Here is a 244,112-nt window from a genome sequence, read left to right as displayed (position 1 = left end):
CTGGACTTGCTCCAACAGACTCCCCTCAGCATCCTTCCCACTCAGACCCCACTTAGTGGCCCCCAACTCAGAGCCCCACTCAGCACCTTTCCCCCTCAGATTCCCCTTCTCAGAGCTCCCCTCAGAATTTCCCTGAGTTCTCCCCTGAGATCCCTTTGTCTCAAACCAAAGACAAGGCTGGCTGGTCAGCAAACCAAAAATCTGAGCTCAGGCACCAGGTGCTGTCCATGTACCCCCACCCAAACCAGCACCAGCAGGTTCCTGAGCCCAACCCCTCCCAGAGACCAACCTTGGGATTGTCTTCTCTTTTCCTTAAAACACAAGATTAGCCCTGTGTGTGACACTCACAATGTAACTGTTCAATCACAATCATCCAGCTACAGCTTCTGATTAACTACAACAACAAAAATTGCAGAGTTTGACTCGAATCTCGAGGGGCTCAAATCCTGGATTACACTTGGATTACAAATCTGCTCTCTGTGGGAAAATCTTAAAGAAACAAGGAGGGAGGACAGAGCTGTGCTTTGCCTCTGGCACAAGCTGGATCTCTAACCAGGTTATTTATTCCTGGAATACATTATGTACACACATTACATCACTGCTGTGAGAAGGAGCAGAAGCAATGGTACCTCGGGGTGACGCTTGGACCTCGTTCAATTGACAGGAAGTTTGGTCACGACGCAGTCGGTGAATCAGCATCTGGGAAAAACAGATGGAGGGGCTGGAGGCTGTTCCTACACATCAGGGGTGCTGTCCTTCTGCTCCTCCTCCAACAATGCTCCTTTCTTTACCTGCTAAAAGCACCTGCAGCACTTTGCCCTCCTGTCCCCACCCCTGTGCCCAGACTCCTTTATTTCACTGCATTCATGTGATTTGAAGGGTCTGGACCACAGGACATCTCCTCCTCCTCCTCCATCATTTTCTCCCTAGAAGAAGCTGGACCACTAAAGAAGATTCCAACCACCACTGATGTCTTCTGGACACGACCCAGACTTCAGCAATTCCTAAAACTCGGGTTTCTTCCCGAGTCCCAGTTTAACTCAATTAGCCTCAGCCCTACAATTAAGGTGATGGTGGACAGTCCTCCAGCATTTTGATGGAAATCTCCCTTTTTTCCAGCTCCAGTGGTTGTCCTCATTACCTGAGGTAGATGTGAGGAGCAGGCTTGTTCCAGAGGCTCTCACACCCCTCTTGAAAGCAATTACATCGAGGAGAGTTAGCAATGTGCAGCATGTGATAAGACATTATTATATAATGAGATTTATTCCCGTGGATTACCAATTATCCCTTTTATTTCTCTTATGTTTCAAGCTTTTACCCTGAATAGCAAATTCTGTTAGTCATGACAAGCAGGGGCTTAGTCATAAAAGACAACCCTTTGGATGAATTAATCCTTATTTTCCTCCATTATCCAGAGCTCATTTTGGAGCAAGATAGGCAAAAAAATCTATTTTCCTGTTCGAGCAGGTATAATCTGCAATCAGAATTCAAAGGGCCATCTTTTCTGAGCAGTTTTGGCACAAACAATGTGACATTGTCTGTGGTGCAGACAATACCTCATTGTCACTGAGCTGCTATTTTTACTACTTATTACCAGCTTAGGTTAAGCAGCCTAGTAGGAACAGGAGTTTTCAGCCAGACTCGGGAGTGATCAGCTCCTCCTGGGGTTTGGGAGCTCCTTCCAGGCTGGGCTGGGTGCCTGAAGGTGTGATGTGGAGTTTGTTGGGAAACTGCTTTACATAAAGCATGAAGAGACACAAAACCAGTCAGATGTCACTGCTGGCACCTTAATTACTCCCTTTCACTTCTGAACCCATGGCATTTTTCAGTCGTTCACTTTACAAGAAACACCACTGTGGCTGTGTTTCACTGAGCTTTCTTACACCAGAACACAAGAGGATTGTCTTCTTACCAGTACCACAAAAGCAAAAGCCAGAGAACCTCAATGTCACCTCATTTTCCTGCTTTCCCAGCAAGTCCTCCAGCTGTAATTCCACAGTTTAGCTCACCCTGGCAGACCAGATATGGTTTGAGAGCGAGCTCTGATTTTTTTCCTGAAGAAATTCTCAGGCTGAGCCAACCTCAGCTGGCACAGTTCAAACAGCACAAGATGTCAGAGCTTCCCAAAAGGAACAACGAATTCATTGGGATCATAAGAGAACAAGATACCAGGATAACAAGGTGTTAAGGCTGCAGGAAAACCAAGGGGGGGACAGGTGACAGTCCTGAAGGACACCAGAAGGTGGACTGTGATAGAGGTGATTCCACAGAAATAAAGGAACTGGGCATTTCAGAAAGGGGAAAAAACAATTTCCCATGTGCAGAGCTCAAAGAACTTTGTTTCCTTTCATTGCTTCTGGGCTCCAGGAACGGGCTTTGGAGTTGGGAAGGAGCTTCAGGAGAAAAAAAGAACACCAAGGTTGAATTTCTGCTGTGTTTAACAGTTCAGTGCTGGCCAGGGGTGTAATTTGTCAGCAGGGAAAGCGGCTTTAATGCAGATCCCATTGATCCTGGAGCCTCAGCAGTGGCCTGAGAGAGGAAATCTGATGAAATGCCTGTGCCAGCAGTGCTGAGATGTCTGTGGGTAAAGGGGCAGGAAAGCATTTCTCCCCAGAGGGTTGGGATCCCCACGACAAAAAGCAGTTTTAAGTGTCTCAAGTAGTTAATGCCCCCCAGACACCAGAAGACACCTTAGAGTGCACCAGGGAATATGTTCGCTAAGCCAGGACATGAAAGGGTTTAGCAGGAATAAAAATAAATAAGCAAATAAATAGAACAGGCAACAAAACGAGCTAAAAAGTGCTGAGAAGGCAGTGAGGAGGGAGTGAGGTACAGGAACATCCAGTGTGCATCCCCAGGGATCACCAAAGGCACGGAGGCACATCCACAGCTCAGGAGGGACACTGGGGGACAAGAACATTTGGGCCAGGCAAGGGCAAAATGCAACAGCAAAACGTTGCACAACTGACCCTCTCAGTCACCCAGGATGGTTATCCCACACACAACATCCCTTTGATCCCACAGGGAAGGATTTCTTTGGGGACTGGGGCCGTGGGGGTTCCTTTCTCACACCTCCACGGAAGGTCAGGGGTGGGAATGGAGCACTGGCACTCCAAAGATACTCCAGGAGAAAAGTGTTTGGCAGGGAGTTTAAGAGCAGAATTGCTTCTGATTTGCAAAACACTTCCTGTAAAATATATATAAGTTTCGTAAGTACACACATAAATCTCAATCTTCATATAAATTATTCACGTTATACAGTCATCTATATCATGTTAACCAACCTATAAAAATGGGTTTACTAAAAATAAATAAATAGATATTTTTTTTTTACTGCTTTGTAAAACAGCAAAGCCTTTTAGTTGCTTATATTCATCACTCAAAACATTTTTCCAGGTTGCCATCTTTTTATTTGGGTTACTCAATAAATCACCCGAATCAAAGGATGGGAACTCAGGGGGGGAATTATAAATTTATATATTATATGCTATAAATGATATATTTAAATTATAGGAAGTTATGAAGCAACCATAAAAACGCCAGCTGAAAAAAAAAAGCACTAAAAGCCACTAAAAAAAAATCCAAAATCCCGAGCCACAAAGCGTCCCCGGAGCTGCAGAAAGAGTTAAAGAGCATCGCAGGCAGCTGATGCCATCTTCTGGTGTCACTTACAGCGCCGGGGATTTAAACCCACCAGGACCAGTCCAGCCAGATCATCATCAGGAAGGGAGGGGGGACACGATGCTATTTTAAGGAGCACTTTATCCCCAGGGCAGGGCTCAGTGAAGTGACATTAATTGGGGCAGGGGCAGCCAAGCGTTAAGAGCCGCGGTGGGAAGTGAGCACCAGGCTGCCACCAATTCCCAGCCAGCTGCCACCAGCCCGGCCCCCGGGGGGGGATTTGGGCACGTGGGGATCCTTGGCAGCTTCTGCTCTGTTAAAAATCAGCCCCGAGTGCTCCCGAGGTTTGGGGAGTGCAGCTGGGAGATGTGCCTTGGTCACTGGATCGTCTTCTGCTCCATTAGCTCTGCTGGCCTGGGGAGAGCCCACAGCTGACAGGCACAGCTCATTCCTACTGACATTCCTGAGTGGATGAGACCTTGTCAGGGTATGATCCCACACGGATGGTCAGTCCTGTACTCCCACCAGACAGAAAGTTTCAGGCTGAGATGGCTGTTGTGTTGCAGGTTTTCTGTTATCTGCCACGTATCTGCCTGAATTATTGCCTCCCTCCTTCCTTTGCTCCTTGCTCTGATCCTTCTACATCATCCTCCCCGGGCAATTCCACTTGGATTGGAGTTAAACCAGGGTGCAATGGACTGAAGCCAAACTGGACTAAAGAGATTTTACTATTCTTAGTCACAGAAATAATCATAACTTCACAAAGTTATGAGACTGTTAGAGTGGGGAGGCCCTGGCCCAGGTTGCCCAGAGATGCTGTGGCTGCCCCTGGATCCCTGGAAGTGTCCAAGGCCAGGCTGGACAGAGCTTGGAGCAACCTGGGCTGGTGGGAGGTGTCCCTGCCCATGGCAGGGGGTGGGACAAGATGAGTTTTAAAGTCTCTTCTACCCAAACCTTTCTGAGATTCAGTGATTCCCAAACAATCCCTGTGACAGGCACAAGGAGAGGTTCTTGACACATCCACAGGGTGGACAAAGCTGCTGAGGAGTGGCCACACCCCAGGAAGGACTTCACTGTTACTCCCTTTCAGTTTTCAGGTTTCCTATTCCATCTACATTACTTTTCCTTTTTTTCCTTTAAGCTGTATTTACTGGGTGACAATCCAGACTGATTAAATGGGGTTAAATTGAACTTGCATGGGTGCTCTTCCTTAATTTTATGAGATTACATCATTAAAAAATGAGAGGCACGTGCAGATGCCTTTAGAGATACAGTGGGTGCACTTCATGAAGGTCATTCTCCACCTTCCTAAGAGTAAGTCTGAATATTGCAAAACCTAAAAGTAGAACAAACATGGAAGTGAGATTTGAAACTGTTTCTCTGAAGCCAAACCCAGGAAGCCTGTTGGGATGACAACTGAACACAGACCAAAACTCCAGTCGGTCTGTAATTAAATTGATAAACCTAATTAGAAACAGAACCATCACTTCCTAGTACCTGACATTTAAGGGAAACTGTGCACATGAACATGGACTCCAGTATAAACTGCTGTAGACAAACTAAGTAAGAATTAACAATCTTACCTGAATGACATTCAAATGACAGAACAAAAATCACTATTCAAATCCTCTTCAAATAAGAATTAAAAATGAGTGTTATCCTCAACACACAGAGTAAAACAGCACAAAACCAACTCAGTGGCATTCCCTGCTGTTTAGTGGGATGAGGACAAAGCAGAGTTTCTACCCATACTCCCTTTCTTTTCTCTTTTTCTTCTTTATAAGGAAGATTTCCATGAGCTACAGCATTATCCATCACTCCCCTTCTCTTGCACTTGAGGCACACAATTAACTGCCAGAAATTCTAAGGATGACTTTTCCAGTTCTGCTTTCCTAATCCTTTAAATGAACCCCATTCCACATCTGGCACTTACCATCAGAGCCTTGGGAGTTCGTGGGATCCTTCTCTCCACCTCCCATTTTCTCAGAATCCATTAAAAGTTCGAAGCTCCAGCTAAAGGTTTTTTAAAGTAATTAGATGAGGATTAGACTACCCCAAGTCTGAGACAGGCAGCAATCTGAGACATCTTCAGTCCAATTTTCCCTGAAAATGATCCATGTCTGTAGTGAGAGTCCACAGCTTTCAATCTGCAGAAGAAATTACTTCCCATTTTCATTAAGCCTCCAAAGGGTTTTGGGGATGGTGTGAAGCAAGGTTATTTCTATATAATCGAGGAGAATAACTTATTTCTTTGTCAGGCTTAGATTTTCAGTAATTCTTTCAGAGAAAATTCATTTATACTTTAGACCATGTGGGTCAGTCATTCCCAGGAATGAGCCCAGCTCTGCAGGAAGGCTCAGACACACCTGGAAAGATCACAGAGCAGTTTTTTAGGGAAAGCCCAGAGCAGTGAATAAACACCTTTGCACAGGTGCCCCCCTTGTGCTGACACCCCAAATGCTGCCACCACACCTCACCTGACCAAGGCAGGTCATGGGTCCTTCTGACTGCTCTCAACAGGTTTAATCTGTTCTCACCTCTCCTTGGAGACATCAGACTGAATAAAAAAAATAAAGGCTCAGTGAAGCAAAAAAACAGTTAATTTTAGACATCTGAGTTTCTGACGAGCTCCTGGTATTTAAAGCTCTGCAAAGTGTTTTCAGCTGCCAGAAATTTTAACTTCCACAACGCAAGACAAAGCAGGCTGAAACACAACTTGGGTTAAAAATAGCTCTTTATATGTAGCTGAGAAGAAAAACACACTGACTGCATGACATCAAGGCAAAGCATATCTCGAGTTTCTCAGGAGGGTGGGTCTGGACTAGACAACCTCAAAGATTCTGTGATTTGTAAGAAATATTAGAAACATTATCCAAAGGTGGAGAATCCAACAGTCAAACGATTCACCCCAAGTTTCTCTGGAAGAACAAGAAACTCTCATTCACTCCATTCCCAGGTCTCAGATCCCAACCTCCAGCCCCATCCCTCCCCTTCCACAGACTATATTCCAGGAATAACCTGGAACTTTCTGGAAACCAGTGCATATGCAGTGCTGCAAACCACACCAAGAGCCCCTTTAAGAAACCCCTAAGAACTTCCAGGTGTCACTGCTTGCACCCTGTGAAAGAACCACATGTGCACCATGGCCAGGTTTTGATATGTATTTTTTATTTCCCTGCAGTTTTCACTTATCAAGAACAAGTAACAGGGAAAGTTGTCTGAACTAGTGCATAAACAAACATTCGGAAACACCACTACACGTATCTAATTTACAAGAACCGTATAAAAAAAGTCACTAAAACACTACACTACGAAGGTGTCCAACGCTTACAGTCAGACTTTTTCCAACCCGTTACTTGCCTTGTAGCCACAGGAAAACTCTCCAAAATTGAAAAGACAATCTTGCCACGACCCTCCCCCTCCCCTTTCCACTCCCACCCCCCTCCCCGCCCCACCCACCACCTGGGATGGCTCGATATCTAGACATCCAATAATGAAATTATTGCAATGATATATAATGCAATACATACCTGGTAAAATATCCTTTAATGTGGGGTGTGGTACAGTTGGAAAGCCGGTTAAAATACGCAGAGTCTTCGGATAAAATGTCATCAAGGTGAAAATTTTGCTCAGATCTGCACAGTTTCACGTGTGCCAGATGCATAATTTTCCTACTCAGTTCTCTGTGGTTTTTTTTTTTTTTCTCTCTCTCCCTCTCTCTCTCCCTCTCCTGTGTAATTATTTTTTATAAACTGGTATTATAAATAGAAATATACATTCAAAATATATGGAAAAGTGAGTTACTACATTAAATTTGCATGTATCGATCCATCCCTTTCCCCTGCACAGTAATAGAAAATACTATTTTGCCTTGAACTTCATATTTGACAGTGAAATGCCACTAAAGTATTTACCAAAAAGTCCATCTAGTCAAATTGTGAAACAAAATGAACCAAGTGAAAACTTTACATTTCCTTTAGAAAAAAATTACAAGAATTTTGTTTCCTAGCTATGAATCTTTAACTTTTTTTTTTAGACACAAAGTTGCATTTATTTGTACAAGATACAAAATGTAAACATGGCAAAATAAATAGTTTAAACAAGTGATGCAGGATCCCATGTCATGCTCATGATCCCATTAAAGAATTATTTTTTTAATCCATTCAGTTGCAAATTCAAGTGCAAAAGCATGATGATGAATATCTACTATTCAAGTAACAGAAATAATATTGATGATACAAATAAACTATTTTACAAGGTAGTGATTTTCCCAAATTTTACAAAATTTACATTATATATCGACTTAATACACGATATAATTCGAGTCCATTTAGGTCTGTCTGAGTTCTCTGTGATCCACAGAGTGCTGTGGTTTGCATTCAGGTGGGATTAAATGACCACCCCAGGGGCACGGGTGGAGACACTGGGGGGAGGTTATGTCACTTCCATGGCTACTGTGGTCTCTGCTATGCCGTTCAAGCCCAGGCGTTCTGGCTCGTGGTTCTCCCTGCAAGGGAACAGAATTCCAGGGTTACAGCCAGAAAATGAGGATCCCCTCAGTTTGAATCAGCTCTTTCCCCTGCTGTGTGTTTCTCCCTGGAGCAGGGAGAAGCTTTAACACACGCACTGCAAACGTGATTTAAAAGGAAATATTTGCTTTCAACACAGCTGCTGTTACCCCACTGACAGTGCACCCCTTCTACAAGATCAGTGCATTTAATTCTCAACTACCAGCCTAAATGATGGATAAGAGCACTAAATAGTAATAAAAAGTCTCCTGAAGGAACAAAGTCAAGATACACCAGGATAACTCAGCATCAGTTTTTCTGTCAGTGAACAAAGTGTTATAATTCCCCCTCGAGTGCAAGAAATCTTAATTTTTTTCTAATCATTTACTAAGACCCATTTTTTCCTTTTCCAGTTCATAGACAAATGTGGCTTTGTTTCTTTAAATAGCAGAGACTTAAAACAAACCCCAAGTACTCCCATTTTCAGACAACTTGGCCAACTGCAAGCTCCTGCTATGAAACATCTTCTGAGTATCCTAAAATAACAGTGCTGCTGTTCAGTGAGAATAAACATCTCTTGAAGGTCTTTTCCAACCTAAACCATTCTATGATTCTGTGATTTTATCTATCTATGTAAGATGCAGTTTTCTGGTTTGTATGTCACATAAATACATAACACACATATCCATATATTTATATAAAAAAGGTATGTGCCAGCCTGTATCTTACAGAATGGGTTCCCAAAGTTATGGAGAGAACGTGTGCAGAGTTTGACAGAATCTACATGGAAGTGCTGCACGAGAAGGCACAAATTAAAATGGCTAAAACTGCCATTAAAGTGGCCATTTCAGACACAGTAAAAGGTAACCAAAATTACTGGTGCCTAAAACCAGTGCAAATTATTTGGGAGGTTAATCTGCCTAATGAGCTCTTGTGGTTTGGCCACACTGGAGGTGCTGAGGGTGTTCTGGGAAGTCTCTTGGGGGGGAAACAATGTTCTCTAGTGCAGAGTTGGGCATGGAGAGAACACAATCTCAAGCTGCGCCAGGGGCAGTTCAGGTGGGACATCAGGAGGAATTTCTTCCTGGAAAGGGTTGTCAGGCGTTGGAACCCAGGGAGGTTTGGAGTCCCCATCCCTGGAGGTGTCCAAGGAAGGCCTGGCTGTGGCACTCAGTGCTCTGGGCTGGGGGACAAGGTGGGCATCAGGCACAGGGGGGGCTCTGATCTTGGAGAGAGGGCACGGCCTCAAGCTGCCCCAGGGGAGGCTCAGGTTGGACATCTGGAGGAATTTCTCCATGGAAAGGGTTGTCAGGCATTGAAATCCAGGGAGGTTTGGAGTCCCCATCCCTGAAGGTGTTCAGGGAAGGACTGGATGTGGCACTCAGTGCTCTGGGCTGGGGGACAAGGTGGGACTGAGTACAGGATGGACTCCATGGGCTGAAAGAGAGGACACAACCTCAAAGCTGCACCAGGGGAAGTTCAGGTTGGACAGCAGGAGCAATTTCTTCACGGAAAGGGTTGTCAAGCACTGAAACTGCCTAGGGAGGTGGTGAAATCACCATCCCTGGAGGTGTCCTAGGAACGACAGGACGTGGCACAGGGTGGACTGGGAGGCCTTTTCCAACCTCAACGCCTCAGTGATTCCGCACGACTCAAGCAGCACAACCACGGCAGACCCGCCCACGTGCCCCTGCTCACCTTGCTATACTGCTGATGGCACTGCTGGGGGTCACCTTTGGCACTCTGTCCATGCTGGCAGCGACTGTGGCGAGTTTTAAGGCGGTGGGGGACGGCGCCGACGTCCGCGTGTTGATGTGCACGTTGACGGGGGACACGACGCTGACGTTGTTGAGGTGCACCGTGCTGGGCAGGCACGAATTGTTCATGGGCACAGCCTGGGGGCTGCTCGTGCACAGCGCTGGGATTAAGTGGTTTGTGGTGCTGTGGCCAACTGTCCTTACCAGCTGCACGGTGGAGATCCCTGGGCTGGATGATAAAGCCATGTTGGTGGAGTACAAGGTTCTGGAGGTTCCTGTTACGACAGAAACGTTGTTTATTAAACCAGGTGATGCTGTGAGTATTGTCTGTCCCAGGGATAATGCAAGAATCCTTATTTCACAGTCACAAAATTTAGCACTGGTGCCTAATGTTACAGCCCTCAAAGCACTGCCCTCTTGGATACAATCTCAGAGAATTACACACAGATGTCTCTCTCTCTCCCCCTTTCCTGGAGCTGTTCCAGTATATTGATTTTATTCAGTCGTGTTTTTTCTCCCTCTATTCATTTCATATTATCATTAACCCAGCCTGGCAGAAGGTCTATAAAACTAATCACTTCATTAGCTGCTAAAACAACAAATTACTCTAAAAGCCTTTTCTTTGTGCTGGCAGCCCAGTGTCGAATCACATTTGCCTCTTGGCTACGTGGCCACGGCACCAGCACAACCAGGAGGAGGGGTGGGAGGAAGGCACTGAATGCCAATGCCTACACTTTTGCCCCTGAATTTGGGAAGAATCCTAAATGCAGTGAAACCCAAAACTTACAGTGAAGTCAAAAGAATTACCAGTAGCAGCTGGTTAGTATGTTTTTGGCTGAACATTTGAGATAATGACCAAATAATTTATCAACTTGGCCATTTCCTTCTCAAAGTGCTTCATGTTTAAGCAACTGATTTATTTTTTCATTACACATTCACACTGGTTTTAAGGTGCTGTCACACTTTCGATGGTAACAGATTATTAAAAGGTAAACCAAAGGAAAAATAAATGTAAAAGACAATTTGGTAGCTTTATATCCATATTAACAACAGATGTTGGACAAGGCCCTCAGGATTGGTGGGATTCTTGGGGCAGTCCTGTGCAGGGCAAGGAGTTGGACTTGGATGATCTTTGTGAGTCCCTCCCAGCTCAGGATATTCTGTGACACTGTGACACATGTCATTGCCCAAGAGTATTTCAGAGAATGCTATTTAAAACTATCACAATTAATATATTTGATTTTTTATTTATTAAATCGGAAATAAGATCAGTTGATAAGTAAGGACATAGATAAGTTGACATTCTTGGCTCATACTAGACAGGAGTTTAAAGCATCATCACCTGAAGGCTGGACAACACCATTGATATTGTTGTGGCTGGTGTTGGGTTCCTTGGTGCCCTCACTGCGGCCGGGGGCAGGAGCACTGACCACTGCAGAGGCAGCAAAGTGGGCACTGGCTGAATCCAGGGTTTTGGACATACAGTCAGAGGTGCTGGAGCCCTGGGAGGAAAAAAAAGAGGGGAGAAAAGTGGTTTTCATAATTACCTAAGTACAAAATGAAACAGTGTTAGGATTGCTCCAGTGCACAAATACCACCATGTAAATACAGACTTGTTCTACATGTAACCTACTGCACTGAAACATGGAATATTTCTGTGTCACAAGACTGATGGGGAGCTGAACATCAGTGTCCAAAGGAGTGCTGGGCAAGTCCTGCCCAATCCAGCCACTCAATGGCAAGAGCAGTTCTCAGCACAACAGAGCACTTGTCATGTGCTCCTCAGCCTGGAGGAGAGAAGGCTCTGGGGAGACCTGAGAGCCCCTTCCAGGGCCTAAACGGGCTCCAGGAGAGCTGGAGAGGGACTGGGGACAAGGGATGGAGGGACAGGACACAGGGAATGGCTTCCCACTGCCAGAGGGCAGGGAGAGATGGGATATTGGGAAGGAATTCCTGGTTGGGAGGGGGGGAGGCCCTGGTACAGGTTGTCCAGAGAAGCTGTGGGTGTCCCTGGATCCCTGGAAGTGTCCAAGGCCAGGTTGGACGGGGCTTGGAGCAACCTGGGCTGGTGGAAGGTTTCCCTGCCCATGGCAGGGGGTGGAAAGAGATAATCTTTCAGGTCTCTTCCAACCCAAACCATTGTGGGATTCCATGGGAGTCTTTGAGAAGTTTCCTTTAAGATGATGACTATGCCTTAAGCTTCTCAAATCTCCTTTCTTTCCTGTCTCCAGGCAGCAAACACTCTGCAAGTGCAAACCTAAAGGATATTTAGTATTTCTGGTCCATTCACTCTCATGGAGTGATTTGTACCACAGCAATTTGTGCCCTGCTCATTCTGCAATCACACATTATCCATCAGCCCAGTTTCTCTGAAACAACACTAAGTACTGGAAAGCCTTACCATTCTTACTGGAAAGAAGGTTAATTCTGCAATTGCAATTTATATTAACTTAAGAAATGACTTTGCACAGAAGCTTAGAGTGTTTTAAAGATCCAAAATTCATTCCTTTTGTTTAAATATTCTGGCATCATCTCCTTACACTTAAAAAATGTCCTCTGCCAACACAGAATCCCTGATTAACTGAAGCAGAAAACACTGAGGGGAAGGAACAAACAGCACAAGCAATTAAGATATTAAATGCTCAAAGTAAAAGTAATAGACAACAGCAACAGCTTTTGTATTTTTTTGGTAAGGAAGTAACAGAGAACTAAGCACACCTGAAAATCTTTCCTCCCTTGCAAGGTATTACAGAGGAAAAATGGGATTCTTTTAGAAGACAGAATATGCAAATATGCAAAGCTCTGTTTTTCCTCTCAGAGGTACCAATTTGGAGGACTCACTGAACATCTGCTCATAATAGAACCCTACCATAATAGAACATTACCTCATCAGGTAATTTTATTAAAGGAGTCTCTTCAGAGCTGTTACACAAAGGGAGGTAAAACCAGTGAAAGTAGTAAGACTTAAAAGCACACTGGTGTTTCTACACTTGGGGATGCAGGGAACATATGAAACTATGAAGTCTCAACTTCTGAAATGCAACCATGATATACAACTTATAAAAAAAATAAAACCTGACTAAAAATATTCAACATTCACTCTAAAATGTAATACCTTTACCGGGCTGTTACATTCAGTTTGCACGAGAGATGAACACAGTAAGCAAACAGGAATTAGCAGCATGTGAGGACATTTTGGGAGCAGTACCTGTGCTTTTGGATGTGCCTGCTGGGAGGAATGCTGGGACTGCTGTTTCTGCTGCAGCTGAGCCAGCTGTTGCCTCTGCATTTGCACCAACTGCTGTTGGTGTGTCTGGAACTGCTCCTCTGTGATACCCCCTGTTACTACAGGAAAGAAAGGGGAGCAGAGTTACACAGCCCTGCACAAAGCAAACACATCTGAAAGGCAGCAGTGCAGCTATTTTGGACAACAAGCGCTCAAAGACAACATACATTGTGTCAGATGCTTCCAAAGATCTTCCTATATTCTTATGTAAAAGAGAGGTCAAGCTACATTTGTTTGTTTGTTTGTTTGTTGTGTTCCTACAGTGAATCAATTTAGAACAAAAGAACTCGGAGCTTTTGTTGCTTTTAAGCAGCTTTTATCTTTGGTGGTTTTCTCTCCAGTAGCTTTAGGCAAAAGCTTAGAGAAAATATTTTCCTGCCTTTCAGAAAACAAGCACTGGCCTAAAAATCAGGGCTGAGGATGAAGTATCCTGGGCTGAGCTGGGCATCTGCTCTCCCAGGCAGCACTGGAGTTTATTCCTGTCCAAATTCCTCTCCTACAGTCCCTTACTGTCCCTTTCTCTGACACCAGAGTGCACTTGCAGGGAAACACAAGCCTGGCACTGGAGAACACCAAAATTCTGAGATTTAAACAGTCTGGGCAGTTCTAGACCAGCCCTCACCTGAAAGGACTATTCACCCATCTGGCAATTCCAGTCTGACCTTCCTCTTTCCCACCTTTCCTGCTCCTGTTTCACCTGAACAGGATTTCCTCTGCCAATGATTTTTTTAAATGGAGTAAGAGTTTAGGAGTGACATAAGTTAGTTCTGATGAAAAGCAGGTTAATGCCACCCCATAAGTCTCATGCTCCCAACACATGAAGGCAATGAAGTTGGAAAAGCTGTTTTTAACATTCTCTCCCTAAGAACTGCACTCTTGGTAGACTGAAAATACTGCTGAGTGTTTCATGTTAAAACCTGAGTTTTGTGCATGTGATGCCAACCTAAGAACTGAGCTCTCTCAGGAGGAAGCAAAGAGAGAATTCACTTCTCAGAGATTCCCATGAATACATTTCAAGAGTTTATCCCGAACCTTGTTTTTCCTGCACTCAAACACCTGGATTGTGCAATATCCTCTTATCAAGAGACACTGGGTTAACATTAAAATATGGAGTGCTCCACCTTTCAGGGCCTGGCTCTACCATTTACTACTTTTAGTATTTGCAGTTGTCCTGAAATTCCATTCAGAAAAAGAGAAAAAGTACCAGAATCAGGACTGTGACTGCTTAGAAATTGGTACTGAAACTCTACTGCTGCATTATTAAACCAGCCCTCAACCATGTTACTTAGAAAGACCTAGAGTTACTCCTCTTGGACTGCAGGGATATTACAAATTCCAACCTAATCTAAACCCAAATTTATTTTGCATTTACCTTTACTTTGTTCCTCCTGCAGATTCTATGACTACAAGCATTTAACTCAAAGTTCAGTCAGCTCACCCTGCTAAGTTCCCTTACCCCAGCCTCCTAAAATGTGTGGTATTACTGAAGGCAACAGGGCCAAGACCAGCATTATGGAATATTACACATATATATATATTTCTATTTTAAAGCTCTGAGGTAACGAATTCCAGGTGATGCCTTTTGCTTTATTAAAAAAAACCCATTTCAGAACAAAGTTATATTCTATGTTTATAATCTCCCTTCCTTCCCAGTCTGACAGAGGCCATGAAGTCATTAAACACTCTGCTCCAAGGTGCAGGGGAGGTGACTCCAGCCCTGCAATAATCCCTTACTCTGCCTTTACGTGTCTGGATTTTGCTCCCTCCCCCAGGTATTTCCTCAGTGGTCACACTGAACTCAGCTGTTCCCCTTGTTAGAAACCAGCAGATGTTCATTAGCACATTTAAGATCACTTGGCTTCTGCCAAATCAAACAACTGAAGGGTCCTAGAAAGAAAAAAAAAAAGCAAACTTTTCCCCATCCCAAGGCAGCTTTAAGGTCAGAGTGAAGTGCAAGGGCTCTGCTGAGCATCTATTTTACCACAGGATGGAAATACTGCACCACCACAGGATAAAAAAAAGGCACTGGCAAATTAAGTCTTCCTCCTTGACAGCTCTGGGTAGCATTTTTATGTCACTTCTCTCAGGATTTGAAGCCTTTAATCAAAGATCATCTTACAGGCTGCCCCGAAAGTGGCATTTTATTAATTACTTCTACATGGTGTTTAATGCTGGGGGAAAAAAAAAATACCTCTAAAAGGTAAAAGTTTGTTCCATAAGCAAAATCCTTCAGCTGGGAATAGCTGTCCTCTGTATCCAGGGACGTGGTTTGCCCACTTGCAGTTCTTGTGACATGAGCAAGAGTTAATTAGCTCAAAAAATTGGTTTTTTATTCATGCACTGATCGGGCACTTGGAAGAAAAGACTGGTCACACATTTTTAATATTAGTCTCTGTTTCTACAGTGCACTGGAGGAAATACCAGAGGAAGAGTTGCTTAATTAATACAGGGAAAAATAAAATGCAGAGGTGATTTTAAATATTCTTGTGCAGTAAAAACCAAAGCAACTCTTAAGTCTTCTCTAAAATAAAAACATAAAAAAAAAATAAAAGTAATCAGTTTTAGTACTGCCAGTGTTTCCTCTGGAGGCAGCTTTATGCTCACAGGTAAATGTGCTATAAAATCAACTGATTTCAGCAAAGAGAATGACTTCAATAGATGCAGTGACAGTACTGTGCTCATTTAATGCACAACCAGACTCTGAGCAGCCCTTTTCAAATGTATTCACTATTTACTAGTGAGAAAATCCAACACTGTGCCTCTTGCTGGTTCAGTCATTTGGGGAACAATTCTGTTGTCCGCTGGGTCTGATCCTGCACCAGAATTACAGGATCCGGTTTGTGACTTAAATCTGGGATGAAAAAGGTCTTCCACAGCCATAAATTTCCCTGCATGATGTACTTCAGCTGCTGAGGGACCTCTGTTCTCAATGTATTCCCCAATGATTTTTAAAATTATAACACAAGTTTATTACTATTCCTGCCCAAAGTGGCTCAGACTCCTCAGATTTTGGCTTTAGGCATTTCTGAGCTGTTTCTCTGCAGCCTCTCCCACCATTCCAATGTGGATTTCTCCATCCTTTCCTTGAGTTCTCTTTCCCAAGCAGTGCCATTCCTGCAGCACACAAGTGCTGGCCCACATGAGTGTATCATTTCACACATCTCTTCAACCTTTTTCCTTCACAGATCACCTTCCATCCCAAAACATTCTCCTCATTTTTGGGCAGACTCCACCCAGAGCAGAATTCAAAGTGTTACATCCAGCTAATCCTTCAGTAGTTGACTGATATTTATTATAATATCAGAAAAAAAAAAAAAACCAGAAAAAAAATTAATCAGCTTAACCTGGATCTTTCCAAGCACCTTCCCATACCTTGGTGCTGTCACACTTTATTCCTGCAAACAGGAATCTTGCAGCATTGCTCATTCTTGTTACATAAGGAGCTAAACCCTTGTTGTTCCCTGCAGTCCATGTTTCACAACCTTAACTCTTTTATTTTCTGCACTTGTTTTAACCAGACACCTCTTGATAATTATTAATCCCATCACACACAACTGCCTCCTTCTGCTACAGGTGGAATTCTCCAGCCCTCCGTGTTCTTTCAAAAAGAATAATTATATCAAATAAAGCCATAGCACATTGTAATGTGTTCCTTTCATGCAGCAGAAATATTCCTGTGCAAATCTTTTCACAACATGAAGGTTACAAGGACTAACCTGAAAAGATATAAAAGTATCAGGCTGGAATAAATATTCTCTGCTTGGGTTTCAATTTGCACACAGGAATTCTAGAGGTATGTTATTGATGATTAAAAACCCATTCCTGCAACTGCGTGTGAAAGAGATGGACCATTCCACAACCACAGGGAGTTAATTATGGAATTCAGAGTCAGCCTATTATATTGTTTAATTATCCTGGTTTACAACACCTAATTCTGTACATGATCAGAGCAGGGAAATATTCAGGTGCTTGCTGATGCTTGGTAGGAGATCTCTTTTGGCTTATCTCCAGTTCAGCTTTTCAAAGAATCATCTGATTATGAGTCTTTTATGATTATAAAGAAGTGACAACGTTAAAACTTGAGCAATTACAACTCTAGCATATAGAGCAAGTGATGCAAAGGCTATTTAATTCAAGCTTAAAACAATTTTTTCCTTTGGAAACTTTTATTCCAGCTTCAGTGCTGCCACACCCAGATCACCAACAACGGGTCTACAAGCATTTGCAAATGTTGTGTATATTTTATATTCTTGTGAAGACACAACGAGAAACTTTTTTATCATTTTTTTTTTTTAACATGAGAATGTGTCTTGCTCTTCTGGAGCTGCCAGGTCACAAAGTCTGCAATGGCTGGGAGAGCTGGACGTGACATTTAAGGGAAAAGACAATTTCCCAAACTTAATCAGTGGCTGATGATTAGCTGAAAATCAGAGAAGGTGCATCACTGGATGCTTCCAGTGTCAGCATTTTTGCTGTTTTCAGACCAAGGGCTTTTCTTTAGCACTCATAAAGAAAATTCTTCTGTCTTTAAACACAGTCAGACCAATTAGAGTCATGAAGACTCAATTACACCTCAGCAATTCTTGATACAAGCAGAATCCCTCTGAATAACGTGTTTGAATCCAGCACTTCACCAAATTCTACTGGAACTGATGAAATAAAAGCAGGAGGAAGAGGGAAATTTCTGTATATTCCAAGAGACACAAAATAATTAGTTATTTTAATCCGTGATTCAGATACACACCGGTGCTCACGTTATCAGTCCAGTCACACGTAAAACCACCCAAATTCAGTATTTTAGGCTCCAGAAGAATTCAAATCCTTGCCTACCTGATATGCCATTCTTGCTGGTGTTCAGTAAAGCTACAGATGCTGCAGAGACTCTTTTGTTATTCACAGTCTGCCCTGGTTTCCTTGAGGTACATTCTTCGCTATCGCTGTCCTGGAGATTGAGTAGCCTGGGCTGGAAACACTGCAGTCGACATGATCTGATATTGCTTAGGATTTCAGGAAGGGACAGTCTGTTTTCACAAGGTTTATTGGAAGCATTGGTCCGTGAGAAATTAGAAGAAAAGTCTAAAGTCTGGGAAGAGCTTGAAAAACTGTTCAGCATTTCCGGGTCAATCTGCCTCAAGACAGGATCGTGCTCTGTGGATATTCGGTCCATTATAACCCTGAGGGAAGAGGGTGGGAAAAACCATCAGTTTGATTGGCTCTTTTTAATGCTCTGAAGGGGCACGAAGAGTTAAAAGCAACACAGCTGTACCTTCCACCCCTGCCAATCCTTCTCCTTGCAAATCCTATGCATCTCCTTGGAATTGTCAGGGTTGTAAGGCAATGCCTGAACCTCAGTTTGTCCAATTCTGCCAATTCGGGGTTTTCGGACGAAGAATTAGTTTGGTCCAAACGAGGCTGCAAAGAAAAAAAACAGAAAAGGCAATTTTACACTCACTCAGAGAGTGTGGTTTGGGTGGGGCACTCCTGGTTGAAGATGCCCAGGGAACTATCACTTGATTAATATGCTCAGATCATAAGAAGATTTCTTTTTAAAATCATGAATTCATTAAGCCTTCACCGGCCATAAAATTAAGACACCACAAACAAAATACAGAAGGAGCTCAAATTAATTCATTCTGCCAAGCAGCACATAAACCCATCCCACTGGCCCAGCACCTCCAGTCTGACACTGGCTCCTTTGGGAATTCAGCACAGGATGTAAAACACAGGGAGGGTGGGGAGGCCCTGGCCCAGGTTGGGCAGAGAAGCTGTGGCTGCCCCTGGATCCCTGGAAGTGTCCAAGGCCAGGTTGGACGGGGCTTGGAGCAACCTGGGCTGGTGGAAGGTGTCCCTGCCCATGACAGGGGTGGGATGAGTTTTAATGTCCCTTCCAGCCCAAACCATTGTGGGATTCTCTGATTCCACCTTTACAAGCAGAAATGCTCTGTGCTGTCTCAAATGACAGGTTAATAATACACATTATCAATTTCTGTGATCAGTTTAAATGCAGGGCTGTAGAGTCAATCAATTTAGGTCGAGTGAACCCAAACTCAAATGGCTTTGGTAGTTTAAAAGGACAAACTAACTAAAAAAACCTAACATTTGGGCTGTTAAATAACCTGCTTCTAACAGTAATGGAAAACTAACAGAAAAAAATGAAAATACAAGTTTTCAGTCACCTCAACTCCTTCTGGCAAAGGAGTTAAGGCTAAGGGAAAAGAGAAAGCAGGATAAATTCTAAGAGGGAAGCTCCAGCTGACCCTCTGGAACCAGAAATGAAGATGTTCTTGCAATTGTAACCTCATGGTTTTCAACGTATTTACAGTTTGCATTGATTTCAAAACAAGATTTTGACTTAATATGGCAAATATCTGCAACAGATGAAACCCCTCTGCTACAGTGGCAGACTCAATGTCCTGGCAGGATCCCTCAGCAGGTTTCAGAACTGGGACAACTGGAATCTAACTCTAATGAGCTCTATGAGCTGGGAAGAAAGGATGTGCTAAGGGAAGTGAGGAGACAAAAAAGATCTTCTCCCTTCTTAGCAGTGGCTGAATTGGTGTGCAGGAAACATGTTCTATCACCTTCAGGTAACCACAGAGTAATAGTACAGTGAGAGTCATTCTCAAAGACTGAAAACTGTCTCTGGATTCATCAAAGTTTCGGAGGTGAGAGTGGGAACAGAAGACTTGTGACAAGAACACTGTGCCAGCCTAAATTTAAGGAAAACCCCACCACCATAACCAAAGCACCACCCTAAATCCAACAGCATGGCCTTACAGCATAATACTGGCATCCTGCTCTCCTCCTGAAAGCACAGGGGCCGTCGGGATCGTTCTCTTCTTCTGCTTCTGACACTGGCGAGGGTACCTGGACCAGAAACAACGTCATTCTCCCCACGGCCACACTCCCACAAGTTACTTTAGACAAGTTTGTATCTATGTAACACAGACTGCCACATTTATATTTTAAATGCAGCTTCTCAAAGCATAACTTGGAAGAAAAAAATCATAGTTTATGCAGGGATCTTTTAAATATAGCCAGAGTGGCAAAATTACAGGTAACTAAAACCCCTGCTGTGAGCACACCAAGATTTTGCAGCAGGGTGTTTGTTACCTGTGGGAACTCATCTTCATCTGAGCTGTGGAAGTCGTACTGTTTGATGTCACTCTTGCTGAGCACAGGCAGGGGCTCAGCTGAGGGCTGAGGAGTCACCACACACTCCAGCTTAGGCTTCTTCAGGTACTTCTTCTTCTGACGGACAACATCGGACACCTCCTCCTTCAGGGAGGAGTGATGAGGATGCTGGGGAGGAAGGGGGGAAAACAATGTGTGTAAAATAAATCAGGCATGAGAAGAGGAAAGGTTAATTATCAAGACATGACTGCTTATCTCCCAAAGCAGACATCTGAGACACGTCGTGCAAAATTTATTCAAAACACGAGAAAACAGAACTTAAACCTCTGATTGTTTATTAATAAAGACAAACTGAAAGCTCTCAAGCCATAAGACAGCCTAAGAGGCTCCTTGCTTTGCAGTACACTCAGTATATTGTAATTGGAATTCCTATTCCAGTTATTTTCTGAAACCTCATTTTTCTACAGCGCTTTCCATTTTTTGAACTGCTCAGATATGTTCAAAAGAAACCATCTAATTTGCTTCGTGTTTATACTTTTGTACGGATGTGATGGTATTTGGTTTGGCTGTTTAAGATGTTTCTAACACAAACCCTCTGTGGTGAGCAACTCCCATTGATATTAAACTGTTCCCTTGAACACAAATGTTATTAAACTTCAAAGCTTTCGTTTAAAAAAGATTATTTCACATGGAAAACTCTCACTTTGAAGGAGAAGCCAGTGCAGTTTAAGTTTACCCCAAATTACCACTTATCAATGACTGACTGAAAGTAACTCCAGAAAAGGAGCTCAGCTTCAGAGCCAGAGGAGAAGCAGAAGGAATGGCAGAATTCCTGGAGAAGCAGCCGGGGTCTGTGTGGAATTCCAGCACCACTAGGTGTCGCGGGTGCTAAATACAAACTTCCACGGGCCTTCAACTCTCAGCCTACACCTCCAAGCACCTTGGAACTACTAATATTTCAGGTTATTGCCTCAAAAACACATCTGAACTCCAACCTGGGCACATGCAAAGGAATGGTGAACTCAAGAACAAAAGATTCCCAGCAGGAAATAACCTTACCTTCACTTTACATTCTTGAACTTTGTGATGATTTCCATTGTGGAGAGACGATGGAGTTGTACCCATCTCTTTTTCAGGTCTGTTGAGCTTCACTTCATTGAGGATTTCACCTCCATAATCACCCAAGTGGTACCTCAAAAAACAGGATTAAAACTATAATATGGCATCTCCACTGGGAAATGTTTGAAAGGCCAGTAGTCTGCATAAACCCCTTTTATTTCATCTCCTAAAGTTACACGTAAGTACATATTTAAGTGGTATACAAGTCTTCAGCCACGTGTGCAGAAGACACATCCCCACACAGAAATAAATTACAAGAGATGCTTTCAAACCCATTCAATGAAATTTAAAACCCTGGTGTTATATAAATGACCTCTTACAGGTGTAACCTGCAATTTTACCTTTTCTCAACAACCTCTAACGTTAAATGCAACAGCTCCCGTTTTGTCTTCTCTCTCCTCTTAATCATCTCCAGAATGGTTATGGCTCTGCTGAACTCCCTCCTCAACTTCAACATCTTCTCATAAGAAGCTTCATCGTTCTTTCGGTTCTGTCCAGAGATCAGACACGTTTTAAGTCAAGCCCAAAACCCACGAGGCTTAAACTGCACAAATAAAGTTACATAAATGCTGCTGCAAGTGAGGCTCTGGAGCACACTCCAAAGCAGTTTTTCCTAAAGCACATCCAACCTGCAAACAAACCCCAACTTCTCAGCCATTTCCCCCCCTGCTCTGTCTGCTCAGATCCCACATAAACCCAGTGGAAGTTTGGCAGAACAAGGAATTCACGGCTTGGCTCCTAAAACACTTTGCCCGCCTTGATTCCACGCAGAGTTGATGCAAAATGCTGAGTAATTTCAGACTTCCTGGTTCAAATCGCTTCGTGCTACAAAAAAAATGAAACCTGAACTATTCACTCCATGGCAAGTGGAAGGTTGTTTCCCCTTTTTTTCCCCAGAAAGGGAAGTTTGTGACCCAGCAAGTCCCACAACCGCTACAGACACCGCTCTGAGTTTCAGCTCTCCAGAAAACGGACACAAACCATCCCCTGGACAGGGATCCAAATGACTCCCTATCCCTGCAGGATTGCAAGGGACAAATCCAAGTCACCTTTCTGGTCTGCATCTTCTCAGTCCTCCTCCTGAAGGCCACGTAGGGGTCGTTGTTGGTGGAGCCGTCCCTCTTCTCCTGCTTGATCTGGGGGATGAGGGAAGGCCCCCGGCAGTTCTTCCTCTTCCTCACCCAGTAGTCATAGACAGCCTTGATCAGGTAGTCGTCCTCATTTAGCAGCAGTTTGGCCTCCTGAAGTGTCACAAGCTGCAGGAGAACATGGGAAAGGTGCAATTGGGACGGGGGTGTAGGGAAAGCCACCACACACTCACACCTCTGGTACGTTTTCTGAGTAAACTTCATTATTTTCTAGCACAAGAGTAAAAAAATATTCATGTGCACTGAAGTACTTAAGCCACCAGCTGTTCTTCCTAAGTTACAGAGTTCCCAAATTTCCTGAGCCAGCATCATCACATCCTCCCTACAATACTCCAGAACTTCATCCATCTTTCATGAAATCTGAAAGCTACGAGCACAGGATATAAATAACTTACTACAGTTTGCAGATCATGATTTAGGAACTACTTTAATCTGACTAGTTTTTCTTTAAAAAAAAGTTGCTTGGTTAGCCATTATTAAGGCTTAATGCAGTTTAATGTTGGTTCCCCTACAAGATAATTTACTGTAGAGAGAATATACTCTGAAGTGAACTTATTTCTTAATTTCCCCCCCCAAAAAATGTTTATTTGGTGATGGAAAAGGATAATGAACATCCCTGTTCATTACAGCACAAAGTTGGTTCAGTTCTTGGGCAAGTTATTTCAGTAGGAGGCAGCTGTACACAGAAAATTTGAAGATAACTTTTATTTTTATGTTCAGCTTTTTATATGGAAATTAGACTCAAAATAAATGCAAACCCCATCACTGACTAACTAGCACATTAGTCTGACATGCTCATATCATTAAACCCATTCATTAAATAAAAAGAATAGTTGTTCTAGTATGACTTCCCCAGAATTTGAAAACTGTCAACTGAACAACTTAAATTTGCACTTTTGCAACATGTCAAGCTTAAATCTTAGAATAACCAGAAAAAAAATAAATTTCAGCAAAATAAAGATATCTTAAGTCCAACCACTGCTCTTATGTGTTAATTCCTGCCAGAGTAGAATAAAACCTTGGCAATCTACAGGAGAATTAGAGCACTGAACTGTTTTTAAAAGAGAAAAATATTGCTTAAAAATAATTTCAGTTTTGTTTGTTCTTTGTTCCCTTTTTTTCCATTAAGATATTTCTTTAAAAAAAAAAAAAAAAAACAAAAACATAAATCAACTTCTTCCCAGGCTTCAATAACCTGCAAGAGCTGCTTTTACCTACAGAGAAAATTCTATATTCTGGTAATATTTTAACTTTGAAAAGCATCTTCCAGTTCTTAAATTTAACTTTATTATTCCAGCAATGCAAAGTGAAAGCAGCATAAGGAGGATGAGTATGAAGTCTTGAGAAGTGATAACCAGAGTGGCTTGAACTGAAAGCCAAAACAGGGGTGTTTCTATCAGAGCCCTAAGAGATCCAAGTGCATGTTCAACAGGTATCATCTAATCTACTCCCTAATTTTTTCCTTCACATCCCATTTTCTTAGCTTAGTAAGAAATCTTCACCTTATTAAAGGTAAAGATTTACCTTTCTAAAGCTGCTCTAAGGCGTAAGAAAATGACATTTTGGCCTCTTGACACACAGCACTGAACTAAATCAGGGTGAGGAACTGAGGCAGAGCTGGGGAGAAATAACTCCACCTGTCTCAAACTTGCCTTTCAGAAACTGTTTCCTCAGCTGTAGATTTTGAGTAATATTTTGGGGTTTAAGAGAGATACTGCTCTCCTGGAACCCCTCAGGATCTGACTTAAACACTGGTGCCCTTCTGGGCAGCAGGAACTGCAAGGGCCCAACCTGAACAAGTGGTTGGTTTGCTCTCTGTGCTTTTGGAGTTTCTAAATCTTCCAAAATCACCTGCAGCCAACGTCCACAGAAACAAGTGAAACAAAGAATTCAGATCTCACACACATCTATCACCCCCTGATCACCACGAGCTTCTTCCACACCACCACGGGTCAAACGAGTCGGGAGCTGTCCTCTCTAACATGCTGGGGTCAGGAATTCAAATTTAAAACCAACTCTCCCCAGCCAGCCCCCTAAAAGCTTCCTCCCCACCTTGTTTTTCTAAATCACTAATACTGACAGTGTGACAATAAGACAGCAGTGTGATCTCTGTGCATGTGCAGACTCCCACACACCCATGCTGGGAGTAGGACACAAAACCAAACACCCACCCAGAACCCTCCTACCAGAACAACCAACAAAACTCAGGGGTTTCTTCCCACAATACCTGACTGGAACTGGCCTTTTCGAGTCTGTCAACCATTATTTCGAACTGCAGTGGCTTGATTTCCATCTTCCTGTTCAGCCTGTTCAGTAGGGTCTCATCCTCGGAGTCCATATCGTAATCTGGCTGCTCATTGTCCAGATTAAAGGCTGAAATCAAAATACACACGGCAAGAATTGAAATGTTTGGGAAATCACACGCTCTGGAGACACACAAATGTGCATCAAAAGTGACTGATAAAATTCCAGGTTTGCACATCTCTGCCAGAACACTCTTTTCTTTAGGCTAAAAAGTTTGCCCATGTAACAAAGAGCACTCAGAAGTTGTCTCTGACTTCCAATATGAAGGGAATCCAAGGAGTTTCATTTTAAATGGCTTGAAGGGGTGCCAGGAAAAACCTTTAGTTTGAAAAATTACCAGAGGCAGAGAAACTTTAATTTATCCTTGCAAAACAAATGCAAAGATGCTTCTTAATGCTGTTATAATACAACTCCTTCACAATAAGATTAAGATGATTTTCAATCAAATTCCAGACTTGGAAGTTCCAGTATCATTTCAGCTCCCCATTTTTAAGCTGTTCAACAACCCCAGAGCCTCAAAATATTTAAAAGACTAAAGTCAGCTGTAGATGTAGGGCCTGAGTATTCCCCCACTCTCCAAATATTGTTCCCAACTTTTCAGCAAAACTCATCTCTTTATTACAAACTGTGCTCATGATTTTCCATATTGGACAACACTCCTGGTCCTACTAAAAGCAGAAGGAAGTTACCATTCACATAACACAGCAGAAATGAAATTGTACAATAAATACAAACAAAGTGCATACAACAGTAAGAATTCTTAATAGGAAACATTAACTGCACCTAATAAAACCTTGAGGAGGTGACACACCAGCTCCAACCCTCCCAATAATTCAATCAGCACGTTACAGTATCGACAACAGGGAGTGTTTGTTGAAATATATTCTATTCTTATTAGACAAACAGCACTATCTTATCTTTATGCTTTGAACTCGTGGCTATACCAAAGTGCTGACTTCACAAAACCTCTGCTACTGAGTTGAACCTTAAAACAAAAACCTGGAAGGACCAGGAGCAAAAGAAAACTGCTAAAAAACATCTTTAAAGCAAATGACAGCATTTTCTCTCCCAGAGTCAGGTGATAAGCAGCATATTCTTCCCACACCTCAGCCCAGCCCAAGACCACCCTCTCTGTAACACAGTGCAATAAATGAGCTAAACCTGTATTAATCTGTTTGGTTGTGCATGGAAACTCAGCCAGATGCAGACAAAAAGCAGCTCCTCACCATCTTCAGCTTAACCTGGTACCTCAGAGGAGACACTGCCCAGCTGGTACCAACTCTGACATCACTTGGTCAGAGTGTTCTCTGGTTTAACACACACTGTAAGAGTTTATCTGAGAATAATTTAATAATAACGGGCTGTAACCATGAATTAAGTAGAATTATTAATATTATTAACTCAATAATACAAGTTGCATGGCAAGTTTATTTAAGACACGGCCACTGGGCACGTGACCCACAGCTCTCCAACAATTAACTGGATATTAGACTTAAACAGCAGCTCAGAACATCAGATCCCACCTCTCCAGTGGCAGGAATCAAAAACTTGGAGAGAAGACTGACCCAGATTTTTTTTTTTAATTGTTAGTTCTGTAAAACAGCACTAAACACATCAGCAGGCAGGATTATGCACTTGAGAGAAGAGGGATTGTTATGGTACCTGGGTGACTGCCACACCACCCTGCTCAGGGAGCTCAACAGCCAAACAGCACTGAGGTGCCTGCCAAAAATCAGTGCTGGGCTCAACAAAACCAGTTTTTATGGATCATCTTCAGCTCCAGGGAGCTTTGCTCCAGGCTCTGCTGTGGGGTCCTTTTTAAATGTGGGCTGAGGACATGACTCCACCTGTTACTGGAATTGCAAAGCTCCTCAGAGCCCTCCCAGGCAAGTCCAGCCTTGGCAGCTCACACTTCTCCCGGGGAATGAGGGCTGGTACCAACTTCCACTCTCCTACAGTTTGTAATTCCACGACCTCTTAGAACATAAACTGCCACTTTCACCAGGAAGAAAACTGCAGAAGTTTTTGCTGCCCCAAAACCATCCCCCAGAGCCTACAAAACTCCTACAGCCCTCATGTGCACTGGGAAATCACATCCAAACAACTCTGCTCGAGGGAAGCGACCCATTATCAAAATAATTCCCATTATTTTAGGAGAGCTCTCCTGAAACACAGCAGGTATCTCTACTCCAAAAATCAGGTGTTTTATTCTCAGAGATGATGTGAGAAAGCACAGAAACCTACTAAAGTCCAGAAAAGGCACTGCTTGTTTGCCCTCAGAGAGATGTTGGTCTTGCACCAGAAAGATGTCAACCCAACAGCAATTCCACAGTAGATAATTCAATAATCCCCTGTGTGCAAAAAGTTTCAAATGAATTTTTCTAAGGCAGAGGATCAGTGAGCAGGAGGATCCCTGTGGCAGAGAGGATGTGATGCTGCTCACCCATAAATTGTGAGCAGTCCCAGTGAACTCGCCCTCATTCCCACAACGGGAAAAGAAAAGTCACTGAGAGGTCTTGAACCATCCATTTTCCTGAACCACCTTCCTGAACAAAATCAGACCAGGCTCAGGTGAGAGGCAACCAGGAGACACTAAGACCAGCTAAAAGAACAGGAAAAGCCCAACTATTCCATCAACAAGCACCTTAAAAGACCAACCACCCCCAGGAACACATTTATGAGCATGAGTGGTGGGAAGGTGAGATCTCCATCTCCGAGAGGGAAAGCAGGTTCCTGCACTGCCAGCACCTCCAGGGACACCATGTGCACCTCAGCTGGAAGCAGGAAGGTCCCTCCCTCTCTCTGCTCAGTATTTTGACAAATAATCAAGAGGACAAGATAAAAGGTATCCAACATGTACTTGCCAGGATCACCACACATCAAATAAATCCAGTCTCATTTCCAGAAACAAAACCCCCTCCTTACTGTGAGAACAGCAGTAGCCCTTGTCACACAGCCCACTTTTCCAGCCTTGCAGCAATGCTTTCCTGTTGGCAGCAGTGTTCCCTTGCTGTTTGTCACGACCTGTAGCTATCAGTGTGATTCCCTTTCAAAGAGAGGGGGTTTACAGGGAGGCTGCAGGTTCATGGCACTGAAGGGATGGAAGCAGTACCTGATCCCACCTGTTCCCGTGCAGACAGGATGGGCACAAAGTCTCAGCAGCCTCTGGAGGTGTCAGACCCTCAGGAAATGCACGGATACCACTCCTCCTCTGGAGTTAATCAACCCCAAGCTGGCTTGTCACAGCTCTGGACACCCATGGAAGTGTCCTCCTTCCCTGGAGTTCATCTACCACTGCTCCTCAAAACACACCTCCAGTGACATCCTTAATTGTGTTTTCTTCTTTCCCCAAGCACTGAGTGACCTGTAACTCTTCCAGGAAAAGCCATTTTTCACCCTGGAGCTGTGGCTGCTCACTGGCTTCAAAAGCCATCACAAGACTCGGGTGGTTTATGGGATCATCCATCACCCCCTTGTTCCTGCCTGTGCCATGGGAACAGCTGGAGCTGCAAGACCTGGTGAAGGACCAGCCCCTGTTCCAGGTGAGCTGCTCCTGGCAGTCCCACAACCAGTCTGCCAGTTTAAAGACAAGCCCTGCTAACTCCTGGGAGATTCCTGTGGCTGACTGATGAATCCAGCCTTCCTCCTCCGAAACATCTGCATTTCTCCACACTCCACGTTTCTACAAGGCACAGAGCTTCCTCTAGGAATGCCTAGAGCTTCTTCCAGGGACAGAGTTCCCTCTAGGAATGCCCAGGACGTGCTGGTTTGCTGACTGTTGTTGCAAACCCAACCTCCCAGTTCCCACCCTCTGCCCCTCCAGCCACTCCTGACAGCAGGACCTGCCACAGGGACTTGCTTTTGTTTACTGGAGCTCCCTCAGGAACTGAGTTTATACCAACTTACACAAATGCAATTTGTTTTCCAGTTAAGTTACACTGAATTGGGTTTAGCTCAACTAAATGAACTAATTTCATTTAGCTAACTAAATTAAGGCTGTGGTTCCACACTCATTTGAAGCTGCCACAGGCACGAGTTACCACTGGAAGAAGCAGTTTCCTTATTCCCTCCCCAGCAAACCACGTTCCTTCCGCCCTGCCTGTGCCAACACCAGCAGTGATGCCCTGGAAACTGATAAATACAGAGGTTCACCTCACCAAAAAATAAGAGATAAGCTTTCTGCCACAAAGTTCACCTTTTTAAAGGTGACTGGAGTCACCCTTAACCCACACAACTCACTGAAGACTGTTTTATTGTTTCCATGAGTGACACTTATTTTCTTACACCCCCTTAGCTGTAATTCCAGCAAGGTACAAGTGTTCTAACTTACCCTACACGTCAATAACTTACAATCCATCTCCATGTTACTGCACTTACAAACATTCTTGGAAAATTATTAAGCGTGCTGGAATAATTAGAATAGTTCAAAGGCTTCTGCTTTACATTCAGCTCAACTGAGCTGAGCTACTGAGGCCAACCAGGCTTAGTCACAAATCACAAATCCAAGGCTTTACAAAGAAATTGGTTTATCTCTGCTTTGAACCACCGATCTAAATAAAAGAATGCAAAAAAATATTCAAATCTTGGGCTACCAGATGAACAGCAAAACATAAACTTGCCAGAAATAACCACCAGTAGGGATGGATTAGAGTATGTGGCCTCTTGGCATTTGACATGAGTTTATGTAATTCCCCTGGCCAAAGTGGGTATTGTGGCTTTTTGTGCTTTTAGCATTAAAGCAGAATTTCTAAGCAGTTTATGTAGCCTAAAGCTGCCTTGTATCACACCTACTCCAACCAGCATCTGTGGGAAAAATTATCTTGGAGCAGTCTCTGATATTTATCTTCAGCTCAAATACCTCCTGTAATTCTGTCCAGAAAGACTGTGAGTCCCAACAAGACAAAGAACATTTTGGTGTAATACATTTAACACTTTTAGACATGTTTATTAACAGTATTCACAGTGTTTCTGGCAATGTGCAACAAAGAACAAAATAAAACACATTCCTCAATCAGCAGCTTCATGCAGTTAATTCACCCTGCCTTTCTTGCAGGTTTGCTTCTCCTGTTAAGGAGAGAAATAATTAATTGCCTTTACCTCATTTCTCACATCACCACTGTGGTCTCTGCTGTATCACAGAGGACCCTGAGCACGTTATTTCCAAAAATCTCCTATTTTGTAAATACATGGAATGAATTGGACACTTCACTGTGTTGGTGGGAAATGATGCAAGGATGCAATAATTGAATCCAAAGTTTTGCTACAAAGATAACTCCTGGGAGGAGTCCAAGGCACAAAACAACCTCCTAAACCACATGCTGCAAAGTACAAACACGGTTTGTGTGCCAAGGAACAAATTAACTATGAGAGTGTGTCACTTGTCAGCAGAACATCAACCAAAAAAGTGTTACATTAATCCAGCCACCACAAGTTTACATTAATTAGATCTTTTAAGACACAGCAAGCTAAACTCATACAGAATGATACTTGGTTTCAGCTGTAAAATAAGCTCAGAGTTCCCTGCTTAAAGGTAATTCTTCACTTTTATCCAACCTCAGGGAAAAATAACCGTCCCCCACAGCCCAGAACAGATCCAAGCTATAGGGAACAGCTTCAACTCCAGAGCTGGCACAGCTGCCCTGACCTGCAGGAACTCTGTGAGGAGCAGCAGAATGAAGGGTGGTTTCATTATAAAAACTCTTCTGTTTTATTCATCTCCATTTATATAGAACTTTGAAGCTGACAGGAATTCCAGACTCAAGCAAAACAACCTCTCTTCCACTCCCTGCATCAGTATAAGCACTTAGGAGGCAGCCAGGCTGGTCCAGCTATTCCTTCTCAGGATTAGGAAGGAAAACAACACAAGAAAAAAGGCTGGATCAACACTCCTGGAAACCCAACAGACAGGATAAGGCTGTACACGGACACACAGAGCCCAAAACAAACACAGCAAAGAAAACCCTCACATTCACCTGAAACCCTTCCAGAACTTGAGAAGACACCGGAATTTACATCCACAAATCCCCCTGGGATTTGTGAGTCTTAATTTTACAGCAACTTTGTGCTCGGCCTGCCTGAAGGTTCCTGGAGTTAAATGAGGGGGGACAGGCAGACACAACAAGGCCAGTGTTTGGTAACTTACGCTGGATGTGAATGAACTGCTTTGGTTGTTTGAACTCTCCTTTGTACAGCCGGTTGTAGTAGTTGACATTGCTCTCGGCCTCGGGGACTGGGATAACCATGCTCTCCTTCTTTTCTCTGAAGACCTGCTGTGCTGAGATAGCCCGTTGCAAATGATGTTCCTGCGAGAGGGAAAACACAAGGGTTTGTTTATTTAGGTACCAGGGGGGTGAAGTCCATACAAAGATAGTCGTCCTTCCTCCTACGGCCTTCCTGGTGTCCTACGGGACACCCAGATCATGGAGCTGAGGCTTTGCTGGATTTTACAGGACAGCAGCACCTCCCAGGGCTTCTCTCCATCATTTAGCATTCCCTGGGGTTCCTGACTGATGGGACTGAGGTGCAATGAGTGCAGGAGCAGAATTGCAAATGGATAAAGAGAACCCTTTGTTCAGACAACACCTTCCACCAGGCTGGGAAAAAGGCATTCAAAGGACACAGCGGTAGAAAATTAGGGCTGGTAAAAGCCAAACCCACCCAAACCTCTCAGAAAGAAAACATATGCAAGATCAGGCCTTTAAAGGATTATAAAGTCAAAAGAATAGCAAATTTCATCATTCCTGTCTGCCCAGCAATCCTTACTGGCCTGTTTTCTTTAACAGTTCTCACAGAATAACACCTTTAAAGCAGGGACTCCCTGAACAGGTATCACCTCATTTTATTCTTATGGGACAGAAATCACAAAGTTCCACAGAATCACTTGAAGTCAAATCAAGATCACAATAAATGTAGTGTTCCACAAAGATTTTTTTCACACATAATTTTATCAGTTAACTCAGAGAAACCCATCTACTGCTGCAAGTCAGAGCCAACCTGTAACTCCTCTCCTAAAGAGCTTTTCATGAATATTCATGTTAAACTTCAAACCATTACAAAAGCACCTCGTGCCAAGACTCCAAAAGGCTTTTGTGTGTACAGGGAAGAGGAAGAGTGGAATTCCTCAAAGGACAAGACCTTAAATCCACACAGCCCTTTGGAAAAGTTAAGCACCAAGTTTTCCACGCGTGTAAATCAAATATAAACCAAAGCAAACTGCAGCATCCCAGCACATGAACTACTAGTGGAAGGAGGAGCCTGACAGGAGAATGAGTCTTTCACTGTTCTTCCCCAAAATTTGAGGAGAGGGAGGATGGCACAGTAGAACATCAACTTGAAATAGATGCTCAGCCCTGTGCAACCTTATCCTGCCTATTCCAGGGGCTGCAGGTTATCCTCTAGTCATTCCCATCCCCTAAGTGCTGGGAAAAAAAAAAAAACAAAAACAAAAACAAAAAAGGGGGGGAAAAAGGGTTTGCCAGTCTATATCCTGCTCTGGCACAATTTAACACTCCAAGAGGCCAGGACTGACACCACACTCCAGTGCAGCCTGGCACCCACGGCAGTCTGGCACTCAGGCACTGTGCTACACACTTGGGAAATTCTCCCCAAACCAGGATTTCTTCCCCTGTAATTCCACAGAACCGTATTTGTAAAAAGGGTAGTGAAGGGAAACAGACCTTTGAAAATATGTACGTGATATTTAACAAACCATCCCCTCTTAAATATTAAGATTTGCAGAAACCCAAATAATGTGGTTTCTGCAGAGTTGGAACGTAACAACCAGCGAGTGGAAGAGCAGCTTCGGGAATCTCCTGCAGCAGATGAGGCAACACGAAATCAATCCATCAGGCTCCCAAGGGAATGCTGTTAGAATTAAGACAAGCGTGCAATCCAAGAGCTGCTGTGATCTGCTGGAGTTACTACACCCCGAGTAAATCTGTCACTCCACCACTACAGTGTGTCTTGGAGAGCTCTGCAGTGCTGAGTAATTCAGCTAAAGAACATTTGTTTCATTACTGGGCTGCTTTCAGCTGATGTCCCCAGAGCTGCCTTTCAACAGTCAACACCACAGAGCTGCTGTTTTCCATGTCCATGTCCTGAAAACTTCCAGTTTCCCCAGTAACCTGTTCCCACGATGTACTAACTCCACTTTGCCAGAAGCACCACGGGCAGTTCCCTCTCCCTCTCCTTCACAACCAGAGCTTTCAGCCACTCTGGCAGCACACTGACAGATTTAGGGTTCCTCAATAACTCTGAGAAGTTTTGGGACAGCAGAGTAAGAGGGAGGAGCGTTATAAAATAAGGTAAATACGGTTCAACTTTCAGAAAAAAGCAGTGAAAGACACAGAAACCAAAACTCAAAACACCTTCTGGCTCCACAGCCCGATGAGTAATTCAGATTTTCTCAGTTGTAGCACTGTAGTAAGAACACAAAGAGCTCCCAAGGCAAATGTGACAATAGGTGTTAGTACTGGCTTTACTATAAAAAGCTTTCAAGCATAACACAGCTTTCAAACAGAAATTCCAGCTTTCAGCAGTGCTGCTGTCACTGCTCAAACAGCACAGCTCCAGAAGAGCTCCAGATAAACTATGTAAATTTTAAAATCTGGGGAGAACCCTCAAATCTTTGTGCTGAACGTGAAGTTAAAGAAAATATAAAATTTAACTCCTGAAACAATTCTGTTTAAACCCAGAAGATTTTTATATGAAAGTCCATCTACTTAAATGGCTTTATTAACATGACAAAATGTTTTCACAGACAGATTTATTCCCTGCTATACCAATACACCTTTTGGTCCAGTTATCATCTTTTCTCACGGTTTTGAAATACAAACCATATTTTAAACTTCTACTCTGTTCTGCAGTAGGGCAGCTCCAGAGGTCTCACATGAAATAAAGGAGCTTTAGAGGAACCAGTGCTGACAGCAAACAGAATGTGCTGCCATGGGGATAAAAAGGAGCACCTGTCAGAGAGTTATTGCCCACTAATTCCTTGAAAAGCACATCCAGACCTTCCTCATCAGTTTGACCAAAAGATTCCAAACACAGCTCAGACTGGACTATTTCTTCAACAACAGCATTAGAAATATCTAAATGTTTAGTAATTTAGGTAATGCTGCTGCTTTAGCATATTTATATATTAAACCAGAGAGTTCTCCAAGGGAAAAGCTCCATCCCAGAGCTCTCTCCCAACACTTTGGGCACAGCTCCCTCCCTGTACAACATCCACCCTGAGAGCCCTTCCCAGCCAATCCCTCCGTGCCAGCCTGTTTTCCTTGGGGCAGCCAGGCTGTCCTGCCTGCAGGGATCATTCCCTGTGGAGAGGCAGCAGAGCAGCTGCTCCCAGCAGGTTCACACCTCCACCTCCCAGCTCGGGCAGCAGAGACCTGACAGACTCACCACAGGGCTGGCAGGGAGTCACTCCAGCTTTAGCCCAGAATAGCCACAGCTCTGGGATGCTGCAATCCTTGCTTCCAGTTTTATTCAGAGGGAAAACAACAACAACAACAACAACAACAAATCCTACAACACTGGTACCTAAAAATACTCAGCTTTTAGAACCAGACGTTTAGAACCAGGCTTAAAATTCAACTCAGAGTGAGGTACCTTCCCTGCCATGTCCTTTCATCCCTGAACACCACAGATTTCATGCTCTTCCTGAGCTTTCTCTCTGGGAGTTTCTTCACTAGAACAAAAAGTTCAGCAACAGTAATAAAGCAAAAGATCCTAAATATTATTTTTGTTAAGCTTTAAGGGAGACAGTGATCAACACTGAATGTTATTTTTACCCATTAGAACTGTATTTACCAATATTACAGAACCCCAGATGGTTTGGGTTGGAAGGGACCTTGAAGATCATCTCACTCCAAACCCACTAGAACTGCTTCCTTTCTTTCCACTGCTACTCCAGAGCACTTGGATCCTGTGGACCAGTTTGGTTTTTCCTTAATCTTTAAGTTCCCTGTGGCCACCCCCAAGTTCTCTCTTAGAAACAGAGATCATGGTGCTTCAAATAACTGTGCCAGTTTTTGGGATGAGCCTGGCTGGAGATGCCCAGGGCTGAGCACCATCCTCACACTGCAAAGCTGATCTGCCTTGATCATCCAACTCCAGTGAGCAATTCCATATTGGATACAGATCCCTAGAAGACAAACCTTTAGGATTAAATGGACCTGTTCCCTTCTTCATTCCTTTAAACTACACCATACAAGGGATGCTACAACTCCTTAGAAAGTTATTTCACCACCTTCACTTGGCTTTAACTCCATGCAAGCACAGTGGAAAAGTGAATTTATCAACAGCTTTACCTACCCAAAATAAGCCATTTCTAGGCCAAGTCAGCCTTCCAACACACCTGCATCAAGACCAGAATCAAAGCAAAGCAAAATGTACTAAAGACTATTTGCTTAACATCGTATTCAAATTAGGAAATATAAATCATCTGACATTTTTATATTTAATGCAGAGATCCAGAGACAAAAAGCAGAGTATTTGGGTTGGAAATGTGCAGACTCATCTTGCAGAGCTCTCAGGCACGGCGAGTAACACCTCCTGACAACACTTTCGGAGGGAAGTGTCAGGAAGCTCCAAAGCTAATTTGGTCAGAAGCCTCTCCCCCCACCCTGGAAGCCTCAGCCCCATCTATTCCCTCTCTGCACACACACTTTTTTTATATAAAAGATATTCAAGAGAAAAAGTGTCAACTCAAGCAGCAATTTTTGCTTTCTTCTGCAGTTAACCCCTCCAATCCCACACAATCCCTGTTTTCCTCTCTTTCCCCTCCCTCTGCCCTGAGATGGAAAACAGTCAATGGAAATAAGGACACATATTTAGAGCAGGAAACCTCTGCTTCCTGTGGTCTGGGCACCACGAAAATTTCTACCCCTGAGGGCTGAAACACATTTCATTTCCAATTTATTTTGAAACACGAGTATTGCAGTGATTGGCAAACTTGATAATAGATATTCTCCTGCTGATCCAATGGAGAATTAATCTAGTCAGGAATCAAGACCTGTCTCCTCTTGCACAGGGTGTCCCCTTAAAAGGCTGTGTTAGTTATCAATTAATTCAGGGCACTGGGCAAACCATAAAAATCCATATATTGAGCTGCAACCAATGCACCCAAACCATTTATAGGACAAACTCCTCTCAGCTTCCCTGAGGAGCTTCCAACACCCAGTGGAAGGAAGCTGAAGAAAACCCACAAGAAGCACAAGGCCCACAAGTGGAAAGTGCTCATGAAATAACTTTTGGCTGTATCAGGTTTTTCCACCACGATAAAAGAAAAAAAACCATAATCACAAGAACCACCTGCCACACTCTTGCCTTCCAGAGTGGTGAATTCTGACTCCAGGCCAAAAAATAGACTAAGGGGGGGATGCTGTTACTGACTCAGTGAGGGCAGGCAGGGAAAAGTGAATCAAATTGTCCCACTCCATCCTAAAAATTCCCACAGGTCCCTGGAATGGGTGAGATTGGTATTATTTAGCTACTTTAAAGTACTTTTATTATTTCAGAAGTGAGTGAACTAATATGTCAACAGGAAAAAAAAAATCAACAAAGTAAGGGGGAATGGTTTTAAACTGAAAGACAGAAGGTTTGGACTAGGTATTGGGAAGGAATTCTTCCCTGGGAGGGCCTGGCACAGGTTGCCCAGAGAAGCTGTGGCTGCTCCTGGATCCCTGGAAGTGTCCAAGGCCAGGTTGGAGCAACTTGGGCTAGTGGAAGGTCTCCCTGCCCATGGCAAGGGTGGGACTGGATGGGCTTTAAGGACCCTTCCAAGCCAAACCATTCCACAATTCAATGACTTTTCCATCACTTTCTTCCCTTTCCCAATTATTAACCAACTGCAACTCCCCAAAGCAATGCCAGTGCACTGGGCAAACCAAAGCCAAGCCATCCTGGCCCCACTTTACATACCAATGACCTGATTACAGACCCATCACCTTGCTGTTATCTCAGGGTTTGAGCTGAGGGAGGCTCAAACGGCCCTGCAGGAGCTCAGTGCCCAGATAAGACAGGTCTGCAGAGGAGATGTGTATCTAAATGAGTTAAAATCCACTTTGGACCCAAACAATTCCCAGGAATGCCTTCCTTTCCCCTCTGGCAGTCGGCCTAAAGCCATTTGAGCACTTTAAAGTAATCTGGGAAATAAGAGTGGAAATTAGAGGCACTGGTGAAGGTACAGGGGGAGTGAGATGAGCACAGATCACAACCACTTCCTTTAGTCACCCCCGTAGCACCAAACCAAAACCAAATCCCCTGCATAACTTTAATTCACAAAAAGGAAACAATGCCATTTCAATCACCCCGTGAAACAACTGTGAGACATCCCAAATACCACCCTGAGTGGGACAGCAGTAATGTATGAGAAGATGAGCAATCTCTGAGCCCTACAAATAATGATTTTTCACTACTGATGAACATATTGAAACAAAACTGTTGCTGTCTATGAACTGTCAAAACCCCACACCAACCAGAACACTGTATTTTAAAGCTGCATTTAATTGCACAAGTTCCCAGTCAACAAAAACATGAATATAAACTGATCATTAAAAATAAAATTGTTGTTGTAACAACGAACGAAACTCAATTATTAAAAAAAAATCCTTTTGGAAAAGCTGCTTCTGGTAGTTTATGAGCAATGTATGTTTACTGAGAAGTGAGAGCTGGCTTTCCCCTGTACTAAACACAGTATCAAACACAGACTCTGAATTCAGTTTATTCCTGGCTCCACACATCCAAACCTCCATGTGACCGTGAGTCACAAAACTCCCTGGAGACGAGGGAGGAAGAATCACCAGGAGGGAAAACTGGCAAGTGTCCAGCAGGAGCTGGGACAGGTGATTAGGGCACCTCTCCCTCGCTGCATTTAACCCCGGATTACATGGAACATTCTCCTTCCAGGAGCAGCATCCAAAGTTCTTATGATTTAAGGCACACACACACCAACAGCAGGGAATTTGTATTTTAGAGGTTTTAAAGAAATGGTGTTTCATCACTGAAGTGATGAAACCTGAAGATCTGACAAATCACACAGAAATCCACTCCATTATAATTAAAAAAAAAAAAAACAAACAGATTGGCTCTAAAGTTTGGACAACTTAGGAAAAGGTTACAAAAATTAAAACACATAGAGAGAAATTAAAATTATTAAAAATCGACTACAAAATTCCATTTTAAATTAATCACCCTTAACTGAAAAAACCCATATATATTATTACTTTTTCAACCAGTGTCTCTGTCCCTTATCCAGTCACTGGATCCCAGTGAAACTCCCGGTGCTTTGTTTATATCCAAGGAATCACAATTACCAGGATGCTCCAAAGCAGGCACAGTTTTTTGTTATGCAACTCCCACCGGTCAAAGACACCCAAAGTGTGAGGTGCAGCCAGAAAAGCGGCCCAAAGCTGAGACAAACAAATTAGAAATTCCAATGTAAACAGGAGAAAAGAGCCGGGGAGAAGGGGGAGGAAGAAGCGTTTCTGCATCAACTGCTTTGGGCGTCCCGGGGGGATGGGATGAGACAGGAATTTACTGAGATGGAAAACCGAGGGGAAAATGGCATTTAGTGAAGTGGGAACAGCCTCCCAAGTCACGCTGAGCACATCTTCACCAGGAGGTGACAGAAAAATACACCTTACAGACAACAGTCCTGCCACAGTGGACGCTGGGAGTGCTGAGCATCCCAACCTGAGACCAGAGGACTAATTAGGCTTTTATGGGTGGAAATGTATTAATCACAATCAGATTTGCACCAAAGTCAATTAGGGAAAATTAGAACACAGATCTGGGTGTTTTTTTCAGATTCCTTATATTTAGAGCATTTCTTTTGTGAACATGGTCAGTATTTCAACCCAACACCTTCAGTGTAATAATAACTACATAGTGATTATTTATACAAACAAGTAGGAATTTCCAAACTGGATGAAAAATCAAACCTTTTAAGTAGTATATTCCCAAATACTTTATTTTGTTGAACTGATGAAATTAAATATAAAATTGTGACACTCTGTACTGATGTTACTTTCAGTTTTATAACATTATTTTCTGTATTTCTTACACCTTTCCATATTCTGGTCCAGTTCTTCTCTACTTGTTAGAGCAACTTCAGTTCTACAACTGATCTTCACCACCACTGGCTTTTAGGACACCCAAGGTTTATGTAAATATTAAATGTGTTATTTGTCTTTTTCTGTTAGAATGATAAATATATTAAGGCACGTAACTGTTCACAAGTATAAACAAAGTTTATTAACCTTGCCGGCAAAATAAATTACAAATAACCTTTTGAACGTCCAGCACCAGCCAAAATGATCTTTCTTAGGAAAATACTGTAAGCAGATTTAACGTCTGTTGATGTTAATTATTCAAACATTTCACCTGATTTCAGTCAAAACAGAAATCGTACCAATTTCTGCTGCTCAGTTTGGCCAAGCAGGAGCAACATCCAAGGAAACCCGAGGTATTTCTTCTTTAATTCCAATTTAATTCCAAGGAAAAGGAGCAACTGCTCCCTGCATTTGAGGTGTCCCAGAGCTGAGCCAAACAGGTCAGAGAGGCAGATTCCAAAGTGCTCCCCTGAGCTTTTGTCGTGGAATGACACCTCATCCCAGGAAACCTACCTACAAGGGAAAGTTCCTGCATAACGACTCGAGGTGTGACTCAATTAATTAACGGCGGGCACATCCCACTGTGCTCCTGCAGGGACTCGGAGGAGTCGGGACAGCTCTCCCAGCCCGACTGACCCCGAGCAGCCTCTGACCCGCAGCAAAAATGCCCCTTTATCTAAATTAGGACTGTGGTGTTAAGATAGGGCTGAACCCATCTAACCTCGGGAGGACACCGAAGCTTTCTAACCATTCCCACGCGCTCCTGGGGAAAGCAGGGGATGATCCTCTGCCCCACAACGGGCTTTCACCCCCCGCTTTATGGCTCAGACCCCAAAACGCAGAACACCCCTGCTGCTGCTGCAGCTCAAAAGCACCTCGGAGATCAGTGCCATTTGTCCCGGGCTAAGCCGCTGCTCCCGAGCAGTTGTTGCAGGTTTGCTGATAGGTGTTAATGTGATAAGCCCTAATAAACTGCTCGGGAGATGGGAGATTTAAGCAGCAAATCTTTGTGCCGTTTAACTTCAGCCACAACAAATTAAAGGCAAAGCTCCTCGGTTTAACAGCTCGGCGGTGCTCGGCTGCTCCGGGTTAATCCCGATACACCGTCATCCCAAAGGATGTTAAAGTACCAGCCCCGGACCGGGAGGAAGGTTGTGTTTTGCCACAAAAATACGCTGCGGGTGAAAGCACTGAGGATCGGAGCTGAAAACTGAAATAACGCGTCGAAATGTGCACGTGGAGAGGACCATCGCTGCACAGCACAATGGGTCTCAAAGGGGGAGAGGAAAATACAGGACCTGAAGGCAGGGAAAGGGATCTCAAATAAAACTGAAGCTCAGAATTCCGTGAGCAGAGGTCACAACCCTCTCCCTACTGCCAAATGTACTCCAGTAATCCCACAGCCTCCAAACACACCCAGAGTGAGTAAATAAATACAGGGGCTGAACTCGAACTGAGAAACAACTTAACCTGGAAACTGCACTTCCCCAATACAAAAGCCAGTTGATTCTAATAAAAAAAAAAACAAACAACAAACATTCCTCTCCTAAGCAAAGTCTGCTGTCTCGATTTCACCTGGGTTTGCATGGAAATAAATCTTTTGAGTTTCTTACTTAGATTTCCGTGAAGTCTTTCTGAGGGATTTCTGTTTTACAGAACATTTGCATGGGTTTGAAGCAGAGTTATCCTCTGCTGACCTCCTGTTTTACACCCCGGTGTCCGGGCTGCTGCTTTGTTCTTGTTGGTAAGCAACTGTGAGGGTTCGACCTTTCTTTTTAATATCAAATAAGCACTGCCATTATATTAATGATCTTGTGTGTGTGTGCACATATATTTCAAAGTCCTCCTGACTGAGCTTTCCTAGTTCACTGTATAAAAAGAAAATATTCATTATGGTTTGACAAACAAGAAAACTATGCCTTGTGCAAAGCTAAAAGCTCCCTGCTTTGAAGGGACAACGAATATGCTGCTTCAGGAGCACCACCAGCTCCAGGATGCCTCAAAGCCAGAGGATGAACATTTTATGTTTCCAGTGTTACAGCAGAAACCGAACGAACCAAGGGGTGGAGAGGGGAAAACAAACTGAGGGGAAAGCAAGAAAAAAAAGCAAGTTAACTGATTCCAGCCTGTCAAAATAATCAGAATTGAATGTTAGATTTAACGGTCAGAGACAGACCATCCCGAGGTGATCACTAAGGAAGTCCCTTCTCGCTGGAACTGTCAAAATTTTAGAAGCATCAAATCACATCCTCAACTTGCAACTCAGGCACTTTCCCTCTCTAACTTAATGCCAAACTGTAAGTGAATGGATGCTCAAACACGGATTGGGAGGAAGGTTCAGACAGCTCTGCCCAGGCAATCCCGGGATCATCAATTCCCACCACGCTTTCAGCTCCTCCCAACCCGGGAAAATTCATTTCCCAGCGCCTTCAGCCTGGATTTGGCTCATTCCTAAACATCATTTTCCCCCCCACAATGTGCAACTCAGCAATCTCCAGTAATATGTACTCAAACAAAAAACACAGTGATGTGATAAGAAACAAAACCAGGGCTTATCTATACTGCAACTTCCACCCCTCTTCTCACCAAAACAATTCATTAGCATTAGGAAACACAACTCTTACTCATCAGAAAAACCAAGTGTTCCTGCTCAGCGTCTGAAGCTCACAAAAGGACATTTTCCTGCTTCTGTTTAACAGTGATCCCTGTCTCACCTGAGTTTAAAAACAAACCCACGCGATTTTCTTCCCCGGGTTTAATTTGGAGTAAATTATAAACACTGGTAATATAAACACGCCGCAGAAGAGAAACCTAATTCTTTCACAGCTGGAACCCCCGAGTGAGAGAAACGAGCTGCTCGTTTGTGAAACGCTGCAAGTGGATGTAAATCTCTCAGATGCTTATATAGAAATAGTTCCAGAATATTCATCACGAATAAATGCATCAAAATCTGCACCTCTGTATAGGAAAAAAGATCAATCACAACGTAATTAAATCACGTGCCTGTCCCAGCAAAACTTGGTTGTAAAGAACAGACAGGCATGTTGCTCTGAACCATCTGAAATCCTGCAAATGTGTAAATAATCATTATTTCCAGTGGAATAGAGCCCAGAAGGTGCTGTGTGACCCCGGAGCACAGTGTGTCATAAGACCTGTGTGATTCCACCCAGCAAGTGTAAAACAGCAGCTCCGCCTCAGGGTTCAAACACCTTTCACAAGATGCACCCCAGCAAAAACCTGAGCTAGAAAAAGGCCCTGAGACACTCGAGCAACTGAGATGTCAGAAGTGAGGATGTAGAGACCCCTCCCCCCTGAAAAGTCCCTTTCAAAATACATCAAACTGATCACAGCAGTATTTGCTGTGAATTAAAGCTGTTTAGCTATTTCTCCAATATTTAATTTACTGCTATCTACAACAGCCTTGCCTAGGAGGGCTTTATATATCACCCCCCCAAAAAAACTACATTAAAGAATTATCTCTGCAATGCTGGAAGAAGGGCAACCCCATGACTGAAACCATCACTCCATGGCAATAATCTGAATAATCTATGAATAGCAGAATTTATAATCTTGCCTGGCTGATGCATCAAGCACTATGCTTATGTATTGCTTCCATCGTTTCATTTTGGAACTATTACATAATATATCAAATAGAGCCACATGTCAGTGCAGAGGAAACAAACCTCACTCTCACAGAAAAGCAACTTTTCAGGACAATGCTCCTTCGGTTTTACTGAAGTCTAAATCTAATCTCCTCAGTTATTTAAGCAGCCCACGAGCAGCTGGTTTGCCTGAACTCTTACAGCAATTTTCCACTGCCAGGTTTAAAAGAAAACATGATTTATCAAAGTAACAATAAGACTTAAAAATTAGCATTGATATTAAATGCAAACACAGCACTGCAAGGTAGACCTTCAAGACTGAGAAAACCAAATTAGTCTCCAATATTGCTTCATTAGTACCACAACGCTGTCCCTTTTAACTCCAATCCCAGATCCTAGCAGAGTTACTCCTTGGGAATTACTGGAAGCTTTGATCGCAGTGTATCAGACATAGTAAACAGGAAAAGAGAACAAAACTCCACGATGATAAAACGGATCGCTTTTAGTATCACCAGTCAGGTGAGTAAAACCAAGGAGGGAAGCACGGAGCCTCCTCTGACAGCTGTAACCTCGGAAAAGCCAATCCACGGGCACAGAGGTTTGGCTGAGGCGGAGACACGGATTCATTGAGGAAATTCGGGAGGGTGCCTTTACTATCGGCTCTGCCTGCAAGTACAGACACATCAGGCGACAGCCTCTGAGCTTATACAACCCCGAGGAGCACCAAATAAACCTCGTTCGGACAGAAAAGATGTTCAGAGACCCAGCACACTGGGAGGACACCGGAAAGCAAGCAAGCGTTTTCAAAGCTGTCCTACCGCTCACCAGAAACCCCGGAAACTCACATTTACCTAACTGCACAAAAGCTTTTCCCTCCCATAACACTACGGGAAGAACACACATCACATATCGAACCCGAACACGCGCCGGCTGACTTAGAAATAACACTTAAAGGTCCAGCACTTCACGCGAAGGGTCCAGCTGACGCCTCTGACACGCCGTGCACAGCGAGCGGCACAAAACATCGGTGTTAAATAACTCCGGGGGTGGCTACAAGTACGGAGACACTGCCTCACGCAGGGAGCCAAAGCTGCCCTGTCCTCCAGCCCCACATGTGCGGTGTGTGTGTGCCGGGCTGTTCCTGTCCCCTCCATCCCCTGACCGGTCACAGTGTGTGAGTGCCGGGCTGTCCCCTCCATCCCCTGACCGGTCACAGTGTGTGAGTGCCGGGCTGTCCCTGTCCTCTCCATCCCCTGACCGGTCACAGTGTGTGAGTGCCGGGCTGTCCTCTCCATCCCCTGACCAGTCACACTGTGTGAGTGCCGGGCTGTCCCCTCCATCCCCTGACCAGTCACAGTGTCTTTCCAAGCGCAGGGACTGACAGCCCAACACGCGGCACGGCCGCCGGGCTCGGCTGGAGGACTGGGACACATCCCGCTGTCCCTCCGACAGGGATCCGCGGGCAGGGATCCGCTCGCTCCCCGTGCGGTGCCACCGCAGAGCACGCTGCTCCCAGCAGTTCCACGCCGCCGCCTCCTCCCCGGCCCGAGCGAGTTGACAGCCACTCACAACAGGATCGGCTGAGAGTAGTATCGGCGTTAGTCCACCACGCCACGAGCGCTCGGAGCTGCTCCGGCACCGGGAGCCGCTCCGACACCTCGACCCGCTCCGACATCCCGCATCCCAAGCGGCTCCGACAGCCCGAGCCCCTCCACAGCTCCGGCACCTCGGGCTGTTCCGACACCCGAGCACCCCGAGCCGGCACCTCCGAGCAGCGGCTCGGCACCTCCGGCACCCCGAGCCGCTGTGCCGCCCCGACACCCCGAAGTGACACCCCGAAGTGACAGACACCCCGAGCCGCCCCGGCACTCCGCGCCCGCTCCAGCGCCCCGAGCTGTCCCGGCACCTCAGCTCCCTGCTCCGGCACCCCGCTCTGCAGCTCCACCGCTCCGGCATCCCGGCGAGCCGCTCCGGCACGACACCGCGCCGCCCCGGCATCCCGCGCCGCCCCGCAGCTCCGACGCCCGCAGTGCCGCCCGTGGCCCCGCGCTGTCCCGCACGGCCGCTCTCCCGGCGGCGGCTCGCCCCGCTGCGGCGGCCGGGACGCGCACAGAAGATGGCGGCCGGCGGCGCGGGCCCCGCTCGCGGCGCGGAGCGCGGCCGAGGCTGCGCCGTTTGCGCAGCGCCCCGCGCGCGGCGCGGCGGGCCGGGCGTAGCGCGCTTGGTGAATACGGGCCGGCGGCGCCCGCGCGGGGGGTGCCTGTAAACAATGGTGCCCCCCCTGCGCCGCGCTCCCTTACCGATTCCTCCTCCTTCTCCATCCCCGTGGGCATCTGCGGCACGGCCCGGTTGATGGAGACGCAGTCGTTGAGGTCGGGCATGTCCTTGCCGCGGTAGATGGGCAGCGGTTTGGCGGCGTCTAGCGCCCGGGCGCGGAAGGAGAGTTTGCTCATTGTCTCCCCCTCACAATAACACCCCGGGGCCGGGCGGGCGGGGGGGGGGGGGGCCTTCAGTGCGGCCTCGCCGCCGCCTCCCAGCCGCTCCCGCGCCGCGCCCGCGCCACCATGGAGGGTCCCGCCGCCCCGGCGCAGCTCCCGGCGGGGCCGCCCGTAGCTCGCCGCGCACGCCCCGCAGCCCTAGATCCGCGCCGGGCTCGCTCGGTCCGCTCCCTGCGCCATGGCAAACATGGCGGACATTAACCACGGCCGCCAGCCGTCCCGGCAGCCCGCGCGGCGGGAGCGGCGCTGCGCGCGCAGCCGAGGGCGGGAGGCTGAGGGAGCCTCGGGGAGCCTGAGGGGGGCGGCGGGACCGGGAGCGAGAGGAGAGCGGAGTGTCCGAACAGTGTCCCGAAACTGTCACCGCCGGGGCCCCGCAGTGTCCCGGGAGTGCCACCGCTGGGTCTGCACAGTGTCCGCACAGTATCCCCGCTGTCTCCCCACAGAGTCTCCACGGTGTCCCTGCCGTATCCCTACAGTGTCCCCACGATGTCCCCACATCGTCCCCACTGTCTCCCCACAATGTCCCTACAGTTTCTCCACAATATCCCCACCGTATCCCCTCTGCATCCCCATAGTGTCCCCACAGTGTCCCCGCTGTCTCCCCACACTGTCCCCAAAGCGTCCACACAACGTCCCTACAATGTCCCTACAGTGTCCCTATAGCGTCCCTGCCGTGTCCCTACAGTATCCTCTCCATGTCCCCACAGTGTCCCCATAGTACCTCCACAGTGTCCCCACTGTCTCCCTGCTGTGTCCCCACAGTGTCCACACAGCGCCTTCATGGTGTCCATGGCATGTCCCACAGTGTCCCCACTGTGTCCCCACATTTTCCCCACAGTGTCCCCTCTGTGTCTCCATAGCCCTACAGTATCCCCACTGTCTCCCCACCCTGTCCCTAAAGTGTCCATACAGTGTCCCCACAGTATCCCCACAGTGTCCCTACAGTCCCTGCCATGGCCCCACAGTATTCCCACCATGTCCCCACCGTGCCCCTGTTGTCTCTCTGCTGTCTCCCCACAGTGTCCCCACAGTGTCCCCTGCTCTCTGGACAAACCATCTGGTTCCTCTCCTCAGCTTGTCAGCTGGTGTGAACTTAAAGTGTTCCAACAATAAAAAGGGCTTGTCAGAAGAGCTGAGTGACTTAGAAACAAACTCGTGCTTGCACATTTCAATTATTTATTTATTTTCTCCACAGAATCACACAATATTTAGGTTTGGAAGGGACCTCTGGAGATCATCCAGTTTAACCAGAGGCACCCAGAGCAGGTGACACAGGAAAGCATCCAGGTGGGTTTGGAATGTGTCTGGAGAGGGAGACTCCACACCTTCCCTGGGCACCTATTCCAGTGCTTGGCTGCCCTAAATATAAAGAAGTTCTTCCTCATTTTGAAGTGGAACTTGTCATGTTTTAGTTTACTAAACTCACCTCCACCTCAGAGCTCTCACAGGAGTTGTCAGTGCAACCTTCTGCCTCTGAATCAAACCAAAACTCTTAGTCAAAGCTTAACCATTTGGATCACAGTGCCAGCTGTACCTAATATTCCATTTTTTAATTAGGAAAAATAGGTTTAGTCTCTAAATTGCCGTTCATTTTCACTTACTGGTTGCATTTTTTTATTTACATGGTTTTATACAGCAAATGCAACTATTGTTCTTGACAAACACATGATTTACAAAATGAAGAATAAAGAATTATGCCAGCTAGAGAGAGAGAGAAGGGAGATGAAACAAGCACAGTAATACACAGGAGGCAAAAAGAAAGAGCGAGAACATTACGTTCATCAGCCACGGACCCAAATTAGCTTGGGAAAGAGATGTGGAAATTGGATTAACTCCTATGAAAACATCAGGTAAATGTTCAGTAATAGTCATGTGAGCAAATGAAGCTTTAAAGGTGATGAGAAAACCAACAGAGAACAAAAGTGCTCATTTATAACTCCCTTTAAAATTTTCTATTCATACAGTTCTTGACTTGGATTAGGATGAAGCCATAAATGTTTAACAGTTGTATGGTTTCTAGCCTAGAATTTATAGCTCAGCACCATTTTAGAAGCGGCCAGAATGGGTCTGATACCCCTAAAGTGACTCATGATTAATTGGTAGCAGCAGAGGGTTGGCATTTTCAAAGAGCCATTGTGATGCCTTTCTGCATGAGCTGTATTTTCCATAAAAATTCCATTACCTGGAGTGTGTTACACCCCCGCTGCACAGGTGACATACATGTGGAAAGGTGAGGCAGCTGAGTGGAACAGGCAGTTCCTCCTGAAGTACTTCCTTGAGTAGTTGAAAGACAGAAAGAACTTTCCTCTTTCTGCTTCTCTGCAAGAAAGAGGCATTTTACACACTGCTTTAAGATTTGTTTCCCCTTTCAGTCAGCACAGCTGAACAATAGATAATAATAGCCTTCTCCCTTTGTGTGCATGTTCTGTTCTTTTTCACTGCTTAAAAAATAAAATAAAAAAAAAAAAGAACAAAAATGAAACATATTTACCCTCAAGGTGGCTCTTAGTCCTAAAACTCATCCCATTATTTTATTTCTACAAGCAATGCAATTTTTTTTAAATGGTGCCCTGTAGGATAAAGAGGGGTTTTTTTATGTAGTCAAAAAAGCCATTGCACAGAGCTGAACATGGGCAAAACTAAAGTTTCAGCTTACATTAGTTTAGCTTTAAGCCAGAACCATCAATCTTTTAAGTGCATAATCTGATCTCTTCCTCTGGTAAAATATTACAGGTTTTCTGAAGAGTTTTAGCTGTGAAAAAATCATGAGCTGTACCTCACCTGTAGACAAAATAAGTTATTTTTGATGCACAGATCAGGGAAACCACGTCTCAAACGAAATTGTTTGTTCAGCAGTTGAATTCTGACTTGTCTTTGTGTTTTCTGTAGAGATAATGGAGTTGAATGTGCACATTTGAGCACTGGATAGACTGAAACCCCCCAGATTTCACTTGAGCACCTGTATCAGTGGAAATGTCAGAGTCATATAGGCTCGGGGGCTTTTGGTTCTGCTTCTCCACAGTGACATTTAGCACAAAGAATCCTTGTTCTCACCGTAGCTGCCTGAAGCCTGGTGGTCTTTTCTGCAAATGCATCCTGTTTCGTTGTTGTTGTTGTTTCTGTTGTTTGTTTTTTGGGTGATTTTTCCTCTCACTGCATTAATCTTCTCCAAGCACGAGCATCACTTATAGACAATTATCTCTGTGCACATTATTGCAACATGACATGGCATGAGCAGTTCTATGCTCTGTATTGTCACCTTATAAGTACAAGAAGTATTAAAAAAAAAAAAGGGCACAGAAAATACAGAAACAGAGAGTCCAGAAGTGTTTTTGGCCCCTGACAATGCACGGGGTTGTTGAGCCTTGTGGGGTGTTCAACACCTTGATTGATTGCAGGGTGTTAAAAGACAAAATGGAATTTTTAGGGTGCTAATGATTTGACTGTAAATACACAAAAATAATCAAGATAGTAAGTGTTCAGAAGAATTGTCTTCTGCTCCATGCCAGCTCCAGACTCAGAGGATGCAATTAGGGAAGTGATGCTGATGAATCCACGCTCTCAAATATTCCTGGTGTTGCTGCCATTGTACATCCCAGATTCCAGCCTTATTATTGAGGGATTTGATCTCATGTTTAAGGAAATCTTCACTAGAAGGGAGCCTAAAAGTGTCCAGGAGGCTGGCTTAGTAACTCCAGCACAAGAGAAAGTGCTGAGCTTTCCAGGAGATCCATGAATGGACTAGGGGAGTCTTTTTAAAGGTTATGAAGTCCTTCTTTCTCCTCGTGTCTGAGAACTCTGATTGAAGTGAAAGGAACCTCTGTCCTATTCATTTCAAAGGGGGTTTTGTCAGGAAAAAAGAGCTTGATCAAAGTAGCTAGTAAGCATGCTTAGTGGCTAATGTTCACAGTTAATGCATCATTCCAAACCATTTCTATTTCCAATTATTCCAAGAGTTGAGGGAACTGGCAGCCTGCACATTTTCCTCTTTAAGGTCACCAAAAAAAACCTATCAGCCAAAACCTGCAATCTAGAGTGGAATAGCTTCCTGGGAGATGGAAAGCTCTGAATGGAAATTATAAAAAGTTGAAAATGGAGTTAAAATCTCGAGCCCGACGGCAACAGACACCAAATAAAACGAAATAAAAGGGCAGCTCTGGAAATGGCTGATTCCCCACGTTATAGCAGGAAGGTAACGTGATGAAAAGCAGCAGGAAGCTCCTGATTTGAAAGTTTTGTATCAGGACTATTTGTGTCAAGAAATAGGTTTAAAATGAAAGGGAATTGTGCTTTCTGTGTGAGGGTTACCACAGGCACGGGAGGGCCGGCAGCTCTCTAAAGGAACCTGCTGCAGCTGCTTCCTGTGCTGGAAAATCTCGGATTCCCACTCAAAAAATCAACCTGCTCTTGACTCTAACTGTGTTACCAACAATGCAATTGTGAAACCAGATTCATTTGCTTTGGAATTATCAAGTAAAGCCATTAAGCACCTGTACGAGTGCAGCCCAAAACCACATAAATCTGGGGGTTTACCACAGGAAAAATGTAACTTTACAGTGCAGTGACCAGTGAAGAGGAAAAACATGCTTGTGCCTGGAACCAGAAATATACTGTTAAAAGCAGTACATAATAAGGACTGTATTTATGGCCTTAAGTTTTGGAAAATAGGCCTTAAAGAGAGAGAGATTTATCAACTGTCATTTAGAAAGTCCTAGCAGAGAAAAATCACGAAAACCAGTTTTACAAAGGTATAGAAATTTATCCCAAAATCTCACACTTCAGGAGGCAAACTCGAGACATTAATTTATTTATTTATTGGAATTTTGAGGAGCTGGGAGCTCCCCTGGCTTGTATGAAAAAATTAAAAATCAAACCCCATCCTGCCACTTAAAATATCGATGAAGTCAGAATAATGGGGCATTGAAAACTGTTACAATGTTTATTCAGAGTTCACAAGTCAGAGTGAAGGACTCACCCTAAAGAGGACTTCAAAAACCTCTGCCCCAGCAGTAAGAGATGCTCCCTTTCCTCCTCAGACCTTCATAGTTCTGCTGCATTTCAGCACAAGGGTAGAAGTGGGGCTGCTTTCTAAAAATAAATCTGTAGGCAACTTTAAAATCATAGAATCACAGACTGGTTTGGGTTGGAAGGGACGTTAAAGATCATTTAATTCCACGGGCAGGGACACTTTTCACTAGATAAAACCAAGAAATCAGGAAATATGCCAAGTGTCACTTTCTAAAATACTCTAAAGCCACATTCTTACCTGAAAACCCAACAAACCCACCTTGATAATTGCTGTCTTCTGAGTTAGTGCCCTGGATAGAACAGTTTTTCTTACTGATTAGTAATGGCAACATTTTCCCTGCCCACCTTTCTCTGAGGTTGATACCATGGGCTGATCTGGAGTAGCAGCACTCACTGGAGCAGGAATATTCAATGGAGATTCCAAGAAAATCCAAACCTTGCATGGGCATAGCCCAAGGCTTCCCAAGGTGTCCAGGCAAATGCTTTTCTGCCCACAAAACTTGACCTTCTCTAGCAGGGTTTGTTCCTTTATCTGCAAATACCAGACCTTTATCATCACATCTCAGTCTTTTTTTTCCCTTTTTAATCTCTAAAGTCCTCCCACAACCCCTTAAAACCCAAATATGTCCCCAGTGCTTCTCTCCAACCAGGGCAGAACCATTTCCCGCTGCAGAAATGACCCAGGTCTCCTCAAAGCAGTTCCCCTGGTGTCAGCCAGGAGGTGTTTCCCCAGGAGGGAAAGATTTTACTTTTATCTCTCTGATGCAAATCAGAGGGAAGTTTATTGTCACTTGTATGGGAGCAGTGTCATCCTGTGACATTTTTCTGCAAAATGGGGCTGAAAGCCATCACAGAAAAACAAGAGTCTCTCAGCAACGTTGCCGTGCACCAAGAAACAGAAATATTACCTCGGTTGCAAGAGGAGTCAAAAGGAAAATGAAAGTGTTACGTTGGAAACAAACAGCGGTGATCCTGTTTTTGTAGTACTCAGGGCACACATTTGTAATAACAAAAGGAAGTTTTTAGTCCTGGTTGTAAGTTATGCAATCAACATGCAGATTTAAAGATGTATTCAAGCTTCACATTCCTGTACTTCCTTGTCAAATAGGCTTTTTTTAAGAAAACAGTACAAAAAAAGACACTTTCATTATGCAGACATCAGTCATAGCAAAGCTGATACCGTATTCCCACTTCCAAATTGCCTGTTCATTGAAATCTCCTGCTCCACATGCAATCAGATCTCCATAAATACACAAGTGCTTTACAAGAGCTGCTCCAGCAAGGTCACACCTTTACACCAGCTCTTGCTTCCTCAGGAACAACAGTGCTCAGCTCAGGAATCTCCTCTGCTGCACCAGCACCAAACACATCCTGGGATCGTGGCAGCTGGACATGGGGGACTGCTGAGTGGTGGTGAGTGAGAATCTCATCCTGGGCTGGGGTTTTGAGCATGAGAAGCCTATTTTTATTTTCCAGACCTGGTGGCCACTTTCATACCATTAAAAAGTGTGAACAGTCAGTCCTCAAGAAAGTGATTGGGATCCAGAGGTTGCTTCTTGCTTCTTTCTTGGTTTCTTTTAGGTTGGACATCAGGAGGAAATTCTCATGGAAAGGCTGGTCAGGCCTTGGCAGGGGCTGCCCAGGGAGGTTTGGAGTGCCCAGCCCTGGAGGTGTCCCAGGAAGGCCTGGCCGTGGCACTCAGTGCTCTGGGCTGGGGGACAAGGGGGGCATCGGGCACAGGGGGATCCATGGGCTGGGAGGGCTTTTCCAACCTCAGGGATTCTGAATTCTTAAATAAGAGACTGATGATTCCACATTGCTCCCTGAAAAGATGGGAGAGGTTTGCCTGTTATCACATGCAGCTATTTCACTCTTGTGCTTTTGGTTCACAGTCAAACTCTGTGGAAGGAGGAGCAGTGAGTTTATTTTGGAAGCTGGAGATGGGCTTTTGGCAAAGGCACGGAGTGACAGGACAAGGGGGAATGGCTTTCCACTGCCAGAGGGCAGGGTTAGGTTGGATATTGGGAAGGAATTCCTGGCTGGGAGGGTGGGGAGGCCCTGGCCCAGGTTGCCCAGAGAAGCTGTGGCTGCCCCTGGATCCCTGGAAGTGTTCAAGGCCAGGCTGGATGGGACTTGGAGTTGAGGAAAGGCCAGTTTGGAGCACACGCCAGCCCAGTGCCGAGAGAGCTGAGTCATCAGGAAAAGGGAAGTTTGGGGCCTGCACAGCCCCTCAGGCTCCCTCACTGTGTGAATGGAGCCAGGCACGCCTTGGGGAGCCTCTGTCTCACCTCAGATTGGTCTTAGAGGATATTTTCACACAGCTGAGTCTAACTGTGTCTTCCTCTAAGGCTGAACTTGAAGCTGGATATGTAGGAGCCTCCTCTGTGTGTCCCAGACTCAGGTCTGGAGCACAGACAGAGCAGGACCCTCTCACAACATTTCTCTGAAGTTCACTAAAAAAAAAAGGAAGAAAAGAGTGAAAAGTGAGAACTGATTTGTGGGCACGGGATAGAGCAGACAGGGAAAGAGGACACTGCTGGAAGTGAGGGAAAGGTGATGCCTTCAAACTCTTGAGTGTTCACACGTGAGCCTTGGACGCTTGAAAATTAAAATTATGGATAATTCAGGGTAGCAATAGGATGAGAGGTCAGAGTCTTAAGCTGCACCAGGGGAGGTTCAGGTTGGACATCAGGAGGAATTTCTTCACAGAAAGGGTGATTAAATATTGGAATGGATCCAGGGAGGTGGTAGAGTCTTCACCCCTGGAGGTGTCCAAGGAAGGACTGGACGTGGCCCTCAGTGCTCTGGGCTGGGGGACAAGGTGGGGATGGGGCACAGGGGGGACTCGATGATCTCAGAGGTCTTTTCCAACCAAATTGATTCTGTGCTTCTATAACTCTGTAATATTTGTGGAATATTTGTGGTTCCTGGGTAGAAGCCTTCTCAGGGCATGCAAACACCCAACTTCCAGTGAACCCAGGTGATCAGGGAAGAGGCTGGATTTACCAGAAAGCCAGTGCAGAGAGGAGCAGCATCAGCTGAAAACAACTTGGAAGTCTAAGAGAACATAAGAGGAGACCAAACCACGGGGGACCGTTTCTGAAGCACCTGCACAAGTGTTGTTAAACCTTATAGAAAAGCAGTTGTCACCATTTCCCTTTCTGTCCAGGTCACCCCACGATGAGCCAATGCAAGACCAACTCCTGGCCCACTTTACTCCTCAGCACTGAGCCTTTGGGGGCTCCAGCAACCTTTGTGCAAGACATCCCACGCCTGCTCGTGGGAAAATCAGGGAATGACGGGGGCATGACGGGAGTTTCTAACCCTGAAATCCTAAATAATGCCCACGAGATTACAAATCAGGACACTGGTGCTTCTGGCTGCTCCAGGTGTGGCAAAAATGCTCTCAGACAAAAGAACGGCTGGGTTTGGGAATGTTCCTGCAAGTACCCGAGCAGTGTCACCAATTAATCATTCTTGGAAACAAAGGAGAAATAAAGGAGTGGAAAATAATGCCGTTATATAATAGGAAAATTACATCAGAGTTTCAGTATAAAACTTCAATTGAAGAAATACAATAGTTTTTTTTTCAAGGAGCCCAAATTAATCCATTCCCATTTTCCCCCAAGAATTCGGTGGTTGGTTAAGGAATTTCTTTTGCACAATTCTCTCTTGATTTTAAACACACAGACATTTCGTGAGCTTTTCCTGAAGTCACAGGTTAATCCTTCGGAGGAAAATGATCCATAAATCCTAGGAGTGTCAAGGAGTTGTAATCCCAACCTGTCTGGATTATCCAAACTACATTTGTAAGGTGCCAAGTTTAAGAAAACACTGCCCTCGTGTCACCTGGGACATATGAAAATATTCCAACTTGGGTAGTTATGGTTCCATCCCCAGCTTCCCTTTCCTGCTGGCACCTCTTTAATGACAGGTTTTGTTCTGCTCCGTTGCCAGTTGGAAAGGGAACAGGTTCTCCCTCTGACAGGGCAACCACAACAAGGAGCTGTAGGTCTTGGCACAGGGTTGGGGTTATTAATTTGCTGAGGAACAGCTCCTCCATCCCACTGAGGGCAGAGCCTTGGTCATGCTTAACCAGCACCTCTAAAGCTTTTCCTTTTCTCCAGCTGGGAATGAGAGTGGAGCCGTTGTCTCTACGGCATCAGGAGATGGGATGATAATTTTCCCAATGGATCCTGCTGTGGTTTGGCTGTGATTTGCCAGTCTTATTCCTGCATTTGGCCTATTCCCATGGGCACATCATTGTCCAGGATGTGCTTTGAATATATTAAATAGAATTATTTAATCTTTCTTTAACCATACCTGTAGTCTGTCAGCAAATGCATTTCCAGAGTCATTTCACTGCAATGGTGTAGGAGCTGGAGCTCTGGATGGATCCAACCAAACCCCGTTCCCATCTGCCATGGGATTTATAACCCGATCCTCCACCTCCGTTCCTGCCCTTCCTTTCAGCATAATTCCACAGGTGTTCTGGTCTAACTATTTTTGGAAATGGTTTTATTTGCATTACCTATTTTGTGTTTAGTTTTAAAATTCTAATTTCAGCTACATTCCTGTTCTTGCTCAGGGCAGAATGGCCCCGTTAACGTAAAGAGCCATATGGTGGCAGCTGAAAAGATTCAGTGCAAATTTGATACTGGCATGAGGATCAAAAATATCAAAAAATCCTCGGGAAAGGTGGATTTGGTGTCAGCAGTGGCAGAGCAGAGGCTGTGGTGATGCTGAGCCCTGTAGGTGGTGGTGGGCAGGGGTTTTGTTACTCCAAAGGCTCCCAAAAGTCAGGATTTAAAATTAATTTATAAATAGACTTGACAAAACAAGTTTAATGTCAGGTAGCTCCTTTAGGTCTGCTGCTGACAACGTAAGTTCGTATTTTCCCCCAGAATTAACAGAATTTTTCATTCTCTGGTTTTGCTTTGACAAGTTTTCAGTATAAATCTTATCTATGTAAATCTTACGTGCAACCTTTCCAGAATATATTCAAAAAAATATCTGCTTTAAGCAAGGGCTTAATTTAAGCCTGACATGTGATTTGCTAAACAAACTTATGACTAAGGCAACACCGAGTTTGTTCAGTAGGACCAAAATTTGCTCCAGAGTGAATCATCAATGAGTAAGAGTGATGCTATCTGGAGTTTTGATCTAAGCACAGATTTGAATAATGACCTGGATTTTTTGGAAGAGCAGCTAACTAAGCAAGAAAAGGGGGGGGGGGGAAATCTGTGAAGAATTCTGTGGTTGATATCACTACCTATTTTCAGCTGTATGAGTCAGGGAGCCATCACATGGATCTGCACAGAAATATCAAAGCAAATCCCACTTCAAACCCACACCACTTCCCAATATATACCCTCACTCATCGATCCCAAAAGCCAGGGAACATCTATCTGGCTGAAATAAAAGCCAGAGAGATCAGAGCTACAGCAACAATGAACTTTCTTAAAACAAAGCCTCTAATTTTCTGTGCAGCTCCTGCCTCTGCTGATTTGCAGCCGAACCAAGAAGGAACAGGCAGTCAAAAAGTGCATCTTGCTGAGCTCAGTAAGTGGAGTCTTCACTCTCTGCAGAGACCCAGGGAGGAAAACTGTGTGTCAAAACTGCCCAAAAAAATTGTCTAGGTGGACAGAGATGGCACCTCGTGCAAATATTCCTTAATAACAATGATTGAAAGAGCTACAGCTGTCACACAGGGCCTAAAACCCAATGTATTTCTCCAATATTAGAAGCTTATTGGGATCTAAATATGAGATACCTCTGGATCCACGGGAGGAACATCATCTGGAGTCGTTCATATCATGAAACATGAAGCCAATTACGGTGCTGGAGAAGAAAACATAACTCAATCTGTTACAGAATATTTCGGCAGAATCCCATCCTAGGAGAAGATGAAGCTTTGACAGACTTTCTCTTTTTTTTTTTTTTCCAGAATATTCTGAAATGTTTTGCAAGTTGCTGCCAGATGTAAAAAGAAATTAAAAGAAGGATTTAGGCAATAGTTTAATGTGATACTCAGAATGGCAATGCCGGAAGATGAAAAAACACATTGTTTTGGACTTTTATTTCTTTTATTCACCAATAGATTTGTAAGTCCTACCATCGTTGGACACCCTGCTCTTCTCCTATAGGTTATAAACCCCTATAACTCAAGATTATTAGGATCTCCCCACTGTAAAGAGGATTTAGCTGTGGATTAACAAGCAAATGAAGAGGAGAAGTGGAAAAGGACACCGGGTTGTCTCGTGAGTCGACAATGTGGTGGTCGGTCAGTGATTGACCTCGATGATCCTGGAGGTCTTTTCCAACCCTAATGATTCTGGGATTCTCTGGTTCTCCCTTAAGCTTGTGCTGGGAGCCAGACTAACCAGAGCTGGTGATCAGGAAACAATCAAACACCAGGAGAAATTGGTGCTTTAGGGAAAGCAATGCAGGAAAACTCCGACTGGGAAAGTGCTGGATGACAGAAGGACAGGGATGTGATAGAGTCAATACCTCCAGCAACATAAACACCACCAAAAATCAGCCCATTAGCAGCTCCTTGTTCTGTGATTATGCATTTACTTGCACGAGGTCACACAACAACATCTCCACAAAAGGCTGAGGAAATAATTCAAGTCCATTTGGCTTTAGTTGAGAAATAATGTTTGGTGTGGGGCAGACCTAGTGATCATGGAATCATGGAATGGTTTGGGTTGGGAGGGACCTTAAAGATCATCCCATTCCACCCCCCTGCCATGGGCAGGGACACCTTTCACTAGCCCAGGTTGCTCCAAGTCCCATCCAACCTGGCCTTGGACACTTCCAGGGATCCAGGGGCAGCCACAGCTTCTCTAAGTTATGGATCAGGACTCTGTAGTGTATAAAAGATGCTTTTCAGAACAAAAACACAGTCAAAGCTTCCAAAGATGGGAAATGTGAGTGAGGAAATACCCGTGCCATGTTATTCCAGGGCAAACCACACTGTTCCATGCAGGTTGTTTAGGAAGCAGCCGGAGCTGCTGTTTGGAAAATGCATCCCTCTCTCTACCATGGGCAAATCCACATCTCAACGAGGGGCACATTCCTGCATGGAGCTGGCAGGTGCCTGCCACTGCACCAGGACTGGCAGTAAGAATGGCACAAGCAAGTCAACCACCTTTAATTTAATTTAATTAAGGCCATTGCCTTAATTATGGGCATTAATGCACAAACCGTATGGCACAAGCTCTAGGTTAAGTGCCTTTGTGTATAGCAAGGTTAAATTTCATCTTAATTTTTTTTATATTAATGTTTTGCATTCTGCAATCCGGTGCCTCATACTAATTCTAGTCCTAAACAAGAAAAGCTGGGCTTTTAAAATCAGGTCTGATTAACTGGAAACAACCAACAACCAGTTCTAGACACCAGTTGACTCCAATGTGAGCACAAGCTCCAAGTGTGGCTCAGATGATCTGAGGGGATTTAGGAGAGAAACAGCCACGTACCACCGAGACCACTGGGAAGTACCAAATCCCAGGTACAACAAATCCCCTGTTTTGGCCACAAACAGCTGCCAAAACAAGCAAGGGATTGGAGAAATGATCAAGTGGGAAGGGATGAGAGGTGTGTGCCTTGTTTGCTCCCACGGAGTGAGAGCTGGAGAGGGATGTGATTGCTGGCTGTGGAGGTATCAGTGACAACACATCAAGGCAGAGAAGCTGAACAACCGTCAGAACGAGGACATGTGGATGAAAAACAGCCCTGAGGTTGGAAATCAGGAGGTGATTGCTACCATGGGATGATGTCCCAATCAGAGCAAAGGGGAAAAAGTCAAATACGGTCTGATGGAGCTTAAAAACTGCCCAGGAATGTGCAAAGCTCAGCTTGGTGGCACTGGCCGGGGCTTCCCCACAGGCACAGCCCTTCCACCACCACTTTGGGACTAGAAGTGTTGCTTTTAAGCATAACCTTTTAGCCTTGGTGATGCACAAAATGTGCTAGGTCACCTCCTGGCACGGGGAACCGGAGCTGTGGAGCAGCTGGGAAAAGAAAATCAGCGAGATCGAAGGGAGAAATAAATTTCCAAATGCCTTTGGAAGCCTTTGTGGAACAGCAATCCAATTTCCATGGAACACTGAAGGCCTGACCCAGACGTGTGAGCAGGTAACTCTGGCAAGAGTCCTCAGCAGGGTGGGTGGGAGCAGGAATAAATTTAGCTGGGTTTGCTTTGGAGATCAGACTGTGCTCATAACACTGTGCTTAGAGGATGCTCTAGAAAAGATTCCAAACACCCCCGTGTTTCTGAATTCCCTGAAACACTGAATAGAAGCAATTGTCTGAAGGAAGAGTTCTCTCAGATTTCAAACACAAAAAGATAATGAGCAACTTGAGTTAAAAGCAGCTATTTCGAGACAAGACAACTTTGGTTTCATGGTTATTTACCTGATACAGCAGGTCCTGATGACTTTCTGCAGCAGATGGTTTAAAAGAAACCTTGCTTTATAACTTTTATTTTTCTGAGAAATGTAAACTTTGAGCTGTTTTACTTATTCTTTGGTTCCAGAAACGAGCAGGAGAGAACATGAACTTCTGACCAGGAATTGTGCCTTTACCTGGGCTTGGTTTTATTGGAGAATGAAGCTGAAATAAACTTCTTTGAGAGTTAAGATTTAGAAGTTAGGAGGCCCCTAACTCATGCATATTTTCGAGGAGAAATCTCATTTCTTCTTTTAAGAATCATTACAAAAGCCCACAAACAACACCATGGGCCTGATAGTAAAGGGCAGATAATCAGTGACAGCTCTGTAACACACGTTATTAATCCTGCTTGGGGAACATCCTGAGATTAGCTGGATGGTGCCCCAACAGCTGGATTCAGGGATGAGACACAGGGATAAATCTGCCTTCCCTGTAAGTGGGAACAGGAGGGCTGAAGGATGGGAATGGTCCCTCCTTGGCCTGGCCCAGCTCATGCTGAGAAGTCTCCTGGCTCTGACCAGCCTGTGGAACATTTGCTCTTCTGAAAGCATTTGACACATCTGAGATGTTCATCTCCTACCAGTTTTCAGATCAAAATCAGGAAGCCATTACCCTTTGCTTTCATTTAGTAAGTAACTGCACTCGCTTTGCTGCAGGTCCAATGATCCTCCTGATACACTTCATTCCCTCTTGATCCATTATTTTATTGGATACTTAAGTCATCCTTATCAGGCAGTTAATAAGAGGATCGTTGTCGATAATTAATGGCAACATCTTCCCCTGAAAACTAATTAATAGAAATGCAGCATCCATGTCCTTTGGAATGTGGCTCTGTTGGAATATCTTGCTAATGAAGCCTTGGACACTTCCAGGGATCCAGGGGCAGCCACAGCTTCTCTGGGCAACCTTTGCCAGGGCCTCCCCACCCTCCCAGCCAGGAATTCCTTCCCAGTATCCCATCTAATCCTACCATCTTTTAGTTTAAAGCCATTCCCTCCTGTCCTACCATTCCATGATTCCATGGAGGACGAGCGTGCAGGCGCAGCAGAGGGAGCTCAGTTCGGGGGACAGACGCGATAACATCTTGTCGTACACACGCCGTAATTAATTTTAATTTACTTAATTAACAATTCAGTCCTTGGGGAAGGAAAATGAAAAAGTTTCTTCATAAAGTGACAATGGGTGATTGTTCTCGGCTTCTTATCCTGGAGGCACTGGGGATAATGAGAGCTGGGGAAATACTTGGATAGATTGATTATATGGAAGGGAGGGGAGTCCTCCGGCACAGGGCACCTCCTCCCCCTTCCCATCTTCCCAAGGAATTCAACTTGGGGTCAACACACGGAAAAGTAAAAGTTCTCCTCAAAATCCCATTTCCATTTGAAGACTCACGGTGTGAGAAGTCGGGTACGGATTTAACCTCTGCCAGAAATAATCATCCCTTCGCCAAACTCTCAATCAACAGACAACAGAAGCCGGGGAAATGATGCTATTAAGATCTGAAGGTGGAAATTCCCAATCCTTTTCCCTGGCACACATAAAAATAAAACGATATAAAAGAACTCCGGCAGATGCAGCGTCATATGGAGTCGCTTAATGGCAACGCTCAGCCTTCCAAAAGGAGATTTACATCCACAGTCGCTCCTAAAGCTTGACGTTTGCGTGGAATAATTCAGAATTTGCTGCTTGCTGGGCTTTGTTGCCTTTCTTACACCCCTCAGTGGTGTTAGTTCTGCTCTTAGCAAAGCCCATCCCTTCTGACACATGCAGACAGTTTGTTGTTACTCCGCAAAGCTCGGTTCTGTGTTTCGCTAAACCCAGCTTAAAACTGCCCCCTCGAGGACTCTTTGCCTGTCACAGATTTAATTTGCACCATTACTGGGCTTCAGCCTAATTCCCCCACAACTATTCCAAGTATTTTAACAAGGATCACATGTTGGACATGTGTTTCCATGCCTACGTGTGTCCCACTTCAGGACAAACTCATTCCACCTCACTCCTTGTACGGATGCAAACGAGGTGCTGGCAGGACATTCCTGTCCTGCAGATAAAAGGTATTGGAAGCTACATCTGGATCCAGCAGCTGCCCAAAAACTGGTCCCAGTGGGTGCTAAAGCAGGACTTCATAAGCAGTTTTATAAAAGTTATTGTCCTATTTTATTTTAATTTTATTTATTTTAGGGTTGCAAATACCAAACTTGTACTTCCATAAATGTCCTAAGTTTGTTCTCATTTTTAAAAAGTATTTTAAAAAAATTGTTGTACTTATTTGGTTGATTTCTAACACTTTATTCTATTTTTTTTTCATTCTGTCATAACCAAGTTGTTCATGACAAAGGTTTAGGCAGTACCAGGTTTTCCCTGGCACTTACTGTGACACCTTGGGAAGCAGCTGCTGCCTGTGTGGGCCTGTGGGCTCTGCTCCATCTCCCACTTTCCTCTGAGAAAAATCTCAGAGAGGTTTCTTTATTAAATCCCAGACTGGGTTGGGTTGGAAGGGACTTTAAAGCTCATCCCATTCCACCTCCTGCCATGGGCAGGGACACCTTCCACCAGCCCAGGTTGCTCCAAGCCCCGTCCAACCTGGCCTTGGACACTTCCAGGGATCCAGGGGCAGCCACAGCTTCTCTGGGCAACCTTTGCCAGGGCCTCCCCACCCTCCCAGCCAGGAATCCCTTCCCAACATCCCACCTGTGATCTCCTATTTGTTATTTTGGTTGATGAAACTCTTAAGGTGGATGAGACCAAGTGTGGGAACTGCAGATTCTCCTTTTGGTCACAATCAAACAAATGAAAGACAGGATGGGATAGGATGGGATTGGGTAGGATAGGACAGGACAGGACGGGACAGGACAGGATAGGATAGGACAGGATATAGGATAGGATGGGATAGGATATAGGATAGGACAGGATAGGATAGGACAGGATATAGGATAGGATAGGATAGGATAGAGAAGAGAGGATATAGGACAGGATAGGATAGGATAGGATAGGATAGGATAGGATAGGATAGGATAGGATAGGATAGGATAGAGGAAAGGATAGGATAGGATATAGGACAGGATAGGATAGGATATAGGACAGGATAGGACAGGATATAGGACAGGAGAGGATAGGATAGGATAAGAAAAAAGTTTCCCCTGATTTTTCAGGGGTGAATCTTCCCTTTTTCCTCAGCAGCAGAGAGCTCAATCCCACAACTGAGAAAGATAATGACAAACCCCAATAATTTTTGTGTTATTTTTATGACATTTTCTGTCCCTGGAGAAAAATCAGCGAGAGGAGCAAGAAATGATTTTCCTGGAACTGCAAACGAGCGGTGTTTCTATCAGGAGTTTGGAATTGCTTCTCTTTGAAAGAGGCTTGAAATGATTGTGATTTGATGAGATGGGAACTTGTGAAGTAGGATTAAGAACATGTCCATCCCATAAACCTGTTTTCTGTCTGAAAAGTTGGGTCCTCACAGCAAACTCTGCAAGACCCCCGTGCACGTTCTGCGGGTACGTGCGAAGCAGAACCCAGCTGAGCAGGAACTGGGTGTATTTTTGAACCCAAAGTGTTTATTCTTCCCTATTTATTCCATTTGTTCTTCCATTTAGGGAATTATTGGTGCCCAAAGGACTCACCTGCAGCATGGACCTGGATGTGGATGTGGCTGGAAAAGCCTTTGTTCCCCATCCCACTCTGTACCTGGTTTAGCTCCGTTCCCAGCCGGGCCCAACCCACGGCTCAGCCCTGGATCATTCCCTCATCGGGATCCATTCCTGCCTGGAATTCTGAAACACCAGTGACAGTGGTTCTCTAGGACTTGTGTCAACCTGTGCCAGTGCTTTCCTGGGATTTGGACACAGGAATATGTGAGGATGCTCTTCCTTCTCCACCCCGCTTCGTCCCATGTAAGTACATCAAACCCCTTCCCATCTCCCAGACCTTTTCCAAAATAGGCATTTCCAGAAAGAACTATTCTAAATATATATATATATATATAATTTGTTTCCTGTTCTAAATCCTAACCCCTCACCTTCTGTTGGGATGACAATTCCAAACACTTCTCCTGACAGATGGAATCTTTCGCAGGGGATATTTCGAATCAAATCTTCCATTTTAAAGTTTGGGGTTTTTTTTTTTCCTTTTTTTTTTTTTTTTTTAAAGCAACAACAAAAATTGCTTTCAAGTGTTGGCAGCCAAGGGATCAATTGTAAAACCTGGCACAGAGAAATGAGCCGTGGGGGTCCAATTTCTCACTGCTGGGCTTTCAAACACAAATATAAGGGATCACCAGTCCAGGTTAAACCGGAGGTGGCCGGTGGGAATTTCTGGGGAGCACAAGGATAACCAGAGACACCAGGAGCGGGGCAGGAGTGCTTGGTGGGCTGGTCTGGGGTGTCCATGGAAACCACTCAGCTCGTGAGATGAGAAATTTATTTTTGGGTAGGACTCTTTTAAAGCCTCAAAGTGTTTCTGCAGCACGGATTTGCCCCTGGAGTGAACCGAGGGGGAATTCCTCGCAGGGAATATTGAACTGAACGACCTGTCGGTGTGTTTGGGGTTCCTGGAAATCCTGGGGATTTTGGGGGGATGCTGAAATGCGGATGTTGAGCTCAGCCTGGTGGGAACAGCGGAGTGAGGGGTGGGATGGGGGGCGTTTTGGGTGTTCCTGGGATGTGCCGTGTGAGCTGGGATGAGCTCCCACAGCCACCGGCTCCCTCGACTTACCCGTCGGACGCCGCCGCCGCCGCCAGGACCTCCATGGCAATGCCCAGCTATGGGATTTGCAGTGTCAGCTGTGCATTCTCTCGGCCTTCACGCCCCTAAATGGCCCTCAGCACTGCTGGTTGCTATTTAACCTGGCAGAGGTGCCCTGTTTAAGGCCGGGCATCCCACGGTGGCACCGTGCACAGCCATCGGAACACGGAGTCCCTGCCCCGAAGAGAACAGCACAGGAACTGTTTTTTCTGGTGATTTAATCATAATATTGACAACTTTATCAAAAAATTACAAAACTGATATTAAAAAAATCCTCTAATTCTTAGTAAGACTAGAATGGGTTTGTTTTTTTTTTTTTTTTTTTTTTTTTTTTTCTTTTTAAAAATAGAAAAGCACTTTTTATGCTACGGCTCTTCTGGAATTCTCACATTACAACCCTACATAGCAAAATACAAATTGTAGCTAAGAAAGGTACCAGTCCTAAGGTAATTCAGTCCACCACGAGCCCTCTAATATCTCTAGACCATCAAACTCAGGGACTCCAAAAGGATATCACATCACTTAGAAACCTTCTGCAAAGCTGATTGAGGAAAGACCTTTAAATTTTAAGTTCCTTTTAACCCCTAAGACCTTAGACTGTGAGGAAAACAGACCTGGGACATCAGAGGTGGGGTGGGTTTGGGTTTTTTGCTTTTTTTTTTTTCTTTAATTTTCCAACTACGTGAATTTTAGTTTTGCAGCTGACACCAGCCAAAGGTTTTCTGTCAGAACACGAAGAAAATCCATTGGGATAAATGAAAAGATTTTCGTTGTTGTTCCGTTTATGGTGTTCACAAAACGCACCATAACAGAAAGAGGAATCATTTCCTTTAATTGGAACGTCATCTGAATGACTCAACCACATTGTCACCCACTCAGCAAAAAGAAAGCATAATAAATAAATAAATAAATAGACAAGAATACGTAACACTTTTACATCCTCAAGGAATCACGTCGTTCCCTAAAATCTACCGAGGTCCTGATCGACGCCGTGGGCTCGCTGTACTCAGCCACTTCACTTTGGGGTGATTGTGCCATATTAATGACAAATAAAGTGGTGTTCCACTTGCCACAATGGAGTATTTTTTTCTTTTTTTTTTTTTTCTTTTTTTTCTTTTTTTTCCCCCCTCCACCTTTTAAATATAGGAATTCTCTCTTAAATTAGAAAGTAGGCAAAAAGTACTTTTTTTTTTTTTAAATTTTCCTTTTTTTTAAGTCTTCTATTAGAAAAAATAGAGATTTCTTAAACAAAAAAATAATAAGGTAGAAAGAGAAGGGTTGGGCCTCCATCAAAAAAGTAGATTATGCTTTAATGCAAAGAGAAAGAAATGGCTCTATGGGCAAAATTCAAGTATGAGTGACCAGTTTTTTTAATTGTAAAGTCGGTGCAACATTTTTTGAAAATGTTACAACACTGCACGACCTGTAACGCTCACAATATTTACAGGAACTGCTTACACGAAACCAGGAAAACTCGGCAAGAGAGGAGAAAAAAATCGGTCTGGACTGAAAGCAAACTACTCCTGCCCCCCCAGCAGTGCCGTCATCCACCGAGGGAAGGAAGCGGGGCCACGGAAACACCGGGAAGTACAACACCTAAACGCTCCCAGGAGCTTGGACACAGCTCTGGGATGGGGTGGGATGGGAGGCAGCGGGGGCTCGGGGAGCCACGGACACGCCCGAGGGACACCGGCGACCGGAGCGACGTGGGACGGAAAAACGGGAGCCACTGCACCCCAAAACAGCGGGAATGGGAACCCAGCGGAGCAGGGCCATGGAGCTGCCCCACGGAGCCGTGGGGTCCCACCCGGGCCGGAGGGGACGAGCCCGGAGGAGCCCAGAGGTAGGTGCTGCGTGCCCGGGAACGCGGGAGCCCAGCCCAGGGAATCGTCATCCTCGGGGTCATTCCTTCGGACACGCACCGTGGGACCTGGGACAGGAGCAAGGAGTTGGGATCCTGGCACCCTGGAGAGCCCAGGGAGCTGATCGCTGCCAGTCCTCGCTAGAGAGCGACACCGGGAATGCGGGGGGAAGGAATCTGAGGTAAGTGGTGATCCCGGATGAAGGACTCCAGCCCGGGACTGGGAATGGTGAGCAGAACTATCCCAGGAAGCCTTGAGGATGCCACGGCTCCCCTCGCCATCCCCACCGTCCGTGGGGAAAAAGAAAAATGAAATCCAATGGAAAGAATGTTGTGCTACACTCCCGTTGGTTAAGTTTATAATGGCTCATAGCTTTAGACTTTTAAATCTGTAGTGTATTAATTTCTTCTTTTTTCTACATATGTTTCACATTTCTCACTTAATATAACATAAATAATTTGGTTAATAGATTTAACCTGCGCATTTCAGCCACATTAATATATATAAGAATCTGTTAATGGTATAAATAATTCTTTTTAAATAAAATAAATCTGATATGTTACATAATACTGATAAAAATCACTGCTGCTAATAAGTTTTGTAAGCCACCCTTAACTCCTTTTTGTGTTTCAATACCGAGGGATGGATAGCGGGATTACCTTTTCCAGAGCATTGCCCTTCCATTCTACTGCCAAACCAACTGGAACCAACACTGATCCCTTCTCAAAGCAGGGCCTCTGCCCCCCTGCAGGGTTAATGAAGTTAGACAATCTCGGCTAATTAATCCAGGGGTCAATGTTACGGGGGGGGGGGTATCGACTGGTTAGTTCCTCAGGGGGCTCTGAAACCTCACCTACAGAACTGCTTGACTAAAACAGGCCTCCTACTGTTCCTTTGTCCTCTTCAGTCCAACCTACAGCATCCTACTGGAAAAGCTACGGAAACCAAAAGCAACCGATGGCTGCGGCCTTGGAATTCTCCATCAGAGCTGCGATCCCACATCCCATGAGGAATCTGCACTCTCCTGCAGGGACCTGAGTGGAGTACAGCACTTCCAGGCAAGGTTCATTCCAAACAGACAGGATCCATGAACACTCAGTGGCGTGAAGGGGATGTCATAATTAAGGTATTACATAATCATGCCTTCTCTCTGCTGTTAAATACAAAAACAGCATCTTTTACATTATCATATAAAAGCATTTAGGCTGTATTTTTATTTATCACTTTACACTGGTAGTCTCTTGTATGTGTACTCAATAGAAACCAAAGAATTTTGTACACTATTTTTTGTACAATAAAAGATAAAGTGTGCATTAGGTACGCTTGTACATGACAATATTGTACAATATTTACAGTTCAGATATCACCAGGAAATTCTGTATTATCTATATACACAAGGAAAATTTCTCAGAAACATTTGGACTATTTCTTATAATCACAATTTTTAGTATCATAGAAAAAAAAAAAAATTCAGTAATCATCTGACATTGTTACTGCAACCATTCCAGATTTCTGATTGGCTTCTCCAGCAACTTCTACCCCTCCTGATCATCCCAAATCTTGTCCCACTGCCCGGCGTGTGCCCCGCTGGCATCGAGCTGTCCCCACATAAATAGTGATGTACCAGCCTAGAGCAATACCTACAGATGGACTCAGTGTTCACAAGTACTGGACCAGTAACAAAGACATTCAATGTTATCTAGAGATCTTCCTCCTCTTGAGTTTTGGAGGCTTCACTTGTCTGTCTCCCTGCGGGATTGGGTGGACCTAAAAATAAGTATATTCACAGGTTAGCAAAGGACAGTGGGCAGGGGGGTCAGTGAGCTACAGGGTTGATTAAAGGGCTGTTAGGAAACAGGGCTCAATATTCCACAGCTGCACAGAAGCCTGAACTAAAGGAACTTCAGGAATTTTGAGGAGCTGGGAGGAAAGGGTGGATGACACATCCCAAACCAGCTGCAGTGCTTGGGAAACCACATAACCAGGACCTGATGTCCAAACTGCAGTTCTGTCAGATTGTCGGTGGCAAACCTGGAGACCCTGTCAGGACAAGAGCCATGAGGTGGGAAGCAGGTGGTGAGAAAATGCTGCTGCCAGGGAAAGCCAGGGCAGTCCAGCCCAGGGCCGTGGGGTTATTAAGGAATCATCAGCAAACTCCTCGGCCCGTGCTTCCAAGGAAACAGTTCTGAGCCAAGGGCCGGGCTGATCTGAGAGCAAAACAGTTTTCCATTGGGAGAAACCAAGTGGGAGAGGAGGAGGAGGAGGAGGAAGGCTGGGGCTTGGTGTGGAATTCCACCACCATCTGTTGGCGGCAGCTGCAGCTTCCCAAGAGCAGGAATGGATCCTCTGGCACTTCCTGGGCCCTTCCCAGCTCCTCCAGCCCCCGACATTCCCTGCCTCTGCACTGGCTCTCCCTCCTGCAGCTGAGGATCCCACACGTTTTCCAGCTCAAACTGACTGATGCCTGAGCTGTAGTAGCTGAAAAAAAATGCAAGTCACTAAAAAGAGAAGTGCTGATTCCTGGGAGTGTTTCTAGGAATGGTAATCTTTATGGAAATGAACCCTGAGCACGAGTTCCGCGCCCGGATAATTAAAATATAAATCAAGATGCTGCACTGACACTCAGGTGCATCAGTTTGGTGTGACAGAGCCACCAGCTCAGCAAATCCACTTCCAGCAGCGGCAATGCACAGCAGCTTTCAGTATTCCTGGATTTATACATGGAAAAGGTGTCAGCAGGATGGTCCAGCCCGACCCCACATCCCTGATTTAATTGTAACAGACCCACAGTCAGACCCTGCTTTCCTGGTCCTTCCCAAGACAGCAGGGAAATGCCTCTTGTTTCAAATCAAAGCTCAAATCCCAGTTTGTGAAATTCAGAAGTTTAAGCAAAATATTTGATTTTGTTATTACCCAGAGCAGCCGCTAAAAGCTACTGAAAAACTTATTTAATATTCCTTGGTGGCTCTGAAATCAGCTCTGTTCTGCAGTTATTATTATATCTATAAAGAATATATATATATAATATACATTTATATATATAATATGCATTATATATAAATATATACAAAGAAAAAGATCTATATTCTTATATATGCACATATATAATTCATATAATATATAGATTATATATAAATACATATAAAGAGAAAAGAATATTCTTATATATATATTTCCTTTTTTATACTCCAGAAGCTCCCCTGAAGTGTTACTCGCACTTCCAAACATGTCATAATTAATTATTTGAATAATTAATTACTAATTATAAGATCTGGGAGTTTGCACGTGCTGTGGTAGATTTTTTTTTTTAATTTTCCAGTGGGCTCCAATGAAATTACAACTAAATATGAAGATGAGAACATTATATAAACTTAATTTTATATCAGGAAGATTCTGGACTGAGATAATAACAGTGAATCATGGTAGAAAAACCACTGTTGGATGTGATATTAGAAATACTCTTCTTTAAAACTTACCTTTCATGGCAATATCTTTCATTTCTCATGAGGAAAACTTTATTCCAAGAGTTTTACATGCAAAGAATGATCCTTTCAAATGTGGTTTCTACTCAAACTGAGAAACAAATGAGCCTGATTTTGTGTCATTAGTCAGAGAAACCCCCTGGAATAGGAGTGGGACTGGAACTGATCCCAATATTTTCAGGCTCCGGGTGGAAATCTCTTGTCAAAAGCAACAAAACTGGCAATGCAACTAAAATTCTACGACTTTTCCCATCTTTCAGAACTACCTGACATTTGCAAACTGTCTTTTAACGCAGGAGAAACACTGAAAATTCCACATTATTGAAGGAGATAGAAACAAAACTGGGTAGGAAGCAACCCAAGCCAACCCTCCCTCACGGACACGAGCAGGGGTACAGGAAAAGGAACTTACATTCCCAGACATTTTGTCTAGTTCACTCATGGCCTCGTGTATAGCAGCTTCTAAATGGTTATTTAGCTTTCCACTTCTAGGAGGAAAAAAAATAATGCATCAGTCATTCTGGATAACAGCAAAAACCCCTTAAAAATGAATGATAAACACAGGAACTCCTTGGGAATGTTGTAACTGGGGAGCCTCCCGGGCTGTTGGAGCACAAGCAGGAAGATCAGACCTCTGGATAGTATTATGGGAAGTGAAGCTTGTGTTGGAATTGCTGAAGAAAAGTTAAATACCCTTCTAACTTTAAACAGGTGTTGCATTAATTACCTCAAATATTCCTGGTTTGACCCTGGAATGAGGCACCCCAAGGGCTGTGGGACAGCTGGGGGCAGGACTTTGTTCTTCCAACCCCAAATTACCCCAAGGCACTGAGAGACACTACTATGGGCATCCAGCCCCGTATCCTCAGGAAGCAAGGAAGTGCTGTCATCCTTGTTATCCTGCCTTGGAGAGGCAGGAAGGAGAGAAAGAGGAGGAGGAGGAGGAAGAGAACCATCTTAACCATCTGTATCCTAAGGGGAGGTGGTGGCACAGACAGGGAAGGGAAGGGAACACCTTGTCCCCAGCTGGCACAGGGGGTCAGTCCCTCACAGGAGACACTTCCTATAAAAACCCTTCCCTCTAATCACAGAATCACAGGATGGGTTGGAAGGGACCTTAAATCTCATCCAGTGCCACCCCCTGCCATGGGCAGGGACACCTTCCACCAGCCCAGGTTGCTCCAACCTGGCCTTGGACACTTCCAGGGATCCAGGGGCAGCCACAGCTCCTCTGGGCAACCTGGGCCAGGGCCTCCCCACCCTCCCAGCCAGCAATTCCTTCCCAATATCCCACCTAAATCTCCCCTCTTTCAGCTTAAGGCCGTTCCCTCTCTCTTTAACCAGGAAATCAAGCTCATGAGCTCAGCTGGGATGTTCTTCCTTGGGGGATTAATGACTTTGCCACACAAATCTAGAAGAGTACATGGGAAAATGAGGAAGGGTCCATGAGGAGACACCAAAGGATCTGATCCATCAGATAAACTGAAATAGGGATGATCTTGGAAAAAACAAGCACCAAAACTGTCTATCTGGCATAAAAAATTACTTAAGTATGTAAGTGACATACAAATAAAAGTAAAGCTCACAACTTAAAAGGAGGGGAAGAGGGAGAATTATTTAATCTCCCTTATTGAGAACTGACTTGGAATTCTAACACAGATTTAAGGAATATATTTTCCCTGCCACAGCAAATAAGCAGCAGCATCACAGAACAAACCCAATCCCAATTTCTACTTTGTCATCCTTTTAGAAATGTCCAAAGGGTTTTTTTTCACCCCCAAACTCAATAATTTTCCTGGTTTTGTCTATCCTGATGCTTCATATCCCAGTATTTGCTGCCTCACAGTGTTCTATCCTTGTGTTTTCACTAAAAGCTAAAAAGGAGGAAAAACCCCACCAGCTCCCCCAGGTCTGACCCAGAGCTCTGCTCTGGGTTGGTTAAACACAGCCAGGCCCCACAAATCCTAAAACACTTCCAAGGAAGAGGAAATAATGGGAATGTCTCTGAATAAACCTGTACAAAAAACCTGAATAAAAAGGGAATTTCTCTGAACAAACCTCTGCCAGAGGGAGAGGGAGAAGGGCAGAGCTGGTTAAAAAGCATTATTTGGTCACAATAGTTTTGATGTAATGACTTTTTTTTTTGGTAAAAATGAGAAAATCAGGAATCCCCCCTCAGGAAAGCTCACACAAGCAGGATGACATTTCACAGGGGCTACTGGAACTACCAGGAGAGGCACTAAAAATTCAGATATCCAAGCTCTTGGGTGAGTCTGTGACTCTCAGAACCAACAGGAGGAATCAGAGAACTAACTCCTCAGTTTGCCTTCTCCAAAAGGGAAGCAAAAAAAAAAATGGGATGATTGTATTTCCCCGGTAAAGAAGGAGGATTTACTCACTTCCTGTTCCTTTTCCTGGCTCGGCTGTAGGCCTCCAGCCCCTCTGTTAGTGTCTTCAGCTTCTCTGGCTCCACCTGAGTGAAGGGACGAACACCAAACCACGTTACCCGGAGCTGCAATCCCCACACATCGCTCTCACCCCCCCGGCAGCCTGGAATCTCAGCCCAAAAAACCAGGCAGGCACAGCAGGCTCCGCCCTGGAAAGCATTAAAACACTGGGACACATAATACAGTCCTTACAGGTGCCCCCAACATCAAAGTGTTCCCATCACCTCCAGTTCCTGGGTGGAAAATTGAAGGCCAAATTCCTTCCTATTCCAGAGGAAAAGCTTTATTTGTGCTTTAGGAATCCAAGACTCCTCACTAAAAGAGTCCTAAAATCAGTTATTTCAATTTTTTTTTTTTAATTTAAGAAGATCCTTTACCAACCTGCTGAGTCAGGGATGGATTTGGGCAAGGGCCAATATTGGTATCTGAGAGTGTTTGAACTGGAAATTTAAGCTGTGGATATTTTAAGCAAGGGGTACCAGTTCATCCCAGCACAAACAATAAAAGCAAGAAGATAATTCATTAATTATATCATCTCTGTAATTTTAGCGTTCGCATTCTCCAAACATGAGTCCACTTAACTCGATTATTTTCATCTGGCTCAAGCAACTTCTGCTTGTGAAAACAACCAAATCAGGATTTATGACACATCAACCTAAAGAAAATCTGAATTCTTTTTTACTTTGCTACATCTTGATTGGTATTTTTTAACTGAACAAGAACCAGCTTTTGTGTTCTGACACAGGGAAAATGAATTCTATAAACACAAATTTATTAAGTTTGTACAACCCAAAAATGAGATTGAAATGCAAATTCCCTCCGCACTCAGCCTTTTCAATTCCCAAATAATTTATATTCCCCACGGAACTGATGTTTGGATGTGACAAGGGGGAAGTTAATGAGTGAGCAGGCTGTCAAAATCTCTAAAAATACAAATTTAGATCCAATTCCCCAAGTCTTGTCTCAGGCCCGTGCTAATGAAATTGGGGAATAATTCCAGGAGTCACTAATGGAGGAATCTGCACGTGGGGAGGTGAGAATTCAATTTCCAGGAATTCAATTCAATTATGCCACAAATTGGAGAGTTTTCCCCCTTAAAACTGTGCTCACTTTTAATGCAAATACTTCCAACCAGTCCTCTCCTCGTTGGATTTTGGAAGAACACAAATGCACAGGGAAGAAACAGAACCTATTGGAAACCTGGGGAGCTTTTCCAAGGCAGGGAATTATCCCTTTCCATGTGTATCTAAGGAACAACCTGCAGGGGCTGCAACCACCTGCCACGAGATAAATGAGAAGGTTCAAGGGTAAATAAGAATATAAAGAATTAATATCATGTTTGGGTGACAAAGGACTTGTGTTCAGCAACAGAAAGGACTCAATGTCTTCATTACTGGCATTTTGTGATGCCTATACATTAAACCCCACTTTTTTAAAAGAAGTATGAAACTACTACAAAACAGGGCATCCAAAGCAAGCCTACCAGATTAATAATAATTATCAGTATCAATAATAACAGCAGTTAATAACAGAATCAGTAGGAACACTAAATCGTACACACAGATGGGGTTTCCAGCACATGGATAAATCACACCTGTAAGACTAGAAAAGCCCAGTTTAACCAGCCCAGTTTAACCAGCCCAGTTTAACCAGCCCAGTTTAACCCATTAAGAACAGTGTTTGCCCTGAGCAGACTGACCAAGGAAAGCTCAACAAAGCCTTGGACCTTCCCTTTGTTGCCCTCAAACCCTTGGTCCTGCTCTGGTGATTTGAGGTGGATAATAATCAAACTCATTGATTTAATTGCACATCCTCTGGTTTAGGATGCGTGGATTCAGACTCGCTCCTCTCCTTCCCAGACATCTCTGCTCCTGCTGCTGCACCTCCCTTGGGCTCCTCTGACATCCAACAGCCAAGAAAACAAGGAAAGGAAGGTGTAAGATTCCTCCTTTCTCCTGCTGGGGAAACCCCAGCCTGGCTGCTCTCCAACACACCCATTATTGCTCTGAACACCCCCATGGAAACCAAAATCAAACGATGTCTAAGCCAGAGAACAGGGAGAAGCACAAATCCCAACAGCAAACAATTGTCACAATGCAGGAGGGGCACGTTTGGTACACAAACACTTCCAGAGATGTTTCAGGGAAGCTCCACGGAAAAGAGGATTTCCAGAAGTGCTGCAGGTGACTCCCACCATGGATGTGACTGAAGGGCAGAACTCCTGAAGCCCATTTGGTTTTAAAGGCGATTTCTTTTTGGTTTTCCAGGTTATTTCTCTTGGTTTGGTGTGGGTTTTTTTTTTCCCTGTATCCCACCTTTCACCCCCAACTCCTGCCCTTTGGAATGGCCGTTCACTCTGTGCTTCTTGATGGAGACAATCAGACACACTTTTAAAATTTTTTTTTAAAATTTAAACTGATTAAATTAAAGGTCTTCTGATGCCAGAGGTGATCCATGACTTCCTGATGAGGGACTTGAAGGGGTACCTTGACAGGAGCATTCCCAGGCTTTGCTTCCCTGGTTTTTGGGCTTCAGCACCCAATGAAATGGGTGCCACTGGATTTCTCTCACACAATATTCATGGAATGCACACAAACCCCACAAAAACAAAGGAGGCAGGTTTGCACAAAGCAACAACACGTTCTGGTGCCCCCAAACCAGGGAGGAAACACGGAATCGCCAAGGAATGGAAAGCAAAATAAATTCACCTCTTTACAGGAGTTCTAAAACCAAAACTCTTCAGTTATATCCAGCACAACTATATCAGTCACAGAGATGTGGATACACAATTTTGGAAGTTAATACATAAATCCATACTGGGAACATGTGAGAGCCATAACTGTGTTCCTGATTCACACGGGACAGGGATATTGTACATCTGATTTTTCCAGTTTTGTTTAATCTTTAATAGTTTGGGGTCTTCTCCTGTGCCTGCACTTTGTAAACTGACTGGAAATTTGGGGATGTGACCATCCCAGGGACTGAGCTTTGCAGCCTTGTCCTGGTTTGGGCTGGGACAGAGTTACACCAGGACAAGCTCTGGAATATTGTCACCTGCAAAGAGAGACTGAAGTTCTCCTGAATTAGGGTGCAACAACCCCGGTTATTTTATAAGAACTACAAAGATAAAATGTTATACAAGTAGTGGAGACCAGACTTGGAAATATTTACTGTAACAAAGTAACCAATAACTCCTCGATAACTTATTGCCTGTATATTCCCCCACAAGCACACGATTTGTGGACACAAAAGAAAGGATTTCAGCATGAAAGAGCAAATTTCCTCCCTACTAAAAGACGATCCAAACCTCCTTTTATGCTGAAAATGTTGAAAATGTGTGTGCATTTCCTCTGTGGCAATCAGCAAGATTCCCCTTAATACACACTCCTCCTGCTGATTCGATCACTTCTCCTTTTTTGCAGTTTCAACACTTTCAGGTATTTTCACACCAGGTTTTGACACAGCCAGAAATTTGACTGAACACACAACGGCAGCGAAAGCCTTTTTTCGATAACACCACTTTTCCATGCACAACTGATTTAGTAAAGCCCAAACCTAACCTCTCTGAAGGCAACTGGCACAAGTTTCTTACGGGAAACCACGGGGAAATTCAGTCCTACGAGCTACAGGTAAGGAAAAAAACCCAAACCGTGCTGCTAAAATAGGAGACAAAGACCAAAATGACGACGTTTTGGTGGGCACGTGGAGAGAGAGAGAGATGTGCATAGATATATAAATATACCTTCCCCTCCTCAGCGTTCTGTTGACATGAATTGTGAACTTCTTCCTCCCTCACCAGTTTCCCAGGCCATGAAGTGAGTCCTTTGATCTGGCCCCAGACCAAGTCGCCCACGTTGAACGTCCTTGGCCTGTAGTGGAGGAGCTCGTGGGAGGAAGGCGAGTCGGGGTTCCTCAGGTCCTCCTCGCTGCTGATGCTTTTAGCATCCGAGGGGCTGGGCACACACCCATTAATGCTTTTGGCATTAAAATCTCCATTGTAATGGATGTAGTCTTTCACCAAGGAGCTCTCCAAGCTATTGGAGGAGCTCGGGGATTGCTCTTCCAGACCCAGGTCTTGTTTGGAAGCGCTCAGCAGGTCCCCGAAGGCCCTGCCCTGCTGCGGCCTGTTCCCGTTGATGTGTGCACAGCGTTCCACAGTGTTCTCCAGTCTGTCCTTGAAGCTCAGCATAGTTCTTTTGTAATTGTTATACCTGAAATTCTCCTCCAGCGCCTTCTCGCTCTGGCAGTTCCTCTGCGGCAGCAGGGCCTGGTGCTGCTCCCCCGGCAGCAGGGGCAGCGCCGAGGCGTTGTTGGGCCTCTCGTGGCACGGGCTGCCGTGCAGGTGGGAGTGCTCCAGGAACTCCTCGCACTTCCACCTGTTTATCTCACCCACCGGGCTCTGCTCCCCTTCCCACTGTTTTTTGGGGGTGTTACAGCTGGCCGCCTTGTAATACTCGTAGCCCTCGCCCTCCCCGGGGTTCTTGCCGTGCTCGGCGCCCTTGGGGCCGCGCGCGCCACGGGCGCCCCTGGCCCTGCCCTCGTGCTCGGGCACGGCCACGCCGCGGCCGTGGATGACGGCGCTGACGGCGCTGGAGAGGTTCAGGGGGTCCCCGATGGAGGCTGTGAAGGCACTCATGGCACTCAGGGCGGGGATGGGGCTCATCTGGGTGGTGCTGCTCACGGCCGTGGTGATCACCACCTGCATCCCCTTGCTGGCCGCGTCCACCACCGCCTTGTAGATGGCGTCCACCGACGGGTCCCCCGGGCCACCCACGGGCAGGGAATCCTTGGGCTGCTGCCCCAGGGGGGGCTCGGCCCGGGGCTGCAGCTCACAGGAGGGTTCTGGGAAGGGAGGGAGCATCGCGTTGGAGCTGTCGGGAACCGGCGCCATTCCCATCTGGGCGATCATCCGCTTGTTCAGGACCGCGGCGTCCTCCTGCATCCTCACCTGGGGAAGGACAGGAGAAGATGGGAGTTCATATTCTGGATTAATGTTTCACGGAATTGCAGAGGTGTTGGGGTTGGGAGGGGCCTCTGGAGATCACCCAGTCCAACCCCCCTGCCAAGGCAGGGTCACCTGGAGCAGGTGACAGGAGAGACCTCTGGAGATCACCCAGTCCAACCCCCCTGCCAAGGCAGGGCCACCTGGAGCAGGTGACAGGAGGGACCTCTGGAGATCACCCAGTCCAACCTCCCTGCCAAGGTAGGGTCACCTGGAGCAGGTGACACAGGAACTTGTCTGGGTGGGTTTGGAATGTCCCCAGAGAGGGAGACTCCACAACTATTTCAACAGACAAACTTGGTCTCATTTTAATTAAACCCCGAGGTGGTGGCCAGGGTGACTGTTCCTCAAAGGACACCACTTCATTTTGATTAAATACCATTTATGAAGTTAAATGCAGAATAAGGTAGAGAGAAAACAAAACCCCTAATTTAGAGGAAATAAGACCCACTGGCTCTCAGACTTTGCCTCCTGGATCAAACTGGACACCTTGACATGATCCAGCCCCCCATGCACTGCTGAGAGTTCAATGTCATCCCTTCCAGAGCCTTTCAGGAATTTCCTCGTCTGACTGAAGCTCAGCTCTTTTCTTTTCTTCTCTCAAGTCCTAAACAACTCCACCAAGGTCAGTACTTTTGTTACAGAATCCCAGGATAGTTTGGCTTGGAAGGATCTTAAAGCCCATCCAGTGCCACCCCTGCCATGGGCAGAGACACCTCCCACCAGCCCAGGTTGCTCCAACCTGCCCTTGGACACTTCCAGGGATCCAGGGGCAGCCACAGCTTCTCTGGGCAACCTGGGCCAGGGTCTCCCCACCCTTACAGCCAAGGATTTTTTTCCTAATATCCCATCTAAATCCCACAACCTTCTCTTCTGCAGGCTCCTCCAGCTGAGATGATCCAGTCCAAGCTCCAGCTACAGGAGGTGGCACAGGATCACATCCAGGTGGGTTTTATGCATTTCCAGAGAAGGAGATTCCACAGCCCCCCAGTTCTGTTCTCAGCTATTCCTTCCTCCCTTCCTGGCACCTCCAGACTAAACCAACTGAGCTTTTTGAACTCCCTGTCACATCCACAGGCAAGGATGACAATGGCAATGAGAGCATTGTAACAAAACACTGCAAAGAACAACATGAAAATTTTCCAAAAGCCCCTTTAAACTGCTTACCATGACCATTATTTATAGAACTGGGAATCTGGTGCAAAAAACCACTGAGCTAAAGCTACCAAAATTCACACAAGAGAGGGAACAGGCAGGTAGAAAAACTGAGATTTTGCAGTGGAACATCTACACTGAGAAATGACACATCTCCTTTTCCCTCCTTACAGGGTAAAAGCACTGCCTGGCTCTATCTCCCTGTCCCATCCTCACATCTGGAATTCTGCAGCAACCACAGCAACCCCAAGTAACAATAAATCCGTATTTCCCTCCGGCTTTATTCCCTACTTTTGCCATGTCAGTGTGTTGGTTGGATATTCAACTTGCCCTGTGAAGAACTGGCTATTTAGGTGAGAGCAGCAAAGGATCATTTTTGCACAGTTTGTCACTGTACATTCACTCTAATCCCTGTTTTCTTCAGGCTGCAGAATCCAGCAGCTCTTCCATGCAGTTGCAGTGGGAATACAAGAGGACTGGCACACACAGTCACCTACAATAACTCATTAAGCTTCTAATTATTGTGAAGTGGTTCCAGCATTTATTTCTCACTGCTGCATTATCAGAATGGGCTGAATGGGAATTTATGATCCTTTCTGCACAATGGAAAAGAGTTTTGCTAAAAATTCATAGTATTGTCAGCACATAAATAGCATATTTTTTTCAATACATGCAGCATAACTCCTTCCAAGGAAACCGGACCCAATTCCTGCAGAGAAAGGTATAAAATTTCCATAAAAATGTCACTGATTTGCAAAACCCAGAGTGAAAGAGTAAAATGTAGACAGTGTATATATATAATTTATATGGATCATATTGCCTTAATCAGCAAAGAAACCCAGCCCCTGGGGGATGTAATTTTACCTCCTGAGAGCTGCCCATTTGTTGGAATATTGCTTCCCTCTTGCTTCCTACCTGGAAATTCTGGAACAGACAGGCCATGGGGTTTGGGTTGTTGGCTGGGCCAGGGATTTGGGGCTGGCCCTGAAAGCCCTGCACGTTCTGGTAGCCCTGGAGAAGGTGCTGCTGCTGCTGCTGCTGCTGCTGCTGCTGCTGCTGCTGCTGATTGGGAGGAAACATCTGATTGTTGTTCAGGAGCGACTGGAGATGACTCAGCTGATGGTTGTTCAGAGTAGTGTTCAGGGATGACATGTCACCTGCAACCCAAACACAGGCAAACACGAGTCACAGCCGTTCCCAGCCCTCAGCAGGGATTTCCTTGACTCCAGTTTTAACTGACTGCTGAAAATGCCTCTGTAAAACAACCCTGCTCCCCTCCAGTCTCCCAGAGGTCCTCAAGGGATGTCTCTCCTGCTCTTTGTTCCTCCTTTCTTGTGTCACATCCACCCGGATCTGCCTGAAGGGCCCTGACAGGACTCTGGGAACAGCCAAGTTTGGCAGAAGGAGCCTCTGTGACAGCCCATGGCTTGGAATCTCCTTCAAACAGCACTGGGGTGGGGGGAGGGAGGAGGAGCAGACACAGAGAAAAGTGAAAATAATTCAAAACCCCAACAAAAGTGGTTTTTTAATAATTATGACATGAGCCAACTGTGAATGAGAAAAGGCTTTTTTGCCCCAGACGTGGAACACCAAACAATTATTTTTGTACATTCAAGAGTAAAAATAGTAGTAATAGTTTGTATTATATGAAAATTTCAATGTGGAAATTCTAGTTCCAGTAAAATAAATATGAAACAGTAAAGCTTAAAATATATTCATTTTTTACTCGGTTTCTTTTTTTTTTTTAATTAAAAGCTCTGGTTTTCCTTAAAATTTCCATTTGCAGAATCACTGGTTAGTTGTATTTTACATGGAAAATGTCAGGTAGGGTTGAGTCCACTGCAGCCATTAGTAGGGCAGTATGAGGTATTAAGTTAAATATTTAAGTTAAAATACTTTATCAGCTCTTTGCCACTATTTAATTCCTCACATTTAATTAGATACACAGACCAAACAGAGAAGCACTAACTCTATTACATATTTTTGGTAAAAATAATCAAAAAATCATCACCCAGGATAAAGAAATCTTGTATTCAAGAGGTTTTTAATCACTTTTTTTTTGGGTGTTGGTCCTGCACAGCTACTCCCACTAACCCTGTGCTGCCACACTCTGCACCCAGGGAGGCTCCTGAGCTGCTGCTCCTTGAGCAGTGAAACAAATGCTAACACAATTTTCCGGTGTTTATAGAAGGTCTAGGTGGCAGAATTAATAATTTCCCAAATCAGTATTAAACACTGAGGAATCCAAGCAGAATTTGCTTTAAACCTCCTGCCAGAAGAGTTATTCTCCACAAACAAGCTGTCACACACACACACACATAAAAAAAAAGGGTGGCAAAGCGGAGTTTTTGCAAAGAGAAACGAAAATCCAAAGCTCCCCCTCCCCTCCCCTCTTCATTTGATTCCTTTCTTTATTTTTTTAAGTTTCCTTTTATACCTGGGAAGAAAACTGGACTTACCAAGCAGGCCCGTCCCCAGGAGAGGGTTAAGGAGCTGTGGCACCACAGAGTTACTGTTGAGTTTGGCTGGCCCAGGAGCACTCCCAGCACTATTAGATATGTTCAGCAAGGTTTCTGCCATGGACACCACGGCCGTGCCACCGCCCAGCGCCGAGACAGACAGAGCTGCCACCGCCGAGGACGTGGTGGTGGTGGTGGTGGTGGCCTGGGAGGAGGTGGCAATGGAAACCTCCGGGTGGCCGGCGGAGTTCAGGACACCCCCCACCAGCTGGGGGTTCAGGGCCATGAGCGCCGAGGGCCCCGAGCCGGCGGGCAGGAGCAGGGGGTTGGAGGCCGTGTCGGCGCCTGGAAAGCTGGGAATGGGGTTGGACAGGAGGGTCTCCACCCTGGAGCCATCGGGCAGGGGCTCAGGGGGGGCCGGCGGCTGTGCGACCGAGGGCACGGGGGGGTTCTGCTGCTGCAGCAAATCTGAGATGGTCACATTGAAGGATGGCACGGGGAGCATGGCAGCGGCTTGGGCTTGGTTCTGGAGCAGGGCTGCCAGGAGCTGGAAGTGCACGGGCTGCAGAACCTGCCCGTCCACGTCGCCGGAGAGAAAAGCTAAAGCGGCGTTTACATTCGGGTTGAGAAAACCTAAAGGGTTGAGGTTGACCTCGGACTTGCCTTCTCCCGCTGAAGGCTGCAGGATATTTAATAGGTTCTGGTTTAGGAGCTGCTGCTGATTGACGGGCAAGGAGAGAGGCAGGGAGCTGAGGAGGTTGGGGTGCAGGGCGGGCGGCAGGCTGCCGCTCCCGGCGCTGTTCTGCGGGAAGGGCAGCGGCGCCTCGGGGCCGGAGAAGGGGAAGTCGGTGCCCACGGGCAGCTGGCCCTGCTGGAGGGGGGTCCCGGCTGCCGTGGTGACAATGACACCGTCCTGCAGCACGGAGGTTGTCTTGGTGATGGCAGGTTGGCTGGTGCCGGCGATGGCGATGGACGATGACGGCCCCGAACCGCCTGGAACACAAACAAATCCAGCTGTTAACGGGGTTCTGCCTGTTGGAGGCACATCCGAGTCATGCAATAACCCAAACCAGCCGTGTCTGACACCCACACACGGGAAAAAGGATGTCTGGAGCATCCAGACTCGAGTCCTTTTACAGTATGGATGGATCTGCCACCAGCTACTGCAGACGCCCATCGGGAATTATTGAACTTGTGTTTCCCCTGAAGTTCTTTGATGGGGACAGAACAGGATTTCATCCATCAGCACAAACCCCAAGGCAACCAGAACATAACAGAGCCAGTTGTGGACCAGTTATGGTCCCAGTTAATCCCAGTTTGGGATGAACCACTTGGGAGAAGGATCATGGATGATGTTGGGGGCGAGAGTGTGAGAACACAATCTATTTCCATTTCTATTTAATTCACGGGCTCACAGATTTTAAATTATTATTCAAAGCACTATTTTGGACTCCTGAATTAAAACACATGATGAATCTGATGAGTAAAATACATTTTGATCCAGCTCTGTTGGCATTCACAGCCCCCAGTGATTTATACAGAAAAAAATGTGGATTGGGGTGGTAAAATCAAACCCATCACTTGGCATGAAAACAAAGAGCAACTGGGTAAATTTACTATGAAAAAGTTACAAAGAAAGAGTAATAAAGTTTATCTGGGTATCTTTACACCCCTTCAGCAAAGTTGAAGCATAAAATATTGTTATTTTTTTCCTTAAGGCAGAGTCTTGAACTGGCCCAAAAAGCACCTGGGAGAATTAAAGCAAAGGGAATTCCCTTGAAATATGTCCTTCTACTTTATTTACTGCAGCTCACTGGAGGACACTGGAGTATTAGATTTATATCTAAAACTGTGTCATTATAAATGGATTTAACGATGGTTACATGCAGTGAAATAACTTTCCATCCTCAACTGCCATGCAAATACCAGAGATCAGAAGGTCCCAAATAATCAATTATAATTTTTCTCCACAGATACCATTTGAAAAGGGATATTCAACCACACACTCAGCTGGTAAGAGCTGAACCAACTCTTTACATCATTTGCACCTTAAACCGCCACTTTTCAAGCACTGTGACATTCTGACAACTCAAAAAAAGGTCCAAAATTAACACAGAGCACGGGGCACTGCACTGAACTCAGTCTGGAACAAGGAAGGAAAACCCCAAAATACACATCCCACTGGATTTCCACTCATGGATTCATGTTCAACGCCTCAAATTGGGCAGGAAGAGCAAATAAAAAGCTGCTAATTGGACAAACTGCCCAGAAATTATTCAAGCCACTGACAAATCTATCAGTGCAGAACCATGAAAACCAACTACAAGTGGAGGTTGTCACCTCCCAACGCACCCATCCTGCTGTCACCTGGTTCTGGAGCCTTTGGCAGTCTCCAAAATAAATAAAACAGGAAAAAAAATGGTTTTCTCAAGCCCATGTTCACACATGAAGAGGTACAGGACCATGCCAGGCTTGTGATGGGTCACTGTGGAATCACTGAGAAAGACTTTAATTCTATTTATTCATCTGTTTATTCATTTTTAAAAAGTCCCAAAGACCGACCTACGGATTTAAGAGATACCATTCCCAAAGTCATCCCTAGTTTTAATGGAAGAAGCAGCTGTACCTCCCCAGGGATGGGAGATGGATGTTTGTAATTCATTCATGATGCTGTTTTCCATTCAGGTGAAGGAGCACATGGAAAAGTGTTTGCTGGGAAGCACATCTCAAGAGCTGGAAAATTGCTGCTGGTTTTTTTGGCAAACAGGGCTCTGTTCTCTGACCCATCACCCACCACTCCTGGAGACTCCACCTGAGCATCTTCAACACCTGCCCTTTCTCTAGATTAATTAAACAACTAATTAATTGCTACTGAGGAAAAAAAAAAATCCTGATGGATCCTGAGTAGGAGGAACAAAATGTGTCCTTATTTCAATCCAGGCTGGAGAAGTTTGGGAGTGGAAGAGGTGATGAGCAGCCAGACTTCAGCAGGAAATAAAACACAGACAAACATCCCCCCGGAGGGATATTTGATAGGAAGGCACAGCAGGAATTGGGGGAGAAAAGTCCCAAATTGGGTAGCAGCAAAGACAATATTTACAGCTACATTCTGGGACAGCTTCATGACTGAACTGCCAAAATATGAGTTCTGGATCTCTTCCCAAGTACCACCTCCGACAAGTCAGTGTTCCAGATGAAGATGTGCAGGCACAGCCATTCCCACTGGAATACAGAAGCTGCCAGAGCTTCTCCATGTCTGGCCCCAGGCCAGGAGATAAAATCTGAGTTGCATTTTCCCCCTTATAAAAGAAGTACAGGGCCCATTATGTGACGGACAGTCCTTCCCTCTGGGATCCCACGGGAACTGTCCTTCCCCAGCTCCATGGGAACTCTCTGAGATCCTGGCTTTTGGAGGTGCAAGGAGAAGGAAAGGATGCCCAGGATCAGCAGGTGGATGATGGACTTGATGATCCTAAAGGTCTTTTCCAACCCTAACAACTCCCTGACTCTGAGATATGTAGAGTTCCCTGAAAGAGCACAAAAACAGGAGCACCAAAGCATGGGAATGACTCTGGATGTGCTTTGGGTCCGAACTTTATTCAAAGGGATTTCCAGACCCACATGTTGTATTTAATGGAACTCCCTAAGGAGAACAGGATCACAGCTGTGACCACCTGCCTTTCCCTAGAGCCTGGAGAAGGACAACAGCTGGAAGAAAAGGCAGAGTTTTGGCAGGGCACCAACTCACACAAAACCCCAACACCCCCAAACCCCCACCCTGAAGCGGTTCATTGTCACCATATCCAGGCTACAAGAGGACAATTAGCAGGGTTTGGATGAGAAACACAGACAGGAGTTGAACACCAAAAGGAAATCACCACTGGGATTCCAAGTCCCACAAAACCATGGCATTGGGAGCCCTGGAAACAATGGTCCTTAACGACCAGAGGGTCTGAAGGGTAAAGGTGGAAAGGGAAAAAGGATGGAGGAGTGAGACCAAAAGCCATAAAAGCCCAGGACAGAGCCTGGCTCGCAGCTCCTGCAGACACAGAGCTCTGCCAAAGGTGCTCCTGCCAGCTGTGCTGGGAAAAACAACAAAAGGGGAAACATCCAGAATGCAGGAAAAGCAGCTCTGTTGTTCCCTAAGAGGGCCAAAGAAAAGAAATGGAAATTGAATAAGATCTATATTTTTAACATCATTACTTATTGTATTTAAGAGCGGTTTTTGTTGTGTTCTCTTTTGACAGCAGGATCGTTTTCCTGTGTGCATTTTATCTGTGTGCATTTCTTGGAGTGTTCCTTGACAGGTTTTCTTCAGCAGAGACAATGAAATAAGGGGTGTTACATGTTCTAGAAGATTCACCATCCTCGTTCACTTGGTTTGGGTCCTACAGGAGTCATGGAAGGTGTCCCTGCCCATGGCAGCAGTGGAACCAGGTGGTCTTTAAGATCCTTCCCAACCCCAACCATTCCATGATTCCCTGATTATAACTACATATATATTTTCCTAAAAGACCGCAGTTAAAGCACGCCAACGAGAAAACAATAATGTAAATAATATTATACAATTAACTTCCCTGTGAGAAACTCCCCGTTATGTATTTTAGTATTTCAGTAGCCAAGAACACATTGCTGGAATTTGTGGAATAAAAATAATCCCTAAAACAGGTGTGTGAAGGACTTAGAAGTAAAAGTGCAGCACTTGTTCATTAGCCATTAACACCTGAAACGTTTCTAGGGTTGAGGACAAAGAAATGTTATGGATTCCACTTTCTCAATTCTTACTTTTCATAGAATCAGAGAATCCCAGGATGGTTTGGGTGGGAAGAGACTTTAAATCCCATCCAGTCCCACGCCCTGCCATGGGCAGGGACACCTTCCAGTATCCCAGGTTGCTCCAACCTGGCCTTGGACACTTCCAGGGATCCAGGGGCAGCCACAGCTTCTCTGGGCAACCTGGGCCAGGGCCTCCCCACCCTCCCAGCCAGGAATTCCTTCCCAATAGCCCATCTAACCACTCCCTGTGTCCTGTCCCTCCATCCCTTGTAAACGGTCTCTCTCCATATCCAATAAAACCACAGCTCCCTTTGTTTTACACTGGGCATTTTCTTTGCTGCTTGTTTAATTCGGAACATTCCAAGTTTGGGAAACCCTTGTCAGAGCTCACATTTAACTCCTTGGTCCTGTAACTTGCTCCCACCCTCTCCTGAGGTTAAATCCCGCAGCTCACACAGGAGAAATCGGCACAGTCCTTCCCAAAAGATCCATGGGAGTGGGGAGAGTTTCCCTGCAGGCCTGACCCCGGGATCAGGGAGGTGTGAAAGCACAAAAGGATCACTCAGACGTTGCAATTATTCCCACAGCTCCCGTGCTTTGTGACTCCTCCACCCACCAGGGCCACCCGTCCCTGCTCCAGGAGCTGCTGCAGCACCACATGGAACAGGAATTAATAACAACTTCAGAGACACAAACACGGAGTTTGCAGCAGTGTAATACTGTTAAATCAGGGATTTTCAGAGCCTTCCCTTTCCCAGTGTCATCACTGATGGAAAACACACCTCACAGGCACTCAAAATCCCAGACATATTCCTGCTTTAGCTATTCCACCCCTTCCCTGTACACTGGGAACCAGGAGCTATGCACTTTAACCATTATATTCTCCCTTTTCTGATTGGAATGGAAAACATTTCAGATGTTTATCTGGCATCCCCTTGATTACAGGGGCTAATTCCAATTCCAATTCCAATTCCCAAGGAGCCATAATTCAGCATTTAAGCACCAAGTGCTGTCAGTCCTTATCGAGATCCTGCACAGGAGAACTGCAAAAAATGGACTAATAAATAAAACATCCTCCAGCAGGAGCAGTTAAAAACCTGAAATTCCCTCCTGTGCAACTCCCCATCCTCGTGGAATGTGCTCTGCTGGGAAATATTTACCTCCCTGTCCATGATATCCACGTTACTGTGCCTACAATCATCACAGGGTTTTTACACCTACAACAAAACAACTGGAATGTTGGCCCCAAAATTTTGTGGAGAGGGCAAAAAAGCCCCAGACTGTTTTTAGGACAACAGAAATCCTTAAAATTGGGCTTTTTTTAATATTTAACACCTGACTGATTGTCACCCTTGGCTCTTCTCCTCTGAATTCTGAATTTTACCCTCACTGCTGTTTTTTAACATGATTTTGGGAAAACTGTTGTGCTGTGCTCAGCTGTGGCTGCAAAACATTGGGAAGGCAAAAATTCCATAAAAAGCATTATTTCTTCCAATAATCCCCACTCCTCCCCCTGGAAAGGGTTGGATTTGCCCACTGGTTCCGCTTAAGGATATTTTGGGATGGTGAGAGCTAAATATGTACAGGAAATCCCAGTTAATTAATTCAGCTTTTCTCCACAATAAGGCTCATCTTTCTGTGCTATTTTATTACTGTTTTTCACAAATCCTTTAACTTTTATCCCTGTAAATTCCTAAAAAACTGTATGGCAGTTAAAGCACCAACCAGGGAAGGGTCTGGTTAAATCAAAGGTTGTAAGTTATGGGGAAATTCAAATTTTGAGAGATAAAACAACGCAAGAAAACCACAAAGTGCATCTAAAAAAGCAGAGAACATTCTCCCTGTTCTTTCCAGTTCTCATTTGAAGAGAAAAACGATCACTTTTCTCTCCCCAAAAATACTAACAGAGGAAAACAAGGTGCAGATTCAAACACCAGCGATCCCTTGTCATGGCTCCCAAGCAGGGAAAAGTCCCTCTGGAAGTTTCTGGAACCCCAAAATCAACAGGACATTTCAACTGGCTTTGTAATTAGGAGAGGAGCTGCTTGGCATCCTGGCCAGGGGTTAGTCCAGTTTAATAAGGAATTTTTCTCAGGCACAACGAGTCCCCCCAGAGGTGCCAGACGCTCTTCTGACCTCGGGAGTCAGGAAGTTCCACTGATTTTGTAATTCCAGGAGATCTGAAGGAATTTTGAGAAGCAAATCCATAGACTCACGTGTTCAAACACACCACTTAATGTGATATATTTGAAAATATTCCACCTTTGATGCACAGAAAGGACCGTTTTCAGGGAAGCAAGGGCCTAAATTCAGTTGATTTTCCACTTAATCCACCAGTACATTTGACCTTTAATTCATAATTTAGGGATGTGACAGCACCATCATCCCTTTCCATCCAAAGTGTTTCCAGGTGATTTTGGGATACAATCCTGCCAGCAGCATCCCCAGTTCCACTGAGAATTCCCATTTTTATGTTGCCAGGAATTCACTCGACTTCTCTTTTTATTTATTTATTTTTTTTTTAATGTGTTTTGTGGAGTTTGTTTTGTTTTGTTCTGGTTTTTAACCCAACTGAGCTGACCCTTTGCAATGAGTGGATTAAATCCAAGTCTCCTAAACCACTTCTGGTTTTCCAAGGCCTTGTTCCATTCCCAATTATCCTGGCTGCATTAAAATAAACCCCTCTGGAGAGGGGCAGAAGCTCCTCCCTGTTGAATTATATTTTACTGTTTCTATTCTGCACATTTCACCAGTTCCAGGGAAAAGGATAAAGCCTTTATTTGCCAAATCTGCCCCAATAAACTTCTCATGTTTCTGATCTTCGAGACAACTTATCATCTTTATTATTATTTGCTGTGGTTATTGTGGTTCCCTTAACTTCCCTATCAGCAAGAAAACCCTAAATAAACCAACCTACAATAAAATCCATCACCCAGTGACACAGCCCCATCCTAATAAAGAGAAAATCCCATCACACTCCCACAGAAAATTACCTGGGAACTGCAGATATTATCTCTGGAAGGAGAAAACAAGAGCCAGAATAACAAAGCTTGGTCCATGTGGTTAAAATAGAATTAAAAGCTCGGCTAATTGTGGGGATTCACAGTATTTTTTCTCCCAGGAACTATTTTGGAGCAGGAGCTGTTCTGAGTGTTGGCACAGACACAGATTTAGCAATTAAAAGACTTCAAAACAAAGGGGAAGAAAAAAAAAAAAGCCACAAGCTGAAATATGAACAGGAGTTTCCTGAAAACATCTGACTCAGCTCTGGAAAACTGAATTTAATGGGCTTTCACCAGCTCCAGCACCAAAACTAACACCCCAGGACAGGATAATTCCCAACATTCCTCTTCCCAGCTCTGTCCCAGAGCTGAGTGCTGACTGGAGACTCACTTTTATTTTTAACACAAGTTGTTATTAACACAAAATACTCAACATTTCCCACGTTGTTGACGGAAAGAACATGAAAACACAACAGAATGCCCCCATCTGGAATTCCACAGCCTGTGGGTGAGATGTAAATCCCACACCTGAGCCCTGTGGGGACTCAGGCAGGAGGCTGGGGGAAGGTTTATGTGTAATTTTAGGGACTAACACAAGGATAACACAACGTGAGGCTCCATCTCAGAGAAGAAAAGGGGTCTCTTCTTCAAGAATATTCAATAAAATAATGAAATGCAGGTTGTGTGTGTTTTTTAGGCACAGAAACTAAAGGAACAACCTCTTGGGTAGCGAGGAATGAAACATATTCCCAACTTTCTGCCTACATGGAACTGCTACTTATCATTTAGATAATGCCACTGAAGGCTTTATAGATATGTTGCTGTAATTCCAGCAGCCATTCCCAGGGGATTGGGAATTCCACAGCAGAGCAGAAGCTCCCAGGTGGGGTTTTAACCTCTTGCTGCTCCTACATGGATGAGAACCAAAGGGGGTGTTGGTGTTGAAACCTTTTCTTGTGGGGATTGACTCGGATTGGTTTGGGTGCATTTGCCTTATCCAGCTTTCCCGAGGATCCCAGGGAATACAAGCACAGGGAAGCAAACTCCTGGTGCAAAGCCAGACCTTTGCTCCGTGCAGAAGGCAGGACAAAGTCTCCAGAGGGAAAATGCCTCGGGAAATCTCCTCTGTGTCACCATGACAAGGCAAAAGAGCCACACGAGGACTGAGAGCTGCCTGATTGCAACACTCCCCAAGTGACAAAAGAGGTGTAGGAATGTTCAAAAGTGCATGGATTTTATTTATGCAGTGCGTGTGGAAGTTCAGAGGAGCGGGAGTTGGCACAGGAAGGATGATTTTGTCCAGGGCAAGGGAGATATATTCTTGTTTACCACTTGTTTGGATTAAAATCCCAGAAGGGTTTGGGTTGGAAGGGACCTTAGAGCTCAGGGACAGGGGCAGGGACACCTTCCACTATCCCAGGTTGCTCCAAGCCCCATCCAACCTGGCCTTGGACACTTCCAGGGATGGAGCAGCCACAGCTCATCTGGGCAACCTGTGCCAGGGCCTCCCCACCCTCCCAGCCAGGAATTCCTTCCCAATATCCCATCTAACTCTGCCTTCTGGCAGTGGGAGGCCATTCCCTGTGTCCTGCCACTACAGTTCCTGAAGAAGATTCCCTCTGTGGCTTCCTGCAGCCCCTGCAGACACTGGAAAGCCGCTGTGAGTCTTCTCTCTTCTTACCTCAGTACCTGGGTGTGAGCACCAACTTCTGACACGGCCAAACTCGAGTTTAAAACACAGACACGGGGAAGGAACCCCTTTAAAACCAGCCATCCCATATTTCCAAGAGCTCAAGCCCAGGGGAATCCCCCCAGGAGGCCACGTACCTGCTTCAGGGCTGCTCTGGTTACAGCTGCTGCCGATGCTGTTGGGGATCCCCGGGGCCGAGGGTGCCTGGAGTCGCGCCTGAGGTGGGTTCTGGTGCAAGGAGTTTCCTAAAGCCATTCCCGACTGCGGGAGCATCCCGCAGCTCCCGCCGGCCTGCATCTGGCTGATGAGCCCTGCCAGGTGGTTGGTGCTGCCCGGGCTGGCCCCGTGCCCGAAGGCAGGGTTGGGGCCGTGGCAGTGCAGCCCTTCCCCTCGCAGGGGCAGCCCCGGCGCCAGCGGGGCCTGGAGGCCGCCCGAGCTCAGGGCAGGCTCCGGGAAATGCATCTGGTTCCCGGAGCAGGGCAGGGCAGAGCCGGAGCTCCCACAGCCCGTGGAACTATTGCTGCTCACGTGGGAGCTCTGGCAGCTCATGGACTGCAGGAGCTGCGACATGGAGCTGATGGGGAAGGAGCTTTGACTCTGCTTTCTTATCAAATCGGATCCGGCTTTGGAAACCCCAGAACTGTCCAACTGGGACTGTCTCAGCAGGCTCAGCACCGTGGTGGGGGGCTGCTTCCTTTTCCTCAGAGGATCCTTTTGCTGAGACATCAGTTTGTCTCTCAGTGCTGCTCGGCCGCTCTGCCCTTCCGTGGTGGGGAGGAGCACGTTGGCAGCAGGAGGGAACATGGAATTTAAAGTGCTGTGTCCTTCGGAGTTGCCGCCGCCGGCAACAGGTCCAGAGTTGCTACTGCTGCTGTTGTTGGTACCAGCGAGTTTGTTTTGATTTGCTAGCTGTGCTTTGGCTGCTGCTGACAGTAAACTGCTGGCTGGGAAAGAGGCAGCGTTGTGCTGGTTCAAGATCTGGTTTAAAGGCATTCCCAGCAAACCGGGCTGACTCTTCAAGGAACCGCTTCCAGCCGATGCAGCGGGAAAAACTGCATTGTTGGGAGGATTCAGTACATTGCTCATTCCAGCGATTAACGGGTTGGGGATGTCCTTGTACTGGCCGAGCCCATCGTGCTTGGTGGAAGGGCTGGATGGCATGGACGGCCTCGGCGAGCCTATGGTCGACCTCGGGGACCTGGGGGGGACCTTGATGCCGCCGCAGGCCGACTGCGGCCCGACCGGGGGCAGCAGGAAATTCCCGTGATCCGACGACGTGGAGGAAGAGCGCGACCTTTGGGGAGAGGCCTCGATCCTCCCCATCCCGGGGCCCATCATGTGCACCGGGGAGGTCACGGGCGACGGGGACAGGGAGGTGGAGGCGGAGTGCTGGACCCTCTGGCCGTGGGGCGCGTGGTTGGCGTGGGCGGGTTTGACGGTGGGCAGGGGCAGGTTGCTGGGCAGGGGCACGACGGCGGGGGGCATGCTTACATTCATCACGGGTACCTGAGAGTGGGCGCTCGCGTGGAACGGGGACGGGGGCACGATCACGGGGTTCTGGCTCGCCGGCTTGCTGGGAATGGGGTCCAGGATGCCGAGGGGATCCTTCTCGGATGGCAATGGCTTTTTCTGCAGGGCGCACGACGGCGGCGGAGGGGGGGGCGGGGGCGGGCCCTGCGGGGGGGGCTTGTGGTGGAACATGGCCCGCGGGATCTCCATCCCCGCGGGGAAGCTACACAGGGGCTTTTTCATGACGGGGCTTTTCGTGGTCAGGGTGGGGGACAGAGGTATGTTAGTCCTGCCGGCCATGGCGCAGGATGACTGGATGGGGGAGCCGTGCAGCATCACCGACGGCGGCGACAGCGGCGTCCTGCTCACGTGGATGGGGCTGGAGTTGGGAGCTCCGTGGAAACCGGGATTGTTCCTGGTGAAAACGTCGGGGCTCCCCAGCGGGTCAGTCCTGGGAGAGATGGAGCCGTCGCCGTAGATCTGCGACCCCGAGGAAGCCGGGCTGGGCATCCCGCCGTGGCTGCCCCGGTACGGAGACTTCTGTCCCAGCTCACTGCTCCCCAACCTCTGCCTGGGATACACAGGATGGAGCTCTGGCTGCTGGCTCCCGGCCATCTCTTGCACGTACAGCCTCCCCATGGCATTGGATGCCCCAATCATCAGCTTGAAAGGAGTCTTACATTCCGGCATCACGGAATTTGTAATTCCTTCATGCGGTTTATTCCTCGCGGATCTCGGAGTTGCTGCTCGAGTGGGAACTACTGGAGTTGCACCTGGTGTTAAAAACACACAACAGTCACTGTTTGGAAACGCAGCATCACAGGTTTTTCAGTGCAGAACTACAGGGTGTGAAAATATTCCTAAAAGCAAGGAAGCCTTTGGCTAAACTTGGGCTTCCACAGGAATGAAACCCCAGACATTGAGGAGCTGCTGGAACGGCGCCTGTCGCCCTGCACAGATCTTAATTTAAATCCCATATAAATATGGACAACTGGAAATCTTTCTCCTGCCCTTCTGCCTTTTCTAAGCATCACCTCCAGCGTCCCACTCCCGGATTTCCAGCAGCAGCCCTCTGGCAGGAGCAGGGAGCCGCTGTCGCAGGGAAAAGGAGCCTCTGGCACCATCTATTGAGGACAGGAGGAACAAAGCCCAGCCAGGACTGAGACTCACTTCCAGGTGCTGTCCCAAACGCTGTCCCTGATGAGGGATTCTGGATGCTTTAGGGGGTTGTTTTCAGGATAAAAGCCTTGGGGATATTTGCACATGCTGACACAGGAACCCCTCTACGAAAAAATTCCCACTTTTGAGCCCAGGCCTTCCTACAAGCACGAGGCCACTTCCCATCTTTATTTCAAAAGATTTTTTTTTCCCCCAATGTTTTACTTTCAGAATATCCTCACAAGCAGCTCCAAAGTCTGGGGGACTTTCTGCCAGTTGTGCTGCTCTGGGAATTTGCAATTCAGCTCGGAGCGCTTGGCGCGGAGCCCCCGAATGTGCAAACTCCAATTGGGAGCTGCAAATTCCACGCTCAGAGGAGCTCAGAGGTGCCTTGAAATTCTCCTGCTCTCAAGAATCCCATTCCCATCTCTCCTCCAGCCTGGGCAGACTGACATTCCTGCCTTCATCCTGTTTGCACGACCAGCCACATCGCCACAGAAACAAACATTTTACCTGTCCCAAAATACAACCAAAGTGTCAATTTAGGGGACAAAACTCAAGGCTGAACTGCAAAATAAAACGAGTATGAGAGGCCTCACCTTGAATGTTGGAACTAAGCAAATGGTCACATGCAAGGGTGTGAAAATGAAAAGATATTTTGCTTACAAAGGCCATTTATTGGGAAATTTTCTTCTTTGCTTAGGGCACAAAATTCTGACCGACAGAGAAGGGAAAAGCACCTGAACGTCACTCATGTCTTGAACACTCACCTGGTTTCACCTCCTTCATTCTGCTAATTTTTTGAAAACAAGAATGTAATTTAAGTACTACTCATCAAAAAATTAAGGAGGAAAATGTGTAGCACCTTGGGAAATTGCACCGCTAGTTAAAAATGAAATGACATTGCAAAGAAATTTAAACAGAGGTTTGAAATCCTAAATTTCAATGTGAAAATCGGTCCTATGAACAGTGTGGGTTAAACTTCACATTGGTCAGCACCATCCTGCCATCTGATCTTAGGGGTCTTACTCCCCAATATCTGGGTCTTGTTTCTCAATAATTTACAGCTAAAAGTTGTTTTTTCTAGGTGAACAAGCTCAGAATCATCAGGATTTGCTGTTACACCTTTTCTTTCACCCCAGATCTCAGTGATCCCCCCAGTTTTACAACGTGCTTTTGACCTTCTCTTGTTTTGGTAACACCTGTCAACTCCCAGCCACCAACAAATTACCTCTTTTTTTTTTTTATGTTGACATGGATAATTAAAATGCTAATCCAGGTTGGTGCCTAAAAATAATCCTTGAGAAATTACAGTGGAGATCTCCTTTGCTGTATCTTCTCCTTTACAACACAATTTCCCATTTAGCCACGTCCTAATCCCTTCATAATCACTTTATTCTGCTCCTCTAATTTCCCATGTGACAGAATATCAGACATACTGCCACAGTTCCCAAAGATGAGAGTTAATGTATTTTCTTTGTTCTAGAACAATCTGATACCTTTTCCAAGAAAATCATGCTCTTAGGCTGGGAATGACCTGATTTAGACTCATTTTCTGTCTCCCTACATCTCTGATCACTCCATTTATTCCTTAAATCTGTTTATTTTTGCACTCACAGACACATCAGACGTTCGGGGGTGGTTTTGCATAGTAATTACACATACAAAATTAAGATTATTAAGTGATCCTGCAGGATTTAAGTTTTACTCACTTGTTCCACCCCCAGGACTGGTGAGAACCAGGGAAGGATGAGGTGCTTCCATGCTTTTGTGCAGTGTAGCCACAGCAATGATCTTCCTCTTGTGGATGCATAGTTTGGTGACATCTTCATCTGCTTTGACATCTTCAGCAGTTCTCTGCTTCACAGCAGCTCCAGGATCGAAATTAAACACCTGGGAGTGAAAATTCCAGTGTTTAAGCAATGATTATGGGCAGAAAATTCACCAAACACCCCTCGATTTTATGCAGAATATACAGGAATTTTCCTCTGTTCCTCAGAGCTCTTTGACTGCTCCTACATTGACAGCAAGTTTGGAAATGATAAATATATTTATAATAACCGAGTCAGCTCCTTTCCAAGAGGGGAGGAGGCAGAGGGGAGATTAACTTTTGGATTTTCGGGTAGAACTTTGGGTGCACTCTACTTATTTGACATACACATATATGATGTGAACAGAGGTCAAGCCATGGCACAGCACATCAGCTGGCATCATAAATACTCCAGTAAAGACCCAAAATGCTGCTTTGCTTTACCTTGGGAAGAACAAGAGGACATTCTAGGCCACACTTGCACGTTCCATCAGTCAGCAAGTAAGTCTTCACCTGCTCCAAGCAGGATAATAAAGACCCACTGGGACTGTAAAGGAACAGAAATGATCAATAAAAGCTATTTGATAGGTCATGACTTGCACCTGCCAGTCTAAAAACTCACGAGGAGAGATGATATTTACTTTTTTTTTCATATTATTTCTTGCTTTTTGTCAAGAATTGCAACAAGACTTATTAAAAAAACACCAAAAAAACCCCCTCTCAAACATATTTTAAAGGAAATAAAACTGCTGCATCCAGGTCTCTTAGTTGCACAAAGTTTGGTTTCATCCAGCTAAGACTTGGACCCTCCCAGTGGAAGTGAGGAACAGCCCACCCAGGAGCCAGGAGTTGTAAATAGCCCCATTTTCAACGAAAACAACCCAAGTGGAATAGCTTGGATCGGGAAAACAAATTCCAAACAAACCGTGACAAACTTTGGCGCTTAAAAGCCAAGGTGGAAACGCCTCCTCTCGCACAAGAACCAAGTGACATCTAAAGCAACATCTGCAAGTGACATTTCCAGCTCTGCTGACACTTTAAATCAGGGATTTATTTGCCAGACTTGCCCTGGAATAGTTATTTTTGGGAGAAGTGCTCAGGCTGAATCTGTGTAACAGTGACAGTTTTGAGGGTGAGGAAGATGAAAGAGCAAACTAAAAATAGGGCTGAAGTGACAGGTCAGGAAGTCAAACCTTCCCTGTCTGCAATCCTTGGGGAGGAGGGGGAAAACTACTCTTGATTTCAATTTATTTTAATTTCAGCTCTAGACTGGTTAAACCATGATCCCTTTGGACTTTGCCAGCCTGTCCTGAACTATGCTCAGCTCCACACTTGACGATGGAACAGCTTCCCATGGGATTTGCTCTGGACCATCCCATCTGCACCAAAGATCTCCACAGACACTTTCTGGGATGCTTAAAAATTCATGTTAAATATGCTCTGGAGTCAGGACTGGGTAAACCAAAAAAATGCTCCTTTTTCTGGAATATTTCTGGAATAAATCAATCTTAAATAACCCTTTTGTGCAGTTTGCCTGGACACACACGTGACCAGTTCAGGATCAAGGAGATCCTGGAGCCTGGAAAAAACCCCACACTGTGCTCATGATCAGAGGGTGTGAGGGAAGGTCAGTCCAGTGAATCTGTGGGATGTGGGATCCACCATCCCTCCTGCACATACAGCCAGGGTTATTTGTCCACGAGAACCCACCAAATTTTAAAAAGGCCCATTTTTTTTCCTGTTCCGGGGCAGAGCTATAACTGCAAAATCTCTTTTGTGTGCACAGATCTCCTCACGCTTCCTTTGTAAGAATCCATGGAATCACAGAATGGTTTGGGTTGGAAGGGACCTTAAGATCATCCCATTCCACCCCCTGCCATGGGCAGGGACACCTTCCACTAGCCCAGGTTGCTCCAAGCCCTGTCCAACCTGGCCTTGGACACTTCCAGGCCCTACTTTAAGGCAGCAGCACAGTTTTACCAAGCAAAGCCCTGAGAATCAACTCAGTGCTTTTACCAGGTAATAAAAACTAGTTAATTAATGGATTTAATCTTGATTTAATCCAAAGCAAGTGCTGCCAGCTGCCAGCAAAGCCTGTGTGCTTTACAGGGGAGCACAAACACAGGGGCTGTATTCAGCTGGGATCATCTACCCTGGTTAAATCATGTCAGATCTTAATATATCCACTAATTTTCCCTAGGATAGCTGTGGAGTCAATATTGTTTGACCTTTCCTTGTCTCCATAAATGCTGTGCACACTTCAGGGCAGAGCAGGATTCAATCCTTGGAGATCCAGCTGCCCTGGCTGAGCCCTGTGGATGCTCCATGTCAAGCAGGAGATGGGACTATTTGACTTCTACCCTTTAACCACTGAATTAAAGAATAAAAAAATACATGGCAAGAGGGCAGAAATAACACAGTCACTCCCAAGGCTGTAGGAAATGTATGGAACTTCTCAGAGCTGTAGAAAACCAAGTTCAAAAGCAGGTGGGATCACGTAAAAGTACCAAAGCATTCGATGTCCTGGTGTCTGGATATAAAGATTATTGGGGAAAAAAACCCCTCAACCAATCCAGAACTTTTCCTTTCTCATTGATTTTTAACTCAGGCAGAGGCCCAGTAAATTAGAGCTGTAATGAGAAGTGCAAGGGAAGGCGATTTCTCTCCTGCCATGGGTATCACTGACACGGATTTGGTTGGATTCTGCTAATTGGGAACATCAACAAGAAATCCCGGAATGCATCTGATCTTTTATGGTAGTTTAGTGTAAAATTGGAGCAGGCTTTGACTCATTAAAGGGTTTTGTCCTGGTAATACATAAAATGTTGTGAGGGACCGGTTATCTTAATGACAGAATAGTGGAATGAGATTAAGCAAATAACAGGCTGGACCTGTGTGATGTAAACCTGCTCTCCTCACATTTTGTTAAAGCTGACTTTGATCTTTTTTTTCCCAATAACATTTAATTTACAGTCTGTTTGTCTGAACACAATTATTTAATACCAATTTCAACGCATTTCTTCGTGACCGTTCCGGGGTGAAGCAAAAAAAAAACCAAAAAAAACCCAATAAGCTATGAAAATAAACAAATAAAGTACCTAAAACTTCGGATTTAGGCTTATGTTCCTGTTTCTTTTCCTACAGGAGAGATGTGAGGAATCCATAGGAGTAAATCTTGCTGGAGAACAGCAGTGAACAGAGAACTTTCATGGGCTTAACAAAAGTGATGTTTTTTGGAGTTACTGAGTAGCCACAAAAGTTCTACAGGTATTAAGTGGTTACATAAGTTAAATTCCCTTTCAAAAGAATCACAGAATCCTGGAATAATTTGGGATGGAAGGGACCTAAAGATAATCTCATCCCACCCCCTGCCATGGGCAGGGACACCTCCCACCAGCCCAGGTTGCTCCAACCTGGCCTTGGACACTCCCAGGGATCCAGGGGCAGCCACAGCTTCTCTGGGCAACCTGTGCCAGGGCCTCACCACCCTCCCAGCCAAGAATTCCTTCCCAATATCCCAATATCCCACCTCACCCTGCCCTCCTTCAGCTTCAAAAATCCACTCGGAAAACAAGAAGCTTCCCGTGAGGAAAGGAGGGCGAGGAAGGAGCCGAGTCCCTCATTTACTGCCCAGCTGGCAGAGTGAATTAATTTAGTGACAGAACCCCCCGAGCAATGAAAGCAGGAGCCCCTGGGGTGACCTTACCTGATGTAGAGAACTCCACTTTGGTCCACCCGCCGCTGCCACCCCACGGGAACTTGCACTGCTGGTGGCCCTCCGTCCGTGTCCCCTCCGTCACACTCCTTCCCACCATTCATTTTCCCGTTTCTGCTCGTGAGTCTCCAGAGATATCAACAGGAGGGGGATCTCCTTCTCCTACATGTCATCCTGGCCTCCCAGAGCAGGCCCTGCAGCACGGCTGATCCCGAATCGGACAAAGTGCATCGGGAGGCTCCGAGCTCAGTTTGAAACCAAGTCCTTCCCAGTGGCCATTTTGGTTCAACGAGTCACTTTCCCACCACAGTCCACATTAAATATGCAAGGTTTAAACTCCTTATCTATTCATAAGGACGAACTCTAGAGAGGAAAAAAAATTAGTGCTTCCGACTTGGGCAAATCATAATTCGCCAATCCTTTCGTTCCCTGCCAGAAAGGAGGAGGGGGGAAAAGGAGAATTCCTAGTTCCCCAGCATGGCTCCCAGCTCGAGGACTGGCTTAAGAGAACTTGTACTTGGTGAAAGCTCGTCTCATTTTTTTTTTATAAATATGAGTCAGCTCCGATACCTCCAGGTATTACACCCTTTGTATGCCACATTCTTTCTGTTTGCTTTTTATCTTCTGCTCGCTGTCCAAGTTGTCTTCTTGGCTTTCTTTCATGACTCCTTGGCTCCAATAAAACAGCCTGAAAAACAAGGATGTGGGAAAGACGTGAGGCGTTTTCCCCGAGTTTTTCAGCCCAGGGAGGTGTTTACAGCTGCAGCCATTTAAAGAGCTCAAAACCAAGATTTTCAGTGTCAGTGGAACCATTAAAACAAGGCTTTGAGTAAATATAAACCTGCCAGCAAATTCTATTTATACGTGGATGCAACTACATCTTAAAAGCAACGAGAGTGAAGCTGCTATTGCACAGTTAATGTACAGTTTGGGTGAATTAAGGGATGCATCTTTTCACTGAATATTTTCACGTATTCTTCCGTTCAGAACCATCAGCAGATGACTAAATTAATGCCCTTTAAAAATTGTTTATAAACCTGAATGAATTTAATGTGGAGGAAGCTGCTTCCGGGCTCGGTAATATCCATAAAAATGGAAAACCGCTGCATTCGGATTAAATTTAAATAATCATCTTTCCAAAAATTGTGTTGTAAAAAGGGGAAAATGCAGCATCAAGGCACCGATCTCTGAATACCTGGGAAACAATCTGAATGTCTTCAGGAATAATTCCCCCCCCTCTCCATGGTTTAACTCTTCATGGCAGAAGTTCACAATGATGTTATTCCCCCAAAATTCTGTTATTTCCCCAAAACAGCTTTCCAAGGTGACCAGGTGAGACTGAGCTCTCGAGTTTGGGTGGTTTGTTAAGGTGAGACGAACATGGGAGTGTGGGATTGAAACAGTAAATCCATCAGAATAAACAGCAATCCTAAAATTCAAACACAAAAGGTACCGATGACTGTTGGAGTAACAACATTAACAGGTTTTATTTGGGATCCCCTGTCAATTCTGCCTCATTCCTGACACTCCTGTTATGCCAACATGTTAAAACACAGTAAACCTTACAGACCTGACTGATTTTAATAAGAAAAGGGGTTTTTTTTTGAGCTAGAAATGGAACATGGAGACTCAGGATCCCACATTTCTGCAAGAGCACCACATTAAATCTATATTTAACAGGAATAACAACTTCTACCTAAAGGAAGACTGGAGAGGCATAACCACAGTCCTGGGAGTGTTCCCTCAAGTCCCCTAACACAGAACATTCTCTTCAGACGTGCCACTTACAAATGTAAAGCTCCAAACGCTCCGGGGGGAAAGAAAAATCCTTGGAGTATTTCCAAGGATGAGGAGCAGAGAGGAGCAGGTTGGGCAGAGCCCCTGGACTGAAGGGCTGAGATCTGAAGAACACGGGGGGGATTTGGGCAAAGGTTGGACCTGGAGGCCTTTTCCAACCTTAAAGATTCTGGGATTTCAGATTTGCTGTGGGATGAAGCCTTCTGGAATAGCCTGGTGCTGCTCTGCAGGGACCTGCTTCCACTTTCCAGGACTCTGGAGCACTCCAACAGGATGTAATCCTTGGCTGGACAAGACTGGGGAAGAGACCAGGAGACTGAGGAGCTCCTGCCCAGCAAAGCTCCCAGGGAATGTCACAGGGACACCTTGTCAAAACAATCCTCACTCTGGGACACAGGAATAGGATTTGGAAGCTCTTGGCAACAGTTCAGGAATCCTGGTGTTGGATTGGCTTTATCCTGCTTAAGGAGGGAGCAGATGATGTTCCATCCAACCCAAGGCAGAATTTACCTTCCTGCTGAATTTCCTGCAGGTCCCGTGGAAGGCTAAAATAGGGGAATAATTTTCCTGTTACTCTGAATAAGAATTAACCTACTGTGACATGACAACACCAGGAAATACATATTTAAAATCCTGGGAGCACGGAGTGAAGGGAAAGCTGCTCATCTCAGCCCAGCCTTGTGTGGCTCACATTGCTGTTTAGGGCAGTTTCCCTGGATCCACTATGAGCAAATAATATCCAACAACTGCTTTTTTTTTTGCAAGAAATACTTGGAAGAAACCTTGCATTTCTGCTGGGTCTGCAGCGTCCTGTCTCAGTTAACATCTCATTCCACCTCCACCACAACTGATCACATCAAACCTTCTTCAGGGTGTGAAACAGCACAAAAAGGAGTAAAAAAAAGTCCTTAATTGCTTCTTCTGTGGAAAGTATTTAAATGTTTTTATGAAAGAGGGCAGGTTTAGATGAGAGATTAGGGAGAAATTCCTGCCTGGGAGGGTGGGGAGGCCCTGGCACAGGTTGCCCAGAGAAGCTGTGGCTGCCCCTGGATCCCTGGAAGTGTCCAAGGCCAGGTTGGAGCAACCTGGGCTAGTGGAAGGTGTCAGGGAGTTGGAATGGGATGATCCAGAAGGTCCTTTCAACCCAAACCCTTCTGGGATTCTGTGGAAAGTAAGAATTGCTAAAGCGGAATTTATAACATTTATTTGTTCTCAGCTCTTAAATGTTTCGGGTATTAATGGCTAAGGAGCAAATTCCACGTGGATTTCCACAAAGTGCAGGCAGTAAAGCCCCCAGTCCTTACAGTAACCACTGCAGTGGCACAGGGAAGAGGTGCCCATCCGTGTTTTGGTGCAGAAATCCATCCCTAATCCCCAGGGAAAGTTCCCGTGTGTTATTTCATTTAACTCCAGAACACCAGACTACTCAAACCTTTACATTTCTTACTGGTCCAGGAGAGTTACAACCCCACAGGAGGAGAGGGAACGGCCTCAGGCTGTGCCAGGGGAGGGACAGGTTGGACATCAGGAGGAATTTCTCATGGAAAGGGTGGTCAGGCACTGGCAGGGGCTGCCCAGGGAGGTTTGGAGTGCCCACCCTGGAGGTGTCCCAGGAAGGCCTGGCCGTGGCACTCAGTGCTCTGGGCTGGGGGACAAGGGGGGCATCGGGCACAGGGGGGACTCTGATCTTGGAGGGCTTTTCCAACCTCAGTGATCCTGGGATTCTGTGATCCCGTGAATTCCAGGACTGCAGAAAAATCCCATTTCTTGATGCATTGTTTGCCCCTTCCCCATCCGAACACTCCATCTGAAGTGTTCCACACCTTGGATTGGGACAGAAAGGAGCTGGAGCAAATCCAAGGTATTCTGGACACTGGATCCCACCCAAAGGCCTGACTCCCATCAGCCCATGCAATAAATCCCTCTCCTCCACAACCTCCTCACAGCTCCAGACAACTCGTGTTATCTCACCACGAGCAAACACAACTTTCCACATCTAACCCAATTACTCCTTCTCCCCGTGAGCCAGGACATGCCTTTTAGATTTGTTTTGCAATCCGGTTCCATTACAGTATCCTTCGAAATATTTCACTGGAGAACTATGCAAAACTACACCGAATTCTTCCCCCTGGACCCCTTCCCCCCACGGAAAATTTCTCCCCTAATTTTCATATGCTGAAGGTATGTTTTCAATTTTTAATGTGGCTCTCTCACTTTTTTTTTTTCTTTTTTTTTTTTTTGAAATGTTGCATTTTAGGGCCTCTCTGCACGCTCAGCCGGTCGTGTTTGCTTTAACAACTCCTTCAGTCAAGCAGGGAAAGAGAAAACCTGGTGTGAAAATAAAAAAAATAAAGTAGATACTAATTGTCTGGATTCTGATCTATCCCCATATGATATGATTGATATTTATTTTATTAATAAATGGAATTATTGAGACAAATTTTGACAGTCTGATATTGCAAAAATATGGAATCACCATGGAATCCCAGGATGGTTTGGGCTGGAAGGGACCTTAAAGCTCATCCCATTCCACCCCTGCCACGGGCAGGGACACCTTCCACTATCCCACGTTGCCCCAAGCCCTGTCCAACCTTTTGAGTAAAGAATTTATTCCCATTAAAATATAATCTAAATCTCTCTTCTTTCAGTTTAAATCCGTTCCCCCTTGTCCTCCAATCACTTCTGATGCTCCGTTACTTTTTTTTCTCCATGAACTTTTAACGGAGCCCAACAATTCCACAGATCACAAAGGATGCACAAATCCCAGTGGTCACCTATGGAATGACCACATTTTGGGAATAAAGCTCTGCAAACGCTTGGAACACACACCAAACACTGCTTGGAGACACAAATCACACCCTAATTTTCGAGGCTTCCCTTTGTAGCACAGAAAAACCTACAGAATACATTCGGAATGGGAAATGCCCTCCAATCAAACTATTGGGGTTTTAGAACTGATGAGACAAGTTAGCTTCTTAAAAAGCATCATTGTCCCTCCCCTCAGAGTTAAAAAGGAGTTTTTGTTTGGTCATGGCTTGCACATTATTAATCTGTTTAAGTTTATCCAAGCAATCAGCTGGGATTCTCCCGTATCATCTCATCCCATACAAACGTTGCATCACTTTTTGGGAATGCTTTCCCACTCTGAAAAGCAGCTTTCTCCTGACTAATTAGACCAGTGGTGAATATTTGATGAAGGCCTATTTTTAGGAGATGATTCAACAAACAAAAAGTGTAAAGGAAACCTTCCTTCCTTCAATCTTCTCTCATTGTGTTGGTCTCCGGGACCACGACACGGCCGTACATGGGATTTACACGTGATTTTCACATGACAGAATCCAGCTTTTGGGGGGAAAACACATCTTTATCTTACTCCTAAATCCTGATTATTAAGAATACATTGCCAGCACTGAATAACTGCATTAAAATAACACATTTGAAATCACCCCAGTGCCAGACCAGTTCATACCAGTCCGACCTCCTCCGACACCGAGTTATTTCCAACTGAATAAAGGACTTTTATAACCAGGCTTATGTTTTCCTAATTGAGACCACTTTGGATGCTGGGGGATTTTTTTAGGATTGGAAGCCCCCCAGGGTAACCACTCTGTGAAATGATTTCCTGGAATTGCTCAAGACACTCTGGATGTGGCTCAGTGCTCTGGGTGAGTTGACCCAGTGGTGTTTGGTCACAGGTTGGACTTGATGATCTCGAAGGTCTTTTCCAACCTGGATGATCCCATGGGAGCTGTTTGGATAATTCATTCATAAATGGCAAAACCCCTTCAAGATTCCAGGCCACCGTGCCTGTCTCTACATCCACAGCCCGGGAGTTTTCCCAGTATCCCAGTGGACACGCCCCAGCTCCCAGCCTGGCTCACCTGGACCAGGATGGACAGAACCCTCTGGCATTTAAATTCCCAAACATCCAAGATTAGATGGCAAAGCAGCTCCTGCAGACCTACCATTCAGGAATCTACACCATTAAAACAATAAGGAAAAGATTTTCATGGAGAAACACCGATTTATGTCCATGGAATCCAGCTGATACATTATATTAGATTTATATATAATATAAATCCCTTCTCTTGAAGCATTGTGGATCATCGTATTCCTGATTAATTCTGCTGTTAATTAATCAGAAATACATCTGATATCCTTCCTATCGACGTCCAGGGAAAAATCAGAGTTCACTGAGCTGCAAAGTATCCTTAATTTAGGAGATTTAACTGTGCCATGACAGTTGTCCAATGGAACTGGGAAGGAGTAGGATTTTTTTAGCACTTTATTTCCTGTATGTTCAGCACCAAACCCCGAAACTTTCTCTAACTATGACTTTTCACCCCAAACTTTCTCTAAACATGGCTTTTAACACACTCTTCTGTGTAATTCCCAGAGTTGGGAGCAACTGTGGTTGTCACTTGGCAATGAAAGAATGGATTAAATCCCCCCTTTCGAGACCTTCCACGTGCACAAAACACACAGGGCATCTCTGAAAGGGTTTTCACAAAAAGGAAAAAAAGCCCCACATCAATAATAATAAAAAAAAAAGGCAGGAAACAAAAGGATTTTCTTTTTAACCCTCAGCCCCGGCTCTTCAGTAAGAATTTATTAAATGGAAGAATACACAGGAGTTATGATGCTTTTCCAGCCCTTCCACCACATTAATTTTATTCTTTACAAAGGGAAATAGGTCAAAAAACACGAGACAGACCTACTTTGTGTCAACACAGTGACAGCCCCCAGATCTATTAAAAATTAAGACTAATATTTGGTATGTAAGAGAAATAAACTGAGAGTGATGTCACCATTAGCAACACCTTTCTTAGGGAATATTATTATATAGAATATTACTGAGCTAGAAGTCAATAAGAAGTGAGGAAATGTTATTAAATCAACTTTATTTCAGGGGAAATTGTAGAAAGAAAGAAGAACTTGGTGTCCCTCCTCAGCAACCTGGAATCTGATATTATTAAACACAGTCCTAGAATGCTTTTGTAATGAAGATTATATGAATTTCAGGGGTGTTTGATACAGAGTGTTCCTAAAGTATCTAATAAACAGATGCAGGAAATAAAGAGGTAAAACTATTTGTAATTGTTCGGTTTTGCTGGCCATTATTGACTTAGAGGTTACTGGGGCAATGGAAATTCCTGAAAATAAAGATTTTATTTGAAAAGAAAACAGCGTTTAAATGTAACTTTCACAATCTCAACCTGAAAATTCAACCAGATTTTAGAGGAGCAACTAAAAACCAGGAATAAAACGGGATTCCTGGAAATCCTGGCGAAAGGCTCCGGGGCAGAGTTATGGGAATAACCCCAGATCTCCATTAACTGTGCACTGTGAGATCAACAATCAAGCAAGAAAGGGGAAAAATGAAACCCACCCTCCCACATCCTAAAAGCAGAGATCACAATAAACCAAATAACCCTCCTCTGTGTGAGACACCTGACGGTCAGGGCAGAGCAGGAGTGGAATAATTGGAATAATTCAGCCCCAGTTTCTGTGCAGGGGAACGTCAGAACTGTGGCAGGACTGCAAATTAAACCCATAAATTATGCTTTTGTGCCAAAGTAACAATCACATGACCGGGCTATTTTTAGACACAGGGAATTTTTTTTCCCTCCCCAAGTGCTATTTTTTTACACTGTTTACTGAATTACGTAGCTCTGCTCAGCAATTTCCCTAATGAAAATCCACTTAAGGTATTAAAAAAAATATGGTATCAATAAAAACCAGCTCTTCAGACACCTCAGTGCAAAACCTACAGCTTCAGCTGCCATTAATGGAATAATAGTTGAGTTTTTGCTGCCTCTGAACCCTGGGGTGCTACAAATCTGTGTAATATGATGGGTAATTACTTACTAATTGAACGTATTTGGAGAATTTGGCCCCACTATTTTGTTTTATTTGAGAGGCAGTTCTCTACTTTCTAAAAGAGGACTCAGAGATTCAAAGACATTAAAAAAAAAAAAGTGTGTTTTAATCCTTTTAAATGCCAAATAGTCCTTCCTTGCTACACCAGCTCTATTAGTTATAAGTGTAATCATTTTTAAATGGATTTATGAAGATTTGTATACATGACCTTTCCTTCTCCAGCTTCTTCTCCTCCTTCCCCTGCTCTGAGTCAGCTGGTTCATGAATATACCATTTATTTCAAAATATTCTGCCACTAAAACATCACGTTTGCTTTGTTATTTAAGAGCTGTGAAACAAGTAATGCCCATATAAAGTATTTTTCAATGCACTAATTGCCAGCGGGGCACAGGATTCAAATAAAACTCGGAAAAGCCTGACCTTTTTCCTCATCAAGCATCAGATTGAAGGTGGGTCTGTTCATCTTGTTCTTTCCAAGCTGAAAAAGAATCAGTTGAAACAGTTAAAAGAGAAGCAACAGCGAGCAATATATTCCACTTATGATGTTAAGATATTAATTAGTATTTATTATTAAATATAATTTATTTATTAATTAATATTAAATTTTATTCATATTTATAAATACTTCGAGTTTCTTAGATTATTATTTCTCCTTTAAAATATCTCCTTTAAAATTTCTGCTTCCACTTTGTATTTTGTACATATTTAATTTCCTAAAACATCACGGACACGGGGGGAAAAAAAATATAATATTTAGAAAACGCTAATGTTAAGTTCTCTTTTTAAAAAAAAAATATCAGCTTTACTAGAGTTTAATCTGTATTCTGGCAACACAGATGATCAAAATTCTTGACTGTACACACCCCACTAGTTTCAAATCAGATTTTTGTGCTTCACGAGTGTCTGGCTGCCCCATCCCCTTCACTCTGAGATTTAGTTTTAAGCAAAGTCAAGGTGTTTTTAGCCTAAAAAAAAAATAAAAAAGAGCCAAGTGCCCAAATGTTCTCGTCTGTGTATTTTGGGGGTGAATTTTTCCATGACAATTATCAGATGTGCTCACGCCGACACCTCGATAAGGACGGATTTCATCGTCCCATAAAGGGGGAAGGCTCCAGTCTGGCTCCTGGAAAATGATTTTATGATAGAATAATTTATTCTCTATTCAGGGGCAAACATTCTTTGGATGTGTTTTGCCCCCCAAACACGATGTATTTATGTTTAGGCTCCAGTCTGGCTCCTGGAAAATGATTTTATGATAGAATAATTTATTCTCTATTCAGGGGCAAACATTCTTTGGATGTGTTTTGCCCCCCAAACACGATGTATTTATGTTTAAAGCAGAGCAAGGCGGGACGTGGGGAGGACCCTCAGCTCTGTGTCCCTGGCTTAGCTCACCTGACCTGCTGTAAAACCCGGTTTCAGTGCACGTGAAATAGGCTGAAAATGCACTAAACCAGACAAAAAAAGGCTTGATTCTCTTCAGAAGGAAGGAAACAAAAGGGTGAATCATATTCAAGCTCGACAAGCACAAGAGAATTCCACCAGCTCATCAAAGCAGGGAAGAGAAAAATGAGAGTAAGGCCCACAGGCACCCAGAAATTAAAACCATGTGGGCCTTCAAGGGTTCAGCACATCCAAGAGTTCAAGAACAAAGCTCCAAAGAAGATAAGAACCTTGAAAATGCACTTTTTCATCCCAATCTAAGGGCTGGATTGTGCCAGATCCTGATTACAGCTCCACCGGTCCTTTATTCTCCGAGTAGGCCCCAAAAATGGCTCTGGAAATTCAGGCCTGACACAGAGAGTGAGAATTTTCTGGTCCCTGCTCCAAAAAGAAGTGAGTTATTGGGGAAGAACGTGGGCAAAGAAGCGCTTAGTCACCTCTTCATCACAACGTATTTAACACTTGATCAAAAGAAATGAACCCAGTAACAAAGATTTACCCTGTCACAAAAAAACCACCAAACATAAACAAAGCCGTCGGTGCCATAAATGCCGTAAAATCCTGGCAAGAAAATCTGGGAAATCAGAATTCCAGACACATACAGAGGGAAAACAGGCCTCATTTTGTTCTGCAGGTGTTAATTTCTTTATGTTATACTTCACCTGAATTCAAGGAAACCTGTGGCAAACTTCCAGAAATGTTGCTCGACCCGGATTTCACTCCCATTTCAAATCGGAGCCTTTTTCAAAGCATTTTATTTCAGATTAAAAAAGGTCCTTTGGTTCATTTTTACCGCAGTATACTCATTTTTACTCCTCTTACTGATTTTACTCATTTTCAACTGAAGTGTATTGTCAGGAACAGGAAAAGTTCGCAGGGAAAACAAGGGAAAGTTAATCCCAAAATTTAGGCTGACAGAATCAGAGAAACTGAGGGTGCGAAGAGGGATCTCGGGAGAGCAAAATGGCCACTGGGGAAGGCCAAAACTACAGAAATTGTCTGAAATCTCCCTTTTTATGCATTTTTAAAAGTTCCCTAAGAAAAATACCCCGGTTTTTCATCTACATTTCCAGTCAGATACGAGGCAAACCAAAACAAAATGCGGTCTGTTTTTTTCCCCTCATCTATCCCAAATTACCCTTTGTGCAAAATTAACTTGGTTTTTAATATTTTTTTTTAAATCTACAGAGCAACCCCCACTGTTGCTTTGATAAAAACCTCTTATCTCTTTTTTTTCTGCCCATCCTACAGTGTTCCTTTTTCTCCTACAATAAATAAAATAAACAAACCCAATCCTTTCAGCTGTTCTTTTATCAGTCCTGCTTTTCTCCCCTTTGGCTTCTTCTGGCTAACACCAGTTTTAATAAAATTGGTTTGTTTTAAATTTTAATAATAGAGAAACATTTTTAAGCAGTATTTTGATAATAAATATTTAAATAGTATTTTGATAATAAATATTTTAAAATATTATTTCAAATAATAAATAAATAATGATAAAGAATTCCTTTGCTTATACACTCAACAATTCCCTTATCTCATAATCCAGGTTTTCTACTGACAGATGTCTTAGGACCTGTCAACATCACAGATTCACCAAATTCAATTAAAACATGAAAATAAAACCTTCCTTGGAGTGCCATCGAATCTGATACTTGCTTTCAAGAGTTAAAAATATTCAGTATTAAAAACATTTAGTAAATATTTCTAAATGCAGCCTCAATTTCAGGTTCCACTGGTAAAATTTCTAAATGCAAAGTTTAAAAAAAAGAAAAAAAATCAAAATATCTTTCCTATTTTCATAAACTTCCCCCAAAGAAGACTGATCTGTGTTGGCTGGAAGGGACAGATCTCTAAAAAAAAAAATTCAAAATGAGTTGTGAACATCCAGTATTCTGTGGGAATATTGTACTTATTGGTTCCAAGGTGATCAGGCAGGTAAAATTATGGATTTTCTCCGAAGAAGAAATGAATAAGGTAAGAATGAAAACGTACCAATGTGTTTTAAAAACCTTATTTTGAGGCAGCAAACACAGCACAGACCCTGCACCGACTCACTGAGCTGCCCCAACAGCCCGTTGTAGATGGCCATAATTTTATTTAAAAATTAAACCCACACACATTCCTTCAACTGGGGCACTTCAGATCAGGGATCTCTTCAGTCTTTTCTGGAGGGATTTAAAAAAGCTTTGGAGAAATCTCCAAGCTATGGAATTAGCCTGGTATTTATAGCTCTGCTTCCCGTGTTCTTTGAGCTTCCCAGGCCCTTCTTTCTCCCCATCTGCTGGTTGTTGACGTGGCCCTAACCTTGCATTTTGAGGATGAAAATCTACAAGAATAAGAGCATTTCATTTGATATCGTGGAATTCTGGCTGGATCCCAGGGCAAGGCAGCTCCACTTTGCTGCTACAACACAATCCAGGGCAGGAGTGGTGCTGCATATTTTCCAGCATGGATAACTGGAGCTCTGTTGTCCAATCATGGCAAAATATATTGCTCCCAAATATGACTAATACTCCATGTGACACAAAACTGGGAATTTTCTCACCTTTCAAATGCTGTTCTTCAGATGCCGGTTCCGCACAATCATTTAAATCTTTTTTCTCTGTTCTCTTATCAAAACTCCACCTATGGGTGCACTGTCCATCCTCTACAAAGGTATAAATGGCTAAATTGTTCCTTTCTCTACTTGAGCACCATCAAATGTTGAAGGTGCCTGTTCTTCTCTTTAATTTTTGTTAATATTGTTAATTGGAACTTCGCTGCCACAGCGTAAAACCACCAAAACCAAAACCCAGAAGTTTCTCAGCTCGATAAATGCAGAGATTTACTTTGGAATACTCACCTACATTGCTTCTCATGGTCTTGCTTGGGGTTATCTTGGGGATCTTTAGGCTCCTTAAAACTCTTGGTGCACTTTGAGCTTGGCTTTAGACAGTCTCCTGTTGTGCTCTCGACAGTGGCCTATGTCCATCGAGGTGGCTCCTGGGCTTCCCCCACCCCTCATCTGAGGAATTCCTGCTCCCTGTGTTACATCTGGGGAGATAATCACAGTGTTTCAATTAAAAAACAATGAGCCAAATGTCTTTATTTCACTTTTCTTGGTCACTTTGTGAGTCCCAGTGCAACTACTTGATATAAACCATAAGAACATTTGATTTTCAAGGGTAGGACGGCTCTGATTGGAACTGAGCAGAAACAAAGATGCCTTTTATTACTTGATGGTGTTTCACTGGCCAGAAGAGTGAGGAAATTCCTATAAAAATGAGTGTATGGATCCTTAGTAGGCAAAGTAAAAGGTCATGTCTTCAGCCACCTCAGGTAGTGCTAATCCACACTGAAAATCTCCCACTAAGGAGGAAAAAGTTGGGTTTTAAAGAGTTATGACTGATGTGTTGGAATGTCTCTGACACCAAGAGGAGTCAACAGTCCTTTAAATCAATTAATTAGACTCTTTTAGGGGTGACATGGATTTGGAACTCATCGGGTTAAAGGCACATCCAAAGAACTAAGGGGTTAAAACCTCGGATCTGAGAGTCTGAGGACTCAGCCAAATTCAGAATTATTGGGGATTTCACAGCTTTTACAAAAGAAATCTTCAATTAAAACAGCTGCAGCATCCCTGGGTTTCGAATCCTACGGACAACGTAATGAATTTGTTGTGATTTTCGTATTTGGAGCCTCTTCAAAAGCCATTTGTCACCACAATAAAGCTCTTGGTTGTTGTTAAATCCTCCTCCTGTCACAGGAAACCCATTGATACAAAAATAGGAATAAAAAATTTCAGATAAGCCACACAAACAGGGTGTGAGCACACAAGTCACAGGGTTTACCTGCTCTTTATACTGAATACTATGTACATTCAGTCCAGAGATATTATCATGTAACATATAGATATTCCTGAATTATTTCACAATGTGACCATTGTTATATAATAATATCATTCAAAACATGACCATTATGATATATTATATAGGTATTACTGAATTATTTCAAAATATGACCATCATCATATCATGGTATTATTATATAATAACAGATTTCAAAACATGACCATTCTAACACATAGATATTATTGAATTATTTCAAAACATATAATTATAGATAAATAAGAATTCATGGCTTCACAATGTAGCTTATCTTTATGGTAAGAAATCAAATAGAAAGGTGGGATAATCCCCCACTAAAGAATTTGCATAAAAAGATATTTTAGATCATAATTTCCCTATGGATAAAACAATCTTCATCTCAAATTCTTTATTAATGTTTCAACACATTGAAAGGTATTGATAAGAGGCATTTTTATGAAGGGTTCCCCTGGAGCATGTAATGCTGATCACAGCAAACACTGCAAAACTAATTTACTGGAAACAATTCCAATAGATGGATGAAACAGCCCAAGAATAAAACCTTAGTCAGAGCAGGGCTTAAAAAAAAAACTGGGTCACATGGACAGTGCAAGGACTGGAGCAGCATCAGGGAAAGAAGCTTCTGTTAAAGGCCTCAAGAAATCTACAGGAAAGCATTAAAAAAATTAATTTACATAAATAACCTGATTTCTCACCTTATCAAAATTAAACAGTGTCAATAAAATAATGGCTGTTATTTATTTATTTATTTGTCTGTACTGATGATATAAAAATGGACTTAAGGACTATAATACTTTTATTTTTTGATTGAACACACATCCATAACATTAAACTTCCCAGAGTCCTCCAAAGCTGCAGGAATCTCACGGTGACTGTATTTTTGGGGAAGAAACATCTGTTTTTTCCAGAGCCCTTTGCTGTGAGGTTCCCTTTGCGAGCTTTCTATTTACATAACGAGGCTGTGCCAACAGATTAAAAAAATCCTGTGCCCCTCTAATCTCTGCAGACACAATATTCTTACAACTCTGGTATTATTTGGTGCATCTAAAATGAAAGATACTGAAGAAAAATAAAGGAAAAATAAACAAAACCGTGAGAGAAACAAACTCAACTTTTCAACTGTGAGCTGTCACAGATGAGTGTAAGGAGGGGATGGCAACCTCTTCACTTCAGGGGGGTTTAAAATGCATTTCTTCTGAACCAATCAACTTGATTATTGGCTGGTTCTCAGGTTATTTTTCCCATTTACCCCGTGGCATCAATGAAAAACATCCCTCCAAAGCAGGTAATTCCAACCATAGCCAAGGGCTCCATGCTGGGAAATATCAGCAAAGGCTTGGACACCAGTTTAGGAGCATCCAAGTCTGATTTTTATTTTCAATAATTGTTTTGTTAAGTGTCAAACTCACACAAAATTACATTCAGTCATTGCACTGTGTTTCATAGTCCTAAAAATAAATATATTATCTTCCATTTCTAGTGGTGGCACTACAATACCAGGGGATAAACAAGCCCATCAAACACTTCTGACACATCAAAGAAAATAGAAAAAAATCATGTTAAAATTTGAAATCACTGTGTTTATTACCTAAATGTGTGACAAGGAGAGAAATCCCAGGAGGGTATGAGTGGGAAGGGACATTAAAACCCATCCAGTCCCACCCCCTGCCATGGGGCAGCGACACCTTCCACTAGCCCAGGTTGCTCCAACCTGGCCTTGGACACTTCCAGGGATGGGGAATGCTCACCTTCTCTGGGCCACCAGCAGGAGAGGCAAAGAGAGAACTCACCTACCTCCAAGCAGGAAGACTGGTGGCTGGAATCCACCAGGATCTGGTGGGGCTCTGGACTTTTGGGAAGAATTGGGAGAAGTGCTGTTTCTTCAAGTGTTTGTGTTTCTTTGCCCGTTTTGTTGCGATAAAGCCTCTTCTTCCTGCAAGGAAACACATCCTGGACTGAAAGGGCTGCAGAAAGGCAAATCATCCTGAAGTTCCTGCTGGAAGGATCCCTTTTTTTCATTGACCAGGAACACAGGATCAGGAGAATTCCCTACAGTCCAAGGCAGGGTCCAGGCCTGGCCTTATCCTCCTCTGCTTTACATTTGTACAGGATTTAAGGCTGTAGGAACAGAGCCTACACAGCTGGAGAAGGGATCACAGGGCTTTTAAAGGAGATATTCCTGAGATGAGCCACCAGAAAACTTCAGGAAACTGAAATGGTACAAAAGATGCCCGGTTTTGCTTATTTATATCTGATTTATATCCACACTTCCTCTCTTTATATACACTCACACATATACACATATATACATAAATTAACATAAAAAGAAGTAATAAAATTAACATTAAAAAAATTAACATTAAAACCCCCACTGAAAGTAGATTATAGACTTGCAGACTTTCTTTTCCCAAAATGCCTTGTAGATTTTCTCCCAAAACAAACACAGCTCCGAGGAATTCTGTGACTTGAACATGTGATGGTGAGTCATGAGCTCGGCCTAAGCAGAGCCTTGTGTTTAATTTTATTCTTAGAACCAGCATTAAGAGTGGGGGGAAATATCTGTGCAGGATTAAGCTTGGACCAACTACAGGGCTCGCAGGATTTTCAGGTTTCCCCAAGGCAGAGCTGGAACCTCAACCAATCTAGGCCTGGCTTAAACCAGGGCTCTGTTGGCTCCTCAAAGCTTGAACACTGTGGGGACACCAGGTTTTTTTCCTCACCCCTTCATTTCCCTGGAATGTGAGGAGGAAATCCCCAAGGTGGAGCCCCTTCCTCGTGTCAGAGGGCACAACTCGGCCCCTGCTCCAAGGCTGCTCCCTCTGCTCCCAAGTGGATCAGCCAAGGGAGCCGATTTGGGTATTTCTGCTGGATTAGTCTTAACCCAGCTCACTTCCCTAATCCTGGGGCTGCAGGAATGCCTGGGCTGGGCTGGGAAGGAGTGGCACGGGGGCAGGAATGAGGAACTCCGAGGGGAAAGTGCAGCGGTGAGTTTGGCTCAGGCCACTTGGAGCAATCCAAGGATTTGCTCCTTTATTTCAGAGTCCTGGAAACGCTCTTCCCATCTCCTGTTTTCATAGCAGGGCCTCGGGATATTCATTGTTGAGACAGAATTTATATTTCTCTGCCGGTATATTCAAACTTTAGGATCCCAGTTCTAAACTTCAACTGCTCCAATGCCAAAGAGCAGGAGGAATGTTTGGAATACTTGAGTGAAGTCACCACAAAGCTCTTGGAAACAACGCTCTGGCCTCCTCACTGATTAGAATTCCCATCTATTATCCCAATATTTGCTAGACACGGGGTCTGGAGAAAATGAAGTTAAAGCAGAACAGATGGCAGAAGAAAAGAGAAGCGACTCTCCTGCCTTCCCAGGCTACCTTTGCAGGAACATATGGCCTTTGCCTGGGCTTTTGTGGGACAACAAGTTGGCCAGATGAGCACGACTTCAAAAGTGAATTATGACCCCCTGACAACACGAGGTGCCAAGTGGAAAACACAAAAGCTGAAAGCAATACAATTAAAACAGGCAGGTTTTGCAGAGAAATTAATTCAAAAATTAGATCTAAGGCTTAATTACTATCACATTTTTAATTTTTAATTACGTGATATATTATTACAAGTCTAACATACTGATAGATATATATATAAGCCTAACATACTAACTTGCTTCCTTATGTGTGTGATATATATATATAAATCTAATACTTGATGCTATGGGAAGGCCCTGCCTGCTTTTTGCACTTTAAACAACAATATATTCTCTGTATCCTTCATATCCTGATGAACTTAATACTCGAGATTTAAAGCCTGCAAACTGAAGGTCTCTTCAACAATCACACATCCTGATTTATTTTGGTTTAGAATTAAGAATGAATGAATAATTTAGAAATTTTAGCCCCTTGCTGTGTTTCCCTGGGCTCCTTTGCCCACCTGTTTTCCCAGCAATGCCTCACAAGAATGGAATCAACTTTTCTCCTTAAATTTAATACAGAGATAACTGGGAAACTGCTGAGAATTGAGATGATGAACAAAGAATTTCAGGTCTGTATGACACCTCTCTGTGTTGTTGTCTCTCCATGCATAACTATTCCAAAAGTGGAATGAGGAATGAGGAGAGGACAATGTTAATACAGCCCTTTCTAGATTTCTCTGGTTAACACAAAGCCTCATCATACAAAATATAAATATCCCCCCAAAAAGTGAAGACATTTGGTAAAATAACCCAAAGAGGAGACAGAAAGAATCATCTCCCCACCCCAGGGTCCATCTCTCCTCCAGCTGCTCCCACACTGTGCTCAGACACCTCTTTATAGCCAAGAGCCACCTCAGCCCACCAGAAAACCTTCATTTCTGTATCCTGACTCAGATTATTTCATACAAATATGTTTCAGATTATTTCACATAAATATATTCCAGATTATCTTATACAAACATAGCTGTGTTGACCCCAGGATCACAATTTTTTCCAGTCCTGTAAACAACTCTGCAAACACTTGAATAAATAGAAACCAGCACCAGAAGAAAAGGATACCTGGACTTCCAGTTGAATCCCTTATCCCAAAGCCCCAAACTCATGAGGAAAGAGGACATTTAATGCAGCAAGCACGCCAACAGTTTATATTTTTGCCTTGTGACACTTTATCATCACATAATAAAGTGTCTACTTTGAGACACGACATTATGCCATTGTTTAAACTTCAATCCTCCCCAAAGAAAATAACATAAACTTCTCCAAACTGTGGTGCTTCTTGGCACAAAATCTCCATCACTGGCAAATCTTGATTATTTTAAACTCTCTTCTCAGTGACCAGCACCCAGCACAGACCTTTTGCATCCAAATCGTGGAAGAGAAATTATCCTGCCTGGAACTGGAAAGGTTGAGCAAATTGAAAATAAATTTCCACGGAGGAGGAATTTCACCCCAGTTCCCAGCACCTCCTTCACCAGTGAGGAATATTCCCTCCAAGTAGTTCTTTCAAAGTGATGCTGCTACTAATTAATCCAACTAATTGTCCAATTCATTGATAGAAGTATCAGGATGGTGTTTTAACAATCCCCTGGCACAGGACTCCCGAATCAGAATTTCTGGAATTCTAATTCTATTCTTGCTAAGGTTAATAGATGGTTTCCCACTGAGTTTAATATAATTCACATTGGATCACTCCTGAGTCTATATTTATATAAAATGCCCTACTATTCGAATCTGTTTGATCATTTCAAAATGATCCACCTTATTTATTCATAGATAGAGATCAAAATTCTAAAAAAAATTAGCCCAGGATTGAAGGAGTTTTCAGAAAGCTTCCATGGATTTTACGTTCTTACAAAAAGGTTTCATGTTTTTATAAAAGTCTGTTTTTCAGGTGTTTCCAAGTACCATGGGACTAAATACTCAAACATTCCTCTGATTTTTAGGAATAGGTATCACCTGCTGCAACAGCACTGAGGCCTAACAGAAATATTAACTATTATTTATGACAAATGTACCGAATGTCATTGGGGAAAAAAGTGCCCATCCTCTTAAAAAGTCAATAAAACTCACTTTGTTTCATGGTTTTCTGAGTCTGTGAAAAGTCCAGAGATGAGAAAAACGCTGCAGATAATATTTACTTAATGTATAACCAAATCCAAGCCCTCCTGATGCCTTAAGGAATTCCCAGATTTGGGAGCTCCATGGTGCCCTCGGGCAGTTATCGATCCCCACCTCGTGTGTTGTTCTGGCCACGCTGATCATAAAAATAACTAATTTTGCTGCAGAATTGGGCAGAGATGATTATTTTTTTTCCCCCTGAAATCCTAATTTCAAGATGCAATTCCTGCAGATTGTCCCTGGCATTTGGCTAAAGCACATATCCTCTCGCCTGGCTCCTCTTCCCCCGCTCTGTAGGGAATCTGGCTCCTGGACTCTCTCACCAACAACTCCTGCTCCTCCATCTTTTCCTCTCCTCCCCACCACTTTTCCTCTTGGATCTAATTCCCCAAGCAGGGAACCTGCACTTTGCACAGTCCTGGGACTCTTCCTCGCCCACATCTCACCTGACACCGCCTGAGCTCACTCTCCTGCTCCTCATCCCTTGGATATGACTCTTAATTTCTTCAGGATCTCCCTGTGGGGTCTCATGAGGGGCAAACTTGTCCCAGTGTAGTCCCTCAGCCCGGGTGTGAAAGTATTTATAGTTATACAAGACTTTTTCAGTTAAAAAATCTAAAAACAGACAAAACCTGAGCTGGTAGTTTGGGCCTGGAAAGCCAGGATGAGGAAAGTTCTCCAAGGCCACATCTATTCCCTGCTTCTTTCCAGGCTGGCACTGAGGAGCCCCTCCCTGGAGGGAAGATTTCAGCCCTCATGAATCTCATGAGAGAGATTTCCAAGGAAATGATCAGCAATCCATGAGGGGCTGGAGTGTGGCCAGGGAAGGGAACGGAGCTGGGAAGGGGCTGGAGCAGCAGGAGGGGCTGAGGGAGCTGGGGGGGCTCAGCCTGGAGAAAAGGAGGCTCAGGGGGGACCTTCTGGCTCTGCAACCCCCTGACAGGAGGGGGGAGCCGGGGGGGGTCGGGCTCTGCTGCCAGGGAACAAGGGACAGGAGGAGAGGGAACGGCCTCAGGCTGTGCCAGGGGAGGGTCAGGTTGGATATGAGGGAAAATTCCTTTATGGAAAAGGTTATCAAGCCTTGGAATGGGCTGTTCAGGGCAGTGGTGGAGTCCCCATCCCTGGAGGTGCTCAGAAAACGTGTGGATGTGTCACTTGGGGACAGGGTGCAGTGGTGGCCTTGGGTTGATGGTTGGACCTGAGGATCTGGGAGGTCTTTTCCAACACAAAAAGTCAGAGCTGCCCTTGCCTGGCAAAGTGTGAGCCGGACAAACTGCAAAGGGAAATCCCAAGGAAAAGCATCATGGTGTTAAAAACTTCTAATTTTGAGAAAACCTTCTCACAGGGCATCATGAACTTACTGGGGGTTTGGTTTATTGAGATAACCAAAGAGATCCTGGGGGAAGGGGACGAAACCAAAACTCCATGAAAACACGATCCCTCCTTAACACTTCCACCAAGTGGAACGTGGATGTGATTTTTTTATCCCACATCTTCTCTACAATCAGACAGGAAAAAGAGGTGACAGTGCAAACAAGGATTTAAAGGTGTCAGGCTGTTTGAGAGTGAATCAATAATAAAAACAGGCAAACCCCAGATTTTCAAAGTTAAAGAAAACAGAAGTCGAAGGATTTTCACATCAGCAGAGGGAAAGGATCTGAGAGCAAGACTTTTAGTCACAGTCACCACACAACTGGGCAAATTTTAAACCTAAATTTGCTTTTTTGTTACATGATTTTACATAAAATTTGCTCTGTAACCAAAAAACCCCGCCCTTTCAAGCCAAAGAAACTCCTAATATACCAGAAGTTAAACACTTTTAATTGCTCTGCAAGTGATCTTAATTTAATAATGACATAATTATATTTATTTCATAATTAAAATCTAAGTGTATTAACATCACAGCCTTAGAATTTTGTGTGGTTTTAAGAACAGGGAATTGCAAAATGTCAACTGGTCTAATTTAATGACTGAATTTTCTCCTTCTTCACAGAAACCACAGTTTAAATGTCCCAGTTCCTTCATTCTTAGCCTGTTTTTTTACCCTTTCTGGATTTAGGCACAATAACAGATAAAAGTTTCTGACCCCTGAAGCTTTTGTTTCCTCTTTTGTACTCACAAACTTCCCTAATTCAAAGGCCTGGCAGGAAGGAGTTCATGGGAGCTTCCAGGTGACAGAATTCACTTCCCCAAGAGAGCACAAGGAGAAAACCTGCAAATTCCTACTGAATTAGGGGAGATAGAAATTGTTGGGACAACTGGATCCCCTGGGAGCTACTAATCAATATTTTGGGGCTCCAACTGCTAAAGACTGATGCAAACCAAGCAGGGAGATGTTCAGTTTAAAGGAACTTGAATGGTCCCACCACCTTCAAGAAGTTCAAGGCTGAATGGAATTCCTTATAAAAGTGATGAGATTTTAAACAGCTGAGTTTCCCACTCCCAAGTTTTTAGTAGCCTCATAAAATAGATTTTATACAATATACACCCTTGACATTCTGCTTTGGCAGCTGCAAGTCCCACTGTCCAGGTTTTCCCTCAGCTCCAGCAGGACAACCTTTTGGAGGGTTATGTTCTTGAACTGACATGTGACTCCTCAAAATGTGATGCTTGAGAAAATTGACTCACTTTAGACACAAAACGAGATACAGGAAGAAAGCCTGATGTGCTTCCAAAAAAGCCAACACAAACCCTACTAAAATGTGCCTCCAAACGTGCTGGTATATATAAAATATATAATAATATATATATAATATATACAAACCAATATATAATATATCTATAATATATATAAATATATAAAAATAAAAATTAAAAATAAATAAATAAATAAATATAAAAAAAGCTTGATCAAGCCATGACACAGGATAGGAACATTCCTGCCTAAGTGGTGATGCTCTAAAAGTTCATGCAAATAGTAGTTAATTGTTCCTAAGTGGAATGGCAGGATTAGTAATTCCTCAGGAGGGTTCCAAAGAGTCAACACAAAGCACATTCAGTCTCCTGAATTATTGCTTTTTTGAACTTTCAACATGTCCTCTGCTGAAGTACCAACATTTAGAATCTCCTCAAAATTTAGAATCTCCTCATCTTGCATTCTGGGGCCTCACTACAAAGCAGTGTAAATTTACTCCAGGTAGAATTTATCCCAAAACACCCAGGAAAATGTTAACAAATGGAGACAGCCAAATAATTGGGCTGGAACTGCTGGGGGTCAGCCCAACTCAGCACATGATGGTGAACACAGGAGGGTAAAAAAAGTTACCTAAAAGTATTTTAGGCAGCAGATAAAAAAAGATCAGTTTAAAACAAGTGTTTTTTCAAACATTAAATAGAGAAAATATGGATTCACCTGCACAGAAATATTACTGTACCCTCCCATTCCTCACGGGACCAAGAATTGTCATAGCCACGTCCCAAAACCAAGAGAAAGGAATAAAAGCTTATTTGAATCCCTTTTAATTTCCCACTGTTCAAGAGTAACACTTTAAGAAAAAAAAAAACAAAAATCCCTGAAGGTTTTTGGAGCTCTAGCAAGATAATTTTGGAGCCACAGCAAGATAATTTAACACGTTGTGCTGCTCTGAAGTCGAGGTCACACATCCTGACGTCACGTTTTGCATGGATTTGGATCCTCCCCTTGTTTGACATTCAGGGAATCACCTCAGGTTAAGCCAAACGCAAAGATGTTGCATCAGGTTGTATTTTAGTGACTGAGGAATGGAGGATTGCAGGTATTTTGTATCATTACAGGCAGGAATTGTTGTGCCCACAGGAAAGCCACTCCTGATTTACAGCCCCGGCTCTCAAGCACAATTATCAGCTTTGAAACTCAGCAATTTGGGTGGGTTTTTTTCCTTTCTTTTCTTCTTTTTAGCTGGCACTGGCACAAGCAGTTCTGGCATAGCCTGTTTGCAGCTTGTACACGTTTCAAACCAGTGCTGATTTCCCGGGACACACCATTTCCATGTGCCATGTTCCCTTTAACTGAGCGGGATTTGCAACGGCATCAGATTTTTTTAATATTATTTTAAGCCAAAAAAAGGGATGTTGCTGGTCAGGTGCATTCCAAGAGAGCTTTTTGGAATGTTAATTGTATGGCAACAGAAACATGGTAAGGGTAAATAGTGAATTTTGTGCACACAAAATGAGAAAGGAGGGTGGAATTATGAAGCAACCACAACTGACAGCACATGATGTTAAGGCAAAATACATCCCATTTCTCACTCCATCTCCTCCTGCACAGGAAACAATCCCTCCAACTGTGGAAGAGGAGCTGGAAGTCCATTAAGTCCATCACTTCTCACTTAGTCATCACTAATTACCTGGCTTTAGCATCACATTTATTATGCAAATCTTACACAGCTGGGCAGGTCCTCCTCCGAGTCCTGAGCTCAGGGGTGACTCTTCCTCATCCCATGGGATCACCCATGGATACCCAGCTGCTGAACTACCTGTAAGGGGTGAAGTTTTCAGCTCCCAAGCTCCTTTCTGGAAGTGTTTTTAAATACTGAAAAAATCATTATTTTTCAACATCCAATGAGTACAAGTTTTCCCAAAGTGATTCCTCGGGGTGATCTCCTGGAATCACACCTGGCAGAAGCCTTGGCACCTTCCCTGTGAGGGTGGGGAGGGGCTGGGATGGAATTCCCAGACAAGCTGTGGCTGCCCCATCCCTGGAAGTGCCCAAGGCCGGGTTGGAACAACCTGGTTTAGTAGAAGGACTGAATGAGGTTTAGGGCCTCTTCCAACCCAAACCATTCCATGATTCTGTGATAATCTGGGACTTGGAGCATTGGGAATCACCGCCCTCACCAGTGTCCACTCTGGCAGTGAAACATCCACACAGGACTTCCCACGGGATGCAAACCTTCTCCTGGTGAGCCACCGGCACCAACACAGCTCGCAGTAATTAGCAGAGCCAATTAAGGGACACGCAGGAAAGATCTCCTCCTGCTTCCCAAACCTTCCAAAGCCATTTCTGGACTTGGGAACCACCAAAACAACAACAGCTGAGGAGACAGTTTGATTCCTGCAAAGGACTGTCCAGAGGCCTTAAATCCCGTACTCCTGTCCAAATCCATCCCGAGGTACCTTATGGGAAATCCACTGGAAGCTGTTCCAAAATTAAATCCCCCTAATTAGGCAGCCAGTGAGCCCTCCCATGCCTTATTACAGAGGGAGGGAATGTCAGGGGGGGCTGGAGATCACCAACATTTGCATCTGAAACCACACCCAGCCCATGTCATGGAGTGCAAACGAGATAAAATCCAAGTTCTTCTGATGTTCAGAGAGTGCCTTGAAGGTGCAGCGGAGTTTGGAGCTATTTTAGCCCATTTTCTTCAGAAGCACAGATTAGGTTTGTGGGTTTATTGTGCTGTTTTGCTTCTCAGGCTTGAAAGCCTCCACTCAGTGTTCTTGGAGCTCCCAGAAATAGTTCTGTGTTTTGTTCCACTGTCAGGCCTTGAGCTGCTGTGGACAAGGACAAGCTCAACACGGGTTTGGACAAATCCAGATGTGTCACAGGTTGTCCCATCACTTACATTTGTTGGCCAAACCCTAAATTTAGCCATTTGTGAAACTTAATTTTCAGACGTGAGGGGAAAAATCTATTACAAAATAACCCCTGTTTATTTTCTCGAGGAAACCTCACCACGAAAACCTTGTTAGAAACATCTTCAATACTCCAAAATCTGTACTTTTTTACCTTTTACCAGAGCAAAAGAATCAAGGGAATGAACAACAGGGATGGTTTCAGAATTCTCACAGTGTTCTTTGTGTCTCCAACGAGCAGGTTTTAGATGGGACAAAATCCTTGATCAGTTCAAGGGCAGATCCGAAGGAATTTTAAGTGATATGGAATCTCCAGCCCGGAGCTCATATTGCAAAACACGCTGCAAAATTACCTAGATGTGTCAGGAGCAGCAGAAAGGTCAGGTGTTTGGAATGAGGTGCCTGTCCAGGAATGCAGGAATGGAACACACTTCAATCACTCCGGCGATTCCGTGCTTTGGGAGTGGAACTGAGAAGCTTTTTCCATCGATTCCCACGGAGCCGGGACGTCGGGATCCAGCAAGTGCAGCTGAACAGGGCTGCACCCTCAACCTGCCTGCTTTAAAATCACCTTTTTAGCCTCACCAAATCACATTTAGTTCGTTGCTAAAACAGGGCTCAGCCCCACCTTGGTGTTTCACAAAGTTCTATTTCCACCCAAACAAACTGTTGTGTCAAGTCCAGGAGGTTTTTTTGTAGGATGCAGTTTGGCCTTTTTTCTCCCCCTTTTTCCGTGGATACATCCCATTATAGTAAATACTACATGAATTTGAATCCAAGCTAAAATTTAAGGAGCTATTCCAACACATAAAGAAGAGAGGAGTAGGAGTACAGAGCAGTCCTTGCAACTTTTCCTTGCCTCCTTCCCTTCATCCCACTTCCAGCCAGTTCCCTTCCCAAGCTGAGGGGCTAAACTCAGTTTCTTATATCTTTACTTCTGGATTTAGGGACTGATGGTGGAGGAGGAAGTCAGACCCTTCTTTCCTTCCAGTCCCAAATGTAACCCCCCTGACCTGAACCCCAAAATCCCTTGTGGATTGAGCTGTTCCTCCAGATTTGATCCAGAATGGGAAAGGACACCGAGGGATCCTGCCTGGAGTGCACACACCAATCCCACTTTTCCCTCCCTCAGAATTCTGTGTTTAACCATTTATTTGGGACAGCACAAGCTTGAATAAATGTTTCAGCCTCCAAAAAAATCTCTAACACCCAGCACTGCTTCCCTCAGTAATTTAGGGGACGAAGCACTAAGGCCCATCCCTGCACATTATACATCAATTTTATGCCGGACAGGACCTCTCTGGGAGGTTATTTCCACACAAATGCCTTCCACAAACTTTTCCCAACTGGCATCATTTTTCATTTTTGCAGGTAGTGCAAGAAAATGCTAAAGCACCTGTGCAGCAACAGGAGGGGAAGAAAGAGAATTGCACTGTAATAACAAGCAAAAATGCAGTTATGAAGGATTTAATATGGATAAACAAAAGGAAAATATTCAAGTCCTTCCAGATCATAGAATGGTTAAAGTTGGAAAAGATGAAAGGTAGAGGAGTATTAACTTTATATAAAATGCAGTTTGTTACTATTACAGGTAATTCAATATAGAAATTGTTTTCTGGGTGAAACGGGGAGATCTCAGTCACTGCCAGGCTTTGGAACAAGAGCAGGGAGCTACTGAGTAGGACATCTCTGATCCAGGGGCTGTGGAAAGGGATGAGCGATGTAAGGAGACACAAAACACTCAGGGGGATCTTCATGGAATCCCAGAATGGTTTGGGTTGGAAAAGACCTTAAAGCTCATCCTGTCCCACCCCCTGCCACGGGCAGGGACACCTTCCACTAGCCCAGCTTGCTCCAGCCTGGCCTTGGACACTTCCAGGGATCCAGGGGCAGCCACAGCTTCTCTGGGAAATCCATTCCAGTCCCCTCCCACCCTCACAGGGAGGAATTCCTTCCCAATATCCCATCTAACCCTGCCCTCTGGCAGTGGGAAGCCATTCCCTGTGTCCTGTCCCTCCATCCCTTGTCCCCAGTCCCTCTCTCCAGCTCTCCTGGAGCCCCTTTAGGCCCTGGAAGGCCACAATAAGATCACCCTGGAGCCTTCCCTTCCTCTCCCTTAGATGCCTGGGAAAAAAAAAGGCTCTGCCATGGGCAGGAAATCCAAATCTGTGGAGCAGCTCTCGAGACGTCAGACACAACCACCCAATCCATGCCCACCTTCACTCCAAGACAGGCTTTTACAAACAAGTGTCCCTGGTCTGGGAGCATTTTCTCCCTCATCAGCTGCACTTCCCTCTTTGCAAAGGAATTTCAGCCCCAAATCAAAACTATTCCCAGAGAAGCTGCAATTCCAGGTGTTTAGACGGGATGGCCGTGACGATCCGAGGGCATCCCAAACATCTGTGTCCCAGCAGGGCCTCCTCCTCTCCCTGGCCTCTGGTTTTGAAGGCTTGAAATGTGGTTCAACTCAGGAAAAATCAGAGAAATAATTTCTTATGCCTGTACGGCTTCGTAACAATGATTCCCACCGAAAATGGGTCGGAAAGGAGCCTTTTAGGGACTAAGAGACACAAAACCAACTGAGTTATGGGAACACCCCTGGGAGCAACCCCCAAATTCTACACCCTCGTGCCTGGCTCGGTGTTAAATCTTCTCAATCCTTCAGAACACACTGAAAAAACAGCTGTTTTTTACAGGTAAGGTACCAGGGTGCCACAGCCTTCATATCATCCATGGCACGTGGCAAAATTATCTGAAAAGTGGCAATGTGGCTTTTATTTTTTTTTTTTAAGCAGCATCACCCAAATCAGGGCTCTGCCAGTGGAAGACACGAGTTCTGCAGTTTTATAACAAGAATGACTTTGCAATGTGCTTTAAGTGTCCCTCTGTAGGAACAAAGTGCTTTTCTCTCCCATCACCAGCTCCCAATAATTGTTTTCCAAGGATCACAATCAACGTAATAAATATTAAATGCGTTTAATATGCACATAATTTTTGACAGAACAGCCAGAGACGGTTCCCTGAGATTTTTTTTGACACTTGAAATGGAATGATGAGTTAGGCTGGTGTTTGAAATGGTGTAAAGAACCACACGTGTGATGGGTATAGATTTAATTCCGTGCTCTGAGAATACAATATAAACCCAAAGCTGCTCCATGAGAACTTCCTGGAGCACAAAGAGGATCCTCCAGTCGGAACACCCACGTGTCAGACTGTTCCAGAGTGCCATTATTCCCCTGTCACCTGCTCGTTTCCCTGCAGAATCTGTCCTCTGCAAATGTCACTGGCTGCCACTCAAGTGCTTAAATTGGGCTGGAGATAAAAAGAAAATTAAAGGGGGGGGGGAAAAAAAAAGAGATATGTACCTGAAGCAACAGAAATGTTCACACTGGGAAATGGATCAAACTTCCAAGCAAGGATTGGGAGCATAAGCAAAAAATGCTGCTGGATCATCTGGGGGAGGTTAAAATATACATTATAATACCTAATATAAATATGATACTGGTTTTCCTCTGGTGCCTTTTATTGAAGGGGCACCTGTGGCCAGGTTTCCTTCTCTAATTCCTTTGTCAGGACAGGAATTAAGAGTTTCAGAAGGAAGAGAAACGAGGCCTATGGAAAACAAACTTCTTGCTCTGTGCAAAAACTTGGCAGAGTGGCACAAGGTTTTCTGCCCAGAACTATCAAATCTAGGATATTTGATACATAATCCCAAAATTTGGCTCGGAAATGCACCTAAAAATAGTGATATTGAAGAGCAAGGAATATCTTATAGGGATAATAGGAATGTCTTATAGGATATATCTTATGGGAAGATGTGAGAATCTTTATAGGAATATTTCTTTTTTTTCTCCCCCAAATCCTTTAAATAATTTCTGTGGAAGAAACTTTGGAATTAAGTAGGTTTCCTTTCATTAAATTTCTGAAGGTAGAATTCATTTATCTCCTGCTTTAGAGAAATTCCCTTGGGATTTCACACAACCCCAACCCTTTCACATGAAAAGGAGACAGAGAGAGACAGAAAATTGACTGTTCTCAGGAAAACATTACAAAAGGCTCCTTGGGTTTAATGATAATTCAGGAAAAATAGTCTGTGGATCCAGCCTGGAGATGGAAAAATGGGGGGAAAATGATGGAACAGGCCCTGCTCCTTGTCTGCCTTGGAATAACTAAACCCAAAATGTTGGGAATGACACAGTTGTGAGACAAACCATGTAGAGCACAGAGTGTGCAGAGCCCAGGCCTGGATTATGGATTCAGGAGAATTAAACAGCCCTATAAATTCTGGAGTTTGGACAGTGAGGGGCCCAATTTTGAGCAGAGACACATCCCACATCCTGGAATTATGCTATGTGGGAATTTCTGAGATTATGTGTCGGAATAATCAGTTTTCTCTGGTAATGCTGGGTTTGTCCCCAACACAAGGAGGATATGGACATGTTGGAATGAGGCCAGAGGAGGCCACGGAGATGCTCCCAGGGCTGGAGCCCCTCTGCTCTGGAGCCAGGCTGGGAGAGCTGGGGGGGTTCCCCTGGAGAAGAGAAGGCTCCAGGGAGAGCTGAGAGCCCCTTCCAGGGCCTAAAGGGGCTCCAGAAGAGCTGGAGAGGGACTGGGGACAAGGGATGGAGGGACAGGACACAGGGAATGGCTTCCCACTGCCAGAGGGATAGATGGGAAGGAATTCCTGGCTGTGAGAGTGGGGAGGCCCTGGCACAGGTTGCCCAGAGGTCCTTTCCAACCCGGCTGACTCCATGATTCTATGATTCCATGACACGAGACACTGAAGGAACAAGGAATTAAGGAAGAATGGCTGAAGGAGGATCAGGAATGAAACCAGGCCTTCAAAAAAAAGATGCCTAAGCCAACAATCCTTCTGATTCCTGGAGGATCACTGCTCTCTTTCCCTGGCTGGAAGGAATCTCCAAGGGGTGAGTACCCCAGTTCTGCCTCTGCTGTAGGAAGGACACAAAGCTCAGCAGCCCAGCCAAGGAGCTGGCAAGGAAAGCTCCCAGAACTGAAAGTGTTCCTCCAAAACAACGGGGACTTCAGAAAGTCATGGAGCAAACAAGGCTGTGGAGTGACAGGACACAGGGAATGGCTTCCCACTGCCAGAGAGTAGATTTAGATTGGATATGAGGAAAAATTCCTCCCTGGGAGGGTGGGGAGGCCCTGGCACAGGTTGCCCAGAGAAGCTGTGGCTGCCCCTGGATCCCTGGAAGTGTCCAAGGCCAGGTTGGACGGCGCTTGGAGCAACCTGGAATAGTGGATGGTGTCCCTGCCCCTGAGATGGAATCAGATGATCCTTAAGGTCCTTTCCAACCCAAACCATTCTGTGATTCCATAAAACCCGTTGCTAAAAGGTCCAACAAAGCAAAAAGGCAAATTCTTAATTCCATCTGCAGGGCAAGGTCCAGATATTTTGCAGCCCAGAAGACCTGGAACCACAAACTGAACAGTCAAAGACAGGAGATCACAGATGGAATGCCACTTATTTAATGCAAGGAGGAAAATAGGATGTCATCCTCTAATTAAAGGTGAGGTACAAGGGCCACGTGGGTGAACCAAGGTCAGCCAGGTTTGGAAGTGCCACACTGCCCAGCTGGGAGTGTTTTAGTGGTGGTCAAAAAGAGGAAAAAACACAAGCTGAGATGGCCAGAACGTGAACTAAATGCTTTCTTGGATTCCCTGAGGTTCATCCACACTTACATATTAAAACTTTGAGGAAGTAACCAGTAAAACACAAACCTCACAGAGAGAAATACTTTCCCTGCCCCGTTTTTTTTTTTTTTTCCACGGGTAAAAAATGGTTTTTTTGATGATTATTCCCCAAAAGCATTTGGTTTTCCTTCACCAAATGTCGCAGATTCCCATTTTAGAACAAATAAAAACATATGGAAAAGTCTGTCCTTGAAAGGGAGCTGTAACAACAAAACAAACCCAAAGCCCTCAATATGGCAGAAGGAGAAATAACCTCTCTCAGCTTGGAGGTGTTTGTCTTTTAAATGTAAAAATCTCCCTTCTGGAGGTGAAAAAAACTCCCCAAAACAAAGAGAAAATGAAATGACGAGAGAACTGCCCTAATTTTTTTTTCTCTAATTTATAAACATTACATAAATGAGACACTTAATTTGCCTGGGCTAACAAAGCACTTCCAAGAACCCTCTAGTCATACTGCTTGAAAAATGAAGAATATGTGTGTTATATATGTGTTATAAAGATATATAACAGAAAGATCTGCAGAAGAAGCAAAATAAAGATTATATATAATATATGTATTATATATGTGTTATAAAGATATATATTAGAAAGATCTGCAGAAGAAGCAAAATAAAGATTCTATATAATATATGTATTATACATGCATTATAAAGATATATATATATTAGTAAGATCTGCAGGACAAGCAAAATAAAGTATATATATGTATTATATATTTATTATAAAGATATATTAGAAAGATCTGCAGAACAAGTAAAATAAAGATTATATACAATATATGTAGTATATATGCATTATAAAGATATATATTAATAAGATCTGCAGGATAAGAAAATAAAGATTCTATATATGTATTATATATTTATTATAAAGATATATATTAGAAAGATCTGCAGAACTAGCAAAATAAAGATTATATATATATTATAAATGTATTATAAAGTTAAATATATCAGTAAGATATGCAGAAGAAGCAAAATAAAGATTCTATATATATATATGTATTAAATATATGTATTTTATATATATTATCAAGATATATATTAGAAAGATCTGCAGGACAAGCAAAATAAAGATTATATATATATTATATATATGTATTATAAAGATATATATATCAGTAAGATCTGCAGAACTAGCAAAATACAGATTCTATATAATATATGCATTATATATGTATTATAAAGATATATATTAGATTTGCAGAACAAGGAAAATAAAGATTCTATGTATGTATTAAATACATGTATTATATATGTATTATAAAGATATATATATTAATAAGATCTGCAGAACTAGCAAAATACAGATTCTATATAACATATGTATTATATATGTATTATAAAGACACACATATATTTGTCAGATCTGTAGAACAACCAAAATAAAGATTCTTTATGTATGTATTATATATGTATTATAAAGATATATATTAGAAAGATCTGCAGGACAAGCAAAATAAAGATTATATATATATATATAATAAATACATGTATTATATATGTATTATAAAGATATATATTAAAAAGATCTGCAGAACAAGCAAAATAAAGATTATATATATATATATAATAAATACATGTATTATATGTGTATTATAAAGATATATATTGGAAAGAGCTGCAGAACAAGCAAAATAAAGATTATACATATGTATTATATATATGTATTACATATGTATTATAAAGATATATATTAGAAAGATCTGCAGATCAAGCAAAATAAAGATTATATATATATAATAAATGTATTATAAAGATATATATATCAGTAAGATCTGCAGAAGAAGCAGAATAAAGACTATATATATGTATTATATGTATTATATATGTATTATAACGATATATATTGGAAAGAGCTGCAGAATAAGCAAAATAAAGATATATATATAATATATTCATTATATATGTATTATAAAGATAGATCTGCAGAACAAGCAAAATAAAGATTATATATATGTATTATATATACGTATTATATATGTATTATAAAGATATATATTAGAAAGATCTGCAGAACTAGCAAAATAAAGATTCTATATAACATATGTATTATATATGTATTATAAAGATACATATATATTTGTCAGATCTGTAGAACAAGCAAAATAAAGATTCTATATAATATATATATGTATTATAAATATATATATATGTTAGTCAGATCTGCAGAACAAGTAAAATAAAGATTCTATATAATATATATATTCTAAAGCTATACATGATAAAGCTGAGCAGAACAAGCCCCTTCCCTGCAGATCCAGATGAGACCAAAAGTTGAGTTCCCAACACGGACCAAACCTGCTCCTTAAATCGGTTTTCACCGCCTTGTGTTGCAGGTGAAAAGAGCAGCACTTGGGCCACAACAGTGTAAGTGATATCCTTCAAATACCCAACTGCCAAGAGCCATTCAGAGCCCAGCTTTGGGAATTAAGGAGCTTATTCCTGGATTTCCACACCCTGGGATCCAACAGCATTTCACACCCTTCGCTCGGAAAAGCCTCGGCTCGAGTTGGTGCCTTTGGAAGCTCAAACCTGCAGCTGGACCCTCATGTTGGGCCTGGTTGTTAAAGCAGGGAAAAGCAAATATGGGAATTTTTCCCGAATTCAAGACCCCCATTAGGAGCTCAATTAGCCCCTGAACTGATGCCTTAATTGGTTTGCTGAGGGATGAGCTGCACCAAAAACCCGGCGCCGAATATCAGATATTGCCACGCGTCAAACGAACGGCGGGTAACGAGGGGGGAAATGAGCTCCACTCCCACAGCTGAAGGGAAAAACCTCTTCCCAGGTTGCCCAGAGCGTTCACAGCAAGTTTCAAAAAGAGAAAAAATGATAATTAAACCAGAAGTCCACGCGTGGATAACAAACACCACGAGCAGGGAAAACAAACAGCACAAGATACGTCAGATTCATGCCTTCATTTTGAATTTAAAAGCCAGTTTTCTCCAATTCTACGGGAATTTTCGGGAGATTGACCCCTATTTTATTTCTTTTCCACCTAATTTTTGGGCTTTTTTCCTCAGCCACTCCCCAGGTTTTAACATACAAGGGTCTGTATCACACACACACACAGATATTGCAACTCATCTGCAGGGCAAAAAACTTGAGAGAAAGGAAGAATAAGGAAAAGCCATTAAATGAAGGCAAAAAAGAAAAAAAAAAAGAAGTTAATGACTCATATTCTTGTAACTAAAAGGAGGAAAAGAATCTGAGCTCCCTCCACGCAGCTTATTTTTCACATTAGCAGAATAAATAAACTTATTAAAAAAGAGGTTAAACATTGGCTCCCAACCTTCAGCTGCTGTTCAAGTCTGGTTATTTTTGAGGCCAAAAACTAAGGTATTCCTTCTAGAAGAAGGCATAATCTCGATTATTTCCCTTACCTTTGCTGCCTGAAGGGACCGGATTTCAAAGATCTTGTCTGTAAATGAGATAATCTTCAATATTGATGCCTCCAGCGACCACCATCGTCAGCAAGGATCTGCAGAGCAACACCAAAAGCAGGACTTAACCCGGGTTTGATGTGACCAGACTGGGGTTTAAAATATTTATTTACTTATTTTATTTATTTACTTATTAAACAGGCACAAAGTAAGACTGTGCATTTCGAGCAACACGTGGATTTAGGAGCTGCTGTTAAAAATAAACAGACAAGGACTAGAGCCATAACACAGGTATTTAACTCTTGGAGGCCTTCAATAATTACTCTGCACTAGTATATTTAATAAATATACAAAACTTGGGGATTTCACTGTTATTATACCCAAATAACCACAGCAGTAATCACCCCACCAGTTAAAATTTAAATAAAATTACAAATTAGGGTTGAAGTGTGTCACAAGCACTAATAGATTACAGAAAGTTAAAGCACCTCCTTAAGCTTGGAAAAGCCAAGTGAAACTTTAGGACAATGTCACCATAAGAGCAAGTTATGGTGCTTTTATAAAGAAAAAAATACAATAAAAAATAAAATGATTCAGCCTGAATATATATATATTTAAACTATCATTTCACAAGTACTCATGTATTTGTCTGCAGGCCTGGGACACCCCATTGCCAACAGTCAGGACACAAGTGGGAAGGTGATGGGATCACAGGTTCTGTGGACAATTTATTGCTTCTCAATTTACTATTTAAAGCCATAAAAGTTAAATATTTGTAACAGCAGAACCCCCAAGTTTTTAGCAGTTTGCCCATATCAATGCAAAAAGTGATTTCAACTCAGTTGAGGATAAAGTTTTATCTGAATTGTCCACGTTTGTCTCTTCTGAAGTCAAATCCATGCCCCCCAACTCCTGTTACAGGAGAATAAACACCTCTCTGACCAACTTCTTCCTCAAAGCAGCAAGTTCTGGAACAGCTAAATGGATGCTCTCTGCTCTTCCTAGTGCTTCCAAAAATTTAAAAGACTTGTAGGATAAAAAACTGTCCAATCAGTCTCTGAAATAAAATTACCCAGGGTATGCCAGGCTTATGTTCCCTCTCTTTCCCTAATGAAAATCCAAAGAGAAATTGGATGTCCACTGTACCCTGGGGTTTGCCAAGCTGAGAGTTGATGGATTAGCAGGGGGGGGGAAATTCCAGATACAAAATGACCCAATTAAAGCACCAAAAAGCTGCTGTGGAGGAACTGGGAGCGATGAGGAATTTTCAGGTGAGGTTCCAGGCGGGGCTGAGGGGCAGGAGAGGAACGGACTAAAGAGTTTGTAGTAATGGAAGGCTCATGGAACAGCTGGAATTCCCAGGAGTCTCTGTGAAACAGGAGGTGAACAAGTTCTGCTGGTGCTGGAAATCACTAAACAACCCCATCCGAGACAGAAGTCGGTGAATTAAGGTCCAGGACACGACTGGACGTGGCACTCGGCGCTCTGGGCTGGTGCCAAGGTGGGCATCAGGCCCTCCCTCATCCTGGAGGGCTTTCCCAACCCAAAGAATCCTGTGGGAACACCAACTCCAAATGATTGCCTTGAAATCCACAGGTCTGGGCAGCCCCGCCCCGCGATTCCTTGGAATCAGAGAATCACTGAGGTTGGAAAGGACCCTTCGGAACGTCAGGGCCAACCAACCCCACTTTCTGATGGCCCTGCTCGGCTTTGGTTGCCCCTCCTTTGGTCTCTCTGGTCTCTCAATGAACTGGGGCAGAAGCCAGAGCGGGAGCCAACACCTGGTTTCTTTAATAAGTTCAGCACAGAAGATTCAATGGGAACTGGAGTCAAAAAAATGTCATTTTAAAGGGAGCAATCGCAGGGGAAGGAACGAAACATTTCACGGCGCCTTTTCAAACAGCTCTTCCTCAGCACGTCCAGAGTCTCCAAGGTGGTTCAAATCTGTGACCAGTTTTCCTCAAAAGCACCTTTGCACACGTAATTCAGTGCTGAGGTTTTCTATCAGCTGCCCTTCAAACCTAACACTGGATTTTCTTAACAAGTCGAATCAGACCCAATTCTCCCCAGATTTTTTAAGCGCCACTGAAAACATCTTCATTTTCCTTTTTTTCTTTTTTTTTTTTTTTTGCCTGGCAAGTAAATCACTCTCACGTTGCCTTTTGTGTTGAGAGATGATATTTTCTTTCCCTCTGTGAACTGCACGACCAAAATGCAGATATTTCAACTCTGCTCCCACTGCAGATGTTATTTGTGATGGGGTTTAATCACTGCTCTCTCTCACACACGACAACTGCAATAATTGTAAGGGTATCATTAATTTTGTTCTCAAAACCTCTAAGCCTTCTCAAAGGGCTTTGGGAAGAAGTTCCTTCTGTGTTTAACCACCACATGTTCCAAGGGGATCTTATGAATTTTATGGGACCTGCTCATTTTGATGAATGGCCCCCCAGTGTTACGTTAGTTGTGCTTCATATGATTTCCTGCCCATCATCCCAACAACCAGGAGGAGTCACTGTGATCTCATCTTCAGTTCATGGGAATTTACCAAGGAAATTAAAATGCCTGTTGTTTAAAAACACATCATCTTATTCAGAGATTCCTGGATGTCATTTAACACGGATGTAAAAAAAGACACAATTACATGGAATCCCAGAATGGTTTGGGTTGGAGGGGAACTTAAAGATCATCCCATTCCAGCCCCTGCCATGGGCAGGGACACCTTCCACCGGCCCAGGTTGCTCCAACCTGGCCTTGGACACTTCCAGGGATCCAGGGGCAGCCACAGCTTCTCTGCCCAACCTGGGACAGGGCCTCCCCACCCTCACAGCCAGGAACTCCTTCCCAATATCCCATCTTGGGATAGCTGTGGAAAGCCATTCCCTGTGTCCTATCCGTCCATCCCTTGTCCCAGGTCCCTCTCCAGCTCTCCTGGAGCCCCTTTAGGCCCTGGAAGCGGCTCCCAGGTCTCCCTGGAGCCTTCTCTTGTCCAGGGGAACCCCCCGGCTCTCCCAGCCTGGCTCCAAGCCCCATCCAATGGATCCCTATGGATCCTGAACACCATTTCACAGCCACTGCAGCCCTTGAGCCCCTTCCCACCCCCCCCCTCAGTCCCTCTGTGCTGGTGAGACCCAGCTCCAGCAGAGCCCCTCTCCTTGGGGAAGGAAATTATCACCAGCACATTCCAGGGGCTTCCTGGATTGAGCTCCTGCTCAGCTCCTGGTCCATCCCCAGGAGCAGCTCCATGTGCTCCAGCTGCTCGTGGACACACAGGATGATGCTCCATCCTCATCCCCCTGCCTGTCCTTCCTGAAGAGCCTGGACCCTTCCACTCCAACCCTCCAGCCAGAGGAGTCTCGGTGATGCCAGTAGGATCATATCCCTGCAGCCACCTCCAGCTCCTGCATTCCCCATTCCCTGGTGCTCCCAGGGAATCCACCATACTGCCCAGAGTGGCTGGAATTCCCGGAACCACAGACTCGGAGAGGTTGGAAAAGCCCTCTGAGATCACCGAGTCCAACCTTTGACCTCACCCCACCCTGTCCACAATTCCCTGGGGCTGCTCCTCAGGTGCTCAGTTCTTCCTTTTCCTTCCTTTTTTCCCCCCCCTCATATTCTCCAGCCCCTTATTCTGGATGTTGATCCTCTAAATATCCCACAGCCCGAGGAGTTGGTTCTACAGGATTCTGCATCCCAGTCTGGTGCCAGCCCACCAAACATATGTCCCCGCTCAAATGGAAGAATCCGTTTGGATTCCTTTTCTTATTTTTCAAATTCCTTCCTGGACTGGGGACAAAACATTTCTTTAGATACCACTCAGCACCTTCTGAGACACAAAACTTTCTATATATTCTCTATAACTCTGAAGATCAGAGTTGTTGTCGTCACATGACAACAATTATTCAAAGTGAACCCTCAAAAATCACCGAGGAAAGACAATAAATTGGTTTTAGACATTATTTTTCGTGCTCGTGGGTGCTAAGTCTTTAAACCAGCTCCGTCAGCTGTTGCCTCTGGGAGGTGTTTTTTCTTGTTTTTGAGGAAAAAAATCCTTTCAGTCACACCAAGGTCCTCTCACAGCAAGATAAAAACGCCCAGGGAAAGCAGCAGAAATTTCGGAGAGGAGCTCCTCGGTTTCCTTTTTTAGTGGCAAATGTAAAGGACCAGGAGGTTTGACAAACACCGCTGAGGGCTTTGTTTTCCAGGTTTCCGTTCCACACGTGCCGGCGCTCACACCTGAGGTGTGGAAAACCAGGAATGATCCCTGCACGAGCCGCCCCCAGCCAAGGCTGAATTCCCTGGTTTCAGAGGATGATTCAGCTCAGCTGCAAAGGCCACCACTGGGAAAGAATCATGAGGGGGAAAAAAAACCAAAACAAACACGTGTTTTCCCTTTTTTTTCTTTTTGTTTTGTTCCACAGTAAGGCAGAAAAGGCAGCCTCGATATTTCTTTTAAATTAATAGTTTTAAGTGAGAAATAAATAAAGCAGGTCTGGGCTGTTTTTGTCAGAGATGAGCGAGCAAGAACTAATGAGATCTCCTGACAGATGAGGCTTCTCCAAGACTGTCCTGAGAAGGAATTTCATCCTGCTTTTAGCTGGTATTTGCCATTTATTGACATCAATATAGCCGAGTTTCCTAATTAACACCAGAAAAAAAGATGGTATTTTAAATTAAACCATGGAAGCCTCACTGATTTTACTGATTGAATGGTTTGCTGAGGAAGGGCAGTTTTTGGAGACAGCGGTGTGGGGCACTGCTGTACCAGACACTTGCCCCTATATAAATATTAAAGTCTAAACTATATATACACATTCTCTTCTCCAGGGAGAGCTGAGAGCCCCAGGCAGGGCCTAAAAGGGCTCCAGGAGAGCTGGAGAGGGACTGGGGACAAGGGGTGGAGGGACAGGACACAGGGAATGGCTTCCCACTGCCAGAGGGCAGGGTTAGATGGGATATTGGGAAGGAATTCCTGGCTGGGAGGGTGGGGAGGGAACAGGATGGAATTCCCAAAGAAGCTGTGGCTGTCCCTGGATCCCTGGAAGTGTCCAAGGCCAGGTTGGAGCAAGCTGGGCTAGTGGAAGGTGTCCCTGCCCGTGGCAGGGGGTGGAACTGGATAATCCTTAATGTCCCTTCCCAACCCAAACCATCCTGGGATTCTACAGTGAGTCTGTGATTTAGACAACTCGTTATTTGTAAAGATTTTGGGAAGGAATTCCATGCACTAAGTTAACCACCAACAGGAAGAGCCCTGGCGTGAGCAGCCCAGAAACGAAGGAGAAGAGCCGGGAAGGATCCTCCATTCATGGAAAGGGAGCAGGGGAACAGCAAACCCGGAGCCACGCTGAGAAAATCATCACCATCCCCACAAAGTAGGTCAGGGAAGTGAGTTTACTAAATATAAACTTTCTTTGTAGTCAAGCAACCGCTGCCGGAGTAATGAGATTTACTCACATTTCGCCCCGGCCCTCTTTGAATCCAGGCTAATTAAAAACAACCACCAAGTGACCACTCACACGCCCCTCCACCTTTCGGGGACGCGGCAGCAAACTCAGAAAGGAAAAAAAAAAAAACGGGATGATTTTGACCTCTTTTAAATTCTTAGACGTGAAAGAAAATGCTTCGCGCCACAACTCCGCCGTTCGCCCAAACATCCAGCGCAGCCAAAAATACCCTGCCCGCCGTGATTCCCGGGCGGAGACGACAGAGTTCTTACTCTGCTCGCACAGCACACGCTCACAGAGGGATTCTGGGGGACCTCCCGGAATCCTCGCCGTGGTGGTGACACAGTTGGAAAGGAAACACGGGATCCCTGTCAACTGGCAGCTCGGGAAGAGCCCAAACTCCGCCGAAAACGCGGAAACCAACGGGAGGCTCGGGAATCCTCCCCGTGTTTATTTTTGGGTTGGAGGAAGAAAAGAGGGGAATATTTTTGTAACGAGCATCAACTGTGCTTTATAATTATATATTATATATGTATGTATGTATTTTGTATTTCTCTGCTGTTGAGGTGGTTCCAAAAATATTCCCCTCTGGTTTGTGGCAGCCGCTCCCACCCCGTGCATTTTGTGCCTCCAGGGCAGTCGGTGTCTGGAGCAAATCTGCACGGGGGGAACTCGTGTCCCAGCAGTTCAGTTTTTCCAAGCACAGACCTGAAAACTCAAGGAGCTGAACTGCAGGACTGGTGCTTTAATTTCTGGGAGGCAACTCCCTGTCAACACTCCCATATAGAACGTGCAAAGATGTCGCAAGTTGGGCTGAAATTCTATTTTGGGTCGATTTTGAGGCTGACATTTACTACTATAAAATAATTAGGGTTTGGGTTTCTTTTTTTTTTTGCTGCTTTCAAACACCGGATAAGCAAAAATCACGACACTGAATCCAACCCGGGGGCAGATAAAACACTGACACCTCTTCAGAGTCTTCCTTTTAAAACAGAGAAAATGCCCCAGTTGTCTGAGGAAACGTTCTTCTCCTCCAAAATTCCATTAGAAACATTCTGAAGCCCAAAGTGCAGGGAATTTATGGAAGTATCAATCCCTGGTTATGCAGCCAAAGGAAAAAAAAAAATGTATCTCTTCACATACATCTCTTGGTTTATTTTCTGCCTCCAAAGAGCAGAAAAGGCAATCAAATGCAACAGAAAAACTGCATTAATTGGCTGATCTTATGGCAATTTCCATTCAAGAGTATTTTTCCTTTCTTTGAGCTGAATGATAATTATTGAGCACAGTTTTAGAGCACGTTTCCAGCAGTTTCTGCCTGGTTTTGGAGCTGCCCTGGGCCTGCACCATTCCCTGTTCTCCCGGTCACTGGAATTTATTTAACTTTATTAATGTTTAAGGAATGAGTTGTGGTGTCACTGGAAGCAAAACTGTATGGATATTTCCATCAAATCACAAATGTCTGATTTATTTTTTAAGGAAAGCAAGCAGAAAAAGTCTGGGAAAAGCGTTTCCCTGCAATCTTGGAATGATAACCAAGAGGTTTCAGGGGCCTTTTCTGCATTTTAATTTCAACATCCAACTAATAACTGTGTCTAATTTCCCAGCCCAAGAAGGGTTTTTTTTTTTTTTTTGGTCTGTAGTTTAACACCTGCAGTTTTACAAAGGATTTCTCTTCTGATGGAACTCCTGGAAACAAATTAATTCATAAGTGCTCCCAAATCCCACAAGATTTAAGGGAGGAATATTTCTTTATATAGCAGTGCATGTTCACCACCACCCTGAAATCCAGGCAAAGATTTTAGGGAAGATTAAGGTGTTTTTAATGCCTGCATCCCACTTCTCCAGGCTCACATTCACACACACTTATTCTCTACCTCCTTTTCCTTCATCCTCATTTTCCAAGGAATGTTTAAGCTCAAAGTATGGCTCATATTTAATATTTATATCTCCATTAACATAAGATTTACAGCCCTGCCGTAATTACAGTGCTTTTAAAACAAGCCTGTGCACAAATATCAAATTCTGATGGACTGCCATCAGGAGCAGGGAATATAATCCCCCCAAACTTCCTTTCTTCCTTGGGCCAAACTTGGATCAGCTGCTCTTTAGTGACGATTCAGGAGCATCCACAGGAGCACTCTGGTTACACAAATCTAATTTAATACAAAAATACCTTGTGAGATGATTGTGTTACTAACAGAAGGAATTTATCTCCCTTTCCAGCTGCATGTGCAGCACATACAGATCAGCCTCAAATCACTCCCAGAAACTTCTGAGCACTCCTTAAAACGTAATAATGGACTTTTTTCTTTTTTTTCCTTAACAGCAGATTTATTTGAAGCCGTGCCTGCATTCCTTCCCGGGTGAACAAAAGTAAAATAATAAAATAATAAAATAATAAAATCCCGTTTCCTCACGGTTCACTGTGCTGCCTCCTGGAAAAGCAGGGGGTTTGGGCACATTATAAAAAAATTCTTAGTAGGTTTTTGCCTTTTGAATTTTTATTAAATAAGGAAAAACGTAAGAACTTCCTATTTTTTTTTTCTTTTCCAGAGCTCAGGAGCCCAACTGGATTCCCACAGGTGACAAACACTCCATTTCCAGGCTGGAAGTGACACATCTCAAATCCAGGACACAAAAGGGCAGGAAAACCACCCAAGTTTACTCTCACATCAGTGAAAATGAGAATGGTGAAGGATAAATTCAAACTATTTTAGAAACAATTTTCATCTTCAGCTACAGAGCTTCAAAGTTTCTTAGAAGTACTTCAGATTATCCTGAGTTTCTAGTGGTTATTTGGGAGAGGAAATATGTGTGTGGGAAAGAGAAAAATGCCAAGGCACAAATCAAACGAACAAAATCCTGCCCAAACTGAACCTATCAGAGGTGATTCTCCAGATTCCAGCTAAACCACCTTCTCCCCTAGCAATAAAAACACACAGAAATCTGTTTTATCCCCACTGTTTCTTCACCCCAAAGATCCACCACCGGTGCAAGTGAAAAAAAAAAAAGGAGAAAACCACGTGGAGAAGGGATGAACTGGGAGGGAGGAAGTGGGCAGGAATCTCTCCAATCAGTCTGGGGGGAAAAAAAAGCAAAGTATCCTTTTCGTGGCCAGTTTAAATCACCAGTTTAAATCCCCACCAGAGCAATTCTGACCTGCAAGAATGTTCTGCCACTGGAAATAATACGAAAAGTTTTCAAGGGAAGACATCAAAAGCTTTCAGAAGCTTAGCTGAGGAGCACCCACGTCAAAATAATGATATTGTTCCGAACTGTCAGCTCTTTAACCCATTTAGAAGTTGAAATTTGGGTTGTTCCTTTCGGTGGGGAAGAAGAGACCACAAATATACAGCCCAGTCTTGCTCTTTTAGAAGGTTCTAATCTCAAATTAAACAGTCCACAGCGCTGCTGGACTAAAACAAATAAAAAAAAAAGCAAAATAATTGTATGAAAGCTTAATTTCTTTCCATCCTCCTCTCTCTGTCTCGACCCACTTCAGCCCAGTTTTTACCCTCATTTTTTTTCAGCTTCTCTTAAAACTAAATCCTGAGCTCCTCTGATGGCTCCACTCCTACAGAGTCCCACTGAAGTCAGGGAAAGAAGTTCCTGACTACAAAAAAAAAAGGGAATTCCTTGCTGTAAGTAGAATTCTTTACTATAGAAAATGATACAGTGGAATTCTTTACTATGGATAAGGAATTCCTGGCTGGGAAGGTGGGGAGGCCCTGGCACAGGTTGCCCAGAGAAGCTGTGGCTGCCCCTGGATCCCTGGAAGTGTCCAAGGCCAGGTTGGAACAATCTGGAATAGTGGGAAGAGGTTCAAACTGGATGATTTTTTGATGATCCCACGCCTCAAAAATTTAACCCATTCTTTTATACCCCCAGATAAGATTTTTTTTTTCCATTGAGTGGTGAAGCTGAAGGAAAGAAACAGTAAAAAAACCCCAAAAAAGGGCCTTTGCCCTGAGACAGTTTTTTCTTTGCTTTCCTTGGAAGAGACACCTAAAACCCCACGACATTCCATGACATTCAGCCTGAACCTTCTCCTTCTCCATTTCCCTCTTTCTTTCTCACTCCAAGCCCGAGCATTTCCCTGTTTTTCTGCCTTGTTTACAATTTTAGGCACACGGGGGCTGTTAAATCTCATCTTGCACGTTCCCTTCCCTCGCTCTTTCCCTCTCGTTATTCCTTAAGAGACCAGACAAAGGCACGTTCAGGTGTCTTTGATAAATAAGGCAGGGCCCAATTTCAGTAGGAATATTAAATCATGTGGCTGGAATCCCTTGGAGTGTCCATGCAGGCACAGCCATAAGTCATCCAGCCAGTTCCATCCCTTTCAGAGCTCCTAAAATCTGATATTTGTGGTGTATATCACGAGCCCTTAGTTCTAAAATTTGGAGAGAGCAGGGATTTCCTGATAATCCTCTGATTTTGGTAACTTGTGTACAGCAAATACACGCAAAAATACCCATAACATAATCAACCAGGAAAATACACACTAATTAATCAAATATGAAATTATCCACTACTAATATCGCCGGGACAAAAACCCCAACCCAAAACTCTTACTGTTCTTACATAATTCTTAATGTTTTTGCCGTGCAAAATAAATATTGAATGGCATGGTTTTATAGGGAATCAACTTATCTGAGTGTGTCTCTGTGTTTACAGACAATCCTGGCCACTCAAACCCAAGAAATCCAATGTTTCAGATGGAAGAAAGATAATTTACAGGGAGCGAATGTAACCCACACCTCCATCTCCTGTTCATCTTTCAGAGGGAAAATAAGCCCCATTTACTGCAGGAATGAAACAGAGACAAGCAAGAGGACTGTACATGAGGGGGAAAAGTTGAATAAATCTCCTTGAACCCAAGCAGCAGCTCCACGGAGATGTTTCACTGCTCCTTCCCCTGCTCGGCGCGCGCAAACAATCTGCCAGCTCAGCAGGGGGAAGATTGAAATCTGGATTTTCTCGTCCCATAACTTTTCATTTCTTGGTTGTCAAGGCCCGAGATATTCTGAATTCTGCAGGAGCAAGAGATGCTGCCAACAAAATGTTAATACCTCAGCAAGATTTGCTTTTCCCTTTGAAACAGGAGGAAATATTTTTCCAAGTGAGTCGGGTCCTTTTAGGCAGCTGAGGTTACAGTTTGTTGTTGAGTCACTGTTTTCTGGGAGGAAAAGGCACAGATTCTATGGGTTTCTTTTCTAGCACTTGCTATAATTAATGTTATAATTTAATCATCATAATCTTTGGGTTTATGTGCTTAGAAGGTAAAGCTGCTCCTGTGTTCACTTCATTCTACCCTGACGTTCCCCTTTCTGCAATACACTCATTTATTTTTAAAAGCCTTGATGAGATGGATCATTCTTGTAGTATTTTCTACAGTTTCCCTGGTTTCTAATATAAAATTGTATCACAAAGCTTCCCTGAGCTCTTTTACAAGAATGAATCCTGAGCTGAATGGGAATTCCCCACGGAGAAGAACAGAGCCTAAAATAGCTCCAAGATGTGAATCCCTGGGTGCTCTCACCTGCCTCCTCCTGCTCCACCAGCACGCACTGATCCCATTCCAGGCTCCCTGAATCCCTCCCCTCAGCTGCTTCCCCAACGCTTTCCATCAGGAACTTCCTGAACATCTTGAGGACGGTGACTTGTCCTGTCCTACCCAATCCTGCCCTATCCCATCCTTTTTGATTGTGACCAAAAGGAGAATCTGCAGTTCCCAGACTTGGTCTCGTCCACCTTAAGAGTTTCATCAACCAAAATAACAAATAGGAGATCACAGGTGGGATGTTGGGAAGGGATTCCTGGCTGGGAGGGTGGGGAGGCCCTGGCAAAGGTTGCCCAGAGAAGCTGTGGCTGCCCCTGGATCCCTGGAAGTGTCCAAGGGCAGGTTGGAGCAACCTGGGCTGGTGGAAGGTGTCCCTGCCCACGGCAGGGGGTTGCACTGGATGAGCTTTAAGATCCTTTCCCAAATCATTCTGGGATTCCTGACACGCAGGTCTGAACTCTGAAAACATGTGTGATCCAAGGAATATGAAGAGGAAGCTGTTCCTGAGGGATCAGAGCATCCCTGGTGCTGGCACGGGAGGCTGTGGAGGACAGGCAGATGAATTCCCTTGGAAAGGCAGCAGGAGTTCTGGAATACAGCTCCATTAGGAGCTATTAGAACACGTGGTGCAAGGCCAGGTTTCCTGTCCAGGTGCCTGATGGGTTCTGAGGTTCCTGCTGATCAATGAAGTTTATACATCCACTTGTGTAAGTCCCTGAGCCTTCTATCCATTGTCATGGATGGGACATGGAGAGGGATGGAGAGGCCACAGCCCTGACCTGGAGGGAGGGACAGACCCCTCAGAGCTCAGGACAATCCCCCCAAACCTGGGCTCAGACTCTCATGAGACACATTTTTGCTCAGATTAAAAACCAGAAGCCTTATTCATTTATTTTTGAGACTTTTCTCCCCCTTCTTCAAGCTTTTTTCTCCTGCCACTGCAGCCCCAAGTGGATCTCTCCTCTCTGTCCAGTTTCTTGGGCTCCTGAAATGTCTTCACCCTCTCATGCCCAAAATTAAATCCCATCCATACTGACCATTGTGTATCCTCTCTACTGATGCCAGTGCTCCTCATCACTTACTTATTTTACATCAATAAACCGAAAATACGACTCCCACATTTTAGCCCAGCAATAATTCCTCACATTTGGGACACTCCTGACCCTCTGCACTTCCAGTTCTCCTGCCCAAGACGATTTGATCTCCTGCTTTTCATCTTCCCTGCGCTGAGCCAGCTGTGCCACAGGTGGGAAAGCTGAGCTGTGCTCCCTCCTCTGCTCTTCCAGGGAGCACATCCATTGTTTATCTCCTTCCACGGGATCGTGGGCAAGCCCGGATCAAACCCGGATCAAACCCTGGGCTCTCACTAAAGGTACTGACAAACGACTGAGAAACGAACACGGCACGGGAAAAATCGGATTTTAAATCAGAATTTTGCAGTGTGTAAATTGTAAAAAAAAAACGTTCAACACAAGTAAAACTTCCACTTGTCAAAATCCTTCCAGGGCAAAGCACAAACCAGGTACTGCTTCATCACTCAAAGCAATGTTTGAGGTGGAGGCACAAAATTCCACCTCGGCGTGAGGAGTTTAGCTCCTAATTTTTAAAATCTGGACCATTTCAGTTGAAATCCAACAGCCTTTAAAGAAGAGGAAAAAAAAAACAACAACCCAAACCACAACCAACAGAGAAAAGCCAACACAAAGTTTAGATCCCACTAAGGGACTATTTTAAACTTGATTAATACTTCCAGGATCCCCCCCTTTTAGGAATGTCTGACAATTTGGTTAAGAAGTCACAAAGGGCTGCTGCATTTGGGAAGAGAAACTCCCATTTTCCTGAGCATTTAAAATCCATGTGAATAGCAAAGACTGAGGGAAGGTCGGTCTTTACTATTCACAAAATAGAGAGGTGACAGAGAAATTGTTTGTTACAACTTTTAGGGTGATTTGGGTGGACTGAGAAGTGCATTCTTTAGGATTTGGGGGGATGATGTAACTCAGAGTTGTTTAAAATACATAAACACTGTAAGTCTGGGCTTGAACTTAAATAAGAAATAAATAGGAAGTAACTAAGGAAGCAGATGAACGGAAATAAAGACAATATCTATTTATTGGTATTATTTATCGGTATTAGAGCCTTAAAAATGGGCTTTTCAAGGAGAAGAAGCTGCAGCACCAAGATGACTGAGGGAGTTTCCTAAAGGGATGTGGGAACACGTGTGACAGGAGAGGAACACCAGGAAAAAGGCAAACGTTCCCGAAATCCAGGGAACGAAGCGGTCGCTCATCAGCTGCTCAAAAGCTGCTGAAACCTTAAAAATGGAATTGTTCTTCGGAGGAACTGGGAACATTTCAGGGACAAACCCCCATGGAAAAAAAAAAAATCCCACATGAAGGGCCGGGAGAGTCTTTTAAGAACAACTTGAAGAGGTGACAAAGCACAACTTCCGCCGCGTTCCCAGCGCTGTTCAAAGGGAGTCGCGTCCCTGAAGTAGCATTCCAGGAAAATTCCACCAGAGAATCCCGGAACTGTGCAGCAAAGCCTTTTGCTGACGTGCTGCTGCCCCAGGAATGGCACAAGGGATGGGAAAATTTTGCTGGACAAGCCCGGATTTGCACCTCCCACTTGGAAACCTCCGGCGGCGCCAGCGGATCCCGGTGGCTGCAATTCCAGCTGGAGCCACGGATCCCGAGATCACACAGGGACATCAGTCCCTGCAGACTGGCAGGAGGAGCAGAACAAGGCTTTTGTAGCATTTCAATAAATTATAGCCCCAGCCAGGCTGCTGGAAGCTCCACAACGGCACATCCGAGGCCGTTCCCGAGGGAAAAACGGATATATCCCAGCCAGGGGACCGGAGCATTCCACTCATCGGCGTTTCCCACTATTCAGCACCACAGTTTCGGGCAAGAAGGGCCAATCTGAGGACTTCCCAACGACTTAAAGAGTCCAGAGCTGGTTGGAAAAATCTGAGGATTCCCACAAAAAAAAAAAATCAAGACTGATGGGAATAATCAGCAGCTCTCCCTTATTTGCAGGAGAATTCCTGAAGGATCTCCCACCAGGAATCTCACACAGCATCCATTTACTTGTGCAGGGAAATATAAAAGGAGAGAGGAGGCCAATCTATAGTCAAAGCAGTGAGTACTTCACTTAAATGCACTCATTGAAACACAACCTCTCACACTTGCAAACATCAGAGTACACTGATTTTATCAGATTATCCACAGCCCAACACCAGGAATGTCCCAATATAGGGAATTCTGGAGCTTACTAAATTAGAGAATTCAAAAAATTCATCTAAAACCGCTTTGGCTGCACAACAATTCCCCATTTAATTCATTAATTTCTTTCTTTTTCCATGGAGTGAACACACGGATTTCTTCCGAGCGAATATTTGGAATTCGGCAATGGATTTGTTTTGAGTGGCAAAACGTGATTTCCACCCTTCTGGAAGACAACTCCTGCTTCCAAAAAGTCACTTAGAGAAACTGTGCAAACTTTCAGGATGCTCTCCCTGCCCTCCCCTGTTCTGCACCAACACACCTGCAAATCCCTGAACACGATAATTCCGTTTGACTCTAAAATATCGGGTCTGGAACACAGAAAGAGGCAGGGAAAGGGTCTGGTTTGGGGTTTCTGCTTTTGTTTGGGTTGGTTTGTGTGTTTATATTGATTTTTAAAGCGTGGACAAAGCCACCTGATCGTATTTAAACATCCAGTATCTTTCCATATAATCATATAAATCATGGAGGCTGGAAAAGCCCTCCGAGATAAATCCAAGCACTCCCTCCAAGGCCACCACTGTCCCCAGGTGCCACATCCACATGGATTTTAACCCCTCCCAGGGGTGGGGACTCACCACTGGCCCTCTTCCAACGCCTGACCACCCTTTCCACCCAGAAAATCCCCCCAACATCCAACATAACCCCCCAGTCTCCCCGGCACAACTCCAGGCCTTTTCCTCTCATCCTCGGGAGAAGGGTCCAACTCCCACCTTTCCTGGGATTTCTCCAACGTCCTTGAACGTTGCCACCTTTCAGATGGGAGGAATTGAGGGCACAGCTCTTATAAAAATACAGAACACTGATTCACAGCCATAAAAATGGAGAAACTGTGTTTATGCAGATGCCTCACGTGCCATTATTCTGATTTTATTTGGATATTAAACCCCAATCTGAACCCATTTGCACCTGCCCCTTGAAAAGCTGAACAGTCTCCAAACAAAACATGGGAAAAAAAGCCATTTTTAATGCTGTTTTATCATTGCTGACAAACAGAACTACAGCAGAACTAAATGCCTGGGCTGCCCACTCCAATGGATAACGTTTTTTATTGTGTATTTGCACCTCTAATACTTTGGCTTCTTAAAAAAAAAAGGCTTATTTTTTCTCAATTCAACTTGGCTGAATATAATGCTGTATATTCATACTTTCCTTCCTTTGCTTTTTTTTAAATTTTAAATTTTTTTAAATTTTAAAGTTTCTTTTTTTAATTTAAAGGAATACTTTTTTAAGTATTCCTTAAAATTAAAATATACAGTGATAACAGAGACGTCTTAGGCAAAGTCAGAGTCATTCAAGAAAAGTTGGACAGTTGAAAAACTTAAATATAGGGTTAAAATTCTTAAATATATTCTTAAATATTCTTTAATTCTTAATATAATATAAAGATATATTTTTTAAAAAAATATATTTTTATATATATTTATATATAATATATATAATATACATAATATATTTATTTATATTTATAACATTATAATTTTATATATTTATAACATATAATTTTTTATATAAATATATAATATAAATATAGAAAAATAAATCTAAATATATAAATATATAGTAATGTATGAGGTATATTTATATATCTAAAGATATAAAAATATATGACATGTATATTATATATATGTAAGTACATTTAATAAATTAAAGTAAGTTTAAATGGACATTTACTTCTATACTCTCAAGCATAGATATCTGGGCAGGTCAATCATTTTTATTTAATCTTATTTAATTCTTAAATTCTTAGTATAAATATATTTAAATAGATTTATATAATATAGATTTATATTTTTATATATATCTAGATATATATAATATATATACATTATATAGCATCTCTATTTTATATATAGCATATATATTACCTATATATACTTATATATACACTATAAATATATACATATATATTTCAATATAAAAATATATTATATATATTTTATATATATATATATAAAATAGAAGTATATTTAATAAATTAAAGTAAGTTTAAATGGACATTTTCCCCTATATTCTCAAACACAGATGTCTGGGCAGGTCAGTCACTTTTATTTAATCTTATTTAATTCTTAAATTCTTAGCATAAATATATTGAAATATATATAATATATACTTATATAGATGTTATATATACACTATATAATATCTATATTTTATATTACATATAGTGTAGATATACTTTAAATATATATAAGCATATATCTAAATATTAAAATGTATTATATAGATTATATATATTATAAATATATTATATATATGTTTTTATATATATATATAACAAGTATATATATAAAGTATATCTAGAAGTATTAATAGAAATATATATATAAATAGAAGTATATTTAATAAACTAAACTAAGTTTAAATGGACATTTACCTCTATATTCTCAGACAGAGATGTCGGGGTGGGTCAGTCACTTTCATTTAACTTTATTTAATTCTTAAAACTCTTAATATAATTGAAACATTTTAAAAATATATACTTATACATATTATATATAATATATATGACATATAATATATAGTATAGACTATAATATAAAATAATCTATATTATAATATATAATATATACTATATATACTATATACAATATATATATCATATATATTACATACATTATATACTACAATAATAGAATATAAAATAATCTATATTATAATATATAATATATACTACATATACGATATATAATATATATAATATATATTACATATATTGTATGCTACAATAATAATAAAATAATCTATATTATAATATATAATATATACTATATATACTATATGCAATATATATGTAATATATATCACATATATTATATACTACAATAATAGAATATAAAATAATCTATATTATAATATATAATATATACTACATATACGATATGCAAAATATATAATATATATTACATATATGCTACAATAATATAAAATAATCTATATTATAATATATAATATATACTACATATACGATATGCAATATATATATCATATATATTACATATATTATATACTACAATAATAGAATATAAAATAATCTATATTATAATATATAATATATACTATATACAATATATATATCATATATATCACATATATTATATACTACAATAATCTATTTTATATACTACAGATACGTTATGTACATCATATATTACATTTATATTATATTAAGAATGTAAGAATTAAATAAAATTCCACAAAATTAAACACAAATGTTACAGATTTCTCTGTGCCATAGAAGTACATTCAATAAATCCCATTTCCGTGGCCATTTCCCTCCGTGCTTGGCCCCCCGAGCCGTCAGGGCGGGTCAGTCACTGTTGGGGCTCAGCCCTGTAGTCGCTGCTGTCCCTTCGCAGGGATTTGAGGGAGAGCTCAGTCCTGCCTCTAATCCCTGCCCTGCCCTCAGCTGCGGCCCGGCTGCATCCCGAGCAGCCCCAGGAACCAGCTGTTCCCTGAATGGAGCAGCCCCGGCCTTTGCTGCTCCATCTGCTCCCGCCCCGGGGCCAGAAGGCAGGGAGAGCCCGGCACACGCTGGGCCAGCCGGGGATCACCACAGCCAGGGCCACCTGCCACGGGAAACAGGGAATGGGGGGCACGGAGCTTTCCCGGGATGGGAGGAACGGCCTGAATGTAGGGACACTGCTGCTTCCTTCTCGCAGCTCTTCCTGGGATAACCAACACCAGGGGGACGTGGAGCTGCTGGAACGAGGCCAGAGGAGGCCATGGAGATGCTGCCAGAGCTGGAACCCCTCTGCTCTGGAGCCAGGCTGGGAGAGCTGGGGGGGTTCACCTGGAGAAGAGAAGGCTCCAGGGAGAGCTGAGAGCCCCTTGCAGGGCCTAAAGGGGCTCCAGGAGAGCTGGAGAGGGACTGGGGACAAGGCATGGAGGGACAGCACACAGGGAATGGCTTCCCACTGCCAGAGGGCAGGGTTAGGTGGGATATTGGGAAGGAATTCCTGGCTGGGAGGGTGGGGAGGCCCTGGCACAGGTTGCCCAGAGAAGCTGTGGCTGCCTCTGGATCCCTGGAAGTGTCCAAGGCCAGGTTGGACGGGGCTTGGAGCAACCTGGGCTAGTGGAAGGTGTCCCTGCCCATGGCACAGGGGTGGAACAGGATAATCCTCAATATCCCTTCCAATCCAAACCATCCAATGATTCTGCAATGATTCCATGATTCAGACAACTTACTATTTGTAAAGCCCTCCAGAGCTGGAGGCCAAATCCCAACCGTTCACTTCCAAGCAAAGCACGGCGCCTTTCCCTGAGCCTCGTCCTCCTTTATCCTAAAACAACCCACCCCGACAAACCCCAAACAAATCACGTTGTCACTTCTCTAATTACAAAATCAAACCTGAGATTTCTCCCGTGGCATTTCCGATGCCTGCAATGATGAACTCCTGCGGCAGACACGGAATTATGACAGGAAATCGTTCCGCCGCTTCACCCGGGACAAGCTCCCACCCCTTCTGCCACATTTCGGCTCCGAGAGCAGCCAGGTTTTCCACCCTCCACTCATTATAAATTGGGAAAAGGAAAGATATCATGGAAAGGCCACCTAAAAGCAAAGCAGACATCACTGACAGGGCTCAGACCTCCCTGGAATGATCCCCCCCCAAAGCCTGTCAGGACTCCTTGTTTGCAGGGGCTGCAAGGCCGAGCCCTCTCCCAACAGGAATAAATTTCCCATTAAACCCGGAGTGACGCAGGGCTGCCATCAGTCACTTTTCCAGGCACAGATGCAGGAGAGTGGGATTGATCCAGGAGCACAGGGAAGGAAGTGACAGCGCTGGGAATAGGGCTGAGCCCTGGACCTTTCCCCAAATGCTCCCCTGGCATCCCAACACGGCCCTAACAACCGCCCAACCCTTTCCCACACTGGTTTGGTTTGCCCAGACTGCTCCCAGCACACCTCCCTTTTTCAGTTAGCCACAGAAATATGGGAACATGGTCCCAGACCCCCATTCCCTGTTAATGATGCACTGAGGGAAAGGGCTGGGAGCCCAAAAAACATCCCATCCTTCAGCAGGATCCACTCCAACACATGGGTTGTGGCAACACCAGGGAGGTTTAGACTGGGAATTAGGGAAAAATATCTTCACTGAGCAGGTTTCCTGTGTGGAGTCACATCCCTGGAGGGATCTAAAAGCTGTGTGGGACCTTCTGGCTCTCTGCAATTCCCTGACAGGAGGATGGAGCCAGGTGGGGTCGGGCTCTGCTCCCAGGGAACAAGGGACAGGAGGAGAGGGAACGGCCTCAGGCTGTGCCAGGGGAGGTTTAATTGGATACTGGGGACAATTCCTTCCTGGAAAGGGTTGTCCAACCCTGGCACAGCTGCCCGGGGCAGGGGTGGAGTCCCCATCCCTGGGGGGATTTCAAAGCCCTGTGGATGTGGCACTTGGGGACAGGGGGCAGAGGTGGCCTGGGCAGTGCTGGACTCGATGATCTGGGAGGGTTTTCCCAAAATTCTCCCGATTCTGTGATTCTAATACGGAAGAAAAAATCCAGAAGGAATTTTCAAAAAGCCTCCAACATCACCAAACCCTGCTCCTCTTGCCCACTGGGGCACCAGAAAACACCCCAAAACCCCCCCAAAACTGTCTGCAGCCAAGAAAGAACCAAAGAGAAAGAACTTCTGTCCTTCTCCAAAGGATGAATGAAGGCTCCACTGTTCCTAAAAAGTCCTGGAGATGTGTCAGGGATTCACTGCCCTCCAGGTGAGGAGCAGACACTGTGATGGCAAACTTTTAATTCTTAAAATCAAGGTTCTTAGGTCAGGATAAGAATGCAGAATAGTTACCTGGACAGAAGAGGAAACACAAAATAAAAAGTATTTGTAAGGGATGAGTTGACTGTGAAGACTTGAAGAAAGGGCAGAAAAATGTGGGTTTTTTTTTTCCTTTTTAAAGAACAGATGTGTTTTATTATCTCTGTAAGGTAACAACTGGCACTGCTCCCAAAGGCAGGCACAGACCTGTGCACACCAAACCTCCTCATCTGCTCCCCCTTCAACCTCCTGACAAAGTCCACTATAAAAATCACCAAATTCTCTGCCCATTCCAAAAGTCATGGGATTTGGGGGGGATTTTCTGGACCAACCTGTACTTTGAGACTGCTGACTTCACATTTTCATCTTTTTAGCCGAGTCCTGCTTCTGTACAAACTTACTTTTACTCAGCAAAGACCAACATCTAAAAGATGTTACAACAAAAACCATCGGTAATTCAGCAGCCTAAGCACCAAAACAACAGGATTCATTAAAGCATTAATTCCCAGAGATGCTAAATAACCTTGTTTTGAGAGCATTTTTTAAGCTATGTTGATATCTGAGATTATTTACACAGTGACAACCATGAAAAATATGTTATATATAACACAGAGAATATATGTTTTATATATATAAGGAAGAAGTATTTTCCTTATATTTAGATACCACTAATTAAGAAACTCTCCTGAACTGTCTTTCCTTGCTCTACTTGTGGTATAGAAATGCCAAAGAGCAGCAGAAGTTTGCATTATCATTTTTTGCTGTTAATTCCTCTCATGAATCCAGTGATGTCCATAATTACGGTGCTTAATTACTGCCTGATACCTTAATTTAAAGTCCAGGTTCTACCTAAAGAACAGCACCAAAAATTCCCCTTCCCCTTTATCAGCCCCAATCCACGTCTGCCCTTTCAGCTCCCACAAATTTCAAGTGCTGAATTCACTTTATCCATGAATGGAACACGTGACAAACCCCAAACCAACAGGGATATAACCCTTCTGCCTCCTAAATCCATCTCAAAATTCCCACTACATTAATCCACGGGTTCCTATTTATTATCCAGGCATGATAAATCCAGGAGGATGCACCACAGCACCTTCTAAAATCTCTTTTGTTAGTCTCTAATTCAGGCCAGAAATAACATAATCTGGTTTTCAGGGACTCTGCATTTCTAATCCCAACTCTGACTTGAGCAAGTTATTTAATCTCTCTCAGCTGCCACTTGGAAAATGACATATTTTTCCCCAACTTAAGTCACAGAAATAGATACAGCTTTGAAATCATTAAAAAACACAACAACCCCCCCAAAATATCACAAAAGATAAAACCCAAATGAGCTGCTCCGAAGGTGTAATAAAATAATTACAAAGGATAACAAGCTGAGGATACTCAGAAGTGAAGCTCTTATTCCTGCTCACAGATTTTTTCCAAACAGGATAAAAATGGAGATGTCTGTCTTAATTTTCACGTTGCTTGAAGATAAAAAAAAAACCCAAAAAACAACATTACAGGTTTTTTTCCAGCTGTTGCTTTTCCATTTGAATACTCTGCCTGTATTCCTGGAAACACTGGCACACGTTTTAAAGGTTATCTTTGAAACCAAAAGAGTTCAAAATCGAGCTTCTCCAGCCAATATGTGCCTCTGCATGGATGGGGTTGTGTTTAAAAAGAGGGAATAAAGAGATGTTGGAATTCTGCTCATCTCTGCTCCCCCTCCTCCCATTTTTTCCCCTTTCCAGCCCTGGCATCCCCACATAACTCATTTATTTATAATATTATTCTTGTCCTATAAAGTATCACTCACAGAACGTCCAAAGAACCGAGATTCCCCCTTCCCAACGTTCCCCAAAGAGGTTCCTCTCCCAGCACACCCAGAAAACCCAGGGAAACTTCTCCCACGTGACGCCTGTAAACAAATCTCAGGCAGGATTTAATTGCTTTGCCTCCTCAGCTCGGAGCTGCCTTTTAGTGATATTTATCTGAAATTATTATCTGCAAAGAAAATAAATTGTAACCCAGCTCATCAGTGGCCTGAAGTTGCCAAGTGTGCCCGTTATTAATCGGAATTTCACTTCAGGGGAGGAGGAAGCTCTGTCAAGTATTTCTGCCAAGGCTGTTTTCTGCTGTCTCATGTTTCCTGCAGTATTGGACTCACATGCATTTCTTTTTTTTTTTTTCCCATCTCCCAGAGTTATTTATTTATTTATTGCATTTGTATAAACCACTTTTTTTTCCTCTTTCTTCTACCAGAAACTCATTTTTAAGAGATGGGGTTTTTTTTCCCCCTCCCCTAGTGAAACACAAAAATAAATCCCATTTCTGTAACACCTGATCCGTAAAAGAAAACAAAGCAACTGAAGGGAAAAAAAAAATTCCTTAATCATTATTATATAATTCCCACTGCCTCAGTATTAGCAGGGATCATTAAAAACCCCTAAATAGCAATATTAGTGTGCAAAATAGCAATAACCCACCTGGACTGCATTAGCTTAAAAGCAAAGTTCGGGATGGTGGTGGGGCTGAAAAATGATGGCCAACATTTCCCGAATTCCTACCTGATTAAATCATACCTTACAGCTTACAGGGATTTCACCCACAAAAACCCCTATACAGGTATCAACCCCCCCTGCTCTCACACTGCCCCTGGGAAGCAGCTTCAGCAGGATAAAACCATCCATTTGTAGATTTTAAACCAAAAATACAAATAAGGGGTTTGAATGTCCCCACACGGGACAGAATCAGCTGTGAAATTCTGATTTTCACCTGCAGGTCTTCCCTTCCCATCCGCCTCCTTTTGAGATTCCCAGCAATAAAATGCATTTCGACTGGAACTGAAAGTTTATTTTCCTTCAGGAGAAGTCTGGAGGGTGGGAAAGGAAGTAGGCAAAAAGAAGGATGTTTGGATATTTGCCACTGTGAATCTGAATGGACTTCAGCAAACTGGAGTTATTTTGGACTAGAAATGTTTTTTCTTTTTAGGACAGAACGACCATAGCTTGGAATTACTGCGGATTAGACACGAGAGATGCATTCCCAGGCTTGGGAATTGCAGGGAGGAGAAGTCCAGGCAGGGACATAAGGGATACAAGGATCCTGCCCATATGAAGCAGGACAGCTCAGGCTTTCAGCCACATCCACCTGTGCTCAGGTAATGGCATCACTGACGTGCTGCAATTAAATATTTAACAAACAAACCCCTCCACGCTCCTTTCCCGGGTCCCAAACGCAGGGAAGTTGCTGTTCCTTGGACTTGCTGAGCCCAGGCACAATCACAGCACCAAACTCCTCCTGGTCCCAGAGCAGCAAAAAGCCTTTTCCTCTGCTCAAACACAGGATTCCCCTCCTTCCTTTGGGGTGGGTGGGGAGGAGGAGGAGGAGGAGGGGCGAGGAAATCCCCCCCTGAGGTGTTCCAGGCTGGAATTCTGACAGCCAGGCAGGCAGAGGTGACCCAGTTTCCCTCTCTGGGCACGCACCCCGGGAAGAGGCAGCGCGGAGCGAGCGTCTCCAGCGTGTCCCGGCCTGTCCCGCTGCAGCTCCTGTGCTTTGTGTACCCCAGCGACTCCCAGTCTCCCGAAATCTGCTGCAGTCCCACCTCCCAGGCCCTCAGCCGGGTCCCTGCTGGTGTCTCCCCTCCCAGGGGATGCCCAGGAAAGACGTGGAGTCCCCTCGGAATCGGAGCTGAGGTGGGTTTGTGCAGACACACATTTCCAGCAGGTTTCTCCCAGAGCCACCTGAGCTCTCAGGGGAGAAGAGATCCTTCTCCCAAAGGCTCGTGGCAGAGCTTTCTCTTCCCACTTCCTTTGGAGACGTGTCCCTGCTCCTCATGGACAAGCAGGAAGTAACTGGCAGCTCTTTCCTGCTCTTCTCTCCCGTTCCCAGCAATGATCCCGCAGCCGCCCTGTCCCACAGAGGGATCGTGTCCTGACAAACCCCAAGGAATGCCAAAATGCTTCAGCCCTTTCCTTAAAGGATTAGTACCAACTTAAAGTGTGGGCCAGGAAAGCCAAGCAGCAAAGAGAGGGAAAGAAACCAAGGCAGGATGAAGGACTCTTCTCCCTCTAAAGTCTGGTGAGTTTATACAGGGAAAATTACAATGCAAACTTCCCTGCTCCTGAAGACACTGTCAGTTGTTTGGGACAAAGCTCTCCCAGTTGACTTGTTCTGTCGTCTTATTACTGCCACAGAAAACCCCAAAATGAGCTCATGGGTCCATCAGAGACGTCATTACAGAGCCAAGAGAACCCTGCTCAGGTGTCTCCACCTCAGCTGTATTTACAAAAGTCTGCATCCGTGTTTCCAGCTCATTGAGGGCCCACAGAACGATACCAAGGAACTCCTTTTTAGCCTTTTAATTAATAGCATGGCTGTGGTTAAGGACCAGACACACCAGGTAATAAAAACCTGCTGCCACACCTTCATTTTCAGAAAGGTTCTGGCACAAAACTTCCCTGGGTTTACAAACTCATCTCCCAGATACATCCACAATGCCTGCTTCCTTCCCAAACAGTTGGAGTTCCATAACAAATTCCTGTTTGTGTGTAACAGAGCACTGAACACACGACTGGGAACTGAAAATTCTGGTAGGATCCAAATGTATCTTGTCAGGCAACTCCATGGATTTGTTGGATTTGTGACTGGAGGTGTTACAAGTGAAGTTCTGCACCATCCTCAACAACTCTGTGCCATGTTTGCATCCAGGCTTTCCTGGGGAAAGGGAGGGAGGAGGTGGCTGGATCACAGCCTGGGACACCTGTACAGGTCACAGCCATCCCACAGGATTCTGTGCAGCACCCACAGCACAGAGTCATGGAATAGTTTGGACTGAGAGGGACCTTAAAACTCATCCAGTGCCACCCCCTGCTATGGGCAGGGACACCTTCCACTAGCCCAGCTTGCTCCAACCTGGCCTTGGACACTTCCAGGGATCCAGGGGTAGCCACAGCTTCTCTGCCCAACCTGGGCCAGGGCCTCCCCACCCTCCCAGCCAGCAATTCCTTCCCAGTATCCCACCTAACTCTGCCCTCTGGCAGTGGGAAGCCATTCCCTGTGTCCTGTCCCTCCATCCCTTGTCCCCAGTCCCTCTCCAGCTCTCCTGGAGCCCCTTTAGGCCCTGGAAGGGGCTCTCAGCTCTCCCTGGAGCCTTCTCTTCTCCAGGTGAACCCCCCAGCTCTCCCAGCCTGGCTCCAGAGCAGAGGGGCTCCAGCCCTTGGAGCATCTCCGTGGCCTCCTCTGGCCTCGCTCCAGCAGCTCCACGTCCCCCTGATGTTGTTCCCCAGAGCTGGAGGCAGCTCTGCAGGGGGGTCTCACCTGAGCAGAGCAGAGGGGGACGATCCCTGGTGGTGTTACACATCCCTGTTCCTCACTTTGCTGGAACAGCAATGTCTGCAATGCCAGGACTCCTAAGGAGCTCTTTTCCATCACCTCTGCCAGGCCTGACTGACACAGGAAAGCTAATCCTGCTTTACCTCTGAATTTCCCCCCAGCACGACTCAGAAGAACCCACTTCATCCTCTAACAGGAACATCCCAAACCTTTCACAGGCACCTGAACTTCAGACACCAACAGCCTTTCAGAGCCTCTTAAAGGGAACAACACAAATCTGCATCCTGGGCAAATAAACCCCAGTGAAGGCTGGAGAACCTCCATCCTGCTCTTCTTGGAATCCAGGTTCTAATCTCAAGGCAGATTTTCATTCTCTTCTCTAGTTTCTTAAACAAGCAACAGCAACTTTCTACCAGTTACAACCCCTACATGACTATTTTGCTGGATCTGAACAGCACTACCCTTGGCAGGAATTTTTGAAACTGTAGGAATTTTTTAAACTGTAAGAATTTTTTAAACTGCTTTTTAAACCCAACCATCATTTTGTACGTACAGCCTGGTTTAAGAAAACTTCTCCCTCAGGTTTCTTTTGACTCTGGCTTTAGAAGGAATAAATCCAAATTGAGACAAGCTACTTAAATGCCAGAAAAACTTCCTGCAATGTAAGAGAAAAAAGGCAGAGATGAATAATTGCTGTCTGTAAATATCCACATAAAGCAGAAAACGTGATACTATCGCTCGTCTCCCCCACCCTGGGACAAATCCAGACACTCAGCAGCTCCAGCACTGGAGTCCAGGAGGTGTTCCAGGTGACCCAAGGAGTGTTATCCAGGACATGCACGACTCCAGCACATTCTCCCAGGTCCAGAGCCTCCTAATTAGCTGCTCATCCTCCTAAAGCCACGTTTGCCACGTGAGGTTTCCCTGCACTCGGTGCTGACAGAGCAGGCTCTGAAGGAGGGCACTTCAGAAAGAGCACAAATTATTCATGAGGATGGATACTGTGACTATTGCAGAACACAACTGCACCATGAAATATTCCTAAATGATCCCCTGAACTGCTCAAGAGAGAACTCAGACACGGCCACAGTCCCTTTTGCCCACAGTCCACAACAGCTGCAAAGAGTCACAAGTTTTTAGAAGCAGATTTCTGGGGTTTCTGAGGGAAGATAATTAAGGATATTTGTCCAAAATCCTGTTCGCAGGTGAACCTAAACTTACACAGCAGAGTGGCACATTGATCCCTGCCAAGGTTTAATGCAACATTTTACATCAATTTTCGAACAACTGATGAGAAAAACAACAAAAAAATGACATTTATCCTGAACTGATGGATTCATCCCTGTCTCCTCACACCCTGTATTTATTGTATTTCACGTTACATTATGAAGGAGCCAGCGGGTAACACGCCAAGAGCAGGGAGCCTGCACACCAAATACTGTCACAGTTTGCTGCAGGAACGACTTCCAAGGATCGGGAGCTTCCCTGGAAGCGGCTGCTCCCCTTCACAGCGAGAGTGAGCTCAAATTGCTGCACCAGAGAGCGGCCAACACTTGAGTTACTGTACCCAGGTCAGCCCCACTGAGCACAAACCCACAGCCAAAACCAGCTTGACTGGCAGCTGGTGGATTCTGCTAATTAATGCCAACGGTGCTCACTTGATACAGTCGAAATTCCCATCTGGAATATGCCAATGGTTTCGCTCACAGACGAGTTTTGCCCCGGACTTCGTGTCATGGAGAGGTGAAACAAAACCGCGTCCGACGGACACGTGGTTCGGATTAATGATTTCTGCACAAACGGGGGTGGAATTTGAGATCTTAAAGCACAATGGCCAAGATGCTCCAGCTTTTCTATCTGCTCAATATCCCCTGAATCTTCCAGTGCTGAAAACTGGCACTGCTTAAATGAGCGTTTTCACCGTTTTTCACCACCTCTACACGCGCCACTTCACGGGATCTGTAACAACCACAGTAAGGTGCCCAAGAACTATTAAGAGCAGCAGAACTATTAAGAGTAAAGATAAGTCTCTGACTTTGGGAGAAACATCAAAAATGTGCATTTTTTTGTACTTAAAACACGATTACAGGCCGATCAAACCGCTGAACAACACCAGGAACATTTCTAGCAACGGAGAAGCCTCTTCCAGAGGGAAATGACAAGTGTGGCTCTTCCTCCCCTCCCCATCTCCACTACAGGGAGTTCGAAAGGTTCCTCCTCGATTTCTAAATATAGAGCCTGTGATCAGATTGTGCCTGAAAGGTTTGTGAACAGATTTCAGACCGGAGCAGCAAAACACAACACGGAGCGAGTCACAGCACCCCTGTGAGTCGTCCCTGAGGTCCCCACCCAGAAATCCCTCAGAGAGCCCAAAACACAACCAGAGCTGCTGTAAACTCCATTACGACGCGGTAAAACAGGGGAAGTGACTTGCAGTTTATAAACCATGACGTTACCCTTCTGTGGGATCTCCGAAGTAACAAGTCAAGATGCCCTTTAACTGCCAAGGTATTGGTAAAACCCTCAGTAAAACCACTTCCCTGATCCCTGGCACAACCCAGGTGGACTCACGGCAAAGCACAAACAACAAACGTGCACCTATCGAGTTGATTTTAGGAAGTTTGCACTTATTAAAACCCCCTATAGAAAAGAGAACCCAAAAGTGCCCAACCCCCAAACTCGATCTGCAGGTCTAGCAAGTATTGCTGCATATTTCTGTAAACTTCCACACTCCTTGTAACTCTGCCACTGCTGGTGTAACTTAATAGTTCCAGACAATTATTGGTGTCCCAGGAGCTCTGTTGGGCTGAGTTAAGAGGAGCAGGAGCCTGGAGCCACTTGTGTTTGGGCTCCTCACCAGCTCTGGGGATCTTCCACAACTTCTACTGGCAAATCCCAGTCCCAGTCCAGCATCCTGCGAAACGTTTTGTCCCTGTCTCTGGGATTCAGTGGAATTCCTGAGCAGAGTCATTTCCTAAGGCTTTGTAATCCCCCATAAACAGTTCAATCATTAACAGCATTAACAACCTGGGCACCACACAACAAATCCTTTATGACCCTCCTTCTCCTCTTCCCTCACTGCCTGTGGCTTTTCACCTTTTCTGCTTCTCTTGGTGTCTGAGTTCAGTCGAATTCTTGGGTCATTTATTCCTTGGCTTGGGGGGGTGGGGAAGAACTGGGGAGTATTTTTCAAGCTAGGAGATAAAAAAAAAGGCCAAAAAAAAAGGCCAAAGAAAAGAACCCCCAATCCTTTTGTTCTGCTCAGATTGGTATTTCATAAATTCTGTCTGCTCTCCCGTATTTATTCCGGCCTTATAATCCCAAGTGGTCAGAGGACAAATGTTCCTTCAGAAGACGCTCCCACACCCCTACCAAATATTACATATCACTGACTTAAAAATAGAAACCAAGGTCCAAACTGGCAAATTATATCATTGATCTGGTTCCTTTTATCTGTGCTAGAAAAGCTGTAGAATATATAAATCCAGTGGAAGACTCAGTGCAAAAAAAAAATCACTATTCTGGATCCTTTGTGGAATTTCTCCAAGGGCACAATTTTACATCATTTTTTGCTTTACTGCACTGTTTTAACTCTGAACTTACAGGTGGACAAGGAACCAGAATATTATTCCCTGTGCTTTTGGTTAGTTTAAAGCTTTGTTATTTATTTATTTATTTTTTTAATACAATGACATTTTAAGTTTTGGAAGAGGAATCGGGGAAGTGCAGCCATCTCATCTCATTACTGAGGTGAGGTTTTCTCCTTCCACATCTTCACACCAGGCAAAGGCAGGCCCCTAAAGCAGCATTCCCTGCTGCCCTGGACCTATCCCACCCTGCCTGGAATGTCCCTGCAGCACATTAATTACAAAAATTAAAACAATTACACGATAAATGATTAACCCAGGGAAGACCATCCTCTCCAAACCCAGCTTTTGCTCAAGATCCATTTGTTCTGTTCCTCATTTCCCAGCAAACTGCTGGATAAACTGTATCTTGAGTGTGATGTATCTACTGGGAGTCTCCATGACGGCAGGAATGACAACTTCCCAAAACAGAAGGTCTGATTCCCAAACTGCTGCAGCCTGGATAACGTTCACCTGCTGTCAGGCTGCTGGAGGATTTCTCATTCCCCTGGCCAGGCACAGGACAAGTGGAATTCTCTCAGGGAAAGTCCCATGTATGACTTTTTTAAAGGAAGTTCTCCAGGATTTGGATCTCCAGGGTTTGTATCTCCAGGATTCCATGTCCCTACCAGGGTCAATCTCAAGCACCAGCCAGGCTAAAATCAGACTCCCCTGAAATCAGGAGCGGTTTCCTGGGAGAACACCCCGGGAGCGAGGGATTGTGCTGATGGTCCCTGCAAGTCTCGACTGGCAGCGACAGGACTGCCCTGACACAGCTCACCTGGCCCCACCTGCCCCACTCCCACGTTCCACAGGCATTACCAGCCCCTGGAGTGTGTCAGGAACGCTGCTGTGCCTTTGGAAAAGCTGCTGCTGGAGCCAAAGCAAGCCCACTGAGGGGAGCAGCCACCCGACTCACCTGCCACAAACACTGAGCTGACGCACCGTGACACGAACCCCGCGGCCAAGCGACCCTGAACTAATTCCATTAACGCTGCCCGAGCCCTCAAGAGAGGGGCCAGTCCCCAGGAAAACTTCCATGGCTGTGGAGAGCAGCATGGAGAGGAAAAACACCCCCCCCCAGCCCCAAAGAGGCGTGTGAAGCGTTACGTTACTCCAGTTCATCCGTCGCGTTCTCCTTTCTCCTCAACGACAAATTCACCCCAAAAACATCCAAAAGCCTATTAAAATGTCTATTTTAAGACATTAGCGCTCACTTTTTAATCTTTGGGTTCAAAACTCTCTCAGACAGTGCCAGACACCTAAAGCCAAACCAGTTGGGAACCAGGCTAACATCTCCAAGTTCCCTCCTGGTGGGAGTTGAGCCTTCCCTTCCCATCCTGTCCTTCTTAACCTGCTGCTGGCTGGAGATAATCCCTCCCAGGCTTCCCAAACGCTGACACAGGAACCTCTGTGAGGGCACTGAGCCACTTCCTTTCCTCCTTGAAAAAGATTTAACCACCCCCAAGTTTCTCCCGTGCCCTACTCGGGAGTCCCTCGTTTTCTCCCTTCTGGTATCGGATCGGCCGAAATAAAATTTTATGGGGTGTCAACTCGACGGAGGGAAAACCATAAAGTGCCTCCTGACAGCTTCCTTTCTCAAAAAAATTGAATCAGAAAGGAAAGGGAAAGAAAAATCCTTCGCCCTTGAGAAGATGGAGTGAGTGGCCTCAGAGCTGTGTTTAGGAAAAGGGTTTGGAACACAAATGGGGGAAAAGGGTTTTGCCCGAGTCATAAAACTCCTTTATTTCCCACAGCCCAGAGAAAAATGGGCTGCACTTCACTGTGACACATCAGCTGAGCTCTGGAAAAGAGACCAGTCCCATCCACCCCAGAGGGAAGTGGAGCCTATGGGATAATTACATCAGAAAGTCACTCCCCCAAAAAAGCCACATTTATACACAGAATAAAGAATTGCTCTTGAATCTGAATAGCAATTAATTTCTCTGCAGAAACACACAGTGCTCTGTCCAGACATTGATTTTAAAAGTTTTCTTACCCAAACCACGTTATTAACATTTAATATTATTATGGCAGCGCCGAGTCGCAGCGAAATGAATAATATTAAAAAATACTTAAAAAAAAAAATAATTAAACAATTTATTAGATGCCAGGATATGACTTTTCTACACAGAAAAAAAAAAAAGGAAGAGGAATTCTACCTCAGAATAAAGTAAAAGTCATGTAAAGCTCCCTGGTTATCAATGAAAATGAAGCCAGCACTTTTAAACATTGAGTATCTCCATGTATTTCCTATTTCCTGCCTTATCCTGGACTGTTGCAGGAATTTACTGTTTTCCTCACTTTTATCCACTATGATTAAGTTTGATTTTATAATTTTGTGTTTTATAATAACGAGAAAAACATCCAACAAGAGAGATTGTCAGAGGATTGATATTTGAGGCAGGACAGGTAACTTTACTGTGCTCTTGTCCCTCCCAGCCTGGCTGAAGTCAAAGACTCAACTGACTTGTGTGTCACTACAGAAAAACCTAAATAAAAACCCCCAAATCCTCTCAAATCTGGTTTCCTAAATTATAGCAAATATTAACATATTTTTCATCAAACACTGAATCATGGGGAAAATGCATAAGCATCTCATTGCTAGTCTGAGGATAATTTTATTTCAGCTGATTGAACAAATCCCTTTTTTTCTTGCTTTTGGCAGAACTGGAGGAGAATATTTATTAAAAACAATGTTGTAGCGGGGAGAAAAACACAGTATTTTGGGGTAGGTTTGGTTCTTTAAAGTTTTGAACAGGAAAAACCCAAGAAATTCAAAAATTCAGATAATTTCTAGTGAGCTCCAGCTAACCAGAAACTAACAGAGAATAAATCTGAGTTCGAACCATCCAAGAGAAATTAAATTTAGAAATCAAGTTTCTCTCTTGATAAGGGGGAAAAAAAAGTTTGTTCCTATTTTAGTGAAATAATTCAGCACTCAAAAGACACAGAAACTGAGGTTATTCCAGAGAAACACCTTTCTTCATCAAGGTACACTGAATTTATTTCCTATGGCACAAGCCCTATTTCAGACCATTACCTTAAACTAGAAAATGTTAAATCATATTAAAGCTCCTGTCCCATTAAAAAAAAAAAAAGGAAAAAAAAGAAAAAAGAAACTTTCTTGGCTCTACTTAAAAGAAGAATCTTTGTCCCTGTATATGTAAGTCTAGAAATATTTATTAAAAAAAAAAAAGGGAGATACGAGAAATTTAAAGATTAATTTTCATATTTCTAATAATTGTAAACCAGGGTGTTTTTTTTTTTTGTGGGATAAATTCCTAAGCCTCAGAACTCTGAAGATGAGAGTTAAAACAAAGAAGTTCAATTCCCTACCAGAATGCATTTGCTCAAGTGTAAAGCCAACAAATGCTAAACTTTTTTGGCACCGTGGCTGCATTTCTGAATCATTAGGTAGTCCCAACTATTTTTTGATTTTGCTTGCCTGACGTTGGATCAGAAGGATCCCTATAAATCAGTGGTTTTCCCTGCCCAGGAATGGTGTGTTTAGCCCTGGTCAGATGATGTCAAAGGGATGGATGAAAAAAGCCAGGGAAGAACGGCCGGGGCTGCCTGGGATGTGCGGCGCTGGATTGGGATTGTTTACTCAGGATACACTCAAAGTAAACACCACACAGGCAAGGCAGGGAAGGCATGCACAGCATTCCAGCCCCCCTTTCCAGGGGATAACCATGGGATGCTTTCCTAGGGAAAACCTAAACATGGAGGGGTCCGTCCATGGAGCTGTTTGTGCCGCGGGAAGGGCCCGATCCCAGACCGGGACGGGGAGCCACAGCCAGAGACAAAGCAGGACTAAGGATAAGGAGAAAAGCTGAGCCCAACCCAGGGGTTCAGTTCCTAAAGTTTCCCTCGTGGAAAGCTGAACATCCAGGCCAAACTCCTGCAGGATGTTGAAGCTCTTCTCTTGCACTGACGGGAGTTACCAGCGAGGGCAGCGGGGCTCGGTGCCCAGCCGGGCCTGGGGATCGGCACTGCCACAACTTCCAGCTCTTCCACGTCCAGGCAGCCACAGTGACAATATTATGGAATTATTCAGACACTTGGAGGCCCGTTTACTTCCCTTTCCAAACCATCCTGAGACTGTGGTGTGTACAGACTGTGATTAAGCAGCACTGCCCAGCTGATACTGTGTGTGAAAATACACTTCACACCCCTGTGTTCAGGAAGGTCACCAGGAGGGATTTCCACAACAGCCACCAGCTCTCCTTCCCATCATGTTGTTATCCCAGGGAGCCCCTCTGCTCTGGAGCCAGGCTGGGAGAGCTGGGGGGTTCACCTGGACAAGAGAAGGCTCCAGGGAGAGCTGAGAGCCCCTTGCAGGGCCTAAAGAGGCTCCAGGAGAGCTGGAGAGGGACTGGGGACAAGGAAGGCATGGAGGGACAGGATAGTTTCCCATGGCTATCCCAAGATGGGATATTGGGAAGAATTCCTCCCTGGGAGGGTGGGGAGGCCCTGGCACAGGTTACTCAGAGCAGCTGTGGCTGCCCCTGGATCCCTGGAAGTGTCCAAGGCCAGGCTGGATGGGGCTTGGAGCAACCTGGGCTGGTGGAAGGTGTCCCTGCCCATGGCAGGGGGTGGGATGAGATGATCTTTAAGGTCCCTTCCAACCCAAACCATTCCATGATTCTGTGACCTCCTCCCTTCCATCCCAGCAAATACTTTACACACCCAAATGGCCCTTGCTCCCCAAATCCCCCCAATTTCCATTAAAGCCCTGAGCACCTCCACACCAGCCCAGCCTTCAACTCTTCCCCAACCTCCTGCTTTGCCTCTCTCCCGTTCCCATCCCCCTACACTGCTCCTCTCCCATCCACCAACCCTCTCCCCAAACTCTGCCTCTTCCTAACGTCTCACCACCGGTTTCCTTCCTACTCCCAGCCCTGGAGGCCCCTCCAGCACTTTCAGTTACAGCCCTTTCCCCCCCCAGAGAGACCAAAACCCCCCGTTCCCTAACCCTGAAAGCCACGGGAAGCAGCAGGAAGGGTTATCCACAGGCTGCACCTTGCAGCTCCGGGGAACTCCCTCCCCATCCTGGGCACAAAAATCACAATATTTCCACCCAGTAACTGCAGTTTGATGTTTATCCGTGCCAGGCCACCAAACAATTCTTCTCTGAGCAACCAGGAGGCAGAAAGTTAGTGGGAATTTCTGCCAGGGCACGACAAAGCAAAAGTAAACAAGGGGAGAGAGTCCACGCAAACTGGGCATGGAATAATTACGGATTATGCTGGGTGGGATTAAGGCAGAGATTAAAAAAAAAAAAAAAAGGAGTAATTATTTGCCAATTTTTGATGGACACACAGATTCCTAGAACCTAATCCTGAAATCTCACCCGCCCGGGAAGACCTTTAGAACACGACAACCGACTCCAGGCCCATATCAGGACTTTAAATAAGTCTCTATAAAGAGCTTTCTCTCAAGACAACAACTGGAGATGCCTTGAAATATCCTCAGTTTAAGGTTCACCATCAGGGATTAATAAATTGACATTCACCACCATTATAATCAATATTTTCCTATGTTACATATCTATTTGACTACTGTCTATCAAAAGTACAAAGCACCTCATTTTCCCTCTAACAGCTCACAAACATTCAGACACTACAAATAAACTCCACACCAAGTATTACAATTATCTGCAATAATTAGCAAAAGCTGAATATTAACACTTTTTTTGTTTTACATTAAAAATGAACGTAATACAAAAAAAAATTGCAACATCGGGTTCCACAAAGTTCATGTTATTCCTTCTCTGACAAAACAACTGCTATTGCTCTGATAATTATTATTCAAGAAAAACAATGTAGCTCCCACCTACAGGAATACTTTACTGGCATGTAACTTGCTAGAAATAGAAATGAAAATTAAGAATATTCTCTTTCCATTTGCTGGTAATGTTTTAGTTGCGGGGCTGTGCTCCTGAGTTCCACCTCACCACGTGCCTGAGGAGAACTCTTACATCAGAGGAGGGTTTGAGTTACAAAAGATGATTAAGCCTGAGCCATAACTGGGAAGTTTTTAGGGAAAGCAGCACGGGAGAAAGCCCAGGAAAAACCACAAGCCCAGGAAAAGCTGGAGGAAGGTGATCCAGCAGGAATCCACTGATTAAGGAGCTGCCTCAGGAGCAGCTTTGGGGAGTTTGTCCTGGTTAGAACCCGAGACCTTTGGGAAGTCAGAACTCAGGGAAAATTCCTGATTTAGGGCTTGATTCAACACCCAAAAAGCTGAGAAATACTTTAATGCTGACATCAGGGTAAACAGAATAAACCCTCTTTCTTTAAAATCATATATAGATTTTTAATAACAAAATATCAAGAGCAGAAACACTTGATTTAAAAAAATACCAAGAGTAGAAACACTTGGTTGATATTTCAAAATATTAAAATCACTCCCACTGCAGTTTTATATGAACTTAATGCCTGAAACAAACATGTTTATCCAAGCAAAAAGTGGGATACAAAAGCCCCAGGATGTTCCAGGAGTAACACAACTCTCAGAAGCCCGCTGACATGGCACCAGTTTTGGGGAGCTTTAATGGATTACAAGTGCTCATTGCACAAGAACTTTGGGAAGTCACAATTCAGGAAAAATTCCTGATTTAGGGCTTGATCCAGTACCCAAAAAGTTGGTAAATATTTCAGCACTGGCATCAGAAACACAACGGATCCTCTTTTTTTTAAATGAAAGATTTCACAAAGAGATTTTGAATGACAAAATATCAAGAGAAGAATCGATTGATATTAAAAAAAAAATTTAAAATAAATTAAAATCAGCCACACTGCAGGTTTATATGAATTTAAAGCCTGACCCAAGCATAGAAAAAGTGGGATACAAAAGCCCCAGGATGTTCCAGGAGCAAGAGGACTTTGGGAAGGCCGGCCCGGGGAGCTGCGACACGTCAGAGCCGGGGCAGATGGACGGGTCATTTTTAGAACTGAATCACGCTGCAAATGATTTGCCTAATTTTAAAACAGAGGTGAGTGAGGAGCTAAAGAGCCTCCAACCCAGATATGGTTGGAGCCCTGGGTTGAGCTGGCCCACAGACACGGCCGTGCTTTATTGCTTCCTAACCCCGGGCACGCTGCGAGGGAAGGCACGTGGGCTTTGAAAGGCTCCGACCAGTCACATATTTGGGAGCGTGGAATCCTTCGGCTCCAACGTCAGCCCCCGAGTTTGGAGCCTTCTGGGAAATCTGGGGGGTTGGGGTTTGTGGTTTGGTTTTTTTTTTTGTTTTAAACACAGGGATTTTTGAGTTATTGTCCACTAAATATAGCGCATTCTTGCGCCCTGAGGAGATGGGATCGCGTTTAAATTATCTTAGTTTGGAAAAGTCGATTATACTTGGAGTTTGGGTTGGGGCAGAAGGATTTGGACACCTGCTCTGATAGATATTTAGCCCTTATTTAAGGCAAAACTGCCGCTGAAAACCATGGATGTTTTGCCTGGAAAACACAGCCCCAAATACAGATCTGAGTGTCTCCCAGACTTTCCAAGTGCCAAGCGTGAACCTGGAAAGAACCAGGGAAAAGGATTCCCTGAGACAGAGAAAATCATCGTCCAAAGCTCCACTCTGATGCTCCTGCAGCTATTGCATTTATTGAATATACTGGTATTTAGTAAACTGGAGCAGAAACAAACCCCAAAATCCAGGAATCCCTTCCTGGTAAGAGGAGGAGCAGTTTGAAACAGCACCTTTAAAAAGCTTTCCCAACACAGGATCAACGTGGAGGCTCCCAAAGTTTACAAAGGGGGCTTTTCCTTAAAAAACACCTTCCAGAAAGAGGGGGGAAAGCCAGCAAATTGCTAATATTCCACATTCCAGGCTCGAGAACAACAAGACAACACCGTTGCATCACCAGGCTGTCCCGACACATCTCCCCTGAAACCTGATCCAAGCTGCTTCCCCAGAAAGATTCCGAGGGAACAACGGATCCCCCCCTCCTGCCCCCGAGCCCCTAAAAGACAAAAGGAAGTTCTGTTCAAAAAAAAAAAAAAAAACAGTTCGCTACAGATTCCTGGCTACTTTGTTTCTTTAATCAATGATCTCATTTGTTCACTTTTTTGCAGTGTTTTCCTCCAAAAATAGCAGATACTAAAAAAAAATAAAATAAAATAAAAAAATAATTTCTTCCTCTTATCTGGTGGTTGGATGAGAGAGGATCCAGCAGATTTTATATTTATTTTTTTTTGTGCTTTTCTTCTACATAGAGACAAAATAAATAAAATTTCCCTCCTTAAATTGACAGCATGCTTATACATATATTAAAAAAAAAACACTAAAGAGATGCATAAAGCTTCGCTGCCTCAGTCTTAAAAGTCAAAAATTGAATTAAATTAAATAGATTAGGGGGGCAAACACAGTCCAAATATAAGGCCAGTGCCAGCTGCTTATTGTTTTCAATGCTACAGCTTCAGATCTACCCCAAAACATGACATTTGTACTCATTCTAGGGGGGCCAATCACATATATATAGAATATATATGCATATATATATAGTATATATATGTAGTATATATATATATATAGCATATATATATATTGCATCTATATATATATAGCATATATATAGATGAGAATACATATATATACATATATATAGCATATATGTAGATGAGAATACATATATATATACACATATATATATGAGAATACATAAATATATATACACACACATATATATCATATATACACATGAGAATACATATATATACACATATATATAATATATATACATGAGAATATATATATACATATATATAGATGAGAATACATATATATACACATATATATAATATATATACATGAGAATATATATATACACACATATATATAGATGAGAATACATATATATATACATACATATATATATACATACACACACACACACACACATATATATATATATACACACATGAAGGATGTGTATATATATATATATATACAGGAAGACAAGCCCCAAATAGTTCACATATTTTTATGAAGTCTCTAATTTACCACAACAGATAATCCCAAATAACACGCTGGCAACAACCTACCAGAGCTTAAAAATAAAGCCCTGGAAGGGGCCAACTCCAACTGAATTTCCATGTTTTTCAAACATCAGGCAGCATGAATGGAAAAACCTGCCTATCTGTATTTATGATATGAGGGCCCAGGTTCTGCTTGGCCACATTTTTCTCCCGACTTAGGCTGGGTTTGTTTCCTTTGGCAGAGGAGGGGGGAGGATACAAGGCAACATTATCCTATGGCTCCCTGGATCTAAACCTTGGGAATATCACCATTTGATCCGGCAGGATTTGTTGTGCAAACAATTGTCAACTGTGCCGCTTCCCTCACTTGGGGATTTTTCCTGAGCCAGGCAAACCAAGGGCCCCAATATTTCAGCTTTTATTTACATTGCAGGCCTCTCCTCCTTCAGCAAGACACCAAAATAATTGTGTTTTTAACGCCACTGAAAATGCAGACTAAGCAAAAATTATGACAATATATATATTTTTAATCCCAGGCTTCAATTTTGCCTCATATCACGATAATGAATTAATATACTCCTTAATATAGGTTTAAGATACCAGATGTTGTTGCACGATAAGGGTTTTTAAAATACTGCTTGCTTACTTTAAAATGTTCTCTGGAGAACAAAAAATATCTATGGAAAAGAAAAATTGCATACTGAATTTAACCTGAGTAATAAATGAGATTCTTTTATTCTTTCTTGGAAACCTAAAAAGGAATTTCCAAGCGTTTCACCGTTTGGTTTTCGAGTCCATTTAATGCTCCTGAAAGCGAATATTTCAGGTAAAACCCATTTAAACAAACAACAAATGCAGCTTGGGCATGTCCAGCTCCCTCTGCCACGTCCCTCAGCTCCAACCCAACGGAGCAATGATGGAAACTGCTCCACACTTTGTCCCTCAGCCATTCCCATGGGAAGGAGAGGAGGCAGAGGAGATTTTTGGGGATGGGAGCACCTGTCAAGCTGCAGATAAACCGAGCTGAGCAACTCAGCTCACAAAGGTCTATGAATAGCCCCTGATTCCTGCTCCCTGTGCCAGATCCAAACAACAACAGGGAGGTGGAGGGCTCAAAACACAGAGCCTGGGAGCCAAAGAGTTTAAAACAGGGCTTAGAAGTTGAAATTATCTATTTTTTACACCTCTTTTATGCCTTATTTTTATATATATATATATATATACACACGCACGTGCATTTGTGTATGCAGCTAACCTCATTTGCATATGTGCTCACACGCTTCATAACATCACAATTTAGGAGGTTTTGACAAATTTTTACCTCTATTTAAAAACAGTGCAAAAGCCTGAACTCCTTTCCAGACGATTCATCAAGAAAAAAAATAATAATAAAAAAAAAATAAAAATTGGTATTGCCCTAATAAAGAACTGGGAGTTGGAGAGAGGAAAGGAGTCAGCACTTCTTCATTTCTTAACTGCTGCTTCTTGTTTTATTCCCACTTTGTTTAGCTCCAGCTACAGGGATCTAAAATTAAGGCCTCTTGAAAGCTGTGTCCAAAATTTCAGCCTTGGTTCCTGGGCAGGCCTATTGGAGACTGATTATTGCACCTCATAGTTCCAAAAAGAAATGCAAAGAAAAGCCAAGGAGAGCCTTTCACACGTTCAAGGAACTCTTTAAAAGAATAAGCAGGTCCTTAATGGCATTAAAAACAGAAAGAAACGGATCCTGTGCCTTTTTATTGTTGAAATCGAGGGTGATTTCCACGATCACAAAGTGATTTCCACTTCCACTGGGGCAGGAATAGGAACCCACACCAACAACACAGAATTAAACCCGCCAAGAAGCCCGAAAGAACAAACAGAATTCCCTGCTTTTCCTGAAGTTTTACCAGGATTTTTGCAAAGGAAGCTCAGCCCCTTTCCAAATTTGAGTCCCTGGCCATTAAGGGATGAGATTCAAGTGCTTTGTGCACGTGGCCCCTTAAGCCCATGGAGACAGTGGGACATTAGTGGGGCTCCAGATGGGCACGAGGGGCCTCCCACCTGGCTGCTGCTTCCCAGGAGGAACATCCAGGATAAGCACTGGCTGCTGATCCAGAAAGCAACGCTGGAGTTATGGACTGTATTCCAGCCACTCCTCTGCCACATGCGAGGACTAACAGGAGGAAAAACAAAAATAAATCTCCTGACAAAAGGGAATTAAATAGCCCACTGAAAACCAAGGCATTCCACTTGGACTGTGACTTAGGCCAAGATCTCCGGGGCTTTTTAACAAGGAAGAAAGACTGATCCCTCCACAACCAAAGAACCCCAGGACTGCAAGAAAAGTTCCATTATTCCAAGTATTGCATCATAAAGATTCTCCTCAAACATCCTCCTGCCCAGTCCAAATAACACCAACACATTCACCCCCCAAAGGGAGGAAGGTGAGGCAGCAAACTCCAAGGAAACACTGCTAAAAGACAAACATAAGTCAGGCCTAAACAGCATTTTTATAGGTCCTTGCTAATTCCAAACAATCTGCCCCAGAGTCCAACCAGGAATACAGGAAAATAACGATTAATTTTCTCTCAAAAGGTAAAGAACTGGAAAATCCACCCGAAGTTTTCCTACGAGCAATTACCAGTTCTAAATCCCTACTGATAACAGCAGCAAAAAGAGCTTAAAAACCCAAATAAAAGGAAACTGTTGCCTTTGAGTGGTAGCTGTTGATGATTCACAGTCTGTCTTAGCACAGGTTGAGGGATTCAATTCCTTCAGTTCTTGGAAGGCTGTGACAGCAGCCAGAAGCCCCAAGGTAGCCTGAGACCCCTTTGTGGGTCCTGCAGAAATGCAGGAACTGCCTCCAACCCCACCCAGAATCCCAGTCCCACCCAGTGGCTCCTTCAGAGGGACCTTCACTCCCCAATCCTCTCAAATCCACCTCTGTCCTTCCAGCACAAACTTGGCTGCAGGAGCTGGAGGCCTATGGAAGCGAAGGTTTATCAGGAATTTTATCTCTAGGATTTAAAGTAAGGGAAGCCCCTGAATTATCCTGCCCGGCTTCGGAATTCTGCTGGAATTCTGGGAATTTTACTGTGCAACCATACTAAACCAAACCATACCTATCTGAGACTCTGAAACACAGAGAGGTTGTTAAATCCCTGTAAGAATTAAGGTATCTCATCACTGGAGGCCATGGAAGCTGGGGGCAGAGCTGCAGCTCCACATTCACAGGGAGCACAATCCCGGAGCCGCTCCAGGATTCCATGGGCAGATGAAAGGAGATCAATGGGATCTCAGGTTGAGAAAAGCAGCACTGTCACGAAATAAAAAAGGAAATTACATCCTTTACTCTTGGACAGGCTTTTGCTGCCCAAGTCCTGCCCGCAGCAAACTGAAAAGGGAGCCCCACGTTCCAATGACAGGGTTTTATACACGGGTCTGTGGAGTTTAACGACCATTATCCATGTTCTTTTCACGTTTAAACCCAAAATTAGTAGGAGCAGAAAGAAAACTCATGGCAAACTATTAGAAAGAACTACGGCCCTGGCTGCTGCCTTCGGTTCTCCACCACAACACCGTCAAATATCAACCCAACTCCGTTTTCCTCCCATCCTTCCCACCCCACCAAATCGAGGATTTCGCAAACTCTCCTCACCCTGATCACAAAACTGCTGCTTCACACAAGACAGGAACGTACGGATTAGAAATGGGAGACACACCAGCACGTCAGGAGAGCTCTTTCTTGTGGGCATCCTCCAGGGATGACACACACTCCCTGCTGACCACCATCGAACCGGGATGCCCCTCTGGAATACACACCCATGGCCTACTCCATGGCCCAGCATCCAGCACTTAATTGACCAAAAACAAACCAAAGCACTCAAACCGCCCTTCTGAAATTACAGAGGACGTAATTAAGCCCCAGGAATAAGCAGACAACAGCAATTTTAATATAAACATCCTACTTGTGGAGAGGACTCCGATTCCAACTTGGCCTTAATGTCCCAACTCTTACTCCTGGATCCTTGCAAAGGCCTCTCCCAACATTTCCTCGAGCCCAGAACTGAGTTTGACATTTAAACCCACCGCATTTTTAACCTATTTCAGACATTTTGACACGCAACCAGCAGAAAACATGGTCAGGTCAGACCACCGGTAGTACCTGATGGAGACATTTGGCCTTCCCAGCCAGCAAAGCCACGGCAAAACAAGATCCCGACATATATATTTGAACAAATCATTGCCCAAATATAGCCGGGCACCAGAGACAAACCAGGGGCTGCCACCAACCACCCCCCGACCCCGCAAACACCGAGCCCAGCCCCTGGGCTGCCTATCCCTGGAAGTTCAGCTGCGGGAGAGGGTCTTTGTACAAGTGGTCTTTGTACCTTAATAACTCAAACAATAAGTCAAACAACGGCCTGAGGCCCGGGGCGGAGGGGGGCGGGGGGGGAAAGGGGGAGCAGCCCAGGGGGGGGCTCGGTGTTATCCCGGGAAAACCCCACTTTGGGGACACTCAGCACCGCCCCGAACTTTGCCACCGTCGCCCCCCCCCCTCCTCCCCTCCCGCACCCAGAGGGGCATCCCCGGAGCATCCCCCGACAACAAAGCTGGGCCGGGGGGCGCCGAGAAGGGGCCGAGGGTGACAGGCCGGGCCCCCCCCGGGGCAAACAGCGGGTAAACAGGGGGGTGAGCAGCGGGTAAACAAACCCCCCCCCCCGCGCCGCCGCTCCCCCCGCACTCACCTCAGGGCCCCCCGGGCGCGGGGAGGAAGGCGGAGACGCACACAAAGGGTAATAAAGGGGGAGGAGGAGGAGGGAGCGGCGCTCCGCGGGGCCGCCCCCGAGGGACGGGGGTGGGGGGGGTGTCTCGGTGCGTTCGTGTGTGTGTGTGTATGTGTGTATGTGTGTGTGTGCGTGTGCGTGTGTGTGAGGAGCGGGGAGGGGGGGGATGTGGAAGAAACTCCCCGGCGGGGCCGCGGGGGGGGGGCAGCGACTCGGGGCCCCCCGCCCCCGCCTCGGCGCGGCGCTGCTTCTTCGTGTGCGTGTGTGTGTGTGTGTGTGTGTGTGTGTGTGTGTGCGCGCGTGTGTGTGTGTGTGCGTGTCCCTTCTTCAGCGGCGCGAACCACCGGCCGTCCCGCCGCCGCCCCCCCCCGCGCTCCTCCTCATCGCCGCCGCCGCTGTCGGGAAGGAGGAGGAGGAGGAGGAGAAGGAGCAGAAGGAGGAGGAAGAGGAGGGCAGGCAGCAGCGGCGGCCGCCACCGCGCATGCGCCCCGGGGGAGCTCGGGAGGCCGCGGGGAGGGAATGGGAGGGAGGGGGGGGGAGAGAGAACGGGGGGTGGTGGTGGTGGGGGGAGAAACTTCCCACAGCGCCGCGCGCGCCGCTCCCGGAATCGGATCCGGGACAGGGAGGAAGGAAGTGGATGATGGGGGAGGAGGGAAAAAGGATTTGGGAGGGGGAAGGGGAGGAATGGACGGGGGAGGAAGTGACGGGAGAGCGGGGAGGGAGGGGCGGGGGGGTGACGTGAGGGGGCGGCGCGCGCGGGGCGATGGGAGCGCGAGGGGAAACCGCCCTCAGGGGAGGGAGGGAGGAGAGGCGGGAAAGCGGCGTGAGGGGACAGCGGGGAGGATCGGGGAAGGCTGTGCGGATGAGCACAGGGTAGGTGAGCACAGCCCCACACAGCCCCCCTCAGCCCGGGCGGGAATGCCGGGGATGCGCCCCCCGCCCATCGTCCACCCCCCGCTCCATCCCCGCGGGCTCCGGCAGCGCTGAGGGCGCCGGCTCTGAGGGAAGGGAGCTCTAAAGGTTTTGAGGGCCCAAGGGCTGGCGGGGAGGGGGCTCGGGTGCTGAGGGGGGTTCGGGTGTCCGGGGGTCGCTGGGATGTGGGGGCCGAGGCGGGGGCTGAGGGGAGGGTGTGCGGTGGTTCCTGCCCTCAGGGGCGGGAGGAGAGGCGGGAAAACGCCGCGAGGGGAAAAGGGGGGAATGGTGAGGCCGGGACAGGTTAAGGCGGGCAGCACCCCCCGGATCGCCCTCCCGAGCCCCTCAGGGAACCCCCTCCCGTTCCCTCATGGTCCTCACAGACCCTCCCAGCCCCCTAAAATCCCCCCCTCTCAGAACCTCCCCCTCTGCCCCCACCCAGCCCCTCATCAGGGTCCTCACAGACCCTCCTGGCCCTCCAAAATCCCCCCCTCAGAGCTCCTACCCCGCCCAAGCCCCCCATGGATCCCTGTAAGCCCTTTAGGGACCCCCATTCCCTAATGGGTCCTCTCAGTCCACCCCCTCAAATCCTCCTCTCAGAGCCTCTCCCACTCCCCAGCCCCCCAAAGCTCCTCATGGACCTCCAAGCCCCTTGGGCCCCCCACGTTCCCTCATCAGGGTCCTCACAGACCCTCCCAGCCCCCCAAAATCCCCTCCCTTAGAGCTGCACCCTCCATTCCTACTGCCCCCCCTCCCAGCCCTTCATGAGCCCTCTCAGGGTCCTCACAAACTCTCCAAGAACCCCCCATTCAGAGCCCCCCCCACTCTCACAGCATTCCCATGGCCCCCCAAACCCCTCAGGACCCCCCAGTCCAATGAAGCCTCTCAGAGCCCTCCCAGTCCCTCCCCTCTCTGGTCAGAAACCACCCTCAGGTCCCACTCAAGCCCCCCATTCCCCTCAGCCCCCTCCATAATCCCCCGAGGACCCCCCCAAATCCCCTTCATAGCACCCTCTGGCATCCCTAATTCCCTCAGCGCCCCCAAAATCCCCCTGAGAGCATTCCCTGGCACCGCTGATTCCCTCAGTGCCCCCCCAAATCCCCCTCAGAGCCCACTCCAAACTTCCCAGTCCACTCATGACCCCTCCAAGGCCCCCTGATCCCTTCAGGATCTCCCCAAACGCCCCTCTGGAGTCATTCAGAGCCCCCCAGTCCCCTCAGGAGCCCTCCAAGTCCCCTTCAGAGCCAGCTTATCCAGAGAGATGCTGGGGTTATTGTTATCCAAAACACCCTAAACATTAATTAAAGTTAAGCACAAATGAATTCAAAAATGCTTTCAGTGTTTTGGGTCTAGCCAGGCAAACTGCATCGTTATTTGTTAAGAAAAAAAATATTCTTTACAGCTCTAAGTCTTTAAAAACAGCCAACATCTAAGTACAGTTTCTGGTGAATGTTATTTGGCGAGTAATATTTAGCATAACCTTTATGTTTTCTGCCTTCTTTCAAGATGAAATCTGCAATGAGTAAACGTAAGCTGAAGGACACCTGTGGAGCAAGTGCTGAGTGCATTTCACAGGTCAGGAACAGCTTCATTCCTGACTTTGGTTTTGAGTTAGGGAATTTTCCATCCTCTGCTACCCACATAATTCCATGGGGTTTTTTTTTATTGGACCAGTTAAAAAGACTTGTGCAGATACTGGATGTAATTTCTGGGGCTGTAAATGGGTTTTGTATTTCTTTCAGCTTCTCTCACCTGACTGTTTCCTTCAAGTGTTACAGTAACAATCTACTTCTTGGATCCTTAATAAAAAATGTTAAGGGGTGTCCTTGTGCTTCTGCAGCTGTTCGTGGCAACAGATTTGCATAAATCTATTTTTTATCTAATTAGATTCTTTATTTTCTAGTTTGTAGGGCAAATGAGGACCCAGGTGACTTTTTTTAGCGGCTGCCAAATGAGTGTTCAGTTTGTTTGTTTGTTTGTTTAACCTTTTATTCTTCTGTTTTCTGAAAGTGGCTGCTTAAACCTGTCCTGCATCTTGTAGGGAATTACCTCTGGGTCAGTGATTTGTTACATTTCCATCTCTTCCCTTCATTTACCTGTCAAATCTATTTATAGCAGGAAAGCTTTTTCACTTGTGAAGGGGCAATGCTGTTCAAATTATTGATTTAAACAGAACAGAGCTGGAAATTAAATCAGTGAGACTTCAGTAGGGAAAAATAAAAGTAACTAAAATCAGGCTGCTCCAGTGTGGGTCCCTCCCATTTTAGAGGGCCATCACTAACAGTTTGCAATTTGAAATTCATTGGCACTGAGCACTTAAATTGGATACCAAATGTTGTAAAAGAATGGAGCACAGAGGTATTTTTGGATTGCTTAAGTGAGTAGTAGAGTCCTTTAAATTCTTAAAAATTGGGATTGCTGCTGCTGAAGTGGCAGGGTGGAATCTGCTGTGGTGCTGAAGGTTGGCTCTTTGGGAATCGAAGATACAATTGTAACTAACAAAGGAGCTGATGTAATTCTGGTGACACAAAGATACAATTTGCCTGAGTTTTCTCTTTTATATAATATTTATACAATATTCTGCCTGCTGCAACTTTATTTTTACCTTCAAGGCCCCCGTGTCATTGAAGACAGCAAATATTTACATGTCACAGAATATTTGCAACCCCACAAACGTGCACATTTCACAATTATTCCGTTGCTATATTTACACTGTTGGAACACTGTGGTGTTGGAAGCACCAAAAATTCTTCTTGGGTAAAAGGAGATAAATTCTTCTCTTTGTAGGTGCAAAAGATTCTACGTGAAAGGTTCTGTCACCGTCCCAGTGCTACTGGAAAACTGTTTGGGATTGAATTCCAGTACAGGTGAGTCAGCAGCCTCAAATAGAGTCATTTCTAATTGAACTACAGGAGAAAAAAAAATCAGGTGAAGGCAGAAGCTTCTGCTGCATCTGTTTTTCAGAATTATACTGGCTTAAATGACCTGCAGCACAGTGCTTCCAAAAATTCTTTGCCTCAGATTTTAAGAGGTTTTGTACAACTATTCCTTGCTGGTTTTGTCAGGCTCTGAGTTTTGGATTTCTTGTCCTTGTTTCACACCTGTAATTCCTGGAACAACTTTATTTATTTATTTATTTATTTGAACCTGAAAAATACTTTTAATGCACGTTCTGAGCCTTTGTTTACTGGCCTGGCCAAGCAAAAAGTTAAATTCTCTTGCTGTGAATCTTTATTTTCACTTCACGTTTCCTCCTGTCTGTTGGCAAGCTGTGTAGAAACTACATTTAAACTTTGGATGGATTATAGAATTTAAATTTAAACCTCATGGGTTTTGAAGTAGAAACCCCTATTTAAAACAAACCTGCTTCTCGGGGTCACCCAGATGTGAAGGGCAGAGTTAGGAAGAAGTGACTTACTGTGACAGTAACAGTGTCCCAATCCCAAACATCTTCCAGATGTGGGTCAAAGTCTGAAAAATAGCAACTGTGTATCCAAAGAACTTGTTTTAAACCATCAGTTTTTTCCCAAGAGTAACTTTGTGCAAGTGGAGTCACCTGATGTGAGCACTGATTTCTTCTACAAGAGAGAAAGTTAAACATTGAATAAAAAGTGTAGTGTTACCTGCATGCAGGTATTTATTTATGTTTATATCCTTCCCAGCTCTTGCTTTTCCTTTCCCAAGATGGATCAGGGCTCTTGGCTGCAGTTTGCTCTCAAACAGGGAGCAAACCCCCATCCTACAGCTGTTCCATGGTCAGTAGTTTTTAGGAGTCCTTTAAATATGGTGTGAGGTGATGAATCTGCCTAAAGGTAATTTAAAGTTGTCCTTTGTCCCTTCTCTTGGGTAGCAATGGAAAAATGAAGCTCACTATTGCTGTTACCATTCACAGGATTGCAATGCCTAAATTTAGGCACTAGATCAGTTTTGTGAAGACTGTCAAAAATGAATATATTCCACCAGATTATTCATTTTTACTGGTTTTCCTCTAATGTGTTAGCCAGCCTTCCTTTTTGGTGTGTGGTACCACAGGAAGCAATCCTTTTCTTAAAGAAAGAAATAACTATTGAAGTCTGTCCTTTCGTGGTGGGGAAAACTGCAGAACTTTATGAATTAGTGACACCCTCAACTTCCTTCGTGTTTTAATATTTTTAACTATTTTAAGAGCTCTGATCACTCAGCCCTCTGTGCTTTATTGCATTACATTTTGCATGGCCTGAGAGGAAGCTGAAAAGGTAGCAGGTTTTCTCTTACTCTCTGAATTTTCCCGAGTTTCAGTGAATGTTTTCTGCTTGGAGGTTTTCATCCTGTTGCTGTTTCCATCCCAGGCATTTGCTGGAGCTGCTGAAAAGAACCACCTTGCATGGAGAGAGTAATTCTGCCCTCATCGTTGGGCCCAGAGGATCAGGGAAGACCACGGTAGGAGCACCCATTACAAGTCCATCAAATTAAGCAAATCCAATTAAACACGAGCTGCACGACCCCACTGAAGTCCTGGGAGCTTCTGGAGCTGCATTTTCATCTCTGCTTCTTTTTAAAGGAGTGGTTCACATATAAATGCAAAACATTCCAGGACTTCTCGTGAGCTAATTCTGTGGAGCAACAACGTGGAGAAATGGGCTCCTTACAGTTGTCTTTGCAATTAAAACCACCTTTTGATCACTCTGTAATTAACCTGCTCTTTCTGTTGGGCCCCCCACTGTAAAAATGACTGGAAAGGCATCCAAAAGCTGTAAAAGTCTCTATAAAAAATGATCAGGTGTCTTAATCCTGTTTAAAACGTGTCAAGGAATGTTGTTTCCTAAATGGCCAGGAGGTATCCTGGTGGTGGTTGTGGTTTCTAAGTTGTATTTTAGAGGAACTCCCTTTTATTTGAAGCATGTGAAGGGATCCTTCAATATTATCACTCAAGTCTTTTATGTTTGCATCAATATATAATGTGCTAAATAGATTGGCTGTTACTGCAGGAGGTATTCAAGATGGAACAATTAGAAAAATTCCACTGGAAGTCTTCCCAAGTGGCCTTCAGGCTTTTAAAGAAGTTGAATAGAAATAAGTTGATAAATGTTAAACATATCCAGGCTGACACCAGTCACCCTGTCACTTTGTTGGTCGCTTGTTTTGCATTTCCAAACCAGTGTTGGCACCTTTTCCTGTTGCCCAAGGTGCTCCAGAGGAAGGATAACCCCCAAAATACCATGGAGTGGTGGTGGGGAAGGAGTTGATAAACCAGTGACAATTAATCTTCTCATAATGAACTTCTGTATTTTTTTTTTTCTTCCCAGTTATTAAATCACGTCTTAAAAGACCTCAGGGAAATGAAACAAGTTAGAGGGAACCTCCTGGAAGTTCACCTGAATGGCAAGTAACTCAGCATGGATCCAATGTTATGTTATATCCAGTTCTAATCCTGTATATCCTGAATATTTATACAGTTTGGTTTCAGCAATTGAGTGTGGCCTCAGTTCTGGGTTTGTCTGTGAGCTCCAAAATGCCTCTCTTTGTGTTTCTCTGTGCAGAGACAACTTTTGTGCTTTGAGTGACCAAATTAAGCAACTTGTTCAATATGGAAAGTTCCCGCCTAGCCCAAATTTTTTTTAAAAAGGCAAAGCTTTGGAAGGCTGGAAAAGGAGGGAGAGAGAAGCTTCTGGGTGAGTTTCTAGTGGGAGTGAAGGAGAACTGCCAGTTCTTCATGAACATCACTTTTTATTTCAGGGCTCCTGCAGACGAGTGATAAAGTGGCCCTGAAGGAGATCACCAGGCAGCTGCAGCTGGAAAACGTGGTTGGGGATAAAGTCTTTGTGAGTATCTTCACTCAATTCCCTCCAAAACCCTTGTCTGGAAAACTGGCTTTGTGGAATGCTTGGAGGAGGAGGAAGAAAGGACAGGCTCTCTCAACAAGCCCCTAAATGGACCAAACTGAAGCACTCCAAAGAGACTTTATTCAGAGGGGTGGCGTAGGTGCATTGGTATTTTTAGTGTGTAAATATATATGCAGCCTTTTCTATTTCATAGGGAAATCTGCCCAGGCTTCCTCAAGCTCTCATTTTGCATGGAATTTCCATTAAAATATTTGCTTCTGTTGACCTTTTCCCAAAGACAAACTCATTTACATAGGTGCTGAATTCAGTCATTAAGATTAAATCTCATTTATTTGAGTGTGAAATAACTTGGGCCACACTGATCAGAGCTACCAGAGCTTGCTGCCCCTGACTCAGGGAGTGTTCTGGATTTGCAGGAATGTTCTTCTCTCCACAGAAACATTCCCTTTTCTTCTGGAACTCGCATTCAGGGAGTAAATTGGCTTTTCTGCCACCCTTGACAGGGCTTGTGCTGTTGGGTTATCCTTATTTCCCATCTCCCAACTGGTGTGTGAGGTGAGAAATGCAGTGCATGTGTGTAAATTTGTGTGTAACTGGAGCAGGATGGTCACAGTTATTTGTTGTTTTCTGTCATGAGTGTTTCGTCCTTTCATCTCTTTTAATAAAGCTGCAAATTAAAACAAAACCTGCATCCTGCTCACTCTCAGTGGAACACAATAGGTGGCACTTTTTCCACGTGTGTAGCTGGAAAATGAGGATGCAACAGCTATTTAAGGGAAGATGAAGCTACTTGTAAATTTAGCCTATTGCAGACATTCTTCTGATCAGTAATTTTTGCCTGTCTGAGGCACTTTGGGGATTTCAGGCTGGAAAAAAAAACCAAGGTGGATGGATGTAGAATTAGCCCTTATTTTTCTTGCTCTGAAGAGGTTGTGATTATACAACCTGAAGTGACAGAAGGTTTTGGAAGGGGATGGCCTTCAGTCCCTGCCTGAACTTCAAACAATTCAGAGAATCCCATCAAAAATCTCTTTTTCTTCTCCGTGCAGGGCAGTTTTGCTGAAACCCTCGCGTTCCTCCTGGAAGCTTTGAGGAAAGGTAAGGAAAAATAAACCTTTGGTGGGAATTGTTGTGCCCTCCCCTGTGGCCAGAAATGCTGCTGGGCAGAACAAAGTCAAAACCTGCCCAGCTCTTCAGTGTGTTCTTCTTTCTGCCCCGTGAAAGGAGGGCTTAGTTAAGAGTTAAAGATGTAAATATGTCAATCACTCAAGCTGTAATTAGTGAAAGCTGTAGAGGGGGAGCTCTGGTGGTGGAGTTACCTGCTGACTTTGCAGCTGCTCTGCAGGAGACCGAACCAGCAGCTGCCCAGTGCTGTTTGTCCTGGATGAGTTCGACCTGTTTGTCCATCACAAGAACCAGACCCTGCTCTACAACCTCTTTGACATCTCCCAGTCAGCACAGACTCCAGTCACCATCATCGGGCTCACCTGCAGGCAGGTAAGAAACTGCACCTCCTCCTTCCTTTTTTAAAGTGCCTTTGGCCTTACCTGGAATGCTTTCTCCTCTCCTGGAATGGTGTTTTATTATTCCCTAAGAGACTTTTCTAAATTAAGAGTTTTTCTCGCTTCGGAATCGGGAAGGATATGACAATAATAATAATTTGTGCTGAGAGCAAACATCAGATGACCAGAAAAAAAAAACCCTGCAGAGCCTTCAGTTTTACTGCAAGAGGAGCAGGTTTCCATTTCTAAGGAGACTTGTCTCCTATTACACTGTTTTATATTATATTATATTTTACTCTTTGGAGGAGCTCCTGGGCATTTCACTTTCTTGGTCAGCAAGAACAGACTTGTTCTTGCCCTTTTTAAGCCCTACAGTGCTTAAAAAAGATTCCTTGTCCTCAGGCCAACGATTTCAGCACTTCAATAGGGCACTTTTCCTGTAACATTGGCACGTTCAAAATGGCTTTAGGATCCACGTTAAATTTCCTGTGATATATTATGTGATTATGTATCTAATCAATTTGCAGCACTTGATAAAGATTAAACTGTTTTCTGAATGAACTGGGTTGCTGGTGAGGAAGAAAAATAATTAAGATATTTGATCAATGCTGAATCTGGGGTTTGTCTGGGTTTAGGTGATACTTTTTGAGTGTAATTAAGGAATTCTTCAGAGCTGCCCCACAGTCACGGTGATAGTTGTTTCTGAGGGGTTTTTTTTTTGCTCTTAAGTGGTTTTTTTTGGTTTTTTTTTTTTTTTAAGCTGTATTCTCTCAGTCCGACAACAGGCCCGTGGTGTGACCACACAGACAACTTGCCTGGAGTTTTGGATGAAATGTCAGGATTCCAGGCTTAAGGAGCTGAACCATTTCCATAATCTGTGGGGAAACGTTGCAGGGTTTCCTAGCAACTGCTGATCCTGTGTGATGTGGGGCATCACGTGGGCTGGGGAGAGGGCTGGCAGGCATTTCCAGGCACAGCAATTCAAACAGGCAGCAAAGCTCTTGTTGGAACATGTGAAGCCTGAGAATTTAATAATTCTTTCTTTTTTTTCAGCACCTTTTACTCGGGTAATTTGTCTGTACCGTAGCAAAGAAGGCACTAAATTAATATCCTTTTTTAATTAGTGTTCTTCCTTTTTTTTTAAATCGAGGATATCCTGGAGCTCCTGGAGAAGAGAGTAAAATCAAGGTTCTCTCACAGACAGATATATTTGATGAATTCCTTTGATTTTAAACAGTACATTAAGATATTTAAGGAGCAGCTTTCCCTTCCTGCTGAATTTCCTGATGAGCCTTTTGCACAGAAATGGAATGACAATATTCAGGTATTTAAAGCTTTTTGTACTTGGCTTCAGTAAAAATTCTACAGTAGGACCAGTTTGTAAGTGTAAAGCTTTTACCTAAGATTGGTACTTCCTTTCACTGTTTGAGTTTATGGAATTAATTAAATTATGATGGAGAATCATTGCTTATTGAAGTTTGGAGGTAAAATGGTCACAGAAAGTTGAGGTTAGACCTGAAGAATTGTATTGTCACCCATAAGCTGAGCTCTTTCAAAGAATTAGTTAACTCTTATTTTTCCAGGTGAGTATAAATTTGAGATGATTTAAATGTCACTTTATTTTTATTTTTTAGCACCTCTCAGAGGATAAAATTGTGCAGGATGTGCTGCAGAACCTTTTCCACCACACCAAGGACCTGCGCTCGCTCTATTTCCTCTTGGTATGTGTTTGGAGATATAGATATATATTTATATATAAAACACCTTTATTTACAACAGTCAATAAACAGCTCTGGTGGTTTTTCCAGCAGGGTTTTGGTTTCTTGCAGCTTCATCAGTCCATTCTGTGCCAGTGGCCGTGGGTAATTCCAGCTCCTGTGTTCCAGGTGCCTTGTAAGGGTGTCCTGTTTAATTCAGGCCTTTGGGTGTTTGACTCTTTCCAAGGCTTTCCATTTATAAAGCAAAAATGTAGGTGAAATACTTCAAACTGCTTTTTCCTTTCTGATACTCTTTTTGGTTTCTGGTGAATCCTAAAAGCTGCTCTTGTTGAAACCTACTTTTTCTGCCATTAAGTCAGCTGTTGCATCCCAATATTCCTCCTCTTTCACTAAATCTGTTCCTGTACTAAACCTTCTTTTTCTTCCTGCTAAACCTGCAACCTTGCTCTTCACATGGAGGAAATGCTTTTGCTTCCTTTTATCACCTCCAGGATCAGATAAAATCTCTTCATGATGAGGCACCACGTTGTTTCCCAGAGCTGGTTTCCTGTCTGGAGCAATCCAGGGAGCCCACCTGCCATCCCTAATTCATCCACTACTCTGACAATAGTCCAAAAAATGGGATATTCATCCCAAATCTTGAGGTGCTGGAGGCAACTAATCCATAGAAACGCTGAGCTGGAAGTTAACTCTGATCTCCCAAATGACCATGTTATCCAACATCAAGGGCCTGAGGAAGCTTCTGGAAGTTTTATTGGTAGTTTGGAATGTTCCCAGTTATCTTAGGGGGGAGAGAAGGAAGGGCTCCTCACTGTGTGGGGGAAAAATGGCCCTGGGAAGACTTCCACGTTCAGTAAGTAGGAGGGAATGCTGGCAGGGAACTTCCCCCATCACCACAATTCCAGATTGTTCCTAGTCCAGGGGCACCCCAGTCTGTCCCCGTGGCCTCAGTGGAGGCTGAGAGTCAACTTCCCAGTTGTTTTCTGCATCTCGTTCTGAACTTTCCCTTTGGAAAGGGGTTTTCCAATAAAAGCATAGGATACAGATAGGAGCAGGGATGAATGAGGAGTTCCTGGACAAACTCTGGAGAAGAGAAGGCTCTGGGCAGACCTCAGAGCCCCTTCCAGGGCCTAAAGGGGCTCCAGGAGAGCTGGAGAGGGACTGGGGACAAGGGATGGAGGGACAGGACACAGGGAATGGCTTTAAACTGAAAGAGAGTGGTTTGAGGTGGGATTTGGGGAAGAAATTAAGGGTGGGGAGGCCCTGGCCCAGGTTGCCCAGAGGAGCTGTGGCTGCCCCTGGATCCCTGCAAGTGTCCAAGGCCAGGTTGGAGCAACCTGGGCTGGTGGGAGGTGTCCCTGTGTACAAAAGCAGGAGTAAAACAGTTGTCAGTCCTTCTCGCAGCAGCTGCTGAAGTGCTGATCCATGGGAATGGATCCAAGCAGGTTCCTCAGGGTTTATCTCCTCCAGTGGGGAAGCTTTGAAGTTTTAAGCTTGGAAAACCTTCCTGGCAAAGGGGGGTTGTTGTAACTCCAGCTATTAGTGAGGTTTTCAATACGTGTACGTGGGAATTCTGTTCCTTAATGTTTCTAGTAGGTGACCGTGGGAGAAACGCGTTGCCGTGCATCCCGTCTCCGGGCAGGAATTGTCTGTTCCTCAGGAATGGGATGAGCAGTGTCCTGCTTGTTTGCAGATGCTGGCTGTCAGTGCAGTGACTGTGCACCACCCCCTGCTCACGGCAGCAGACCTGCAGGAGGCCAGCAGGCAGCACAGCACCGACTCCAAGGCCAACATCGTGCACGGTAAAGCTCAGCCTCTTCCCAAAAAACGCCTCTCAGGAGACAGGGAAGTGTCAGGTCCCTCCCTGAGATCCCCCTGAGGCAAGAGACAGGGATAACCTGAGCTCACTTGAGCTCATACATCTAGGGATAGAACTGCCAAATTATATACTTAAACTTTTTTGTGAAAACGACCCATTTCTTAACATTCTTGCTTCAGACACATGGAAAACAAATGTTCTCTCCAATTCTGGATTTTTTTTTTTTTCCATAATGAAGGTAAATAACACAAATGGGTGAGGCCTGGAGCATAAAAAAATAGAGGAACAGATCCAGTGAGTGAACTGCTTGTGCTTCTGATGTGCTTAAGGGGAACCCTGAGGGCTCTCGTCTTTGCCTGCAGGTTTGTCCGTGCTGGAAATCTGCCTCATCATAGCCATGAAACACCTGAATGATGTGTATGATGGAGAACCCTTTAACTTCCAGATGGTTTACAATGGTGAGAGGAATCCTGAGCTTCACAGACACCAAATCACTCCCTGTCCCCTCACTAATCCTTCTTTTAAAATCTGTTACTGACACAGAATTCCAGAAGTTCATCCAGAGGAAAGCACACTCCATGTACAACTTCGAGAAGCCAGTTGTCATGAAGGTGAGCCTGAAATGATATATTTTTTTTTTTTAATTGTAAAGCATTTAGAAACTGGTTTTATTTTCTAGAGCACAGATCTGAGGGGTCAGATGCAACCCCGGAAGGGAATTGGGGTGTTTTGGGGCTGGAAGGACGCCCTGCTCCCGGCAGGGGGTTTGGGAATGTCTGGCTCCTGGCAGGAATGACTTCACCTTCCCTTCCTCTGTGCTTTAGGCCTTTGAACACTTGCTGCAGCTGGAGTTGGTGAAGCCCCTGGAAAGGCCGTCGGCGCGAGCGCAGCGGGAATATCTCCTGATGAGGCTGCTGCTGGACAACACCCAGATCATGGATGCCCTGCAGGTGTATCCCAACTGCCCCACGGACGTGAAGCAGTGGGCAGCCTCCTCCCTCAGCTGGCTCTGAGCTCCTGGCACAGCAGAGCTCCAGCAGGGAAGTGCCAGTGCCAGGAGAGGGAACGTTACCCACAGGAGTGCGTTTGGATTAATGAATTCTTGGAAGAAGCCTCCCGCGCTGATCCATCTGGGATGGATTTGAAGGAGAACCACGCTGATGTTGTCTCCCAGCGGCCGGAACTGTGACTGACTCCAAGGCTCGGGTGGTTTAGCTCAGCTCGGTGCCAACTTCTCCTCATTGCACACAGTCTGCACTTGGAGAAATCCAACTCCTTGGAGTTTCTCCCTCCGGATCCTGGCTCAGGACACGCTGCCCTCCCCGTTCCGGTGTGGCCCCGGCAGTCCTGCAGCACAGCCACACCAGCCCACCTGTACTTCTCCTCCTCAAATCTGACTTGACCTGGAAAATTTACTCAATTAAATGTGTAATCACAGCAAAATTTACCTAATTAAACCTTTTAATCCCAACAAGCTTCAGCTGCAAATGGTGGTTTGTGCCACCTTCTGCCGTTTCCAGCCGAAGCGTGATGTGAGCAGTGTATCCCGGCACCAGGACGGTGTGGGAATGCCGATGGAGCCGGCTGGGAACGCTGCCCTGGACTTTGCTGTCAGCTCTGGGGTGAGAAGTCCTTTGCAGTCCAAGGGTTTTTGATTTTCCTCTTTGCTTCACAGAGGTGCTGTCTGCACACCTGCACATCCCGAGGGGCAGAGCAGGGGAAGAATCCTGGAATGGTTAGGGCTGGAAGGGACCGAGATCTTCATGATCCAGGTCCTGTAAGTGATGCCACTGCTGCGCACTTTGTATGAGATTTTCCCGCAGCAGCTCTTCTCCAGGAAGGAAAGTGTGGATTCAGCCAACCCCAATCTCCCTGTTTGAGTGGAGCTCATGTAGTTCCAGCTGGCCTTGGAAAATGGGAGGGGTTATCCACTGCTTCCTGGGGAGCTGGGGGACAGGCAGCTCTCAGGGAAGTGGTTGCTTTGCCCATCCCTGGAGAAGGAAGAGGCAGCCAAGCCCTGACCTCGGGCCGCAGCAGTGGGAATATCAGTGGCAGTGTGTGCAATTCCCAACACACGGCTTCTCCCTGCCCTTGGCAGCAGCTGGCACTGCCCTGGGAACAGCGTCTCACCCTCCTCAGTGCACTGCAAATAGGGATAAAAAACAAGGGATAAAATATAGGGAATGCTGGCGTGTCCTGACACAGAAGAGGTGAGTTTTCCCTCAGAAGTGCTGGAGTTGAGGCAGATTCTCCCTTTGCTTCTCACCATATTTGACCTGTAACACTGCCCCTTTCTCTTTTTTTTGCCACAAAACTCCCAGTTTGGCTCGAGAACAGCCCCACCTGTTGAAAACCAGTTTAAAAGGAGGCATTTGCAAGTCAGAGTAGTCACATTTTTTTATTTTCCCGTTGGGGGAATAGGGCAGAGTATACATTTGTATTTGTACAATATTTAACAATCACTTTATTGAGGGTTGGGGGGGAAGGGTTGGTTGGTTTTTTTAGCACTTGCAGAAACCCAGCAAGTACCTTTTGACAGTAGTACAACAACCTGTGCCCAAAACACTGACAAATACAGAGAGGAAAGGTAAAGAAATCGCTCCCCAAACTCGAGAGGGAACGAAGAGGAGATGGACTGAAACAAAATGAAAGGAGGAGGGAGAACAAAAGCAGTTCCTGCTGGTTGAGTATCTGAGGTAACAGATGTTCCATCAAGGATGCTACTGGAGTCCTGTTGCCCATGGATGTGTATTGCAGCTTCCTGTGTTTTGTACCAGAAATGTCTTACAAGAGGTTCAAAAACCTGGAGGAGGAGCAGAGGGGGGGCCCTACCGGTGGTGTCAGTGCTGAGGTGAGCAGGACCTGGCTTGTCACACCCAGAGCTGGCCTTGGAGCACTGCACCCGCCTGCCTTGGGTATTTCCATGTTTCTGGTGGGGTTTGGGAATAGCCCAGGAATATGGCAGCGCTGGTTGAGCACCCCCCGTGGGCCTGGGCTGAGGGGGAGCGTGAGCAGAGTCGTGCAGGACGGGGACAGGAACTTCTCAGCCTCTCACACAGAAACAACACCTGGGGCTCAGGGGCCACTCCAGGGCCATCCCTGCACTTGGAGCCAGGGGACAGGCAGGGCCAATGCCACGGTATTCCCTAGCACCAGGCTCCCTGGATCCTGCCCTGGCAGCTCAACTCAGTCAATGCTCCAGAAGCGAAAGCAGAATTCATGTCCAAACCCCTGTGAGAGCAGCTGGACAGGACAGCCCAGGGGAGACCAGTCTGACCGGTTCAAAAGCATTTCCAAGGAGCAGCCTGTTCTCAGGGACGCTACATCACGCTGTTAAATCCCAGGAAACGGGAGCAGGACAAGAACTGAGCTGGGATAGCCAAAGGCAGAGTGAAAAGGCAGAGGTACAAGTGCTGTGAGAACCCGAGTTTGAGGGAAACACAAACGATGGACGTTTTACACGTGCTCAGGGTTTGCATCAGATCTCAGGGAGCACGGAATTAAACTCCGTTTGCTCCAGTTTTGCTCCTTGGGAGCCCAGAGGTCTCAGGGAGTACAAGTGGGTTGGGATTTGTTCAGAACTCCGTTCCTGTCCTGTGTGTGTGGGAAGTTAAATTAAAACTGGATTAAAAAGGGAAGTGTCACAAAGTGGAATTCTCCCCCTTCCCGAAGTCCCCTTGGAGCAGGTCCCTCAGGCACAGCCGTGACCAACAGCCACACAGCCCTGGGTGGAACATCAGCCCTTCCCTCCCTCCCTGTATCCATCACATCCCACTGTTCCCAGGGAAGAAGTCCCCTCTCAGGGCTGCACAGATCCACGCTCCAGCCACCCTGCCGTGAGCTCCCAGCTGCACTGTTAAAGCTGTTTTCCAAAGACACGGACTGGACAGACAGGGAGAACACGGACACACACTCAGCACGCCAGGGGCCGCTGCCGGGTCTGCGCTCCAATTCCAACATTTATTGGACTTGGAATTTTGGGTGAAGGCTCCGATAAACGTGGGGAGCCAGCACTGGGAGCAGCACTGCGGCACCCAGCTCCCAGTCACCCTAATTCCAGCACGAGGTGTGACATCCTGAACTCCGGTGTTGGAGCTGGGAAAGCCACTTCCACGTTTTTCCTCCTTTTTGGCGAGTCTGTGCTGTGGATATTTGTTACCTCGGAATGGTCGTTGCGCACCGTGAGCACAACTAATTATCCCTGAAATTTCGCATCTGGAATCTGGAGCCAGAACTCTTTGTGTGACTCCAGGATAAACCTGTGGATCACAGGGAGCGTGAGCTGCACTCCTGTGGGATGGCACAAGCTTCGAGTGGAGGGAATTGCAAATATTCCAAGCAGAGAGTGAGGAACTGGGGGGGAACTGAGCTTCCTGAGGTGATCCTGGAACAGGGACACAGCCCCCACTGTTTGCTGGGACAGGGAACACGCGGCGACCTCGGCACGAACATAAATAGGAAAAAAAAGACTTTTTTTTTAAAAAAAAAAAAAAAAAGGAACAAGAATTCAGAGCTTTCCAGTGTCACAGCTCACAGAAAATTAAAAAAAAAAAAAAAAGTCATGCTTAAGTTTTCAAATATTCCTCAGACACAGCAAACCTAAATAGTATCAGTTAAATAAATGGATGAGATACTCTGGGAAACAGAGGGAAAAGCTTTCAACTAAAAGAGGAAGGAAAATTTTTCTCTCAATAAACAGCACTTTTTTTTTTTTTTTTTATACACAACAAGCGAGTACAAGAAAAGGCTAAAAAACACGGCTCTGGGAATGGCCATTCCTGGGGGCACCTTCCCCTTCTTAAATAACACAGGGATGGGGAATAACATCATTTACAAAACACGGAGCGGTTCATTATCCCAATTAGTGTTGTCGACGATAATTTAGGAGGTGGAACTGAGGTATACCTGGTTTTGAGGGAGGTTAAGTAATACTTGGAAGCCTCTTTGCTCTATCCCATTGATTCCTCTCGTTTCTGTACACGGAACAGCAGCACACGGAACATTCACAAGCTGTGTCGTAGTCGCGTCACAACGAGTCATTTTGATAGAAACGACGACGAATGCAATAAAAACAAAGTTACCCTTTTTTTGTCGGTTTGCTTTTCTTCTTCTGTCGTTTTTGTTTGTTTTTTTTTAAATCTGAAATGAAATGGTTTTTTGTTTTTTTTTTTTTTTTTTTTTTTTTTTCTTTTTCTTGAATTTAAAAAAAATAACAGCAGTTCGTTTAAGGAATTAGTCTCTTCTGCCAGGGATTAAGAAATCGGGTGTCAGTGTTTAAAACGCTCGTTAAGCCCCGACAGGTCCATATTCTTCATGTGAGTCCCTCGTCGGCACGTGAGGGGTCCGGTCACGTCCTTCAGGTGTGAGCAGGGAATGCAGGAAGTCTCATGGATCCACGCCGGGGAGGAGGAAGGGGCAAACAAAGGAGAAACACCTCTTGGTGATGTTCCAGAGAGACTTACCATCCGCTCTTCCCGCCGGCACGGCAGCGACGCCGGCAGCCCGCGCGCCGGAGCAGCTCCGCCCAAGAGTCCCGCGGTCACTTCCATGACCAGTGCAACTATCATAGACTGGATTCTTTGGGAGGAAAGTCCACGTTCGTCACCATTGTGACCACAGTCACGATGTCCTCTGTGGTTATAATGTTAGTCAGTTTTTGCATCTGGATGATCCTCTCCTCCACGCAGCCGGCGGAGAGCCGCGCCTCGGCGTCGTGATCCCAGCACTCCTCGATGGTCTCGCACAGCATCGCCATTCCCTGCGGAGCCGGGGAGAAACCGGCACACGCCGAGTCAGGGAGGGGGCACCCAGCTAAGAACAAGGCATTTAAGGTCCACCTGCCAAATGTGAACCCTGGTGTCCAACAGGACATGGTGCTGGATTTGGGTTTGATGGGACAGGACACGGTGTTGGACTCAGGTTTGATGGGGCCTCGGGTCTGCTTCGCTATATTATTATTTATTATCATTATTATGTTATTATTATTATTATATTACGATGTGTTATATTATTATGTATTATATTATTCTTTCTGATATTTAAACACTGTCACAGCAGTGAGCAAACCCTTCCCCTGCAGTGCTGCAGTATCATCACAGCATTCTAGAGGTGAAATTCTTCAGCCACCAAGTGTCACTTCAGTGAAAAGTGACTCAGGAATCTCTTCTTTCCCCCAAAACCTGACAGAATCATTTTCTAACACTCAAAGAGTATTCTCAGATGAAGAACACACTAATCTGCAGCCCATTTAATTCCTACTAGAATTATTAAATTCTCCCCAGGACACCCCACGGGCTGGGCAGGATTCGGGCAGGATTCGGGGCGGTTGGTTGGTAACACTTACAGAATGTTTCTGCCAACACTCCCTCAGGACAGGCCTCTTCTTTTTATGGACCACCACCTCCTGCATGTCCTCCAGGGAGGGGTGCTGGCCAATCTCCTCCTCAAAGGGCAGCATGTACTCATCCACGGGGCCTGCACAGGGAAAAGGGGTTCATCAGCATCCTGGAATGGCTCGGAAGGGACCTCAAAGCCACCTGGAGCAGGGACACTCTCCTGGAGAGGTTGCTGGGACACACAACATCCCAGCCCAGGGAAAACAGTCACATTCACTCAGTGGAATTTACTGCTTGAAAGACTGACTCAAAATGCAACTTTTCCAAAAACATTTAGAGCCTTTTCCCTTACCCTTGGCTAATCCTGACTTGTCCTGGCGCCCACACAAGATTTCTCTTTCAAAACACTTGTAATTCGTGCTTCAAACTGAACCTGGGGCTGAACTCGGAACAAACCAGGTGTATTAACTCCAGGAGTTCCACAGGAATTGTCTCTCTTCCTTACCAGGGAAGGCAGGAGGATTCCACGTGTCAGAACGCTTTTCCTGGGATGCCAAACCCTGGAGACGCTGAAGGCCAGTGACCCCCCATGAGTTCTGCCCACCACCCGATCCCGTTTGCTGACACACACCCGGCCTCCCTGCAGCCCTCCCGAATCCCAGGGAAGGATCCCAGGGCAGGATCCCCCACCCCAGCCCGTGCCGTACCGTCGGAGGCCGTGCAGCGCGAGGCCAGTTCCCAGAGCACCAGTCCCATGGCGTACATGTCGATCCTCAGGAACGCGTCCCTCTGGAAGTTGATGGCGCCTTCCAGGACCTCCGGGGCCATGTACCGCCGGGTGCCCACCTGGAGGGGCGGGAATGGCCGGGATGAAACATTCCCGGGCCTAGGCCTTGCTGAGGACTAAAGCTTGGAACTTTCATCCCTTAAGTTTCTCCACGTTAACGAATAAAACATCGTAAGATTCTTATCCGAATCCTTCTCCAGCGGGATGAAATAAGGGAGAGAGGCCACGCAATGAGCCTGAGGGGGAATTTTCTGGATGCTGGAGATTCCTGGGAATAAATGGGGATTTACCTGCCCGTGGGTGTCTCCTGCAGATTTCCCAGCCTCGAACTTCAGAGCCAGCCCGAAATCAGCAATGCAGGCAGTGAGGTTGTTCTTCAGCAGCACGTTCTTGCTTTTGATGTCCCTGCCAAGGGAAAGGGAAGACCCCGAAATTAGGGATCTAGAACAGGGAATACTGATGGAATTCCAAGGAAAAAGGAACATCATAACCCGGCATTATGGTGTGGGAGGTAAGAAAATGATAAAGAGGGAGATAATTTAAACAACAATCAATATAAATGCTATTATTTATAATATAATAATATACACATACAATATACATTTATAATATATAATATAAATTTATAATATATATTTATACTATAATAATATAAATTTATAATATATATTACAAATTATATAACATTGATTTATATATAATTTATATATAGATAGAAATATATAACAAATATAATATATAAAGAAGTGATATGATATTAATACAATAAAACAAAGAACATTGTATGAAAGGTAAGAAAATTATAATGAAATAGGTAATTTAAACAATGAATACAAATATTTGTAATATAATATATATTACATTATATATAATATAATATATATTATTATATTATATATACTATATATACTATATATACTATATATCAGTACTATACATTATATATAATATATATCAATTATATATTGATATATAATATCAATACATTACTATACATTATATATAATTTATATCAGTTTATATATAAATTTATATAACAAATACATAAAATATTTTATGTAATAATATAAACCAAAGAATGATTAAGAAATAGATAATTTAAATGAGAACACAAATATTACTTACAATATGACATATACAATATATAATATATATTATATTAACGTAATATTAATTTATATATTTATATATAAATATATATAAGTACAATATAGAACAAATATATAAAATAATAGAATATTAATAGAAATATAAAATTTATACTATATATAATAAGGTATATATATTATATATCAATATATAACTGTGTATATAAAATATATATATAAAATATGCCTATAAATATTATATATAAAATATGCATATATAAAAATCTATCTATATATTTAAAAATATGTATTTATATATAAATATATATAAATATATACATATAAAATATATATAGTATATAAAATATATAATATATTATGTAATATATAATGTGTGAATATATAATATATAGTATATATATTATATAACATATAAAAATATATATATATAAATATATAATTATTATATATAAATATGTCTATATTATATATAATTCGATATGATTTTATTATAAATAAAAATGAATACAAATAAAATAATAATAAACCCTTGGATCACCCTTGCCCATCTTCATCCTTATGGGAACAAATGAGACAGCAACTGGGGCTAATGTTGTGCCTGCTTTTGGAATAAACCCGGCTGGGTGATGGCTCTGTGGATACCTGGATCCATGGATGCATGGACAGCAGGTGCCAGGGCAGTGCCAAGGCAGCTGGAATTCCATGTTAGGAATTAATTAGGGCCTGGCCTGTGCCTGCTGGGCCAGCAGGGAACAACCCCTTGGCAAGGGGCACCGGGCTGGTCCCTCCCAGGAGCCACAGAGCCCGTCCCTGGGGATGCAGAGCCCGTCCCTGGGGATGCAGAGCCCGTCCCTGGGGATGCAGAGCCCGTCCCTGGGGATCCAGAGCCCGTCCCTGGGGATGCAGAGCCCATCCCTGGGGATGCAGGAGTACCTGTGGGAGATGGCGGGTTTGTGGCCGTCCTTGAGCCCCGGGATGTCCTCGTGCAGGTAGGCCAGGCCCCGCGCCATGGTCTGCGCGATGTGGCACAGCTCCGTCCACGACACCACGTTGGCCTTCAGGAAATCCGTCAGGGAGCCCTGCGGGAACAGGGAGAGCGGCCACGGGGCCGGGTCAGGGCTCCTTCGCTCTGGGAACACCCCGGGATCTTGGGGAGCCGGGGGGGAACAGCTGTAGGGCCTCTGGCTGACAGCCTGGCCTTCCTTATGGACAGCAACACTGTCACAGGGAAACACACTCTGAAGAAATGTGGAGTCAAAATGGTTCAACAGAAAACACTGGATGTATTTTTAGATAATCCTGTTTGTGTTCCTCACTGTTTATCACCACAGAATTCATCTGGGTGGCTTTGATTTTAGAGATCATCGACTAACCCGAGGAGAACAAAAACAAACCCCCACGAGCTCTGCAAGGTGGGGTTTGTTTAACTCACAGGTTTGTGGGGCATATCCACAAATACCCTAAAAAGTATCCTAAAGAGCAAGGAAAAAAGGCGGAATTAATTTTTGTTTGTTTGTTTGTTTTCTGGTAAATCAAACCTGACAGCTTTCTCAGCTGTCTGAAAATAAACTGAAGTCATTTCACACCCAACCAAAGCGACCAGCGAGCGAGAACTGTTTTAGATTTTGTGTTTTAGCTGCCCAGATTCCACATTTGTGGAACGTTCCCGGGGCTGCTCCTGCTCTGCAGGTGCCCTGGTGCCCTGGGCTCCGTGCCCACCTTCTCGTGGAAGGCCGTGATGAGCCAGAGGTCCACGTCAGTGCTGCTGCCCCTCTTGGCTTAATCCATCCCATTTGTGTTTCTCACTGTGGTTCTCACAATAAAATCGATTTTGATTTTATAGATTTTATAGATTTTATAGACTATCAAGTCTTGGCACAACAGAATTCATCGGTGTGGCTTTGATTTTAGAGACTATCAACTAACCCGAGGAGAACAAAAATAAACCCCCACGAGCTCTGCGAGGTGGGCTTTGTTTAACTCACAGCTTTGTGGGGGACATCCCCAAACATCCTACAAAATATCCTAAAAAATATTCTAAAAAATATTCTAAAAAGGAAGGAAAAAAGGCACAGTTAATTTTTGTTTGTTTGTTTTCTGGTAAATCAAACCTGACAACTTTCTCAGCTGTCTGAAAATAAACTGAAGTCATTTCACACCCAGCGAGCGAGAACTGCTTTAGATTTTGTGTCTCAACTGCCCGGATTCCACGTCTGTGGAACGTTCCCGGGGCTGCTCCTGCTCTGCCCGAGCCCCAGGAGCCCCAGGTGCCCTGGGCTCCGTGCCCACCTTCTCGTGGAAGGCCGTGATGAGCCAGAGGTCCACGTCGATGCTGCTGCCCCTCTTCTCGGCGCCGATGAACTGCAGGATGTTCTCGTGCTTCATGCCCGGCAGGCTGTAGATCTCGTACTCGTTCTGCCACGACTGCTTGTCCTGGGACACGAGCACAGAAATCCTGCTGAATGCCAGGGAAATGGGGAGTCTTTCCACCAGGAAACCCCCTCCCAGCATTTCAGGTGGCCAAGAACCCGTGGGATTTCTCCCGGAGAACGAGGACCGGCCGTGTTTCTGCACCTCGGGTAGCAGTGGGTGGGGTTGGGTTAATTATGAATGCCATTAATTATTAATGCCATTAATTAATCCATCCCAACAGCACCATGTAGGAACATTCATATTCTTTAGCTTGAGTGGATCTCACAGTTCTGGGCCCAGCTTAAAGCCAGGCTTTCCCAGGGCACTTTTTGGGAACTGAGTGTTGTCTCCCTCGACTGAGGCCCATTTCACCGGCCCAGTCCCTTCACTGGAATTCCAGGTTTGAATTCCAGGCCTTTCCTTCTGAGCACAATTTAATTTGATTATTGACTGGCCAGGAGGTGTGTTTTCCTGTGTGCTTCAAGCTGTTGGTGCTCCATGTGTGTTTTTATGAGTGGAGACACAAAGTTTATGTTTCAGTATCTCAATTCTGTGTTTTTGTTTCCCATTAATTTAAATTTCAATAACAGCATTAAAATATTTATTTTAGTTCAGTGAAACCCTTCCTGCATCTTTCACACCTCAAAGACATTTCGGTTTGGGTTTAGAAAATTAAGTAAAATCTCTCACTGGGGCAAGAAAAGCTGGTTTAATGGGATGATATTAGAAAGAATCCAGGATCCCAAGAATTCCTGCTCACCTGGATGGGGAATATTTTCACTGCCACGTATTCATTGAGGAGCTGAGCTTTCCACACACACCCAAACCTGCCCCTGGCTTTGATCTCCAGGAGCTGCAGAGGCTTCAGACCCATCAGTGGGGACGGTGGGGGAGGCCCAGGATCCTGGAATGGGGGGAAAACGGGAATTAATGAACTCTGCTGGGAATGGGATATCCAGGACAGCACCTCAAATAAAGGCTGGGATCTCGGGAGACACCGGGATCACGGAGCCAAACCCCCACTGCAAGGGATTCCCCAAAAAACAGACACAAAGGGAACTGGAGTGGGATGGGAAAACATGCTCATGGATGGGCAAGGGGGCATGGAACACACCTGGATAACCAGGAGGGACAGCACAGCAGAAACTAAGGAATTGTCTGACCAGGAGGGAAAGCAGAGCAAAAATTAAGGAATTGTCTGACCAGGAGGAAAAGCACAGCAGAAATTAAGGAATTTTTTACCAGGAGGGAAAGCACAGCAGAAATTAAGGAATTTTTTAACCAGGAGGGAAAGCACAGCAGAAATTAAGGAATTGTCTGACCAGGAGGGAAAGCAGAGCAGAAATTAAGGAATTTTTTAACCAGGAGGGAAAGCAGAGCAGAAATTAAGGACTAAAGATAATCAAGCTTTACTTGTTGCTTTGGAAAGAGCTGGAATTGGAATGAGCACCTTGGATGCTTTCAAGGATTTTCGTGCACTTGGGTTTTTTTTGTGTTTCTGGGACTTTGTGTGACCTGTTGAACCCTTCACATCCAGGTTTGGGGATCAGCTCCTCCCCAGCCACTTCCATGGCTCCCAACGTGTCCCTGAAATCTGAGCCCTCGGGAAGAGAGCTGGAATGAAAGCTCAGGGATTATCCCGGCCTGTCCCAGAGGGTTTGTACCCTGGGAGTGAGATGGAGCTCCCACAGGGCTCTCCATGGACCCACATCCCTGCATCCATCTTACCATGGATCGGGACAACTTCCCTTCCTGGCAAAGGGAATGTGTCAGGGAATGGCACATCCTGTATTTCCCATTTTATCCTGTATCCCCACGGGAACAGAACAAAGACATTCTCAATTTTCTTGCTTCCTCCTGGGCTCCTCCTTTGCCCTCCAAGCCTGAAGTTTTCCAAACCCTAATTCCACAGATTAATAACTGCAAAAAAGAACTGAAATTCCGACTGGAGACACGTTGAAATACTCCAAAAAAAAGCAGGGAATCCTTTCCCAGAGGTCAGTGATGGATGTTTACAGCTGTTCCCTCAGAACTGCTGGCTTTGGGTGGACAACAAACACAGCAAAGGAGGTCTCAGAGGGAAGTTTTCCCTCCCTTGGTGCCTTTCGTTCCCTCCTGGAATATTCCAGGGGAAGCATTGCCCTCAGTTTGGAAATACAAATGCTGGGAATTGTTCTAAGTGCAACTGGCAGCAAGATTCCCAAATTTACTGCCCAGAGCCAACTCTGAGGTGTAAAATCCCGTTGTTCCCTGCCCCCTGAGCAACCCTTGGGATTTAAGAGTTGTAATTAATTATTTAAAATTTTGACCCTCCTGCTTTGCCCAAATTTGTGGGAAATAAGCTCAAATCTCCTTTTGCTTCAGTGCCTTGGATTCCCCTTCCTTTCCATGACTCCACCCCCAAACCCTGCTGGGATTCTGGAGGGCACAGTGCCTGGATTCTTTTGGAACCACCAGGAAAAGAACCCTTCTCTGGGATTTGATGGAGAAAAAACCCCTTCCCGAGAGCTGAAAGTGAAAGTGGCAGCGGAATCTGCTGCTCCCTAATGGCCCACTGGACCACAACCCTTCCCACCTCCCAAATTCCTGTTTCCTAGAAAGCCCTGGCACTGCACAGGCTGTTCCCAGGCCCTGACCCAGCCCCTCCCGGGGTTTCCCTTTCCTGGGGAGACGTTTCCACGGAGTCAAAACTTCCGGACTTTCCGAGGCAGCAACACCCTTCCCACCCCCCCCAATCCAAACAAACCCCGGGACTGAGTGGAAAGCAGAATTCCTGCTCTTACAGAACCAGAAAGGAAAGTTCTCCTTGTTTTTTTCCTTGATTTTTCTTCTCGGTTAAAATCCAACTCCACAGCTCCAGGGACTATTTTTACACAGAAACATTCCCAGCTCCAAAGCAAGGATGTCCCACGTGCCACAGGCACCATTATCCCTGGGAGGCTTTCTGGGATAATCCCATGGCGCCAAGGATGAGGCTGGAATGTCAGCAAAGCCCTGCTGGGGATAAGTTGGGATCACAGCTTTCCCCAGCTGTCCAAAATCCAGGGCCCAATTTCCCCTTCCCACCCTTTCCCTTGGAAGGAGTCACACGGGGAGAATATTCCTGAAAGAAGGAATGACTTCCAGGAATAAGGTTTCCTAAAGCACCCTCAAAAATGGGTCTGGAGGTCAGAGAGGAGCTTAAGGAACACGGAACACAAATCCATTAAAAGCACTTCCCTGACTGGGATAATCTGAAGCCAAACAGTGAGTGGAGACTGAAGGAACTCTGACAATTCCTTCCAGGAAAATATTTAAATATTACTCCAACCTAAACCCCTCTACTTTCTCCTAAGTGACATTTATGAACACAAAACGTCCCCAAACACAAACAGAGGCTCTTACCTCGATCATTATATGAAAGGCATGCTTGGAGAGAGGAGAGAACAAGGCAAGAGAAGTTACTGTTTGCACCCAGAACGGCAGGAAAAAGCAGATTATAGGAGATAAAGTCGGTTAGTGGTGAATTAACAACAGGATTTGTGGGGGGGGATTGTCTTGTAGCAGTAATATCACTCAAAATCAGAATTAAAAGAATCCAGCACTGACATGTGAGCAAAGAAAACGGGGAGAGCAGGGTTGTTACACGGACAATTAGCTGAGGTAGTTGATAATTAGAGCCCGAAATGTCCATTCCAGGTGTTACAAAGTGGACTCGAACCCGCCGGGAATTAAACTTCCAAAGGGATGGGAACGCGTTCCCTGCAATGCCCCCAGTGCCCACGAGGGGGCAGCGCCGCACCACCGGAATTCCCGGCACTTTGCTGGGAATGTCGGAGTTAATCGGGAATTTTAGAACTCTCAGATTTGGGCTCCATTGCTGAGTGTTGTAGAGAACTCCACGGGCAGAGGTGGGACTGGGAGTCGGGAAGGGGAACACACAGCCCAACACTCATCCCAACACACATCCCAACACACATCCCAACACACATCCCGACGTGAAAGGTCCTTTCCAACAGGAATTTACAGACTGTGCAACAAAACTCATCCCAAACTCATGTCCCAGAGCACTGAAAATTAAAGCCTATTTTAATTTAATTTATTTTGACTGAACCACCTCAGTGTCACCTCAGCAGAGACACCTCTGAAACTGCTCCTCAGCTTTGTCCTGGAGAGGCCCTGGCCCAGGTTGCCCAGAGAAGCTGTGGCTGCCCCTGGATCCCTGGAAGTGTCCCAGGCCAGGCTGGATGGGCCTTGGAGCAACCTGGGATAGTGGGAGGTGTCCCTGTCTCCATGGAACTAAACGATCTTTAAGGTCCCTTCCAACCCAAACCATTCCCAGATTCTGTGATTCCTTCCCCTCAGCCCTTTCCTTTGTCTGGTGTAACTGGACAAGCTGCTGTTGGAAGAGCATGGAATTCCACCCCTGGATTCAGCTGCCCTGTGGAATCACCCATCCCTCTCCTCTCCCTTTCCCTTTCCCTGCCCAGGACGCTCCGGAGTGGAGCCAACGGGAGCTTTTCCCTGTGTTTGGGCACTGCTGAGCACACACTGGGCATTATCCAGATCACTGAGGGCTCAAGGATTTCTTGGAGAACAGACTGGCTGGGAGCTGGATTTATCAATCCAGTGCTGGGAGCAGTGGGATCCACCAGGATCCCCCTCCTGCTGTCAGTCAGCACAACACCCACGCCGAGGGTGGAGCCCCTTTTTCACTCCTATCCACTAGGGAAGTTCTCCAGCTCCTGAGGAAGATGTGAATCCCCCAGGAATAAGCAAAAAGAAAAGTCTGAATTCTAACATTTTGCTCCGAGCAGAAGAACAAACTGCAAAAATGAAGCTCTGGGAAGTGAGTCCCCTCCCAAACTTCCCACTGGAGCAGCTCCCCCCAGACACTGGGAAATCAGACACACATAGGGGTGTTTTTAAAGGATAAATTTATGCTCATTTAAACCTTCTGTCCCAAATTCAGATTTCTCAGGTGGATCCACACCTCCTCCCTCCACTCTGACAGGCCCAATCCCAAAATCAAACCTTTCACTAAGCCAGGACTGAGGCAAACACGGGGTTTGCAACACAATGCTCTGCTTGAATCAATGCAAAAGCCCGAAGTGACCTGAAGTTCACCACAGAAACACTTTTAAAACTGGTTTTTAATTTTAATTGTGCTTTCATTAAGAAGTTCCCTTCAGGTTCCCATTCAGGGGAAGATCGTTTGAAGTCTGGATTTGTTTTTACTGCTTGGAACAGCCCTCGGATTCTATTAGGGAAAGAAAAGGACTCAAGTTCTAAGCTGTTCACTCACTGCACATCCAGGACTAAATCCTTGTAAAAACCCCTCTTCCCTTGCACTTCTCCAGGGTTAAAATGTTTTTATCTGATATGGTTTTATCTAATAAAATACCTGGAACAAGAACAAGAAAAAACTGTGGCTGGGAGACCGAAATGGGGAAAACCTGAACATCTGATTTAACTTCTTTCTTTCTCCTGTGGTTTTCCCAGTGAGGCAGAGGGATAAAGATCATCCCAGAAATTTTAAGTGCATCCAGTGGATTTAGAGTTAATTTAGGGAATAAAAAGCTGGGTGTCTATAGGAGACGACCCCAGTGAGTTCAAATGTTTCACAAAAATCACAAAGACAGGTTATGAAGGTTCTGTGAACCTGTAAAGCCCCTTTGCAACCCTCTCAACAGATGACTCCGATTTTAAAAACAACCCAAAGCAAACTAAAAAGCAACTGTGTGATCCAGCAAGACATTCCTAATCCTTTTTTTTTTTGGGGGGGGGGAATTTTATCAAAACATGAACGTGTGCTTGCTGTGTGATTAAATCAAACGTAAATAAGAAGATAAAACAGTTCTTTCAAAGTGTTTTACAGATGGATTTGTTAATAACTCTTTGGAGAAGGTAAAAAGTGACAGGTTTTAGGGAATTATTCAGCTTTAAGTGGACAGTTCCCCACACAGCACAGTGGGAGCAGAGGAGGAGGTAAAGCCAAGACTAAATGCCCTTTATCTTTCATTCCAATCCCTGTTTTCCAGGGAATGTCTGCTGTACATCTGACCCATCCACTGCTACACAAACACTTCAAACCCAATCCATTTGCCTCCAAACTCTGCTCCTGCCCTAGTTATTAAATGTAATATTAATAGTTAATCTATTAATTGCATGAATGTGCAGTGGTTATAAAGTTACTAATACTTTTCCCCCTCTTCCCACTTCCTGTGTCTCCTGCTCCAACCAGCTGTAATCAGATGGAAAGTGGGGAATGCTTTATACCTTTGATTTACATAATGATTTCATTTAGTTCTTCAGGCAGGAGGAGCTTTTCCTGCCTTTCCACATCAGCCCTTAATGTCTGTTCACCGCAGGAGCAGCAAACGCTGCCACACCACAACCAGCCCAGGCACCAACACACACTGATCCCAACAGGCACAGTCTGGGCATGGACAGAGCAGGTGATTACCCTGCTTATTAAAAATTTGGGTGTCCATCCTGTACCAAGCACAGGGTGAGGAGAGAACTGCAGGAAAAGGAGGGAGAATCTCACAGTTCTCGCGATCCCGTATTTAACCCTCGCTCGCTTTCCCACCCCTTCACCCACCACTTGATTCCCTCAGGGAGGAAATCCCGGGCTGAAACGATCCCCACAATTAGCACTCAGGGAGCTGATCCTACAGGGGAGATGGAAAGTCCCAAATCCATCGAAATCTGGGTGGGCTGAGGTAATTCTGCCGACAGCTTGCGGGGAGTGCGAGGAGCTGCGCTCGGCTCCTCACGGACAGCAAACAGACTTCCCTCCCGAAATTATGTGCTTGTCACTTGGCAACAACATATGGCCACTGCCTGTCCCCAAATTTGTCTGATCTATTACCGTGCAACTGAAACCAAAACAACTGATTGAGCAGGCACAGCCAATCCCGGCTCCTGGAAAACCCTCCAGCCGAGCGGCGGCACTGGAAACACGGAGCACGGACACCCGGCCTTTCTAAATGCAACCCTACCCAAAATAACACGTGTTTTCACTTGATTTGATCATAAATAGCATCAGCATTTATGAGAGGATGTGTATTCTGGTCACTGCACTGAGTTAAGAGGCTCGAGGTAATTCCCACTGCAAAAATCCAAGTCATTTCTTTCTCCATTTCCACTTTTCCTTCATTTTTCCTGCTCTGCTCTCAACGATTTCCTGTGTTAAGTCTTTCCATAAAAGCCTCCTGATCTCAGCTGAATCTCCAGATGTAACTGAAGGAAGAGGAATTCCAGTACTAACAGTAATTCCACCTCCAGAATCAGCTGGATTCCACCTCCCAGCAGCAGGAACTCCCCCCAAAAAGACCTGGGTTTGGGTGCAGCACGGCCAGTTCACGCCCAAATCTGGAGCCCACAGTCTCACAGTGTTTTAAATAAAACACAAACACCACTAAAACTGAAACACCCTGAGACAAAATAAAAGGCAAACACCGCTAAAAGTGAAATGTTTCAAGGCCAAACAGAAAATACATAAAGAAGCAAGAGGAGAAGATGAGGGGAATGGCAGAAAGGCCACGAGCTGAGCTGAACCCTGCAATTACTGAACTGAAGGTTTTCTTACCATTCCCTTCAACTGCACCTGTTTCCCAGTTCCACAATTCCTCAAAAACAGCTCATCATGTGCTAGGTACCGTCTTCTATTCCCCTCAAGTTGCCAAGATGAATTAGCAGCTCCAGTTTTAACCTCAGCTTTAAGCTCAGCCTTAAGCACCTGAGCAGCCCCTCACGGTGTCTTGGTCACCTCAAGCCTTGTTTTCAGTTCCCTCCATCCCAAAAAACATGAAGAAGTTACTTATATGTCCACAAAAAAGTAATTAATGGGAGAAGGTTGTTGAAGTAAAGCTTAATTTTCTGCTTTTGGGGAGAGCAAGCGCTGGCAGCTCTGAACCAGGGAGGTGGAGACTCAGCCACGGACAGATCCTCCTCAGGGAACGGTTTTGCCATTAAAAAAAAACCCCAAAATCCTGAAGCAGGGCCTTACCTGGGTGGGCACCAGCACTGGGGGATAGGCCAGCTTGTGGTGTCTGTACATCCAGAAGGAAAAGAGCACAATCACTGCAATTCCCATGATAGGCACCAAGGAATACAGCAGGGTGTTGAACAGAGGGGGCTTCGGGGTCACGGGGTTGGAAGTGGCTGCGGGGAAAAGAGGACACAGCTTTTAATAAACAACCCCCCCCAGAGCTCAAACACCCATCAGCCTGGTTTCCTGACAACCCCTGATCCCCCAGCAGACTATAAAATATTCAACTAACACCTCCTGATAAAGGCAGCATTTTTTGGGAAGCGTGGAAACGCAGCCCCCGGGGCAAAGGGGGTTTCACGGGAGGGAAGGAGAATGTCAGCTCTTGCCTCGGCAGGATCACTGACAGACATGACAACAATATCTCCTGGCTCCACAAAGGCTATTTTAATCTCCCAGAAAACGTTGTTTCATTTAATAAACAACTTCCTCTGGCTATTTGGTGCACGAGACATTTGCTGCTTTCGGCTCAGTCGGTGACATTACTCACTTCTCCAGCAAAGATTAGATTCCCCACTGGAAGAAGACAGGCAAGAAAAATCATCTCTTGCTTATGGGGTTTTTTAACAGTTGTGTGTTAAGCCTGGCTGTTGGATTTGATTTGTGACCCGGGAGGAAATTCTGTCCCCCTTTTTAAAGGTTAATGTGTTAATTTGCAGAGTTCCAAGTAGTTTAAAAAGGATTGTTTGAAGGGAAGGAGCAGGGATGATACAGCTTTTAGCCCAACAATTTATAGACACTTACAGCAGCTTAACTATACAATTAAGGTAAGATTTGACAGTAACTCCTCTCTCTAAAACAGACAATTATTTCAGATTATCCTTCCTTCTCACCCTTGGAAAAGAGCTGGAGTATCTTTTAATCACTTCAAGGGAAGAACCTTTTTCAAAGTGGAAGAATCTTTCTGTGAGCACAAAGAGCTTTATCGCTGCAGGAAACCCTTTATTCCTGCAGGAAAATCACCCCAGGATGCTGGGAAAAGCCTCATCCCCCTGCCCAGGCACAGTATGGAACATTCCTCCCCCAAAGTATCCCAGGAACTTACGCTGGGTCACCTCCATCTCCGGGAAGTAGAAGAAGCGCTCGTTGCACATGTTGCCCTCGCAGCAACAGAAAAACACCTCAGGGCTGTCCTTCTTCTCGATGCAATCATTCCTGGGAAAGGGAACAGGGAAATATTGGTCCAGTTCCATCTGGGGGAGGAGGTTGTTTAAGGAAAAAAAATAAAAAAATCTGTGTTCTCGTCTTTAAAAAACTTCAGCGTCGAACGGTCCGGGATGACACAGCCCCCAAAAAGCAGCTGGGTAATTTAAATCAGTTTAAAGTTTGGTATCTGAGGTTGCAATGAAATGTTGTTAGAACAGAAGCAGCGTGGTTTTGCTGGTTTTGGGGCAGAGTTAAAGCAAACCAGCACAGGAGGCTGAAGAGCAGAAATCTGGATTTAAAGGGGTGTTGAACCACAGACCCCCAGCACAGGGTTGCAGGGTTGGGGATAAGTGGGAAGGAGAACTTTGGAATTCTATTGTATTTTTAGCAAAAAAAAATAAATTAAATTTGTACAATCCCCCCTGCTCAGAGACAGGACTTGTTCCACTCCATGGATTAACTGCAGGAAAGGAGTTTTAGTAACAAATAAGGTGAAACTATTCAAGTTTGGGAGGAGAAATAAGGACCAGGCAGGACCCAACCTCAGAGCAGGAAGGGAATCTGAAAATCCAGATACAGCTGAGGATTTTAAATACAGCTGAAGACTGTCAAGGAAGTTTTGGGCTCATCTTCAAAACTTAGGGTTGTTTCACAGAAGCAGCCCCTGCAGCTTCAGTGTGCTGTGATTCCAGGGAACATTTTCTCTTTGATGTTCTCCCTGTGCTGCTGTTTGGAGTTCATCATTCCATGACTCCCTGTCCAGTGAAACCACTGCAGAGATAAGATTTGGGATGTTCTGGACAAACACAGCAGTCAGTGTGTGTTATTAGCACAGCTTAATTAATGAGCACACACAGACTCTTACTCAGTTCCCAACTATTTCCTCACCATCTTTCCCGCATTTTATTTCTTCTTCCATTTCCTTTTCTTGGCTCAAGGGAGAATTTAATCTCAGGATTTCTTTTAGAAAAACATCCTGGGGTGGGGGGCAACTGGATTTGGGAGAAATGACTGCAAGGATTTCTTCAAACAACTCAACAACTCAGGAAACCCAAAGGAAAACGTCCCTGAAATATTGCTACAATAATTTCTAAATATTTTTTAACGAAGATCCACAGTGCTTTTATTTCTTAATTCTCTCCCTTTCCAAACAATGAGTGTTTTGGCCCAATAAACCCACTATTGTATTTTAAAAACTGTAAATGCCATTTCTTAAGAGAGTCATGACCTTTATTCAGCCAGGATCCAACAAACCCCAAGTCCTGCTGTTCCTGCTCGTGGGGACTTGCAGGACCATCTGTTATTAAAAGAATGACTGGAAAATTTAGAATATTCAGTGTCTCTGGAGCTTTTTAACGAAGTGGCAAAATACTTCCATGATTTGGTGAACTGCAGCCACAAAGTGCTGGCTTTCCTACTCCAAATTCTTTGGAAAAGTCTGATAAAAAAAAAGAACCTCTAGAATTTTGCATTCTGGGTGCAGTAACTGTGTTTGCATGGTTTGGGCAATAACAAGGCATTAGAAAATCTATTATTAATGGCCTAAAGAAGCATAAATTAAATACCTGGGGGTTTCTAATAGACAGTAAGGAAATAAAAGAAGGTAAAATACAGTAGTCAGCAAACAAGATAAAGCACTGAGGTGAAATCTGGTCCCTAAATGCAAATGTGCAAAAACAAAGGGCAGCTAAGATAATCACTCAGATATAACATAATCATTCAGATATAACATAATTATTCACAAATAACATAATTATTCATATATAAGATAATTATAAGCTATATAAAAGACAATTATTCACAGACTGTGTATCATCTCCTGTCTCAAGCACCGTTTGCAGGGGGGACGACGCAGAAATGGGGTAGAAAGGTTGAAAATCCCAAATAAATTCCCAATTCCGAGGGAAAACTGCCTCACCTGTCATAGCAGTTGATGTCATCCAGCCAGCAGCCCTGCTTCACGATCTCAATGGAGCCAGAAATGTTCTTCCACGTGGCAAAGCAGTGTCTCCTCTTATCTTTGTCCCCGTAACAAGGCTCGATCCCGCTCCGGTTGGTTTTATCCTTCTCCCAGTTGGCGTTGTAGTAGATGCACTCCTGGGTCTCTGACCTGCCGAGGATGGCACCTGGAATGGGAAGTGAACCACTGTGAACTGGGGTTTGAGGGATAAAACCAACCCAGGGTGCATAAAAACCCCTCTCCCCCTTTTTTAATCCGAGTTCTCCCCTGTTTTTAATGTCGAGTTCACAACCATCCCACGGGCTGGAACACGGGACAAAGAAACTTCCGTCGAGTCCAACCTTGCACAACTTTCTTTGCAAGTTTGGAATAAAACGAAGGATGAGTCGTGGCACAATGCTTCTCCCTGAGCAGCAGCAGCAGCAGAGGAAATTTAAAACACTGAACAGCGAAGGTTTAATTAAAACATCAGCCAAAAGCAGGTGCTTTAGCCAGGAGAATTTACCAAAAGGTAGTTTCGGTGCACGAGCCAAAAAGGCGGCGAGCACGCCTTGGAAACCCAAAGATGGGGTCATCCCACATCCCAGGATGCTTCAAAATAAAGGTTTGTGAACCTGGGAATTTAATTTTGCCTTTTAAATGACAAATTCAATTGATTCACTGACAAATTACAGCAAACAGGAGCGCTGTGGAGGGTGGATGGAATGGGACGGGCTTTAAGGTCATTCCATCCCAAACTATTTTGGGATTCTGTGTGAGGCCCCCCCAAGTGGGGAGAACTTCCCAGTGTGATCTGAAGCACCAGCCCGGTTTCTGCAAAGGTTGTTAGGAGGCAGAAGTGTCACAAAGCAGCAGAAGGGAGGAAGAAGTGCCTTGTATTCCTGTTTTTGTCTGTCAGACGCTGCCAAGAGCGCGTTGGGAACACCCACGTGAGCTCCACCTGTATTAAAAGCATGGAAAACCAGCCCCACTCTCTCTGAGGAGAACGGGAATGATTCCCACCTGAGAGCTGCTGCAGCCTGGGATGTCAGCTGAGCGTCCCACACGGCCTCCTCCCCAAACCTGGCGCTGAGGCATTCCCAAAATAGGCAGTGGCAGGATGGTGGATGTGCCACGGGAGCGGGGCCCAGCCAGCTGGTGCCACTGCATGTGCCCCAGCCCATTCCCCAGCCCATTCCCCAGCCCGTTCCCTGCGCTGCCACGGCCTGACCTTTACAACTCCCAGCCCTGGCAAGGAACAGCTGAGGCACCAGATTGCCCAATTTGGGTCTGTCAGTGCAATAAAGCAGAAGTCCTGGATTTCTCTCACACGTGCCATTATTCCCTCTCTCCCGCTGCCAAGAGGGCCACGGACAAGCTGAGTTTTAGGAAATGCAGAAACTCCAGTAAAATTGGCTTTGCCCAAATATCCTCCTTATCTGTGTATTTTTATAGCCAGGTCTTCTTATCCATGATTTTTTTTATCCATGAATGCTCTGAATCACTTCAGCCCATCCCACTGTTCCAACTGCTGGTTTAGTGACCTTGGACCTGACTGGAGTTTCCCACCTGGACAGGCATTTGCAGTAGGTCTGGCCAGGCTAAACTGCACAATCCTGGATTAATCACTCAGAGAGGAAAAGCAGGAATGTGGGGGAAGGAAGGGAAGAGGAGAAGGGGAAGCACACAAAGAAGCCCTGAGCCCATCTGCTCCAACCAGCTCTGCCACCCCCTGCACAGGGCCGGAGCTCCCAGGGGAGCAGGGCAGCTGGCACTTCCAATACAGGAAATTTATTGGGCATAGCAGGTCCATAAGGAAACTCCTGCACCCATCCTGAGCGCCCATGGAATTGTCAGGTCCTCAGGAAACCAATTCCTGGATCCCTAAAGGCAGAGTGCTGCTGTTCAAAGAAGCCACAAGCGAAGCTCCAGTGTCCATGGATGGAAAAGCCTGGGAGGAAACAAACTGGGAAAGCAAAGGACATTGGAGCACATCACGGAGTTTAGATCCCAGTTGATCTGTGTGTTATCCAGGGCTGCTCTATCCCTCACACTTGTCCATCCAGGACAGCTGCAGCAGGGAAGAAAAGCAGGGAAGCAAATCAGCTGAACTCCTGAACTGCCATTCGGGATCCCCCGGAATCGGGAGCAGGGCAGGCAGCAATCCCAACAGAGGGCACATGGGCAGCCTGGAAAACCTCACCTCAGGAGCAACTGCAAGGACTGGCTCCCATTTCCCAAGCAGAAGGACTATGGGAATGGCTGGACAACAACCCAGGCAGTTCTTTTAATTAAAAAGGGACAAACCCTGGGATCTGTGCACAGCTCCTGAGGGGACTAACACGGCCTCCATTTAGGGAGGGATTGCTGGGAAAAGGCACTGGATGGAACAGGAATTGTCTGTTAAGATACCTCTACATTACACCCAGAGGGGGGGAAAAAAGGAAAGCAGAAACTTCTGGGAGTTTATCATCTCCATTTACTTTATTTGGTAAACCTGACACTGAGCAACAACAGCACTGGGGTCTGTGATGCAGGGATGGTTTTCCTCAGGCTGTAAATAAAATGTCTGAGGCGTGATAACACCAAACTCCCTGATTTCCAGAGGAAACTTCAACACAAACACATCCTCCCTTTCCCCCACGTCGCACTCCCACTCCCAAACACTGCTCTGGCAGCTCGTCTGGACAGAACCAGAAACATTTTTTCCATCTAGGAGTCGTCATCACTGTACAATAATAATAATAATAATCATAATGACAATAATAATAATAATAATAATAATAATCTGTATTTCAGGGCTGCACAACCCACCCAGACAAGCCCATCACTCTGCACTTGAACTTCATTCTATTCTAAGCACTGATGCAGAAATCCTCGTGTGACACTAAGGGACATTTTTATTTTCTTTTTGCTATCCCCTAGGAAATTTACTCTCCATAAAAGAATTAAAGGGTGAAGTTCAGTCTGGTTGCTGGAACTGTGTTATGTTTGAGGTTAATTCTGCACCGAAATCCAAGGAGTGGAGCAGTTTGTGAGTGGCCTGAAGCACCACAGGGCCTGGACACTGGGAGTTATTTAACACAGGCCACGCTCTAAAATATCTGAGTTGTTACAGGCTGTTCTGGAGGAACAGAAAGAACAGGAAAAGCAGCATAAATAAAAATAACACCTTGGAAAAAAACCCCTTCAGCTGCAGCAGCACAGGTACCTTTGGCAAGTTGTCCATCTGTGTTTTTCTGGTTGTTTCCACACTGATCTCAAACACTTTCTAACCCCACAAATACATCTGAAGACAGATACAAATACAGACTAAAAAGGCCCAGCTTTGATGTTTCCACGAGCAGGGAGGAAGATTTTAGCATTCCCTATTTTTTTCTGCTAACCCCCAGGAGAATGTTCCTCAGAGGGAAAATAAAGGAGTTATTTCCAAGCTAATAAAGGTTCCAACAGAAAGCACTTTTCTGTCCTGGTTTTCCACGTCCCCAAACTTATTTTGTTGATTTTTTTAGGTTAATATTAGTGCTATTCTCACCACTCTCAAAGCTCACAGGTCACCCAAGGACTGCACTTCCCATGAGCTGAGCCAAAGGACATTCATTAAATCCCAGCCCAGCAGCAAATAACTCAGGAGAGGCAAGAATGGGGAAGAAAAAGAGAAACAAGGCAGTGAAGTAACAAATCACCTGCACTGCTGCCACACTGCAAAATGTAAAGATTAACCTGATTTCTTTTCCTAAAATAGGACTTAAAAATCAATGAGTTTTGCACCTCAACATGCCTCCTACAGGAAACTTAGAAGCTTTAGTGCAGAGTTCTGTAGAGCACAATATAAACATTATTCTCCAGGATTATAGTGGGGGGACATCAGGAAATCTATATCTCATCATATAATTAGAAAATATTTCAATTTTCTTGCAGTTCACACGTTGCCAAAACGTGCCTGGATGTGCCTGCCCACGGGAGGATGAAACCCTGGAGCTGAGATAACACTTGTGGAAAAAGAGCTTTCCGGAGGAAGAATCCAGAGCTGGAAAACTGAAGGATGAGTTGCCTAAAGGCACCACCCCAAGTCTTAAGAGCAAAGGTTCCTAAATAGAGTGGGAACCATGGAGGGTGATGGGATCTACAACAGGAAATAAGACAGAGGGAAGAGGGAGGAAAGAGAGAAGAATAATATCTGGATTGTTAAAAACCAGCAGCCCCTGGTTTGCTGGATGGACAGTAACTTGAAAATCAACATTTTTCTACTCTAAATGGGTCTTCTGGACTCACAGTGTGGAAAAGGATTTTTAGAGTCAGCTGCTCTGACTTTAAATGGTGTTTAGAGTCTAAACTCTTGATGATGTTATTTTACATGTACAGATATATCCTGGTTTTATTTAAAAAAAATACAGTGGGTGTTCCCCTTGTCCTGTCAGTGCATGGTCCTCTTGTTGAAGGAAAAAAAAAAAAAGCTGGAATTACTGTTGCCATGTGTTCCCCCCCCCACAGTCCCTCCCAGTCTGTCCTGTTGCTGGCACAAATTAATAATGTTCTAACAGGATTTTGTAGAGAAATTCCATTTTCTGCCTTGTGCTTCCGAGTGTCTTATTTAAGCCTGGATTTAAGGAAGTGGGAAAACCCCAGAGCTCCGGTGCCCGAGTTTTCCAGAGTCACTTCAAGAGCAAAGCAACAACGTGGCAGAAAATGGGAGAAAGAGGGTCAGGGTGATGTTTAGGGAGAAATGAAGGTGCCAGGAACGGCAAGATAAAGCTTGTCATCCTCTGGGAATCTCCAGAGGCTTGGAGTGAAGTGTTATTTTTCACACTTCCCAACTTCAAGGGGACACACCAGAACAGGGGCTGATGTTTTCAAGTTCAAACCTGCCCCTGCTGTCACTGCAAGGTGTGAGCAGCACAGAGCACAAAACCCTCTCAGCTGCTGGCTGGGGACTCCTGCAGGGGGGGGGGGAAAGCTTGGAAGACCCTAAAAATGGTGTGTTTTGGAGCCCAGCCTTGGGGCTGCACTTGCCTTGTATGTGCTGGGCAAATGTCCCCCCCCCCAGCACGACAGAGAAGGGGTCAAAGTGATTAAAATGATCACAATTAGTAACACAAAATCACCAGAAGGGTTTAAATCCCACACACTCAGATGTTGGGGAAAAAAGAGAACAGGGCCAAAGAGGCATTAAAGCTACAACAGACAGTTCCCAGTTGGGATCATCCTGCTTTTCCCGGCACAAAAAGAATAAAAACGACTCAGTTTTTGATATGAAAAGTGTCAAACTGGGGCTCTGCTGCACCCTGAGTGTCCAGGAGGATAAAACACCAGAGACCCAGTTAATTCTCCGGGAGCTATTTTGCCATTTTGGCATTTTCCAGCTGATTTCCATAGGCTGGTTTAGTAGAGCCAAAAATAAAGCAGAATTTTGAGTGTCAAAGTGTCTGAATGGTGTTTGTCCTTCTACCTCCATCTCCCTCCACCTGGCTCTGGGAGCCAGGGATGCTTTCCCATGGCACACTGAGCGACACCATTCCCACAGGGAACCTTGGAATGCTGTCACTGAACTAAAAAAGAGCATTCAAGGCATCCAATTAAAGCCCAACCAAACGACCTGAGGGTCTCCAAAGCGGAGTGGGAAGAGTGAATCCTCTCCAGGGATGACTCTCAGGCTGGTGGTGGCAACCAACACGATTTCTATTTTGAGGCCTGGCAGGGAGTTTCCCAGGAATGATCTCAGATACCTGTCACTGCTGTTCCTCTGATTTGAGTCCCAGAACAACTGGAATCCTGCGGTGCTCCAGCTCCCCACACGTGGGAAGTGTCCCCCTGGGACACCCAGTTGTGAATTTGGATGGTATTTGGGATCGAAACGATCCTTTCTCGGGGTTGGGAACTGTGAAACTTTTGCAGGGACTTCCCAGCCACGAACTATGAAACACTTAAAATTCCCTAAAATGAAAGTGTGACATTCCTGCAGCCTCCTGGAAGGTGGGAGACTCGAACATATTAATCATTTAATGAAAAAGAGTTGGAAAAGCTTCATAGGAATTTTAGCTGCTTTCAAATTTCCTTATAAGTAAGACAAGATCAGTAAATGACATTTTTTCCAACTCTTCTCCTGCACTGTTTGTCTCCTGCGTCCTCCAGAATCCTGTTGAACATGATGAATGTCAGTATTTCACTATTATAAAGAAGGAGAAATCAGGAATTCCCTTCTGACCCCCAAAAACACTCACAGAAGATTTCAGTCGGGCTAATTACAAGAAATCATTCCACCTTTTGCCTTCCAAATCACTCAGGCCCAATGCAAATTCCGTTGAGCAGTTTGACAGAGGAGCAAACAGAACCACACCCCCAGAGAAACACAAACACAGGCAAGACATCTCCGAGGCAGGGATCCAACTCCGCATTCCACGTTTCCCCCCCACATGACACATCCTTTTGCTGTCTTCCAGGACCTTATGTAAGTGTTGAAAAGACAACAGGCCCAGTGTGGTGCTGCCTCCAGCTCAGCTCTCCAACAAATCCCTCCGTGGGTGTCGTGTCCCACTCGGTGCCACCGCCGAGCGAAAACACTCCCCGCTCCTCCCGCGGGTGCCGAGCGAGCTCCTGCTTTCCAGCAAAATCCTTTTGCTGCCCTTTTTTTCTGGGCTTACTCTCAGCATAAACATATTTACAACTACTTCTCACTTGTTTTTTAACATTTTTTTTTACTTTTTTTCTTTACATCAGCCCTGTTGTTTCGCTCCAAACCCGCCGGGATGAGACCCGGAACGCCGAGGGTTTGTCCGGGCGCCGGGATTGGGATGCACATCCCTGCCCAGCACATCCAGACAAGCTCCAGCTGCCCCAGTCCAGATGGCAGCTCCCCAGTGGGAAAGACAGGTTCCAGATTTGTGTAAACACACACACAGGGATTACCTTGGAGCTGCAGGCAAACAGGATAACACGGGGCGGGGCGGGGGGGGGCGCTGAAAAATTCCAGCCTTTCGGTGTTCACTTGGAAACCCTTCCCTACCCCTCCCTCTTCCAACTCTCCAACTTATTTCTGGTGAGCTTCAGTCTTGAATCCTCACACGCAGTGATCCTGGGGGGTTTTATATTTTCCTTTTCACTTCCCCACCTCATCCCAACAGGACTTTCCGAGCTCCTCCCGCTCGCACGGGGTTGGCCGGAACTCCAGTCACACATTCCCAAAGACCTCTGTGGCATCAATCCTGGGTTTGCTGGCTGGGAAATGCTCCTTCAGAAGCACTTTAGGATGGGATGCCTCACTCCCAGAGCACATCAGAGGCTCCTGGGGTTTGTTGTGATGCAAGAGCGGGGTCTGAGACACATTTTTGAGCTGCAGTTCCACCAAAAAGAGCTGAAACGGGCCCAGAGGAGTGGAAGTTATTCCTAAAGTGGAAATTATTCCTAAAGTGGAAGTTATTCCTAAAGTGGACCACATGTCAGGCTGCAGCATCACACACCTGAGGAGACACCTATCAGCACAGAAATCCTGCTATGTTTGTGGCTGCTGAAGCAAAACATCTCCACAACCTCCAACTTTGCGCCCGTTTAATTCCATTTCTCCCGGGGCGGGCATCGAATCCCAAACATTTCCTACACCCAGTTCCCAACTCCGGGTCTGGAATCAGTATTGATCACATTTAAAACCCCAGCAAAACTGCCTCTTCCCCTCCAGTAAACCTGGCAGTGCCTTGAAGTGAATTTTGTCAGTCCTGATTTTGCTGCCCAGACCGTAATCTGAAGATTAGGATAAAAATCCCATTTCTGGGGCTGGAAAGACCCCTGTTTCCAGCCCAACCCTCTGCTCCCAAGGCAGGCACACACTGGCCAGGCTTCCCAGCTCCCCACTCACCCCTCTTCTTCCTTCAGGAAACGTTTGCACCATAAGTCATTTAAATATTCTTATTATTTTCAGCCCCAGCATCACCTTTCTGTGCACTAAAGATGCTCCAAGTGAGCTTTATTTATCATTATCATTATTTATCATTATTACTATTTATTTATCATCATTATGTCAGTTTTTATGGAGAAAAAACTCTGCTATAAGTGACTGGTAAGCTGTTAAAACCATCACATATTTAAGATGAAAACAATGGAACAACAAAGCAACTTCCTCCTGCACCTCAATATTAAACTGATTTTCTGCTCTGGTTTTTTTTTCCTGATCTTTGTGGTTCCTAATGAAGCAGATTTTGTTTTCCACTGGCCTTTTTAAAAAAAAGAATATTATTAATTATATCCAGATATTGACAACTAAAAGAAAGAAAAAAAATCCCAAAAGGAAGCATTTCAAAAGCAAAACAGGATTAAAGTCGGGATAATTCATATTAAAACTTAACTCTGCTTGTGTTTGATATCAGGGCTTTAAGAACTGACTGGAAAAAGGAACTTAAAATTGCATTTGGACCACTCTTAACTGTAACTTTGTAGTAGTGACTTTAAGAAGATGATAAATAAATCAGCTCTGATGGAACATGAGAATCGAGTCAATACAAAAATAACCCTCAAAAAAAGGGGGTTTTATTTCTTTTACCTGCCCACAAGCACTTAAAAACAAGTTTCCATGTTTTTCTCGAGGCAAAAAAAAGGAGAAAAAAGCCTTTTTTAAGGCGGTTTGTTGGTCAGGGTGAGGGGAATAAATCCAAATAAATCCTGCAAGAGCTTTTTGGCCCCCCAAAAATGGCCACAGAAATATTAATTCACCCAGAAAGTCTTCTCAAAAGTAATTCTGAAGTGGATGAAAGCTCCTGTTATTTTGCCACCAGAAAAATGCTTCTGAAATTCTCTAACTCGACCTGGAAATTTAGGAGAATGGGATGAAATTACCTCTCTTTTCCCTCATTAGAAGGAATGTTAAAATGTTCCATTTTAGCAATTTATGAGTGATCTCCCTAAAATAAAAGTATTTGGAGGATTGTATTTCTAACCTCCCAACATCCAGTAAAATTTAGGGGGAAAAAAAAAAACTAAGAAAAAAAAAAAAAGACCAAAATATCCTTATTTATGGTTATGTCTGAGTAACAATAAATTTGGTGGTGATCAACAAAACAAAGCACAAAACCACTTTTTAGAAACTCAAGGTTATTGTTGGAATTATCTCTAAGTGTGAAGACACTGAAGGTATGTTTTAAAGGCTTAAAAGTTGTGTATTTAATTTCTGATTTTATTTAATAACTTATTTATTATTATTTATGAAGATTAAATTTATTATTATTCGAGTGATTTGATTAATTTAATATTTAATTAATTTAATAATTAAGACATCAAATTAAACTCTCATTTAGGAGCCGTGTGCATGCACTCAGAAAAATGAAAGTCAACAGGAGCATCACTGTCTGTTTGTTATGAAAAGTATTCAAAACAACACTAAAAAACTTATTTACTGCTGCTGGATTTTGGTTTTTTTGACAGCACAGGGTCAAGCTGAATTGTGATATGACACATCCTGATTCTACAGCACAATAATCCCAAAATATATGGGTTTATAGTTTGCAAATCAATGCTAAAAATTGCCTTGAAATGGCAATTTTTGCTACAGAACTGAAGAAAAATGAATTAAAATAATAATAATAATAATAAAAGAAAAATCACAAAACGTTTGTGTCTCTTTTGTTGCCAAGACACAACAAAACCAGAAGAGCCTGGAAGAGCAAATAAACCTTGAATATTTAATGGAAACGCCCAAAAATGTTTCTCTGACCAACCAGCAAAATTATTTCAGCGTTAAAAATTATTTCTCTGCTTCAGACCTCCCCAGAAAACACACCCAGTCCTCACATCAGCCCTAAATAATGATAATTAAGGCAATAAACATTTCAAATCTGGAAATAACCCCTGGAGTTGTGCTTGGTGCACACAAATGTTCATCTCCCAAAGCAACCAGAGGTTTAATTCCAGAGCAAAGATTGGAGAAAATCACTTTTTTTTCCAGCTGTTTTGCTCTCCCAGATTGCACCAGCCCCCGAGAAATTGTATTTATTCGGGTGTTTTGCTGTGGTTTTGACCCTTTTCCCAGAGCTTGGGGCGCTCCAGCTCCATCCTCCCGGAGCTGTGAGGGTGGAAATCAGGGAGCCAAAGGTGGATTGAGTAGTTTCTTTCTATCCCAAAAAATAAAAGCCACAGAGGAACATCTCAGATGCTTGCTGGCAGCGGAGAAAGGGAGATGATAAATGTAACACAACCAGTTTTAATCAAGATCAAAGCTGCAGGAGAATGCAGACAGACAGTCTAGACTGCTTTACTTTGAAAGCCTAAGCACATAAAGCAACATCTGCAAAGAACATTAATCACATTTAGTCCACAATCTTATCACCTCCTGAGCAAGCAGAAACAACTTTTCCTCCAAAATCAAAATTATATGTATAGGTGGCAAGTAGTTTTAATGATCTGCTAAATCAGAGATCCATCAGTGATTACAAGGCTTGTCCTGCTCGCTTTGAAAAACCAGCTCGTGGAATTTTAAATACACCTGTGGAGTCCCCTGGATAAAGGATGTGGGCACAGGGATGGGATGAAGTATTGGTAAGGAAGCCCAGTGAGCAGCAACAATCATTTGGCACTGCTGGGATAAAGTGGGAATTCCCTAAATATTGAGTTAAGTTCCGATTTGCCCTCCTGTATTCAAGGAGTATTTATTGCCTGCTCAGCAGGCAGCAATAAAGTGGAAGATAGCTTTGGGACATGACTCAAAAATAGAAATAATAAACATAAATATTCAGCTTCCTTTCAATTTTCTTCCTATATTTTCTACATTTTTTATCCTGCCCCTCTGTTTTATAGAGGAATTAAAAACTGGAGAGGTGGTGATGCAGAATATTTCTGTGATTTAATACATGTCCTTTGATACAAAAATAATCTATTCCTTGTCTATGTGCTTATGCTCTGGTCCATCCTCTCTTGCATCACTCACCAGCAATCATTGCATTTATTTTAATACTAACTTTGCAGACTCACCAGCAATCATGTCATTTATTTTAATAGAAGTGTCTTCCATTGAAGTTTTCCCTCCTGCCAAGGTTTTCACAGGATCTGCCCCGGGATCACGCACGGGAGAGACACATCCACCAAAAAAAATACCCCATTGCCTCATAACCCCGAGGCAGCAGCTGTGAAAATTAGCCCAAATTGGGGAGTTTGACTCCAAATCTCAGCCTTAAATCTCTCAGTTCTAAAAGCACCCTGTGTGTAAATCCCCCCCTTCCCCGGGGAATCACTGAAAATACTGATTTTTAATGTTTCTGTAATACCTGGAGGTCGGCAATCCCTCCTCTGGGTCGGTCACCACGCTGCTCCCTGCTCTGAGATTCCTCACTCCCTCACTAACACAGCATTTGCAGGCAAAAAGGTTTATTCTTGGAAGTCCTTTCTCCCCTCCAATCCTTCCCAATTTGTCGCCTTCTCTTGTCAAATGCAAAGCCAGTTCCCCAGCAGAGCCCCAGTGCCATCAGCTCCCCCTGAAAAGTCAATATTTCACTGAAGCACCTGTTTTATTCTCCCTGCACAGGCTCTGCAGTGTTCCTGGAGTGCTGGAGTTCATCTGCCTGAGCTATTTTAAGCATTTCCTATCTTTAGTCCTACTGGCAACACTTTTTTTTCTTTAATTTTTTTTTTTTTAATGTAACTTTAACCTCCTACAAAAAGCAGTTTAACAAAGGGAGACTCTGCACACTTTTTGTGACTCCCACACCTGTGGAAATTTGGAGTGCTCAGAGAAATACCCTCCTATATTATGGTTTAAGTTCATTTCTGGGTGTTGTTTTGTTATTTAACTCACGGTGCCACAGCAAGGAAATCTATTTTCTGGGCAGTTTTTCAATTTTCTTACCTCATTCCACCACGATAAGTTAAAAAAAAGGCAACAATTCCAAGTATTTGGGTAGAGAAGGAAATTCTGAAGTGCTGGAAGACCATGCAGAGGCTCCCTCAGACCTTGGCTATTTATCCAGAACCGTGGGATTGGTTTGGACTGCAGAAGTTTTTATTGTGCTTAATTTTAATTAGGTAAATTTGACAGAATAACCAGAACCGGACGCTCTGCTCGGTTTGTACCTAGCAAATAAAATTAAGTTTCTATCATAACTGCAGCCACATAAAGTTCAATTTTTATTATGACACCTCATGGCATTAATTTTATATATTCTATTCTTTAATAAGAGAAGAAATGAGGCTGTGGCTGAATAAATTCTGACAGTTCTCACTCAACTTCCAGTGGAAAACACGTGCAAAGACCAGGGATGAATCAGGGATTCAGGAGGAAACACCACCACAAACAAAAGCTTTCAGGTGGGAGTTCTGCACTTGCCACCACAAGTTAATTTGTCTTCTAAATTTAGCTCACAATTAAGGAAATGACATCAGGTGACCTGAAATCCAGAAGGCACTTTAGGATACGATTTTGCCCTTTTTCTTCTTCTTCTTCAAGAACACATTTAAAGCCAGAACGTGAATTCTGGTGCTACATGAAAAAGCCTCTTGACACCTTGACAAAGTAACAGCCTTAAATGTGGTGATTAAAAGCCCAAGTTCCATGGTAGTAAAATGATGTTCCCAAAACATGTTTTCCATAGGTACTCCCCTGCCCAGAGGGTGTGAATCCCAGGGTGTGAATCCCTCCTCTCCCTCAGGAAGAGGACAAAGATGACCATAATAGTCCACTGGTTTATTCGGGACAGACCTGCCAGACAGGCCCCAAAACACCCCTAAGAAATTACCAGATATCAGACACTGTCAGCAGGAGAGGAAAAGGACAATTCTATCAGCCAAAAGATTCCAAAAAAAAGAAATTTAAGTTGCAATTCTATTAAGGCCATTCTCTGATAAGCACAAATTCACCAGACCTTCCCAGCTCTGCCTTAGCCAGGACAGAAGTGATGTGGCTGGTTAGAGTAATGCAGGATCCCTCAGAAACAGCATTCCACCCACTGAGGAAGAGGCAAGGAATATCTCTTCATGGACTGTACCATGGGAAAATACTCAATAATTATGCTGAGCTCTGGATTTCACAGCATTTTGGAAAATCAGACTAACCCTGTGTCAGTGAAAGCAGCTACTCAAGGAGTCCTGTGCCAGCACAAGGTGCAAAAGATGAAGGAACTTTTCAGACCATTCAATTATCTGGGTGAGGGAATTAGAGAGCCAGAATTTTAACCCACAGGTTATCAGTGCCTGACTCTTAATACCAGGGAAAAGAAACCTGGACTTGAGTACGGGAGTACAAACCACACATCAACCAGTTTGGATCTGTTTTGCTCAAGCAACGTTGGTGACAAAGGACTCAAGACAGCAAAGCAATTTGAAGGAGCCCAGGACAGCCAGCGTGGCTCAGCCCATGCCATGTGCCATGTCCTCACTGCCACTGGGACCAAAGTCACCTGGAAGGAGCAGGTTTGGAGCCAGCACGTGACACGGAATGTGCTGACGGGGTGTGAGGAGAAGCCAGACTTTGACCCTGCCTGGGATGGAGGAGACCAACCCAGGGGGGCAGATTCACCCCCCAGCACTTGTGGGATCCCCCCAGAGCCTTCACTGCTCAGCCCCTGCCTCACCCACACCCCCCTGCCCCCCACAGAACCCTGGAGGGCTCCGGGAGGGAATCCCAGCGGGAGCTACAATTTAACTTCCCAAACCCAGAGGGAATTAGAGCTCAGAGTGGACTTTGCACAGGACACCAAGTGCTGAGTCAACTCCCTCCCTCCTGCCAGGCCCAGCTGTGGAAACTCAGCCCAGGGAGGGGAAGGACCACTCCCTTCAGCAGGAATCACAGGAGGGAAAGGGAATCTCCAGAGCAAGGAACACTTCGATGCTGCCCCCTCAACACCCCCCCAGTTGCTAAGTGCAAACACTGAGGTGACAACTGTTGTCCTGGTTGGAAAGGACGAGGAAACAAATGTGTCCAAACACATCAAGGCTTGGGAAGCAGCCTGGAATTAAGCTGCCAGCTCAGCATAAACACAGGTCAGCCTAATTTTCATCCCAAATATCCTTCTGAGGAGAACGTCTCAGAGGCATCGGGAGCCGTAGGTCGGACTCGAGGCTTTTGGCAGGAGCATTCGGCAAGCAGGGAGGATTGGATCTGGAAGGTCCAGCCAGAGCAAGTTTAATCACCTCTGAACAAACCATCCTCCCTGAATTTGTCCATCTGCGAGATCATTTTTTATCTCCACATGTTCTGAAACACTGAGTTCCACCGTTTCATTATCCATCATTAGTAAATGTACTTTTTTTTCTGTTTAAAGTACCTTCATCAATCATTTCAGGGGGTTTGATGTGAAGCAGCTGGCCGGGCTGAGCAGGAAGAAAAGACAAGTTATCAAGGTCCTCAGCCCCAAAAAGCAACCCTAAAATATATTGCCATGGTTATCAGCCCGAGGTAGGATGTTGGAGTGGATTGGGATGGAGAAATTACAGGTACTCAGCAGTATGTGGGTTACTCACTTCAAATTCCCAACCTGATTTAAAAAGGAATGATGCTTAAAAGCCACATCATCCAAGTCTGATGCTTGGAATTCTTAGGATACTTTAAAAGAACTCAGCAGATTTCAAGTTGTTGACATTTGGTAAAGTTATATACGTGCTCATATGGGACTTTTATTCTTAGTTATTAACACCCCAAAGCATGCATTTTTTCATTAGTAAAATAAGACTTTTCAGGTGTTAAGGACGGAATGATGATGTATTTCTAAGGCTTTGTTTTCTTTAAAATAATCACCGATCTCCCCGAGACCGACTCTTCCCTTCTCAAGAGAATTCCAAAGTTGTACTTGGAGTGTTTTACACAGGAATCATAAACACGAGTTTAAGGGCTTCTGCTGCCAGATGTCTTTGCTGCTCACATACAAACAGGTGTTCCCCTTGTCACAGCTGAGGAATCCACTCAGCAGCAAATCCTCCTGGCAGCCCAGAACACCAGAGCTCCACAAATGCAACAAAAAAATGTTATGGGACAAAACTCTCATGTCTTTTGCCTGTTCCAGGTGTTTTTCCTGCAGCAGTCCATGAGTATTTAGATGGGAATGCAAAGAGATCGACAGGAGAACAGCTTTTAAAAACGAGAAGACAAATTGTCTGCTTTTAATTTGGGGGGTTTGGTTTGCTTTGGGGTTTTTTGCTTTGTTTTCGGGTTTTTGTTTGGTTTTGGGTTTTTTATTTGTTTGTGGGCTTTTTTGTTGTGTTTTTATTTTGATTTTTTTCCCCTCAGGACAATGATTACCTCCTGACAGCCAACACACCAACACATTTGGTAAATCAGTGGCCAAACAGCAACAGTGACTCAACTTTCCAGTGCAGCAGCCTCAGGAGTGGTTAATTCTGTCCTACCAGGAGCAGCAGGACTGGTGTTATGGAGACCACACATGGAATCCCAGGCTTTTCTGAGCCACCTTGTAATAAAAACTTCCTTGAAAACCAAGGCAAGCAGGATCCTGACACCTCCCTTCCCCCAGCCAAGGTGGCTGTAACATTCCAGCTGCCTTAGTCCTCCCTTACAATGTTTGTTTAACCAATGGCTGTTTACACAGAGATTCCAAGATTGGTAATGCCCTGAACTCCCAGGATCCCGGTTCCCTGCTGGGTCAGAGGAGAAATTCAGGCCTGGTGCCCACAGAGGCTGGAATTGCCCTCAGCACCTCAGGAGGGAACAGGGAGCACACACAGAAGTTACATTTCTACACGGGGTGTCTCCAGCCCAGCCCATCCTTCCCAGGCTCGGGGCCACCTCCTTCAACTACCAAGAGTTTTTTTAAGGATTCCACTTCCCAGACAAGAGCTCTCCAGTACAAGGCAGCTACTGGCAACTCCATACAAAAGCTTTTTGTGTGGAAGCTCAGCAGTTCCCAAAGCGGGCCCAGGCTTCAGGGACCTCGTCAGCCCCAGAGTGGTTTGATCTCACAGTGCTGAGGATCATCTGACCAGGGAATGTCAGTCATTCCCTTCCCTTTGCCTCAGCCTACAAGCCCATGGCAGCCCACATCAATCCAAGGGCTCTTCCTCCTTTTCCTGTACAAATCAGCTGTTCCCAAGTGCCAGCCTGGCTGAGAACTAGTTGAACAACAAGAAGTAACCCACTTCCTGCATGTAATGTTCTGGATTTGCTTGGAAGGGGATAGGAAGAGTGTGGGACCAAACTTCTCTCTCTGCTTCCACTGCCATTATCTCCATCTTTCCTCCAGAATTTTCCAGACAAGGTACTTTAGTTCCTAAAATTCCAGAAAGACTCCTCCAGCAACAAATAACCAAAGTCCTTTTTGGGGACTGGCAGGTGGGGTGGAGATTTTGTTGAGCTGAATAAAAAGGTGAGCTGGCAAAGGTAAGTAAGAAAGGAACATTATGGATCCCAGGATATGGATCCCAGGAATAAACAGCCTTGCTAGAGGAAAGGTGGGGGGGGAAAGAAGAAAACCAATGTCCATTTGGGCCTCTGTTCTCCAGTGGTGGCAGGTCACTGTTGATGCCCTCAGCAGAATCCAGCCCCTCAAGGAAGGAAGGGTTTAAAGATTAAGACAAAGCAACTTAAATATCCCAGTTAACTGGAAGCAGCCAAAGGAACAGGATGCTGGGAATTGCAGTCTGGGCCTTGGAATATTTGCTTGTCTCTTCCCTAAAAGGGAGGCAGGTTTTGGGCTGGGCTGAGCTGAGCTGACCATGGCAGGGAAGAAACACATCAATGACATGTTTCATCCAACATATAAAGTGAGATTTGTCCATGGTTTGGAAACTGCTCTAGACTTCTGGCCGTGCTTTATGCAGAAATGTCACAATACTGCTCCTGGAGATCAATTTATCTCTCTTTTGCTGCCCATGCCTGGATTTTAACACACCAGAAATCCTCAAGCAGCATTTGAGGGAAGGTTCAAAGCAACCCCGAGGCTGATTTCACACTGCAGTGCCACCAAAGGCTGATGAGTTCAGGTGGTGGCCCAAGGACTTGGTCAGCAGCTGAACTCCAAGTACCACAATCTCATCCTGATCTCTCCTTTCCAGACCGTGCCCTGATGTTTGGAAGACATTCCTGGTTTATGGCTTTTGTCAGTTTATAACTGAAATGGCACCAACATGAGAACTCCTGACAAGTGTCCTCCTCCTTTCACACTCCCCTGGCAACTGGAAGATGCTGCTGAGATTAAGATCTCTCAGCCCAGGGACACAGATCCAGAACTGCTCCAGGCTGTTCAGCTGAGATGTAAAACCCCCAGATCAGCCTTTGCTTGTAAACATGACTCTCGATGCTGTGTTTTGATTCAGTATGGTCAGGCATTATCAAATATTATCAATATTTGAGGGACCTCACCTACGTTCTCCCCTCATCATTTCCAGCCCCTTGAGTGCTGTCAGTTCTCTGCCTGGAGCAGAATTTTGCCAGAGTCTCTGCACAAAGTCTCCTGCTGACCTGCTCAGTGTAAGTTTCCAGGAGCACTTGCAGTTAAAATGTAACACAAATTGGACACCGCTAAGATTATGTTGCAAACAGCCTTTCCAAAATGTTTTCCTAGGTTTGGGATGCAACTTGTATTGTACCAGCCACTCTGACTGTGTCAGTCCCAAGCTTCTGTTTGGTTCCCACCTCACTGTTCCCAGCGAGCCTGGGAGATAAAAGGGAATTTGGTCACCTGTTCCTTTGGATCACGGAATCCCAGAATGATCTGGGTTGAAGGGACTTTAAAGATCATCTCATTCCACCAGCCCAGGTTGCTCCAAGCCCCATCCAACCCGGCCTTGGACACTTCCAGGGATCCAGGGGCAGCCACAGCTTCTCTGGGCAACACAAAGGTATTTAAAAAGCAAGGGAAGAGAACAAAATCCTGTGAGAACAGGAGTGCACTGAGAACCTTGGAAAAACTCCGGAAAAGACAACCAAAGATGCAGGGTTTAAAAATGATAGTTAACTGTGTCATGTTCCTGTTCTTACCCAACACAGAGAACAGCTCCACTCACCAACACTGTGTCCTTTTCCCTGGGTAATTCTCTTCCTAGGACAATTCCTGCCAGCCCTTAATCCCACCCATCTCTTCCCTTGCTCCATCACCTTTTAACCCAACTCTTGCCCTCATTTTAAACTGACTGAAAAAAGCCACTGGCCCTTTTTTCCAAGTCCCTTTTGCTGCTTTAGCAAGCTGGATGAGCCCAGCCCAAAGTCTGAACCCAGAGTGAGGGGGTGAGGAAGAGGAACTGTCTCCCTGTTCTCTGATCAGCTTTTCTCAAAATCCTACAAGTGAAACAAGCCCTCTGGACAAGCAGGAGGTAATTAAGTGGGGTTTGAAGCTGCCTGAACAATGAACAGAAGGGAACAGCGTTGGACTGACTTTGGATAGGAGGAGGACAGTGGAAAGATGAGTTCAGATGAAGAGCTCAGGCCAACTGGAGCTCCCCCTCCAGAATATCCTTTGTCAGCATACAAATATCCCAAAAGTTTAGCAAATTCCACCAAATTCCAACAGGCATTTTCTGGACTCTGACACATTAAGAAATGGGAACGGGTCATTTACCTCTTCCCTCACGTCTTCCCTGGGAATGGAAGAGCTTCCAACACCGTCAGATTTATAATAACACTGAGAGAAACAGCTCTGGGATTATTAAATTTCCGAGAAATCTTTTGGCAAACAGTATTTTAGAAAAATTAATTGGCCTTTATTCGTCATCCATCCCGATGTTTTTAAGGCACTGGAAAAGTAGAGCTCCATTGGAGCACCGGGATTTTTCATGAGGGATTCACTCCATGGCCAGTGGAATGAAAAAAAAATAAAAAAATCCCCTTCTCACAAGTTATTCCTGGATCCACAGCTTGGTTTTAATACATTTATGGCACATGGAAAGCAGTCAGGAGCTCACAACTCACCTGGATTATTCTAAATGGGCAAGGTTAGATGAGGCTTAATTTGCTGGGGTCTGTCCCCACCCAGAGCCACAACCTTAAGTTAAATAAAACACAATCAAGCCATTAACGTTTTTAAAAGCCATTTAAGATAATCTTTTTGACAGGCTTTGTGTTAAATTTAATGAAATTCAATTATCCCCGGGGACAACTTGCAAAACAGACCCTTTGTAAAATTAAAGATCAGAGAATTCAAATGAAAAATATTTAAGCAGTGGTCTTTTCTATGTTACTTTTAAAGCAGCTTCATAAACAAATGAAAAAATAAGTAACCTAATTCTTTATAAAAAAGTACAGTAATTGAAACAATTGTGTGCCACCCTGCAACTTTCACAGCCTAAATATTTTTCAACCCTGAAACGCAGAAATATTTAAAGAAAACACTTCCATCATGTAATTGCTGTGAGCTGAAGAGAACTATCTGTACCCTCTGCTGACAAACACCAGCAAAAAAAGCCTAAAATTAACAGTTACTGCAAAGTTTAATTTTGTCTCCTACACTTAACACTGCACCTCAACAACAAAATTAAACCACTTCCCTGTTTGTGTGGCAATTCCTAGAAGGAAACATGGTTTTCATGTTAGAAGGCTTGATGAAAGGATTGGTTAGATTTAAAAACAGATTGAATTACTGAAATCCAGGTATTCCAAACACAGCTGAGGGAATAAAGACCACTGTGATGATTTAGGCAGCATTTGAAGGCTGGAGATTAGTGTTATCTAGGTGAGATAAGAACTCTGGATCTGAAAAAATAAGGTCAGGCTTCACTTAGGAAAAGAAACCCCCTTTAATTCCCAAGTTGGTGAGGCACCAAAAGGCAGGAAGGTGCTGGAACGCAGTGAAATCAGCTGGGAGAGCAAAGAGACCTGCAGATAGAGCTGGGGTGGGAACACAACTGCTCCCTAAGGGACAGGATGTCCCTCAAGGGCTCCCCCAGGACCCATCCAGGGTCAGACCTTCCTGGGTGCCTGGAGGAGGTGGGAAGGTCCCAGGGATCTGCAGACAATGCCAGAGGTGGGGGAGCTCAGGGGCAGGGATGTCATTCCAGGCAGACCAGAGGCCAACGGGAATGTCATGGAAGTCACCCATGATGTCCTGGGCCTTGGGGACAGAGCAGCCTCTGCACCAGGACCAGTGGTGGCTGCAGACTGGGCACAGCTCTGCTGGGAAGGACCTGGAGCTTTGGTGGGCACTGCACCGGACAGGAATTCCAAACAGGACAGCCCCGTTTCCATTCAGAGCCCTGAGGTGACATTAAAACCAGGCAGAGAGAGATGAAAGTTTGGTGCTGCATCCAAACTTCCAGTACTCATCTAAAACAAAAATTCAGCTTTAAACAGGAAGTAGGGGACTTTTTTCTCCCAATTCTGTCTCTACACTGCAGATCAAACTGTTCCCTGGCCCTCGGGCCACGGTCACACACTGAGCACATCCCTTCCCCGGAGCACCTGGAACACCTGGCCACGGAGCTGCTCCTCAGGGCTCCATGGGATGATGGCCCTCTGCTCCCAGAGCAGGTTAGGGGTTGGTTTGGGTTTGGATTTCAGGTTGTTCTTTTGTAAGTGGGACAGCCTGACACGAGCTGCACCCAGTGCAAACCACGCCGGTGTTTTCCCGGCACACACTCCAGGCTCCCAGGCAGGAGAGGAGGGAATGCTGGAGCGCTGAGGCTGCGGGAATGCTGGTTCAGTCCTCCTGGCACTGCCCCCCTGCCTGCACCACCCCTCAGTGCTGGGTGGCAGCTCATTAGACACCACTTGGCACAAGCTCCAGCGCTCCCAGGGCTGCCCTGGGAGCAAGAGCAGGATTTGTGTTCCCTCTGCAGCTCCTTTCCCTGGCAATCCAGACACACTCAGACAGAGGAGCCACGGATCAGCTCTAAAACATCCTTCAGAGCTACACTCCAGCCTATAAAAAAAATCAGAACCAATCCCTCAGTTGCTTTACCCCTTCCCATTTTTTTTTCCCCCTAGAAAACCAACCAACCAAAATTTCCAGAACAAACAAACCAACCCCTTGTGTGTTGACTCGCCCTCATAAAGAGTTTGGCATCTGTCAGAAAAAACACAAACACCATCCTAAAGTGGTTTTTTTGACCATTTTCTCCCTCCTGCATTTCGTTGTAGCACTCAGTTTTAAAAGTCAATCTGCCACCTTTGCAAGTTAGAAAAATTAATCCTTTTTCTGGTGAAATGGCAGGAAATCATTGACTGGAATGGAAAACACAGGAGGAGTTAAAGCTCTAGAAAAAGCAACACGATTCTGAGCTATACAGACTCTCACAGTTTTCAAAATAATTCTGCAGCCACTTTCTGCAAACAAAACCTTCAGGTTAAATTGTCTTAAGCAACTTATCAGGTATCAGCTTTTAATGGTGTCAGTGGGCAGAACTAAAGCAGCAAAACTTCACTCATTTGCTGCCATCCTTGCGGAGACAGAGGAACCTTCCCAATTGGGAGAACAGCCTCATTTAGGCACAAACCAAAACGAGAGCAGACAGCAAAACCCAAACTGCATTGTAATTCCCACATACAGTTTTGTTGTAAATGCAAAACACTGTTCATTTTCTTAGTTTCAGCTCCGCTGACGACTTCGGGAAGCTCAGAAAACTGAAGGATTTGAGAAATATTGGGTTTTTTAAAGCCGAGATCCAGCGTTTTAGTTCATTATCTACTCCCTCGGTCCGACTCACTGACTGTAGGCAACGTTTCCCTCCTGTAATTAAAGAATTATAAGAGCAGGGCAAAGCATCCTGGCATTTCTCACATGCCCATCACAGTCAGGAATATGCAGGAGTTCGCTTTTAATTGCATTCGGGTTGCAGCATTTCGAAGGGAATTACTGCCTAATTACAGCTCCAGATAAATCCTCAAAAACACAAGTTTTATCCTAACAAATTAAGGAATGTCAGGAGGCGGTATCCAGCCATTTAAATTATTTCAACAACATGTTGTTGTCGAAACTCTTGCCAACTAATGGTGCCCAAACATCACAGGAAGGCCGTGCCAGTGCAGCTTAATAGTTACCAACAAGCTGCTTGGTGAAATTAATTACGATTTTGGACTGACTCTGCATCCTGGTGATTAATTAATTTATTATTAATCTGAAACAGGTTATCCTGCACCAATTTAAGCAGAAACACCAGCACTACCACAGGGGGTTTTTAGGATTGGGTAATACTTAATTTACCCTCGAACACTGAGTTGGCATCACAGCCCAGGGCTCCTGTTCCCCCCCTGCCAGGCTCTAAAGTCACCGGGATTTGGGGTTTCCAGCGTCACTCGGACCTTCCCTGGCACCAACACAATTGGAAGTGTGTCCCTTGCTCATTTTCTCCCTGAGAGGAATCCCAGCCCAGTTCATTAGGAGAACCCTGACAAAGGAAGCAGAGAGGTAGAAGCCCCCCCGGCCCCGCTCATCCCTCTCGGACCGCGAGCCGGAAAACGGGATTAATTAATCTGGGAGAGCTCCCAACCAGGAGGAAGAGAAGGTACATTCTGTCACTGAACTACTTGGGGAACAACTGAGGGTTTTGTACCCACCTCTGGTCAGGTGCTGTCCCAAAGCAGGACCTCCACACCCAATGTGAGCTGATCCCATCCCAACTCCCCTCCAGCTGCTCCCGCCCGCAGGAACAGGTGGGATTCCCACAAACGCTCCCCCCATTTCCAAGGGTTTTTCTAATCCCTCTGACCACATAACCAGAGATTTATGCCTCCAGTTAGGAACTGAACTGTCTATTTTTCTTGTTTCCAGTTACACAGCCTTAGCCAGGAAATCCAGAGGAAAACCAGGAATGTGGATCTTTCTCACCGAGGCTCACTTGGCTGTGAATCCATGACAATAATTCCTGCCATGGATAAACCCTTCTCTGCTCCCTTTCCACCAGCAACTGAAGGATTTGATGCATCTAATGCACATTTAGGACTTTTAGCCACAGAGAGATGTCATGTAAACAACAGGGTAGTAAATACTCATTTTCTGTGGGATTAAACCTAAATATGCTCCGCTTTTTCTAAGGAAAAACCTCCACCACCACACAGACACCGTGGGGAAAGAAGACAAGAGATGCCACAAAGCCACTGCCACCCCATAACACTCCAATTTCCATATGGAAATAATAAGATGTGCCCAATTTCGAGCACCCAGGCAACAGAACCCACATTAAGATTCCATCTCCCGAGAACTCGGCTGTAAAATCCGTAATTTTCCCGATCTTTTGAAGGAGTTCTCATTTGCAGCAACATCAGAGAGCCAACAGCCCATGGATGCTCCCATCCAGCTCCAGCAGGCATTTGCATTAATCTGCTTTTGGTTAATTAAGCGGTGGAAAAGCATCTCCCCCTCACCCAGAAATCTCTTCCACGCTCAGATTTCCCTGTCAAAACCTCCCTCTTTTTTTCCAGCCTGGAAAAAACTACAAGTGGAGAAGGCTAGAAGGAAAAAAGTAGGAATGAAAAACACTGGAGCTACTGTTATTTTTCCCCACCTACCTAGAGCTAATGATACGACAAAAAATAATGTCTGTGGTTAAACACAGAAGAAAAAAAAAAGTTATTTATTTGTCCTTATTTGCACATCAGCCAAACCCATCACCTAAGGAATTTTGAGCCCATCACCTAAGGAATTTTGCCCCCAAATTCCATAAAGGGGGGGGAGAAAAAAAAAAAGGTATTCAAATACTCTCCATTAAAACCAGCTGAAAACTATTATTCATGAGAGCAGTAATTATCTCTTGCACCCCCAGAGAGCACAAAGCAGCTTTTCCCTCGCACACAGAACACCTGCCCACCAACTCAGAGCATCCAGAATTAGGAAGATAAACTTATTTAAGCTTTATTTCTGAGCAAGGACTTGTGTCTGAAGGGTAGATAAAGCAAATAAACTCCTGACAGCAGCATCTCTGGGAACATTTGTAAAGCAGAGCATCACTAAATGATGCTCTTATATTGCACTGGCACAAGCACAGCTCTTGCCCATCACCCAGAAGGATTCAGGGCTTGTAAATGTTAAGTATTAACAGTCTGAAATAGTTAACAGCTTCTTGCCCTGTAATCAGGTAGAATATCAAACTCTACATAAAGGTAGCTGTGCTTGAAAGCAGAATTAAGTAGGTTTACAGGTCCTGCTCTCACCAGTGCTGGGGTATTGCCCAGTGATAACACGTTTAACATACAAATAATATGAAATCAACATAAAAAAGTGTACACTCTCGTAAAAAAAAAAGGAATTTTGAGCAGGATTTTACTGCCAAAGCACCACTAATCTGAAGTGCTTTATTGCCCTGCCTGTGCAATAAAGTGAGGAGGGTCCAACCACAGTCACAGGAACACACAGCAGAGACAAACCCACAGACACTCCCAAACCTTCAGCAGGGTTTTCAAGGGCTACCAAACTAATTATGAAATTAATAATGACTAAAAAGAAAGTTACACCAGCAAAATTAATGGAAGAAGTCTCACCTTCCCCCCCCAGATCCCTTTAGAACACCCAACCAATCCAGGTTCTGAAGTCACAGCAGGATCTCAGGATTTACAGTTCTAGTTATTATTTTTTTGTTGGGGGAGGGGGAAATTTAAAAAAAGTAATTTCCCTGATAATAAACAGTGTGAAACAGGAGAAGAATAAATTAAAAACCAGAGAACAAAACAGAAAATGCTACTTCAACTACAAAGGTACCTTTGCCAGGCCTTTTCCTTCAGCAAAATCACTCAAGACCTTGTGAGTGGCTTGAGAGTGATGTGGCATCAGGAGAGAGAGAGGACCGAGGCTTTTCTGATGTGGATTCTTTTGCTCAGGTGATTTTTAGCACGATTTTAGCTTAAATGAGCTGTAAAAAATCTAAGTCTTGCCCCTTGCAAAACTCAGAGCTGCAGAAGTACTTTGAGGATGGACCACCCAGGCACCAAAGGCGGAGCAGGTAGAAGGAAAGAAAGGATGTTTAGGGAAATAAGGAGCTTAAGAGTAACAAAAGGAAACGGGAGGTGTTGAACTGTAGCACCCACAGAAGATCAGGGTTGAAAACAATCCATTGCTTCAACATCTCCCCCACTTTCAGCCGCACGGGGTGTATGCTCCAAAAAATCGGAGCAGATGATGAAAGCACACATTCTCTGCTCCCGAAATGTCACAAAGGCCAGCTGAGCAACCACCACAAAAACCGGAGAGCACAAACACCCTTCCTTGGGGGAGGGGAGGACACAGATAAATATCTGGAGAGAACCTTCTCTGATGAACGAGCTGTTTTAGTTACTATTTTCCTGGCTAAGCTCACCTCCAATGTTGCCTCGCCTATAGCACAGGAAGCTCGTTGAGAAGTATTTTATTATTCCTTCAGGACCTTCTGTTCCTTATTAAATCAAAACCACACACAGGTTTATCTCAGAAGTGTATTAGAGGGCACAAGGAGAACCTTGACCCGGGCACTTTGTTTTCACGTCGAGTTAATGTGCATTCATCTCATCCTCCTGGATTACTACAAACCTACACCCACTTCCAGCCGAGCATCTACAAATATTTTAAAGCCTAATAACAACACAGATGCTCTTTTTCAAATATCTTAGTCAGAAGGGGGAAATGTTTTCACTCCCTTAGCAAAGATGATCAGAGCCACTGGAAATTCCTGTCCATTTGCAGGGTTTCACACAGCACTTTGCAGATAGTAAAATAAAATCTCTTTGAACCTGAAGAGGCTTCCACACCCACCAGGCTGCAAAAAAAAAAACCAACAATCTCACAACGTTTTCACCTATTTAAAGAACAGGGGTACTAATTGGCTCTGTAAACATCTGCAGAAAATAGCTGTATATAAAAATAAAGGAAGAAATAACAGCAAAACCGACACCCAAACAAGGCCGTGAGGAGCTGGAGACACCAGGGGAGAGGAAAACCAGGTACATCCACACCTGAACTCCAGGATTTCCTCAACCACTGCCAATATTCTAAAATATAGAGCCTGGGCAGGCTCATTGTCAGCCTAAAGATTGGAAAAGAAACTTCTGGTGATGATGATGTGAGTTATTTCAGTTTAAAACTCCACCTGACGAATCGGTTCTAACACTACTCATAAAAACGCCTGCACTTCATGCTTAAAATCTTAAATAACCTTCTAATTTTGGTCATAAAACCAACAGCTTGCTGTGGAACTCGTTTACTTTCAGACCCGCAGCAGGACTGCAGACATTCTAAAATTTTAGGCGAGCAGAAAGTAGTTTAGTAATTGTTAAGTACCGGAACACTTAATGTGTAATACTAGAATAACCACCAAAACAGTGTCATTAACACGAGGAGCAGTCCGGAGTGCAGTTTCCTGCTCATTTAGCCAAGATTAATTCTTCACGGGCAAGAGAAACATTCTTTCTACCTCACCAAGGACAACCCGAGCAAGAAACGCTGAAGAAAAGTCGGGTTTTTTTTGTTGCTCAACCTTTCTTTTTAATATGCGTGATGGGTAATGTCAACAAAAATCGCTGTTCTGTGCTCTGGGCGAAAGGAGCTTAGAGGGGGAAGAAAGACAGGCAGGGAGAGCAGATGGCACCAAGTCTTCGAGAAACAGGGAGGGAGGGGGGGAAAGTTTCCCTACCAAACATATCCCCGAATGAAGAGGAACGCTGCTTAACTTAATCACAGCGGGAAAAGGCCAAAGACGCGTATTTTACTGCAAGACAGAACGTTTCGTTTCCAAAAGGGGGATAAAACCCGCGAAACCCCGCCAACCCTGCGGGTGTCCTTACCCTGCCCTGCTGCTCCTCCGCTTCGAACGGGGAGGGGGTTTTTTTTTGGGGGGGGGTTTATTCCTGGCGGCGCTGCCCCCTTCCTCTCGCAGCGCATCGAGCGCGCACGGAACGGATCGATGGCGCTCCAGACACAAGACTAGACGATCCATTTACCGACCGCAGCAAAAAAAAAAAAAAACCAAAAAACCAACAAACCGTCCTGTTCAGCAAAAAACCCCTCCGCCCCTCAGCACCCTGAAATCCTAAAGGGCGGCGTGGCGGGGAGCTGAGCTCGACTGGTGGCTCTGAGGGTGATAAACAAGTGGATTTCTGCGCGCCCCGCCGGGCTAAAAACCTCCACAGAGCGCTAAATACACCGAAATAAACCAAATATCCACGCCAAGAGCAAGCAGGGAGTGCTTGTGAAACACTATTAGATCCTTACACGGCTCCTAATCGGGGTTTTTTTCTGGTGAGACTGATGGGGTTCCGAGCAAAACCAGTTGCCCAACCACTGGTTGCTGCCATCGTTTTCCTCCTGGAGCAGCGTGGGGAAAGTCCTCGCACCCCGCTCCCTTCCCAGCGCTCGGAGCTGGCCCTTGGAACTCCAGTTGTGCCGGTTTCAAGAGGGAATTAGTGGTTTTCGCACGGACGCGTCGAACAGCGAAACATAAAGGGTTACAAATTATTGTTTGGAAACCGAAAGCCCGGCTTTTCACCCCAGTTCTGTTCGTACATCTCACCCCTCGCTGTCACCAAAGGACGAGCCCGGGCTTTCGCAGCAGCACCTATTCTAAATTAATGAAGCATTAACGAAGGTCGACGTTCACCAGTGAATAGTCCCGGAGTAAGAGATCAAACCGAAGCAAAAAGAGCATTTCGGCTGGGTAATTCTTATTTAAAAACACGCCATCCAACACCAGTGACTGCGCTGCCAGATTACTGATGTGACACTAGGTGGTTATGTCTCCACATTTATTCCACACAATTGATCTGAAATCCAAGCGCTGCGCGCGTTTGCAGTGCTTCACGCTATTATATTTTTAAGAATAAACATAAAAGCAGCTTCTGCCTTTGCAGCCAAACATTTGTCACCCGAAGAAAACGCATTTCTCCTCAGCCCAAGCTTCCAAGGGCTGACCCCAAACCCCTTCCGTTTAAAGCAACAGATCCGAGAACATTCACTTACCTGATGAACAAGAGATAAGAAAAACAGCGAACGCCAACTTAGTAGCAGCTCCCATTTTCCAACGCTGTTAAAACATTTAAGTGACTTTTAAGTATCCAGTTTCCTGGGTCCTGCAAGCTGGAAAAAAAAAAAAAAATCTCCCTTCTTGCTGAACCGTTATAAAGCAATTTATAGCAACATCTCTGCAGCAGGTAGTGTTCAGAAAACACTAAAATCAGGTTTGTTTAGACACTGACGACCTCCCCGCGGCTCTTTCTAGAGAGAATCCGGGTCGAGGGAGGGATAAATATATTTGGAACCGTGTTTCAAAACACACGTGTCATTTGGCTTCTGTACAAACGGTGGCAAAATTCAATTCGCAAAAGTAATGCTACGAATCCACTTAAAAAAAAGAAAAAAAAAACCAAAACAAGAAGAAAATAAGTCAAGAATTAAGCTGCTGGACACGACGAAGTCTCTGAGTCTCCAAGTGTTTTCCACATCAAGCGCCGTGCAGGATCATCCCTCGTGGATGCCGGGGGGTCGGGCGGGATGAGTCCACACGATGTTTTCGTCCTGCCTCCCCCTCCTCACACACCTTGTAGTGTTTGGGAGAAAAGCAGCTCCATTCCAGTTCCAAACCTCGGGGCGAAGGGAGGAAGTTCTGTCAGTTCCTCGACGAGAAGATAAAAAAACTGCCTTAAAAACCAGCCACACGTGGGTTTTCTCTATAATAACGCTGAGGGATTTCGCGCAGCCCAGCCGAGGAAAAGGGAGGAAAAAACCAAGTTTGGTACCAAACCAACCCTTGGGAAGGGGCAAAGCTCTAGTCCTTGGCCAGGCGGCGAGAGCAGCGCATCCCCCCGGCTCCGCCGTCCTTCTCCAGCACTCCCGAATCCCGGCAAGATTTCCAATCCTTCTAGGAGATTTCCATCCCTTCCCCCCGCAAAGAAGCTATATTTGGTTTTTAAACACACGGGAGCGACTGGGGAGGGGGGTAGGAGAAAAAAAAAATAAAATAAAAAAAATGCAGTATCCAGGCGCTGGGGGAGGAGGAGGAGGGTGGTATATTCTTTGTGGCAAATCCTTGCCGGAGCGCCGAGCTTCCTTCCAGGAGAGCTGGGCTTCTTTGGAAGGGAGGAGGCGAGCGGGGCTGTGCCTCACAGGATGGATGGATCCGGGATTCACGGGGCCGGGATGGATTCACGTTCCTCACGGGGCCGGGCTGGATCCAGGCTCCTCAAGGGTCCGGGCTGGATCCAAGATTCACGGGTCCTGAATGGATCCACGCTCCTCACGGACACATCTCCTCCTGGCCGCCCCGCCGCTGCTCACACGGACCCTCCACCAAACCCACCCCTCCGAGCTCGATCCGGTTGTCGCCTCGTTTTTTTCCTCCTCTTTTTCCTTTTCCTGCGCGGAGCGAGGAGCAGCAGGACACGGCAGGGGCGGGGAGGCAGCGCCTTCCCCCCGCGCCTCCCACACGGCGGAGCGGGGCGCGCTGCCCTGCTCGCCCTCTCCCCTAACTCTGACCCCGGCTCAGCTCCCCGGTCTCCCGGGCGGCGGAGGCAGCGCGGCTCAGCCCAACTTTGTCCCTCCAGCAGTGCAGCTTAGGGGCGGAAAGGCCGAGCCGGGGGGTTCTCTCCGGGCGGCGCCGGCCGTGCCTAGAGCCCGCCGAGCGTGGCTGGCAGCGCAGAACAGCCGTGGGTGCCCCGCTGCCGCTGCTCCGCCGTGGTAATCTCATATCTACCCATTCACCCGAGTGGCGTGCGGAGAACCGGCCCAAGATGGCGGCGCCCGGGCGATTGTTTTTGTTTCCTCTCCGCCTCCCCCTCCTTCCCCGCGGCCGCGGCGGCCGCCGCCGATTGACAGCGGCCCCGCCCAATCGCAGCGCGGCTCTCCACGCCTAGCCCCGCCCAGCCCCTCTCGCTCCGCCTATCGGCGGCGGGGCGGGGCCGGCGTGCGGGAGCGCGCCCCGCCCCTCGCGGCCCGCGCGCGCCGCCTCACGGGCGCGCTCCCGGCCCGCCCCGCCCGCCCCTCAGGGCGCGGCCCCTCGGGCGCCCTCGCCCCGCTCCGCCCCGACCCTCGCCCCGTGTCGGGGATTCGCCTCCTGCGAGGGGTCGGGGGGCTGTTTGGTGCTCCCGTCCGCAGGTGATGGAGGGAAAACGCCAGTGGGGGCTAATGGTGTCCTGGTTCTGCGTCTCACCCACACCCCAGCCTGGAAATGGCCCTGGAAACGCCCCACAGGTGGCCCTGGTGGGAGCCGCGGCTGCGGGCACGTTCCTCGGGGGCGTTGGTGGTGTCACAGTGTAGAATGAGACTCACGGAACGGGTTGGAAGGGACATGAAAGATCATTTCATTCCAATCTTTATGCCATGGGCAGGGACACCTTCCCCTAGCCCAGGTTGCTCCAAGCCCCGTCCAACCTGGCCTTGGACACTCCCAGGGATCCAGGGGCAGCCACAGCTTCTCTGGGCAACCTGGGCCAGGACCTCCCCACCCTCCCAGCCAGCAATTCCTCCCCAATATCCCACCTAAACGTACCCTCTGGCAGTGGGAAGCCATTCCCGGTATCCTATTACTCTATCCCTTATCCAAAGCCCTTCTCCATGTCTCTGGCAGTCTCTCCCCCCCAGATACTGGAGGGCACCTGGACTGTGCGTTATGACACTGTCACACCACGATCCCACATCAAAAGGTGGTTGTTCCTCCCCTTCGTGTCACGTGCAGGTCATTAATTAATTAATTGCTCTGTGCTGCCCTCCCTGAAGGACAGGGTGCTCCCCGGCCTGGTGGCCGAGCTCCCTGGCACTGGCACCTTGCTCAGCCTCCCCCCAGATCACAACAAACTCCTGTTTCCTATCGTTATTTGTCCCTTGGGCCAGCAGTTCCCAGGATTTATTTGGGGTGAGAGAGCTTTTGGATGTTCCCAAGGCAAGCACAGCACTGCAATGTGTGACAGAGGAGGGCAGAACAAAGGGGTTTGTTCTCCAGTGGGCATAAAGCAGTTGGATTTGGGATAGAGGAGGGGCAGAGCAGGATGGATGGATGATTTCCTTCTGTAAATCGTTTGTAAACGCTTTGTACCCCTCTACACAGAACACTTTGCACTAAATCATCCCCCTTGAGGGCGGTGGGTCTGTGCCTTCATGAGCTTGGTGTCACTCCCTACGCTTTTTTTAAATGGATGTCATAAAAATGACTTGCCTCTGGATAAAAAGGAAGACATGGCCCTTAGATCCGGAGATCCAGGTGGGAAAGCACAAGGGCCTTGGCAGTGGCCTTTAATTTCTCTATCCTATAAAGGCCTGTAATTGCATAAGCAACGAGCACCAAGTTCTCTGAGAACTGGGTTTGCTGTTCACTAACCCCAGATAGGTACTGAGTGATTCCAAACTGCCCCATGGCACATCCTAAGTTTTTTTTTTTAGGGATATGAATACTAAGTGGCACTAAACTGGAAGGAATATTACATATCTTTCCCATATGTGAATATACAGCTGAGTCAAGGCCGAGTGACACTGCCAGGCTGTGCTAATTCACAGATCAGAGTTCAGCAACCAGACCTGGTGATCCACCAGGCTTCAGACACCAAGAAAGGCACCTACTTCAGTCTATTCACATCGAGGTGTCTGCTTGAGGTCTTAATCAGGGCATCCTTGGCGTGTCCCAACACTTCCCAACTACTAAATTCGTCCAGCCACCGTATTTTTTTTTTATGATCTGAAACATCCCGAGCGCAAAACAAGATGTCAGGGCTTGTGCACATCTCGAAGCATCAAGACATGTGGCAACACCTTTTATGCCACCCTTTATCCAAGTATTTCAGAGTGATTTACAGGCGTTAATTAACGTTAAGCGTTACAACACTCCTACTTAATCTGGAGTTTTTTAATATTCTTCAATAGCAGAATATTTAAACGTGACCTGTTCTGCAGGTTGGGTTTTCACATGGCTCAGCTGCTTCAAAACGCCGGTCATGTTGCCACATGAGCAGGAAATTATAGCTAAAAATATTGCTATTGTGTGTGTGTGTGAATACATAGATATATATATTTATATATGTATGTACTTCCCACTGTAGGTAGTTGGCTTAGGGTTTGTTTTTTTTTTTTACCCACAGAATGTAAATTATGGTCCATACTCGTATTTTACCGATTATTTCTGATAAAAATAGAACAAATATGTCACCTGTGTGACACCCTTTGCATGGATGTCACGGTAAGGAGGTGTCTCTTACTCAAGTAGCTTCTTATCCTTGGGCAGGGGTGGGTTTTTTTGCTGGCAGGATTCCTTTGGCAGAGCAAATCCTTCTGGCCATCCAGGAAATATTACAAACCCAATAGCAGTGTGGGGTTAATCTTGTCAATCACCTGTTTATCAGGACCACGGGAATCACCAGTGAAGCTTAATTCTCTCTTTTCCTTCCGAGTTTTGAGGCTGAGTGGGAGCCAGTGCTCTGTGAATCAGGATGATCACCTGCATTAGGGATTTGCTCCCATTTAATTGCATTTTTTTAAAAAAAAGGGCGGTTTGGTGCAAATATTGTAGGGAAAGTGCCAACCATTTTTATGAGATACTTGAAGCAAAATGCTCCAAGGGCTTTGGGCAAGGCTGTTGTTTTATTGCTCGTAAAAGGATGAGTTTTATCCCAAGTAGACACATTAAATGTCAGCACAGTTGCTGTCTGCTCTTTATTTTTAAATGTCTTTCTCATGTGAATTTTTGGGGGTGTTTCCCTTTTTCACCTTTTGGCTCTTCATTTTTTATTTTCCTTTCGCCTTAAAACTCCAGATTTAATTTTTATTTTTTTTTTCCCTTTCCCCCCTCTTCCAAGATCAATCTGTCTCTGCATTTTTAATGAATCATTTGCTGTGACATATGAGCACTGAAGACACAGTGTCAGGGACTTAAGCATCTGTGGAGAGCAGGAGGAGCAGCAGAGAGATGAAATGAATGTGATCTTAGCTCCAGTCTTTTGCTCATGTGGGATGGTTCTTTGCCTAGAGGCAGCACAAATATAACTTTCCTTTTAGGGAATAATGAGGAGAATTAAAACCCAGCAATGTCTCATTTTTTTTTTCCCTCAGAAATTGAGGATTTGAGGATTTCAGCTGTCCCCACGCTCAGCACTGAATCAACACCCCAACCCAGCGGGATAGGTAAGAAACTTTTTGTGCAGGACTCATTCACAGCACCTGCAAAAGCATTTTTAAGTGGGGTTTGTCATAGCAGGAGCAGAACCCTTGGTGTTATCTCCTTCATCTTCCCTCATGGTAGAAATAACTCTCCCTCTGAAACTCTGAAGGGAGAGAGGAGCAGGTTCAGGCACTGTCCTTACACAACCAAACCAAAAAGGACCAAAATGGCAAGGAATTCATCTCTCTCCTCACCAGCCAGCTTGACCTGCCACTGGGAAGAAGTGCAGATACTGGAGGACAGCCTAAATTAAAAAAATAATAATAAATAATTAAAAGCAACTGCCTTAAAGTATTTTTAGTTTCATATACATAACTTATGTGGAACTCATAATATTCCAAAAGAGTTTTAATACAAATTTCCAGTTTTATTGCAGTGGACAGATAATAAAATTGCTACAAATTATTCATTATTTTGTGCTTTTTTTACTCTGTCCCAAAACTATTGAGGTGCTTTCCAGTTATATGGATAGCACAGCTTTAAAACATGAGAAAATGTGCAATTAATTCAACCTTTGGAATGCTGAGGAACTGAAACCCAAAGCTTGCACAGTGAAATACCTGCTGAACTCAGAAACCTCTTTTGGATCCAGATATTTTGGTTTTGGTGTCCTCATTTCCCTCACGTGACCAATACCAAAAATTACAAATGGACAGGATTTCCCTCTCTCATGTTCTGTAAATCTGTTCGTGGAGTGAGTTTGTGTGTGTGAAAAATTCCTTTTCAATGGAAAAAGCTGGAGCCTGTAGACCCTCATTACCACAACTCTTTTCCTGCCTCAAGTTTAAAAACAAACACGGAAATACAAAACTGTAAATACGAAATTTTAAACACCAAAACTTTAAATGCAAAATTTTAAATGCAAAATTTTAAATACAGAATTTTAAATGCAAAATTTTAAATGCAAAATTTTAAATGCAAAATTTTAAATACAGAATTTTAAATGCTAAATTTTAAATGCTAAATTTTAAATGCTAAATTTTAAATGCTAAATTTTAAATGCTAAATTTTAAATGCTAAATTTTAAATGCTAAATTTTAAATACAGAATTTTAAATGCAAAATTTTAAATGCTAAATTTTAAATACAATCTCCATCAAGAAATTGTTGTTCAAGGCTACATTCATACTCATGATTATTTTGCCTTTTTGACCTGCTTTCCAGACTTTTTTTTTTTTTTTTCCATAAAATCCTGGAGCAGGGATTCAAAACTCCCAAACCTTTTTTCCTGGAGGAAGAGAGTGATGTTTCCTTCTAGGATTTGCAGGATCATCCAGCTGGAGCTCCCTGTTGCTTTCAGACCCCCCCTTTGAAAGGCTTCATACACATACATATATATATATATGTTGGTAAAGATTTATATATTTTAGATGAACAATTTGCAATTAAATTGCAAATGTAAAGAAATAGGAGAGCAAAGCAGCCAAAGGGGTGAGATTGGCAGATATTTGGAATATTTGACTGTGTGCTTCTTCAGAATTATTGTGTCAATGTGACTTTTGGCTCTTTTGAAACCCTTAAAATACTTGAAGAGATGTGGCTACTATATTATTTATATATATTATTTTCAGCCAGGTTACAAGTAGCAGGCAAGTTTTTCAGGAAATAGAGGAAAACTGTGGATTTGAGAGGTTTTTTTTTTTGCAGAGTTATCATTTAAAACCTCAGTCAGGATAACATTCCTGGGAATATTGTTTGGTTCAGTCACAGGATGTTGGGGAAGACAAATTAATGCCAGGTTTTGCTTCAACAGATAATAATAAAGTTTCCAACATTATTGTTAGAGGATGATAATGGGAGGAGGACTTTTGGAAGGCTCAGGTGGTTTGGAGGACACTGGGTTTGCTGAAATGGCCAGAAACTGGAAATAATTGGTTGCAGAAAGAGATGGTAACTGGGAGTCAAGGATTTATCCAACAATCCCAAATAACTCGACAAATCATCCCAAATAACCCCAAATTTGAAAATTGGTCATTTGGAATTGCAGGAGGGAAATGTGAAGATCCATGGTAACGATTTAATTGTTTATTGTTGCTAATAATTCAATGGTTTCTTGTGATTGGAGAATGTAGAATTAACCCTTACAAATTTTCATGTGAAAGAAGAAATCCTCCTGCTTCTAGAGGCAGCAGTTTTAGGCTAATAAAACCTTTCTGCAAAGGCAAATGGTTGGAATAATTAATTAATAATAACGTACAATAATTACAATTCAGACATTGAACAGATAACATGTTAATATCTGAGATGGCAAAATTCCTTTTACTCCCTATAATGAGAAGTTTTTTTCAGTTCAGGCTGTTTCAAAATGGATAAAATTTAACCTTTTTTTTTTTTTTCTTTTCCTCCATTTAACTAGAAAGTTTTCTACACAGCATCAACCTTCCTAAAATTTTTTTTTTTTTGCCTTGAAATTTTTAGGCAATGAGAACAAAGGTCGTTTTTAGTGATCCACAGTGAACACACCTGGTTTTAGGAACATCAAGTCATCAACTTTAGTGGAGCTGCAGAGGAAAAAGTGGTTTTGTTTCACACAGAGCATCAGGGAAGGTGAAACACACACACGTGGATGGTGGATTTTCCCCCATATTTGCCCCAAAACATTGGGATTATTCCATTGGAGCACCACCACCTTGAAGCCATTCCTCTTTTTCCCATGAATATTTGATGAACTAATTAATGGCACAGCCAGGAGAGCTACTTTAGAGGTCCCTCCTTCTGTGCCATTCCCTAAATAAGATCCTTTTTTTACCAGAGAAACTTAGAATTTATTTCCCCATTATCACTTTGCTTTTCCTCAAAGTTCCTGTGAGGTTTTCACTTCCCTTAAAGTACTTCTTGAAGGACACAGGAAAAATGATGGAGAACTGGATTCTTTTGTGTCCCAGAGCCTGTGAGGATCCCCAGGGAGGGAAAAGAAACCCTGAGCCCCCTGGGCAGCCCTGGGGAAGCAGGAAGGTGGGTGCCAGCATGTCTGCCAGCTCCATAGCCAGGTGGATTAAGAGTGTTAAGGCAGCTTAACCAGCTCCCAGGAGAGACATTCCCATGGCTTGGAAGGCTCATTCCACTGCAGCAGTTGCTTGGCTGCCATTTGGGTGGGTAGAAGAGGGTTTTTCCTCCTGGAATTGTGCACAGCAGTGCCTAGTTTTGCCTTTTTTTGTTAAAAACTCAGAGTTTGGATGCTCAGAAACCACCCCCCTTGCCAGGTTTAATGGGCATTGCCATGGAAGTTCTCAGGCTAAGGCCAGGGAAGAAGGGAAAAGGGCAGGTTTTTTCTTGTTTCATTCAACTAACAGTCCCAATCTAGATTGGTTTCCAAGTTTTAGTGCCATTAAAATATCAGGAATTCACTGAGTCATGTGTGTTTTGTCTTACAGGAGGGCTGGATCTTTCATCCATATTAACTAGCATGGAAGAATCCTGAAGGTTTATTGTCAAATATTGAATCCTGAAGGTTTATTGTCAAATATTGAATCCTGAAGGTTTATTGTCAAATATTTAGCAAACAAGCTTCGAAATATTGAAAGAAACATTTTTAAAAATTATTTTTTTAAACTATTTAACCGTTATTTTTAAAATCACAGCGTCCTGTTATCTTTAAAACCTCTCAGCTGGTTCCCACCTGAGAAAAACTTAGTGGGCTGAGCCCAATATATAACATATGTCTGTCATATGTTAACAGGTGATTATTCTTCTCCTTTATTGCTTTGTTGGAACACACAATTACCTCAAAACTCACAAGTTTTTCAAGCTGTTGCTGCAATTCCTCAGCTCTCCTCTGTCAGGCCCCTGTGCAGAGCACATGGCCAGGCCATTTATATGCTTTAACTATTCCTGCGTTCTGGAATGGCATTTGTGGATTATTGGCAGTGTCAGGCTAGAGCAGATCTTCAGTTACACTCCTGCTGCACTTCCACAAACACTTTAAGCCACCCTAAGCCAGAGATGCTGCCCTGCCCTGCCCAAATGTTCCTGCAGCTGCACATTTGAACTGATTGGGGAACTGATTGGGGTTCAAACCAGCCCAGAGAACAACCCAAACCAAAACACGAGCTTTAAATCCCTTTCTGAGCTCTCCTCCTTCCCAGCCTCACCAATATTTATGCTGGCTTAAAGCTCAGCACCTTCCCGGGGTTAAGACCACAACAAGTGTGCGAAGGAAACCAGGAGCTGCTTTTTTGGTGTTCAAGGGCTGGTTTAAAGGGCTTGTGCAACTGCAGTTTAAACTGTGGCTCCTTGCTAAACAGCCA

The 244,112-nt window shown here is 44.7% G+C and overlaps 4 protein-coding genes and 1 long non-coding RNA gene across 13 annotated transcripts; 2 read left to right on the top strand and 3 right to left on the bottom strand.

Moving 5' to 3' along the window:
• Positions 1–7,085: 7,085 nt before the first annotated feature.
• EPC2 (enhancer of polycomb homolog 2) lies at positions 7,086–45,274 on the bottom strand. 2 transcript variants are annotated; one of them, XM_027721035.2, is made up of 14 exons: positions 44,891–45,274; positions 31,020–31,179; positions 24,801–24,946; positions 22,475–22,681; positions 21,767–21,915; positions 21,366–21,498; positions 20,286–20,474; positions 19,950–20,039; positions 18,439–18,584; positions 18,003–18,346; positions 13,095–13,231; positions 11,229–11,388; positions 9,828–10,161; positions 7,086–8,128 (listed from the first exon to the last, which is right to left on the bottom strand). In XM_027721035.2, exons 1-14 carry the CDS (start codon positions 45,041–45,043, stop codon positions 8,056–8,058), a joined length of 2,421 nt encoding a protein of 806 aa, XP_027576836.1. In that variant the 5' UTR covers positions 45,044–45,274; the 3' UTR covers positions 7,086–8,055. The 2 variants fall into 2 exon arrangements, with proteins under 2 accessions (XP_027576836.1, XP_039234936.1); XM_039379002.1 differs by lacking the exon at positions 44,891–45,274 and adding an exon at positions 44,497–44,607.
• A 1,062-nt stretch (positions 45,275–46,336) lies between these two features.
• LOC113987905 lies at positions 46,337–76,999 on the top strand. 5 transcript variants are annotated; one of them, XR_005562696.1, is made up of 7 exons: positions 46,337–46,375; positions 46,725–46,938; positions 51,433–51,529; positions 62,170–62,466; positions 64,764–66,304; positions 74,530–74,736; positions 76,989–76,999. It is a non-coding gene; the product is annotated as an uncharacterized LOC113987905 (long non-coding RNA). The 5 variants fall into 5 exon arrangements; XR_003540708.2 differs by lacking the exon at positions 76,989–76,999 and having other exon boundaries at positions 64,764–65,159; positions 66,086–66,304; positions 74,530–74,951; XR_005562694.1 differs by lacking the exon at positions 76,989–76,999 and having other exon boundaries at positions 74,530–74,951.
• On the bottom strand, positions 64,663–173,476 carry MBD5 (methyl-CpG binding domain protein 5). 2 transcript variants are annotated; one of them, XM_027721034.2, is made up of 15 exons: positions 173,346–173,476; positions 130,616–130,713; positions 112,160–112,302; positions 109,346–109,536; positions 105,481–105,538; positions 97,375–98,071; positions 94,113–94,215; positions 93,571–93,751; positions 89,329–91,473; positions 79,724–80,716; positions 78,180–78,421; positions 74,850–76,055; positions 71,060–71,133; positions 69,073–69,148; positions 64,663–66,945 (listed from the first exon to the last, which is right to left on the bottom strand). In XM_027721034.2, exons 6-15 carry the CDS (start codon positions 97,485–97,487, stop codon positions 66,874–66,876), a joined length of 5,205 nt encoding a protein of 1,734 aa, XP_027576835.2. In that variant the 5' UTR covers positions 97,488–98,071; positions 105,481–105,538; positions 109,346–109,536; positions 112,160–112,302; positions 130,616–130,713; positions 173,346–173,476; the 3' UTR covers positions 64,663–66,873. The 2 variants fall into 2 exon arrangements, with proteins under 2 accessions (XP_027576835.2, XP_027576834.2); XM_027721033.2 differs by having other exon boundaries at positions 112,164–112,302.
• A 709-nt stretch (positions 173,477–174,185) lies between these two features.
• On the top strand, positions 174,186–190,243 carry ORC4 (origin recognition complex subunit 4). Of its 2 annotated transcripts, XM_027721038.2 has the most exons (15): positions 174,186–174,257; positions 175,803–175,871; positions 177,084–177,163; positions 177,959–178,051; positions 178,625–178,715; positions 179,582–179,657; positions 180,012–180,097; positions 181,168–181,216; positions 181,464–181,615; positions 182,771–182,944; positions 183,255–183,341; positions 185,032–185,140; positions 185,520–185,615; positions 185,701–185,768; positions 185,982–190,243. In XM_027721038.2, the coding sequence occupies exons 2-15, from the start codon at positions 175,803–175,805 to the stop codon at positions 186,168–186,170; spliced, it is 1,419 nt and encodes a 472-aa protein (XP_027576839.1). In that variant the 5' UTR covers positions 174,186–174,257; the 3' UTR covers positions 186,171–190,243. The 2 variants fall into 2 exon arrangements, with proteins under 2 accessions (XP_027576839.1, XP_039234934.1); XM_039379000.1 differs by lacking the exons at positions 174,186–174,257; positions 177,959–178,051 and having other exon boundaries at positions 174,598–175,871.
• A 79-nt stretch (positions 190,244–190,322) lies between these two features.
• Positions 190,323–236,468, bottom strand: ACVR2A (activin A receptor type 2A). Of its 2 annotated transcripts, XM_027721036.2 has the most exons (12): positions 234,688–236,468; positions 206,900–207,107; positions 204,881–204,990; positions 203,794–203,948; positions 199,185–199,208; positions 196,561–196,704; positions 195,678–195,821; positions 194,322–194,467; positions 192,570–192,684; positions 192,200–192,338; positions 191,501–191,631; positions 190,323–190,915 (listed from the first exon to the last, which is right to left on the bottom strand). In XM_027721036.2, the coding sequence occupies exons 1-12, from the start codon at positions 234,740–234,742 to the stop codon at positions 190,721–190,723; spliced, it is 1,566 nt and encodes a 521-aa protein (XP_027576837.1). In that variant the 5' UTR covers positions 234,743–236,468; the 3' UTR covers positions 190,323–190,720. The 2 variants fall into 2 exon arrangements, with proteins under 2 accessions (XP_027576837.1, XP_027576838.1); XM_027721037.2 differs by lacking the exon at positions 199,185–199,208.
• Between the last annotated feature and the right edge of the window lie 7,644 nt (positions 236,469–244,112).

This window comes from Pipra filicauda, unplaced genomic scaffold (genome assembly GCF_003945595.2).
Source record: "Pipra filicauda isolate LSUMZ 115617 unplaced genomic scaffold, ASM394559v2 scaffold152_size1767362_pilon, whole genome shotgun sequence".
Taxonomy (NCBI): Eukaryota; Metazoa; Chordata; class Aves; order Passeriformes; family Pipridae; genus Pipra; species Pipra filicauda.
This window is presented reverse-complemented; position numbering and strand designations above follow the sequence as displayed.

Coding starts and splice junctions, on each gene's coding strand:
- ORC4 (XM_027721038.2), top strand. CDS start 175,803: ATGAAATCTGCAATGAGTAAACGTAAGCTGAAGGACACCTGTGGAGCA. Junction 179,658..180,011: donor CCTGGAAGTTCACCTGAATG/GCAAGTAACTCA, acceptor TTTTTATTTCAG/GGCTCCTGCAGACGAGTGAT. Junction 182,945..183,254: donor AATGGAATGACAATATTCAG/GTATTTAAAGCT, acceptor TTTATTTTTTAG/CACCTCTCAGAGGATAAAAT.
- MBD5 (XM_027721034.2), bottom strand. CDS start 97,487: ATGAATGGTGGGAAGGAGTGTGACGGAGGGGACACGGACGGAGGGCCA. Junction 91,474..93,570: donor CAGTCCTGGGGGTGGAACAA/GTGAGTAAAACT, acceptor TTTTAACACCAG/GTGCAACTCCAGTAGTTCCC. Junction 80,717..89,328: donor CCAGAGCAGCCCTGAAGCAG/GTACGTGGCCTC, acceptor TTTGTGTTCCAG/GCGGTTCGGGGCCGTCATCG.
- EPC2 (XM_027721035.2), bottom strand. CDS start 45,043: ATGAGCAAACTCTCCTTCCGCGCCCGGGCGCTAGACGCCGCCAAACCG. Junction 22,682..24,800: donor AAAAGGCCAGTTCCAGTCAG/GTATTGTGGGAA, acceptor GTTCTCCTGCAG/CTTGTGACACTTCAGGAGGC. Junction 20,040..20,285: donor ATGAAGATGAGTTCCCACAG/GTAACAAACACC, acceptor TTTCTGGTCCAG/GTACCCTCGCCAGTGTCAGA.
- ACVR2A (XM_027721036.2), bottom strand. CDS start 234,742: ATGGGAGCTGCTACTAAGTTGGCGTTCGCTGTTTTTCTTATCTCTTGT. Junction 194,468..195,677: donor TCACGGCCTTCCACGAGAAG/GTGGGCACGGAG, acceptor CTGTTCCCGCAG/GGCTCCCTGACGGATTTCCT. Junction 190,916..191,500: donor AGTGTTGGCAGAAACATTCT/GTAAGTGTTACC, acceptor CCGGCTCCGCAG/GGAATGGCGATGCTGTGCGA.